The sequence below is a fragment of the Hyperolius riggenbachi genome, chromosome 7 (genome assembly GCF_040937935.1).
Source record: "Hyperolius riggenbachi isolate aHypRig1 chromosome 7, aHypRig1.pri, whole genome shotgun sequence".
Classification (NCBI taxonomy): Eukaryota; Metazoa; Chordata; class Amphibia; order Anura; family Hyperoliidae; genus Hyperolius; species Hyperolius riggenbachi.
In genome coordinates, this window is record NC_090652.1 from 172,919,041 (window position 1) to 173,207,398 (window position 288,358).

A 288,358-nucleotide genomic window follows, 5' to 3' on the forward strand; every position below is an offset into this window, starting at 1 on the left:
AGCTTCCCACAAACATTTATGTAACTGGAGGTCAGTCTCTCCCCTCCCCCAGTGGCTAACGTTCTCCCCCCCCCCCCCCCCCCCTTTCAATGTGAGTGTCCCGCAACCTTGTATTGTAAATGCACAGCAAAGCAGTTTATACCTCCATTACACCTCGTCCAGCGATGTGCATTGCGCCTCTCCTGCACTTTCATCAGAGCTGCTGCCCAGTGTACTGTGGTTCCCGAGTTTGTCACATGACAACTCAGTCAGGAGCTGCACAAATGTAAATGATACCAGAGGGGCTTTGATGAAAGCAGAGAGAGCAGGTAAGAGCGATGCACAGCACTATACGAGGTGTATGCCATAGATATACACCGCTCTGCTGTGCATTCAATTGCGAGGAGGACAGATATTGCAGGGAGCCTTTAGGAGGAAGCAGGGAAAAGCACTTCAGGCTTCAGCCCTAGTGAGGGAGTATCAGGTGCCCTGCGAGTCGCGCAGCTGTGTAGTAAAGCACAGGAGATGAGACCTCGGCAAGCCTGCACAGTGCACAGCGACTCATAGCTACTTCTAGTGACAGACAGTTTTGCGCTAGGTTTGCTACTTTTGTAGTGCGGCAGAAAGGTAGCTGTATATGACGACTCCCCCTCCCCCCCCTTTTGAAGCACTGATGGATGTGCGCATGCGTAGGCATGCGCAATGCACACAGTAGCTATTTCGGACGAAGTGACAGGGAACCTGCTTCCTACTTCCTGTTTCGCGTCATAGGAAACAGGAAGTAGGAAGCCGGTCACCGAACGGTAATGTAACCTAAACGTCCGCTGCGCTCTGCATTTCATGGGGATTCACAAGGGGGGGGCCATGATCGATTCCTGGTGGCAACCTTTTTCTTTGCCCACCCCTTCCTCATCCTTTCCACCTTACTCCTCTCTTACTTTTTAATTCCATTTTCGACCTTCACATGTGGTTTCCCATTCATAGCACTGCGTGATTTTGGGTACGATGTTACATAGTTACATAGTTATTTTGGTTGAAAAAAGACATACGTCCATCGAGTTCAACCAGTACAAAGTACAACTCCAGCCCGTCCCCCACATACCCCTGTTGATCCAGAGGAAGGCGAAAAAAACCCCACCAGGCATGGTCCAATTAGCCCCAAATGGGAAAAATTCCTTCCTGACTCCAGATGGCAATCAGATAAAATCCCTGGATCAACATCATTAGGCATAACCTAGTAATTGTAGCCATGGATGTCTTTCAACGCAAGGAAAGCATCTAAGCCCCCTTTAAATGCAGGTATAGAGCTTGCGTTAAAAACGTATCCATGCTTAAATGCAGGAAGCGGATCCCATGTTAAAAATAGGATCTGCTTCCACTTGTAAATAAAAACATGAATCCTACACGGATCCGTGTGCCATGGAATACAAGACAGAATGCATAGTACCCCCCAGGGGCAATTTTTTTTTGTTACAGATTCCTTTTAAAAGTAGTACCCTTTCCTCTTACTCTCGTGACAGCAGGTCACATGATGCCGCCGTTGCCATGGTCATCTGGCGATCGCCGCTGTAACGAGTAATTGGGTCAGTTACTTCTTGAATGTATGTTGCACATATTTTTTTAACAAATCACAGGAATGAGAATTGGAGAGGTGTGGAATGCGCCCCTCTGACGGTCCACCTCCATAGCCTTTGCTGGCCGTAGTTTGGCCCGTGGTCCATAGTTTGCCCAGGCCTGGTTCAGCACAAAGTGATCACGTTTAGGCCTGGTACCCACTAAAGCGGTTTTTTTTGTGTGTGTGCATTTAGGGAGCACTTTCAATCGCTAGTGATTTCCTTAAATGGATGGGACAGATTCCAGTAGAGCGATTTCGATTAAGGAAATCACAATCACAGGACATGCAGAATTTTGGGAACGTTTTCATTCTAATGATTTGTATAGGAGCAGGGAAATTGCTCCCAAAATCGCTTGCAAAAAGCTATCACAAGTCACTAGCGATTGTGATATCGCTTTCTAGTGGGTTCTAGGCCTTAAAGAGACTCTGTAACAAAAATTGCATCCTGTTTTTTATCATCCTACAAGTTCCAAAAGCTATTCTAATGTGTTCTGGCTTACTGCAGCACTTTATACTATCACAGTCTCTGTAATAAATCAATGTATCTTTCCCCTGTCAGACTTGTCGGCCTGTGTCTGGAAGGCTGCCAAGTTCTTCAGTGTTGTGGTTTTGCTATGAACTCCCCCTTCCAGGCCCCTCTATGCACACTGCCTGTGTATTATTTAGATTAGGGCAGCTTCTCTCTTCTCTCTAATCTTTTACAAGCTGGATAAATCGTCCTCTGAGCTGGCTGGGCTTTCACATACTCAGGAAATTCAGCCAAGGGCAAAGCTGTTTGCAGGAAGAAAAGAGCAGCCTGAAACTTCAGTGCATGAGAGATGCAGGGGGAAAGAAACACACAAATGATCTCTTGAGATTCAAAAGGAAGGGTGTATACAGCCTGCCTGTGTATGGATGTATTTTCTATGTGTGGACATGCTGTACATCAACCTACTTCCTGTTTTGGTGGCCATTTTGTTTGTTTATAAACAAACTTTTTAAAACTGTTTTTAACCACTTTTAATGTGGCGAGGAGCGGCGAAATTGTGACAGAGGGTAATAGGAAATGTCCCCTAACGCACTGGTATGTTTACTTTTGTGCGATTTTAACAATACAGATTCTCTTTAAAGGGAACCTTAACTGAGAGGGATATGGATGTTTCCTTTTAAATAATACCAGTTGCTTGGCAGTCCTGCTGATCTCTTTGGCAGCAGCAGTGGCTGAATCACACACCTGAAACAAGCATGCAGCTAATCCAGTCTGACTTCAGTCAGAACACCTGATCTACCTGCTTGTTGAGGGGCTGTGGCTAAAAGTATTGGAGACACCGGATCAGCAGGAGAGTCAGACAACTGGTATAATTTTAAAAGGAAAAATCCATATTCTTCTCAGTTTAGGTTCCCTTTAACCACTTAAGCCACATGTGTCAAACTCTGGCCCACCGCTACTTTTTAAATTATAATTATCTCTGGCCTGCATCGCTTCCAAAGCTGGTCCGCAGCCACGCTAAAGGGTCTGCCCCGTCCCGCCCATCATCCTCACGTGAGTTGATAGAGCGTTGCTACGCTCTATCACTTACCTGCTCCACCTCCCGATGACGGCCCATCTCCCTCCCTCCTCTCTTCGCCACGGGCCGTTGTCCTCTCTAGTGCGGTGGTTGGCGGCTGTTCTGCACACCAGCGTGACCCCTGCACTGATCACAGGAGAGCTGTGTGTCCCTGGCTGCTGACCCGCATATACAGGAAGTTCCTGTATACGCGCGCCAGCAGCTAGGGACACACAGTTCTTCTGTATCATTCTCCAGTGCGGGGCTCATGCTGGTGAGCAGAATGCAGAACTGCCACCACCCGCCGCATCGCTGAGTGCAACAGCAAGCGGGATATTACTGGGACAACTTCCTACCTACCTATACATGGGCACCTACTTTTTGCCTAGCTACCTACAGTGAGGTACCTACCTATAGCCTGGCTACCTATACTGAGGCACCTACCTATTGCCTGGCTACCTATACTGAGGCACCTTCCTATAGCCTGGCTATCTATACTGAGGCACCTACCTATAGCCTGGCTATCTATACTGAGGCACCACCTACCTATAGCCTGGGTATCTATACTGAGGCACCTACCTATAGCCTGGCTACCTATACCGAGGCACCTACCTATAGCCTGGCTACCTATACCGAGGCACCTACCTATTGCCTGGCTATCTATACTGGGGCACCTACCTATTGCCTGGCTATCTATACTGAGGCACCTACCTATAGCCTGGCTACCTATAGCGAGGCACCTACCTATAGCGAGGCTACCTATAGCGAGGCACCTACCTATAGCCTGGCTACCTATAGCGAGGCACCTACCTATAGCCTGGCTATCTATACCGAGGCACCTACCTATTGCCTGGCTATCTATACTGGGGCACCTACCTATTGCCTGGCTATCTATACTGAGGCACCTACCTATAGCCTGGCTACCTATAGCGAGGCACCTACCTATAGTGAGGCTACCTATAGCGAGGCACCTACCTATAGCCTGGCTACCTATAGCGAGGCACCTACCTATAGCCTGGCTATCTATACCGAGGCACCTACCTATAGCCTGGCTACCTATACTGAGGCACCTACCTATAGCCTGGCTACCTATACTGAGGCACCTACCTATAGCCTGGCTACCTATACTGAGGCACCTACCTATAGCCTGGCTACCTATACTGAGGCACCTACCTATAGCCTGGCTATCTATACTGAGGCACCTACCTATAGCCTGGCTATCTTTACTGAGGCACCTACCTATAGCCTGGCTATCTATACTGAGGCACCTACCTATAGCCTGGCTATCTATACTGAGGCACCTACCTATAGCCTGGCTATCTATACTGAGGCACCTACCTATAGCCTGGCTATCTATACTGAGGCACCTACCTATAGCCTGGCAATCTATACTGAGGCACCTACCTATAGCCTGGTTACCTATACTGAGGCACCTACCTATAGCCTGGCTATCTATACTGGGATACCTACCTATTGCCTGGCTACCTATATTGGCACACCTACCTATTGCCTGGCCAGTGGCTACCTATGCTGAGGCACATACCTATTGCTTGGCTACCTATACTAGGACACCTACCTATTGCTTGGCTACTTATACTGAGGTACCTGCCTATGCCTAGCTACCAATACTGAGGCACCTACCTATTGCCTAGCTACCTATACTGAGACACCTACCTATTGCCTAGCTACTTACACTGGCACACCTACCTATAGCCTGGCTATCTATACTGAGGCACCTACCTAAAGCCTGGCTATCTTTACTGAGGCACCTACCTATAGCCTGGCTATCTGTACTGAAGCACCTACCTATAGCCTGGCTATCTATACTGAGGCACCTACCTATAGCCTGGCTATCTATACTGAGGCACCTACCTATAGCCTGGCAATCTATACTGAGGCACCTACCTATAGCCTGGTTACCTATACTGAGGCACCTACCTATAGCCTGGCTATCTATACTGGGATACCTACCTATTGCCTGGCTACCTATATTGGCACACCTACCTATTGCCTGGCCAGTGGCTACCTATGCTGAGGCACATACCTATTGCTTGGCTACCTATACTAGGACACCTACCTATTGCTTGGCTACTTATACTGAGGTACCTGCCTATGCCTAGCTACCAATACTGAGGCACCTACCTATTGCCTAGCTACCTATACTGAGACACCTACCTATTGCCTAGCTACTTACACTGGCACACCTACCTATTGCCTGGCTATCTATACTGGCACACCTACCTATTGCCTGGCTACCTATACAGAGGCGCCTACCTACCTATACTGAGGCACCTACCTATGCCTAGCTACCTATACTGGGACACCGACCCATTGCCTGGCTACCTATACTGAGGCACCTACCTATGCCTGGCTACCTATACTGAGGCACCTGCTATACTGAGGCACCTACTTATGCCTAGCTACCTATAGTGGGGCACTTATGTCTGGATAACTATACTGGGGCACCTGCTATGCTTAGCTACCTATTCTGCGGCTCCTATGCCTGGCTACCTATACTGGTAGCACATACCTTGCTAACCTTTACTCTGGGCAACTATGCCTGGTTAACCTAACATTTTTTTTTTGCACCGCAGTTATGATGTGCGGTGCAAATTGTGGGGTGTTGTGTGATCATTCCAAATAGTAGGGAAGGTGGGGGGGGATAAATATGGCTGTCGGCCCTTGACCTGATTTAAAGGACTTACGAGGCGAAATTACTAAAAAAAGTTAATCACCTGCCTCATCTTTTAAGGCACGGAGGACGCCGTCCGCGCCCTCCGTGCTGATCCGCCGGGTCCCCCCGCTCATTAGCCCCCCGTGCCGGCTGCCGACCCCACGGCCCGGGTCGGGCTCTCCTGCCTCTCGCAACATGGCCGCTTCCTCTGGCTGCGGCTGCGCAGCTCTAGGGCCAACCCCCCCCCCCGATCCATGCTACGTAGCGTGGTTTAGGGGGTTGGCCCTAGAGCTGCGCAGCCGCACTCGCGGCCAGGCGGACTGTGCAGCCGTGGCCAGAGGAAGCGGCCATGTTGCGAGAGGCAGGCGAGCCCGACCTGGGCTGTGGGGTCAGCAGCCGGCCGGGGGGGGGGGGGGGTAATGAGCAAGGGGACCCGGCGGATCGGCACGGAGGGCGCGGACGGCGTCCTCCGTGCCTTAAAAGATGAGGCAGGTGATTAACTTTTTTTTAGTAATTTTGCCTCGTAAGTCCTTTAAGTTTTAACTTCGGCCCTCTGTCTTTTTGAGTTTGACACTCCTGACTTAGGCCTATCTGGATGGATATATATACGTCCAGTGTAGTTGTGGAGAGTACACCACCAGTTTGTTACTAAATGAGGCATATGTGGTATCATTTTAACCCTGAAGAGTTGAAGAATACATTTTGGTGTGTCTTAAAGAGACCCTATAACAAAAAAAAGTTCCCCTGGGAAGGGGGAAGCCTCAGAGTCCCAATGAGGCTTCCCCCACTCCTGTAGCTGCAGGCAGTCCAGTGCTGGCTCTCCCGAAGAGTCCCGGAATCCTCCCTCGACAAGCCTTATAATCGCTGATTTATTTAGCTCTCCTGGCTCCAGTGGGGGCGCTGTTTCGGCTCTCCGCACAGAGATAGGAGAAAATAGCCGATCTCCGTCGGGTCCGCTCTACTGCGCAGGAGACTTGCGCCTGCACTGTAGAGTGGCCTGACAGTGATTGGCTATTACCACCTATTTCCGAGGCGGAGAACCGATACTGCGCTGGAGCCGGTGAGGTAAATATTTACATTGCCGCTGTTCCGGGAGGATTTTTGCCACCGCCGAGGGGCCGAGGAGGACAGGGGAAGCCTCAATAGGAACCGGAGGCTTCCCCCACCCGAGGTGAGTACCCCCTAGGGGAGGTTTTCTTTGTTACAGGTTTTCTTTAAAGCTTGGACACATGCCATATAAAAAAATGGGTAGGGACAATCTCAATCCAACATAAAAAAAGCAATTTTCAAAATTATGATCAAACTTGGGAAAGTCTTAGCAAAACTACAAGAGACATACAGTGGTTTGCAAAAGTATTCGGCCCCCTTGAAGTTTTCCACATCCTACCTAATAGAAGCTAAGTGTCGCAGCGTCCCTGGTAATTTGTTGTTACTGCGCATTGTGCGCAGTAACATAGAGCTGGAGACACCAGGGAGGGAGGTTGGTGGGCAGGCAGTTGGGTGCGCGCGCATCCTAAGTGACTGGCGGCGGCGTTAAAAAAAAAAAAAAAAAAAAAGACCTAGAGCCCGTTTTTAAACGGCTTGGGTCTACTAGTTTTGTCATATTACTGCCACAAACATGAATCAATTTTATTGGAATTCCATGTGAAAACCAATACAAGTGGTGTACACGTGAGAAGTGGAACGAAAATCATACATGATTCCAAACATTAAAAAAACTGCAAAGTGAGGTGTGCGTAATTCCGCCCCCTGAGTCAAAGCTTTGTAGCACCACCTTTTGCTGCAATGGCAGCTGCCAGTCTTTTAGGGTATGTCTCTACCAGCTTTGCACATCTACAGACTGAAATCCTTGCCCATTCTTCTTTGCAAAACAGCTCCAGCTCAGTCAGATTAGATGGACAGCGTTTGTGAACAGCAGTTTTCAGATCTTGCCACAGATTATTGATTGGATTTAGATCTGGACTTTGACTGGACCATTCTAACACATGGATATGTTTTGTTTTAAAACATTCCATTGTTGCCCTGGCTTTATGTTTAGGGTCGTTGTCCTGCTGGAAGGAGCACCTCTGCCCCAGTCTCAAGTCTTTTGCAGACTCCAAGAGGTTTTCTTCCAAGATTGCCCTGTATTTGGCTCCATCCATCTTAAGATGAACTCTGACCAGCTTCCCTGTCCCTGCTAAAGAGAAGCACCCCCAGAGCATAATACTGCCACCACCATATTTGACAGTGGGGATGGTGTGTTCTGAGTGAAGTCCAGTGTTAGTTTTCCCCCACACATAACATTTTGAATTTTGGCCATTCAATTTTAGTCTCATCTTACCAGAGCACCTTCTTCCACATGTTTGCTGTGTCCCCCACATGGTTTGTGGCAAACGGGACTCATGCTTTTCTGTTGACAATGGCTTTCTTCTTGCCACTCTTCCATAAAGGCCAACTTTGTGCAGTGCACGACTAATAGTTGTCCTATGGACAGATTCCCCCACCTGAGCTGTAGATCTCTGCAGCTTGTTCAGAGTCACCATGGGCCTCTTGACTGCATTTCTGATCAGCGCTCTCTTGGTTCGGCCTGTGAGTTTAGGTGGACAGCTTTGTTTTGGTAGGTTTACAGTTTTGCCATACTCCTTTCATTTCTGAATGATCGCTTGAACAGTGCTCCGTGGGATGTTCAAGGTTTTGGAAATTTTGTTGTAGCCTAAGCTTGCTTTAAATTTCTCAGTAACTTTATCCCTGACCTGTCTGGTGTGTTCTTTGGACTACTTGATGATGTTGCTCCCAATATTCTCTATTTGTAGTGACATTAGATTACACACGGGTGCACTCTATTTAGTCATTGGCACTCATCAGGCAATATCTATGGGCAACTGAATGCACTCAGACCAAAGGGGGCTGAATAATTACACACTCTCCACTTTGCAGTTATTTAGTTGTAAAAAAAAAAATTTGGAATCGTATGATTTTCGTTCCACTTCTCACGTGTACAACACTTTGTATTCGTCTTTCACGTGGAATTCCAATAAAATTGATTCGTGTTTGTGGCAGTAATATGACAAAATGTGGAAAACTTCAAGGGGGCCGAATACATTTGCAAACCACTGTATGTAGTAACATTTTAACACTGATAAGTTGTAGAATGGAGTTTAGAAAGTTTTAGGGTTGAGGGCCTTGTCTTGTGTATTCTTTTTAGTCACAAACTGAATCAAAAGCAATTACACTTTCGCATATTCTGTACCAAAATAAAAGACCTGTAAATTGGAAACAAAGTGACAGAATATAAGAGAAAAACATGTATTGTTACCTTAGGAACTTGGCTTTTTAAATAAGTATACCATGAGGTTATATTACTGTTATTTTTGCAAATAAGGTCTCATAATCATTGAATGGTGTACAATGTGAAATCAAAAAACACAAAACAGAAAAAGGCACCTTTATTTCCAGATACAATATTGTCACCATACATTGTGCTAGGAACATAATCTAAATGTTGTATTAACCAGGATGGATAAGAATGTAAAATTTGTGTGTTTAACTTCTACTTAGCACTGTTTATTGTAAAGCTATAATGGATGTAATTGGAGAAATAGTGTGTGTTCTATTTTTTACCTCAATTTCCCTTTAAAATACATAGAAAATAAGGTATTCACTAACCAAATTGTCACACACTAAAAGCCTAATTTGTCCTGAAAAAAACAATATGTAGATCATTTAGCAGTGATAAGGAGTAATAAAGTTATTGGCGAATGAAGGGGAGCAGCGCTGATATGCAAAAATTGCTCTCGTCCTGAAGTGGTTAATGTGATAGTCCACATGCAACCAGAAAAATCCCGCTGCACCAATTGGTTGGGTGAAATTAGAAAATCCTTTTATTGCTCTTTAATCCATCATCAGTGTTACAATAAAAAAGCTCACGCGTATCGGAGCATAAGATGGCTCCTTAATCATAGCTTACAAACAAGAGTATGTTCACAGGTTATATAGTGCATCAGGTCACACCCCTGGGGGTGTGGACCCCAGACTTAAAGGTATATACAACACAGTGCTATTAAAAAGGTGGTATATATCACCATAATGCATAATATAAAATCCCTATTTAAAAACAAGTACATACAGCATAATATCATAGCAACCTAACATAATAACTACCCAGTATTCATAGTTGTTAGTATTATTTTATATTTCGGATGATACCTAACCTTACTTATCATAGAATGTGTTGAGATCTAATCTGGAATTTAGTCCTAAAGGGGAACGTGTCCCCAATTTCCAGATCCAGAAAGCTTCTCGCCTTAAAAGTCTCATTCACGTCCACTGTCTGTGACTTCCTCCTCCTAGCAGTAGATCATCTACTTAGCCGAAATTATTTTATGTTTGACGGGGTGTATTATCTCCAGAGATGCGGAGCTTCTATGGGAGCCAAGTTCTCCCCATCCCTGGCAAACCTGTACATGGGATGGTGGGAGGAGCTCCGCATCTTTGGAGAATTTAACCCCTTTTCTGAGTCTATATTTTGGTATGCTAGATATATAGATGATCTGCTGCTGGTTTGGAGGGGGCCTGAGGGGGGCGTGTCACAATTTTTGGAGTACTGTAACAACAATGATCTGAACCTGTCCTTTACGATGTCCCATAATACCACGGGAATTGATTTTTTAGATTTACATCTGACTGGCGGTGCCACGACGGGGAAGATACTGACCAGAACTTTTAGGAAGGAATGTGCGGGCAACTCTTTGCTTTTAGCCACAAGCTGCCATCCGAGACACACCTTAAGATCCATTCCATATGGAGAAATGATTAGAGCGGCAAGGAACTGTTCAGATCCAACTAAAATTAAACAAGAATTGGATCTAGTACAAACCAGACTTAGAGATCGAGGTTATCAGGATGGCCTCGTTTCGGAGGCCAGAGATCGGGTTTTACATAAAACTAGAGCTGATCTACTAACTCCTGGATCTGGCTGTGGGAACAGGCAATCTAATAAAGGTATAAACTTTGTTACTTCATACAGTCTGGAATATGCCCAGATCGTTAAAATTATTAAAAAATACTTGCCTGTCCTCCACTCAGATCCTAAACTGCAAGCTGTATTGGCGGAGGGTTGTGGCTTTTCCTCACGACGCGCTCCTTCTTTGGGCGCAAGACTTTCCCCTAGCTTGTTCCAAAGTGTCGATAGACCTAGACCCACTTGGCTGAGATATTTAGGCTCTTACAGATGTGGCTACAGCACATGTAGGTACTGCGATGTTCATGAACAAGCACGGGAGGTTCTCTCACTCTCCAGACATACCAGCTATGACATTAGACAATATATTAATTGTAATACCCATAATGTTGTATATCTGGTCATCTGTGTGGAGTGTGGGATGCAGTATGTGGGTTGTACTACCCGTCCTCTCCGTCAGAGAATTTCCGAACACTATCATGGGGCTGGAAGATGTCTCAGGAACGCTGCATATATTACCCGCGCCTCGAGCGTTTCCAGACATTTTTTCCATGTCCACTCAGGCAATATGTCGGGTTTCAGGTTCCATGGTATAGAAAGGGTGTCACATTCCTTGAGGGGAGGTGACATTTATGGGAGACTTTTAAGGCGAGAAGCTTTCTGGATCTGGAAATTGGGGACACGTTCCCCTTTAGGACTAAATTCCAGATTAGATCTCAACACATTCTATGATAAGTAAGGTTAGGTATCATCCGAAATATAAAATAATACTAACAACTATGAATACTGGGTAGTTATTATGTTAGGTTGCTATGATATCATGCTGTATGTACTTGTTTTTAAATAGGGATTTTATATTATGCATTATGGTGATATATACCACCTTTTTAATAGCACTGTGTTGTATATACCTTTAAGTCTGGGGTCCACACCCCCAGGGGTGTGACCTGATGCACTATATAACCTGTGAACATACTATTGTTTGTAAGCTATGATTAAGGAGCCATCTTACGCTCCGATACGCGTGAGCTTTTTTATTGTAACACTGATGATGGATTAAAGAGCAATAAAAGGATTTTCTAATTTCACCCAACCAATTGGTGCAGCGGGATTTTTCTGGTTGCATGTGGACTTTGGCATTTGATTTCCCTGCTCCCTTTTGGTTATACACGTGAGTGCAGCGGTCTCTCCTTTCCTTTCCTCCAAGTGGTTAATGTGATAGTGTACAGAAGACTATTAAAACTTTTAAAAACAAAGGTGGAGCACTTCCATACTGACAGTATTCGCATCACTCATCCAGAACCACACACTCTGAAGAAATCCAGGCTGTGTGGTACCAGAGAGTAGGGAGGGTTAACGTGTGAAGCGTAAGCTGCAGTTGGGATGATAGCGTAGGATACAAGCAGATGCAAAGAAAAGAAGCATCAATAGGATGTATAATGAACAGTCTCACCCTCCTGTAGCTCTGTGACAAGCCTTGTATTGAGGCGTCTCAAGTTTTATAAGTCCCTGTGTCTCCAGGTTAGCAGCCAACACGCTGATCACATGTAATGGAGGAAGGATGCAGAGTCCCCATAATTCCAGCAGCCACGGATATCTGGTAGCAGTTACCAGTTGCAGTGCGCACTCTGTTCACAAGAAGCCCGGCTGCATATCAAAGTCATGCATCGCAAGTGCGAGCCGACCAGTGAAGGGACAAAGCTGTGTGGCTGGAGATAGATCAAGTGTCCTTTTAAAGCGATCATCAGAGGGGGTGAGTCTGTATCATGCGTCAGCGAGTCATCAGCACGCTTGCCTTGCAGCGATGGGTCCCCAGTTCGAATCCCAGCCAGGTCAACATCTGCAAGGAGTTTGTATGTCCCCATTTCTGCGTGGGTTTCCTCCAGGTACTCCAGTTTCCTCCCACAACCCCAAAATATACAGATAAGTTAAATGACTTCCCCTTAAAAACAAAAAATTGGCTCTAGACTATAATACATGCACTACACGATATATTCATTGACATAGGACTATGGCTGGGACTAGATTGTGAGCTTCTCTGAGGGACAGTTAGTGACAAGACAATATACTCAGCACAGTGCTGCGTAATATGTCATAGTTACATAGTTATTTGGGTTGAAAAAAGACCTACGTCCATCGAGTTCAACCAGAGAACAAAGTACAACCCCAGCCTGCTCCCCCACATATCCCTGTTGATCCAGAGGAAGGCGAAAAACCCTTACAAGGTATGGTCCAATTAGCCCTAAAAGGGAAAAAAATTCCTTCCCGACTCCAGATGGCAATCAGATAAAATCCCTGGATCAACATCATTAGGCATTACCTAGTAATTGTAGCCATGGATGTCTTTCAACGCAAGAAAAGCATCTAAGCCTCCTTTAAATGCAAGTATAGCGTTTGCCATAACTACTTCCTGTGGCAATGCATTCCACATCTTAATCACTCTTACTGTAAAGAACCCTTTCCTAAATAAATGGCTAAAATGTTTTCCTCCATGCGCAGATCATGTCCTCTAGTCCTAAATAAACCCAGTTCATCTAACCTTTCTTGGTAAGTGAGACCTTCCACCCCACGTATCAATTTTGTTGCTCGTCTCTGCAACTTCTCTAAAACTGCAATATCTTTCCTGTAATGTGATGCCCAGAACTGAATTCCATATTCCAGATGTGGCCTTACTAGAGAGTTAAACAGGGGCAATATTATGCTAGCATGTCGAGTTTTTATTTCCCTTTTAATGCATCCCAAAATGTTGTTAGCTTTAGCTTCAGCGGCTTGGCATTGAGTGCGAATATTTAACTTGTTGTCGATGAGTACTCCTAAGTCCTTGTCCAAGTTTGATGTCCCCAACTGTATCCTATTTATTTTGTAAGGTGCTAGACCATTGGTACGACCAAAATGCATGACTTTACATTTTTCAACATTGAATTTCATCTGCCGTTTATGTGCCCATATAGCCATCCTATCCAGAGCCTGTTGACCCCTGTGGGAACCCACTGCTAACAGTCTCCCATTTTGAGTATGATCCATTGACCACAAATCTTTGTTTTCTGCCCAATAGCCAGTTCCCTATCCATGCACACAGACTCTTCCCCAGTCCTTGTATCCTCAACTTTTGCACCAGACTTTTGTGGGGAACAGTGTCGAAGGCCTTTTCAAAGTCCAAGTATATCACATCTACAGCATTCTTAATATCCACATTAGCGTTCACTACCTCATAAACGCTGAGCATGTTAGTCAAACAGAATCAGAATCAGAAACTTTATTTCGCCAAGCACGACTGGGTCGTGCCCGGAATTGGGCTTGGTACGTACAGGGTACTGATACACAATATAGTTACAGATACAGGACAGGACATGCAGTAGGAACAGAACTTACAGAATACAGAACATTATATAACCTTTATGCAGAGGGAGACAATGTGGCATAAGTTACAATACAAAAAAACAACCGAATGGTATGCTTGAGCTGGAGCGCCGTCTATGTGCAGAGTGCTTTAGTGCGTCATGGTATTGTGGGGTGGGGATGGGCATTCCCATGGAAAGAGTTCAGGAGGTTGACAGCCGGGGGAAAGAAGCTGTTCTTGTGTCTTGAGGTCCTGGTGTAGATAGATCGGAACCGAAGCTTCCGGCTCGAGGGGAGCTGATTAAAGAAGCGGTAGCCTGGGTGCGAGGGGTTGTTTGCGATCTTTAATGCTCTGGTGTTCAGCCTGAAGTGGTAGAGGAGGTCCAGAGTGGGAAGGGATCTCCCGATGATCCTCTCTGCAGATCTGATGACCCTCTGCAGTTTGAGCCTGTCGCTGGCGGAGGAGCTCAGCTCTCTGTTTAGGTCGTTCCTTGCCTTCCTGTATTCATCCTGGTTACCGGACTTATGTGCGACTTCCTTGCTGCGCCGTAGTTGTCGTAGTTTTTTTGAGAACCACGGTTTATCGTTTGGATACAGTTTGAAGATTTTTGTTGGAATACAGGAGTTCTCGCAGAAGCTGATGTACGAGGATACATTTTCTGCCCACTCGTCCAGGTTAGGCGATTCCAGAGCCTTCCAGTCTGTGCAGTCAAAGCAGGCCTGAAGTTGTAGTTTAGCCTCACTTGACCACACTTTGGAGGACTTAGTGACCGGTTTTGAGGTTTCCAGGCGCCTTTTATAAGTAGGTACCAGGTGGATGATGCAGTGATCAGATGAGCCTAGGGCTGCCCACGGTGTCGCTTTGTATGCGTCTTTCAGGGCCGTGTAGCAGTGGTCGAGGGTGTTGGCACTCCTGGTGGGGCAGGTGATGTGCTGATGGAAACGAGGCAGCTCTTTGCGGAGGTTGGCCTTGTTAAAATCCCCCAAGATAATGAACAGCGAGTCCGGGAGGGCCGTCTCCCACTGCGTGATGATGTCACTGAGGTCACGCAGTGCAGCATTTACCTCTGCATCGGGAGGGATATACACACCCACGAGGACGTAGGAGGAGAACTCCCTGGGCGAGTAGATTGGCCTGCAGTTGATGAGAAGAACTTCAAGTTCTGGTGTGCATTTCTTGGCCAGTACAGAGGTGTTTGAGCACCAGGCGGAGCTGATGTAGAAGCAGATGCCGCCCCCTTTCTTTTTCTCAGAGAGGGTGCTGTCTCTGTCTGCTCGGATGAGGCTTAAACCTGGGAGCTGGAGGGCACTCTCAGGGATGTCGTCATGGAGCCACGTTTCAGTAAAGCAAAAGACTGGGGTGTTGTGACTGAGTTCCCTCTTGTCGCTGAGGAGTAGTGTTGGGCGAACACCTGGATGTTCGGGTTCGCGAACGTTTGCCGAACATGGCCGCGATGTTCGGGTGTTCGCGCCGAACTCCGAACATAATGGAAGTCAATGGGGACCCGAACTTTCGTGCTTTGTAAAGCTTCCTTACATGCTACATACCCCAAATTTGTAGGGTATGTGCACCTTGGGAGTGGGTACAAGAGGAAGAAAAAATATTTGATAAAGAGCTTATAGTTTTTGAGAAAATTGATTGTACAGTGGTGGGTGAGCGGCGTACTACTATTCCCAGCAGCGACACAGAGCACAATGCTATACAGTGGTGGGTGAGCGGTGTACTACTGTTCCCAGCAGCGACACAGAGCACAATGCTATACAGTGGTGGGTGAGCGGTGTACTACTGTTCCCGGCAGCGACACAGAGCACAATGCTATACAGTGGTGGGTGAGCGGTGTACTACTGTTCCCAGCAGCGACACAGAGCACAATGCTATACAGTGGTGGGTGAGCGGTGTACTACTATTCCCAGCAACGACACAGAGCACAATGCTATACAGTGGCGGGTGAGCGGTGTACTACTGTTCCCAGCAGAGACACAGTGGCAGTAAACACAATGCTATACAGTGGTGGGTGAGCGGTGTACACAGAGTGGCAGTAAACACAATGCTATATAGTGTGGGTGAGCGGTGTACTCCTGTTCCCAGCAGAGACACAATGACTGGGGGGACCCTGGCTAGCCTGGCTGAAGAGAGAACTACCCTGCCTGCCTACCCAAAGCTAAGCCCACAGACAAATGGCGAAGAAATGACGTGGATCAGGTATTTATTTATCCGAACCACGTGACCCGTTCGGCCAATCAGAGCGCGTTCGGGTCCGAACCACGTGACCCGTTCGGCCAATCACAGCGCTAGCCGAACGTTCGGCCATGCGCTCTTAGTTCGGCCACATGGCCGAACGGTTTGGCCGAACACCATCAGGTGTTCGGTCGAACTCGAACATCACCCGAACAGGGTGATGTTCTGCAGAACCCGAACAGTGGCGAACACTGTTCGCCCAACACTACTGAGGAGTCTTAATTCATCTAGCTTGTTAGGGAGGGAGCGGACGTTTGCTACAGGACCTGTCTTTAGTAAACCCATGTTGATGCTGAGAAATAAGATTGTTTTCTACTATGAAGTCATGTATAGTATCTCTTAGTAACCCCTCAAATAGTTTGCATACAATTGATGTTATGCTTACAGGTCTATAATTTCCTGGATCTGATTTTTTGCCCTTCTTAAATAATGGGAAAACGTGGGCTGTACCCCAATCCACTGGGACTCTGCCAGTTGAAAGAGAGTCACAAAAGATAAGATAAAGGGGTTTATCTATAATTGAACTTAATTCCCTTAGGCCCTGAGGATGCATGCCATCCGGGCCTGGTGCCTTGTCTATTTTTAATTTAGTCTTACCTTCACTTCTTCCTGCGTTAAGTATTTAATATTACAGTTGGAAGATTGAAACTCTTAGCCTCTGTAATTTGCAACAGTGATGTCGGCGCTATATAAATAAATACATAAATTCATCATCGGCTGTAGGCTAACCTTTCAAGCCCACTAACCTGGATCTCACTCCCCCTACTGTTCATGCAACATATTGTAGATTAGCATTCCAGTCCAGCTCCGCCCTGTCAAAGTTTGTGCCCGCCCTCCTGTATGTGAACGAGCGTGCCTGCATGGTAGCATGTATCTGCTTATGCTTGGTGGAAAAAGCAGAGCTCAAGCGACTCTGTGCTACTGTGCAAGCGTGAGCCATCTCCTGTGGCCACACTCCATTGACGAGCCCTAGTTGTGGGGGTTCCAGGACTGGAATGGCAAGGTGGTGGGGGACAAGATTATTACTGAGGTATCTATTTGAAGCACTTTTTTTCCCTACAGGTATAATTTAAAAGGAACTGTTCCCTTGTTTACACTTTTTAATAGCCATATTAAAGGTTATGGAATTGAATCAGCGCAGGTCACAAGTAGATATGTGATACAATTCCACCGTGCTTTACATCTGAGGTATCAGGCCAATAAAAGTGAATCCCAGCACCCAAAATTAAAAAGGCTTACTAGCCAATAACCACCCTCATAATAAAGTTGTATACATAGCAAGAGGCTCCCAGTGGTCACAGAACTGTTCCAATCTTTAACTGCGTAAATTCGTCCTCCAGAAAGCATCGGTATAAGATCGATGATATATCATAAAATGATAAACAGCAGTACTAATTGTTAGACCATTTTATTGAGGATAAATTAACCATAAAATCATAAAAGACATAAAGCGTACTCACATACGGAGCCCAAAATTATGGGTACCCCGAATTAAAATAGCACGTGTATACTGGCCAGAGGTAGGAACAAGAATATGAGGTGTCGCTCATCTCCTTCCAAGAAGGAGACGAGCGACTTTCATTGGAAGGAGACGAGCGACACCTCATATTCTAGTTCCTACCACTGACCAATAAACACGTGCTATTTTAATTTTGAGTACCCATAACTTTGGGCTCCGTATGTGAGTACTCTTTTTATGTCTTTTATGATTTTATGGTTAATTTATCCTCAAAGTGGTCTAACACTTAGTACTGCTGTTTATCATTTTATGATATATCATCGATCTTATACCGATGCTTTCTAGAGGACGAATTTACACAGTTAAAGATTGGAACAGTTCTGTGACCACTGGGAGCCTCTTGCTATGTATACAACTTTATTATGAGGGTTGTTATTGGCTGGTAAGCCTTTTCCTTTTGGGTGCTGGGATTCACTTTTATTGGCCTGATACCTCAAATGTGAAGCAAGGTGGAATTGTATCACATGCCTACTTGTGACCTGCGCTGATTCAATTACATTATTGCTTGAACATTGGACACTGTTTTCTCTCAGCTGCGGTCTCTAGATGATAAACATTGGCGATGTTCCTCTTTCTCTTTATATTAAAGAGAATCTGTATTGTTAAAATCGCTCAAAAGTAAACATACCAGTGCGTTAGGGGACATCTCCTATTACCCTCTGTCACAATTTCGCCGCTCCTCGCCGCATTAAAAGTGGTTAAAAACAGTTTTAAAAAGTTTGTTTGTAAACAAACAAAATGGCCACCAAAACAGGAAGTAGGTTGATGTACAGTATGTCCACACATAGAAAATACATCCATACATAAGCAGGCTGTATACAGCATTCCTTTTGAATCTCAAGAGATCATTTGTGTGTTTCTTTCCCCCATGCACTGAAGTTTCAGGCTGCTCTTTTCTTCCTGCAAACAGCTTTGCCCTTGTTTGTAATTCCTCAGTATGTGAAAGCCCAGCCAGCTCAGAGGACGATTTATCCAGCTGATTAGAGCAGCTTCTCTCTTCTCTCTTATCTAAATAACACACAGGCAGTGTGCATAGAGGGGCCAGAAAGGGTGAGTTCATAGCAGAACCACAACACTGAAGAACTTGGCAGCCTTCCAGACACAGGCCAACAAGTCTGACAGGGGAAAGATACATTGATTTATTACAGAGACTGTCATAGTAGAAAGTGCTGCAGTTAGCCAGAACACATTAGAATAGCTTTTGGAACATGTAGGATGATAAAAAACAGGATGCAATTTTTGTTACGGAGTCTCTTTAAAGAGGAGCTGTTAGGTATAAGGTCTCAGAGAAAATAAACACATATATCAGTAGCTAAAGATTGGCTGTACTTACATTACATATGCATTTCACTGTCCACGTTTGGATTTCACAGAATTTGTATATAGTATATGCAGAGATAGATGCTCCTGACAGCTCATGGCAGGCTCCATGTTTTTCTGTCAAATGTGTTGTCATGTCCTGCCTGCTTCCTGATCACAGAAAAGCTCGTACTGAATAACACAGTGTGCAGTGAATATTAATGAGCCATGTGGCTAGGAACAATAGCTGACTCCTGCAGTGTACTCTGCCAGGAGATTTATCAGTGCTACGCGCTGGACTGATTACAAGCTGCTGTAACGTCTCATTAGCAGCCGAGGGGAGGGCCCAAGAATGCTTTGCAGTATAGTATGCGGCTTGCGTCCTCTTAGGTCTATAACAGCTTTGCTGATAAGCACACATCAAAGGTAACTGAGATTTTTATCTTCACTAATGGCTTTTTGGCTTCCTTCTAAACTGTTTAACACAGGAGAATAGAGGTTTAAATTAGCTTCTGCAGCCTGACAGTTACTCTTTAAAGGTTATGTTTTAACGGGTCTCTAGGGCCAATTGGTCCCCTTGTGGGATATGTGATTTCATAATTGCTGTCATATGAGTCCATATGACTAAGGCTGCGTGCGCATTTACAACTGATGTTGCCTGTTGCCTGAGGTCCTGATCCTCATGGGTGACATCGCTGGTCAGAGAGGAAAAAGTGTGTCTTATGGAGAAAAAAAATAAGCTACTTTGAACAATATTCTAGTTTCATTGTGAATATTGCATGCAATATTTGAGTTCATTTTTTTCTTTTCCTTTTATAGCATTCGTGATGCCATTACACAAGTATCCACCTGCTATTTGGAAGTCTTTGAAACTAAAAGAAGGGATCTATGCACGGTTGCCTGCTCATTATCTTAAATCCTTGAATAATACAGAGAAGCCCACCCCAGTACATTGGAGACCACATGGGCTGAAGTATAAAGTGAATCCAAAGTCAAAACAACGAGAACGTGTTCAAGATGTGCCAATGCTCCCATACTTTCCTCCAGAAGCTAATGATGGACTTTGGGGTGGGGAGGGCTGGATTACAGGCTATCGTTATGCAAATAATGACAAGGTAAAGTTTTATATTTTATGGCTTCACAGTACAACTTAAATAATCCATGTGTGATCTTTTTTCAAAATTGTAAATGTTAATAGAAAGAAAATATTACAGTAGCGCAGTGGTTATCGCTCTCTCCTTGCAGCGCTGGGTCCCCGGTTCAAATCCCAGCAAGGTCAACATCTGCAAGGAGTTTGTATGTTCTCCCCGTGTCTGCATGTGTTTCCTCCGGGCACTCCAGTATCCTTCCACATCCCCCCCCCCCCCCCAAAGAAATACAGATAAGTTAATTGGCTTCCCTCTAAATTGGCCCTAGACTATGATACATGCACTACACAATACATACATAGACATATGACTATGGTAGGGACTAGATTGTGAGCTCCTCAGAATAACAGTTAGTGACAAGACAGTATACTCTGTACAGCGCTGCATAATATGTCAGCGGTATATAAATACTTAAATACATTTAAAGACCTTGCTAATGCATTTTTTCAGATTTTCTTTACATGACTTCTATGCACAATATAAGTCCAGTTTCCTCTTTTTCTTGTATTTGTTCTTTCCTCCCCCTCCCCTCCCCCCCCCCCCCCCCCCCGCCATTGTTTTTGTTTTTTTTAAACTGGCAGATTTCTGTTCTTTAGGTCCAATTCCAGCTATCCGGCACATACAGTGGAGGAAATAATTACCGGTATTTGACCCCTCACTGATTTTGTAAGTTTGTCCAATGACAAAGAAATGAAAAGTCTCAGAACAGTATCATTTCAATGGTAGGTTTATTTTAACAGTGGCAGATAGCACATCAAAAGGAAAATCGAAAAAATAACCTTAAATAAAAGATAGAAACTGATTTGCATTTCATTGAGTGAAATAAGTTTTTGAACCCCTACCAACCATTAAGAGTTCTGGCTCCCACAGAGTGGTTAGACACTTCTACTCAATTAGTCACCCTCATTAAGGACACCTGTCTTAACTAGTCACCTGTATAAAAGACACCTGTCCACAGAATCAATCAATCAAGCAGACTCCAAACTCTCCAACATGGGAAAGACCAAAGAGCTGTCCAAGGATGTCAGAGACAAAATTGTAGACCTGCACAAGGCTGGAATGGGCTACAAAACCATTAGCAAGAAGCTGGGAGAGAAGGTGACAACTGTTGGTGCGATTGTTCGAAAATGGAAGGAGCACAAAATGACCATCAATCGACCTTGCTCTGGGGCTCCACGCAAGATCTCACCTCGTGGGGTGTCAATGGTTCTGAGAAAGGTGAAAAAGCATCCTAGAACTACACGGGAGGAGTTAGGGAATGACCTCAAATTAGCAGGGACCACAGTCACCAAGAAAACCACTGGAAACACATTACACCGCAATGGATTAAAATCCTGCAGGGCTCGCAAGGTCCCCCTGCTCAAGAAGGCACATGTGCAGGCCCATCTGAAATTTGCCAATGAACACCTGAATGATTCTGTGAGTGACTGGGAGAAGGTGCTGTGGTCTGATGAGACCAAAATAGAGCTCTTTGGCATTAACTTAACTCGCTGTGTTTGGAGGAAGAAAAATGCTGCCTATGACCCCCAAAACACCGTCCCTACCGTCAAGCATGGGGGTGGAAACATTTTGCTTTGGGGGTGTTTTTCTTCTAAGGGCACAGGACAACTTAATCGCATTAACGGGAAAATGGACGAAGCCATGTATCGTGAAATCCTGAGCGACAACCTCCTTCCCTCTGCCAGGAAACTGAAAATGGGTCGTGGATGGGTGTTCCAGCACGACAATGACCCAAAACATACAGCAAAGGCAACAAAGGAGTGGCTCAAGAAGAAGCACATTAAAGAGAACCAGAGATGAAGCATCCTCTTGTATTTTGCCTTATAAATCAGTGGGAACATGACAGTAAACACCTAATCTGCTCTTTGTTACATTGTTCTCTGTTTAATTTGCCTGTTATCACCTCTAAGATAAGAATCCCGACTAAGCAGTCGGTCTGGCTTTGCTACAGAATAATTATAGCTGAGACTGTGTTCTTTGCTGTCTTCAAGTCCAAGCCTGCCCCCTGCTGGCTTTGCTCAGGAATCATTATAGCTGAGTCATTATAGCAAAGCCAGACTCAATGCTCAGTCCGGGATTCTTATCTCAGCTAGATAACAGACACTTTTAGCAGTGAGGATGGAACAGAGAGCATGGTAAATGTTTTCTCTAATGTTCCCACTGATTTCTATGGTAAAATACATAAGGGTGCTTCGTCTCTGGTTCACTTTAAGGTCATGGAGTGGCCTAGTCAGTCTCCGGACCTTAATCCAATAGAAAACCTATGGAGGGAGCTCAAGCTCAGAGTTGCACAGAGACAGCCTCGAAGCCTTAGGGATTTAGAGATGATCTGCAAAGAGGAGTGGACCAACATTCCTCCTAAAATGTGTGCAAACTTGGTCATCAATTACAAGAAACGTTTGACCTCTGTGCTTGCAAACAAGGGTTTTTCCACTAAGTATTAAGTCTTTTATTGTTAGAGGGTTCAAAAACTTATTTCACTCAATGAAATGCAAATCAGTTGCTATCTTTTATTTAAGGTTATTTTTTCGATTTTCTTTTTGATGTGCTATCTGCCACTGTTAAAATAAACCTACCATTGAAATGATACTGTTCTGAAACTTTTCATTTCTTTGTCATTGGACAAACTTACAAAATCAGTGAGGGGTCAAATAATTATTTCCTCCACTGTAACTTGTATGCACATAACTGGTGTGTCAGTAGTCCAGAGTAGATTGGGAGGCTTGATGTAGGCTGGCCAGAAGGGTAGCATGTGGCAAATCGGGTACACAGTATATCAGATACATTCTGCATATATGACATTGTGCAGTCTGTTTCAATGGCTAGCATTGTATAGTATCCTTATGTACAGGCGTCGGTTAGAGTATCGATTGAGAATATATTGAGCTCAAGGTAAATGTATCCATTAATTTTTTACATTGGTGATGAGAACTTCATCAATGTTTCTAGAACATAGAGATCAAAAGGATAGAGAGAAAGAAAGGGTAAGAGAAGGAGGGGGATAGAGGAAGAGGAAAGTAGGGGGAGGGGGGGGGGGGGTTTGGGGAATAATTCCAATGCTCACCTCCATGTAGCAGTGTATTCCAGAGGGTCTATAAAAGATCTTACATCTAGGGTCACATTACAGGGCAGGATTAAACTTATTTAGTCCTGGGGACCAGAGGGAAGAACATCTACATTGTTATACCACGGGGCCCTGACCTTGTTAAAGCGTTGTGGCTTTTGTAGGTTAGGCGGTATAAAGGCATGGCCCCCATAATTGTGCACGTCCACAAATTTTGGCTGACTTCCAAAAATCCAGTATTTCCTTGCGTGCATGAAAACATAAGATTCTCACCAAGTATTGGGGATGTTTACTGGGGGGCAGGGCTGTGGAGTCGGTACAAAAATCCACCGACTCCGACTCCTCAGTTTAGGATTCCACCGACTCCTCTAATTTGCATATTACAATCTTGTTGAATGAACGTATGTAACATGAAATTCGTCTCTTAACTGCCAACGCTTAGGAATTTTAAAAGACAACTGAAGTGAGAAGGATATGGAGACTGCCATATTTATTCCCTTTAGTCATAGACTAAAACTAGTCCTTGGTAAGAGTACTTGTAAAAGGTACAGGCCAGAACAAAGAACATCTATCAGGCCCTAGGCAATGTAACTGTGGGTACATGTAAGAGTGATGTGCAGGTACTCTGCAGGGGAATAAGGAGATACTTCCTCTATTAAACATTCTTCATGCATAATCTGAACCAGGTTTATGGGTGATAGACAACACCTCTGTGTTCAATGTGCACAACATTCTCAGTGGATTCCCTGCAGCTCTGTGGAGAGTGCATATGTAGAGTATAGTACCACTGTGTAACAAAGTAAACCTGAGACAGATGAAATTAAAGTTTTATACATACCTGGGGCTTCCTCCAGCCCCCTTCAGGCTAATCAGTCCCTCGCTGTCCTCCTCCGCCACCTGGAACTTCTGCTATGAGTCCAGGTACTTGAGACAGTCTGGCGTAGTGCGCATGCACACACTCCGCCGCCGGGAGCGTATTACACCTGGGCAGCACTATTGCACAGGTGCAGAATGTTCCTGGCTGTGGAAGCGGCATGCAGCCGGACTGCGCTGACTGGCTGAATTACCAGGACTCATAGCAGAAGATCCAGGTGGTGGAGGTGGACAGCAAGGGACTGATTAGCCTGAAGGGGGCTGGAAGAAGCCCCAGGTATGTATAAAACTTTTCTTTTCATCCCTCTCAGGTACCATTTAATTTGTAGTCACCAAACCAAATTTTAACAACATATCAAATTATTTGATTTCATGAGCAAAGAGAGTGCGTACATTTGCATAAATCAGAATCAACGCAGAATTATTTCCATCTCATTGACCATCTCTATTAGTGACACGGCTACACATCAGGCTTTATACTTACAGCATAGATGTTATTTTGTATCTATAAGAGATTCCTGTGTACACATCATATATACAGTCACAATCAGATGTGTATATCTGACTTTAAAAATACGGGGACTGCTTTATTGAAGCAGCACAAATAACTAATTTTGATTGGTTTATTTCATTTTTGTGGACTAAGCACGGCTATTACTGTATGTATAAATTATTTATGATGACTATTACCTGAGAAATAGAACATTTTATCATATTTTCTATTTTAATTACAGTTTAAATTCATTAGGAGTCGGAGTCGATGCATTTTTTCCCGACTCCGACTCCAGGCACCCAAAATTGCTCCGACTCCACGACTTCGACTCCACAGCCCTGCTGGGGGGGGGGGGGGGGGGGGGGGCACCTAGCAAGCCAAGTAAGGCTATCCTGGAGGAGATCATCAAGTGTGTGGAGACAATATTGTTAATTAAAGTAATAACTTCTGACCAGAAGTGAACGATCACAGGACAATCCCGAAACGTGGAAGAAGGTTCCGTGTCCCACAACACACCTAGGGCAGTTGGGGTTATTTGAATTTTTATTCTTATCCATGCGCTCAGGCATTAGCTATGTTTTATGTAGAAATGTAAATTGTATAAACCAATCTTTTGAGAATATTGGAACTTTAACAAAATCTTCCAGAATTTCTTCCCAGTCTGCATCGTCAAGACTCGGAACCTCCTCGTTCCAGCGTAGTATTATTCATTAGTTCAAAGTATAAGGCTGATAGAGGTTTATCTAAGTTAGCAACCATCATTGTTGTTCCAGGACACAAATCTCTAAAGATGGCCTAGAGTCAGTAAATTGTGCACTGTACACATGGCGAATTTGGTGATATCTAAAGAACATCTTGTTTGTTAGACTAAATTTACTTTTAAAAGTATTGTATGATAATAAACCCTCACCTCCCATTATATGCTGTATGGCTTTAATGCCCTTGCGGGCCCACAAGCCGGGATCCGGTATGTGCAAGAAATCGGGCAACAAAGGATTATCCCAAAGAGGGGTATGGAGGGGGAGTGGGGGGGACAATTTTCCATCACCGCCTGTATATTTAAGAATCAGACCTTAAATGTGGTGGACATAGGAACTGTACATCTGCTATCAGACGTGCTTGTCACAGAAGACCAGCAGGGTTAACCTTTCATAAGAGCCAGGCCTCACCACATCCACTGCAGCACTGCGCATATCCTGCGAAAACCACCACCTCACAGTTACCAACACCGCAGCGCAGTAATATAATACATATTCGATAAAGCCAAACCTCCTTGATCACTGGGCAACTGCGAGGTGGTAAGTCCAACCCCTGGTATTCTCCCCCCCCACCCCCCACCCCCCAAAGTTGAAGCCCGAGATCGGAGACTGTAGCATTATAAAGAAAGCTTTAGGGATACATATTGGTGACTGATGAAAGGTGTAGTGAAATTTGGGAGAGAAAACCATCTTGAAAATGTTTATTTTTCCTATTAAAGAGAGAGGAAGTGTCTTCCATATTAAGCTTGTGTCTAAATGCCTAAACAGCTGGCTGTGTATTAAGCCTATGGAAGTCTGTCAGGTTTCTTGTTATATTTTTACCTAGATACTTGAACTGTGTGACCCATTTCAATGACCGGGTAGCATGTAGTGTCAGTCATCTAGTGGCATCAGAATGGATTTCTTCCAATTAACTTTGAGACCAAAATATTTACCAAAGATATTAATTATCTCCAAAGTTGCTGAGAGAGAGGTCTCTGGATCATCCAAATATAACAGGGAGACATCTGCATACATTGAGTTTTTATACAATAGTACCTACACGTTTGCCTTTAAAGAGACTCTGAAGCCAATTAGCTTAAGCATGTTGGTCCCTGCTAAAACGCCGCTATACCGCAGCAGAACGAGGGGTTTATACCACCTAATCACAGGGCAAAATCCACGACTTTCTTGGTTGTGGATTTTGCTGCCCAGGGAGGCAGAGTTTTGAGATGTAGCTCTGCCTCCATTCGCGTCAATCAACCGCAGATCTCCGCCTCTCTCCCGCCCCTCTCAGTGAAGAAAGACTGAGTGGGGCTGGGAGAGGCGGCGATCAGTGGGGATTGATGCGACGAGAGGCAGAGCTACAGCCCTAAGCTCAGCCTCAATCAGGAAGCGCTCCCCTCAATTAGACCAGGGGATTTGAGGGGGTATAAACCCCTCGTTTTGTCGCGGGGATGTGGCGTTTTAGCAGGGACCAACATGCTTAAGCTAAATAAAAGGTAAAGCCCCATTTTTAAAATGGCTTCAGTCTCTCTTTAACCTCTGCAGACTCCTGTATCAAGATGGCCAAAGGCTCGATAGCCAACGCAAATAAGTATGGTGATAGTGGACAGCCCTGACGTGTGCTCCGAGACAGGGGGAAAGGCCGAGAGATATTACCAGTTTTCATCCGGGCAAACGGTGAGTGATGCATTACTTTGACCCAAGAGATGAAGTTGCTTCCAAAACCATGCATTTTTAAAAGCTGCCATAGATAGGACGAGAGGTAGGGACACGAAAGGTAGGGGACCAGAATTCAGCTGCGGGTTTAGAGCACTTGTGAGGGGTGGTAGGCCAGAATGAAAAGGTGAGTTTTGAGGGCCCTCTTGAAGATGTTGAAGGAGGGGGCTGCCCTAATGGGTGGAGGTAGGAAGTTCCATAGTGTTGGAGCAGCTCTTAAGAGGTCCTGGAGGCGTGCATGGGACTTGGGTGATGCAGGGGGCGATCAGGCAAAGTTCATTGGAGGAGCGGAGTTAGCGGCTAGGTGTGTACCTCTGAGTAAGATCGGAAATGTAGGTTGGACAGGTTTAGTGGACAGATTTTTAGGTCAGACACAGTATCTTGGATCTTGAATCTGCCCAGATTTCTTGGCATTGATTAGTATAATTACATATAAAGCAGAATATCACTCAACTCCACGACTTGCTAGTTCTAATGTGCAGGGTAATAGATTTGGAAAGCATTAGTTAGCATGTAAATTCGACTGAAGACATACCAGGTTAAAGAGAACCCGAGGGGAGTTCTAGGAATCCTATTAGCACACAGAGGCTGGATCTGCATATAATGCACAGCCTGTGTTGCTATACTGTTTCCCTCCAGGCCCCCCTGCGCTCTGCTCTCCCCCATAAATCACACAGCCATGCTATCGTCATGCAGCGTGTCAATAGCCGGCTGTTTACATCTCCACTGTCACTCTAGCCACTCCTCCATATCGCCGCTCCCCGCCTGCATCCCTTCCCTCTAATCGGCGGGGAGGGAAGGGACGCAGGCAGGGAGATGCTCCATTGAGTTGAGATCTGGTGACTGTGGGGGCCATTTTAGTACAGTAAACTCATTGTCATGTTTAACAAACCAATTTGAAATGATTTGAGCTTTGTGACATGGTGCATTATCCTGCTGGAAGTAGTCATCAGCGGATGTGTACATGGTGGTCATGAAGGGATGGACATGGTCAAAAACAATGCTCAGGTAGCTCGAGGCATTTAAAAGATGCCCAATTGGCACTAAGGGGCCTAAAGTGTGCCAAGAAAACATCCCCCACACCATTACACCACCACCAAGCCTGCACAGTGGTAACAAGGCATGATGGATCCATGTTCTCATTCTGTTTACTCCAAATTCTGACTATATCGAGACTCCTCAGACCAGGCAACTGTTTTTTTTCCCTATTTGTAGTGGAGATTAGTGGTACCCGGTGGAGTCTTCTGCTGTTGTAGCCCATCCGCCTCAAGGTTGTGCGTGTTGTTGCTTCACAAATGCTTTGCTGCATACCTCGGTTGTAACGAGTGGTTATTGGTGGTTATTTCACTCAACGTTGCTCCTCTATCAGTTGAATCAGTCGGCCCATTCTCCTCTGACGTCTAGCATCAACAAGGCATTTTCGCCCACAGGACTGCCGCATACTGGATGTTTTTCCCTTTTCACACTATTCTTTGTAAGCCCTAGAAATGGCTGTGCATGAAAATCCCAGTAACTGAGCAGATTGTGAAATACTCAGACTGGCCCATCTGGCACCAAAACAACCATACTATGCTCAAAATTGCTTAAATCACCTTTCTTTCCCATTCTGACATTCAGTTTGGAGTTCAGGAGATTGTCTTGACAAGGACCACACCCCTAAATGCATTGAAGCAACTGCCATGTGATTGGTTGATTAGATAATTGCATTAATGAGAAATTGAACAGGTTTTCCTAACAATCCTTTAGGTGAGTGTATATATGTTACGGCCAAAACCAGAAATCGGCCAAAGTGGGAATTGGCCGGCCATTTCTAGAACTGGCCGATATGACGTTGGCCAAAGTCCAAAATGCTGAACATTTCTGACATTGGCCGGCCAGTTTGCAAAATGGCCAAAGTCAGTCGGCCAAAGTCCAAAATGCACAAATCCCAGAACATCCCAGGTTCTGTCCTGCACCATGAATGGCATTCAGAACTTCTTCTCTGCTCTGAAAGATACATAAGAGCATAATACATTTTTACAGAAAAAACATTTCTTTGTTACAACTGATACAAATCCTACAATCTGCAGTTTGTCTACTTCCTGCTTTCATGGAATTAGACATTCTGTTAACATCCTGTGTTTATTAATTAGCTGCTCTGCCGTGACAGCCAGCTGACATGCCTGAGAGACCAAATTACACTTGTGCTTAGCCACAGATGAGGGTGAATTAGACATGCTAAGCTCTCTAAATACATACAGGGGGCATTTCTCTATTTCTTCCTTGTGTCCTGTGCAAGAGTTCAGATCCACTTTAATGAGCTGTTGGCTGTGAATTGCTGAGGGAGACGTCTGAAATATGAGGACAGGAGAACATGCTTGGTGGCTGAAATATACTGAAAGCTCACTTGGAACAGTAAATATGAAGTGTGTGCTTTGTTTTTCACTTGCCTTTCTCTACCCTACCTATCACAGCCACATCTCTTTGCTCCAGCGAGTGTTAATAGCCAGGATCCTGCCAGAGTCACAGCAGCAATACTTGTGGATCATTTACAACACGGTGATGCTCTCAGGTCCTGTGTCACCTTGAGTCCTCTTGTCACCTCGTTGAGTGTGACCTCTGTGTGACTTCTCTGTGTGACAGCCCGGAAAAAAGGGAGGAGAAAGCAGCCTAGGTTATTTCGTCGGAGCATCCGCAGCATTTAGCAGCCCAGGGTCCTTTCCCTCATGGGACCTGGCTGCTGGCACAACAGGGACACCGCAGATTTTTGAGCAGAGCTGAGCAGGAACAGTGGGTCAACATTTGAAAGTCACACACACCAATCCCCCCTGCTTCACTAACACTTCGTTGGAGGAGAAAAGCAGCTGGCAGCATATAGGCAGCTCGGGGTCCTTGCACGCAGACAGTTCAGACCTGAAGTGCAGAAATTAGTGAGCAGGGACAGCGGGACACTTGTAGAGAGGTGAGCTTCGGTACTTGGCGGCCACATTTAGTTGCAACGCGGTCTGGCTGGCCAAAGTCCGAAATTGAGGAGCATTTTGCATATTGGCCGCATCAGGCGGCCACTTCGCATTCTGACCGGCCAGAACCCTAAGTGGCCAGACTTCGGGTTCTGGCCATAACATATATAACACACAATTACTCAATTACCTACTTTGTCAGCTTTGCTGTCTTTTGCATCAGTAATTTGCATTGAAATGAAACAAATCTGTTTGGCTGTGGCTCCACCCCCTTTCCTGAATTTGAACCCCAGTCACCCTTGTGCCATTAACAGTGCAAGAATGGTAGCAATTAAATATTCCCCTTGAAAATAGGTGAATTTTTGGCTTTTGTAGGCTCCACCTACTTTTCTGAATATTAATCCCAGTCCCCCAGTGACCAACTGTGCAAAGTTTAAGAACCCTACCATTAACAGTGTAAGAATGGCTGCAGTTTACATTGTCCCTGTGAAATGTGTATTTGTGTCTGCCCACTTTTTGGCTATGGGGATAAAAGGTATCCTATATGTTCCAGGTAATGTTCTATGTGTGTGCCAAATTTCATTCAAATCCGTTTAGCCATTGTTGCGTGATTGAGTAACAAACATCCAAACTTGCACACTTATAATATCAGTAAGATTACACATTAGGTCGTAAAATCTGCATCCTGGAATGTTAACTGGTTAATGTAAATTATGGGAACATGAATTTTTAACTAAAAGGTTTTGTTAAATGCGAATGGCAAATAACCCACGTTTGCCAGGAACTGTCCGCCCCCGAACAGTTCGGGCCATAAAATGTTTGAGTTATCTACTGTAGCGTTGTTTATTTTAAAACTATAGCGGATGGAAATGGAGAAAGTGTTTTTTCATTTTTTTTTTTTTTTTTACCCCCCAACCACCCTTTTAAAATGCATAGAAATTAAAAGAATTACAAAAAACATCCCCTAAAAAACCTAATTTGTTCTGAAAAAAACCCAAAACAAAATAGGATGTAGATCATTTAGGTGTGATAGTTAATGGGGATGATTGGAGGAGCACTGAAATGTGAAAATTCCTCTCGTCCATAAGGTAAAAACAACCCGCGGGCTGAAGTGATTAAAGTGTACCCAAGGTGAACCTTGGCTCAAACCCCGGATACTTTACTAAGAAAGAAGGCTTTGGATCCTGCAGAGGCTTTTGGCTAACTTAGAGAAAACAAAAAATAAGCTCTTGGCTTACAAGATGTTTAACACTCAATTTATATAAGCTGTGTGTGTTTTAACATCTTGTTAATCTACAGGAACAAAGTCTGAAGAAGGCTTATTAGCCGAAAGCTTACTTTTTTTCTTTTACTGATTGCTAACCTGGTACAACACTATTGACCCACCCAAAAAATCTGACATGTTTGTTGAACTGAGGATCCAGCGGCGCTCCCCTTCATGCACAAGTGCAGCCTTTCTGTGTCTGCACAGTAAGCCGGAAGCCACTTTTGCACAAGTTGCACTGTGCAGCCGTACTCGCAGAGGTGCAGCATGGCCACGCTTGAGCATGAAGAGATGTATGGCAGGGATGTTAAAATGGGTCCCGGTGGGCGGCAACAGGGGCGAGGAGGAGACTGGAAGCCTCTACAGGATCCAAAAGCTTGTCTTGGGTAAGTATCTGTTTAAAAAAGCAAACTCGAAGCAAACCTCCGGTCAAAAAGCAAAGCCTGCTGTTAAATAAACATGGAATGAACCATAATTAGCGACCGTTACTTTTGTCAGTCTCAAGTTACTTAAGAAGTGGTTATTTCATGGACGGGTACATTCAAATTTGTACTGGACTGTAGCAATGCTAGTGCTGTCTGATTTAAACCTGCACACAAAGATATTGTAAATGAAATGCTATCAATTCCAGCTTGCAAGCAGATTGTATGCAGCTTGAAATTGGACTAGTAACAATTAGCAAGAAATGCATTTTATTGACCCAGTTTCAAGCTGCATACAAATGTAATTAAATCTGCATGTAAGCCAGAATTAGTAGTATCTCATTGACCACATGTACATATAAATACCTCACACACAAATGGATTTTACATTTTAAACACTTATACTAAATTGTAAATATTGTTATAACAGTCATGTAGGTGTCATGTACTTTTTAATATAAGAATTTGGCAAATGCTATTTGTAATCGCAAGATAAATTATCTACGGAATATCAATCTATACTTAAATAGGTTCAACTCACCTTAAATTATTCCATTACTGAAATTAACACTGTAAGGGAGCTCAGAGCTTACCAATATAACTCATCTTTATTGCACATAGTTGACAAAGTGATGCTATAGAAACTAGCTTAAAACTCCCCACTATTAAAATCAAAACTATGCTGTCAATTCAACTGGCATGAAGACCTGAGACTGTTCCATTAGGAAGTGCACTCCAATTAAACCAAATATATTCAGGCCCAATTGACAGGATGATCCACCAAAGCACAACATTCACTAAAGGAGTCCACTTTAAACCTTCACCCTGTGTGTCTAGCTGATGCCCTTCATCACAAACCATGGATAAAAATACAGATATCCGCCAAGGCAGCAGCAACACCTAGCACAAGTTGCAGATCCTGTCACAAACGGTGGATTGCAGACATATTGCGGATTTCCGCTGGAATTTTAGTTACCTCCAAGGATCCTTCCTGCTGGAACATGCAACCAGGAACAACGTCTCATTACGCAGGGTGGTAGCATGTGAGTTGCCATATTTGCCTTCATTGGATATTCCAAGCTGGCTGGGCTGGTTAGAGAATTGAATTTGGTGACAGAAGGGTGAAAGTGGGCTCCTTTATTGAATGGTGTGCTTTGGTGGATAATCCTGTAAATTGGGCCTAAAGATATTAAAATACTGGTATTTGTTCCTTTAAGGAGTGCACTCCAATTAAACCAGTCTTAAGGCCCATACACACGTCTGATTTTTTCGAACGACGGGTCGTTTGAACGTCCCGTCGTTCAGTCGTTCGCCCGCTAAATCGGGCGTGTGTACAGACTGTTGTTCGCGTGATAAGACTGAGTTTGAGCGATCCGCCGGGCGGATCGCTCAAACTCAGTCTTATCACGCGAACGACAGTCTGTACACACGCCCGATTTAGCGGGTGAACGACGGGACGTTCAAACGACCCATCGTTTACGAAAATCAGACGTGTGTATGGACCTTTATGCTGGGAATACACGGTTTGTTTTTTAGGTGATTAGATGGTTCGATAGATAATTTCCGACATGTTAGATCTCCTTTTTGATTCTTTTGCCACTTGATTTCTGATAGGAATGAATGGAAAAAGATAAGAAAAACGAGCGGAAGATAAAAGAATAGACTGCAGAATCGAGGGGCAAAAACGATCGAGAGGAGAAACGCAAGGCAAAAACCACCTGTGCGTTCCCAGCACTATGTCTACATGTTAGTTAAATTGACCTTATTTTATAGCTTTGATTTTAATGTTGTTGTTTTTTTACACAAACAGAAGGAAGGGAGCACCTTTCCAACCAGGAAATGCAGCGTGCCAAGGCCTCTCCCCAGTGCCTCCTGGGGAGCACAGTTCAAATAGAACAAAGGAGGACGGCACCGCTGGCTGTATTCAAAGCTCTTTTAATAGCACCAAGTGGCAGCAGAGACAGACTGCTGTTTGTTATGCAACCCTTTTTCCAAACTGCTCAATAGCCATAAAAATGGTGACACATACACCTTTAAATATACCCTCCCAGTGTAGGAGGGGCCCCAAAACGGACCTGATGGAGAACTACGTCCCTGTGTATCACTGAAGTAAGGTGTGGATGCATTCAAAATAGCCAATAGGAACATTTACCTGTAACATGTGGGTCTCCCCGCCCCGTTAGGTGGATCGGCAGTCCCATGTTAGCAGAAAAACGCCCGCCTGGCATGTAACCCCTCCGGCTCACATCGTATGCCGATGTGGCCGCCGCTCTGACAACTTCCAGGTCAACCCGGAAGTGTACTTGGGCGCAGACGTCATTGGGGAAATCCTGCGGCGGCATTCCTGCAATAATCTAAATGGCCACAAGATGTCTCACATTGAATAAGGTGCGACAAAAAGGTTGCACCATTAGAGAAATAAAAAAGAATGTAAAGACCATTTGTGGCCACAAGATGCCAGGAGTTCCCTGTACCATGCGACGATAAGGTCGCATCAAAACAAAAAATATGTGCATCAACAAGGATGCGACCAGATGGTCGCAGCCACCCCTGAAAAAATGTACAAAGGACAAAAAGAGCAGAATATAGTTTTCCTGCCTCGTCCGCTGTAGGTTGGTAGCTAACGTGCAGTTGGGATCGCGGATATTCGATTTATGCGACGAGAGACGCTCCATCAGGCGCTGAGTGGTCTTGCCTACGTAGGCCAGACCACAGGGGCATTTAATCATGTATACCACATATCTCGATTCGCAATTAAAGCGACTGCGTGTTTTGAAAGGGACACCGGTGGAAGGGTGGTAGAAAGTGTCCCCCCGATCACATGCCCACACATGTGACAGGAGAGACATGGGTACATACCCTTCCTACCACTAACCTCCATCGATCCCACATTTTTCCTGGTTTTTGTCGGGTACCGACGGTGCCCTCCTGAATGACATCGGGGGATAACGCAGTTCTGCAATCAATGGAAACCCATCACTCAGAATGTGCCAGTGTTTCCGTATTGAACGGGCAATCATGTTGCTACAGACATTAAATGTAGACACAAATGGTAATCTGGGGCTGTTTTTTTTTTTTTTTTTCAAGCTGGTTTCCTTAGCATTATTTTGTCTACTATGTGCAATAAAGATTTGTTATATTGGCAAGCTCTGAGCTCCTTTACAGTCTTATTTTCAAAATACCATTTGTGATTCTAGTTTTTGACGCTAAATATCAGTTTCGTCATAAACTGCTTTAACTAATGTTTGTTCATTTTTGGGATTTTATGTTGTAGCTGTCCACCAGATTAAAGGTTACTTGGAAGCCTCAACTCTTTACTCGGCAGCTGTACAGTGAAATATTGGATAAAACCTTTTCTATCAAAGTCACCATGAGAACCTTGGATCTTATTGATGCTGCTTATGGATTTGATTTTTATATTCTAAAGGTAAGTTATTCTAAATATATAATCCTGAACTGATTGATTATAACAATGGGCATGTGCCATTTGCCTGTTTTAATCCTAGATGCATTTAAAATATTTCTGATGTATTTACTTTGCGGCAATTCATTTACTCGGTGGTGATTTTGAAGAAAAAATCAACAGGGCCATTCTATGAAGTTGGCGAAGCGATCACCTGACTGGAGGGAGGACGCCAGAACAGGTAAGTATTTAACCTCGCGCCCTCCGCCCCCTCCAATCTCTCCTCATTAAGACAAGCACTGGCATTTAAAAAAATAAATGCATACTGATGTGGGCTAACGTATAGTTAATAATTGTAACCTCTAAACTCACTGGAATAGATTGACTTTCAATAGTTTGAGTATTAAACTAATCCGTTAAATGTGCACAGGCGGTACATCGGTAAAAAGGGCGAGACCAGAGATGAATGTAAATTGCTGCGAATTTCAGCTGTGACCAATAAAAAAATAAAAAGTCTGATAAAATAGACAAAGCACAGAACATTTATATGGCGCTTTTTAAAAAAAAAAAAATAGCCAGTTGACCATTATGTGAAATGTTTTATGGTACTATGATCTAATTTTATATGCTCAGAAATATATCCATCAATGTACGTATGGATTTATTTTTTTCTCTTTTTAGACTCCACAAAGGGATTTGTGCTCTAAGCTAGGAATGGAATTAAAAAGTGCGATGCTAATACGTCTTGCAACAAAAGAACCAAATCTTCACCCTAATGATCCAATGAAAAGAGAACAAATTTACCAAAAGTATAAGGTTTGTGAATTGTTTTATTTTTTTTATGCCAAGAAATCTGCGGAGTTCTCTGTAAGTCTCTGGGGAGGGGGAGGATATATCACAATAAGTGGTGCAATAATTAATTTAAAATGATATCCATTGAAACAAACCTGAGGCAACCTGTAAATAAAAAAAAGTTAGGTAAGTATTTAAAGGGAAGGTTCAGGATCCCATAGAATTTTCCCATTCCTCTCTTTATTTTGTTCCACCACTGTCACCCTTTCAAAATGTGTGCCTTCGGAACTCCTCGGCAAGCTTCAGAAGCATTCGCATCCCCAAGTGCAGTATGATCCATTAGTCTTCGGATGTACTTGGGGACGAAGACTTATATGACTCGCAATAATTTCACAGGGGTAGGGAAGGTAGACAGAGGGGAACGAGACCATAGAGAGAGGACCAGGAAGATTCTAGGGGATCCGGAGGCATCCCTCTAAATCAGTGACAATCTAACTTACAGCAACGTTCACTTTAAGCGGCTAGGATTTTCCATCCACACCCGAGTCTTTTGAGCTGATAGTGATCTAGCAAGCAAATGCCATTGTTATACAAACCATGGCCCATATGCAATTCACTCCGTTTACTCCTAGGTGATATTTTGACACCATATCTATAAAAATTACTTTTAAAGCGGACCTGAACTCAGAACTTCCTTTCTGCTCTAAAAGATAAGCAACAGCATAATAACCTTTAACCATTTAGTGGCAATCCGCCACATTAAGATGTGCTGGAGCCTCTTAAAGGGAACCTTAACTGCTGCGGAAAAATAAATTCACTTACCTGGGGGCTTTCCCAAGCCTCCTGCAGCCGTCCTGTGCCCGCGCCGGTCCTTCGGTGCCCTCCGGTCTCCCTCCGCCGCTAAGTTTCGATTTCGGACGACTGCCAGTCGTCCTGGGGCCTCTTCCGCATTCCTGGTCGTAAACTGCAGTAAAGCGCGTCCGCATGACGCGTTTGGCGTCATGCGATGACGCGTTTGGCGTCATGCGGACGCGCTTTACTGCAGTTTACGACAAGGAATGCGGAAGAGGCCCCAGGACGACTGGCAGTCGTCCGAAATCGAAACTCAGCGGCGGAGGGAGACCGGAGGGCACCGAAGGACCGGCACGGGCACAGGACGGCTGCAGGAGGCTTGGGAAAGCCCCCAGGTAAGTGAATTTATTTTTCCGCAGCAGTTAAGGTTCCCTTTAAGGGTTCCAAGACATTTTATTGTGCTGCTCATCCCCGCCATTGATGTGCATGTGTCTGCTTGCCGCTCATACCCGTAGTGTCTCGGAGATCCGTGATTAGTGAAGGGAAAATAGTGTTCCCCGAACCAATTGCAGTGCCTGGAATAAAGGGACATGACATTGATCAGGGGCCATGTCCATTCCTTATAAAGGAAGTAGTAAAGTAAAAAAAAAAAAGTGAACACTTCCTAGTAAATCAGGACTGTCTCTAGCACCTTGATTAAAAATTAAGAAAAAGCCTCCCTGCCCCCAACAGGTTAAAAAAAATGCCTTATGGACTCTGCTTTTTTCAATATGTATATCATATGGGTATATTACTGTTATTTTAGTAAGTAAGGGCTTTTGACCGGGGACAAAAAACCAAAAACAGAAAAAGTACACCTATATTTCCAAATAATATATTATCTCCATGCATTGTTCTAGGAACATAATTTGAATGTTGTGATAGCTGGGATTAACGGGCAAGTAAAGTGTGTGTTTTTTTTTTTAGTGTTGCATTGCTTATTTTAAAACTATAGAGGATGGAATTAGAAAAATAGTGTATTTTTGATTTTCTTGTTTTATTCCTATAAAATGCATAAAAAAATTAAGTAATTACTGAAAACAAGTATTGCCCACAAAAAGCCTAATTTGTGGAAAAAAAAAATAAAAACAAGTTATAGATAATTTTGTTGTGATAAGTAGTAATACAGTTATTGGCGAATGAAAAGGATGAGCACTGACAGGTGAAATTGCTTTGATACATTAGGGTAAATCCCTTGGGAGAGAAGCGGTAAAAGAATAACTATAGATAAACAAGTTGTTTTTTTTAAATACTCTGTATTAGGGTTCACATTACCACTAGTGTCAGGGGCACTGTATTTATTACCTCAGTTCTCCCTGTCTGCCATAAAGCAGTTTAAAACCCTGACATAAGTATTATTATTCATTTAGAAATTATAGGTTCCCAAAAGTACAGTTTTTTTGCTTTGTGAGCTGACTTTGCATTTTATTAATAACTGGTTTTATTCATTATGTATTGAAGGCAGACTTGCTTTGACTCTCTGTCTGTGTCGAGCTGCTTCTCCACAGTCTGAGAATGTCACATTCCTCACTTGATACATTTAAGTAAACACAAGATAACATAATCTACAACTTCGGATGCGTCCACATTTCACTGCACTGAGCTTTCAAGCTCTGTGTGTAACCCTTCGAATGCTGGTCTAGTAAAAAAAAAAAAATGCTGATTGCATATAATATGCTGTAAATAGAAAGATGAAATGCTGGGTTATTTTCCGCTTTAAAATCATCCTTCACTCCTAACACAGCTCACAAATACTTCACTGAGTTCTCCTCACAGCATGCAGGAGAGTCTGAGAAGAAAAGATGATCTGATCTGATCAGATGAGATAACAGGTACCTAGATGTACTGGAATATTACTAGCAGTCAGGGAGAGATATCTATCTATCTATACACGGTGGCATAGTGGTTAGCGCTAACACCTTGCAGCGCTGGGTCCCCGGATCGAATCCCTGCCAGGTCAACAACTGCAAGGAGTTTGTATGTTCTCCCCGTGTCTGTGTGGGCTTCCTCTGGGCACTCCGGTTTCCTCCCACATCCCAAAAACATACAGATAAGTTAATTGTCTTCCCCCTAAAATTGGCCCTAGACTATGATACATCACTACACGATACATACATAGACATATGACTATGGTAGGGACTAGATTGTGAGCCCCTCTGAGGGACAGTTAGTGACAAGACAATATACTCTGTACAGCGCTGAGTAATATGTCAGCACCATATAAATGCTTAAAGAGAAACTCCAACCTAGAATTGAACTTTATCCCAATCAGTAGCTGATACCCCCTTTTACATGAGAAGTATAATGCTTTTCACAAACAGACCATCAGGGGGCGCTGTGTGACTGATTTTGTGCTGAAACCCCTCCCACAAGAAGCTCTGAGTACCGCGGTACTCTGGGCAAACTGCCACAATGTAACAATGTTCACAGACAGGAATTAGCTGTTTACAGCTGTCTCTAACAGCCAAAACAGCTAGGAGCAGCTACATAACCTGCCCACAGTAAAAATGTCACCATGTAATAAATGTCAGAATGTAAATCGGGGAGAGGAAAGATTTTACAATGAGCAAACACTGACTAAATTATTTATACATAATTATGGTAAAAAATGAAGCACTTTTTTTACTACATTATTTTCACTGGAGTTCCTCTTTAAATAAAATATACACCACTCCTGACTGACTGTTCATAATGTTACACTTCTGGTTCTGGCTGCAACATGTAACAACCTCTGGCTGCTCCATGCTGGGAGGGGTCGGAACCTTTATTAAGATACACTGCTAATGCCTTTCTGAACAGTCAGATAAGTGAAGAAAATAAACACACATTTCTGCTAATATAACCCCTTATCACCACTTGAATAAGATTCTTCCAGCTGGGTGATTACTAGACTTTAAGCTTCATACACACGCACAACCAAACTCGCTCAGTCAAAACGGCAAGATGAATTTAAACGACTTTAAAGGAACCCTGAGCAGTCCGCTAAAATAAAAATTGTCACTTACCTGGGGCTTTCTCCAGCCCACCTTAGACTGCGAGGTCCCCAGGCGTCATCCTGGCTCCTGTCCGTGTCCCTCCAGCAGCTCCCGTCACCGGCGACACCCAGGTCGGGTGTCGGGCCGGCTTTTCCAGGTTTCTGACGCTCCTCGTCATCACGGCGGCCGGCGTGAAAGTCCTGCGCATGTGCGGTTTTCTAAATCTAAACCGCGCATGTGCAGGACTGTCATGCCATGATGACGTATAGCGGCTGGCGTGATGACTAAGAGCGTCAGAAACCAGGAAGTGCCAGCCCGGCATGGGTGTCGCCGGTAACGGGAGCCGCCGGAGGGACACTGACAGGAGCCAGGATGACGCTGGGGGACCTCGCAACCTATGATGGGCTGGAGAAAGCCCCAGGTAATTGAAGTTTTTGAATTTAGGGGACTGCTCAGGGTCCCTTTTAAATGGCGGCAGGATACGTCTTAACGTGCACACGACAGACATACACACTGCACAATAAAACGAGCGACTGTTGGTTGAGAAATACGATTTGCATATCGCTTAATGCGAAGGAGAGATCTTTTTTGACATAGTTTAAAGTAAAATCGTACTAGATTTCTGTACACATTGCATTTTTCAAACAACTTTTCCCTGTCTTTTTGAAAATCAATCCGACAACCGGAATGATTCAACTTCTTGTTATCTGTCATTTGCCATTTCTTACCTCTTTTCTTACTCAGTCTTCCGCGTGTCTACACATGAAGACTGTCGTTCAATTTCCCCAAAACGTTTGATTTTCACTCATTGTAAAAGACGTCCGTTGCGTGTGTATGGGGCTTTACACTGAGGAGTTGATAGCAATTGTGCAGGAACCTGGTCTGTCATGCAGCTTCGACACATTTGTTTATCTGGATGTGTGGGGATTATTTTACAGAACAGAGGAACAGCTGTGTGAGGAAAGAAACTGCTCCTAATACTTGTGGTAATGTTTGTCATAACATAGAGCATTTTACAAAAATGCTTTAATCTATAGAGGTCCTTTAAAGAAAAACATTTCTTTGTTACAGCTGAGAAAAATCCTGCAAACCTGATTTTTTTCTGTCCTGTGCAAGAGTTCAGGTCCACTTTAAAGAGACACTGTAACTAGGAAAACTTCCCCCTGGGGTGTACTCACCTCTGGAGGGGGAAGCCTCAGGATCCTAATGAGGCTTCCCCCGTCTTCCTCTGTCCCACGGGGGTCTCGCTGCAGCCCTTCAAAGCCGGCCTGACAAATCCGTCAGCCTGTTCAATATTTACCTTTTCAGGCTCCAGCGGGGGTGTTGTTTCGGCTTTCGGCTCTGAAGTAGACGGAAAAACCCGATCTCAGTCGGGTCCGTTGTACTGCGCAGGCGCCGGAGACTTGCGCCTGCACAATAGAATGGACCCGAGTGAGATCGGGTATTTCCGCCTACTTCGGAGCGCAGCCACTGCGCCTGCGCTGGAGCCGGGAAGGTAAATATTTACATTGCCGACGTTGGGAGGGGCACAGCGGGAGCCCCGTGGGACGCAGGAGGACGGGGGAAGCCTCGATAGGATCCGGAGTCTTCCCCCTCCCGAAGTGAGTTCTCCCCAGGGGCCGTTTTTCTCAGTACAGAATTTCTTTAAGCCACCACTAAGCAAGAAAATACAATGGTTTTGACAGTACTTTTTTACCTACTTTTTTTTCTTTTTTTCCAAGAAAAAAATATTTAAGTAAAATAAGCATAGCAGTGATACAATCTAAATAAAAGTTATAGAATCTTCATAAAAAGGTTTCACACACAGTAACAAACCTATTACTCGTCATAAAGCTTTACTTGCATATGTGATGCTCTGTATGACCACTTGATAAAGGTTTTATGCATCTTTACCATAAGATTACTTTTGACAATAACTTGTAACACAGATAAAGGAAGCTTCCAAATGAAAGCATGCGTGAAATAAGTATAACACCAACAGAACAGCTCTCCGAGGGACACTCGAGAATGTACATATTGAAGTATAAGTTACACTGAAACCTATGCTCTTGAGAAAAGTTGACTAAATAGCTAGGAGTTTTGAGTTAGAATGGTGTACAGTTTAGCTCCTTTAGGGATGCAGGTGTATCCCTTTTCTCCTTAAAATTACACATCGGTCAAGTTTTGTTGCATATGTATCACCCATTTTCAGAATTGTCAGAGATACCCAAGAGTACTCAAGAGTAATTAAAATTGCCCATAAGTTTTGAGACCATCCCCACTATCCATCAATACCCAAGACTGTCTAAGAGAGCGTTTGTAGAGTTGTGTACTCATTCGTGATTTAAAGTCAGCCCACTGTGCCCAGGTGATGGTAAATTTATGAATCCTGTCCAGTTTGACTGCTCTAAGCTCCTCCGTATTGTAAATGAACTCGACCTTCACCAACCATACCTTCATGGAGGGTATCTTATCAGACTTCCACCACCTGGGGACAAGAGTTTTAGCCGCATTGAGAAGGTGGATCAGGAGGGAATTTCTATAAGTCTTGATAGACATATCATTGTGGTGAAGGACCAGGGTCAATTTATTAAAAGGTACTTGAAAAGAGATTTTCCCTGCCCACTTGTGCACCAGTTTCCAAAATCTTACAATTTTAAGGCAGTCCTACCATATATGCTCGTACGTGACCTGAAGTGAGTCACACCGTCAGCATTTCGTTGGATAATCTGGAATTATTTTGTTTAATGCAACTGGAGTTTTGTGCCATTTAGTGAGGATCTTATAGTTGGCTTCTTGGACTGAGAAATTTACTGAGCATTTGTGGGTAAGTATAAAAATATTTTCCCAATCCACCTCTCCCACGCTGTCCCCTTCTCCTTTTTCCCATTTATCAGTGAACGGTAGGGGCGTTTCTTGGTTTGTTTTCCACAGCCTTGTACATTAAAGACACAGTATAGGGCACCTCCTTGCCAGCATGGCATATTTCTTCAAAACCTGACAGGGACCTGCAGAATTGCTGTTTGTTAGAACTGTTGCTAATGTATGAGTAGATTTGACGTAAAGGCCATGAGGGAATCTTGAAATTTTGATGAGTATCACTAATCTTACCCTTCACCACAAATTGACACACTTTGTATTCAGAGTTAATTGCCTGTGTCTGAAGGAATGGACCTGTAACTCCTGGTCCAAAATCTGAATTGTGAACTAGACTAGTCAATGGACTCTTTACAGATGAGAGTTTAAGCGTGCTGCAGGCCTTCTGAAAGGTTGTTACCATGCTGTTAATAAGGGTAAACTCTCGTATGATATTTTTGGCTACAAGGTTAGGAATCCATGGAACACATCTGACAGTTGGTCCCAGAATTTGTTTGTCTAAATCCACCCACAATTTAACTCCCTTATGGCATGACCAATCAATAATCCTGGCAAGGAGGCATGCCGCATGGTATCTTTCATAGTTTGGCAATGCCACTCCAGCTTTCTGTTTAGGAAGATATAGTATATGTCTATTTACTCTAGGTGCAGATTTGTTCCGAATGAAAATTCCCACCCTTCGTTAGAGTTATCTTAAAAATTGTTTAGGCAATTGGATTGGGATAGCCTGCAGCATGTATAAAAGGCGTGGAAGTACATTCATTTTTATTACAGCTATCCGCCCAAACCAGGACATGGTAAGTCCTTCCCATTTTTTGAGATCTAACAATATCTTGGACTGAATATCTAGGAAGTTCTGCCTAAAGAGCAAGCCAGTATCCCTAGAAAGTTTAAGACCCAGGTAGGTGATTGTTCCCTCACTGCACTTGAAAGGTAAGGATTGTTTAAGTCTTAGAATCTTATCATCCGGGATTGTAATATTCAGAATCTCGGATTTGGTGAGGTTCATTTTAAAATTTGACAGCGATTCGTATATTTTGAAAATCTGTAGGGCTGCCTCTAAGGAGGATTCAGGGTTTGTCAAGAAAAGAAGGACGTCGTCTGCAAATGCTACTATTTTGAAACAAGTTACCCACTGATACCCCTTGAATGGAGGAGTCTATATTAATATGCCTAATGAAAGGCTCTAACGTTAGAATGAATATCAAGAGTGATAGAGGGCACCCTTGGCATGTGCCGTTATTAAGAGGAAAAAAAGTTGGAGAGGCACCCATTCACTTTTATCTGTGCCCTTGGGTTAGAGTAGAGTGACATGATTTTCTGTTTCAAATGGTCCCCGACCTCAATGTAATCCAATACTTCCTCCATGAAGTCCCAAGCTACTCTGTCGAAGGCCTTCTCCACATCAACAGAGAGGAGAAGGCCTTCGACTTTGTCATGAACTCTATAAGGGTAATAGCCTTTGTAGTATTGTCCCTGGCTTCTCTTCCAGGGACAAAACCTACCTGATCTTTCCCTATCAAGGAGGGTATAATTTGTATTAGGCGATTTTCAATGATATTGCTGAACAGTTTTGTGTCCACATTAAGTAAGGACATTGCTCTGTAATTGGAGCAATTCGTGTCGTCTTTCCCCTTTTTGGGTATGATCGTAATGTGTGCTACTTGCATTTCTGTCGGTAGTGGTTTGTCTTCTGAGATTTCATTAAAAAGAGCAGTCAAATGAGGTACTAATTCGGTTTTAAAAGCCTTGTAATAGGCTCCAGAAAAACTGTCAATCCGGGGCTTTTGTTAGGTTTTAGGGATTTTATAGCCGCTATTATCTCGTCATCATGAAAAGTCGCCCCGGTCTTCAAGTATATGAGGGTCAATCTTGGGCATACCTGAAGTGGTCAAGAAATAGCGTATTTTCTGAAGTCTGTCAGGTATTTCTCCTAGTATGTTAGTCTCAGGTTGTATGGAGTACAATTCTGAATAAAAATCTACTAATCTATTTGCTATATCAGTCGTTTTGTGTAATAAAATTCCTTTTTTTATTGCATGTGGCTTTGATATCTCCTCCAATTTGTTTTTCTCTGAGAGCTATGGCCAGGTATTTCCCCGGTTTTATTACCAGCCTCGCAAAATATACTTGTTCTCAAAGTAAATTCCGTCTGAAAACGTCTGTCCATCTCTTCTCTACATCTCTATCAGTTTGATTATATTGACCTGCGATGTATTGACTTTCGATAGTTCTAGCTTGCGAAGCTCCTCAAAAAGGGCCTCTATCTCTCTCCCGTTTTCTTTCTTAAGCCTGGCCTGCTCACCAAGCAGAAACCCCCCTCATGGTGCATTTTTGTGCTAAGCATACCGACGCTCTGCTGACATCTGGTGTATTATTGGTGCCAAAGAACACTTCCAATTCAGTCTTAAGTTTTGAAAGCACTTCAGGATCAGTCAATAATTGTGTTGGGAACCTCCAAATAAAGGTTCTATCTCGTTTATTGCCTAGCGCAATCGTAAGTACTACAGGTGCATGGTCTGATCTTGTGCGTACATCAATCCGAGCGTCTACAAATTTTGAGAGATCCTGCTGTGAGAGGAATATGTAATCAATCCTGGTCGATTTCTCGTGTAGGGCAGACCAGAAAGTAAAATCCTGTTCGGAAGGATGACTGGATCTCCACGTATCAACAAGCCTCAACAGCGCCAAATTTTGTTTGATCCTGTTCAGGACTTTGTATCTCGTGGAAGATCTACTATCTGATGTATCTAGAGATGGATTCAATGCTACATTAAAATCCCCTCCCAACACAAGCATTCCTTGCGCAAATGTCAGCAGAGCGTCAGCAATGGCAGTCATGAATGTGGCTTGACCTTTATTTTAGGCGTAGATGTTTCCTATGGTAACTGGGGTATTATTAAGAAGGCCTTTAATAAAAATGAATCTTCCTTCCTCATCAATTCTGCTATCCTGTAACACCCAGGCAACTTTTCTAGATATCTTTATTGAAACACCCTTGACCTTTCCATCAGAGGCTGTTGCATTGTACACCAAGGGAAATTTATCTCTTAAGTTAGAGGCCTATGTGCCTCAGATAGTATCCATTTCCTTTTGTATGGGGAATTCAGTCCCTGTGCATTTAGGGACATGATCGATATCGTGTTTTTAGCCATTTTTCTTGGAATGTATCAGGAACACCAAGAAAAACTGCTTGTGGAGACAGAGCCACCCAAAACTCACACAATCTCTCAGGAGTTAGTCACTTGTCCTATGGAGATGTGAATCAGGTGTATGTGTGAGAGTAGTTCACAACTTCCAGTTGGTGTTTGTACAGAGTAGAGGAGAACTAGCACCTCTACAAATAATCTGTAAAATTGCGTCAACGTCACAAGCTTGTGACGTGTCTTGGGTTGGGGGGGTGAAGAGAGATACCTATATACCAAGAAGTACTATATATAGGTTTTTATTGGACGATCCGGTATATAAGTACGGGTTTGACTATTAATATAGCATGATGGGGAGACAAGCGTCATCATGCTTAGCTTAATGAAGTAGCTTACTGCCTATTAATTATACAATTTAGTTGAAAATGCATTAAATCAGGAGATTAAGGGAAAAGGGGGATTAGAATAATATTTAGACCCTATGGTTTAGTGTAATATGACTACATAACCTTGTTTAAAGTGCTGATTCCCAGGTGGAGGGTTGTGCAGGAAAAGAGGAGGCACTTAGAGAGGTGGTGTAAGGTGGGTCTTTACTAGAAGGCCATATCATGTTCCCTCCTCCTCCCATTCAAAGTGATCAGATTGAGAGGTTGCATGAGTTATGGCATAGTGCTGGTCACGTAATATCCCCTAAGTCCAACATTTAACTGTATTAAACCTTATAACTCTATAAAGAGAAAGATAAAGGGAAACATAAAAAAGAAAGAAAAAAAAGAAACAACATCCTTAACAACAATAAAGCTGCAGGAGCTCTTAAAGCATGTTCGACACGAGACCGTGTGAGATGACCACTTGTAGAAAAAGTGTGGTTAAAGCATTGCATTATCATATATTGCTCCTTGTCTTTCCCTTAAAGTAACAATTACACTGGATCAACAGGGATATGTGAGGGAGCAGGCTGGTGTTGTACTTTGTTCTCTGGTTGAACTCGATGGACGTATGTCTTTTTTCAACCCAAATAACTATGTAAATAGTTGGGATGGCGTATTCTTTGTAAAGTCTCCGGGCTCTATATAGCTAACAGATTTGTCCTCTTTACCCTCTGTCTATAGTAGATCTAAAGACATCAGATAGAAATGAGCCAGAAAGCGGGCACTCTGAGAGTCCAAGTCTGCACTGAGACTGTTGTCTATGCACAAGGTACATGAAAGTGTCAGTAAAAATGGCCTCAGCTGCGCACTAGCCCTTAAAGTTCCATGGTGCAAAAATGAAAAAAGAAAAAGAACCCCACATATAACAATATTGGATGAACTGGAAAGATTATATGGCCGATCATAAAGTTTTACCAGTGTACAACAGTATGAGAACGACAGTACTTAGCTTTCTTCCTGGGATGTGTTTGCTGAGAAGTCATACGATGTACGAGGGCTTCTCTGTTTATCCTTTCTGTAGGGTTTTTCCACGTTTGCTCGACCTCTTCTTTGCCTGCTTGTAGCTCTGTTCTGACTAGAATCTCCAGGTATTGGCCATGGCGATGAGATACCAAACTCGAGCTTCCATTCTTTCGGGTCAGGAACTTTGATGTGAAGTGCGTCACAGAAAGACTTCAACTCCTCTGGTGTTTGCAGAGTGTGCCAGCGATCTTGAAACGAAGCACTAAGGCCAAAGGGAAACCGCCATTTGTATATAATCCCCTTGCAGGGGTTTAGGGGCCCATCTTTGTCTGAGAGTAATGGGCGACAAGTCCTGAAATATGGTCACTTCAGCTTCATTAAAGAAAATCTCTTGAGATCTTGCAGCCTTAACAATTTCTTTCTTCAGGGGAAAGGAGGCCAGACAACACATAACATCTCTTGGAGGGTCTGTCTCACTGCCTCTTTGCTTCAGTGCTCTATTCAGATGAACAAATTCTATGGCAGTCTGCTTCCCTCTCGAGTAGATTGTTCAAAAGTTATTGCAAAGCTTCTGTTAGTTGCACTGGCTGGATTGATTCGGGAAGGCCTTTTATTCTAAGGTTATTCCTTCTGCCGCGATTATCTAAATCTTCCATGATGCGGAAGGCTTGCTGTAACTGATAGTCCTGTTTGTAAGACTGTTTCTTCAGCCGTTTACTATCCCCAGCTTGAGCCTTGGTAGTGCTGGAGATAGCCTCCACCTTGGTGGTTAATGTTTGAATGTCACCACGTACCGAATCTACAGCCGCTTGGAATGCAGATTTTAGCTCTCCCGCTATCGCTGTCAGATCCCCAAGAGTCATTACCTTAACTAGTGGTTGAGATCCTCCGGTATCTCCCCGGGCCAATTCACTAGCCACCATTGCATGTCTGGGAGTGCTTTCAGGCTCCGGCGCCATCTTGCTTCTTGTATTTGCTCCAGTGGCGGTTTTCTGCGGCTTGAAGATTTCGGGGATGCCTCTCTGTGTCTGTCGCGGAGAGGTCTCTTTCTGCCCTCCAGCTTGCTTCCCCTGCTTTTCCCTCTCCCTTACCAATGATCCCTCCCAATGATCAGTATTAGCTGCTAAATTCCACCGAAAGGCGCCTGTCTCTCCGGAGCTCTCTTTCTAGGCAGCCATCCTTGCCAGCTTCCGGTCACGCCCCCCCTTCACCTACATTTTAGTACTTTTTCAATTGCAGAGTACTGAAAACTTAATATAAATAGAAGATCAAAAATTATCTCCAAGGAGAAAAGTTTGGAGAAAAACAGAATTGAATGTCCATGTGTCAAAAATGTGCAACCCTTGCCTAGTTCATATAGAGTTTGCATGCATGAACCTACAACAAGATAATCTCTTTAATGAAACTAGGACAGTCTGGATTTAAAAATAAATTCTGTGTATGTGCCCATTGCTAAAGTTGCACAGCTGCTAATTTGATGTGGTGCTTAAAAACTTGTGAATCTTTTATTTAAATGTCAGTGTGACTTAAAATATTATCTGATTTTCAAGTAAGTTCTAAAGTGTGATGACGTAAACCAAAAATACAGCAGTCTGAGCCCAAGAGGTAAAATGATGAGTTCCAATGGAGTAAACCACGTATGGTTACCTCGGATTGTGTCTCCAGCAATTGTTATAATGTGATAAGGGGTATCCTTCTGTGCAGCTACTGTATATCCCATGGATGGGATTTTTGTGTGGACACTGCAGGGAAAAAAAAAAGAGGGCACTTAAGAGCCCGTTTCCACTAAGCGTGAATTCTCAAATGTAACCATGAATGTCAATGAAATTATTTCCATTAAATGTGACTTTTCACATACGGTATGATGCAGAAAAAATATGGATAGCATGCTGCAGATGTCTGCACCATGCTTCAGTTTCTCATGTAATGATTGCTAGATGCATACAAACATTTGCATTAAAACATGAACATTTGAATATGGGGAAAACATGTGAAACGTAATATCCTAGTGGAAATAGACCCTAAATGTTGAGATATGCAATTTGTTTATATCTTGTAGGTAGTTTTTATCCGTGCATATTGTTACGTGATAAAAGGGTATTACACCATAAAAGTGTTCCTTGCCAAGGTCATGATGAAGAAAACAGTAAAAAAAAATAATTTGCCCATGTAAAAATACTGTGTGGAGATGCTCAAAAATGTATAAAATTTAAAAAGTTCAAAAGAAAGAGGTATTGTTAACTTGCCTCTAGCAGATACACACCAGTCGTGTGAATGGTTATCAGTTAAATAAACAACATAAAAGGACAATGCATTTCCCAAGGCTAACCTACTTCTTTAGGTCAATAGGAAAAAAGTACCTGACAATGCAATGTATTGATGTAAATTTTGAACAGCTCACATTTATTATTAGCAACCCTAACCGCTCACATAAAACATATATTTGGAATACTGTAGACTGTAAAGCATATTGATTCAAACAGATTGAAAATAAATTTCACTATCAACAATTCATTTTCAAAGTTTATATTTCAAAGCATGTGTAAAATGTCCAAAGTAAATGCTCACCTCTAAAATGATTATACATTCCATACATTGATGATAGATCATTCCAATATAACTACTCCTCTCTAAGGCAATTGCAGTTAGGGTTGCTAATAATAAATGTGGGCTGTGCAAAATTTATATTGATACATTTATATTGATACATTTGTATTGTCAGGCACCTTTTTTCTCATTGCGACATTCTTATGGCAGCTCGTACAGTAGTGGCCAGGTGCTGGAATTCCCCTTATGCTAGGTATACTCCATACAATTTTGTGTTAGATGGTTCGATAGATAATTTCCAACATGTCCGATCTTATTTTTGATCGTTTTTCTGATCGATTTCTCATAGAAGTTGGCACACGCCCCCTGTTGGGCGGTTCGCACAATGCCTTCCAATTGGCTTCAGCACACAGACCATGCAATCTCGTGGTCGCAATCGGTGCACAGAAACCCCTGGAACTCGGCTGCAGAAAGACTAAAAGGAGGCGTGCGATCTATAAAACACAAAATACTAGGCTGCCACCATCTCTGTTGACAGAGAAGCCTGCTCTGGCTGACTCTAAGACCTGCGGATAAATCGGTTAAAACACACCCTATTTATCTTCAGGAAGCTAGGATTCTTTCTGTGTGGCTGAATAGTAGGTTTAGCTGAGAAATAAATTACTTTTTAGAAGTTGTTTATTATAAATGCAATATAAATAATATATGCAGAAAATTATTAAAATCAACAATTATAGAGACAATAGTAGCGCAGTATAAAAATAAAGAGGGAAGAAAATGTGTATACTTAGGTTCAGGTGAAAATGTCCATTGGAAAGTATTAGCACATGGAAAAGTCCTTTGTTTCAGTTTAGGAAAATAGCCACCAGCCACATGGTCCCGTGGCTGGCTTGATCAGGTTATGTTGCACAAGGGAGGATTGCCCCTGCCTGTATGCATCCTGGTTTTATGGAAGCTAGTTTTGGGGTGGGATAAAGCCAGCCCCCTCCGGTTTACAAACCAATCACAGTTCATTCCCTTGGAGAGAGATTTTAGATTTGCCTGTAAAACGCTGTAATTCAAAAACAGGAAATGCGATATTCGTGCGGATGAAAGATTCATATTCTTCCGAATATGACAATTCCTATGACATCACACTTGACTACCATATTATGTTTAGTTCCTGAGAGGTTTAATACTTTGTCGTGGCTTATCCCTGGCCCCCCAAGACTAGCATCAAAATGTCCATCAAGACACCACGAATCAAATGATATAACTCCCATAACTGACCGGGGCACGGTATTCCTTAGACACACAAAAATCATACATGGCATTTATTTCCGTGACAGAAGTGAATAGAAATAGATAAGAAAAGATAACAGAATCGAATTGGAAATCGATCAGAAAATCGAATTGGAAATCGATCGGATGGAAAATCGACCGAAAAAACGCATCATGTGTACCCAGGATTATACTCCTCCTTTGCATGGTTGGGCTGAGGCGATGAATGAGCTCATGAGAATGGATGAACTCATAGGATCAGATAATGATTCCCTTGACTATCGTGTTGGATTGACTATCATGATTCCCAAGATCTCCTGACTTTAAAAAACAACTGTAAGGGGGCTGCCATGTTTTCCTTTTCTTTTGTGCAACACCAGTTGCCTGGCAGCCCTGCTGATCTATGTGGCTGCAGTAGTGTCTGAATAATCCCAGAAACAAGCATGCAGCTAATCTTGTCAGTTCCGACATTACTGTCAGAAACACCTGATCTGCTGCATGCTTGTTCAGGGTCTATGACTAAAAGTATTAGAGACAGAGGATCAGCAGGACAGCCAGGCAACTGGTATTGCACAAAAGGAAAAAAAACATGGCAGCCTCCCTACAGTTGTCCTTTAATGTTAACTCAGGATCAAGCCAGGTTTCCTGTACATCCTAGAGGAATAATATAATCAGTTACATAGTTACATAGTTACATAGTTACTTTGGTTGAAAAAAGACATACGTCCATCGAGTTCAACCAGTACAAAGTACAACTCCAGCCTGCTCCCTCACATATCCCTGTTGATCATAAAATCCCTGGATTAACATCATTGGCATTACCTAGTAATTGTAGCCATGGATGTCATTCAACGCAAGGAAAGCATCTAAGCCCCCTTTAAATGCAGGTATAGAGTTTGCCATAACGACTTCCTGTGGCAATGCATTCCACATCTTAATCACTCTTACTGTAAAGAACCCTTTCCTAAATAAATGGCTAAAACGTTTTTCCTCCATGCGCAGATCATGTCCTCTAGTCCTTTGAGAAGGCCTAGGGACAAAAAGCTCATCCGCCAAGCTATTATATTGCCCTCTGATGTATTTATACATGTTAATTAGATCTCCTCTAAGGCGTCTTTTCTCTAGACTAAATAAACCCAGTTTATCTAACCTTTCTTGGTAAGTGAGACCTTCCATCCCACGTATCAATTTTGTTGCTCGTCTCTGCACCTGCTCTAAAACTGCAATATCTTTTTTGTAATGTGGTGCCCAGAACTGAATTCCATATTCCAGATGTGGCCTTACTAGAGAGTTAAACAGGGGCAATATTATGCTAGCATCTCGAGTTTTTATTTCCCTTTTAATGCATCCCAAAATTTTGTTAGCTTTAGCTGCAGCGGCTTGGCATTGAGTACGATTATTTAACTTGTTGTCGATGAGTACTCCTAAGTCCTTCTCCAAGTTTGATGTCCCCAACTGTATCCCATTTATTTTGTATGGTGTTAGACCATTGGTACGACCAAAATGCATGACTTTACATTTGTCAACATTGAATTTCATCTGCCATGTATGTGCCCATATAGCCATCCTATCCAGATCCTGTTGCAATATAACACTATCTTCCTTAGAGTTGATGATTCTGCACAATTTTGTATCATCTGCAAAAATAGCAACATTGCTCACTACTGTATCCACTAGGTCATTAATAAATAAATTGAAGAGCACTGGACCCAGTACAGACCCCTGTGGGACCCCACTGCTAACAGTCTCCCATTTTGAGTATGATCCATTGACCACAACTCTTTGTTTTCTGTCCATTAGCCAGTTCCCTATCCAAGCACACAGACTCTTCCCCAGTCCTTGCATCCTCATCTTTTGCACCAGACTTTTGTGGGGAACAGTGTCGAATGCCTTAGCAAAGTCTAAGTATATCACATCTACAGCATTCCCAATATCCATATTAGCATTCACTACCTCATAAAAGCTGAGCATGTTAGTCAAACAGGACCTGTCTTTAGTAAACCCATGTTGATGCTGAGAAATAAGATTATTTTCTACTATGAAGTCATGTATAGTATCTCTTAGTAACCCCTCAAATAGTTTGCATACAACTGATGTTAAGCTTACAGGTCTATAATTTCCTGGATCTGATTTTTTGCCCTTCTTAAATAATGGGAAAACGTGGGCTGTACGCCAATCCACTGGGACTCTGCCAGTTGCAAGAGAGTCACAAAAGATAAGATAAAGGGGTTTATCTATAACTGAACTTAATTCCCTTAGGACCCGAGGATGCATGCCATCCGGGCCAGGTGCCTTGTCTATTTTTAATTTATTTAGTCTTGCCTTTACTTCTTCCTGCGTTAAGTATTTAATATTACAGTTAGAAGATTGAGACTCTTCCGCCTCTGTAATTTGCAACAGTGCTGTTTCCTTTGTAAAGACAGAAGCAAAGAAAGCATTTAATAACTCTGCCTTACCTTGGTCATCCACCATTGAGTTCCCACCCTCATCCTTTAGGAGTCCTATACAGTCAACCTTTCTTTTTATCAGTTATGATATGATGTTATAATTTTTTATTTCTTGTTATGCTTCTCACATAAGAGGGCCTGTTATGTACTGTTTCAGTATTTCTTTTGCATTCACCTGACTACACCACCTCTTCCCTTGCCCTCTTCCTCCTTCCTTCTCCCAGCCCCTTACCTTTTCCCTTCCTATCTTCTCCCTCCCCCTGCTTCTACCCTTTCCCTGTTTCTATGCAATTGGCAGACTCTGTACTCCATTTATTATACTGATTTTTATCTACCCATGCCGTATCAGCAGCAGGTTATCAAACCTTAACTTCTATGCAGTCTGCCTATTTGTATTTCTCTCGGACCTTCAGGGTTGGTTATACCAATTGCTTCTCTCTATGCTATGTTGATGGAAACTTACATGGTTGATTGTTCTACCAATACTCATGTTACATAGTTACTAATGTTTGCTTTGTAGGTTTTATTTGGTTAACTTGAAAACCTTGAATGATGACAAACTTAACCAGAAAAAGGGTGCCTCTTTCGCATCAATTTTGCAAATTGTTTATCTATTGGCGCCAGGTGTATAAAAGGCGCCGTGTACATATAAAACTATATTGTTTGTAAAGAGGTGCCACGTTATCTATTGCTTGTTGTTCTTCATTTCTATACCAAATTTATTGATTGCAATAACCCACAAAAACAATAAATTATTAAACAACATTTTGTTTCGAAACGGTATTAGGTGTTTCTAAAACTGTTCCCTATGCTTTCTCAGAAGAAAATCCTTTACATTTCAACTTTTTGCACCACAACGAGCAGCTTCCACAATTCTCACCTATGTTACAAAATATAGTGTTTCACCACACTGAACTACCGGGGGGAAGGGGTTAGGCTTTTGGAGTGAGACAGCCAAAATAGGCACAGGAAATTTGTGAATGACTGCTGTAGTGGTGCACAGACAGTAATTTAGGCTCCCTCCGTCTGGGCCAATAATTCCTTATAGATCCCTCTAGCGATACCCGAAAATGAATTTTTTTGCATACATACATCGGTTGGGGCAGTTAAGGTTAGGCGTGGAGCAGATTTTGATGGGACTGTTAAGTTTTAGACGTGGGGGGGGGGTTATGGTGGTGAGGACGGTTAAAGTTATGTTTGGGGTAGAAAGGGTTAAGGTTAGATGTGGGGAGGTTGGTTAAGGTTAGGCATCGGTAGAGGGAGAGTTCAGATTTAGCTGTAGTAAAATATCGGTATTTATATTTTACTATCATTTTTACACTTTAATGTTAAATACAGTGATACCTTGGTTTATGAGCATAATTCGTTCTGGAAGCATGCTTGTAAACCAAAGCACTCTTATCAACACAGATTTACCCATAGGAAATAATGGAAAACTCGGACAATTGGGTCCAGCCTCCAAAAACATTTATAGAAAAATGCTTAAGACAACATAATGTATTAATGCTTAAGACAACAGAACAGTACTGTCAACAGTAAAGCAAAAGAACCTGCACTAAACAGTGACACAATTTAACTTGCCCTTTTTAGGGATACTCTTGGATGGTGTGAGGGAGAAGATACAGAGTAGAGGATGAGGGATGAGAATCAGTGCAGTCTGTTGGCTCATTAGAATATTTTTCTTTTTATGCACCTCTAACAAGGAACCTATCCAATGGCAGTTGTTTTTGCCTTCTTTTGAGGATTTGGCGGAAATGTGACACTACATTGTTGTTGAACAGATTCATTGCTCTCACTGCTAGAGCCTTTTTCGGGTGGTGTTTCTTCATAAAATTTTGCACATTTCCCCATATTTTACAAATTTCCCTAATCTCATTTGAAGTGAGGGTGTCTTCTGTATTTTTCTCCACATCCACAGATGAGATCTCCTCCATAACCTCTTTCTGTTGTGCCACATGCAGGGCCATCAGTTCCTGAGTGGTCAGCTCGTGGCCATGCTCCATCCACTGTTGGATGTCTTCTTCATTAACCTCCAGTCCCATGGTCTTCCCCAAGGACACAGTTTCATCAACAACAGGAGGCTCCTGTTCATTAGCTAACCCCTCATGTCCAACAACACAATCAGGCCTTAGTTTTTTCCAAGCATGGCTTCGGGTTTTCTTGGTGACCCCATCCCAGGCTTTACCAATCATCTGGAGGCTATTAACAATGTGGTAATAGTTCTTCAAAAACTCTCGGAGAGTAAGATTTGTTCCATCTGTTACCTCAAAGCATCGCTCAAAAAGAGCTTTGGTGTAAAGCTTTTTAAAGTTTGAAATGACCTGCTGGTCCATGGGTTGGAGTAGTGGAGTTATGTTGGGAGGAAGGTACTTGACCTTTATTAACTTGAATTCCTCCAATAAGTCGTCATCAAGGCCTGGGGCATGAGCAGGGGCATTATTCATGAGCAGTAAACACTTTGAGTTGCAGATTATTATTTAAAAGGTATTTTTTCACTTCAGGACCGAAGACCTCATTGATCCACTCAACAAACAAAATACGAGTGACCCAAGCCCTGCTATTGGACCTCCACATAACATTTAACTGGCTCTTCTGCACCTTGCATTTCTTGAAAGCTCATGGATTTTCAGAATGGTACACAAGTAGGGGCTTGACCTTCAAATCCCCTGTTGTATTCACACAAAACAAAAGGGCGAGACAGTCTTTTATGGGCTTGTGACCTGACAACGCTTTCTCTTCTGCTGTAATGTAGGTTCTCTTTGGCATCTTTTTCCAAAAAAGCCCTGTCTCATCACAGTTAAAAACTTGCAGCGGCAGGTAACCCTCAGAAACCATTAACTCCTGGAACTCAGTAAATATGTCAGCTGCCTGTACATCAGAACTTGCAGCCTCTCCATGCCTAATAACACTATGGATGCCACTTCTCTTCTTAAAATTATCAAACCATCCCCTGCTTGCCTTGAAGCCTTCTTCATTTTCTGTTGATGTAACCTGCAGTTTACTTATGAGGTCAGTGTACAAGGCCTTTGCTTTCTCACAGATTAAGGTCTCGGTGACCGTATCACCTGCAAGTTGTTTTTCATTAATCCATACAAAAAGCAACAATTCTACATCTTCCAAAATTTGTGGCCGTTGCTTTGATGATACCCTTGTGACTCCTTTTGCGGCATCTAGTCTCCCTATTTCATCTTTCTTTTTTAATATTGTGCAAATCGTTGAGGTAGACTTGCCATAAGATTTTGTAAGGTCGACCACTCGTCTACCCCGTTCGTGCTTCTCGATGATTTCCTTCTTAATTAAAACAGTTATAATCTCCTTCTTACTGCTTTCCTTTTCAACCTTTTTTTTTTTTTCTTTGAGGGGGGCTATTGTTGCAGCACAGATCAGCTCTGCAGCTAGTACTGTACACCGTCGCTACAGGACAAAATGGAGGAATGAGAATAAGCTGACAGGACAACCTCCCTTTAACCAATGCAATGCAGTACAGTATTATCGCGACAAACCACATTGCACTACACAGACAGGAGAACATGGCACAGTATCACAGAGGGAGACAAATGAGAGTTTACATCCCTCTGTGATCAATGTGTAATCCGTGTGGGCTCTCACATCAGCTCTCGCTTGCTGTTAAATGCTAGACTCTCCGCGCTCATTATTAAAAGCCGCACCTACCGCAGGGAGGGATGACACAACGTGAGCATGGATTTCGCTCGTATGGCAGAGCGCTGCTCACAAACTGGGACAAAAATTATTGAAAAGTTTTGCTCGTACAGCGAAACATTCCTACTCCTTGTTACTTGTAATCTGAGGTTCCACTGTATCTGTAAATTTACCAGTATTCTAGTATCGGGACTATTTTCAGGCACCCTTTTTTGATGTACATGTTATAATAAGAATAATGCCGTTTAATCTTTTCTTTTTCAGTGCATATACAGTAGGGTCTCTGGTATCTGGCACCAACGGGGATTGGCTGATGCTGGATAAGTGTGCTTTCTGGTTGTTTTAAAAATAGGACTAGCTAATACAGTACTATACCACACTCAACATAAAGTAGCAAGAAAAAGTATGTGAACCCTTTGGTATTATATGGATTTCTGCAAAAATTGGACATAAAATGTGATCTGATCTTCAAATAAGTCAAAACAATAGGCAATCACAGTCAGCTTAAACTAATACCACATGAATAATTTAAATGTTTCTATGTTTTTCTTGAACAGACCATGTAAACATTCACAGTGCAGTATGTGAACCCCTAGACTAATGACATCTCCAAGAGCTATTTGGAGTGAGGTGTCAGCCAGCTGGAGTCCAATCAATGAAATTAGATTGGGGGTGTTGGTTACAACTGCTCTGTCCTATAAAAAACACACCAGTTTTGGGTTTGCATTTCCCAAGAGGCATTGCCTGATGTGAATGATGCCTCGCATAAAATAGCTCTCAGAATACGTACGATTAAGAATTGTTGACATGCATAATGGATAGGGTTATAAAAGTATCTCCAAAAGCCTTGCAGTTCATCAGTCCACAGTAAGACAAATTGTCTATAAATGGAGAAAGTTCAGCACTGCTGCTACTCTCCATAGAAGTGGCCATCTTGTAAAGATGACTGCAAGAGCACAGCACAGAATGCTCAATGAGGTGAAGAAGAATCCTAGACTTACAAAAGTCAGCTAAAGACTTACAAAAGTCTCTGGCATATGCTAACATCCATATTTAGGGAATCTACAATATGTAACACAGTAAACAAGAATGGAGTTCAAGGGAGTATACCACAGAGTAATCCGCTGCTGTCCAAAAAAAACAAACATTGCTGCACGTTTAAAGTTTGAAAAATCACACCTGGATGTTACACAGCAGTACTGACGAAATATTCTGTGGAGAGATTAAACCAATAGTTGAGTTGTTTGGAAGAAACACACAATACTAGGGTCCATATGCAATTAACTTTTTCTCCTGACTTTTTTGCTAGGTAATATTTTCACAACTTGTCGATTACATAGTTACATAGTTATTTGGGTTGAAAAAAGACATACGTCCATCGAGGTCAACCAGAAAACAAAGTACAACACCAGGCTGCTCCCTCACATATTCCTGTTGATCCAGAGGGAGGTGAAAAACCCTTACAAGGCATGGTCCAATTAGCCCCAAAAGGGAAAAACTTCCTTCCCGACTCCAGATGGCAAACAAATAAAATCCCTGGATCAACACCACTGGGCATTACCTAGTAATTATAGCCATGGATGTCTTACAAGGAAAGCATCTAAGCCCCCTTTAAATGCAGATATAGAATTTGCCATAACTACTTCCTGTGGTAATGCATTCCACATCTTAATCACTCTTACTGTAAAGAACCCTTTCCTAAATAAATGGCTAAAACGTTTTTCCTCCATGTGCAAATCATGTCCTTTGTGAAGGCCTAGGGACAAAAAGCTCATCCGCCAAGCTTTTATATTGCCCTCTTATGTATTTATACATGTTGATTAGAACCCCTCTAAGGCGTCTTTTCTCTAGACTAAATAAACCCAGTTTATCTAACCTTTCTTGGTAAGTGAGACCTTCCATCCCTCGTATCAATTTTGTTGCTCATCTCTGCACCTGCTCTAAAACTGCAATATCTTTCCTGTAATGTGGTGCCCAGAACTGAATTCCATATTCCAGATGTGGCCTTACTAGAGAGTTAAACAGGGGCAATATTATGCTAGCATCTAAAGCTTTTATTTCTCTCTTAATGCATCCCAAAATGTTATTAGCTGTAGCTGCAGCGGCTTGGCATTGAATACGATTACCGTATTTTTCGGACTATAAGACGCTCCTGACCACAAGACGCACCTAGGTTTAGAGGACAAATACCAGTGGGAATATATATATATATATATATATATATATATATATATATATATATATATATACTAAACCTGGTGCATCTATGGTGAAGGGGCATCTTGTGGATTATGTCCACTTTGTACCTCATGCCCTCTTGTGTCCTCCTTGCCCCTTTGTGTCCTCCATGTGTCCTCTATGCCCCTTGATGTCCCCGTGTCCTCTGTTTGTCCTCCTCTGCATGGCACAGTACAGGGAGTTCCTGACATTGTGGCGGGTTGGAGGCACATATTCGCAGGCATACACAAGTCAGGAACTCCCTGCATTTGGGCTATAAGACGCAGTGACTTTTATTACCCATTTTCAGGGGAGAAAAAGTGAGTCTTATAGTCCAAAAAATACAGTATTTAACTTGTCGATGAGTACTCTTAAGTCCTTCCACAAGTTTGATGTCCCCGTCTGTATCCTGTTTATTTTGTATGGTGCTAGACCGTTGGTACGACCAAAATGCATGACTTTACATTTTTCAACATTGAATTTCATCTGCCATTTTTGTGCCCATATAGCCATCCTATCCAGATCCTGTTGCAATATGTCACTATCTTCCTGAGAGTTGATGATTCTGCACAATTTTGTATCATCTGAAAAAATAGCAACATTGCTTTCTACTGCATCTACTAGGTCATTAATAAATAAATTGAAGAGTTAGATGTTAGACTTAGAAGTAGATGTTTCAGGTCACATTTAGAAAAATATAGAACATTTTAAAGGGTCTTCATATTTTCAACCAGCATTGTATATTCACTGATGATTTGTGCTTCTCAAATACTAGTAAATCCATTCCAGATCTGCCATTGGTTTGACAAAACACCTTGACCCCGTGAAGCTGTTCATGTTATTTCACTGTGCTTAGTCCTTACCAAGCACATGACCATTGTTCTCAGCTTCTAGATTTCTGAGCACCCAAATGTTAAGTATAATTTTTTATATTACTTTTACATACTTTTTCATATTATTTATTTAACATTAATTCATCAGGCATATGAAATTCCACTTGAGGAAGCAGAATGGGTGGGTTTAACTTTAGAAGAAGCTGTAGAAAAACAAAGACTCTTAGAAAAGAAGGTAAGTCCATTCAAACTTTTTCTGGTTTCTTTTCTTTCTTTTTTTTCTGTTAATGGACAACTGAAACAAGAATTATATGGAAGCTGCCATTTTTTTTTCCATTTGAACAATACTAGTTGACTGGCAGCCATGCTGATCAATTTGGCTGCATTAATATTGGAATAACACCAGAAACAAGCATGCCTGCTAATCTTGTTAGATCTGACAATAATGTCAGAAACACCTGATCTACGTATGCTTGTTCAGGGTCTGTGGCTAAAGATATTAGTGGCAGAGGATCAGCAGGATAGCCAGGGTACTGGTAGAGTTTAAGGGCTCATTCACATCTAGGGGGTTTTCTGACTTTTTTCAAGCGCAGGCGATTTTCAAAATCGCCCACAAAAAACGCTTGTGCAATGAATCTCTATGAGAAGGTTCATATCAGCGCATTTCGCCTGGTTTGCAAATAGGTGTCTGTACCATTTTTGGGGAGATTTTGCTACAATGGAAGGTATAGGAGGAGCGCTAAAGGCTCACAAAATCTCCTTGAGCGGCGATTGTGTTCGCGATTTTAAGAATAAATACATTGTATTTATTATTTTCCGGGTAAAAGAGTTTACATCCTGTCTTGCGTTAGGGAGTGAAATAAAAAATCGATCTGCAAAAGTGCTTTAAAAAACCTCAGCTAGCAGGCAAGCGCTGGGAGGCAATAAAAAAAACGCGCAAAATCACAAAACTTTGCAATTTCAATTTTAGATGTGAGCAGAGACTCAAGGAAATTTGGCAGCCTCCATTTCCCTCTTGTTGCAGTTGTTCTTTAAAAATCAGAGCAATTTTCACATCACGCTTCTCCCATTTATTTGCCAATAACTTTATCGCTACTTATCACATTGAAATGATCTATATATTGTTTGTTTGGTTGTTTTTTTTTGTGTGTTTTTTTTTTTTTGCCACAAATTAGGCTTTCTTTTGGTGGTACTTTTTTCTAAAAATTATTTTCTGTATGCATTTTAAAGAGAATAAGAATTAAAAAAAAAATCCCTTCAGCCATTACGTTTTATTTGCCCATTTTCTTCCTGTGTATTACAACAGTTAAACAGAAAAAAAATAAAAATAAACTCAACCTAGTTATTAAAGGGAACCTAAACTGAGAAGGATGTGGATTTTTCCTTTTAAAATAATACCATTTGCCTGACTCTCCTGCTGATCCTGTGTCTCTAATACTTTCAGCCACAGCCCCTGAACAAGCATGCAGATCAGATGCTCTGACTGAAGTCAGACTGGATTAGCTGCATGCTTGTTTCAGGTATGAGATCCAGATACTACTGCAGAAAAGAGATCAGCAGGACTGCCAGGCAACTGGTATTGTTTAAAAGGAAACATCCATATCCCTCTCAGTTAAGGTTCCCTTTAACTAGTTTGGCACTACACATGCACAGGTTTATCTCATCTTGTCACCTCGACTACTCTGTAAAGAGGAGCTGTCGGCCATACTATCTGAGAAACACACACACACACACACACACACACACACACACACACACACACACACACACACACACACACACACACACACACACACACACACACACACACACACACACACACACACACACACACACACACACACACACACACACACACACACACACACACACACACACACACACACACACACACACACACACACACACACACACACACGATAGTTGTGGAGGTGGGAGGTAAGAAATGTAAGAAAAATGTCAAACCAGACATACTCTTTGACCTTTTTTAAACATTCTAGCTGTCTAGTACTATACTCTTTAACCTGATATGTTTATTTTCAGGACCCAACACCCATATTTAAATTGGCTGTACATGAACTTTGTAATAGCATAGCAGCTGCAAATTTAGAAGAACCTGCAGTCATACAGAACACAACTCAACAATCCATTTCCTGATTTCTCCAGTAGCTTCTACGATCTTTATGAATTTCAGTTAAAGAGAACTTCCTTCTTTCAGTACCTACTCATAGACCTGGCCAAACAGCGGAAACTTAATTTTACAATTTATCGTGCCATATATATATATATATATATATATATATATATATATATATATATATATATATATCTCAAACGATATATATATATATATATATATATATATATATATATATATATATATATATATATATATATCTCAAACGATATATTGTTATGCTAGTTATATGAAATAAGAATAAAGACATTTTGATTACTACTTTTTTTCTGTTGTCATTCAATTTTTGTGTGTTACTGCTATGGATGTCATTCTCTAACCCAGCCAGGAATTGGGTAAAAATTAGTTATATGGTCTGAAGAACTGCATAGCATTTGAGTTTAATTTCCATAATGTGAGCCTACAGTGCGCCTACCCACTTTGTCCAGTTGCTTCCCAGTAAAGTAATAAAAAATCAAAATCCCAAATACTTGGAATTTGTCAATTTGCAGACATATTACATTTACATTTAGCTCATTTGGTTTTAAATTTGACTTTCTGCTTTTTGCCTTCTTTAAGGCATACATTTGTTTACTCTTTAGGCAATACAGTAGTAGCAGAAGAGTATTATACGGTGTTGGCCATCAGTGAAAGCAAGACGTTTTGAATTAGGATGATACTATTTATTGGCTAATAAAAAAAAATATATAAGAGTAAGCTTTTGGCTATTGTGCCTTCATCAGACTTGAATCCTGTATGCTCACAAGTTGTTAAAATACACAGCTATAGACATGCAACATCAAAAGGTATCATCCTGATTTGAAGCTTCTTGCTTTCATTAGGCAGTACATGTAAGCATTCTAGAATCCTAATCTTATGTCTTTGGGCTGTTTTACGTCATGGTTTTTAAGTCCAGAGTTGCAGTCTTGCATGGTGTAGTGTTGTGCAAGTTCTTCTCCCTTCCTGGTTTCTGCTACCCTTACATTTTTGATACTGAATGTTGTCTGATCTTTAAAGTGAAAATGATATGAGAGTGATATGGAAGCTGCCATATTTATTTCCTTTTAGACACTGAAGCGAAAAAAAAAATGATATAATGAATTGGTTGTGTACTATGAATAATTACTAGAAGATTAGCAGCAAAGAAAATATTCTCATACTTTTATTTTCAGGTATATAGTGTTTTTTCTAACATTGCATCATTCTATAATATGTAATTTTGAGTGTGGAGTCGCACTTGCTTGGCTTCCATCAATTCCAGATGGTCAGGTGTGCAGATCTAATAGTCCCGGACACCATGGGACTCAAACTGTGGCAAATGAAGAGAAAGATCCGCACCACCTTCAGAAAAGCTTAGTCTGTTTTATTGGAAAAAAACATACAAATTTAAAGTTCTTTTTAAATTTGTATGTTTTTTTCCAATAAAACAGACTAAGCTTTTCTGAAGGTGGTGCGGATCTTTCTCTTCATTTGCCTCATTCTATAATATGTGCAGATTACACAACACTCAGCATTCAAAATGAGTCTTTCAGAGCAGCCTGTGAAGTAATGACCTCTACTCTAGCAGAGAAAAAGTAAACCGTTCACTTACAGTTGAGATAATAAAAGTCAGATAACAGCCCTCTCCACGACTAACTTAGTCGGAGAGCTTAATGGCTTGTTTGCATAGAGATAACAACTGGAGTTTCTCAACTCTTCCTGTACTGGAAACAATTAGACTGATGTATCTGATCTTAATGTTTTATTTCTTAGCTGTACTACACATACAAATCATAATATCATAATTTTTTTTTCGCTTCAGTGTCTCTTTAACACTTAAGGACCACAGTCTTTTCGCCCCTTAAGGACCAGAGCCTTTTTCTCCATTCAAACCACAGCAGCTTTCATGGTTTATTGCTCGGTCATACAACCTACCACCTAAAGGAATTTTACCTCCTTTTCTTGTCACTAATACAGCTTTCTTTTGCTGCTATTTGATTGCTGCTGCGAGCTTTAGTTTTTATTATATTCATCAAAAAAGACATGAATTTTGGCAAAAAAATGACTTTTTTAACTTGCTGTGCTGACATTTTTCAAATAAAGTAAAATTTCCTATACATTTGAGCACAAAAGTTATTCTGCTACATGTCTTTGATAAAAAAAAAAACATTCAGTGTATATTTATTGGATTGGGTAAAAGTTATAGCGTTTACAAACTATGGTGCCAAAAGTGAATTTTCCCATTTTCAAGCATCTCTGACTTTTCTGCGCACCTGTCAGGTTTCATGAGGGGCTAAAATTCCAGGATAGTACAAATACCCCCCAAATGACCCCATTTTGGAAAGAAGACATCCCAAAGTATTCAGTGAGAGGCATGGTGAGTTCATAGAAGATTTTATTTTTTGTCACAGGTTAGCGGAAAATGACACTTTCTGACAAAAAAAAGAAAAAAAAAGTTTCCATTTCTTCTAACTTGCGACAAAAAAAAAATGAAATCTGCCACGGACTCACTATGCTCCTCTCTGAATACCTTGAAGTGTCTACTTTCCAAAATGGGGTCATTTGTGGGGTGTGTTCACTGTCCTGGCATTTTGGGGGGTGCCTAATTGTAAGCACCCCTGTAAAGCCTAAAGATGCTCATTGGACTTTTGGCCCCTTAGCGCAGTTAGGCTGCAAAAAAGTGCCACACATGTGGTATTGCCGTACTCAGGAGAAGTAGTATAATTTGTTTTGGGGTGTATTTTTACACATACCCATGCTGGGTGGGAGAAATATCTCCATAAATGACAATTGTTTTATTTTTTTTACACACAATTGTCTATTTATAGAGATATTTCTCCCACTCAGCATGGGTATGTGGAAAAATACACCCCAAAACACTTTATACTACTTCTCCTGAGTACGGCGATACCACATGTGTGGCACTTTTTTGCACCCTAACTGCGCTAAGGGGCCCAAAGTTCAATGAGTACCTTTAGGATTTCACAGGTCATTTTGAGAAATTTCGTTTCAAGACTACTCCTCACGGTTTAGGGCCCCTAAAATGCCAGGACAGTATAGGAACCCCACAAATTACCCCATTTTAGAAAGAAGACACCCCAAGGTATTCCGTTAGGAGGATGGTGAGTTCATAGAAGATTTTTTTTTTTTGTCACAAGTTAGCGGAAATTGATTTTAATTGTTTTTTTTCTCACAAAGTGTCATTTTCCGCTAACTTGTGACAAAAAATAAAATCTTCTATGAACTCACCATACTCTTAACGGAATACCTTGGGGTGTCTTCTTTCTAAAATGGGGTAATTTGTGGGGTTCCTATACTGTCCTGGCATTTTAGGGGCCCTAAACCGTGAGGAGTAGTCTTGAAACCAAATGTCGCAAAATGACCTGTGAAATCCTAAAGGTACTCATTGGACTTTGGACCTCTTAGCGCACTTAGGGTGCAAAAAAGTGCCACACATGTGGTACCGCCGTACTCAGGAGAAGTAGTATAATGTGTTTTGGGGTGTATTTTTACACATACCCATGCTGGGTGGGAGAAATATCTCTGTAAATGACAATTGTTTGATTTTTTTTTACACACAATTGTCCATTTACAGAGAGATTTCTCCCACCCAGCATGGGTATGTGTAAAAATACACCCCAAAACACAATATACTACTTCTTCTGAGTACGGTGATACCACATGTGTGACACTTTTTTGCAACCTAGGTGCGCTAAGGGGCCTAACGTCCTATTCACAGGTCATTTTGAGGCATTTGGATTCTAGACTATTGCTCACGGTTTAGGGCCCCTAAAATGCCAGGGCAGTATAGGAACCCCACAAGTGACCCCATTTTAGAAAGAAGACACCCCAAGGTATTCTGTTAGGAGTATGGTGAGTTCATAGAAGATTTTTTTTTTGTCACAAGTTAGCGGAAAATGACACTTTGTGAAAAAAAAAAACCAATACATATCAATTTCCGCTAACTTGTGACAAAAAATAAAATCTTCTATGAACTCATCATACACCTAACAGAATACCTTGGGGTGTCTTCTTTCTAAAATGGGGTCACTTGTGGGGTTCCTATACTGCCCTGGCATTTTACGGGCCCAAAACTGTGAGTAGTCTGGAAACCAAATTTCTCAAAATGACTGTTCAGGGGTATAAGCATCTGCAAATTTTGATGACAGGTGGTCTATGAGGGGGCAAATTTTGTGGAACCGGTCATAAGCAGGGTGGCCTCTTAGATGACAGGATGTTTTGGGCCTGATCTGATGGATAGGAGTGCTAGGGGGGTGACAGGAGGTGATTGATGGGTGTCTCAGGGGGCGGTTAGAGGGGAAAATAGATGCAATCAATGCACTGGGGAGGTGATCGGAAGGGGGATCTGAGGGTTTGGCCGAGTGATCAGGAGCCCACACAGGGCAAATTAGGGCCTGATCTGATGGGTAGGTGTGCTAGGGGGTGACAGGAGGTGATTGATGGGTGTCTCAAGGTGTGATTAGAGGGGGGAAATAGATGCAAGCAATGCACTAGCGAGGTGATCAGGGCTGGGGTCTGAGGACGTTCTGAGGTGTGGGCGGGTGATTGGGTGCCCGCAAGGGGCAGATTAGGGTCTAATCTGATGGGTAACCATGACAGGTGGTGATAGGGGGTGATTGATGGGTAATTAGTGGGTGTTTAGAGGAGAGAAGAGATGTAAACACTGCACTTGGGTGGTGATCTGATGTCGGATCTGCGGGCGATCTATTGATGTGGGTGGTTGATCAGATTGCCCGCAAGGGGCAGGTTAGGGGCTGATTGATGGGTGGCAGTGACAGGGGGTGATTGATGGGTGGCAGTGACAGGGGGTGATTGATAGGTGATTGACAGGTGATCAGTGGGTTATTACAGGGAATAACAGATGTAAATATTGCACTGGCGAATTGATAAGGGGGGGTCTGAGGGCAATCTGAGCGTGTGGGCGGGTGATTGGGTGCCCGCAAGGGGCAGATTAGGGTCTAATCTGATGGGTAACAGTGACAGGTGGTGATAGGGGGTGATTGATGGGTAATTAGTGGGTGTTTAGAGGAGAGAAGAGATGTAAACACTGCACTTGGGAGGTGATCTGATGTCGGATCTGCGGGCGATCTATTGGTGTGGGTGGGTGATCAGATTGCCCGCAAGGGGCAGGTTAGGGGCTGATTGATGGGTGGCAGTGACAGGGGGTGATTGATGGGTGGCAGTGACAGGGGGTGATTGATAGGTGATTGACAGGTGATCAGTGGGTTATTACAGGGAATAACAGATGTAAATATTGCACTGGCGAATTGATAAGGGGGGGTCTGAGGGCAATCTGAGCGTGCGGGCGGGTGATTGGGTGCCCGCAAGGGGCAGATTAGGGTCTAATCTGATGGGTAACAGTGACAGGTGGTGATAGGGGGTGATTGATGGGTAATTAGTGGGTGTTTAGAGGAGAGAAGAGATGTATACACTGCACTTGGGAGGTGATCTGATGTCGGATCTGCGGGCGATCTATTGGTGTGGGTGGGTGATCAGATTGCCCGCAAGGGGCTGATTGATTGGTGGCAGTGACAGGGGGTGATTGATGGGTGGCAGTGACAGGGGGTGATTGATGGGTGGCAGTGACAGGGGGTGATTGATAGGTGATTGACAGGTGATCAGTGGGTTATTACAGGGAATAACAGATGTAAATATTGCACTGGCGAATTGATAAGGGGGGGTCTGAGGGCAATCTGAGCGTGTGGGCGGGTGATTGGGTGCCCGCAAGGGGTAGATTAGGGTCTAATCTAATGGGTAACAGTGACAGGTGGTGATAGGGGGTGATTGATGGGTAATTAGTGGGTGTTTAGAGGAGAGAAGAGATGTAAACACTGCACTTGGGAGGTGATCTGATGTCGGATCTGCGGGCGATCTATTGGTGTGGGTGGGTGATCAGATTGCCCGCAAGGGGCAGGTTAGGGGCTGATTGATGGGTAGCAGTGACAGGGGGTGATTGACGGGTGATTGACAGGTGATTGACAGGTGATCAGGGGGGATAGATGCATACAGTACACGGGGGGGGGGGGGGTCTGGGGAGAATCTGAGGGGTGGGGGGTGATCAGGAGGGGGCAGTGGGCAGGGGGGGGGATAAAAAAAAATAGCGTTGACAGGGAGTGATTGATGGGTGATTAGGGGGGTGACTGGGTGCAAACAGTGGTCTGGGGGGTGGGCAGGGGGGGTCTGAGGGGTGCTCTGGGCGATCAGGGGGCAGGGGGGGGGAAATCAGTGTGCTTGGGTGCAGACTAGGGTGGCTGCAGCCTGCCCTGGTGGTCCCTCGGACACTGGGACCACCAGGGCAGGAGGCAGCCAGTATAATAGGCTTTGTATACATTACAAAGCCTATTATACATATGTGCAGCGGCGATCCGGGTGCTAGTAACCCGCCGGCGCTTCCGAACGGCCGGCGGGTTACTACGAGCGGTGGGCGGAGCGAGTCCCCGGCGGCTGATCGCGTCACGAATGACGCGATCGCCGCATAGCCACTCCCGCAGCCGCCCCCGCCGATGGGCGTATTGCGGTCGTTTGGGCCCGGACTTTGCCGCCGCCCATCGGCTGGGGGCGGTCCTCAAGTGGTTAAGCAATAACAGTTGCTTGGCTATTTTGCTGATCCTCTGCCTCTAACACTTTTAGGCATAGACTCTGAACAAGCATGCAGCAGATTAGGTGTTTCTGACAGTATTGTCAGAACTAACAAGATTAGCTGCATGCTAGTTTCTGGTGTAATTCGGACATTACTGCAGCCAAATGGATCAGCGGAATGCCAGGCAACTGGTATTGTTTAAAAGTTAATACATATGGCAGCCTCCATATTACTCTCACTTCGGGTTAAAGAGAACCCGAGGCTGGTATTTAAAATCTTAATAAAACACAGAGGCACATCCTGTGCCTTATGACATGCCTCTGTGTCTCTGTATTGCCACTTCTAGTCCCCCCTGGGGTCTGCTGTGTCCCCCTGTCGCTAGCCTTGTATTTACCTACAGCCTGTCATTCTGTCTGGGCTCCCCCACGTCTGTTCCTGCCACTGTCCGCCTCCGTAAGCTTTCTCCAATCGGAAGCTAAGCCGTGACCTGGGAGGTACTTCCAGAGGCGGGCAGCTGCGGGAACAGAGGCTGGGGAGCCCAGATAGAATGACAGTCTGGAGATAAATACATGGCTAGCGACAAACAGATTGTAGCTACCCTAGCACTTTTTACAGGGGGACACAGCAGACCCCGGGGGGATAGAGACAGCAATACATAGGCATGTCATAGCGCACAGGATATGCCTCTGTGTTCTCTTAAGATTTTAAATACCCACCTCGGGTTCTCTTTAACTTTAAACATAATGGCCTCAATTCTTTAATAACATTTCTGAGCGGTTTCTAGTGTTATCAACATGGTCATAAGGCATGTAGTATTCACTAAACAATTTACCTCAGGCAAACCTAAAGTTAACTCTTTTGTCTTTATCCTCTTTGGCGTTTAGTTTCTGATGGATTTCTGTGCAAAAAGTGATCCAATTAATTTTCATAACCCTTTTCCTGTAACTTACCAAAATATTTCAAGTAAGGGTCTAGTAAACATTTTGAGTATAATAAAAGCTTGAAACAGAAAATAAAATCAAAAATAAAATCTCAAAATTACTCCCCAAAATCTCTGATCATTTACACTTCTGAGCTGCAGCTGCTCAACCTGCACTAATATAAATGTAAAGGTGGTCATACATCTAACAATGATGGGCAGATTTGACCGAGACAAATCTCTCTCTGATCGAATCTGATTAGAGAGAGATCTGTCGGCTGCCTCTACACCGCAGGCTGATTCCAGATTGATTTCAGCATGAATGGGAATTGGCCTGAGTCTACCACATCTGCCGCTGTAGAACCCCTCCCCCTTTCCCCGTGTGCATTCATACATTATCTGTCCCGTGTCACCCACCGTGTATTGCTCACCCGTCTTTGGAATTCTCCGTAGGTTACTGTATTGTATTCAATGCAAAAAAAAAATTAGTTTGCCGCCAGATGTTGTTGACAGTGCATGACCCTGGTGTTATCAACACTGATTGCCGGGGAATATGTCACTATCGTAGCGATCGAGGGATCAGCACACCAATGAGTATAAGTGCCCCCAGTATAGGCAGCCAAGTATAGGTGCCCCAGTATAGGTTAGCTAACTTAGGTGCCTAGGTACAGGTAATACAGCTACAGGTTCCCCAGTATCGTTAGCCAGCTGTAGGTGTCTCAGTATAGTTAGCCTGCTTTATGTGCCTCAGCATAGTTAGCTAGCTATAAGATGCCCAGTATAGGTGCACCCCTCACCGATTTCCCCCCCCCCTCCTCCCTCCCACTCCAGTGGGTGGCTGATCCCCACACACACACAGACACACACACATCCATCCATCCCTCTTTAGCGATAGCGTTGGCCGAAATACCCCCTATTTTTCTCCCCCCACATCCATCCCTCCCTAAGGGCCTGTTTCCACTAGAAGCGGTGCTCCATACCCGCATTGCACCGCAGGTGTCCTGAAACCAATACATGGCAATGGAACAGTTTCCATTGCGTGCGGAGCAATATGAGATTCTCGCATGGCCGCATCCACCCGCCATCCCCTCCATACACTTCCGCATCAGGAGATGCGGAAATGACACAGACGCCAGCGGAAGCGATGCGGCTAGGTAGCCGCACACTCTCATCACTTTCTAGTGGAAATGGGCCCTAAAGCTGCGTACTCGCCGCCTGACCTGTCCTGCAATGCCTCTTCCTGACGGTGGGTGCACACGACGTCATGCGACGCTACATGCCAGGAGCAAACAAGACTTCAAGCGATCACGATACTTTGCGCGGTAATCGTCGGGGATCCTAGCGATCTGATCCGCCATGACAGTTGTTATTGTGTTGCAATGCTAAGTGACGTTACACGTTTTTGCGCCTGTACCCACGTTGCAATATCGCAGACACGACCTCTCGTCGCCCTCTAAAAAATAGTTGGTCGGAGGGAAAATCGTCGGGAAAATTGCAGCGTGGGTACTTGGCTTACCTCTCTCTGCAGCTATGGCCGATCACCTCCCCCATCTCTCTCTCCCCTACCCCCTCCCCCCCCCCCCAGCCTCCATCCCTTCCTCCTACTACCTCCCTTCCCCTCCCTCTTGAGAGGTATGGGCTAGCCAATTCCCAACCACCCCATCCCCCCCCAGAATAAGTTAGCTAGCTATGCCTGACCCGTATAGCTAAGCTAACCATAAAGCCCCTTCCATGATTCACCCCCCCCCCCCCTCCGAGTGAATCCCCCCTTGCATCTTCCCATCTGTCCCTGCATATATTTATTCTGTCCCTCCCTCCCTCCACCATACTCCCCAAGGTCACCCCCTGAGTGATTCTCCCCCCAAGTGATTCTTTTCCCTTCCCCCCGCATCTCCCCCCAAATCCATGTATCTATTTCTCCCTCCCTCTGTCATCGCGGGTGGCCGGGTGCACTGTCACTCACCCTGCCTCTCGCCTGCGCCGATCACCCGCTCTGCTCTTCTCTGCTCACAGTATCAGGACGTAGCATGCTGGATGATGTCATGCCGTGTCCCGGTACAGTGAGCAGAGAAGAGCAAATCGGGTGATCAGCGCGGGCAAGAGGCAGGGTGAGTGACAGTGCACCCGGCCACCCGCGATGACGGAGGGAGGGAGAGATAGATGGATGCCGGGGAAGGGAAAAGAATCACTTGTAGGGAGAATCACTCGGGAGGTGACCCGAGGAAGTATGGTAGAGGGAGGGAGGAACAGAATAAATGCATGCAGGGTATATGGGGAGATGCGGGGGGGGGGGGGGGGGTGTTTACTCGGAGGGGGGTGAATCCTGGAGGGGGCTTTATGCTGGGTCTCATATAGTTAGCTTAGCTATACGGGTCACGTTTAGCTAGCTTACTTATCCAGGGAGCAGAGAGTGCTATAGACACTGTGTCGGGCATAACGCTTTCAGCTTATTTTTCCTGCACGACCGAGTGTCGAGCATACCGCTCAGAAGGCTCTGTTAAGGAGAGATCTCTAAAGTTAACTATTCAATTCTTAAAGAAATCATCTGGCAAAAAATAAAAAATCAGCGTTACTCACCTGGGGCTTTCTCCAGCCCCTTGCAGCCGACCGTCCCACGCTGACCGCTGCGCTCTCCGGCGCCGTCTTGGGCTCCCCACGAAACGCAAACGCGTAGCCTGCACCATTTTCAGGCGTTTTCCCGGCGATCATGTTTCAGTGCTATAGACGCGCTAAACGCGATCGCGGAGAAATCGCTGCACTGTCCAGTGATTTTTCCACGTGAAATCGCAGAAAAATCACTCCTGCAAAATGCCAGCAAAAATCGCCTGCGTTTTGCTCTTTTAACCTCCTTGCCGGTTATCCCGAGTTGAGCTCGGGGTAACCTGCGCAGGAGGATTTCTCAGGCCCCGCCGGGCCGATTTCTATCAAATAAAATGGAGCACACGCAGCCGGCACTTTGCCAGCCGCGTGTGCTACCTGATCGCCGCCACAGCGCGGCGATCCGCCGCGTGCAGCGGCAAAAGAGGGTCCCCCCGAGCCCAGCGCAGCCGGAACAAACAGTTCCGGCCAGCGCTAAGGGCTGGATCGGAGGCGTCACTCCGCTCGTCGCCATGGCGACGAGGAAAGCGAAACAAGGAAGGCCGCTCATTGCAGGAGGCGATCCGAAGTGCGCATACGGAGCGCCGTCTAGTGGGCTTTCATGCAGCCAACTTTTAGTTGGCTGCATGAAATAGTTTTTTTTTTAATTTAAAAAAAACCCTCCCGCAGCCGCCCTGGCGATCTTAATAGAACGCCAGGGAGGTTAAGTGTGAATGGGCCCTTAACGTGTTTTAGATTTGAGTTCTATGGCTTATGAATTCTTTTTACTGACAAACTGAATCAAAAGCAATGCAATTTTTATTTATTCTGTACCAAAATAAAAAGCTTGTTAAAACAAAACAAAGTGACAATTTTAAAATAGAATACATTAACTGTTTCCTTAGGGACTCGGCTTTTTAGACATGTATACCATAAGTGTATATTACTGCTATTTTTGCAAATAAGGGGCATGCAAGTATTGCTAGAGCATATTGAAAAACAAACAAAAACATAGAAAAATACACCTTTATTTCCAAATAATATATTATCTTCGTTGCACTAGGGACATAATTTAGCCACTTGAGGACCACAGTGGTAAACCCCCCTAAAGACAAGGACAATTTTAAATAAAATGGCCAATGCAGCTTTAAGGCGAAGCTGCAGGGCCGCACAACACGGCACACAAGTGATTCCCCCACCAACAGAACTCTCTGTTGGTGGGGTCTGATCGCCCCCCAGATGTTTTTTGTTTTTTTTAATAAATATTTATCTGTCACTTTTTTAAACAAGCTACCTTTTTTTTCTCACATTCCCCTCCCTCCCTGCAGCCAGCCAATCCTGCGATCGGCTGTCATAGGCTTCTGCCTATGAGAGCCGATCGCTCTCTTGTCTCCCAGGGGGACAACCGTGTCAACCAGCTGTCCCCAGTACAGCGCTGCTGCTGATCGCAGCGCTGTACTATGAAGACGGCGATAGCCCCCCGAGCAGGCGATGCGCGTGCAGCCTGCCCGCGATCTCCTGCAAAACAGAGCCCCAGTACTTGACGCCAATTGGCATTAGGCGGTCCTAGGGCTTCCGCCACGGCCTAGCCCATTGGCGTTAGCCGGTCAGCAACAAGTTAAACAAATGGGCAAATAAAATATGTGGGTTTTATCTTTGGTAGCTTTGTATATTTTAAAAATAAAGTGGATAGAGAAATAGTGCATTTTTTTTCCTCCCCCTTTCCCCCCTCCTCCCTTTCTAGGCCTGAGCCCACTGGCACAGTTGATCATTTATGTGTGATAAAGTTATTGGTGAATTAATGGTAGGAGCTGAAATGTGAAAATTGCTTGTGTCCATAAGGTGACAACAGACCTGAGGGCTGAAGTGGTTAAAGAGGAACTCCAGTGAAAATAATGTAATCAAAATGTGCTTCATTTTTACAATAATTATGTATAAATGATTTAGTCAGTGTTTGCCCATTGTAAAATCTTTTAAATCCCTGCTTTATATTCTGACATTTATTACATGGTGACATTTTTACTGTTTTGGCAGTTGGAAACAGCTGTAAACAGCTATTTCCCCACAATGCAACAAGATTCACAGACAGGAAACTGCCAGGAGTACCACGGGTCCTCAGAGTTTCTTGTGGGAGGGGTTTCACCACAATATCAGTCAAACAGCGCCCCCTGATGGTCTGTTTGTGAAAAGGAATAGATTTCTCATGTAAAAGGGGGTATCAGCTACTGACTGGGATAAAGTTCAATTGGTCAGAGTTTCTCTTTAAGGTCGCACTTAATGTGCATGTGTACATATTTTACTGTTTACTGTCAATGGCTAACATACTTTGCATCAACATGTAGACGTGTACATGTATTTTATTGTAATGGATGTGCATTATGCACGTCAATGTGCGTGCTGACAGCAACACACTGTAGTTTGTGTGTTGATTTAACAGATTTCTCTGCATCACACTGCAACTGATGCAGTGTGAACACCTTGGGACTTAATTGTGCACAAAATGGTGTCTGTTGCAAGCCAACATGTCAGTGTAAAACTAGCCTTCACTGAAGCAAAGCAACATGCATGTAATTTAACTGAAAATCAAATAGCTAGGGATATCAAATCTTACTCAAATAAGTTTTACAAGTACATAAACTAAAAAAAAAAAATCCAACTGTATTGGACTCCTAAAGGATGAGGGAGGGAACTCAAAGGTGGACAACCAAAGTAGGGCGGAGCTATTAAATGATTGCTTTGCTTCTGTTTTCACAAGGAAAAACATTGACGATGCAAATCACAAATGTGGAAGTGTTCCAGTCTTCTCATTTTAATATTAAATACTTAACGCAGAAAGAAGTGAAGGCAAGACTAAATAAAATAAAAATGGACAAGGCAGCTAGCCCGATTAGCATATATCCTTGGGTCCTAAGGGAATTGTTAATTTATCGATAAACCCTTATCTTTTGTGACTCTTTGGTGTATAGCCCACGTTTTCCCATTATTTAAGAAGTTCCTTTTTTGTTTTGCCAGAAATGATGCAAAAATCATCTTCATTCTTTTGATTTGAAAGGAGCTTTCTGCAGTAGGAAATGAGTATACAGTTAAAAAGGCTAAAGAAAATCATATCCATCAAGCCAAACTTCTGTCACAGAAGAAAAAGTTAACCTGCTTCTAGTGACCTCCCTTGCCACCTCCTGGACCCTGTTCCATCCAATATCCTCTGTCCACACTTCCCCGTTCTGGCCCCAGTACTCACCTCTCTTTTTAACCTTCCCCACTGACTTCAAACAGGCCCCTACTAAAAAAAAACAAAAAAAACAAGACCCTCACTTGACCCCTCACTCCCATCCAGCTACCGCCCTATTTCCCTCCCCCACCCCCTTTGCTTCAAAACTCCTGGAACATCTAGTCCACCAATGTATGACCCAATACCTTGGCACAAACTCCCTGTTCGATGCTCTACAATTGGGATTTTGGCCAGTCCACTCCACCAAGACTGTCCTCACCAAGGTTATCAATGACCTTACACTCACCAAGGCCAAAGGTAAATACTTCATCCTCCTCATTAGCTCAATTATTGAAGTGGTACAATAGGGCTGGCATAAGTGTCATAAACAAAAAAAAACATAAATTAGTATGAGGAAGTACATAAATATAACGTTATTAATGCTTCAAATTTCTAAAAAGTATACACAATAAAAATGCATGGGATGGCCACCCTCGCCACACATACAGTGAAAACACCACACACTGGTGCACCACACAAACACACATGGGGTTAGTAAGGAACAGATGTGATCGTATACCCCTTTTTAAAATCCGAATTGATTCGGAACCGGATACCCAGATATCCGGATCCGAATCGGATATCCGAATCCAAACTTTTTGGTATCCGAGTAAACTCGGATATCCGAACCCAATATCCTGGATATCCGGCCGGATTCTGATATCCGGGCAGAAAACCGGAAGTAACCTGAAAATGGCTTAAAATGCTCCCAAAAGTTGCTTCAAATGGCAAAAAACCCTTTCGGAGGTCTCTCTCCCTCTCTCTCTCTCCCTCTCCCTTCGAAAGGGATTTTTGCCATTGAAGGTGATTTTGGCTTCTGCTCGGATATCTGAACTAACTATCCGCCCGGATTTCGGATTTCAGATGGTAAATCCGAGTTTGCTCGGATAGTCTATTTGGATTCTAAAAAATATCCGAATTGCTATTCAAAGTCGGATAGTGGAAAAAGTTTAGATTATCTGTGTAGTTTGGATATCCAAAATCTTACTGAGCACCACTGGTAAGGAAGCAGGTACTGTCCCTAATTGTTAGTATATACTCCAACTCCTTGGTCCTTACAGATACCCAGCACTATAAATGGCAGAGAATGGCTATAGCAGCAGCCCAGATGGAAAGCAGCAGCCAAGTCAATCCACATATGCTTTGCGCAGTACTTGCAACAGAAGAAGCCCCTAGACAGGAAGCGGTAGCAAAAGTTCTCAGCAAGCAAGGGGCATAAGTGAGATTACCACAATAGTTCCAGCAGCACAACTTTCAAACAACAGGTGGCAACAGGATCTCCCTGTATATCATATCTGACGTGATGGTCCCAACATGCTCAAAGCGCATTCCATAGGGGTATAGACTATATATATGCGGTCTCACCAAATTCTCGTCACAGCCGGCAGTTGAAGGGATTGGCTGGAGTGGTCACCGAGTCACTGTATCAAACATAAATGCAAAGTCCATTGCTGCAAAATTTGATGATAATGATCCACAGTGTGTAGGTGTACCAGCTGGGGACACGGAAGGGTGCTAAGGCAGGCAAGATGGTCTAAATGTCTGCAAGGACCACCGACACGGATAGCAGATGGATCAAATAGCACCTCTGTGCCACACTGTTATGTGGTGACCCATGAAGGTGAGCGGCTCCATCCTCCTCCTTGACATCTCATCAGCATTTGACAGTCGATCACCCACTGCTCCTCCAATCACTACAATCTGTGGGCATCCAAGACCTTGCCCTAGCCTGATTCCCTCCTACCACTCAAATTGTTCCTTTAAAACCTTCTTCATTGACTCCTCCTCAATCTGCACCCCCAAAGGCTCTGTTCTTGGTTCCCGGTTTTTGTGACAAGGTGCAACCATAGACCCTTTGAAGGCGGTCTAATATCTTATCTTTATTCTGTATTATCTCAGCCCCTGGATATGTTCATACTCAACCCCATGTGCAGTGGGACCTAGGTCTCGTGATTTCTGAAGCCTGTTGGTCTTAATGCAGTCTGACTTTGGCCAAAGGGAGTAGCTACTTTTCACACATTGAAACCACCCTAAAAGTTCTCAACCAAGCAAACCTCACGCCTAATAGTCTTCATGCTCTTTACCCTAATAAACCTATGCTTCAGAAACTGCAGTCAAGTTGACACACATGCACACATCTATTGTCACCGACGATATACTTGTATCGGAAAGATTATTAGCAATAGTCAATGATACTATGGAAGTATTCACTAAAACCTGGCAGCCCGGCTCTCTTCCATAGTCAATGTCAGCGTCAGAGCCTGTGCTTTCTCAGTTTAATATTCCCTTATCCCCCCGCCACCCCCTTCCCTTCTTTCTGTGATGCTGTGTTCCCAGTACCTTGGCCCAACACCCCGAAATATATTCAAATATTAAACACTGTAATATCTGTATACTATTGCCAAGTGATCCTACTGTAGTTGTCACAGTCAGTTACCTGTTAGGACAAGGTGGCTGGCACAAACAAATACCTGCAGGCATCCTCGTGTGGTTCGCCGGGAGCCCAGGAGTGGGAGCTTGGCAATCTGTGCCCATGCGTGTTGCGTTGTGCGGCAAAAACATTGGTGCCGTAAGGTGGCAGGGTAGTGCTGTGCGTATGCACGTGCGTTTGTGTGTACATGGTTGTGATTGGTGGCGTGTTGTGCATATGCGTTTGCTTGTGTGCGCGCAGTGCATAGCACATTACGCCATTCGCGCTAAGCTGCCTATTTAAATCTGCAGAGTCCAACACTCCAGTGCTGTAGTATTGCAGCGTGTGTTCTGGGGAGACTCCTGTGACCTGATCTTAGTATCTGCCCTGATCTTGTTATGCTGACCTTGGATACCCTGTCTGTTACTGACTCGTTTATGTCTGACTAGTGTTGGGCGAACAGTGTTCGCCACTGTTCGGTTTCTGCAGAACATCACCCTGTTCGGGTGATGTTCGGGTTCGGCCGAACACCTGATGGTGTTCGGCCAAACTGTTCGGCCATATGGCCGAACTAAGAGCGCATGGCCGAACGTTACCCGAACGTTCGGCTAGCGCTGTGATTGGCCGAACGGGTCACGTGTAGTGTTGGGCGAACATCTAGATGTTCGGGTTCGGGCCGAACATGGCCGCGATGTTCGGGTGTTCGAGCCGAACTCCGAACATAATGGAAGTCAATGGGGACCCGAACTTTCGTGCTTTGTAAAGCCTCCTTATATGCTACATACCCCAAATTTACAGGGTATATGCACCTTGGGAGTGGGTACAAGAGGAAAAAAAATTAGCAAAAAGAGCTTATAGTTTTTAAGAAAATAGATTTTAAAGTTTCGAAGGGAAAACTGTCTTTTAAATGCGGGAAATGTCTGTTTTCTTTGCACAGGTAACATGCTTTTTGTCGGCATGCAGTCATAAATGTAATACATATAAGAGGTTCCAGGAAAAGGGACCGGTAACGCTAACCCAGCAGCAGCACACGTGATGGAACAGGAGGAGGGTGGCGCAGGAGGAGAAGGCCACACTTTGAGACACAACAACCCAGGCCTTGCATGAGGACAAGAAGCGTGCGGATAGCAATTTGCGTTTTGTCGCCATGCAGTCATAAATGTAATACAGATGAGAGGTTCAATAAACAGGGACCGGAAACGCTAACCCATCACAGATGTTCATTGTTCATGTTACTTGGTTGGGGTCCGGGAGTGTTGCGTAGTCGTTTCCAATCCAGGATTGATTCATTTTAATTTGAGTCAGACGGTCTGCATTTTCTGTGGAGAGGCGGATACGCCGATCTGTGACAATGCCTCCGGCAGCACTGAAACAGCGTTCCGACATAACGCTGGCTGCCGGGCAAGCCAGCACCTCTATTGCGTACATTGCCAGTTTGTGCCAGGTGTCTAGCTTCGATACCCAATAGTTGAAGGGTGCAGATGGATTGTTCAACACAGCTATGCCATCTGACATGTAGTCCTTGACCATCTTCTCCAGGCGATCGGTGTTGGAGGTGGATCTGCACGCTTGCTGTTCTGTGTGCTGCTGCATGGGTGTCAGAAAATTTTCCCACTCCAAGGACACTGCCGATACCATTCCCTTTTGGGCACTAGCTGCGGCTTGTGTTGTTTGCTGCCCTCCTGGTCGTCCTGGGTTTGCGGAAGTCAGTCTGTCGGCGAACAACTGGCTAGAGGAGGGGGAGGATGTCAATCTCCTCTTTAAAGTCTCCACAAGGGCCTGCTGGTATTCTTCCATTTTGACCTGTCGGACTCTTTCTTCAAGCAGTTTTGGAACATTGTGTTTGTACCGTGGATCCAGAAGGGTATAAACCCAGTAATTGGTGTTGTCCAGAATGCGCACAATGCGTGGGTCGCGTTCAATGCAGTCCTAGGCCGAAGAGGTCATAGCCTAGGGTCACAAAAACCTGTTTATTTGGGCTATTTCAATGGTAGTGATGGTGACGTACATAAATCTCAGCCATGGCCGTTAGCAACGTCTGAATTTCACGAAATGTCTCATTCAGGTAGAAGACATATTGTTAGACTTGGATTCCAAAGATGGGGTCCCTACATCTCTGCAAACCAGAGTTACAGGGGTCCAAAATTGGTAAAATCCCCCATAGACTTTCATTGCCTCCCTATTTCACTTTCCAAAATCTCACATCTTTTCAAAGGGCAATGGCTCAGCAGTACCAAATTTTCTAGCATTGTAGGGACCCTTAGGGGGAACATGACTGGTGAGTTTCGGGCCCCTAGGCCAAAGAGGTCATAGCCTAGGGTCACAAAAACCTGTTTATTTGGGCTATTTCAATGGTAGTGATGGTGACGTACATAAATCTCAGCTATGGCCGTTAGCAACGTCTGAATTTCACAAAATGTCTCATGCAGGTAGAAGACATATTGTTAGACTTGGATTCCAAAGATGGGGTCCCTACATCTCTGCAAACCAGAGTTACAGGGGTCCAAAATTGGTAAAATCCCCCATAGACTTTCATTGCCTCCCTATTTCACTTTCCAAAATCTCACATCTTTTCAAAGGGCAATGGCTCAGCAGTACCAAATTTTCTAGCATTGTAGGGACCCTTAGGGGGAACATGACTGGTGAGTTTCGGGCCCCTAGGCCAAAGAGGTCATAGCCTAGGGTCACAAAAACCTGTTTATTTGGGCTATTTCAATGGTAGTGATGGTGACGTACATAAATCTCAGCTATGGCCGTTAGCAACGTCTGAATTTCACGAAATGTCTCATGCAGGTAGAAGACATATTGTTAGACTTGGATTCCAAAGATGGGGTCCCTACATCTCTGCAAACCAGAGTTACAGGGGTCCAAAATTGGTAAAATCCCCCATAGACTTTCATTGCCTCCCTATTTTACTTTCCAAAATCTCACATCTTTTCAAAGGGCAATGGCTCAGCAGTACCAAATTTTCTAGCATTGTAGGGACCCTTAGGGGGATCATGACTGGTGAGTTTTGCCACTGCTGAGCCATTGCCCTTTGAAATGGTGTGAGATTTTGGAACGGTAAATAGTAGGCCCAATGAAAGCCTATGGGGGATTTTACCAATTTTGGACCCCTGTAACTCTGGTTTGCAGAGATGTAGGGACCCCATCTTTGGAATCCAAGTCTAACAATATGTCTTCTACCTGCATGAGACATTTCGTGAAATTCAGACGTTGCTAACGGCCATAGCTGAGATTTATGTACGTCACCATCACTACCATTGAAATAGCCCAAATAAACAGGTTTTTGTGACCCTAGGCTATGACCTCTTTGGCCTAGGGGCCCGAAACTCACCAGTCATGTTCCCCCTAAGGGTCCCTACAATGCTAGAAAGTTTGGTACTGCTGAGCCATTGCCCTTTGAAAAGATGTGAGATTTTGGAAAGTGAAATAGGGAGGCAATGAAAGTCTATGGGGGATTTTACCAATTTTGGACCCCTGTAACTCTAGTTTGCAGAGATGTAGGGACCCCATCTTTGGAATCCAAGTCTAACAATATGTCTTCTACCTGCATGAGACATTTCGTGAAATTCAGACGTTGCTAACGGCCATAGCTGTGATTTATGTACGTCACCATCACTACCATTGAAATAGCCCAAATAAACAGGTTTTTGTGACCCTAGGCTATGACCTCTTCGGCCTAGGGGCCCGAAACTCACCAGTCATGTTCCCCCTAAGGGTCCCTACAATGCTAGAAAATTTGGTACTGCTGAGCCATTGCCCTTTGAAAAGATGTGAGATTTTGGAAAGTGAAATAGGGAGGCAATGAAAGTCTATGGGGGATTTTACCAATTTTGGACCCCTGTAACTCTGGTTTGCAGAGATGTAGGGACCCCATCTTTGGAATCCAAGTCTAACAATATGTCTTCTACCTGCATGAGACATTTCGTGAAATTCAGACGTTGCTAACGGCCATGGCTGAGATTTATGTACATCACCATCACTACCATTGAAATAGCCCAAATAAACAGGTTTTTGTGACCCTAGGCTATGACCTCTTCGGCCTAGGACTGCATTGAACGCGACCCAGGCATTGTGCGCATTCTGGACAACACCAATTACTGGGTTTATACCCTTCTGGATCCACGGTACAAACACAATGTTCCAAAACTGCTTGAAGAACGAGTCCGACAGGTCAAAATGGAAGAATACCAGCAGGCCCTTGTGGAGACTTTAAAGAGGAGATTGACATCCTCCCCCTCCTCTAGCCAGTTGTACGCCGACAGACTGACTTCCGCAAACCCAGGACGACCAGGAGGGCAGCAAACAACACAAGCCGCAGCTAGTGCCCAAAAGGGAATGGTATCGGCAGTGTCCTTGGAGTGGGAAAATTTTCTGACACCCATGCAGCAGCACACAGAACAGCAAGTGTGCAGATCCACCTCCAACACCGATCGCCTGGAGAAGATGGTCAAGGACTACATGTCAGATGGCATAGCTGTGTTGAACAATCCATCTGCACCCTTCAACTATTGGGTATCGAAGCTAGACACCTGGCACAAACTAGCAATGTACGCAATAGAGGTGCTGGCTTGCCCGGCAGCCAGCGTTATGTCGGAACGCTGTTTTAGTGCTGCCGGAGGCATCGTCACAGATCGGCGTATCCGCCTCTCCACAGAAAATGCAGACCGTCTGACTCAAATTAAAATGAATCAATCCTGGATTGGAAACGACTACGCAACACTCCCGGACCCCAACCAAGTAACATGAACAATGAACATCTGTGATGGGTTAGCGTTTCCGGTCCCTGTTTATTGAACCTCTCATCTGTATTAAATTTATGACTGCATGGCGACAAAACGCAAATTGCTATCCGCACGCTTCTTGTCCTCATGCAAGGCCTGGGTTGTTGTGTCTCAAAGCGTGGCCTTCTCCTCCTGCGCCACCCTCCTCCTGTTCCATCACGTGTGCTGCTGCTGGGTTAGCGTTACCGGTCCCTTTTCCTGGAACCTCTTATATGTATTACATTTATGACTGCATGCCGACAAAAAGCATGTTACCTGTGCAAAGAAAACAGACATTTCCCGCATTTAAAAGACAGTTTTCCCTTCGAAACTTTAAAATCTATTTTCTCAAAAACTATAAGCTCTTTTTGCTAATTTTTTTTTCCTCTTGTACCCACTCCCAAGGTGCACATACCCTGTAAATTTGGGGTATGTAGCATGTAAGGAGGCTTTACAAAGCACAAAAGTTCGGGTCCCCATTGACTTCCATTATGTTCGGAGTTCGGCTCGAACACCCGAACATCGCGGCCATGTTCGGCCTGTTCGGCCCGAACCCGAACATCTAGGTGTTCGCCCAACACTATAGTCTGACTACCTGAATTAAAAATAAAAAAATATAGTATTTTTGCAATTTTCGTGAATTATTGCGGTAAAATATCTATTTGTTCGCAAAAATAATCGAAAATAGCATTTTCAATGCAAAAATGACTTTGGCAAAAATTCACAAGCAACACTGGTAGCAGCTAGGTATGGCTTTAAAAAGGTCACTGCTGGTCCCCTTCTGCTTAGGCATCTGCCACAACACAGTGTGCAATCCCCTTGCCTTGGTAAATTAGTACCATAGTGGCTACTTATGAGTAATCTTATCTGAACCACAACAGATGCAAAACTAAAATGTATGATTACGTTCAGCAGCCTGCCAAATGAATATTACAATATCATTAATATTGATCAGTCCTTCTACTATTTATTTCTTTTTTATAATAAAAAAAAATAATCTTCCAAATAAACCAAGACTATATTCCAAAGAGCTAAAACTCTGAGAAATGTAATTGTTCATTCTAGCTAATAACATGAATCTGTTGTGGATGTCTATTAATATGACACCAGCAGGTGTCTCTGTTGCACCATATTTAAACATGAATGCCTGTAGTCATGCCTCTAGTATCAAATATGCATGGTCAATATAACGTGACAATATGTTACATCTGCTTACTAGAATGCCCTTTTGGACTTTGGTATATTGCTGGTATTATCCAAACGTTTTTAAACACACATACAGACATACAGAAGTTATGCTGCTTGATGTAAATACAGCCTAATTTTACTAAGCTTGTGGGCCCGTTTCCACTTGTGCGGAGCAAATTAGTTCCAGAAAAAACGCAAAAAAGGAATTTGCGTGTAAATGCGCACGCGTTTCTATGCAAATTTTAACGGGAATTTGCGTATTTTTTTGCGTATTTTTGTAAGTATGTGAATTTAACCATGTCAGTGCCTGTGTGCTTTTACATTGATTTTACGTACGCAAATTCGTATGGAAAATTCGCATAGCAAAAACACACGCGAATTTCATATTAATTACATTGCATACGAATCGCACACTGCTTTGCGGTGTGTGAATTCTGATGGCTCTGCTGTGCAGATTTTTCCTGCACAGCAAACCGCACAGATTTCCTGACAAGTGGAAACAGGCCCATTTACTATCATTGGCTATGCGAATCTGAATGCAGAAAATGCATGAAGATTCACTATAGTGGAAGCGAGCCCTAAGGCCCCGTTTACACTTAATCAGTTGGTACGCGGGGTCTATATGAAAAGGGCGCCGGTAAAAAAGGGCGCCTGGTGGAGCCCATATATACCAACTTCGGCTACAAAAAAGGCGCCTGGTGTAGCCCATATAAACTTCGGCTACAAAAAGGGCGCCTGGTGTGGCCCATATAAAAACTTCGGCTACAAAAAAGGCGCCTGGTGTAGCCCATATAAAAACTTCGGCTACAAAAAAACTCTGGGATGTGTTAATTACTATTCCCCCTCCAGGCCGCCATGGATAGTGAGGGAATGAAATAATTCTGCTTCCAGCACTTGTAGCCCATATAAAAACATAGGCTACAAAAAAAATGCAATAATATGGGCTACAAAGGGGCGCCCTACTGTAGCCGAAAACCTTGTAGCCGAAAAATATGGGCTACAAAGGGGAGCCTGCTTGTAGCCTATATCAAAACTCGGGCGCCCTTTTCTACACCTTGTAGCCCATATTTCCAGAAATAACATTGATGTCTATGGCGGCGCCCTTTTCATACAGGCAGCTCGGGCACCCTTTTCAACCGATACACGTTTTTTTTTCTTCTCCATAGCAATGTATTGTGAAAAATATTTTGCATAGTTACCTTGCCATCAGTTCCTCTCAGAAGCTCACCATTTTCTGTTGACAATAATCCCTTCCAGTTCTGACAATATTTTGTCAGATCTGAAATATATCAGTTGCTGTCAGTAAAATATCAGTTGCTGTCAGTTATAGCTGAGTGGAAAACTGATGTACCAGGTAATGTCCATGTTTCCCTATGGCTCAAGTGGGCGATGTTACAGTTTAACTGTGTGCTGACCAGAAAGCTGTTATGGGTAATGGCCATTTTCAAAATGGAGGACGGAAAATTCCCTTGATCACAGTGAACAAATAGGACGCGGGACAGGAGAAAGACACTGAGGAGTAGACTACATGGGAGGTAAGTATGACTTGTGTATGCTTATTTTGACTTTTAATTTTCAGTTCAGGTTTTCTTTAAGTGTGAAAGGTGCCATAGGAAAACATGGGACTTACTTTGAAAATCAGTTGACCTTTCAGTTATACTGTAACTGAGAGCAACTGATTAAGTGTAAACTGGGCCTAGGCCCCTTTGACACTTATTCAGTTGCTCTCGGTTATAACTGAAAGAAAACATATTTTCAAAGTAATGCCCATGTTTTCCTATGGCACCTTTCACACATAACGCGTTTTAACTGAAATCTTCTTCCCAATGCACTGCTATGGAAAAATGGCGTACCAACGTGCACTAATGCGTTCTAACGCATACTAATGCACACTAACGCATACCAACTGATTAAGTGTAAATGGGGCCTAAGGATTGTACTTGTAAATCTTAAGCTAGCATTGGCTTACAGTATGTTCATGCTTACAAGAACATGATCATTTCTGTGCCTGACACAATACTGCAGTGATGTGCAAAAATAAGCAGATTCTGATGTGAGTAGTGCACTATCCAGATAAACACAGATTCTTACTGATATGGTCATACACGTTTCCAGTGCGGTATCCAGAGGGCTACAGGCATGGCTTGTGCGATGGGTGCCACTGCACCAGTGGCATTTCTAGTGTCAAGCGGCAAGAGCAGGCCAACCCCCAGGTGTCTTCATGGTGGGAGTTGACACCCGGAGCCCTGTGCAGCCACCCTGTACGCTGTGTTTGACTCCCCCAGCTTAGATGCACTGGGGCCTCAACCTCGGGCCGGGCTGCCCACCTGTGTTCCCCTCCCTCCCATCTCCCCATTCAGATCTGCAGATTAGCGTGGCGATCGGGGACAGACCTGCAGATCGCGTGGGACCTGGCGAACAGAGCAGCGCAAAGTAAGTATCCCTGACTACATCATATGCGAAAGTGACGTCGTTTCATATGAACTGACTTGTGCGGCTGCTTAGTGTGCGCCACTCTGTCCACTGGGTCCCACGCTGCTCTGATGTCTGTACCCACTCGCCATGCTGATCTGCAGGTCTGTGCCGGGGGAGGAGAGAGAAACACCCTACCTACCCACCTACTTACCAACCTACCCACACACTGCTCCCTACCTACCTAAACCTACACACTGCTACCTACCTACCTACCTACCCACACACTGCTACGTATCTACCTAACAAAAACCCCACAAACTGCTACCCACCTACCCACACACTGCTACCTACATACTTACCCACACACTGCTACCTACCTACCTACCTAAAACCCCACACACTACCTACCTACCCACCCACTGCCTGGGGACATCCTACTACCTATACTGGGGGCACCTTAGCTAAACTGGGGGTCACCTTACTATCTATACTGCAAAAATCTATGAACCCTTCGCACTCTCGTATGCAAATGTTCAAACAAATGCATTCACAGATTCACTCATCCAGGCACCACTGTGATCCCTACAGCTAAGTTAAAAGCCGGGGTCTTAGTTCACAGAAGAATGCATTCTTATGCTTAGTCACCTACACTGCGCAGAAGTAGCCAGGTAAACATAGGTGTCCTAACTCTGGCCCTGTAACATGCATAGTGCAGACATGCACACATTCATTGCATCAAACCTATCTAGGGATTAGGAGCACACATCCTGACTTCCTCTCCTGGGACAGATAGCGCATCTTACCAATCATACAAGGGAGCTAACATAATGTATCCATGTGCACCATGCACATACACCAGTTTTTTACTATCTATACTGGGGGGGCACCTGTTTACCTATACTGGGGACAATTATCACCTATATTGGGGACATCTAGCGATCTATACTGAGGGCACCTTACTACCTATACTGGGGACACCTTACATACTTATGAGACATCTGGCCACCTATACTGGGGGGTGGGTACCCACATCTGGCTATATAGTGGTGGCTCCACCTACATCATGTCATGTCACACCCACTTTGCCTCAGAGGCGCTTACAATCTAAGCCTACCATAGTCATAGGGCTCGATTCACAAAGCGGTGCTAACCCAGTTAGCGACTTTAGGCGTGATAACCATTGCACCACGCTGGTGAAAAGCCAGTTTAGGCGTGATAAGTTTAAGCATGATAGGTTTAGGCGTGATACGTTAGATAATTTTAGATTGTGCGCAAAGTCCCGCGCGCAAAACAGCGCCATTAAACTCTATGCGAAGTGCACCAGACTTTTCTAGCTCAAAACTTTTGATCAGCTGTGCACTGCGGTGCTAACCCAGTTGTTGCTTAAACTTATCACACCTAAACTTATCACCCCTAAACTTATCATGCCTAAACTTACCACGCCTTAACTGAGTTTAGGCGTGATAAGGGGCTTTTCACCAGGGTGCTAACTGTTAGCACCGCTTTGTGAATCAAGCCTATAGTCTAATGTCCTGCATTATTTTGTATTTATTTAGTGCTGACATCTCCTGCAGCTCTTTACAGAGTACATGTGGCATGTGACTGACTGTCCTCAGAAGAGCTCACAATATAATCCTACTATAGTCGATGTCTAATCCAATGTTCTGCCATATTATGTACTGTCATCAGAGAAGCTCACTGTCTAATCATCTAATCCTACTATAGTCATAGTCTAATGTTTTGCCATATTATGTATTTATATAGCACTGACAACTTCTGCAGTACTTTGCCGAGTACATAGTCACAACCTAATTCTGACACTAGCTGTCACGGCTCACTACTTTTCCTTTTTTTTTGTGTGTGTGGTGTCTGTGGATAATCAGCACCCGGTGTCATATACCCTAGGTACACCATTGCAATGCACCATGGACGCCATGCCTGCCCCGTGCCATTGCTGCCTCCCTCCCCAGTATTGCCGCAGCCACTGCCTGAGCCTCTCGTTCAAAAACCAAACCTCAGATCATCAGTGACACAGCATAGACAGAGCGGGCACACAATATACCCATGCCCGGTGTCTGTACTGCAAATGCGGAAGTGACAAATGACAATGTTTTTGAACAGAGATGAAGGTGGTGCTCAGGCAGCGGCGGGCATGGCACCGGAGCCGGGGAGACAGTGACGATGACCGATCGCCGCTCTGATCTGAGATTGTAAGGATCCGCTCCTCTCGGCCGCAGTATGGTCTGAAGCGACGATTGAGGTAGAGTCAGCTAACACTTAGCAGGGGTTTATTTTAATAATATAAAATTATAGTTTCTGACCGTGCCTAGGATTGAACCCTGGTCTCCCACATCAGAGGTGGTTAGCTTGACCACTGTGCTATGGTCAATACTCTCAGAAAGCTTTGCTGGTCAGCATTGGGTGGGTCAGCTGACCTGTTGTGGTCATCTGTTTCAGCTGATCTCACTGTCAGCTGATTTATGCCTGCGTGTGATTGGCTGCTGTATGCATGTGGCCGGCCACTGATTGGTTGCATGTAGTATATAGGTCTGCTGAGTGCTTCCTGTCATTGCCCGTAATAGCGTTAGCTAGTCTAGCTGCTGGGTGCGTGTATCCTGGTTGGAAAACTATTCTTTGTTGGATTACTTGGCTTTTTGACCTCTGCCTGATTTTGGACATTCCTTGCTTGCTGCCTGAACTGACCCCGGAAACTCTCGACTACTCTCTTGCCTGCTCCTTCTGTACTGCGAATCTCGGATACCTGTGTTTGACCCCGGACTGTTATTGGACTCTGCTTTTGTTTCTTGTTTGGTGTTGGTGATCTATCTATACCCACCCTGCATTCAGCCTCAATATCTTGCGCCCTAAAGGCCTGGGTGTAACCGAAGTCGGGTAGGTGTTGTCTCTCACCTCCCGTTCAAGCGGGGACGCGCCACACAAGGCGAAGACGGCGGAGGTAGATTGGGACATTGAGGCTGATTCGTGGGTGGATAGGTTGCCAGGCCTTACAGAGATGTGTAATAGCCCTCAGCCCAGCAGCCTGCACTGCGCCCAGCTTAGCCTGCACCCAACTCTGCCAACACCCTGCCCCTAACTCCGCCAGCACCCTGCCCAGCCTGTACCCAGCTCAGCCAGCACTTTGCCTAGCCTGCATCCAACTCAGCCTGCACCCTGCACCAAGCTCAGCCAGCGCCCTACCCAGCCTGCAACCAGCTCGGCTAGTACCCTGCCCACAGTCTGCACCCAGCGCAGCCAGCACCCTATCCACAGCCTGCACCCTGCCCATTGCTCAGCCTGCACCCAGCTCAAAGCGCCAGAGCTGCAGCCACTAGGGTGCGCTCTATTGGCAGTCGTCGCATGCGCAGTCCAGCCATATGCGCTGTCCCGTCTCACTCCAGCGGCCGAGAGTTATGTGCAGGCCGTGCATGTGCAGTAAGTCCTCAACGCCTGAAGTTACTGAGCTGGATTGCAGAGGAAGACAGCGGCGAGGGATTAATCAGCAAGAAGGGGGCTGGAGGAAGCCACAGGTATGTATAAAAATGTTTTTTTCTTAGGTTCACTTTAAATGCAGCTTGGAACTGGACTAATCAAAATCAACAGGAAGTTATTTAGATAAGTCCAGTTTTAAGCTGCATACAATTTATATGAAATTGAAATGCAAGTTGATATTGTTTGTTTACATGTTATTGATCATCTCTGCTGGTAAGTAAAGTGATCTGTTCACTTACTTAATCAAATAAAACTAGACGGATGTCCTTCGCCAGAACTCGCACTGACTGCATCAGCTTGCATGCTATAGTTATCTTGCCAACGGTACCTTTCTAAAGGGCCGCCGCCTGAGACGTCCTGTTGTCCTTCTAGGACAAATAAGATGTAATTTGAGCACCTAACTTCTCCTATAACCGCAGGATTATCATTATTATTATTGATTTATAAAAAACCAACATGTTCTGTGGCACTGAACAAAGTAAGAAATGAACATGAAGTACATAATAATACAGACACATGGAATACACCAATATACAAAATACATAATTAGTGACAAAATACAGAATTGATACAAAATACAGACTTGATATTGACAGTGACAAAAGTAACATGATGAATAAAATATATAATGAATTCCAAGACAAAAAAGGGGGGGGACCGCCCTGCCCTGGTGAGATTACAATCTAAAGAAATAGGGGGAAACAAAAGGTGGGATAGTATACAACAAACATAAAGAGGCAGTGTGTTTTAGGATATCTGGTATGAGTGCAACTTGGCCTTATGACAAAGGGGAAGTGGCCTAAGGTAGCGCATATGCTTGTAGGAACAAATAAGTTTTGAGAGAGCATTTAAAGATAACCTAAACTGAGAAGGATATGGATTTTTCTTTTTAAAATAATACCAGTTGCCTGACTCTCCTGCTGATCCTGTGTCTCTAATACTTTTAGTCACAGCCCGTGAACAAGCATGCAGATCAGGTGCTCTGACTGAAGTCAGACTGGATTAGCTGCATGCTTGTTTCAGGTGTGTGATTCAGCCACACTTGCAGCCAAAGAGATCAGCAATACAGCCAGGCAACTAATATTATTTAAAAGGAATCATCCATATCCCACTCAGTTTAGGTTCCCTTTAAAGAGAATCTGTATTGTTAAAATCGCACAAAAGTAAACATACCAGTGCGTTAGGGGACATCTCCTATTACCCTCTGTCACAATTTCACCGCTCCCCGCCGCATTAAAAGTAGTCAAAAACTGTTTTAAAAAGTTTGTTTATAAACAAACAAAATGGCCACCAAAACAGGAAGTAGGTTGATGTACAGCATGTCCACACATAGAAAATACATCCATACACAAGCAGGCTGTATACAGCCTTACTTCTTAATCTCAAGAGATCACTTGTGTGCGTTTACCTTCTGTCCCCAGCTTCTCTCATGCACTGAACATTACAGGCTTCCTGCAGACAGCTCTGCCTATGTCGTTAATTCCTTAGTATGTGACAGACCAGCTCCTTTCACAGCCTCCAGAGGAGGATTTTTATCCAGCTCTCTTCTATCACTGATAAGATAGCAGAGAAGCTGCTGGCTTATGTAAATAAAACACACACTGGAGTGTGCATAGAGGAACAGTTCAACACTGAAGAACTTGGCAGCCTTCCAGACACAAGCCGACAAGTCTGACAGGGGAAAGATACATTGATTTATTACAGAGATGGTTATAGTAGAAAGAGCTGCAGCAAGCCAGATCACATTAGAATAGGTTTAGGAACTTGTAGGATGGTAGAAAAAACGTTGTAATTTTTGTTACAGAGTCACTTTAAAGGTAACAAAGGTTGGAGAAAGACGGATGTGTTGTGGGAGGGGTGAAGCACGTGCAAAATCTTGTATACATGAATGCGAGGAGGTAATTCTAGAGGAGGACGTGCAAAATCTTGTATACATGAATGCGAGGAGGTAATTCTAGAGGAGGACAACAGCAGGTCATGTGCAGATCTGAGATTACGATTGGGTTGGAATCTGGAAACTAGTGAGGGGATGTACAGGGGAGAAAGATTGTGAAGAGCTTTGTAGGTTAGGGTAAGAGTTTTAACTGGATTCTCTGGTTAATTGGTAGCCAATGAAGAGCTTGACAGAGAGGGTCAGCAGAGGAAAAATGAGAAGAAAGATGAATGAGATGAGCAGCTGAGTTCAGTACAGATTGGAGTGGTGCCAGTCTGTTAGTTGTCCACAAAGCAGTATGTTTAGTCCAGACTAGATATTATAAGAGCATGTATTAACATTTTAGTTGTGTATTGATTGAATGAAGATCGGAAGCGAGATATGTTTTTGAGTTGGAGATGACAGGAGCTGGTGAGGGAGTGAATGTTAGAAATAAAAGAGAGAGGAGTCAAATATTACCCCTAAGCACTGTGCTTTGCAGGGCCGGTTCTAGCAAAGGGCTGGTGCACACCAGAGCGGTTCTGGAGCGTTTTTTAAAACGCTTGCAGGGGGAGAACCGCTTGGCTAATGAAAGTGAATGGCTTGGTGCACACCAGAGTGGTTTGTTTTTTCCACAAACGCAAACTCAGGAGCTGCAGCATTTTTTAGATTTCTGAGGCGTTTCTGCCTCAATGTTAAAGTATAGGAAAGTGGAAAACAGCTCTGAAAAACGCTAGATCAGAGCGGGTTTCCAGGTGTTTTTGTTACAGTAGCTGTTCAGTAACAGCTTTACTGTAACAATATATGAAATCTGCTACACAAAAACGCTCCAAAAAACGCTAGGCATGTTTAGAAAACCTCTCTAAACATGCCTAGAATCACTCTGAAATTGACTTCAAAAACCTCTAGCGTTTTGCGGATCTGCTAAAGGTTTTTGGAGTGCACTGGGCCTAAGATGGTGCCCCGGGGCAAAAGTAATCCTGGGCCCCCCGACATCAATACCCCAAACACTACCACCGGTTTGTGAATCAAGCCCTATATGTGTGCAGTCTGTTGGGTGGAAGAGGTCAGTGTGTGTGCTGCTGTGGGAGAGTGGGAAGAGATCACTGTGGCTGCGCCCTGCAAGGGGTTGGAAGAGGTCACTGCAGGTGATGGTGAGGGGAGAAGTCAGTGTGGGTGCTTATGGCGGTCAGAGGTCACTGTGGGTGTTGGTGGGGGTAGAATAGGTCAGTGTAGGTGCTGCTGGGGAAGTGGAGAGAGGTCACTGTGGGTGCTGCCTGGTGGGAGGTGAACAGAGGTCATTGTGGGTGCTGCCTGGTGAGAGAAAGAGATCACTGTGGGTGCTCTTGTGTGTGTAGGGGGGGGGGGGGCAGAGGTCACTGTATGTGTTGGTGCTGGGGGGTCAGTGTGGGTGCTGCTGGGGGTGGAGGGAGTGGGAAAAGGTCACTGTGGGTGCTTCCTGGCGGGGGTGGGAAGAAGTCACTGTGGGTGCTGCTTGGTGGGGGGAGAAGAGGTCAGTGTGGGTGCTGCTGCGGGGAGGGGAAGAGGGCACTTTGGGTGCTACTTGGTCAGGACAGGTTCTAGACTTTTTGCTGCTTGAAGCAAACATTGTGAGGATGCCCGCCCCCAAACAATAGCAACAAACACCTGACATATAAAATCCAACAATTACCCCACATATGAAGTGTGGCAATCACCGAGTGGCGTAACAATAGGGGCTGCAGCCCCTGCACCTGTGGGGGGGCCTGTCCAGGGCCATTTTGGGGGGGAGGAGGGGTCACAGCATGAGGCTGAGCATGAGAGCATGGCTACCTACATCGGTGGGGAGGGCCCCCCCCCCCCCCCTCACCTCGGGCTCTCCCTCAGCACTCCCTCTCCATGTTATCAACAAGTATTCCTAAGTCCTTCTCCAAGTATGATGTTCCCAGTTATATGCCATTTATTTTATATGATGATCTACCATTGGTACGTCCTAGGTGCATGACTTTACATTTATCAACATTAAATTTCACCTGCCATGTGCCTGCCCATATGGCAATGTTGTCAAGGTCATGTTGTAATATGTCTTGGTGTTGATAATTCTTGGAGCTGATAATTCTGCATTATTTTGTTTCATCTGCAGTGATTTTGTATCATCTGCAATGATAGCTACATTACTCTGTATTCCGTCTACTAGATCATTAATAAATACATTGAAAAAATTGGACCAAGTACTGACCGCTGCAGGACCCCACTGTTAACAGTTTCCCATTTTGAGTATGTTTCGTTTACCACCACTCTTTGGCCCAAACATGAGTTTTCTCCTGAGTGATATTTTCACAACTTGTAAATAAATGCATTTTAAATCCCAAGCAAGCAAGAAAATACTCAAAATAATTTTGATAGTAGTTTTTCAACCACCTTTTGGTACTTTTTCAATTGAAAATACTGAAAAGTTATTTTAAAGGGAACCTAAACTGAGAGCGATCTGGATGTTTCTTTTTAAACAATACCAGTTGCCTGGCAGTCCGGCTGGTCTCTTTAGCTGCAGTAGAGGCTAAATCACAGACAGGAAACAAGCATGCAGCTAATCCAGTCTGAGGCCTAGTGCACACCAGAGTGGTTCGGCTGCGGTTTGCGATCCGCTTGCGGTTGCGGGATCCGCTAGGGTAATGTATTTCAATGGGCTGGTGCACACCAGAGAGGGAGGCGTTTTGCAGAAACGCATATTCCCGGGCTGCTGCAGATTTTGGATTGCGGATGCGTTTCTGCCTCAATGTTAAGTATAGGAAAAACGCAAACCGCTCTGAAAAACGGCACTTCCGAGCGGTTTGCCAGGCGTTTTTTGTTACAGTAGCTGTTCAGTAACAGCTTTACTGTAACAATATATGAAATCTACTACACCAAAAACGCTTCCCAAAACCGCAAAATGCTAGCTGAAACGCTACAGAAAAATAAGAAAAAGCGTTTCAAAATCTGCTAGCATTGTGCAGATCTGCTAGCATTTTTTGGTGTGCACCAGGCCTGACTTCAGTCAGAGCACCTGATCTGCATGCTTGTTCAGGGGCTGTGGCTGAAAGTATTAGTGACACAGGAGAGGCAGGCAACCGGTATTATTTTAAAAAGAAAAATCCATATCCTTCTCAGTTTAGGTTCCCTTTGAATACATGATGAAAACTCAGGAGAAAAAATTAATTGCATAAGGGCCTTTGCCTTCTATCTCTAGCCACATACATACATTTTCTCCTAGTCCTTGTATCTTCAGCTCCTGCACCAGGCTATTATGGCAACAGTGTCAAAGTCTTTGCAAAGTCCAAGTACACTACATCTATATTTTTCCCAAGATCTAAATTTTCATTCACCTCTTCATGAAAGCTGAGCATGTCAGTACGACAGGACCTGCCTTTAGTAAAACCATGCTGTCGAACTGAAATAAGATTGTTCTGTGCTACATAATTTTTTATAGCATCCCTTAGGATGCCACTGGTGTAGGGAGAACGGGCTGGTCCTCAACACTACAAAAACGGTGGTCGAGATGATTGTCGATTTTAGGAAACGCGCCACCACCCCACCCCCGATCAGCATTGACGGCACGGTAGTTGAGAACGTCCCCTGTGCACGCCTCCTTGGCACGACAATCTCTAAGGACCTGACATGGAAAGCCAACACTACCTCAACCCAGAAAATAGCCCAGCAGAGGCTATTTTTCCTACGCCAACTAAAGAAGTTCGGTATGGCCCGCGAGCTTCTGACGAGCTTCTACACTGCCACAATTGAATCTGTCCTTTGCTCCTCCATCCTGGTCTGGTATGCTGGATCCACCGCCAGCGACAGACACAAACTGCAGAGGGTCATCAGATCAGCGGAGAGAATCATCGGGAAACCACTCCCCTCTCTTGACCAGGTTTTCAACTCTAGACTGCGCTCCAGAGCTCAAAAAATCGCTAATGACCCGTCCCACCCAGGTTTCCGCTTCTTTAGTAGGCTCCCCCTAGGCCGGAGATTCCGATCCATCTACACCAGGACCACAAGGCACAAGAACAGTTTCTTCCCATCAGCCGTAAATTATCTGAACTCTTAGAACTCTTAGATCCCTCCTCATCCTACCGCGACAAGTGGTGTCTGGTAGCACCCAGCCTGACCGCACGGGTGCACACTTCATATATACGTGTTCAAATGTGTCCAAACGCTGTAACTGTACCCTTTATATTGTCTGTCTGCTTACATATATGTATCGTTATGTCCTGCTTGTTCTCACACTAGCCCTGTACTTGCCAAACCCAATTCCGGGCACGGCCCAGCCGTGCTTGGCGAAATAAAAGATTCTGATTCTGATTCTGATACCTTCAAACAATTTACACACAACTAATGTTAATCTTATTGGTCTATAGTGCCCTGGCTCTGATTTTTTTTTCCTTTTTGAATAAGGGGAAAACATCAGCTATACACCAGACATAAGGAACTGACACACTTGAAAGAGATTCACAAAAAATAAGATAAACTTGTTTATCGATAACTGAACTCAACTCGTTTAATACCCGGGGGTGGATGCCATCTGGACCAGGTGCCTTGTCTATCTTAATCTTATTTAACCACTTGTTGCATCCACTGCAGTATATCTATGCCCTTGAAAACTTCACCTGAAGTCCAAGGGCCGTAGATATGCGTCCACTGCAGCAGACAGCTGCCGCTCGTTACCAGGCGGATACTCGTCTCCGCCTGGTATAAGAGAAATGAATAAATGGGAACGCAGTTCCCATTTATTAATCAAAGCCCTCGTATCAATGATCGCTGGCATCAATGAGAGTAACACATCCATGCATTACTTCCTTTTTAGCGTACTAATTGTACGCAACAGAAAGTAATGTGTGAGGACATCTTGTGGCCAAATAGTAAAATTACACCTATATACAGTTTTTTAAATAAAAAGACCTACACTTAATTTAAAAAAAAATGTTAAAAAAAATGTTTACACCTTACCTCCCACACTCTCCCATAAATACCCAAATATATAATTGCATATAAAATAAAAAAAATGACAATTTAAAAAAAAACCTAAATAGTAAAAGTAAATAGTCACCTTAGGGACTGAACTTTTTTTTTAAATGTATGTCAAGAGGGTATATTACTGTTATTTTTGAAAATATGGGCTTGTGAATAGTGATGGACGCAAAACTGAAAAAATGCACCTTTATTTCCAAATAAAATATTGGTGTCATACATTGTGATAGGGACATAATTTAAATGGTGTAATACCTGGGATACATGGGCAAATAAAATACATGGGTTTTAATTATGGTAGCATGTATTATTTTAAAACTATAATGGCCGGACATTTGGTTCCGGCGCCTGAATGCAAGCAGTGAGGAGAGCGGAGCTCCGCAGACCCGCTTGCTTGTCTCGGCCAGTGCTGCCACAAATGTGCCCCCACACCGATCGCCCGCTTCGCCTGGACACCCTGATCCCCCGGCGCACCTCCTAGACACCCGCATGGACCGCTACGTTATGCGGTCAGGCCGCAAGAGCCTGACACCAGCCCACAGTCCGCGTCTTTCGCTCGCCAATCTCCGCAATGGGAGAGTGACTCTCAACAGCACGGCTTGGAGGAAGAATCAGCAGCTCCTGCCCAGGATGGAGGTGAGCAAAGCGGGCCCCATATAAATTATAAAAGAGTTGCTGCAGAGGTGGTCTCCACGCTGACGCCGGAGCTTCACTCCATTATACAAGCCACACTAGATATAGCAGCACTATAATAGATTTTTGCACCTGGAGAACAGAGTACAAAGCTTAGAAGATGATAGGGCCTAAGAGGAGGAGAAAATGAAGCAGATTCTAGAGGACAATTAACAAATGCATACCAAACTACAGGACCTTGAAAACAGGTCGAGGCGCAACAACTTGAGAATCACAGGCCTCCCTGAATCTATGACGCCCCAGGCCCTGCATGATTTCTCCGCTGCAGCACTGCCCAAGCTCCTAGGCTTAAAGAAAGGATTCAAAGTGGAAAGATCTCACAGAGTGGAACCCCCATGAAACGCAAATGATAAGCGCCCTCCACGAGTGGTTATGACTAGATACTTGGATTACGCCGACAAAACAGCCATCTTTAGTGCTTATCAAGCACTAGAAGGCCCTCTGGAATATCAAGGCATCACGGATGATAAAGGGGGCAACATGTTTCATGCAGCTAAAGACGCAATTCAATTTTTACAGCAACGTTCTTCGGACCCAGCATGATCACACTGATATAACTGTGTATATACGAAGATAACATGCAGGGGGCACTGCATACAATCTGGAACATGTTTCTTTATACTTTTCTATTTTTTTACTGTTCACAAAGTTCTTTTTTTTTTGTTTTGTTCCGGAAACCACTTTTTTTGGATTACAAATGACCGAACTGACAGGCAACCGAGTCCTGGAGCACTGAGGATGGTTACTTACTCAGGGAAGAAGTGAAGTCGCCTTGAGATGTCTTCTGTTTTGGTTTTTTTTTTTATTTTTATTTTTTATGTTATGGTTCATTGATCTGTTAAGCTTTAAAAGAATCTGTCACTTTAAACAAGATTTTTCCTCAAATTGATCTACTCCTGTAATGATTACAGTAGATCATCATATCTATGTGACGCTTCTATTTCTGGGGGATACTTTGGGAAGAGGGGGTGGGAATTTTGCAGTCAATGTTTGTCATATAACTTTAATGCAATGTTCTTTTATGTACAGTGGTTTGCAAAAGTATTCGGCCCCATTGAAGTTTTCCACATTTTGTCACATTACTGCCACAAACATCAATTTTATTGAAATTCCACGTGAAAGACCAATACAAAGTGGTGTACATGTGAGAAGTGGAACGAAAGTCCAAACATTTTTTACAAATAAATAACTGCAAAGTGGGGTGTGCGTAATTATTCAGCCCCCTGAGTCAATACTTTGTAGAACCACCTTTTGCTGCCATTACAGCTGCCAGTCTTTTAGGGTATGTCTCTACCAGCTTTGCACATCTAGAGACTGATATCCTTGCCCATTCTTCTTTGCAAAACAGCTCCAGCTCATTCAGATTAGATGGACAGCATTTGTGAACAACAGTTTTCAGATCTTGCCACAGATTCTCGATTGGATTTAGATCTGGACTTTGACTGGGCCATTCTAACACTTGGATATGTTATGTTTTAAACCCTTCCATTGCTGCCCTGGCTTTATGTTTAGGGTCGTTGTCCTGCTGGAAGGTGAACCTCCGCCCCAGTCTCAAGTTTTTTGCAGACTCCAAGAGGTTTTCTTCCAAGATTGACCTGTATTTGGCTCCATCTATCTTCCCATCAACTCTGACCAGCTTCCCTGTCCCTGCTGAAGAGATGCTGACACCCAGAGCACGATGCTGACACCACCATATTTAACAGTGGGGATGGTGTGTTCTGAGTGAAGTGCAGAGTTAGTTTTCTGCCACACATAGTGTTTTGCATTTTGGCCAAAAAGTTCCATTTTGGTCTCATCTGACCAGAGCACCTTCTTCCACGTGTTTGCTGTGTCCCCCACATGGCTTGTGGCAAACTGCAAACAGGACTTCTTATGCTTTTCTGTGAACAATGGCTTTCTTCTTGCCACTCTTCCATAAAGGCCAACTTTGTGCAGTGCACGACTAATAGTTGTCCTATGGACAGATTCCCCCACCTGAGCTGTAGATCTCTGCAGCTAGTCCAGAGTCACCATGGGCCTTTTGACTGCATTTTTGATCAGCGCTCTCCTTGTTCGGCCTGTGAGTTTAGGTGGACGGCCTTGTCTTGGTAGGTTTACAGTTGTGCCATACTTCTTCCACTTCTGAATGATCGCTTGAACAGTGCTCCTTGGGATGTTCAAGGCTTTGGAAATGTTTTTGTAGCCTAAGCCTGCTTTAAATTTCTCAATAACTTTATCCCTGATCTGTCTGGTGTGTTCTTTGGACTTCATGGTGTTGTTGCTCCCAATATTCTTTTAGACAACCTCTGAGGCCGTCACAGAGCAGCTGTATTTGTACTGACATTAGATTACACACAGGTGCACTCGATTTAGTCATTAGCACTCATCAGGCAATGTCTATGGGAAACTGACTGCACTCAGACCAAAGGGGGCTGAATAATTACGCACACCCCACTTTGCAGTTATTGATTTGTAAAAAATGTTTGGAATCATGTATGATTTACATTCCACTTCTCACGTGTACACAACTTTGAATTGGTCTTTCACCGGGAATTCCAACAAAATTAATTCATGTTTGTGGCAGTAATGTGACAAAATGTGGAAAACTTCAAGGGGGCTGAATACTTTTGCAAGCCACTGTATGTGCTCACAGTCGGATGTCCATTAAAATTACGACTTGGAATGTTAAGGGCCTGAGATCTCCAGGGAAATGCTCTATAGTGCTTTGTCACCTCAAAAAATTACATACTGAAATAGCTCTATTGCAGGAGACCCATCTGACTGCAAATCAATTTCAGTTTATGCGAAAATCGTGAGTGGGACAAGTGTTTGGTTTGCCAGCCCAGGGTAGAAAATCGAGGGTACTGATCTTAATACTCAAAAATTTTCGGGGTGAAGTAATGGAAAGAAGCTGTGATTCGGATGGGAGATGGGTACGAATCCAACTGCGATTGCACTGTGATGTTTTTGATGTTATGAGTGTACATGCCCCCACTACTGAAGATAGATCATTTTTATCATCTTTAATGTCCCAAACACTCTTAGGTATTCAATCAAAGCTTATTCAAGGAGGAGATTTTAACGCGCTTATGCAGCCCAGAGAAGACAGGTCAGGTTCTTCTGCAGCAAGCTCATCCACCTTAACAAAATTGTTGCTTTTGTCAGAATATGTAACAGAATCTAGATCGTGTGATAGTTAGAGAACCCTTCATTCAGACGATTCACAATTCACTTTTTATTCGGCACCCTATGATACCTGGTCTAGACTTGATTATTTTTTGACCTCCCCTGGTCTGATGAATCAGATAGAATCAGTAGAAATATTAGACCTTTTTATTTCTGACTAGAGATGGCCCGAACCTCCAATTTTCGGTTTGCAAACTTCCGTGAAAGTTCGGTTCGTGCGAACTTTCGCGAACCGCAATAGACTTCAATGGGGAAGCGAACTTTGAAAACTAGAGACATTTATGCTGGCCACAAAAGTGATGGAAAAGATGTTTCAAGGGGTCTAACACCTGGACCCCCAGGTGGCGGAGTGGGATACATGCCAAAAGTCCCGGGGAAAAATCTGGATTTGACGCAAAGCAGCGTTTTAAGGGCAGAAATCACATTGAATGCTAAATTGTAGTCCTAAAGTGCTTTAAAACATCTTGCATGTGTATACATCAATCAGGGAGTGTAATTGGAGTACTGCTTTACACTGACACACCAAACTCACTGTGTAACGCACTGCAAACAGCTGTTTGTGTAGTGACGGCCGTGCTGGACTGGTGTGCACCATGGTGAGAGTGCAGGCCGTGGCGGTTTTCAAGCCCATATGGTCGCTGGGCTGTGGTAGCTCATCGATAGAACAACAGTGACTGTCCAGCTGATCAAATTTGGTCTGTCCACAATGAAGCAACAACCTTATTATCTTCGATGTGCCCCCCCCCCGAGACACTCATATAGCCGACGGTCATTGCTTCATTGTGATACACAAGCCCCTTCACTACGGCAAGGTAATGATAATGAAGGGGAATTGGCACATGTACAATGCCTTCAGAAAAATTAGGCAGGCATGTACACACACCAGAAAAATTAGTATAGCGGCCGCTGCTGGCAGCGGCCTTAAAAATTCAGGAATCCACCTGGAGTTCTGGACCCTGTTGGTGGTGGCGGAGAAGGCAGTCAAGCGGCCTGCGGGCAGAGGTGCTGTGTGGGTGGCGACTTAATCTTGGGGCAGGCAGTAACACGGTGTGCAGGCAGAGATGCTGTGTGTGGGGACTGACTTAGTCTTCGGGGAGGCCTGAACGTGCTTTGCAGACCAGGTATCCATGGTCAGATGGACCCTTGACCCAATGCTGTGTGCCAGAGATGTCATCACTTGCCTTTCAACATCACGGGACAGTTTAGGTATCGTCTTTATTGAGAAAAAATTGCGGCCTGGTATTTTCCACTGCGGTGTGTGGCTATCTAGGACGCGCTCCGCCGGGCCAGCGCAGACGTACTACTCCGGGTCATTGCGACCCGGAAGTAGTAAGAGCCACAGATAAATGACAGCTTGGGCAGCCGAACAGTTCGGCTGCAGTTCGGCTAACACAGCCGAACTGTTCGCCCAACTCTAGCAGAGAGTACAGATGGCATTGCTCTCATCTGAGGCAGACACACAAAAAAATTTCCACACCACTGAGCCCTCGGGTGATGGCACTTTGGTGGTGGCGGCCGACTGAGTGTTAAGTGGTGTGCCAGAATCAGAGCAGGAGGAGGAAGATATGTCACGCTTCCATGTGGAAGCTGAGAAAGATGAGGTGTTCTGTGTTAAATAGTCAACTACGTCCTGACAATATTGGGGGTTGAGGGCGCGTACCTTCTTTTGAACACTGTACTTTGGTCGAGGGCCGCACGAAATCACGACAGTGCGACCTCGAGCAGACCTGCCAGGTGGCCTGCCTCTGCCTTTTGTTTTGTCCATATTGGGGGGGATGAAGTGAAAGGTATGCACTGACTTGACTAATACAATGTACAGTCACACGTAGGCAGGTGGGTGCACAGTGAACAACAGGTAGGTATATGCAGTGATGGGTATTATAATGTGCACCTCTCACACACAGACAGGTACTGGACAGGCACAGTGACACTGCGTGCGCTCACGTAAGTAGGTGGGTGCACTGACTGAAGTTAACAGGTAGGTATATGCAGTGATGGGTATTACAATGTGCACCTGGCACACACACAGGTAGTCACTGAATGTGCTGGGCCTGGCAGTGGCACACACACACACTAGGAATTACCAAGGCTGGCAGTCTATGCAACACAAGTGTCAGTGGGACACACACACACACACACAAAAAAAAAATAGATCACAAGAACAAGATTAGCTCTCAAAGAGATGTTGAGGGGTGCTTTTTTAGCAATAAGAATCAGCAAGGAGCAAGCTGAGAAGCCTACAAGAGCCTAACTAAGCTTTTCCTATGAGAGTCTGCAGCAGCTTTCCCTTCTCTAATTAATGCAGGCACACGAGTGAGTCCAATGCCTGAGGCTGCCTGCTTTTTATAAGGGGGGGAGGGGCTCCAGGGGGGAGTGTAGCCTGATTGGCTACAATGTGCCTGCTGACTGTGATGTAGAGGGTCAAAGTTGTCCCTCATGATGCACTATGGGGGCGAACCGAACTTCCCAAAAAGTTCGCGTTCGCTGGCGAAAGCAAACCACGAAGTTCGCCGGGAACCATTCGGGCCATCTCTATTTCTGACCATGCTTCCCTCCAATTAGCCCTAATCACTACTATGCCAAAAGGTACTGACATTGTAAGGATCGGGCACACAGAGAGAATCTGATTATTGGTGATCTGCAGTATCGCCAATAATACAGATGTCACCTGATTATTGATGATCTGCAGAATCACCAATAATACAAGTGTAACTAACCTCCGGACACCTAATACAGTAATAGACAATAACGGCAATAAATGATTCACACGATCGTGGAAAAATCCACCACACGGTGATTCGTCAGAGGTGTGGTTACCTCTGAATGGGAACCCCGTGTGTGAGATCCTCAACCCAGGCAAAGAGAGGAATCTCAGCTCCTGACAGTAATCGTCTGCCAGGGCAGGCGTCTCGGAGAGGCAAGCCTTAGAGATAACCCTACAGTGGGAGACGTTCCACTGAAGGGAGAAAGGTCAGACAAGCAGAGGTTCGGCAACAGAGAAGGCGGCAGCAGTACAGAAACGGAAGGCTGATTCAGAGTCGGTAAACAGGCAGGGTCGGCAACTTCAATCAGATAGGCAGAAGTACAAGAGCGATTAGAGAAAAGAGTAGTCAGGGATAGCCAGAGTCAAAACACAGGTAAATATACAATTACAATCCTAATCTAAGGTATGACGTCCTTGGTATCAACATCTAGGCAACTGGACTAAGGTCTGAGCGCTAACACGAATGTGTTCACGACAGCAGACAAGGAGCAACTGATGCCTAGCTCCTTATATGCTGGGAGCGCATCTACAGCGCCACCCAGCCGCCCAGCCAATCCAAGAGCTAGTTGGAGTCAGCTGACCTGCAAGTTAGCTGACTCCCCGTCTAGCTGCATAAAGGTCCTTCTGCCGGGCGCGCACGCGTAAAGGACCTGCGTGTGGCAGCGAGGCGGGGACCGCCGCCGGCTGACTCGTGGAGACCGCGTCCATGCCGTTCTCCGCCGCGGCGGTATCCCCGCCGGCTGTTACAGACATTCTCTGGAGATTTCCAGCACATCTGTATGAAGCGTTCGCAGCTTTACTTACACAGTGGTGGTGGGAGTACAAAGAAACAAATGCAAATCATATGCAGAACATCTGTCTTTTCTGGGAGGCAGCCAAGCCAGTACAAAGGGGTAGGATTATAAGCTATATATCTGGAAAGAAAAAACAATCCAATGCATAGTATTTGGAGTCAGTGGGGGATGTACTCCAAGCACATAGAACATTTTTAGAATGTCCAACAAATGATAACAAACTGCAATGGCTTAGAGCCAAAGGCCACACAGACAAATGTTTAAAAAATAGAGAAAGATTCCTTAAATCATACCAAGACCTTTATTTTCATAAGTTTGGAAATAAAATGGGCACGATGCTCTCCGGTCTATCCAAACCCCCTTATCTCAATTCAGTTATCTCTAGCCTCCGCACTGAGTCAGGCACAATCACACATGATGACCCCAAATTGATGACCCCCTTATCTCAATTCAGTTATCTCTAGCCTCCGCACTGAGTCAGGCACAATCACACATGATGACCCCAAATTGATAAATGAAACTCTCAAAAATGTCTACACTTCCTTATCAAAAGAAGAGTCAAATATAACTTCTCAAAGCACAGGACTCGACCACTTTCATAGAATCAAACTTGCCAAATTATCAGAGGAGGATCTCTCTATTTTAAAAGCGGAAATCACTCCAGCAGAGGTCGCCTATACCATCAAAAATCTAGCAAATCATAAGGTGCCAGGCCCTGATGGACTTACTCCAGAATTCTATAAGTTTCTCAAGAAGGAAGTGGTTCATGTACTGACTACCACTGACTAAGCTCTTTAATCATGTGCTCACTCAGGGAGCATACCCCAATACACCCAATTTAGCTTATATTAAACTTATTTTAAAATCCAGAAAAGACCCCTTATTGCCAAGCTCGTACAGACCTATTTCTCTGATCAATCAGGACCTCAAATTATTATCTAAAATAATGGCTGACAGATTGGCTGAATTTATGCCTAAGCTGGTAAGCCCAAATCAGGCGGGGTTCATACGGCAAAGATTAGCAGTTGCAAACATTTGCAAGTTACTTATTGCACAAGACTTATTGCACAAGACTAAAGCTTACTGAAATACTTGCAAGGATTGCAGTATTAATGATTGACGCCGAAAAGGCTTTCGATAATGTTCACTAGGACTGGTTGACCAGAGTATTAGACAAAATGAACATTATAGGCCCCATACAAAATCTCCTTACAGCAATACACACCAACCCACAGGGACACATTTACACTCCAGGTTTCCTATCAACTAGATTTTTACTAGAAAAAGGTACGAGACAGGGCTTCCCTCTATCCCCCCTCCTTTTCAACTTGGCGTTAGAACCACTGACTCAGATGCTGGAAACACAGGTAGAAGGGATATGTATTGTAGACACTAAGTTATCACAGACCATATTCGCAGATGATATTATGCTTTTCTTGAACAATCCAGATAGACAGTTGGACAAAATTTTCAAATTGTTAAAAGAGGTGGGGCAGGTTAGTGGTTTCAAGGCAAATGTGCGAATTAATGTTTCTTTCCAAAAAAGCTTTATCCCGAAATCAGGCCAATTATTCTGTAAAAATATGTACCCAAGTCCGCTATTTAGGAGTGAACTTCAATAAAGACCCAAATAAAATTTATGCAACTAATTATTCATCCTTGGTGGCAGACATAAATGGCAACTTCAAAATTGGAAAAATCTTCCCATCAATATTATGGGTAGAGCAACCTTAAAGAGAATCTGTATTGTTAAAATCGCACAAAAGTAAACATACCAGTGCGTTAGGGGACATCTCCTATTACCCTCTGTCACAATTTCGCCGCTCCTCACCGCATTAAAAGTGGTTAAAAACAGTTTTAAAAAGTTTGTTTATAAACAAACAAAATGGCCACCAAAACAGGAAGTAGGTTGATGTACAGTATGTCCACACATAGAAAATACATCCATACACAAGCAGGCTGTATACACCCTTCCTTTTGAATCTCAAGAGATCATTTGTGTGTTTCTTTCCCCCTGCAGTTATCTTCCACTGAAGTGTCAGGCTGTTTCTTCCTGCAGAGTGCAGACAGCTCTGCCTGTATGTAATTTCTCAGTATGTGAAAGCCCAGCCAGCTCAGAGGAGGATTTATCCAGCTTGTAAAAGATAAGAGAGAAGAGAGAAGCTTCCCTAATCTAAATAATACACAGGCAGAGAGGGGCCTGGAGGGGGGAGATGCATCACAGATGCATCACAGAGATGCATCACAGATGCATCACAGAGAGGGGCCTGGAGGGGGGAGATGCATCACAGAACCACAACACTGAAGAACTTGGCAGCCTTCCAGACACAGGCTGACAAGTCTGACAAGAGAGAGATAAGTTGATTTATTACAGAGATGGTGATAGTAGAACATGCTGCAGTAAGCCAGAATACATTAGAATAGCTTTTGGAACTTGTAGGATGATAAAAAACAGGATGCAATTTTTGTTACGGAGTCTCTTTAATAAAAGCAGTTCGCTTTGGAAGGCTATTATATCCACTTCAAACCATACCCCTGCTCATGAAACACTCGGACATAAACGATCTAAATAGAGCTTTTGTGCTTTTCCTTTGGGGGGGTAAAAGAGCCCACGTTGCTTTTCGCAAATTGCAATTACCCAAGGACTTGGCATCCCGGACATTAGGCGCTACAATGTAGCGTGCATGGTTAGACATGCAAGAGATTGGATCAATGGCTCTAGCATTTTTTCTAATATCAAACTGGAGACGGCCTATGCAGAACCATGGACTCTCCCGGGCCTGCTTCATGGCGGGTACTCTTCCCTCCCACCCCGTTTGAAATACAGCAAATTAATGAAAGACGCCATTGCCTCCTGGTTTGAAATTTGCAAAAAATTTAAGGTCTGCTACCAAATCACCAAATACATGCCTTTTTGGGGTCACCCAGGGTTTTTTGCAGGTTTATCACATAAGGGATTCCTCGAATGGAATAAAGCTTCGGGAAGGGAAATGTTTAACCTTTAAAGAAATAAAAGCAAGGTCTCCCTTTTATCATCAGTCTTCTGAGTGCGCTCTTTTTGTGTTTTTTTCCCATACCCCATGTCATTTATAGATTTATCTGCCACTGCAAGTGGACCACACAGAGCAGCACCGACTTCCATCACCCCACACATCCTCTACATATAGAAGACTAATTTTATCCAGTTCGTTCCCCTGTTCTCATTTCAGCACGGGGGTTATTTAAGTTTACCTATCTGACTACCAGGCCCAGCACATTCAGTGACTACCTGTGTGTGTGACAGCAGGTGCACATTGTAATAAACCTGTTGTGTTGAGTGAACCCACCTCATCACTGCATATGCCTACCTGTTGTGTTGAGTGAACCCACCTCATCACTGCATATACCTACCTGTTGTGTTGAGTGAACCCACCTCATCACTGCATATACATACCTGTTGTGTTGAGTGAACCCACCTCATCACTGCATATACCTACCTGTTGTGTTCAGTGAACCCAACTTATCACTGCATATACCTACCTGTTGTGTTCAGTGAGCCCGCCTCAACACTGCATATACCTACCTGTTTTGTTCAGTGAGTCCACCTCATCACTGCATATACCTACCTGTTGTGTTCAGTGAGCCCACCTCATCACTGCATATACCTACCTGTTGTGTTGAGTGCACCCAACTACCTACATGAGTGCACGCAGTGTGATATACCACTCCATGCATACCTGTTAACTGCACCTGTGTGACTGCACATTGTATTAGTCAAGTCAGTGCATACCTTTCACTTCATCCCCCCTCCGATATGGACAAAACGGACAAAACAGATAGAGGAAGAGGTAGAGGCAGACCCAGAGGAAGGCCACCCGGCACCGGCCGGTCTGTGCGAGGTCGTGTTGATGTGATTTTGTGCGGCCCTGGCCCAAAATACAGTGCTCAGAAGAAGGCACGTGCCATCAACTCCCAAGATTGTCAGGACGTGGCTGACTATTTAATACAGAACACCTCATCTCCCGCAGCCACCAGCGCTACTACAAGCACCACATCCGCTGCATTTCACACTTTGCAGGAGTTATTCCCAGCCACTACTGCAACAACAAGATGAAGGCGCTAAGCAAGTTACACCACCTCGTATGTATGAGTTAGGCGACACTATGGACGTAACGTGTGAGGAGGAGGATTATGAAGTACCTGTAGGGACAAGTGCCTTACGAAGGCACCTAGAGAAAAGGCACAAACTGCAATGGGAAGAGCACCTGAGGAAAAGCAGCACACAAAAGAAAAGCCATCCTCCTGATTGCAGGAGCTTAAAGAGACTCCGTAACAAAAAATGCATCCTGTTTTTTATCATCCTACAAGTTCCAAAAGCTATTCTAATGTGTTCTGGCTTACTGCAGCACGTTCTACTATCACCATCTCTGTAATAAATCAACTTATCTCTCTCTTGTCAGACTTGTCAGCCTGTGTCTGGAAGGCTGCCAAGTTCTTCAGTGTTGTGGTTCTGTGATGCATCTCCCCCCTCCAGGCCCCTCTCTGCACACTGCCTGTGTATTATTTAGATTAGGGCAGCTTCTCTCTTCTCTCTTATCTTTTACAAGCTGGATAAATCCTCCTCTGAGCTGGCTGGGCTTTCACATACTGAGGAATTACATACAGGCAGAGCTGTCTGCACTCTGCAGGAAGAAACAGCCTGACACTTCAGTGGAAGATAGCTGCAGGGGGAAAGAAACACACAAATGATCTCTTGAGATTCAAAAGGAAGCCTGCTTGTGTATGAATGTATTTTCTATGTGTGGACATACTGTACATCAATCTACTTCCTGTTTTGGTGGCCATTTTGTTTGTTTATAAACAAACTTTTTAAAACTGTTTTTAACCACTTTTAATGCGGCGAGGAGCGGCGAAATTGTGACAGAGGGTAATAGGAGATGTCCCCTAACGCACTGGTATGTTTACTTTTGTGCGATTTTAACAATACAGATTCTCTTTAAGCACAGTAAATTTGTGGCCATTGGGACACCGCAGTGGAAGATGCCAGGCCGCAATTATTTCTCTAAAAAGGCGATACCCAAACTGCATCATGAAGTGGAGAGGCAAGTGGTGTCATCTCTGGCACACAGTGTTGGGTCAAGGGTCCACCTGACTATGGATGCCTGGTCTGCCAAGCACGGTCAGGGCCGCTACATTACTTACACAGCCCATTGGGTCAACCTGGTGACCGATGGCAAGCAGTGAGTACGTGGCTGTGCAGCAGACCAACTTGTGACACCTACACGGCTTGCAGGCAGGCCTCCTGCCACCTCCTTTCCGCCTGCTACGTCCTCTTCGCTGTCGTCATCCTCCTCCTACTTGGCTGGTGCCACGATCTCCTCTCCAGCTACACAGTCCCAGCTCCCCAGGGCCTATGCTGCATGCCAGATACGACAGTGTCACACCATCTTAGACACGCCTTGCCTCAAAGCGGAGAGTCACACTGGACCAGCTCTCCTGGCTGCTCTTAACAAACAGGTGGATCACTGGCTGACCCCACACCAGCTAGAGATTGGCAACGTGGTGTGTGACAACGGATGCAATCTCCTTTCCACTTTGAATTTGGGAAAGCTGACGCATGTACCCTGCATGGCACATGTGCTGAATCTAGTCATTCAAAGATTTGTGTCAAAGTACCCAGGCTTAGAGGACGTCCTGAAGCAGGCCAGGAAGTTGTGTGGGCATTTCAGGCGGTCTTACACGGCCATGGCACGCTTTGCGGATATTCATCGGAGAAACAACTTTCCGGTGAGACGCTTGATATGTGATAGCCCGACTCGCTGGAATTGTACCCTGCTCATGTTCTCTTGCCTGCTAGAACAGGAGAAAGCCATCACCCAGTACCTCTACAATTTCAGTAGAAGGACACAATCTGGGGAAATGGGGATGTTCTGGCCCCCGAACTGGACACTGATGCGAAATGCATGCAGGCTCATGCGGCCGTTTGAGGAGGTGACCAACCTGGTGAGTCGCAGTGAAAGCACCATCAGCGACTTGATCCTGTATGCTTACTTCCTGGAGCGTGCCGTGCGTAGAGTGGTGGATCAAGCTGTGGAGGAGCGTGAAGAGGAACAGTTACGGCAGGAACAGTTGTGGGAGCAATTTACATCAGAACCAGATGTTTCCTCAACACCTGCGGCAGCACAGAGGAGTCAGACTCAGATGATGAGGAAGGTGTTTCTTTGGAGGAGAAGGAGGCAGCGGCAGAAGAACAACCGCAGCAGGCGTCGCAGGGAGCTTGTGCTGCTCAACGTTCCCATGGTATTGTTCGTGGCTGGGGGGAGGAGGAGGACTTACCTGACGTCACTGAGGAAGAGCAAGAGGAGATAGAGAGTACGTTTGGATACAACTTTGTGCAGATGGCGTCTTTCATGCTGTCCAGCCTGTTGAGGGACCCCCGTATAAAAAAAACTCAAGGGGAATGAGCTGTACTGGGTGGCCACGCTACTAGACCCTCGGTATAGGCAAAAAGTGGCGGACATGTTACCACGTCACCTGAAGGCAGAAAGGATGCAGCACATGCAGAACAAGCTGGCAAGTATGCTTTACAATGCGTATAAGGGTGATGTCACAGCACAACGCAATAAAGGTACCACTGCCAGTAATCCTTCTCCCATGTCCACGCAGGCAAGGACAGGACGCTCCAGCGATCTCATGGTGATGTCGGACATGCGGACATTCTTTAGTCAAACGCCTCGCCTTAGCCCTTTCGATTCACCCTCCACCAACGCCTGGACCGGCAGGTAGCCGACTACCTGGCCTTAAGTGTGGATGTAGACACTGTGAGCAGCGAAGAACCCTTGGACTACTGGGTGCGCAGGCTTGACCTGTGGCCAGAGCTGTCCCAATTTGCCATCCAACTTCTGTTTTGCCCTGCCTCAAGCATCCTGTCAGAAAGGACCTTCAGCGCAGCTGGAGCCATTGTCACTGAGAAGAGAAGTCGCCTAAGTCACAAAAGTGTTCAGTACCTCACCTTTATCAAAATGAATGAGGCATGGATCCCGGAGGGCTACTGCTTGCCCAAAGACTAAGTCAGTCCCCACACACAGCATCTCTGCCTGCAGGCAGCTTGCCTTCTCCGCCACCACCAACAGGGTCCGGGACTCCAGGTGGATTCCTGAATTTTTAAGGCCGCTGCTAGCAGGGGCCACTATACTAATTTTTCTGGTGCGTGTACATGCCTGCCTAATTTTTCTGGCAGTGCAGCTACAACAACAAAACAAAAGGCATGTACATGTGCCCATTCCCCTTTGTTATCATGACCTTGCCGCGGTGAAGGGGCTTGCGTATCACAATGAAGCAATGACCGCCAGCTATATGAGTGTCTCGGGGGGGGGGGGGCTGGCACACCAAAGATAATAAGGTCATTGCTTCATTGTGGACAGACCAAATTTGATCAGCTGGACAGTCACTGTTGTTCTATCATTGAGCTACCACAGCCCAGCGACCATATGGGCTTGAACGCCGCCACGGTCTGCACTCTCGCCATGGTGCGCACCAGTCCAGCATGGCCATCACTATGCAAACAGCTGTTTGCGATGCGTTACACAGTGAGTTTGGGGTGTCAGTGTGAAGCAGTGCTCTAATTACACTCCCTGATTGATGTATACACATGCAAGATGTTTGAAAGCACTTTAGGCCTGCAATTTAGCATTCAATGTGATTTCTGACCTTAAAATGCTGCTTTGCGTCAAATCCAGAATTTTCCCAGGGACTTTTGGTGTGTATCCCACTCATCCATGCCCCCCTCCAGGTGTTAAACCCCTTGAAACATTTTTTCCATCACTTTTGTGGCCACCATAAATGTTTCTAGTTTTCAAAGTTCGCCTCCCCATTGAAGTCTATTGAGGTTCACGAAAGTTCGCGCAAACTGAACCTTTCTTGGAAGTTCGCGAACCGAAAATCGGAGGTTCGGGCCATCTCTATTTAAAACATCTTGCATGTGTATACATCAATCAGGGAGTGTAATTAGACTACTGCTTCACACTGACACACCAAACTCACTGTGTAACGCACCGCAAACGGCTGTTTGCGTAGTGACGACCGTGCTGGACTGGTGCGCACCATGGCCAGAGTGCTCTTCCCCACTCAGTGATGTCAGGTAATGTCTGACTGCCTTATCAACTTTTGATGGTTCTTTCTCTACCATTCTTAAAGCTTACATCTATTTTTGTAAATACTTGTTCTGCTACTGTTCAGTACCTGCATCGAGAATCTGTTATGGAGGGCAAGTCTGTCATTTCGAGGGACCAGGGGTAATGGCCGGGGAATCCTGGTTCGATTCCGGGCCGGAGTGGGAGCCTAGGAAACGGCTACCATCCCCGCACATCCAAGGAAGGCAGCAGGCATTGCATGCGTGTCCCGAGGTAGTGCCCAAAAATAACAATACAGGAGGACTTTCGAGGCCCTGCTGTATATGTGAAATGAATCAACAGGTAGGTAGGTATATGCAATAATGGGTATTACAATGTGCACCTGTCACACAGACAGGTAGTGGACAGGCACAGTGACACTAAGTGCGCTCACTTATTAAGGTGGGTGCACTGTGAACAACAGGTAGGTAGGTATATGCAGTAATGGGTATTACAATGTGCACCTGTCATACAGACAGGTAGTGCATAAACAAAAGAGAGGGAGCACCGTTTCCAAAAAAGAGTATGCAGCGTGCCCAAGGTCTCTCCCCAGTGCCTCCTGGGAAGTGCAGTCCAGATAAAACAGAAATGACCGGCACCGCTGTCTTGTATCAAAGCTCTTTTAATAGCACCAAAGTGGCAGCAGTGACAGACTGCTGTTTCGGTTTACACCTTTATCAAACTGCTCAAAGCCATAAAAATTGTGACAAGACAAACACCTTTAAATACCCCCTTCCTGTATGGGAGGGGCCCCAGAGCGGACCTGAGAGGGAACTTCAATGGTAATATGCAAATATGCTCATGTTTCATGCACACTGAAAAAAAGTGTAATACCTGAATTAGCTTGTACACCACACCCCCAAGCTGGGATGGATGGATGATCACTTCCAAAAAAGGGAAACACTTTCTCCTCCTGTCCCTCCTCCAGCCAGCCACTCACAGCTGTGCAGGCAGTGCTCTGACAACTTCCAGGTCAACCCGGAAGTAGTCAACACATTATGGTCATTGGAGTGATCAGGTTGCAGTATTACCAAAAGTGGCCACAAGATGGCTCACTAAAGGTCGGTGCGACATTAAAGTTGCACCCTGCAGTAAAAAATGAAAAGTTCAAGATTAAGCCACAAGATGTCAGTGTGTGCAAAAATTCTAATGCAGTCAATAATTCGCATAGACAATGAGTTTAAGTATATTTTAAGTGCGACAAAAACGTCGCATCAAGAATACAAAAAGCAGTGTTGTTCTCCTACCTGGTTCGCTGAGGGTGGACATTAAAAGCAAAATCTGGAAGAAGAGCATAAAATAAACATATGAAAACGTGATTTACTCAGGAGGTTCTGATGTCACTAGATACAAAAACTAAGATCATATTCGCGGTTTAAACCACCCACTCCAAAAGTATTCAGTTTCCTGATCCAAAAGGCCTCCTTTTTAAGTAAGGCCTTGTCCCTATCCGAGCCCCTCCAAGTATCCGGGACCCCATCGATTGCCATTATGCGCAATTGTGACACTGCGTGTTTATGCAAATGAAAATGTTGCGCTACCGCCAAAGTGCAATTCGGGTCGCGTATATTCGATTTATGCGACGAGAAACGCTCCTTAAGTCGCTGAGTGGTTTTGCCTACATAGCCAAAACCACATGGGCATTTAATCATATATACGACGTACCGAGAGTTACAATCGTATCGGCCACGTATTTTAAAGGGGACACCCGTTGAGGGATGGCAGAAAGTGTCCCCCCTGATAACATGTCCACACATGTGGCATGATAAACAAGGGTACATGCCCCTTCTGCCCGTGTCCCCAACAGGGCCCCCACTCCTAGTAATTTTGTCCCGAACTGTTGGTGCCCTTTTAAAGGACATCAACGGGGGATATCGTAGTTCTGGAATCGATGGGAATCCTTCACTCAAAATGTGCCAATGTTTGCGAATTGTACGTGCAATCATGTTACTGCAGGTATTATATGTGGATACGAAAGGTAACCTAAGGCTTCTCCTTCTACCTATTCTATCACGTTTCTCAGTTTGGAACGTATTTTCAGGGTAACCCCGGGCCCTAAACTTACTCCTCATTTCTTCCTGTCTCCTCTCCCTGACCTCAGTATCTGTGACAATGTCCGCCACTCTCTTAAGCTGCCCTAGTGGTATACTATCTCTGGTGCCGTCGGGGTGGAAACTCCTATAGTGCAACAGGGAGTTCCTATCAGTCTCTTTGACAAATAAATCCGTCTCGAAGTGACCATCTTGCAAAATGACTCGAGTGTCCAAAAAGGAGACACTACTGGGGTCACTATGCGTCGTAAACCGTTGTTTTATACAGACAGGTAGTGGACAGGCACAGTGACACTAAATGTGCTCAATTAGGTAGGTGGGTGCACTGTGAACAACAGGTAGGTAGGTATATGCAGTAATGGGTATTACAATGTGCATCTGTCACGCAGACAGGTGGTGGACAGGCACAGTGACACTAAGTGTGCTCACTTAGGTAGGTGGGTGCACTGTGAACAACAGGTAGGTAGGTATATGCAGTAATGGGTATTACAATGTGCACCTGTCACACAGACAGGTAGTGGCCAGGCACAGTGACACTAAGTGTGCTCACTTAGGTAGGTGGGTGCACTGTGAACAACAGGTAGGTAGGTATATGCAGTAATGGGTATTACAATGTGCACCTGTCACACAGGTAGTCACTGAATGTGCTCGGCCTGGCAGTGGCACACACACAGTATGAATTAGCAAGGCTGTCTATGCAAGGCAGTGGCACACACACACAGTATGAATTAGCAAAGCTGTCTATGCAACACACGTGTCAGTGGGACACACAGAAAAAAAAATAGATCACAAGAACAAGATTAGCTCTCAAAAGAGCTGTTGTGGGGTGCTGTGTTAGCAATAAGAATCAGCAATGAACAAGCAAACAAGCCTACAAGAGCCTAACTAATCTTTCCCTATGAGAGAGTCTGATGCAGCTGTCCCTTCACTAATTACTGCAGGCACACAAGTGAGTGTAATGGCCGGCGGGGCCTGCTTTTTATAAGGGGGGGGAGTGGCTCCAGGAGAGAGTGTAGCCTGATTGGCTACAATGTGCCTGCTGACTGTGATGTAGAGGGTCAAAGTTGACCCTAATGGTGCACTATGGGGGCGAACCGAACTTCCGAAAAGTTTGCCTTAGATGGCGAATGCGAACCACCGGAAGTTCGCCTGGAACCGTTCGCCGGCGAACCGTTCGGGCCATCTCTACTTCTCATACAGTAGGCCTTATTCAATTACTTTTTCTCCTGAGTTTTCTCCTACGAGATATTTTTTCAGCTGCTCTTTAAAATAATTTTTCGGCATTTTGCAATTGACAAAGCAACAAACGTAGGTGAAATAGCACTATTACAATTATTTTGAGTATTTTCTTGCTTGCTGATGGCTCAAAAGGCTTTGTATTGATACATTTTCAAAATATCGCTTAGGAGAAAACTTAATTTTATGGTCATCATATGATTATTATTGTGTTGTTATGATATCATTGCACTATGATGAGGAAGCTGTAGTTTAATGTATTGTGTTGATTTACACATTGTGTATTTCTAATGGTAGCCTGTGAAGAAAGCAAGCTTAAGTATAAGTTTTAAATGTTTCTAACTTAATGGCCTATTCAATTGTATGTTTTCAGACTACGGCATAAAGAAAGGCAAATACTGGAGTGATTTTTGACATTTACATTCCAGAGTCTTTTTTCAGATTATATATCCTGGGTGGACTGGAATGTGACCTTTCTTATGGAAGGTCTTTTTTATTTTAGGCTTTTCAGTGATAGTGGCAATTTTTAAAGAGGCTTCAGTATGATTACTATGAATGGTATTAACATTATACATATTTCTACATGCACACTTTAATGAACAAACTCTGTAAAAAAATAAAATCAAATAAAATGATTATAAGGTAGCCTAAAAAGTCTCAAAATCAAATAAAAATGTCCTTTTAATGTTTTAAGGTTAAAAAAGTCCATGTTTACAGTAAAACAATACATACTAAATCTCTGAATTACAAAAATATTTTTGAGGTCTTCTGAATTGTAAGAAAAGGCATGTAGCTGAAAATATAAATATATATTTGAATCTTTCTATATAAAGTATACAATGTTATGTCTAGTTTGACTTAAAATGTTATGAAGAGCTGATTTGTCTGTTCATAAGAATGATGGATGCACTGTGTAATGCAATATATACCCTACTCATGACAGCATGAATCCAACTGCTGCCAGTAAGATTCATTGTATGTATGATAGCCAATAGCTGACTCAGATGACACAAGCGTAACACAAGTTGGAGTATAAAAGTACACTTAACTAACACATGATTTATCACTGCAAATTTCTTGTTACTGAAATCCTAATTACAGGAACATTTGGCTTTCACAGCAAATTGGATGCTCTTATCTCCAAAACAAAACAACAATATTTAAAATGAATGATAATATGATAAAGTTACAGGCTTGTAGTTACATATACCTGTGCATACTAGCAACATTTTCTCCTGTGGATATGAACAGCGATCAAGCAGCTGATAAAGAAACCATGTGCAGTTCTTGCAACTCGAGGCAGAATAGCAAATCATCAAGATTAGAAGCTATAAAAATCCAGATACTCAGCAAGCTTCGACTGGAGCAAGCACCTAACATTAGCAAGGATGCTATAAAACATCTTTTGCCCAAAGCTCCTCCATTAGAAGAACTGATTGATCAGTATGATGTTCAGGGTGATGACAGCAGTGAAGGATCCATGGAAGAAGATGATTATCATGCCACCACTGAAACTATTATCACCATGCCCACAGAGCGTAAGTAAAGAATATTAGTCACTCTGACAAAAAACACTTTCACTGCTTTCATTCTTTGGACGTACCAAAACTGTTTTTCTTTTTAAGTGAACAGTGGCAGGCTCTGTTGTGTGTATTATGTTACATGGAACAAACTAAGCTTTAAATTCACACTTTAAATCTACTACAGTCTCTTGAGAAAACATGCTAGATCGTTGGGTGAAGGGGATAATTTTGTTCTATGCAGTTTTAGAAGACTTTGCCAACTGGATAGTTTATGTTAAAGAAAGAAAACGTCATTTCACATGATTACTTATGGATTTATTTTTCTCTCGGCATTGGGTGGTGATTTCTTATTAATTTCTCAAATTGTTAGACTTATGACATTTGACTAAGATCTGATGCTATCTAGAATTTCCTACATGAAACCAGCGTGCTGGCATTTTTTTTTAACTTTTTTTCTATCTTATCTTTTTATCTCATCTTGAAAAAATGCCAACTTTGAATACAGGCTATTCTGATCACGTAACACTTATTACATGTTTCAAGTTATGCTTTTTATAGAGTGGACGTGTGTTATATCTTATGACATATAAGTTTACAACATCATTGTCTTAAGTCAGCCTTGGTCCCATTCATCTCTGGTTTTCTTTTGATATACTTATGTGAGGTTTTTTTTTTCAGAGGGGAACCTTGACTTAAAATCTATTTAGATCATTTTTATAGGAGTTTTTTTTTTTACCTGAGCCATATAGGTTCTTTGCCTTAGCTGTTTGTATTTTGCTGTAAAAGTTTGAATGCTGTTATTTCATACACTAGTGACCTTAGCCCGTTTAATAACGGGCTCTAGGTCTGTCACCGCCGCCACCTGTCAACGCACATGCACACACCCACCCGCCGTGTGCGCATGCACATTATCACATTTTGCACAAATTGTCACTTATTCTTACATTGTTAACACATGTAAGACAAATGTTGCCTGAAGTGTTTGATGACTGCAGGTGACAGTTTACCTGCAGTTAGTTTACAGTTACACTGCTTGGCTCTCTGCCTAGCAATGTATTTATCTAATGGAGCTTGGACAATCAAGACAAGCAGGAGATGTCTGGGTGCAACTCTCAACAGGAACTACAATAGCAATTAAATAAACAGCATCCAAGTCAATGAATAGCTAAGGGGGAAGCCACTAACATTTCTGTACTCCCCGTATTGGCACCAGGGTTCTAACTTAATGTCATTGATTCTTAAGCTTTGTGTAAATGTATGAGACATGTCAGTCGGCAGGGATCGGGGCTCAATCCCTTGGGTGACATTGCAGGACTGAGGCTGTACAGACACGTCCCTAGCCTGCAGGCTAACAACTTGCTCTGTTGCTCTGTGTGGGGGGGGGGGGGGGGAGGGAGAGAAGGAGCAGCATGCAAATTGCATCTCATGGTGGGCAAGGGGAGTATGGGAAAGTATGGAAAACAATGTTCTGGTCCTGTACTTGGCTGAGTCGATCTGCCAGGCTGACCTCTGAACGAGGCATTGGGGGCCACTATACACATGCTAGATTCTTAGCAGAAGCAGTCATTATCTCTTTAGATTCTTAAGGTGCGTACACACGCTCTATTCGCAGGAACGACGGGTCCGTCGGACCCTCCCACTAGGCGGGCGTTCCAGCGATAGTAGAGCGTGTGTACAGTCTGTCTGCAGACTGATAAGGCTGTTTCTGAGAGATCCGCTCCTTATCGTTCCTTATAGAATTGTGTGTGTACGCACCTTTTCAAAGCCATCTAATATGCGAATATCCACTGGCTCACTGAGGGAGTTCATTTGACCCAGTTAAAACCTTTATCTCTTAGTTAATTAACCAGCTAAAAGTTGACTGGTTGGCAGTCGCATAGTTTGATTTGCACAGTTTATTTCACTTTCTTAGTCAGGGAAATTTGAATGTTACAATCATTTTTTTGCATAAGGCTGACTTATTAGCATGGAACAGGCACTTCCTTTGTGAACTTTATAGATTTAACATTTGCTAGGGGTTGATTTTGTGTTTTTTGTAATCTTGTGTGCAACACTTTCCATATTAGGTTTGTTTCCTACTATTGACATAAACTGCTAGATATAAGAGAAAACCTTTACTTATATTCTTTCACACAGGCTTCTGGATCTTTTGTATGACACTTAGAATGTTTATATGTTTATATTTTTTTATATACTGTATTCATGTTGCCTTGAGCATGTTGCCTTGAAAAAGAGCCCCTGGGCCATATGCAATTCACATTTTCTCCTGCGTTTTCTCCAAGGAAATAATTTTTTATTTTCAATTTAAAATTGCTTTTAGCACTTTGTAGTGAAAAAAGTACCAACATGTAGGTGAAAAAGTACTATCAAAACTATTATGAGCATTTGTTTGCTTGCTAGTGGTTTAAAAGACATTTTATTGAAAAGTTTGAAAATATCACATAGGAGAAATCTCAGAGAAAAGGTTGCATATAGGCCCCTTTGTGATCTTGAAACATGGTTTATGTTATTTTAAATCAATAAAGTTCACAAAGGAAGTTTTGGCTTCATCACTAATTGTTATATAAGAAGTCAGTGGCATCCGCCTGATTAAGCTTCGAGTGCTCCACAGCAAATAATATTGTCATAATTAAGAGTGCTGGATATCTTTATTACTTCATTCACTGATGACTCAGCATTGCCCGGGTATGTGTTAGGTTGTTGTTGGCTCCACCCACTTTTCTGACCTTGACACAGAGTCACTCAATGACTAAGTTTGTAAACTTTGGGTCCTTAGCATGAATAATTTATATATTCCCACTGAAATGAAACAAATCTGATTGGGTGTTTGTGGTTCTGCCCCTTTTTCTGAATTTGAACCCCATTCACCCATTGACCAACAGTACCAGGTTAGAGGCCTCTTAATAGTGTAAGAATGGAAGCAATTTAAATATTCTTCTTGAAAATCAATAGGGGAATTTTGAGTGGCTGTTGTAGCCACCACCCACTTTCCTGAATATTAGTCCCAGTCACCCAGTGACCAACTGTGCAAAGTTTGAGAGCCCTGCCATTAAAGAGACACTGAAGCGGAAACAAAATTATGATATTATGATTTGTATGTGTAGTACAGCTAAGAAATAAAACATTAAGATTAGATCCATCAGTCTAATTGTTTCCAGTACAGGAAGATTTAAGAAACTCCAGTTGTTATCTCTATACAAAAAAGCCATTAAGCTCTACGACTTTCAAAGTCATGGAGAGGGCTGTTTTCTGACTTTTATTATCTCAACTGTTAGTTAATTTTTTACTTTTCCTCTGCCAGAGGAGAGGTCATTAGTTCACAGACTGCTCTGAAAGAATCATTTTGAATGCTGAGTGTTGTGTAATCTGCACATATTAGAGAATGATGTGATGTTAGAAAAAACACTATATACCTGAAAATAAAAATATGAGAATATTTTCTTTGCTGCTAATCTTCTAGTAATTATTCATAGTACACAACCAATTCATTATATCATATATTTTTTTCGCTTCAGTGTCCCTTTAACAGTGTAAGAATGGCTGCAGTTTAAATTTTCCCAGTGAAAAATTTGTGTTCTTTGACTCTACCCACTTTTTCTAACCTTGACACACAGTCACTCAATGACCAAGTTTTGGAGCTTTGGGATTCCTGGCATCAATAATGCAGTTTATCAAGCAAAGAAATCTGATTTTCTGTTTGTGGCTCTGCCTCCTTTAGGATGAATTTGAACCCCAGTCAACCAATAACGGCTGTAGCAGGTTTGAGGCTTCTGCCATTAATGGTGTAAGAATGGCAGCAGTTTAAATATTCCTCTTGAAAATAAATAGATTAATTTTCAATGGCTGTTGTACGCTCCACCCATGTTCCTAAATAGTCACCCAGTGACTAAGTTTGAGAAACCTGTCATTAACAGTGTAAGAATGACTGCAGTTTACATTTTCCCATTGAAAATGAATTGCTGAAATTTGATTGGCTGTTTTATGCTCCGCCCGCTTTGCTAAACTTTTCACCTCAGTTACCAAGTGACCAACTGTGCCAAGTTTGGAGACTCTGGCTTTATTGCCATGAGAATGGCAGCCTTTTACATTTTTTCCATTGGCGTGAATGGGTGAAATCTGATTGGATGTTGGTGGTTCAGCTCAGGTGTTCAGGGGGGTTGTGAGACTTCCCAGGTAGTTAGGGGTCTGTAACTAAGTTTTGTTGAAATCAGTCAAGGTGTTCTCGAGTGTTGTGGCACATACACACACATACATAGAAACATCTAATTTTATTTATGTAGATTACTTATTAACATGAGAAAAACAAAAGTTTGCTTTCCTAAAACAGAAGAATTTGCGATAATTCAGGTTGGAGTGAGCTTAAGATGTCTCCCAGAGCAACACTGCTGAATATATGCAAATTAACCATTATCATTATTAACATGAGAATACACATATACAGAGTGCATGGACCCTATCTCAGGCGTGGATGACTATAAAGTTATGTTTGTGCCAATGCTTTTTAGTACAAATTGTTTATTTTATATAGCTACATAGATGTCTGAGTTGAAAAAAAAATGTGTACAAGTTCAACTTCACAAATCATCTCCCTGTTTGGATCAAGGATCTTCCTACATCTAGCAGTAATTGCTGTTGAAGTAAAAAAAAAAAAAAAAGCATACAAACTCTTTTTTAAAGTAAACCTGCACTGAAAGTAAACTGATGAGATAGACAGTTGTATCTATCTTCCAAAACCTAAATAGGACTTTTCTAGAATCCCACAGTTGTATTCACTGAAAGCAAGAAAAAAATAATAACTAACATTATGGCCCATATGCACTTTACTTTATCTCCTAAGTTTTCTCCTAAGTGATAAGTTTCCATCTTTTTTTTATAACCTTTCAGCATTTCACAATTAAAAGTACCTAAAGTAGGGGGAAAAAGAGTTTTATTTATTTTGTTTTGTTGTTTTTTCTCTTGCTGGGGGTTTAAAAGGCATTTTATTGACAAGGTATTAAAATATCAACTTGGAGAAAACTAAGGAGAAAAGGTGAATTGCATTTGGGCCCTATAAGTAATACTTGTATTGTCACGGCTGAATGACAATATTTTGCTGTTCCAAAGCTCTATACTCATTAACTATTGACCTTTTCAACCACTTCAGCCTTCAGTCGTTTTCACTTTATGCATCCGAGCAATGTTCACCTCCCATTCTTTAGCCTATAACTTTATCACTACTTATCACAATTAACTGATCTATATCTTGTTTTTTCCGCCACCAATTAGGCTTTCTTTGGGGGGTACATTTTGCTAAGAGTCACTTTACTGTAAATGCATTTTAACAGGAAGAATAAGAAAAAAACGGAAAAAAATCATTATTTCTCAGTTTTCAGCCATTATAGTTTTAAAATAATGCATGCCTCCATAATTAAAACTCATGTATTGTATTTGCCCATATGTCCCGGTTATTACACAGTTAAAATTATGTCCCTATCACAATGTATGGCGACAATATTTTTTTGGAAATAAAGGTGCATTTTGCATCTATCACTATTTACAAGTTTAGAATAAAAAAAATATAGAAATATTTCATCTTTACATTGATATTTAAAAAGTTTAGACCCTTAGGTAAATATTTACATGTTGTTTTTTTATTATTGTAATGCTTTTTTTTTTTTATATTAAACATTTTATTTGGGTATTTTTTGGGAGGGTGGGATGTAAAAATTACTTTTATAATGTAAATGTGTGTTAAAGAGACACTGAAGCGAAAAAAAAATATGATATAGTGAATTGGTTGTGTACTATGAATAATTACTAGAAGATTAGCAGCAAAGAAAATATTCTCATACTTTTATTTTCAGGTATATAGTAAAAAAAATAAAACTTAAAGAGACACTGAAGCGGAAAAAAAATGATGATATTATGATTTGTATGTGTAGCACAGCTAAGAAATAAAACATTAAGATCAGATACATCAGTCTAATTGTTTCCAGTACAGGAAGAGTTGAGAAACTCCAGTTGTTATCTCTATGCAAACAAGCCATTAAGCTCTCCGACTAAGTTAGTCCTGGAGAGGGCTGTTATCTGACTTTTATTATCTCAACTGTTCCTAGACTATTTACTTTTCCTCTGCTAGAGGAGAGGTCATTACTTCACAGACTGCTCTGAAAGACTCATTTTGAATGCTGAGTGTTGTGTAATGTGCACATATTATAGAATGATGCAATGTTAGAAAAAACACTTTTAGTTGTAGTTTTACTTTTTGGCCACAAGATGGCGGCCATGAGTTGGTTTACATGACGTCACTCTAAGCGCAACAGCCAGAAAAAGCGGAGCTTCTGAGAGAAGCTGTCGCTTTTTCTGCGGGAGAGAGGAATCAGTGATCGGACACCATAGCCCGATTCACTGATTCGTGGGCTAACGATCCGCGGCTGGGAGTGCGCAGACGCGCACATAAGCCCTTTCTACACAGGTGGTAAAATATAATTTCTGCATGTTTGTTATTTTAAATAAAATATTTCTATTGGTGGTGGGGGTGCAAATTTGCTTTTTGAAGGCTCTCTGCATATTATTTGGGAGGCCTTGGCCAGAGGAGCTTAGCCAGACTTGTTGTCTGCTGCTGCTGTCATTTTTCAAGCCTAACCTAACTTCCCTTTACTACAGGATTGCTTAACTGCTTCTGAAAGGATATTTGTCACTTCGAGCAATTTAACCCCAAAGCAATAGGGAAATTTGTTAGATACCATAGTATGTTTGTACATGTGGTGATCTTGAGGATCCTGTGATTGCATCTGGCTGCATGCTGACACAGTGTAATTCAAATAAGCTTTAGCTCCTATATACCGTATATGTTTTTTAGATTGGGGTTAATTTTAATTAACATGTGGAGTTCCATGGGATTACTGGACAGTGTTAACTCGCGTTTTAATACACTACACATTAAAGTAGATTGTACGTGCACTCCAATTTTGGGTTCCCTACATCTCTGCAAACCAGAGTTATGGGGGTGCAAAAGTGCTGAATTTTGCCATTGGCTTTCATTGGGCTTCCTATTTCACTTTCAAAAATCTAATTTGTTTTCAAAGAACGCATTTTAAATTTTTTTCAAAGGACGATGGCTCTAGGGATGAGCGTAATGACCTAATTACGAATTTCCGAAATTTCGCGAAATTACTACAATTACGATTTTAGCAGTAATCGAAATTTCGTAATTTTCACAAATTACGCAAATTTTCGTAATTACGATTACGAAATTTAGTATTTTAAAGTTTGCAAAGGTTTCTATCCCTCTAGATGCCTAAAATGAATAACCTCCCTCTCTCCCTCTCTCCAGAGATTTGTAGTATTTCAAAACCATACTCACATTCATGACATGTCCAGGGATCAAACCCAGGCCAACCACATGGAAGACAGCTATGCTCACCACCATACCACCAAACACACACTAAATAGACTGCTAACCTAAATCTTACTTGTAGACAGTCATATGAGACACATGCTGGGTGCAGGGCTTTGTGATTGGACCATGCGATAGAGTGAGGTGCAAAAATGAAATCATGCCTAGCAGAGGATGGTTTCACAGTGCTAAATGCTAGGCTGGCTGTGGTGCAATTGGTTAGTGTGTCTGGCTGGTAACAGCAAGGTTACAGGTTCAATTCCATCCAGGCATGTCTTTTCCTTTTGCGTTCAACAGTTGTCCAAACAGAGCCAACAGAGCCCCAGATAGCCATGTAGAGTTAGGTCACAGCTAGCCTGGCTGTGGTGCAATTGGTTAGTGTGTCTGGCTGGTAACAGCAAGGTTACAGGTTCGATTCCATCCAGGCATGTCTTTTCCTTTTGCGTTCAACAGTTGTCCAAACAGAGCCAACAGAGCCCCAGATAGCCATGTAGAGTTAGGTCACAGCTAGCCTGGCTGTGGTGCAATTGGTTAGTGTGTCTGGCTGGTAACAGCAAGGTTACAGGTTCGATTCCATCCAGGCATGTCTTTTCCTTTTGCGTTCAACAGTTGTCCAAACAGAGCCAACAGAGCCCCAGATAGCCATGTAGAGTTAGGTCACAGCTAGCCTGGCTGTGGTGCAATTGGTTAGTGTGTCTGGCTGGTAACAGCAAGGTTACAGGTTTGATTCCATCCAGGCATGTCTTTTCCTTTTGCGTGCGCGCGCTGCGCCATTGAACCCCATGGGGTATTTTGCGTGCGTAAAACTTTACGCATGCAAAACTTTGTGCTCGGTGTTTGGACAACTGTTGAACTCAAAAGGAAAAGACATGCCTGGATGGAATCGAACCTGTAACCTTGCTGTTACCAGCCAGACACACTAACCAATTGCACCACAGCCAGGCTAGCTGTGACCTAACTCTACATGGCTATCTGGGGCTCTGTTGGCTCTGTTTGGACAACTGTTGAACGCAAAAGGAAAAGACATGCCTGGATGGAATCGAACCTGTAACCTTGCTGTTACCAGCCAGACGCACTAACCAATTGCACCACAGCCAGCCTAGCATTTAGCATTGTGAAACCATCCTCTGCTAGGCATGATTTCATTTTTGCACCTCACTCTATCGCATGGTCCATGGTCCAATCACAAAGCCCTGCACCCAGGGCTGGTAAAACGCCGCCATGGCCGTTAGCAAAGTCTGAAGCTCACGACATTTTGGCCATGGCGGCGACTTACGTTCATCACCAGCACCATTGCCAAAAAACCAAGCTTTTGTGACCCTAGGCTATGACCTCTTTGGCCTAGGGGCCCCAAACTCACCAGTCCTGAGCCCTCTAAAAGTCCCTACAATGCTAAAAAATGTAAAATGCGTTCTTTGAAAAAAATTTAGATTTTTGAAAGTGAAATAGGAAGCCCAATGAAAGCCAATGGCAAAATTCAGCACTTTTGCACCCCCATAACTCTGGTTGGTTATCACCTGCTGACTTTAGCAGTTAATAGCAAATGCCCCTTACATCCTAGCAACACCAATTTTGCAGGATATGTTAAAAAGTTAGCAGGAAACAATATTTAAAAAAAAAAAACATTTTTATTATTTTTTTATGTGCTGAGTATTGGAAAACTGAAAAAAAATGACGTGGGCTCCCCCCTCCTGAGCTCTCTGTAACCCCTTGTCCCCCATGCAGGCTGGGATATCCAGAAAGCGGAGCCCCGGCCGCGTGGGGCTTCGCACCCTGAGCTATACCAGCCCGCATGGTCCATGGTATGGCGGGGCTCAGGGGGAGAGGGGCGGCCAAGCCTTCCCCTCTCCCCCCGAGCCCTTTTCTAATCCATTGCTAAGGGGCTCTTCCCTACCTCCAGTGCCCCAGGAGGAGGTGGGGGGTGACGACTCCCTGGGGGGTTCATGGTGGCATCTGGGAGCCCCCTTTAAGAAGGGAACCCCAGATGCCCACCCCCCTTCCAGGAGAAATGAGTATAGGGGTATAAAGTACCCCTTACCCATTTCCACAAAGGGTTACATGAAATAAAAACACAACGATGAAAAAAGTCCTTTAATGTTCTCAATTAACCAGAAATACTTACCTGTACCTTTAAAAAAAAGTTCCCACGCCAATATCCTCACAAATGTCCCACGGCGACAGTATCCTCTAATCTTGTGATCTTCAATTAAGTTGACTGAAGAGCTCCGCTTCCCCTCACAGAGAATGCGTCGCATAGGAAACACAGCTGCCGGCTCTCGCTGTCCTCTCCGTCTCCTCACCTCTCACCCTCACCTAGCATGGCACCTGGTGCACCCATGTGTGCACCAGGTGCTATGCTAGGTGAAGGTGACAGGTAAAGGCTGGTGGGGAGAGACAGCCGAGCCGGCAGCTATGGGTCCTGCACAGGACGCATTCTAAGCTATACTAACCGGTTCATGAATGATCCGGTTCTCTATAATAAATTGGCTCTTTTTAATGAATCAAATGAATCGGCTCTGTAACTTTTCCTTTGAAACTTTAAAATCGATTTTCTCAAAAACTGTAAGGTTTTTTGAAAGTTACTGTCCCCCCTCTACATACCCTGTCACTGTCCCCCTCTACATACCCTGCAAATTTGGTGTTTCTACTATGTAAGGGGACTTTGCTATTAACCGCTAAAGTCGGCAGGCATGAAAGTGTATGGGAAAAATGCGAACCCGAAGTTTTTAGGAAAAAATTTGCAGTTTACCTCGAACGCGGACCGCTGAGGTCCGCGTGAACAAATTCACCGGCAAACCGCTCGGACCATCTCTAGTGAAGTATACAAAAAAACCGCGCTGATAGATAGTAAGCGGGGTGACAACAGTGGTGCGCTGCCCTAAATATATAAGTAAATAACAATCCAAGCTCGGAGGCTGCGCACAAATGTTCACAGTAATCAAGTCTCTATTAGATGCAATCCTGTAAGGAAAAACAGTCAAAACGCTATTGATCCAATAGATAAACAATCCAGTGCTTTTTCCTAAGTTGCAGGCTGTTCTCGCCACTGATCACCTTCAGCGAGTAGTCACCACCACCACACCCCTCACAGTGGGCACTCACCGCTATTGTATGACCCTCTATTAGGTGGGTCTTCAGCGCTTATGGGGTCATCAGGCCGCCCCCTGCCACTCAGGAACTTTATCCGCTCAATGAGACTTGTACAGGAACATATACACTTTCTAAAACATGAACAGAGCTCTCATAGCGTAATACTGTAAAAACAAGTTTATTCTAAAAGAAATGCGCACTTACAAACATGAGGCTTGGTGTTGGGCACAGAGTTTTAATGGGCTCTACCCCAATCGTAGGCCGCCGGATCGGCTTGTTGCGCTGACTGGGTCCGCTTCCAGTGGCTCTCCACCTCGCCCCTCTGATGTCTGTAAGCTTGCTAAAAAAGTGGTCGCATTAGCTTGACCGGTTTCGTCGCCTAGGCGACTCCTCAGAAGCATATGCGGCCTGAATGCCATGTTGATTTATATATACCTATCCACCTAGTCCAATTTCCTCCCTCCCCTCCCTCTCTCACCCCCGGAAGTGCTAAGCGCCGAAAAAATGTCAGCCAATGGTTTCCCCGTATATCCCGAATCTGCTTCCGGGTTCGGGTTCCCATAGTAACGCGGCTGCTTCTCTTCTTCCCCTTACGTAACGTCGGCGTTTGGATTACCATACCGCCGCGCATACGTATTGCGTATGATGCCTGCGACCAGTGGCCGTTTGAATTGCGCATGTGCAAGCATGGCTTGCATACCAGACGTCTATCTCTATTCCAGGCCCTCTTGTGGTCAGCCATCAAAACGCATGTTCCAATTCATTGCACGCTCACATATTCCTTCCCTTGTTGCCCTCTTGTGGCCACATACCTAGCTGCAGCTAAAAATCTATTTTAAACCCTCTCCGATGTCTACCATTGGGGTATAGCCTTAACAATGATGTTACACTTTGTCAAAAATATATATCCACAGAGACAACATATACCATTACAAAACATCATCCATAACTAGAACTAAGAGGTAAAGTCAAGGGGTTATGCCGTTAATCTCATGTTATGTACATATTTCAAAATCTCTCCCTTGTGCCCCCTACATCATTCTCCAGTATGTTTTTTGTTGGTCTCACTTATATTACTTAACACAGGTGAGTATTTCACCCTTCCACTCGAATGCCCACTCTTTTTTGTGCAATATCATTCCCATGAACATATAACCTTTGTACTGTAAACTATCAAGAAGTGCCCTAATTGAACAATATGTGCCCGCTTTTAAGTCATAACCTTTCAAGTATAAAAACTTTTCAAGTGTAAAAACATTTATAGGGCATTCGGTTGGGGGATCCACTCACCTATATATGTTTTAATCATTACTCAAAAAGCAAACTAAATCTATGTCACTATTCAGTCCTCTAGGTTTCAATGTGTTTAACATGTAGATCCATTTGGTCTCTTTTTGGGACACACTCCTCACCATGTCTCCCCCCCTCCATGGCCTGGTGATTTTTTCCACCCCACAAAAATTTAAAAGTGACGGGTTGCAATTATGCGCTTGTTTAAAGTGGGCCGACAGCGTATGGCTCGTAAGCCCCTTTGCAATGTTGCGCAGGTGTTCCCCTATCCTTTCTTTTAAAGGCCTCGTTGTCCTCCCCACATATTGGAGTCCACATGGACACCAAGCCAGATATACTACAAATTTATCATTACAAGTGATGAAATCTTTTATCTTAATCTTCCTACCATTTGAATGTCCTGTTATTAAATTTGTTCTCTGAGGCCTGGCCTCTCTGCATCCTTTGCAGTCCCTACATGGATGGTAGCCTGCTCGCTGCCACCCTCTAAATCTAGGCGGCAACTTTTTTGGCTCCACACAGCTGGGGGCCAGTATGTTTTTGAGATTGGGGGCCTTTCTATAAATAAATTTCGGCCTGGTGGGCAGGATTTTACTCAGGTCTGTATCTGAGAGGAGTATCTCCCAGTGTTTTTCTACAATTTTTTCAAAGGTTTTATATTGGCTGTTGAAATCCGTCACAAGTGCATAATTATGTTCACTAGGGCCGTTGTTACTTTCCCTGGCCCTATGTATAAGTTCTTCCCTATTTGTCATTCTCACCCTCTGTATCTCACCGTCAAGGAACTTTTCTTCATATCCCTTTTCTATAAACCGATTCTTCAGAATGCTAGATTGTTCCTCAAAATCTTCCAATTTGCTACAGTTTCTTCTCAATCTCATAAATTGCTCCCTTGGTACATTTTTTATCCATTTGGGGTGGTGCTCACTCCTAGTGGATATGTATCCATTGCGGTCTGTGGTTTTAAAAAACGTTTTGGTTTTTATTTCCCTATCTACAACCATTAAGTGAAGGTCCAAAAAGTTAATTTCTCTTATGTTGTGTTCATACGACAATTTTATATTCATATTGTTATTATTTAAAATATCAAATAGTGATTCTAATTCTTCTTTAGTGCCCCCCCCCATATCATTAACAGGTCATCAATATATCTTTTCCAAACTTTAATCCCCCGTGATGAAAAACGTGCCAAAACCCACTCTTCCCATTTTCCCATATAGAGATTTGCGAGGCTGGGTGCGAATCCAGCCCCCATTGCGCATCCCCTGTGCTGTCTATAGAAACTCCCACCGTGCCAAAAATAGTTTTTTTTGCATAGCAAATCTTAATAATTTCAATAAAAATTCAATCTGGTCCACTGGTAGTTCACCATCTTTGTGCATGTAGTATTCAACTGCCTCAATCCCCTTCTCCTGCGGGATACTTGTGTACAGTGAAGCTACATCTGCTGTGACTAAACTTTCACCCTCTTCTACTATGTACCCTTCTATTTCTTGTATTGTGTGTTTAGTGTCTTTCAGAACGCATGGAAGTTTACTCACTAGTGGTTGGAGGAACATATCTAAATATTGACCCAACCGGTGTGTAATGGAACCAATGCCACTTAAAATTGGCCTCCCAGGGGGATTGCAAGGGTCCTTGTGTATCTTGGGGACCTGATAAATCACCGGAATTCGTGGTGCATTGGGTATCAGGAACCTAAATTCAGCGTCATTGACAAATCCCTTATTGAGACCTTCTCTTAGTATGGTTCTCAGTTCTCCCATATATGTCTGTGTCGGGTCTCCTCTGAGTTTTTCATATGTGTCTTGGTCGCTGACCAGTCTATTAAGTTCAGTCCTATATTGGTCCCTGTTGAGGACCACTACTCCCCCCCCTTTATCTGCTGGTCGTATTACCAGTCCTTTGTTGTCCAGTAGTTCCTTAGCCAAATTCTCAACTCCTGCATATTTCCTATCAGGAATCTCTCTGATTTCATTACTCACCAGTTTCTTAAAGGCTCCAATGGCATGGAAGCCTGTCTCTTGCGGGTTAAAAGTAGAGTTATTCTTTAGGGGGGTGTGTTTATAATTAATGGGCATATTCAGGTTATTCGTCCTGTTATTGATTCCTTCTCTCTTACTGAAGTACTTCTTGAGGTTTAGCTTCCTAGTGAATCTTTCCAAATCTATGTATGTTGTGAATTTGTCCATCCCTTTTTTGGGGGCAAACTTAAGGCCTTCATCTAGTATTTTTAATTCTTTATTGGTTAGACTGACTCCACTGAGATTAAAGATTCCTTCCCCTTTTACTTCCTTCTTTTTTTGGCACTCCCTTCTTCCTCCTCTTGTCCCCCTTCTGCGCCTCTTTTTCCTATTGGGTAGTTGGACTCTTCCTCCCAGTCGGTCTGGTTGTAGATTCTGTCCCCCCCTAAAAAATGTTCGAAGCTACTTTCCTGATTTAATGGGTCGTATCGGTTACTCAAAGGTATATTATAGTTCAATCCTTGTTCCTGGTGCAGGTTTCTATTAGTAGGTGGATATTGCCCTGGTCTCCCCATTGGGTGTCCCCCTCTCCCCCTAAATGGTGGTCTCCAATTGGGTCTTCCCCTTGGTTGTCCCATGGGTGGGGGGCATCCGACATAAGGTCTATATGGTTCTCTTGGGGCCAGGTATCCTCTCCCTCCTCTTCCTCCCCCCTGTGCGCCCGTCCCCCTCGGAGTCTGGTTGGGGGGGCCCACTGGGGTTACGTTAGTCCCCTGTACCTGAGTTCCTCCTCCTTGTGCAGGATTTCGGGTTTCAGTATTTTCTAATGCTTGTTGTTGACTAGCTTTCTTCTTTATTTGCCATCTATAAGCCTCTTTGTTTTTGTGTGCTTGATAATCCCTTAGGAATTTCTGCCTTTTTGTTACTATAATTTCTTTTTCTGCTTTTTGTAGAATTTCACTTATTTTTTGTGTTTTCTTAGTGTATTCCTCTGTTCCTTTGTAGATCTCTAATCGTTGTCTGATCTCCTCTATTTCTCTCCCTATTCTCCCTAATCTTCTCTTCTTCCTTTTAAGGAGCAAATTGACCAACCCCACCCCACATTTGTCAAAATATTCCCCCCATTCGGTATCATTTTCTTCACTTTCCTCACCATCATTAGCTGCTAGGTCCCATCTTAAACATTTGGGGACAATACCCTCCTTTTCATATTTACCCAAGGTGACTATATCCCACCAAGTATTTTGTTCTTTCAACATTAACCCCTGTAATCCCTTAAAATCATTATCCGTGTTAGGTATAGTGACTTGTTCAATATTAAAAATGTCATCTAAATCAGTACGCTTCTTGAGTCTCTGCTCAAATAGATCCATATCTGCTGCAGTGTTAAAACAAGTCATCACAAATATACAAAAAAAACGCGCTGATAGATAGTAAGCGGGGTGACAACAGTGGTGCGCTGCCCTAAATATATAAGTAAATAACAATCCAAGCTCGGAGGCTGCGCACAAATGTTCACAGTAATCAAGTCTCTATTAGATGCAATCCTGTAAGGAAAAACAGTCAAAACGCTATTGATCCAATAGATAAACAATCCAGTGCTTTTTCCTAAGTTGCAGGCTGTTCTCGCCACTGATCACCTTCAGCGAGTAGTCACCACCACCACACCCCTCACAGTGGGCACTCACCGCTATTGTATGACCCTCTATTAGGTGGGTCTTCAGCGCTTATGGGGTCATCAGGCCGCCCCCTGCCACTCAGGAACTTTATCCGCTCAATGAGACTTGTACAGGAACATATACACTTTCTAAAACATGAACAGAGCTCTCATAGCGTAATACTGTAAAAACAAGTTTATTCTAAAAGAAATGCGCACTTACAAACATGAGGCTTGGTGTTGGGCACAGAGTTTTAATGGGCTCTACCCCAATCGTAGGCCGCCGGATCGGCTTGTTGCGCTGACTGGGTCCGCTTCCAGTGGCTCTCCACCTCGCCCCTCTGATGTCTGTAAGCTTGCTAAAAAAGTGGTCGCATTAGCTTGACCGGTTTCGTCGCCTAGGCGACTCCTCAGAAGCATATGCGGCCTGAATGCCATGTTGATTTATATATACCTATCCACCTAGTCCAATTTCCTCCCTCCCCTACCTCTCTCACCCCGGAAGTGCTAAGCGCCGAAAAAATGTCAGCCAATGGTTTCCCCGTATATCCCGAATCTGCTTCCGGGTTCGGGTTCCCATAGTAACGCGGCTGCTTCTCTTCTTCCCCTTACGTAACGTCGGCGTTTGGATTACCATACCGCCGCGCATACGTATTGCGTATGATGCCTGCGACCAGTGGCCGTTTGAATTGCGCATGTGCAAGCATAGCTTGCATACCAGACGTCTATCTCTATTCCAGGCCCTCTTGTGGTCAGCCATCAAAACGCATGTTCCAATTCATTGCACGCTCACATATTCCTTCCCTTGTGGCCCTCTTGTGGCCACATACCTAGCTGCAGCTAAAAATCTATTTTAAACCCTCTCCGATGTCTACCATTGGGGTATAGCCTTAACAATGATGTTACACTTTGTCAAAAATATATATCCACAGAGACAACATATACCATTACAAAACATCATCCATAACTAGAACTAAGAGGTAAAGTCAAGGGGTTATGCCGTTAATCTCATGTTATGTACATATTTCAAAATCTCTCCCTTGTGCCCCCTACATCATTCTCCAGTATGTTTTTTGTTGGTCTCACTTATATTACTTAACACAGGTGAGTATTTCACCCTTCCACTCGAATGCCCACTCTTTTTTGTGCAATATCATTCCCATGAACATATAACCTTTGTACTGTAAACTATCAAGAAGTGCCCTAATTGAACAATATGTGCCCGCTTTTAAGTCATAACCTTTCAAGTATAAAAACTTTTCAAGTGTAAAAACATTTAAAGGGCATTCGGTTGGGGGATCCACTCACCTATATATGTTTTAATCATTACTCAAAAAGCAAACTAAATCTATGTCACTATTCAGTCCTCTAGGTTTCAATGTGTTTAACATGTAGATCCGCAGGAGAAGGGGATTGAGGCAGTTGAATACTACATGCACAAAGATGGTGAACTACCAGTGGACCAGATTGAATTTTTATTGAAATTATTAAGATTTGCTATGCAAAAAAACTATTTTTGGCACGGTGGGAGTTTCTATGGACAGCACAGGGGATGCGCAATGGGGGCTGGATTCGCACCCAGCCTCGCAAATCTCTATATGGGAAAATGGGAAGAGTGGGTTTTGGCACGTTTTTCATCACGGGGGATTAAAGTTTGGAAAAGATATATTGATGACCTGTTAATGATATGGGGGGGCACTAAAGAAGAATTAGAATCACTATTTGATATTTTAAATAATAACAATATGAATATAAAATTGTCGTATGAACACAACATAAGAGAAATTAACTTTTTGGACCTTCACTTAATGGTTGTAGATAGGGAAATAAAAACCAAAACGTTTTTTAAAACCACAGACCGCAATGGATACATATCCACTAGGAGTGAGCACCACCCCAAATGGATAAAAAATGTACCAAGGGGGCAATTTATGAGATTGAGAAGAAACTGTAGCAAATTGGAAGATTTTGAGGAACAATCTAGCATTCTGAAGAATCGGTTTATAGAAAAGGGATATGAAGAAATGTTCCTTGACGGTGAGATACAGAGGGTGAGAATGACAGATAGGGAAGAACTTATACATAGGGCCAGGGAAAGTAACAACGGCCCTAGTGAACATAATTATGCACTTGTGACGGATTTCAACAGCCAATATAAAACCTTTGAAAAAATTGTAGAAAAACACTGGGAGATACTCCTCTCAGATACAGACCTGAGTAAAATCCTGCCCACCAGGCCGAAATTTATTTATAGAAAGGCCCCCAATCTCAAAAACATACTGGCCCCCAGCTGTGTGGAGCCAAAAAAGTTGCCGCCTAGATTTAGAGGGTGGCAGCGAGCAGGCTACCATCCATGTAGGGACTGCAAAGGATGCAGAGAGGCCAGGCCTCAGAGAACGAATTTAATAACAGGACATTCAAATGGTAGGAAGATTAAGATAAAAGATTTCATCACTTGTAATGATAAATTTGTAGTATATCTGGCTTGGTGTCCATGTGGACTCCAATATGTGGGGAGGACAACGAGGCCTTTAAAAGAAAGGATAGGGGAACACCTGCGCAACATTGCAAAGGGGCTTACGAGCCATACGCTGTCGGCCCACTTTAAACAAGCGCATAATTGCAACCCGTCACTTTTAAATTTTTGTGGGGTGGAAAAAATCACCAGGCCATGGAGGGGGGGAGACATGGTGAGGAGTGTGTCCCAAAAAGAGACCAAATGGATCTACATGTTAAACACATTGAAACCTAGAGGACTGAATAGTGACATAGATTTAGTTTGCTTTTTGAGTAATGATTAAAACATATATAGGTGAGTGGATCCCCCAACCGAATGCCCTTTAAATGTTTTTACACTTGAAAAGTTTTTATACTTGAAAGGTTATGACTTAAAAGCGGGCACATATTGTTCAATTAGGGCACTTCTTGATAGTTTACAGTACAAAGGTTATATGTTCATGGGAATGATATTGCACAAAAAAGAGTGGGCATTCGAGTGGAAGGGTGAAATACTCACCTGTGTTAAGTAATATAAGTGAGACCAACAAAAAACATACTGGAGAATGATGTAGGGGGCACAAGGGAGAGATTTTGAAATATGTACATAACATGAGATTAACGGCATAACCCCTTGACTTTACCTCTTAGTTCTAGTTATGGATGATGTTTTGTAATGGTATATGTTGTCTCTGTGGATATATATTTTTGACAAAGTGTAACATCATTGTTAAGGCTATACCCCAATGGTAGACATCGGAGAGGGTTTAAAATAGATTTTTAGCTGCAGCTAGGTATGTGGCCACAAGAGGGCCGCAAGGGAAGGAATATGTGAGCGTGCAATGAATTGGAACATGCGTTTTGATGGCTGACCACAAGAGGGCCTGGAATAGAGATAGACGTCTGGTATGCAAGCTATGCTTGCACATGCGCAATTCAAACGGCCACTGGTCGCAGGCATCATACGCAATACGTATGCGTGGCGGTATGGTAATCCAAACGCCGACGTTACGTAAGGGGAAGAAGAGAAGCAGCCGCGTTACTATGGGAACCCGAACCCGGAAGCAGATTCGGGATATGCGGGGAAACCATTGGCTGACATTTTTTCGGCGCTTAGCACTTCCGGGGGTGAGAGAGGGAGGAAATTGGACTAGGTGGATAGGTATATATAAATCAACATGGCATTCAGGCCGCATATGCTTCTGAGGAGTCGCCTAGGCGACGAAACCGGTCAAGCTAATGCGACCACTTTTTTAGCAAGCTTACAGACATCAGAGGGGCGAGGTGGAGAGCCACTGGAAGCGGACCCAGTCAGCGCAACAAGCTGATCCGGCGGCCTACGATTGGGGTAGAGCCCATTAAAACTCTGTGCCCAACACCAAGCCTCATGTTTGTAAGTGCGCATTTCTTTTAGAATAAACTTGTTTTTACAGTATTACGCTATGAGAGCTCTGTTCATGTTTTAGAAAGTGTATATGTTCCTGTACAAGTCTCATTGAGCGGATAAAGTTCCTGAGTGGCAGGGGGCGGCCTGATGACCCCATAAGCGCTGAAGACCCACCTAATAGAGGGTCATACAATAGCGGTGAGTGCCCACTGTGAGGGGTGTGGTGGTGGTGACTACTCGCTGAAGGTGATCAGTGGCGAGAACAGCCTGCAACTTAGGAAAAAGCACTGGATTGTTTATCTATTGGATCAATAGCGTTTTGACTGTTTTTCCTTACAGGATTGCATCTAATAGAGACTTGATTACTGTGAACATTTGTGCGCAGCCTCCGAGCTTGGATTGTTATTTACTTATATATTTAGGGCAGCGCACCACTGTTGTCACCCCGCTTACTATCTATCAGCGCGTTTTTTTTGTATATTTGTGATGACTTGTTTTAACACTGCAGCAGATATGGATCTATTTGAGCAGAGACTCAAGAAGCGTACTGATTTAGATGAAATTTTTAATATTGAACAAGCCACTATACCTAACACGGATAATGATTTTAAGGGATTACAGGGGTTAATGTTGAAAGAACAAAATACTTGGTGGGATATAGTCACCTTGGGTAAATATGAAAAGGAGGGTATTGTCCCCAAATGTTTAAGATGGGACCTAGCAGCTAATGATGGTGAGGAAAGTGAAGAAAATGATACCGAATGGGGGGAATATTTTGACAAATGTGGGGTGGGGTTGGTCAATTTGCTCCTTAAAAGGAAGAAGAGAAGATTAGGGAGAATAGGGAGAGAAATAGAGGAGATCAGACAACGATTAGAGATCTACAAAGGAACAGAGGAATACACTAAGAAAACACAAAAAATAAGTGAAATTCTACAAAAAGCAGAAAAAGAAATTATAGTAACAAAAAGGCAGAAATTCCTAAGGGATTATCAAGCACACAAAAACAAAGAGGCTTATAGATGGCAAATAAAGAAGAAAGCTAGTCAACAACAAGCATTAGAAAATACTGAAACCCGAAATCCTGCACAAGGAGGAGGAACTCAGGTACAGGGGACTAACGTAACCCCAGTGGGCCCCCCCAACCAGACTCCGAGGGGGACGGGCGCACAGGGGGGAGGAAGAGGAGGGAGAGGATACCTGGCCCCAAGAGAACCATATAGACCTTATGTCGGATGCCCCCCACCCATGGGACAACCAAGGGGAAGACCCAATTGGAGACCACCATTTAGGGGGAGAGGGGGACACCCAATGGGGAGACCAGGGCAATATCCACCTCCTAATAGAAACCTGCACCAGGAACAAGGATTGAACTATAATATACCTTTGAGTAACCGATACGACCCATTAAATCAGGAAAGTAGCTTCGAACATTTTTTAGGGGGGGACAGAATCTACAACCAGACCGACTGGGAGGAAGAGTCCAACTACCCAATAGGAAAAAGAGGCGCAGAAGGGGGACAAGAGGAGGAAGAAGGGAGTGCCAAAAAAAGAAGGAAGTAAAAGGGGAAGGAATCTTTAATCTCAGTGGAGTCAGTCTAACCAATAAAGAATTAAAAATACTAGATGAAGGCCTTAAGTTTGCCCCCAAAAAAGGGATGGACAAATTCACAACATACATAGATTTGGAAAGATTCACTAGGAAGCTAAACCTCAAGAAGTACTTCAGTAAGAGAGAAGGAATCAATAACAGGACGAATAACCTGAATATGCCCATTAATTATAAACACACCCCCCTAAAGAATAACTCTACTTTTAACCCGCAAGAGACAGGCTTCCATGCCATTGGAGCCTTTAAGAAACTGGTGAGTAATGAAATCAGAGAGATTCCTGATAGGAAATATGCGGGAGTTGAGAATTTGGCTAAGGAACTACTGGACAACAAAGGACTGGTAATACGACCAGCAGATAAAGGGGGGGGAGTAGTGGTCCTCAACAGGGACCAATATAGGACTGAACTTAATAGACTGGTCAGCGACCAAGACACATATGAAAAACTCAGAGGAGACCCGACACAGACATATATGGGAGAACTGAGAACCATACTAAGAGAAGGTCTCAATAAGGGATTTGTCAATGACGCTGAATTTAGGTTCCTGATACCCAATGCACCACGAATTCCGGTGATTTATCAGGTCCCCAAGATACACAAGGACCCTTGCAATCCCCCTGGGAGGCCAATTTTAAGTGGCATTGGTTCCATTACACACCGGTTGGGTCAATATTTAGATATGTTCCTCCAACCACTAGTGAGTAAACTTTCATGCATTCTGAAAGACACTAAACACACAATACAAGAAATAGAAGGGTACATAGTAGAAGAGGGTGAAAGTTTAGTCACAGCAGATGTAGCTTCACTGTACACAAGTATCCCGCAGGAGAAGGGGATTGAGGCAGTTGAATACTACATGCACAAAGATGGTGAACTACCAGTGGACCAGATTGAATTTTTATTGAAATTATTAAGATTTGCTATGCAAAAAAACTATTTTTGGCACGGTGGGAGTTTCTATAGACAGCACAGGGGATGCGCAATGGGGGCTGGATTCGCACCCAGCCTCGCAAATCTCTATATGGGAAAATGGGAAGAGTGGGTTTTGGCACGTTTTTCATCACGGGGATTAAAGTTTGGAAAAGATATATTGATGACCTGTTAATGATATGGGGGGGCACTAAAGAAGAATTAGAATCACTATTTGAGATTTTAAATAATAACAATATGAATATAAAATTGTCGTATGAACACAACATAAGAGAAATTAACTTTTTGGACCTTCACTTAATGGTTGTAGATAGGGAAATAAAAACCAAAACGTTTTTTTAAACCACAGACCGCAATGGATACATATCCACTAGGAGTGAGCACCACCCCAAATGGATAAAAAATGTACCAAGGGGGCAATTTATGAGATTGAGAAGAAACTGTAGCAAATTGGAAGATTTTGAGGAACAATCTAGCATTCTGAAGAATCGGTTTATAGAAAAGGGATATGAAGAAAAGTTCCTTGACGGTGAGATACAGAGGGTGAGAATGACAAATAGGGAAGAACTTATACATAGGGCCAGGGAAAGTAACAACGGCCCTAGTGAACATAATTATGCACTTGTGACGGATTTCAACAGCCAATATAAAACCTTTGAAAAAATTGTAGAAAAACACTGGGAGATACTCCTCTCAGATACAGACCTGAGTAAAATCCTGCCCACCAGGCCGAAATTTATTTATAGAAAGGCCCCCAATCTCAAAAACATACTGGCCCCCAGCTGTGTGGAGCCAAAAAAGTTGCCGCCTAGATTTAGAGGGTGGCAGCGAGCAGGCTACCATCCATGTAGGGACTGCAAAGGATGCAGAGAGGCCAGGCCTCAGAGAACGAATTTAATAACAGGACATTCAAATGGTAGGAAGATTAAGATAAAAGATTTCATCACTTGTAATGATAAATTTGTAGTATATCTGGCTTGGTGTCCATGTGGACTCCAATATGTGGGGAGGACAACGAGGCCTTTAAAAGAAAGGATAGGGGAACACCTGCGCAACATTGCAAAGGGGCTTACGAGCCATACGCTGTCGGCCCACTTTAAACAAGCGCATAATTGCAACCCGTCACTTTTAAATTTTTGTGGGGTGGAAAAAATCACCAGGCCATGGAGGGGGGGGAGACATGGTGAGAAGTGTGTCCCAAAAAGAGACCAAATGGATCTACATGTTAAACACATTGAAACCTAGAGGACTGAATAGTGACATAGATTTAGTTTGCTTTTTGAGTAATGATTAAAACATATATAGGTGAGTGGATCCCCCAACCGAATGCCCTTTAAATGTTTTTACACTTGAAAAGTTTTTATACTTGAAAGGTTATGACTTAAAAGCGGGCACATATTGTTCAATTAGGGCACTTCTTGATAGTTTACAGTACAAAGGTTATATGTTCATGGGAATGATATTGCACAAAAAAGAGTGGGCATTCGAGTGGAAGGGTGAAATACTCACCTGTGTTAAGTAATATAAGTGAGACCAACAAAAAACATACTGGAGAATGATGTAGGGGGCACAAGGGAGAGATTTTGAAATATGTACATAACATGAGATTAACGGCATAACCCCTTGACTTTACCTCTTAGTTCTAGTTATGGATGATGTTTTGTAATGGTATATGTTGTCTCTGTGGATATATATTTTTGACAAAGTGTAACATCATTGTTAAGGCTATACCCCAATGGTAGACATCGGAGAGGGTTTAAAATAGATTTTTAGCTGCAGCTAGGTATGTGGCCACAAGAGGGCCGCAAGGGAAGGAATATGTGAGCGTGCAATGAATTGGAACATGCGTTTTGATGGCTGACCACAAGAGGGCCTGGAATAGAGATAGACGTCTGGTATGCAAGCTATGCTTGCACATGCGCAATTCAAACGGCCACTGGTCGCAGGCATCATACGCAATACGTATGCGCGGCGGTATGGTAATCCAAACGCCGACGTTACGTAAGGGGAAGAAGAGAAGCAGCTGCGTTACTATGGGAACCCGAACCCGGAAGCAGATTCGGGATATACGGGGAAACCATTGGCTGACATTTTTTCGGCGCTTAGCACTTCCGGGGGTGAGAGAGGGAGGGGAGGGAGGAAATTGGACTAGGTGGATAGGTATATATAAATCAACATGGCATTCAGGCCGCATATGCTTCTGAGGAGTCGCCTAGGCGACGAAACCGGTCAAGCTAATGCGACCACTTTTTTAGCAAGCTTACAGACATCAGAGGGGCGAGGTGGAGAGCCACTGGAAGCGGACCCAGTCAGCGCAACAAGCCGATCCGGCGGCCTACGATTGGGGTAGAGCCCATTAAAACTCTGTGCCCAACACCAAGCCTCATGTTTGTAAGTGCGCATTTCTTTTAGAATAAACTTGTTTTTACAGTATTACGCTATGAGAGCTCTGTTCATGTTTTAGAAAGTGTATATGTTCCTGTACAAGTCTCATTGAGCGGATAAAGTTCCTGAGTGGCAGGGGGCGGCCTGATGACCCCATAAGCGCTGAAGACCCACCTAATAGAGGGTCATACAATAGCGGTGAGTGCCCACTGTGAGGGGTGTGGTGGTGGTGACTACTCGCTGAAGGTGATCAGTGGCGAGAACAGCCTGCAACTTAGGAAAAAGCACTGGCTTGTTTATCTATTGGATCAATAGCGTTTTGACTGTTTTTCCTTACAGGATTGCATCTAATAGAGACTTGATTACTGTGAACATTTGTGCGCAGCCTCCGAGCTTGGATTGTTATTTACTTATATATTTAGGGCAGCGCACCACTGTTGTCACCCCGCTTACTATCTATCAGCGCGTTTTTTTTGTATATTTGTGATGACTTGTTTTAACACTGCAGCAGATATGGATCTATTTGAGCAGAGACTCAAGAAGCGTACTGATTTAGATGAAATTTTTAATATTGAACAAGCCACTATACCTAACACGGATAATGATTTTAAGGGATTACAGGGGTTAATGTTGAAAGAACAAAATACTTGGTGGGATATAGTCACCTTGGGTAAATATGAAAAGGAGGGTATTGTCCCCAAATGTTTAAGATGGGACCTAGCAGCTAATGATGGTGAGGAAAGTGAAGAAAATGATACCGAATGGGGGGAATATTTTGACAAATGTGGGGTGGGGTTGGTCAATTTGCTCCTTAAAAGGAAGAAGAGAAGATTAGGGAGAATAGGGAGAGAAATAGAGGAGATCAGACAACGATTAGAGATCTACAAAGGAACAGAGGAATACACTAAGAAAACACAAAAAATAAGTGAAATTCTACAAAAAGCAGAAAAAGAAATTATAGTAACAAAAAGGCAGAAATTCCTAAGGGATTATCAAGCACACAAAAACAAAGAGGCTTATAGATGGCAAATAAAGAAGAAAGCTAGTCAACAACAAGCATTAGAAAATACTGAAACCCGAAATCCTGCACAAGGAGGAGGAACTCAGGTACAGGGGACTAACGTAACCCCAGTGGGCCCCTGCAACCAGACTCCGAGGGGGACGGGCGCACAGGGGGGAGGAAGAGGAGGGAGAGGATACCTGGCCCCAAGAGAACCATATAGACCTTATGTCGGATGCCCCCCACCCATGGGACAACCAAGGGGAAGACCCAATTGGAGACCACCATTTAGGGGGAGAGGGGGACACCCAATGGGGAGACCAGGGCAATATCCACCTCCTAATAGAAACCTGCACCAGGAACAAGGATTGAACTATAATATACCTTTGAGTAACCGATACGACCCATTAAATCAGGAAAGTAGCTTCGAACATTTTTTAGGGGGGGACAGAATCTACAACCAGACCGACTGGGAGGAAGAGTCCAACTACCCAATAGGAAAAAGAGGCGCAGAAGGGGGACAAGAGGAGGAAGAAGGGAGTGCCAAAAAAAGAAGGAAGTAAAAGGGGAAGGAATCTTTAATCTCAGTGGAGTCAGTCTAACCAATAAAGAATTAAAAATACTAGATGAAGGCCTTAAGTTTGCCCCCAAAAAAGGGATGGACAAATTCACAACATACATAGATTTGGAAAGATTCACTAGGAAGCTAAACCTCAAGAAGTACTTCAGTAAGAGAGAAGGAATCAATAACAGGACGAATAACCTGAATATGCCCATTAATTATAAACACACCCCCCTAAAGAATAACTCTACTTTTAACCCGCAAGAGACAGGCTTCCATGCCATTGGAGCCTTTAAGAAACTGGTGAGTAATGAAATCAGAGAGATTCCTGATAGGAAATATGCGGGAGTTGAGAATTTGGCTAAGGAACTACTGGACAACAAAGGACTGGTAATACGACCAGCAGATAAAGGGGGGGGGGAGTAGTGGTCCTCAACAGGGACCAATATAGGACTGAACTTAATAGACTGGTCAGCGACCAAGACACATATGAAAAACTCAGAGGAGACCCGACACAGACATATATGGGAGAACTGAGAACCATACTAAGAGAAGGTCTCAATAAGGGATTTGTCAATGACGCTGAATTTAGGTTCCTGATACCCAATGCACCACGAATTCTGGTGATTTATCAGGTCCCCAAGATACACAAGGACCCTTGCAATCCCCCTGGGAGGCCAATTTTAAGTGGCATTGGTTCCATTACACACCGGTTGGGTCAATATTTAGATATGTTCCTCCAACCACTAGTGAGTAAACTTCCATGCGTTCTGAAAGACACTAAACACACAATACAAGAAATAGAAGGGTACATAGTAGAAGAGGGTGAAAGTTTAGTCACAGCAGATGTAGCTTCACTGTACACAAGTATCCCGCAGGAGAAGGGGATTGAGGCAGTTGAATACTACATGCACAAAGATGGTGAACTACCAGTGGACCAGATTGAATTTTTATTGAAATTATTAAGATTTGCTATGCAAAAAAACTATTTTTGGCACGGTGGGAGTTTCTATAGACAGCACAGGGGATGCGCAATGGGGGCTGGATTCGCACCCAGCCTCGCAAATCTCTATATGGGAAAATGGGAAGAGTGGGTTTTGGCACGTTTTTCATCACGGGGGATTAAAGTTTGGAAAAGATATATTGATGACCTGTTAATGATATGGGGGGGCACTAAAGAAGAATTAGAATCACTATTTGATATTTTAAATAATAACAATATGAATATAAAATTGTCGTATGAACACAACATAAGAGAAATTAACTTTTTGGACCTTCACTTAATGGTTGTAGATAGGGAAATAAAAACCAAAACGTTTTTTTAAAACACAGACCGCAATGGATACATATCCACTAGGAGTGAGCACCACCCCAAATGGATAAAAAATGTACCAAGGGGGCAATTTATGAGATTGAGAAGAAACTGTAGCAAATTGGAAGATTTTGAGGAACAATCTAGCATTCTGAAGAATCGGTTTATAGAAAAGGGATATGAAGAAAAGTTCCTTGACGGTGAGATACAGAGGGTGAGAATGACAAATAGGGAAGAACTTATACATAGGGCCAGGGAAAGTAACAACGGCCCTAGTGAACATAATTATGCACTTGTGACGGATTTCAACAGCCAATATAAAACCTTTGAAAAAATTGTAGAAAAACACTGGGAGATACTCCTCTCAGATACAGACCTGAGTAAAATCCTGCCCACCAGGCCGAAATTTATTTATAGAAAGGCCCCCAATCTCAAAAACATACTGGCCCCCAGCTGTGTGGAGCCAAAAAAGTTGCCGCCTAGATTTAGAGGGTGGCAGCGAGCAGGCTACCATCCATGTAGGGACTGCAAAGGATGCAGAGAGGCCAGGCCTCAGAGAACGAATTTAATAACAGGACATTCAAATGGTAGGAAGATTAAGATAAAAGATTTCATCACTTGTAATGATAAATTTGTAGTATATCTGGCTTGGTGTCCATGTGGACTCCAATATGTGGGGAGGACAACGAGGCCTTTAAAAGAAAGGATAGGGGAACACCTGCGCAACATTGCAAAGGGGCTTACGAGCCATACGCTGTCGGCCCACTTTAAACAAGCGCATAATTGCAACCCGTCACTTTTAAATTTTTGTGGGGTGGAAAAAATCACCAGGCCATGGAGGGGGGGAGACATGGTGAGGAGTGTGTCCCAAAAAGAGACCAAATGGATCTACATGTTAAACACATTGAAACCTAGAGGACTGAATAGTGACATAGATTTAGTTTGCTTTTTGAGTAATGATTAAAACATATATAGGTGAGTGGATCCCCCAACCGAATGCCCTTTAAATGTTTTTACACTTGAAAAGTTTTTATACTTGAAAGGTTATGACTTAAAAGCGGGCACATATTGTTCAATTAGGGCACTTCTTGATAGTTTACAGTACAAAGGTTATATGTTCATGGGAATGATATTGCACAAAAAAGAGTGGGCATTCGAGTGGAAGGGTGAAATACTCACCTGTGTTAAGTAATATAAGTGAGACCAACAAAAAACATACTGGAGAATGATGTAGGGGGCACAAGGGAGAGATTTTGAAATATGTACATAACATGAGATTAACGGCATAACCCCTTGACTTTACCTCTTAGTTCTAGTTATGGATGATGTTTTGTAATGGTATATGTTGTCTCTGTGGATATATATTTTTGACAAAGTGTAACATCATTGTTAAGGCTATACCCCAATGGTAGACATCGGAGAGGGTTTAAAATAGATTTTTAGCTGCAGCTAGGTATGTGGCCACAAGAGGGCCGCAAGGGAAGGAATATGTGAGCGTGCAATGAATTGGAACATGCGTTTTGATGGCTGACCACAAGAGGGCCTGGAATAGAGATAGACGTCTGGTATGCAAGCTATGCTTGCACATGCGCAATTCAAACGGCCACTGGTCGCAGGCATCATACGCAATACGTATGCGCGGCGGTATGGTAATCCAAACGCCGACGTTACGTAAGGGGAAGAAGAGAAGCAGCCGCGTTACTATGGGAACCCGAACCCGGAAGCAGATTCGGGATATACGGGGAAACCATTGGCTGACATTTTTTCGGCGCTTAGCACTTCCGGGGGTGAGAGAGGGAGGGGAGGGAGGAAATTGGACTAGGTGGATAGGTATATATAAATCAACATGGCATTCAGGCCGCATATGCTTCTGAGGAGTCGCCTAGGCGACGAAACCGGTCAAGCTAATGCGACCACTTTTTTAGCAAGCTTACAGACATCAGAGGGGCGAGGTGGAGAGCCACTGGAAGCGGACCCAGTCAGCGCAACAAGCCGATCCGGCGGCCTACGATTGGGGTAGAGCCCATTAAAACTCTGTGCCCAACACCAAGCCTCATGTTTGTAAGTGCGCATTTCTTTTAGAATAAACTTGTTTTTACAGTATTACGCTATGAGAGCTCTGTTCATGTTTTAGAAAGTGTATATGTTCCTGTACAAGTCTCATTGAGCGGATAAAGTTCCTGAGTGGCAGGGGGCGGCCTGATGACCCCATAAGCGCTGAAGACCCACCTAATAGAGGGTCATACAATAGCGGTGAGTGCCCACTGTGAGGGGTGTGGTGGTGGTGACTACTCGCTGAAGGTGATCAGTGGCGAGAACAGCCTGCAACTTAGGAAAAAGCACTGGATTGTTTATCTATTGGATCAATAGCGTTTTGATTGTTTTTCCTTACAGGATTGCATCTAATAGAGACTTGATTACTGTGAACATTTGTGCGCAGCCTCCGAGCTTGGATTGTCATCTCTAGTGAAGAGTGGGAGAAGAGGGTTGCATTGACAATATAACACAATGGGCACATTGAACACATTTTATAGGTGGTCAGAAACTTGTAAATAACTAATGAAAGAATAAAGTTACTTTAACCACTTCCCGACCGCCGTATGTACAATTGGCGGCCGGGAAGTGCACCCCGCAAGGACCGCCGTATTGACAAATGGCGGCGGTCCTTGTAGGGGCATGGGCGGAGCGATCGCGTCATCCGTGACGCGATCCTCCGCCTGGCGCCGCTCACCCGCCGCAACATCCCGCCGGCCATACGGAAGCGCCGGCGGGATGTTAACCCGACGATCGCCGCATACAAAGTGTATAATACACTTTGTAATGTTTACAAAGTGTATTATACAGGCTGCCTCCTGCCCTGGTGGTCCCAGTGTCCGAGGGACCACCAGGGCAGGCTGCAGCCACCCTAGTCTGCACCAAGCACACTGATTTTTTACCCCCCCTGCCCCAGATCGCCCACAGCACCCATCAGACCCCCCCCCCCTGCCCACCCCCCAGACCCCTGTTTGCACCCAATCACCCCCCTAATCACCCATCAATCACTCCCTGTCACTATCTGTCAACGCTATTTTTTTTTTATCCCCCCCCTGCCCACTGCTCCCTCCTGATCACCCCCCCCACCCCTCAGATTCTCCCCAGACCCCCCCCCCAGACCACCCCCCCCATGTACTGTATGCATCTATCCCCCCTGATCACCTGTCAATCACCTGTCAATCGCCTGTCAATCACCCATCAATCACCCCCTGTCACTGCCACCCATCAATCAGCCCCTAACCTGCCCCTTGCGGGCAATCTGATCACCCCTCCACACCAATAGATCGCCCGCAGATCCGACATCAGATCACCTCCCAAATCCATTGTTTACATCTATTCTCTCCTCTAAACACCCACTAATTACCCATCAATCATCCATCAATCACCCCCTATCACCACCTGTCACTTTTACCTATCAGATCAGACCCTAATCTGCCCCTTGCGGGCACCCAATCACCCGCCCACACGCTCAGATTGCCCTCTGACCCCCCCTTATCAATGCACCAGTGCATTAATTACATCTGTTCTTCCCTGTAATAACCCACTGATCACCTGTCAATCACCTGCCAATCACCTATCACCCATCAATCACCCCTTGTCACCCCCTGTCACTGCCACCCATCAATCAGCCCCTAACCTGCCCCTTGCGGGCAATCTGATCACCCACCCACACCATTAGATCGCCCGCAAACCCGCCGTCAGATTACCTCCCAAATGTATCGTTTACATCTGTTATCTTCTCTAAACACCCACTAATTACCCATCAATCACCCATCAATCACCCCCTATCACCACCTGTCACTGTTACCTATCAGATCAGACCCTAATCTGCCCCTTGCGGGCACCCAATCTCCCGCCCACACGCTCAGATTGCCCTCAGACCCCCCCCCCCTTATCAATTCGCCAGTGCATTAATTACATCTGTCCTTCCCTGTAATAACCCACTGATCACCTGTCAATCACCTGCCAATCACCTATCACCCATCAATCACCCCCTGTCACTGCCACCCAACAATCAGCCCCTAACCTGCCCCTTGCGGGCAATCTGATCACCCACCCACACAAATAGATCGCCCGCAGATCCGACATCAGATCACCACCCAAGCGCAGCGTTTACATCTATTCTCTCCTCTAAACACCCACTAATTACCCATCTATCACCACCTGTCACTGTTACCCATCAGATCAGACCCTAATCTGCCCCTTGCGGGCACCCAATCACCCGCCTACACGCTCATATTGCCCTCAGACCCCCCCTTATCAATTCGCCAGTGCAATATTTACATCTGTCCTTCCCTGTAATAACCCACTGATCACCTGTCAATCACCTGCCAATCACCTATCACCCATCAATCACCCCCTGTCACTGCCACCCATCAATCACCCCCTGTCACTGCCACCCATCAATCACCCGCTGTCACTGCCACCCATCAATCAGCCCCTAACCTGCCCCTTGCGGGCAAACTGATCACCCACCCACACCAATAGATCGCCCGCAGATCCGACATCAGATCACCACCCAAGCGCAGTGTTTCCATCTATTCTCTACCCTAAACACCCACTAATTACCCATCAATCACCCCCTGTCACTGCTACCTATCAGATTAGACCCCGATCTGCCCCTAGGGCACTCAATCACCCGCCCACACCCTCAGAATGCCCTCAGACCCCAGCCCTGATCACCTCGCCAGTGCATTGCTTGCATCTATTCCCCCCTCTAATCACACCTTGAGACACCCATCAATCACCTCCTGTCACCCCCTAGCACACCTACCCATCAGATCAGGCCCCAATTTGCCCCGTGTGGGCTCCTGATCACTCGGCCAAACCCTCAGATCCCCCTCAGACCCCCTTCCGATCACCTCCCCAGTGCATTGATTGCATCTATTTTCCCCTCTAACCACCCCCTGAGACACCCATCAATCACCTCCTGTCACCCCCCTAGCACTCCTATCCATCAGATCAGGCCCAATACAACCTGTCATCTAAAAGGCCACCCTGCTTATGACCGGTTCCACAAAATTCGCCCCCTCATAGACCACCTGTCATCAAAATTTGCAGATGCTTATACCCCTGAACAGTCATTTTGAGACATTTGGTTTCCAGACTACTCACGGTTTTGGTCCTGTAAAATGCCAGGGCGGTATAGGAACCCCACAAGTGACCCCATTTTAGAAAAAAACACACCCCAAGGTATTTTGTTAGGTGTATGACGAGTTCATAGAAGATTTTATTTTTTGTCAAAAGTTAGCGGAAATTAATTTTTATTGGTTTTTTTTCACAAAGTGTCATTTTTCACTAACTTGTGACAAAAAAAATCTTCTATGAACTCGCCATACACCTAACAGAATACCTTGGGGTGTCTTCTTTCTAAAATGGGGTCACTTGTGGGGTTCCTATACTGCCCTGGCATTTTAGGGCCCCTAAACCGCGAGGAGTAGTCTAGAAAACAAATGCTTCAAAATGATCTGTGAATAGGACGTTGGGCCCCTTAGCGCACCTAGGCTGCAAAAAAGTGTCACACATGTGGTACCGCCGTACTCAGGAAAAGTAGTATAATGTGTTTTGGGGTGTATTTTTACACATACCCATGCTGGGTGGGAGAAATTTCTATGTAAATGGACAATTGTGTGTAAAAAAATCAAACAATTGTCATTTACAGAGATATTTCTCCCACTTAGCATGGGTATGTGTAAAAATACACCCCAAAACGCATTATACTACTTCTCCTGAGTACGGCGGTACCACATGTGTGGCACTTTTTTACACCCTAAGTACGCTAAGGGGCCCAAAGTCCAATGAGTACCTTTAGGATTTCACAGGTCATTTTGCGACATTTGGTTTCAAGACTACTCCTCACGGTTTAGGGCCCCTAAAATGCCAGGGCAGTATAGGAACCCCACAAATGACCCCATTCTAGAAAGAAGACACCCAAAGGTATTCCGTACGGAGTATGGTGAGTTCATAGAAGATTTTATTTTTGTCACAAGTTAGCGGAAAATGACACTTTGTGAAAAAAAACTATTAAAATCAATGTCCGCTAACTTGTGACAAAAAAATAAAAACTTCTATGAACTCACCATACTCCTAACGGAATACCTTGGGGTGTCTTCTTTCTAAAATGGGGTCATTAGTGGGGTTCCTATACTGCCCTGGCATTTTAGGGGCCCTAAACCGCGAGGAGTAGTCTTGAAACAAAAATGACCTGTGAAATCCTAAAGTTACTCATTGGACTTTGGGCCCCTTAGTGCAGTTAGGGTGCAAAAAAGTGCCACACATGTGGTATCGCCGTACTCGGGAGAAGTAGTATAATGTGTTTTGGGGTGTATTTTTACACATACCCATGCTGGGTGGGAGAAATACCTCTGTAAATGACAATCTTTTGATTTTTTTACACACAATTGTCCATTTACAGAGGTATTTCTCCCACCCAGCATGGGTATGTGTAAAAATACACCCCAAAACACATTGTACTACTTCTCCCGAGTATGGCGATACCTTATGTGTGGCACTTTTTTGCACCCTAACTGCGCTAAAGGGCCCAAAGTCCAATGAGTACCTTTAGGATTTCACAGGTCATTTTGAGAAATTTCGTTTCAAGACTACTCCTCACGGTTTAGGGCCCCTAAAATGCCAGGGCAGTATAGGAACCCCACAAATGACCCCATTTTAGAAAGAAGACACCCCAAGGTATTCCGTTAGTAGTATTGCGAGTTCATAGAAGATTTTATTTTTTGTCACAAGTTAGCGGAAATTGATTTTAATTGTGTTTTTTCACAAAGTGTCATTTTCCGCTAACTTTTGACAAAAAATAAAATCTTCTATGAACTCACCATACTCCTAACGGATAACCTTGGGGTGTCTTCTTTCTAAAATGGGGTCATTTGTGGGGTTCCTATACTGCCCTGGCATTTTAGGGGCCCTGAACCGTGAGGAGTAGTCTTGAAACGAAATTTCTCAAAATGACCTGTGAAATCCTAAAGGTACTCATTGGACTTTGGGCCCTTTAGCGCAGTTAGGGTGCAAAAAAGTGCCACACATGTGGTATCGCCGTACTCAGGAGAAGTAGTATAATGTGTTTTGTGGTGTATTTTTACACATACCCATGCTGGGTGGGAGAAAGATCTCTGTAAATGGACAATTGTGTGTTATAAAAATTAACAAATTGTCATTTACAGAGATATTTCTCCCACCCAGCATGGGTCGGTGTAAAAATACACCCCAAAACACATTATACTACTTCTCCTGAGTACGGCAATACCACATGTGTGGCACTTTTTTGCAGCCTAACTGCGCTAAGGGGTCCAAAGTCCAATGAGCACCTTTAGGCTTTACAGGGGTGCTTACAATTTAGCACCCACCAAAATGTCAGGACAGTAAACACCCCCCACAAATGACCCCATTTTGGAAAGTAGACCCTTCAAGGTATTCAGAGAGGGGCATGGTGAGTCCGTGGCAGATTTCATTTTTTTTTTGTCGCAAGTTAGAAGAAATGGAAACTTTTTTTTTTTTTTTTTTTTCTCACAAAGTGTCATTTTCCGCTTACTTGTGACAAAAAATAATATCTTCTATGAACTCACTATGCCTCTCAGTGAATACTTTGGGATGTCTTCTTTCCAAAATGGGGTCATTTGGGGGGTATTTATACTATCCTGGAATTCTAGCCCCTCATGAAACATGACAGGGGGTCAGAAAAGTCAGAGATGCTTGAAAATGGGAAAATTCACTTTTTGCACCATAGTTTGTAAACGCTATAACTTTTACCCAAACCAATAAATATACACTGAATGGGTTTTTTTTTTAATCAAAAACATGTTTGTCCACATTTTTCGCGCTGCATGTATACAGAAATTTTACTTTATTTGAAAAATGTCAGCACAGAAAGTTAAAAAAATCATTTTTTTGCCAAAATTCATGTCTTTTTTGATGAATATAATAAAAAGTAAAAATCGCAGGAGCAATCAAATAGCACCAAAAGAAAGCTTTATTAGTGACAAGAAAAGGAGCCAAAATTCATTTAGGTGGTAGGTTGTATGAGCGAGCAATAAACCGTGAAAGCTGCAGTGGTCTGAATGGAAAAAAAGTGGCCGGTCCTTAAGGGGTAGAAAGCCCTAGGTCCTCAAGTGGTTAAAACCAAGCACACCCTTGTTTTTCTTGTGAAATTCCCAATAAGTTTGATGTGTCACATGACCCTCTTCCTATTGAAAAAACAAAAGTTGAATTCAAAATGGCCGACCTCAAAATGGCCACCATGGTCACCACCCATTTTGAAAAGTTTCCTTCCTCACATATATTAATGTGCCACAAACAGGAAGTTAATATCATCAACCATTCCCATTTTATTAAGGTGTATCCATATAAATGGCCCACCCTGTAGAATACAACTCTCACCTTTATGTAGACCCTAATAACCCTGCACAATAGAATTATTCTTGTTCACTTAGGATGGAGTTCACCTATCATGAACCCCTGTTCGCATGAAGATATGCAGGTTTGAGAACCCACGTTTGCAAACTTTTGTGCAGATTCAACACAATTATCTTTTCTTCCGTAATGTCCAGCATGACCTATAAACAAAGGTCATCAGGGTTGGAATGACTAATAGTGGGGCTTTCCTATTAGCCGACCCACTAATTTAAAAGCAGAACTTGATTCACTATAATACATAGCGTTAACATGCCTTATCAGACTTAACCTGCCTTATCAGAGTTACATTTCCTGTCAAGTGACAGGTAGCTTATTGGGCCAATCAAAGTGCAGGGATAATGTATTTTAAAGTGATTGGACCCGCAGGGGCTCAGGGCAGGACAAGTGGAGCTCTCGTCATTGCCAATTAGCACGCATACGTTCGTAGCACTCGCTATGCTACTCTCATAAGGCACGCTAACCCTGATAAGGCATGTTAACTGTGATAAGGCACGTTAACTCCGATAAGGCATGCTAACTCAGATAAGACATGTTAACTCAGATAAGGCCAGGGGTCGAGTCCTGCGTGAACGCGGGTGGACAACGTCCACCTATTTTTTGGGGGGAGTGGACGTCGTCCACCCTAGCATATATGGAGGGGAGCAGCGCAGTGGAGAGGAGCATTGTGCAGAGCAGTGGGGAAGGGCGGACTTCTCCCCACCCCCCATCCCTCACCTTGGGGCTCCCCTTACTGGCTCTCCCCTTCAGAACATTTGCGGCGGTGACTGGCAACGTGCATCAGTGGGCGGGACTTTCTTCCTCCTGTGCCGGCGAGTTGAAGCTGTGCGTGCCACTGCTCTGGTCTTCACTAGACCAGACCAGTGGCATGCACAGCTTCAACTCGCCGGAACGAGGAGGATGTAAGTCCCGCCTGCTGATGCCCGCTGCCAGCCACCGCCGCAAATGTTCTGGAGGGGAGAGCCAAGAAGGGGATCCCCAAGGTGAGGGAAGGGGGGGTGACGTCCGCTCTTCCCCACTGCTCTGCACAACGCTCCACTCCACTGCCCTGCTCCCCTCCTGCTGGGGGGACACCTGGCTACCTATTCTGGGGACGCCTATATCAATATAGATACACTGCGCCACAGTTCAAGATTATCAAAAACAGTTTCACCAGTGTCCGGGTTCGCTACAGAGAGTCCAGTTCAGGATAATTTAGTACAAAAAAAAAATTACTGCTGCGCTCTCCAGACCTGTGCCGTCTCTCAATGAATAAATTAACTTTTATCGTCCCACCTGTAATAAAAAAGCTTCACATAGGGCAGTAACGCTCTAGAATTGAGTCTCTCCACTCTCACATTCAAAAATCCCCAAGTGAGAAAAAACTCTCCCTTCCGTGTTCAGTGATGTTCTGGTGAGCGTTTTGGCATATATCACTGTGGGAGTGGCACCCACTGAGCACAGAGTGTTATCACTGAACACGGAAGGGAGAGTTTTTTCTGTGCTCAGTGGGTGCCACTCCCACAGTGATATATGCCAAAACGCTCACCAGATGTTGCCCACCTCGGATTGCAGGTGGAAAGTTCGCTTTGGCCAACTGCCAGTCAATGCCTCACACACCATATCACTTTCAATCTTCTTTTAATCCATAAAAAGTATCTGTAATAAAAAAGCTTCACATAGGGCAGTAACGCTCTAGAATTGAGTCTCTCCACTCTCACATTCAAAAATCACCAAGTGAGAAAAAACTCTCCCTTCCGTGTTCAGTGATAACACTCTGTGCTCAGTGGGTGCCACTCCCACAGTGATATATGCCAAAACGCTCACCAGATAGACTGGCTATACTGGGGACACCTATACACCTGGCTACATATACGAGGGACACCTATACACCTGGCTACATATACTGGGGACACCTATACACCTGGCTACATATACTGGGGACACTTATACACCTCGCTACATATACTGCGGACACCTATACACCTGGCTATACTGGGGACACCTGAACACCTGGTTACATGTACTGGGGACACCTGGCTATACTAGGGACACCTATAGACCTGGCTACCTATTCTGGGGACATCTATACACCTGGCCATCTATTCTGGGGACAACTATATACATGGCTACTTATACTGGGGACACCTATAGACCTGGCTAGCTATACTGGGGGTACCTATTTTGGGGAAACTGCTGTCAGATCTGTATTTTGGGGAACGGCTGCCAGATTGTGTATGTTGGGGGTCCACTGCTGCCAGATTACATGTATTTTGGGTGTTACGTGTATTTTGGGTGATCCACTGCCAGGTTTCGTGTATTTTGGGGAACTGCTTCCAGATTATGTGTATGTTGGGGGAACTGCTGCTGCTAGATTGTCTATTTTGGGGGAACCACTTCCATATTATCTGTATTTTGGAGGAACCTCTGCCAGATTATGTGTATTTTTGGTGAAATGCTGTCAGATTACATCTACTTTTTGGGGATACACTACGACAGAGCTCAAACTTCCCCTGGCAGACCTTTTATACCACTGCTAAGGCCATGTATATTTGGCCCCACCCATGACCATGCCCACACTATGCTTTACCACGCCCTACCTATCTAATCTATACGGTGGGGCACCTACCTATCTAATCTGTACTGTAGGCACCTATAATCTATACTGCAGTCACCTATCCAATCTAAACTGCAGAGCACCTACCTATCTAATCTGTACTGCAGGCACCTATAATCTATACTGCCGGGCACCTACCTTACTAATCTATACTGCGGGGCACCTACCTATCTAATCTACACTGCAGGCACCTACCTATCTAAACTACTGTATACTGCAGGGCACCTACCTATCTAACCTATACTGCAGGCACCTACCTATCTAACCTATACTGCAGGCACCTACCTATCTAAACTATACTGCGGGGCACCTACCTATCTAAACTATACTGCGGGGCACCTACCTATCTAACCTACACAGAGTGTGTGTTTCCAAAGTGTGTGCGTGTGTTTCCACAGCATATCTGTGTGTGTGTGCGTGTATTTACAGCATATGTCTCCAGGCCCCGCATCAGGGGAGGACTGGGACCTTTTGGCCTAGGGGGAAAACACATACTAGAGGCCCGTGTTCATGGTAGCCTCAGCCCAAATGGTGTCACACATGCGCCCCACTTGCTGTATGCCGCTAGTCACATGGGGCGCCCATGCGGAAATACAGCAAGGACACTTGCAGGACAGCATGACAGGTAAAGTATAACTGTACAAGCATCGGGGGTCACATAATACATTTGGAGAGACGACAGCCAGGGGTTTCCGTCGCTTCCGTTGTTCGTGATTTTCGCACTCTGTTACCGATGTGCACCGGATTAACCACATCAGCCTGAGATTTCCCAGCATCTCAGATTCTACCAATTTCCACTCCAAAATAGTCAAGTTGTTGATTAGTTAGGCAAGCTTGTGGCAGCACTGATTTTCATCCAATTCAATAGTAATTATCAAAACAGTCGGTTGATTACCGAGTCGACAGATGTATGGCCACCTTAATTCCCCAAGGCTCCCCCCCCCCACACACACACACACTTATATCCAAAGAAAAGAGGGACTATCCCTTCAAAAGAGGGACAGTTGGGAGCAATGATGGTGAGAGAGCAGGCAGAGTTTTTTTTATTCATACTGACCCTCCAGGCAAGCCTTTGCTCTGCATCATGCCATGTATATTTACTAGCTTTCCCACGCTCTAATTGCTAATTGGGCTTTTATTTCCCTCAGCCAGCCTAGTGGTTCACCTTATACAAAAACCTAAATGCAGCAGGCCCTGCACCAGCCCTAAATCATTAAATGAGAGGCAGCCTGGGGGGAAATCTCCCTCCTTCCCCCCTGGCCAGTCCTCCCCTGAATGTGATCCAAGCAGGAACATAGATCAGAAAGATCCACAGCCGCTAACGCTAGCGGCTAGTGCGATCTAACCAAGACAGATCAGATGAGGTAGCCGGAAGCAACCGCAGCTCCAGCTTACACTCCAGAAACTAGATCAGAAGGATCCATAGCCACTAACGCTAGAGGTTATTGCGATCCAGGCAAGACAGATTAGACGAGGTAGCTAGGAGCGACCGCAGCTTCAGCTTACACTCCAGAAACTAGATCAGAAGGATCCACAGCCACTACCGCTAGAGGCTACTGCGATCCAGACAAGACAGATCAGAAGGGGCTACCAGTAACTACCGCAGTGCTGGTTAGCACCCCAGACAAACAGAACGATTTCCTGTCGACCACCGCTGGGACAGGACAATCGCAACAGACAAACAAACAGATATGCAATCCTAACTGCACTAGGGAAACTGCCTAGTGCAGTCCAAAGAATTACTCTAACATAACTTTAACAAGAAGTAGCATGGCTGACACTCTAGGAGTGTTTACTACAAACCCTGAAGGAATGACCAGCGAAGTACTGTGGAATCACATGGCATTTATAGAGCAAGCCTACAAAGGATGTGGCTAGGCAATTTGCAAGACAAACGTATGCAAATTCCTCAGCAGCAGCAAGCTGCAAAACTGACAAAAGGTCTCTTTTCCAGAGACCTGCAGAATGCAGACCTGAACAGTGGTCAAAAAGCTGCCTGCCTGCGCAGGCAGCCGAGCGGATCATCACAAAGAGTGATTAAGATGTGGAATGCATTGCCACAGGAAGTCGTTATGGCAAACTCTATACCTGCATTTAAAGGGGGCTTAGATGCTTTCCTTGCGTTGAAAGACATCCATGGCTACAATTACTAGGTAATGCCTAATGATGTTGATCCAGGGATTTTATCGGATTGCCATCTGGAGTCAGGAAGGAATTTTCCCCTTTTAGGGCTAATTGGACCATGCCTTGTAAGGGTTTTTTCGCCTTTCTCTGGATCAACAGGGATATGTGAGGGAGCAGGCTGGAGTTGTACTTTGTACTGTTTGAACTCGATGGACGTATGTCTTTTTTCAACCAAAATAACTATGTAACTATGTAAGATGATTGGGAGGGGGGCAGTGTTGTTTCAGCTGCCCAAGCAAGACAGAGTCTGATTACTCAGGGATGTACAGTGACAGCTCTAAAGCTGCCCAAAAGCAAGTAAGCTTTATTATTTGCGGCCCTCAACTTGGAGGAAACATTAATGGAGGTAGACAGCACGAAGAAGATAACAAAAGGTCTGGCTAAACAGCAGAAGTTGCAAGAATGATTTGCTAATATGCGAGGCTGCCTGGGTAAACCACACATGAAAAGATGGAGTCGGTACTCACACCAAAGCAGACACAGCTCTCCTAAACAGTAGCGTAGCTAAGGAGCAGTGGGCCCGATGCAAGCTTCACAGTGGAGCCCCCCAAGAACACTATAGATAACAATTGATACGGCACACCAAAACCTGCCAATGGCAACTACAGTGTCAGAGGAGCAAGAAGGGGATAGGGAGCAGTTTGTTAATGATTACCACTATTCAAAATCTCTATAGAAGTGATTATTATGAGCACAGGACCAATAGAGAACTAATACTGTAGTTGAGTGAGGGCCAATTGGGGCCCCTCTGGCCCAAGGGCCCTGATGCGGTCGCTACCTCTGCACCCCCTATTGCTCCTAAGTGATACTCCCTGGGATACCATCAACTCCCAGGAAGCTCTTTCACTTGTTTCTGGGGACACCTCTTTGGATGCTAATTCCCCATCATCCTGCAGTCTGGTGAAATCAAGGCTGAGCCTCTCACATACTTTGAATCAAGTAGGCCGAGCAACCATCTTGGGTCATAAAAATGATCCAGGCTTGGCTCACAAAGGAGTAAAAAAATCCTAAGGCCTTAAAATAAAGTTACTCAACTCAACATGTTTGAAACTTTTTTTTTAATCATCCTACTGCACTTTTTCTAGGTTAGTCAAATACCATTAGGTTAATATTGGTCAGTCCAGAGGCTTAAACTCCAAAGCTTTTCTAAATACTTTACTGTATAGTTTTAATGGCTTTGTTGTCAAACCAGTTTGACAGTCTGATACCATTCAGCTGGATAACCATCAATGCCCGATATCTTTTATTTAAGAAGTTGTGCTATAGCTTGTTTTACTTCCAATAGGTTTACTTGTAGCCGGAATTTTAGTATTGGAATTTCCACTAGGTATTTTATTGGTTAATTCTGTATGTAGGTGGTTGATGAGCAGTATACATACTGTATATTGTAAAAGAGGAAAAACTGTGTAAATAGCCTTGGTGACTGTAACCTTCCCCTGTGTTATAATACTTTGGTGTATGAGGCCCTTCTACTGCTATAAGCGACACTAAGAGAATCATCTGCAGCACGGACCATCATCTGCAACACAGACCAAGTATAAGGGCCCGTTTCCACTAGTGCGGTGCGAATCACCGGGATTCCACCGCTGACGAAATCGCATGCGGATGCGATTCCGCGTGCGTTTTTTGCCGCGATTTCGCATGCGATTTCGCATAGGCAGGGTATATGCGAATTTAACCATTTCACTGCCTGGTTCAATTTGCATTAGTTTTCGTGCGAATTCGCACGCGAAATCGCGGCAAAAAACGCATGTGCGTTTTCCCTATTAAATACATAGCCTGCGAATCGCCTGCATTCCTCACACAGGCGAATTCTGCAGGCCCTACCGTGCAGAAAAATCCTGCACAGAAAAACGCACCAAAAAACTGACAAGTGGAAACAGTCTCATCCACTTGTATTGGTTATGCGAATCCGCATGCAGACAACGCATGCGGATTCGCTCTAGTGGAAACGGGCCCTTATGGTGGCTTCATGCTCTCCACATAAGTGCTCTCTTCTTCTATTAATTTTCTTCCTACTGACATTCATTGTTTCACAAGCAAAAGCAAGCATCTACTACAATCGCTAGATACTACAGATCAGATTAATGGACATACGTTTTTTTAACCCAAATAATTCTGTAACTTTGTTTATAGCACAGAGCACTTTATTGATGGCTGCTGTGTTTATTGTGTAATGTGTACTGATGCAAGAGGGTCCTGGTGATCTGAGAATTTCCTGCAGTATTGATTAAAGTTGAAGTAATCTCCAGTGCTGCTTAAAGGGATACTGTAAGGGGGTCGGGGGAAAATGAGCTGAACTTACCCGGGGCTTCTAACGGTCCCCCGCAGACATCCTGTGCCCGCACAGCCACTCACCGATGCTCCGGCCCCGCCTCCAGTTCACTTCTGGAATTTCTGACTTTAAAGTCTGAAAACCACTGCGCCTGCGTTGCCGTGTCCTCGCTTCCCCTGATGTCACCAGGAGCACACAGTGCAGGCACAGACCATACTGGGCCTGCGCAGTACACTCCTGGTGCCATCAGCGGGATCGAGGGCACGGCAACGCAGGCGCAGTGGTTTTCTGACTTTAAAGTCTGAAATTCCAGAAGTGAACCGGAGGCGGGGCCGGAGCATCGGTGAGTGGCTGCCCCAAAACAGGATGTCTGCGGGGGACCATTAGAAGCCCTGGGTAAGTTCAACTCATTTTCCCCTGACCCCCCTACAGTATCCCTTTAAGTTCAATCAAAAAATAAGGTACAACACTAGCCTGCACCCTCACATATCCCTGTTGATCCAGATGAAGGCAAAGAAAACCTACAAGGCATGGTCCAATTAGACCCAAAAAAGAAAAAAATTCCTTCCAGACTCCAGTATGGCAATCAGATAAAATCCCAGGATCAATACCACCAGGAATTACCTAGTAATTATAGCCATGAATGTCTTTAAACACAAGGAGAGCGTCTAATGCTATGAACACACCATACAATTTTTTGTTAGATAGATGGTTCTATAGATAATTTCCATCATGTCCGATCTTATTTTCAATCCTTTTTCTGGTCGATTACTCATAGCAGTGGATGGAAATTGATAAGAAAAGATAAGAGAATTGAGCGAGAAAAAACGGAAAAACAAATCGAAAATCAATTGAACGGAAAATTGACCGAAAAAACGCATCTTGTGTTCCTAGCATAAGTCCCCCTTAAATGCAGATATATAATTTGCTGTACTTTTTTAATGTAGCCCAAAATTTTATTTGCTTTAGCTGCAGCTGCTTGGCATTGATTACCCTTCCTAAATAATGGCAAAAAGTAGGTTGTATGCCAATGTATTGGAACTATCCCACTTGAAAGAGAGTCACAAGATAAGATAAAGGGGTTAATCTATAACTGAACTTAATTCCCTCCGCATGTATGCCATCCGGGCCAGGTGCCCTATCAGTCTTGATTTTATTTAGTCTTGCCTTCACTCCTTGCTGCATATCAGATCTGAAGAATCAGATCAATTGCCTTTCTCCTTCACAACTAGTTTGGGCCTTCCACTGTCATCAGGGGATAAGGAGAACAGGCTACGAGTGGACAATATATATAGAAATTAACTTAAGATGGGAATACACAAAGCGATAGTTCCTTATCAATCGAGCCGCTAATGGCTCAGTTGATAATATCCAACAGGTTCGATGACCGCGCAGATCGATTCCCTGCTCGATACCCGTGGGCGGACAATAGCGGGGAATCGAACGGAAGATAAGGAATCGCCCGCGGGGTAGAGCGAGAATCAATCCAGGCGGCCGCGGGGGACACGGCGGGAGTCGATCCGGCGGCTAATCGAGCTGCCGGATCGCTCCGTGTATTCCCTGCATTACATTGATTCTGCAAACCGTATGATCCACCTTTCGTACGTTGTGCCCATATACTAGTATTGGGCGCTCTTGATTGGCTGAGCTGGGTCACGTGAGCGCATCACTCTGGTACAACTGTTACGTTTTAGGTAGCTTCAGGAGAAATAATTTGTGATCAGTTTATTTATTTAACCAAAGACATTAGTAACTTTTTGTTGAGGTAGCTTTATAGATATTTGCAGCCTGGCTCATTCGTGAGACATTTACAGGGCCGGCCTTAGGTTTCACAGCGCCCTGAGCGAAACCGGATTTTGTTGCCCCCCTCATAAGTAGCATAGTTGTCCCCATATAGGTAGCATAGTTGCCCCCAGTGTAGGTAGTATAGTTGCCCCATATAGGTAGCATAGCTTCCCTCAGTGTAGCTAGTACAGTTTCCCCCAGTGTAGTAGCATGGTTGCCCCCAGTGTAGGTAGTATGCCCCCAGTGTAGGTAGTATGCCCCCAGTGTAGGTAGTTTGCCCCAGTATGCCCCTAGTGTAGGTAGTATGCCCCCAGTGTAGGTAGTATGCCCCCAGTATGCTCCCAGTGTAGGTAGTATGCCCCAGTATGCCCCCAGTGTAGGTAGTATGCCCCAGTATTCCCCCAGTGTAGGTAGTATGCCCCCAGTGTAGGTAGCATGCCCCCAGTGTAGGTAGTTTGCCCCAGTGTGCCCCCAGTGTAGGTAGTATGCCCCCAGTGTAGGTAGTATGCCCTAGTATGCCCCCAGTGTAGGTAGTATGCCCCCAGTGTAGGTAGTATGCCCCCAGTGTTGGTAGTATGCCCCCAGTGTAGGTAGTTTGCCCCCAGTGTAGGTGGTTTGCTCCTAGTGTAGGTAGTATGCCCCCAGTGTAGGTAGTTTGCCACCAGTGTAGGTAGTTTGCCACCAGTGTAGGTAGTTTGCCCCCAGTGTAGGTAGTTTGCCCCCAGTCTAGGTAGTATGCCCCCAGTGTAGGAAGTTTGCCACCAGTGTAGGTAGTTTGCCCCCAGTGTAGGTAGTTTGCCCCCAGTGTAGGTGGTTTGCTCCTAGTGTAGGTAGTATGCCCCCAGTGTAGGTAGTTTGCCACCAGTGTAGGTAGTTTGCCACCAGTGTAGGTAGTTTGCCCCCAGTGTAGGTAGTTTGCCCCCAGTCTAGGTAGTATGCCCCCAGTGTAGGAAGTTTGCCACCAGTGTAGGTAGTTTGCTCCCAGTGTAGGTAGTTTGCCCCCAGTATGCCCCCAGTGTAGGTAGTTTTCCCCCAGTGTAGGTAGTATGCCTCCAGTGTAGGTAGTTTGCCTCCAGTGTAGGTAGTTTGCCCCCAGTGTAGGTAGTTTGCCACCAGTGTAGGTAGTTTGCCCCCAGTGTAGGTAGTTTGCCCCCAGTGTAGGTAGTTTGCCCCCAGTGTAGGTAGTTTGCCACCAGTGTAGGTAGTTTGCCCCAGGCAACCCCCACCCCTTTATGTGGCAGCAGGCCGGGCAGAGACTGACTCACCTGACGTCACTCTTCTCTCCCCGCCTCCGCTCCATCTGTAGTTAGAGCAGGCTACAAGAAAATGGCCGCCGTTTGTCTGCATTTGTGGACATCGGCGACCATTTTCTTGTAGTCCTGCTCTAAATATAGACGGAGAGGACACAGGAAGACAGAGAGGTGGCAAGGGGCGACAGGGCACATGCGCCCTTGAGAGCATGGCGCCCTGAGCGACCGCACAGTTCGCTCATAGCAAAGGCCGGCCCTGGACATTTACTTTTGAGAGTGCTAAAACATTTTTGTGATATCTACACCATCAGGGGTTACAGTGCAGCATACGTTGTAAATGTTGGCACAATGTAGTGAGTAAAAACTTTTATTGAATTATAGCTCTAGTAAAATAGCCATATTAGACTAAATAATTCTGGATATACAAACAGGTTGGTCAGACACACTGGATTAGTCTTTATGTGAAGTGATAAAAAGATGAATCACAGCACTGAACATGGTCAGAGATCGACCTTATCAGAGTGACAAGAATTACATATTTCTCCTGTATGTTTTTAACTCTATATTTCACATATATTCTGCCCACTCCACCAGAAATGAGCAATCGAATTTTGCAAAATTCTGGATTTCGATTTTCGCATTGGTATTCGACATTCCAACTTGGAATTATGACAAATTATTGCATTAACCATTTTACCTCTAAGGCCCTGTTCACAGTGCTCAGTTGCATTGCAGAATAATTTTGCATGCCAAGTCGCTGTCCATACAATTCTATGGGCCTGTTCATAGTACTGTGTTGTAACTGATCGCGTTATTCTAATTTGCTGCATGTAGGCTTTGTATTAAAGTCTATGCCTAGTCTCCATTGCAGTTCACAGTCATTGTCAGGAACTGGCCCGCGGCACGCCTGCGTATACGGTTCCCGACTGCGGGTTTGACCAGATCAAGTGGGGAGCAGCCTTATTCAAGCTACAAACTAGGCTGTGACCCCTCAGAACACTTCTTACTGCCACCACTAGTGGTTTGCTGGACACGTCCACTCTGCTGTCGAGTGCTCAGTGCGCAATCCGCATTTTCGTATTAGGGTCAGCTTTGCGCTTTATGCCGAATACGGGAACGCCACGCACACACCCACACACACAGTTGCAGTCTTACACTGTAGTGAAGCAAAACCACTAACAGTCGTTCCGAACGATACTGTTAGCCACTCTGCTGTCGAGCTACTTGCACTGGCGTGTTCGTACGTTGGGTCAGCTGCTCGCTTTAGGCCAACGTATGACAAACGCCCCACACACCATGCAATTACAATCTTATACGGTAGTGTCGCTCAATCATACAATCAGGCATGAACTTAGTTACACTTCAGTCTCCTCTAGGCTATGAGTGTTAGTTTAGTACAGCAGAAGTCAATCTTATTAAATAACAATGTAATATTCCAGAAAAAACATGGAACAATGCAGAACTTAATATATACACAAGATGTACAAAAAACTAAATAAAAAAGTTACAAAGTAAATGTTACAAGATACACACAAGGATAGTTGCATAAAATAAACGGGGGAAACGTTACCAGCTTAGGTTAGAACGTCGTTGGCGGGAGCACGCTGTTTTTCGACCAGGAGTCGAGATCATCCCTAGCTGTGCGCTATCTCCAGGAGAAGATCCTTTCTAGGCATCTGGCCCTGCTTTTTAGACTGTGAGATACGCCCGGAGGCTGTAACTTCCTTGGGGAGGGGAGGAACTCGTTTTAAAAGTGTATTTCACAGCAGATCAAAGGTGGGGACTTGACTGCTCTTGGCATAATAAGCCATTTCCTGGCCAGAGGCTAACGCAATTTCCCATCTCCCAATAGATGTAATTTACAGGATATAGTTTGCACCTCCACCAATAATTTAATTTCCTCACAATGAAATAGTGTTTAGAACACATGTCAAACGTTTGGTGAGGAGGCTCTTCCTGGCTTGTCTAGAGTTCTTCACAATGCTTTAACAGCTTTCATAAACAGAAGTGTAAATGTTTCAGTTGTCAATGACTTCAAAGCTTCAACTCCTGATAAGGTGGAACAAAACCCTTCACTTCTGCCATTGTCTGATTAACCATGTCCTTGCTGGAGGCTAACACCCCAGCTCTATTCACTGAAGTCCGCTTTAGATGCAAATGTAGTACAGCCAGATGACAATCACTTCAAAGCAGAATACACATGTGAGACATAGCAGACAAACAAGATGGCAGTTACCTCTAATATCATGACAATATCATAAATAGTCGCCATGTCCTTCGTATTACTGTACATATCGTCATCACCACATATATCATCCATATCCTCACAGTCATTATAACGTGTTACATCCTGTGTGTTATGCAACTGACTAATGTGAACCTAGCCTAAGGTCTGAAACCCACTAGGAGTGCTTTTCTGATTTGAAAAGCTCTTGCTAATGTAATGCTATGAGTGTGATCCCACTTGAACTATGTGATTTTATAAAAATTCCCCATAACATTGCATTAGCAAGATCTTTTTCAAATCACTAGAGCTTAGTGGGTTTGAGCTCTAATGCTGGGAATAAACGGTTCATTTCTGCCATGCGTTTCTGCTCTCGATTGTTCTTGCCACTCGATTCTGCAGTCGATTCTCTTATCTTCAGCTCATTTTTCTTATCTTTTTCCATTCACTTCTATCAGAAATCGAGCGGCAAAAGAATCGAAAGGGAAATCAGACATATTGGAAATTATCTATCGAACCATCTAATCACCTAAAAAACGAACCATGTATTCCCGGCATAAGGGTTTTTTCCCTTTAAAATCCAAAACAATTTTCACATTTCAGCACTGGTTTCATTCAGTCTGCAATAACGTTATCACTACTTATCACACCGCAAGTTAGGTTTTCTTTGGGTGGTACTTTTTTAAGAATTATTTTATTTTACATGCATTTTAAAAGGAAAAAAACTGAAAAAAGGATTTCTCAGTTCTCAGCCATTATAGTTTTAAAATAAAACATGCCATTAAAAGCTACACATTTTATTTGTTAATTTTTCCTGGTTATAACATTTAAATTATGTCCCTGGTACAATGTACGGGGACAATATTTTATTTGGAAATAAAGGTATATTTTTTCCTTTTTGTGTTTTTTGTATACTGTATCAATAATTACAAGCCCTTATTTAAAAAAAAATAGTAATACACTCTTATGGCATACATATTTAAAAAGCCCCTAAGGTAATAATTTATGTATTGTTTTATAAATCCCATCATTTTGGCTTTTTTTTTCAAATGTGTTGTATGTGGGCAGGGAAGGGTAGAAACAGTTAATAGGCTTGTTATAAGTATAGGAAATTTATATTGTAATATTTTTATTGTAATTCTATTTTTAGATGTCCCCACACATTTTCTTGTCTGGTTAGAACGCAGAGCCAGCTACGTTCCAGCCAGCAGGAAATACTGGTTTAATTAATTTACAATGGAATGATCACTGTTGCTCATTACAACAGTAATCATTCTACATAAGACACTTAGATTGGCTTTGGGAACATATGTTCCAATCAACCTATAACTGCACAATTGCATGACACCATGGGTATGCATAACAATCATAAACAGAGAGAGACCAGAATCTATGCTCCAGGGAGCTCAATTCCAGTTTTGCAGCGACATAGATACTCATCCCAGGAAAGGGATGGTGGCGGGAGTGTAAATGGTGAAAGTCAATATCGCCGCCTTCCGTGGTTAAAGTGAACCTGAGGTGAGAGTGATATGGAGGCTGCCATATTTATTTCTTTTTAAAAAAGAACAGTTGCCTGGCAGCCATGCTGATCTATTTAGCTGCAGTAGTGTCTGAATTAAACCAGAAACAAGCATGCAGCTAACCTAGTCAATTCTGACAATATCCTCAGAAACACCTGATCTACATATGTTTGTTCTGGGTCTATGGCTGGCAGTATTAGAGGCAGAGGATCAGTAGAACAGCCAGGCAATTGGTGTTGCTTAAACGGAAATAAATATGGCATCCTCCATATCACTTACCTCGGGTTCACTTTAATTTCAAAGCCCACATAAATGCAATCTTCACTAAATTTTCCAAGTATGTTAGGGAGAATAGTGGGAAGTAAAAAAAAATGGAATAGTTGAAAGAAAAAATGTTTTTTAAAGATGATAAAATAAAGTACCCAACAAGCAATCTGCAGCGAGTTCCTGTAGAATTAGACCTGGTCAAGCCTAAGTAGCCGGTGCGCAATCCCTCTGCGGGTCACCACTCCACACACAATATCAATATAGTAAATACGAAGGAGGCACTCAATTGGCTTTCAAACTTGTGTTTTATCAAATCCCAGTAATACACAACATGTTTCGGGGCAAATCCCCTTCCTCAGGTGTACATACAGTGAATGTCACACAGTGAATAAATACATACTCCTAATCACCACACCCTTGATTGGACCACCTCCATCTTGTCAGCTGATCACTGACATCACAGAGTCCAAAGTCTTGTTAACCCCCTAAGGGCAATGATCAGAGGCACTACTAAATACGTTTACCTCGGTAAACCTGTGTAACGATTGGTGTAGCAACACAGACGTCTGATTATGTGTGATCTGCAGAATCACCAATAATACAGACGCTATACCTGATTATGTGGTGATCTGCAGTATCACCAATAATACACGTATAGCTAGCATTTTCCAAGTATCTTAGGGAGAATAGTGGGAAGTAAAAAAAATGGAATAGTTCAAAGAAAAAATGTTTTTTAAAGATGATAAAATGAAGTACACAACAAGCAATCTGCAGCGAGTTCCTGTAGAATTAGACCTGGTCAAGTCTAAGTAGCCGGTGCGCAATCCCTATGCGGGCACCAAGTATGTAGTGCTTGGTGCAACAGTAACAGAATAGTTTAGCTAGACCTCACCAGAGGAGCTGGTGGGTACTATCGGTACACAGTAACTGATTAGTTTGGCTTAACCTCACCAGAGGAGCTGGTGGGTACTATTAGAACACAGTAACTGAATAGTTTGACAAAACCTCACCAGAGGAGCTGGTGGGTATATTAGAAGAGCACCTCACCAGTGACAAGGGCTCACTGGTGAGTAGAAAGGTCAGAAAGGCTAGGATCAGTAACAGACGGGCAGGTACAGTACAGAATCGGCAGGCAAGAGAGTAGTAAGATATCAGGCAAGGTTCAGCAACAGAGTCAGATGGGCAGAAGTACAGAAACGATAAGCAAGAGCAGAGTCAGAGGGTAGCCAGAGTCATACACAGAATATCAATATACAGTAATACAAATAACCCTAGTCTTGTGTGAAATCCCTGGTTTCCTCCCAGATCAAAGCACACTGGATACTATCTAAGGTCTGAGCGCTAGCACATAAGTATTCCCAACAGCAGACAAGTTGCGAGTGAACAGTGAAGGCTTATGAAGCAGAGGAGACCCCACGACCGCGCCCACAACAATCAGCCAATCCGGAGCGCCGTGAGTCTCCTCTGACGTCAACCGACCGGCTGGTCAGCTGACGCGCCTCCTCCCCGCATAAAGGTCCTGTCTCCACGCGCGCCCGCGCGATACGGCAACCCTATGTGCAAAAGACAAACCCGTCCTCGGCGTACTAGATGCCAGAGGCACGGGCGAAGTCCCTGAACAGGCCGGCAAGGCGGCTGCGGAGACACCCTGCGTGTCCGCGGCGTACTAGATGCCAGAGGCACGGGCGAAGTCCCTGAACAGGCCGGCAAGGCGGCTGCGGAGACACCCTGCGTGTCCGCAGCCGCCATTACTGTGCATGTTACAACCTGATTAACAAATCAAATCACCCGCATATTAGGTAACCTAATTCAAATAGAACTGCACAAAACCTCTACAACAATTAGTTGGACCACAGATCCATCTTACCACTCTCCAACCGACACCCCCAACCAATCTCGAGGGTGTGTGTCCCATTAATATCTAGGGGAAAGGAGAGAAAGAAAATAAATCAGCATCACATGATAACATCAAAAAAACATTTCAAGCTGAACATATTTCATTCATTCCTTTAGGGTTAATGGACTCCAACTTCCTCATCCACCGGGCCTCCTTCTGTAAGAGGATCCAGTCTCTGTTCCCACCTCATTGTAACGGTGGTACGTAGTCCAAAACAAGCCATCTCAACTGTGACACCCTATGTCTGCACTCAAAAAAGTGTTGGGCTACTGGGTTTTTTTCTCCTGGCTTATAACCATAGATGTCCCCCATATGCTCCTGAATCCTTGTTTTCACTGATCTAGTTGTTTTGGCCCCATTAAACTTTCCACAGGGGCATTTCAAGGCATAGACAACAAATATGCTGTTGCATATCTATATTGAGTTAATTTTTATTCTGACACCAGTATAGGGATGTTCAACATACGGGTCTTTAATGATAGCATGACAGCAATTTCACTCCAGGCAGGGAAAAGTACCTATTCTATCTGTCAAATCACTAGTACATTGCTTCACGGTAGATAGGTCAACCTTGCTCACCCCATCACGTATTGTTTTACCCTTCTTATAGGAGAATAAAGGTGGCCCAGTGAACAACATTCCAAAACTTGGGCCATGCTAAAGTATGGGCCAATATTTCATAATGACCCCCTTAATCATTCCAGATTGTTTACAGAATGTCTGCACGAACGGGATCTTGTTCTTAATCTGGTTGTTCCCCTGTCTACTATTTTTCAACAGGTTAACTCTTGGGATTTGAGACACAAAGTATATGAGGTGGTGGTTCATTGTAGTATCCAGGAGTGCCTCTTCTACCACACCACCACCTCATATACTTTGTCTTTGATTGCTTAGCATGCTATCATTAAAGACCCGTATGTTGAACATCCCTATACTGGTGTCAGAATAAAAATTAACTCTATGTACACATGCAACAGCATATTTGTTGTCTATGCCTTGAAATGCTCTTGTGGGATGTTTTTTGTGGGCAAAACCACTAGATCAGTGAAAACAAGGATTCAGGAGCATAGGGGGGACATCCATGGTTATAAGCCAGGAGAAAAAAACTGTGACATCCCAGTAGCCCGACACTTTTTTGAGTGCGGACATAGGGTGTCACAGTTGAGATGGCTTGTTTTGGACTACGTACCACCATTACAAAGAGGTGGGAACAGGGACCGGATCCTCTTACAGAAGGAGGCCCAGTGGATGAGGAAGTTGGAGTCCATTAATCCTAAAGGAATGAATGAAATGTTCAGCTTGAAATGTTTTTTTCTTTCTCTCCTTTCCCCTAGATATTAATGGGACACACACCATCCAGATTGGTTGGGGGTGTCGGTTGGAGGCTGGTAAGATGGATCTGTGGTCCAACCAATTGCTGTAGAGGTTTTGCACAGTACTATTTGAATTATGTTACCTAATATGCAGTGATTTGATTTGTTAATCAGGTTTACCGAGGTAGACGTATTTAGTAGTGCCTCTGATCATTGCCCTTAGGGGGTTAACAAGACTTTGGACTCTGTGATGTCAGTGATCAGCTGACTTGTCACCTGACAAGATGGAGGTGGTCCAATCAAGGGTGTGGTGATTTGGAGCATGTATTTATTCACTATGTGACATTCATTGTATGTACACCTGAGGAAGGGGATATGCCCCAAAACATGTTGTGTATTACTGGGATTTGATAAAATTAAGTACCCTTACCCATTTCCACAAAAAGTTAAATAAAAACATAACAACAAGAAACACAATTTTTTTAAATATACCCACGTGCTTCACCCCTCCTCTTGAATGCCCTTCCGGAACATATTGTAAAAAGTGAATTTTGAGAGTGCGTTTAAAGAGTGACGGATAAGCATACCTTACGCCATTCCCCCTTTGGCACCTGGCCAAGTTGTACTCCTATTAGATAACCTAAAAACACAGTCCCTCTAGGTATGAATATTGTATACTACCCCACCTCTTATTCCTGCCCATTTCTTTAGATTGTAAGCTCGCAAGGGCATGCCTCTCTCACCTAAGTATCTTGGAATTTGTTATACATTTTAATAATCCTGTTACTTTTGTCTCTGTAATTACCAATTTTGTATTTTGTGCCAGTTCTGTATTTTATACCAACTGAATATTTTGTATAGGTATATACCATTGTCTGGAACCCATGTTTGTTTCCTACTTTGTACAGTGCCACGGAATATGTTGGTGCATAATAAATCAATAATGATAATGATAAGAAAAATAATTCCTAATTAACCAGAAGTACTTTAAACAATTATCCCACACCTATATCCTCAGAAGTGTTCCCATACCAGTGTCATCTGGGACGTTAATCGTTGACAAACATCTGTGCGAATGTCACTCCCTTGCCGCACTTGAAAAGTGCCTCTGGGGCTCCCCCTTTGTCCTTTATCAGACCAATTGGAATGCTCCCACGGGAGAATTCCCATTTGTCTCTTAACAGACTTATGGAGAGCCTCAGCGGAACTTTCAAATATCCTTTGCCAGGGCTTGCTATACTTTAATATAGCAAGACCCAACCCCCATGACAGCCGATGGCAGCTGCCGCTCACATCCCTCCCACAAAAACACATAGCACCAGGACACCCACAGCACCCTGCTCTGACACCCCCCCCCCCTACACCTGCCAGCTGCCACCTGCTAAACCCCAACACTCACCACCAACAGTTGCCCTGCCCAGAAGGTAAACCCCGGCAATAGCATCTTTAAATATGCTGCCAGCTAATGGGAATCACCAGCTGAAAATGTAAAGATGCTCTTGCTGGGGTTTCCCTTCAGGGTAGTTAGCACATGGTAGCCTGTGGGAGTAAGCAGTGCAGTGGCAATGGTTACAGGGCAGGGTGCTTTGGTTACCCTTGTGTGGCAGGGTTGGGTGCTACGTGTGGGGGGGAGGAAGTGGTGGAAGCCGAAAGCTATCACAGGGATCAGAGCTTGCTAGTGCCGATTTTCTGTGACGGCGATTGGGGAAGAGAAAGAACACTTCTCTGACCCAATCGCAATGCCTGTGATGAATGGACATGACCCCGATCAGAGGCCATTTGCATTCATAAGAATGTTACAGGTTTTCTTTTACTTGATTAACATTATAACACTTCCTTGTAAACCAAGGAGTGTTTATCTCCATCTAGTGGCAAAAAGTGAAATTACCCTGCACAGATTTTGTATTAAAAATAAAAAAGAACAGTAAATACCCACATGACATGTATAGTAAAAAAAGATAAGTCCCTAAGGCAACTATTAATGGATTTTTTTTAATTGTGTCATATTGCAACAGGATCTGGATAGGATGGCTATATGAGCACATACATGGCAGATGAAAGTCAATGTTGACAAATGTAAAGTCATGCATTTTGGACGTACTAATGGTCTAGCACCATACAAAATAAATGGGATACAGTTGGGGACATCAGACTTGGAGAAGGACTTAGGAGTACTCATTGACAACAAGTTAAATAATCGTACTCAATGCCAAGCAGCTGCAGCTAAAGCTAACAAAATTTTGGGAAAAATCCACAGTGTATGGCTAGCACCAATAGGAAAGATGTTTGCAGACGTGCTATGACTCCACAGATCTGTGCACACCAGATCCCTTCATAAGTAGACGTCCAAGATGAGTCAGCACCGTCTTCTATATAATTAAGCTCTTTTATTAGATTAAAAGCATAATGGCAGGCATATCCAGCGACAGCTCCGCTGTTTCGGGCAAACAGCCCTTTATCAAGCCAGGCAGCATAGTCATCATGCAATCACAATTTCATAGTTTAAATAGTCAGAGCGACCAATCAGCTTACACCCAAAGCAGCCAATCAGAACAGAACGGAGACCGGCGGACCTGATGGGAAACAAGTTCCTCAATATGTAAAGCAAGGAGCAACAACCCCTCCCCCAGAGTAAAGACCAACCCACCTGATCAGATGGAGCCAAACACCGCTGTGCGGGTACACTACGCGGCCCTCCAGATACACACCCGCCCCCTCCGCGTCATGCACCACGTCATAAGTCACGTGGGACACATCACATGGACTAACAAGCCAATAGCTTTCAGCGCTGCATTGCAGAGCGGCATCCATAGCAACCGAGCGCATCACCCAGCCACTCAGGGCATACAGCCCTTGCTGTCACGTGACTCCTCAGTATAAACAAAGTAACCAGGCAACCGCCATGCGCCAGTGCACTCTATGGACACAAAGGGAGGAGATAATGCACCCAGAGGGACGCAAGCGCACCCACACAGTATGAACCCTGGGCAATTTCAACATACCGGTCTCCTCCTGTGTCTTCATCACTGCTGAGTGTAACCTGTAAATATAGAAAAAGCACAAGATTAAAAAGCAACCAATGCCACACTTCTAACACTGCAAAGCAGACTCATATACATCCCGATAATTCATACTCCTTATTCATCCCACCCCGTCCAAAAGTACCTAACCTTCTTATCCACATTGCCTCTTTTGTCAGCAATTCCTTATGTCGATCACCCCTTCTTATTCTAAATGGGACATGATCAATTACCTGGACCCTAAGCTGGGAAACTGCATGTCTATTCTCTTTAAAGTGACAGGCCACTGCATGGTCTGAACTTTCACCCCTAATAGCGGACTTATGTGATGATATACGATCACGTAAGGGTTGTGTAGTTTTGCCCACGTAGCCTAGGCCACATGGGCACTTCAATAAGTACACCACATATACTGAGTCACAGCTAAAAAATCCCCTAATGGAAAACCTTTTTCCACTAGAAGGATGGACAAAAGTGTCACCCTTTGTCACACTGCCACACATGTGGCAGTGTAAATAGGGGAAGGTGCCATTCCTAGGTACCCCCTCATTCTCCACCGGATTGGTATGCACCACCTTGTCTCTAATCCTCAGCGGCCGTCGAAAGGACATCAGTGGCGGATACCTCAATTCTTGGACTGCTGGAAAAGATTCTTTGAGCATCCTCCAATGCTTATTAATGATCTTATTAATATGGTGGCTCTGACTGTTATATGTGCTAACAAAAGCAATTCTAGATTGTCCTGACCTACCCCTACATCTCTTGGTCTCTCGTCCACTTTCCAATAAACTATTAGGATAACCTCTAGTCTTAAATTTTTCTTTCATTTGCTCTAATCTATCCTCTCTTCTTTCAGGATCCGCCACTAATCTTTCCACGCGCATCAATTGTCCCAACGGAATGTTATTTTTAATATGCTGAGGATGAAAACTCTGGAATTCCAAAATGGAATTCCTATCTGTTGGTTTGGTGTATAGGTCTGTAGATAATTTATCACCGACCCTATACACCCATGTATCCAAAAACGAGACCCCGGTGGCATCCACATGTGCAGTCAGAGTAATTTGGGGGCACCTATCTTTAAGTTCTGAAATAAATGCCTCCAGAGACGAACGTGGCCCCGCCCATATGCAAAAAACATCGTCAATATACCGCCACCAGCACTTAGCATGCTGGTGGAACAGGGGACTATTATACACAAAGCTTTCTTCGTATTGCCCCATAAATAGATTTGCATAGGGCGGGGCCACGTTCGAACCCATTGCAGTTCCCCTCCGTTGTGCATAAAATGCCCCATCGAAGTAAAAATAATTCTCATACAACACTATTCGTAGTAGTGAGATCACAAACCTCCTCTGTACCTCAGACAAATCAGAGTGTATCATCAAGAACCATTCGACAGCCTCCACACCCCCATCATGAGAGATGGAGGTGTAGAGGCTCTCAACATCCAAAGTGGCCAGAACACAAGTAGAATCTAATGCAGGCAAAGTATTTAATTTTTCAATGAACATTTTAGTGTCCCGTAAATATGAGTCCAAGGAGGAGACCAATGGCTGCAAGATTTTATCAATAAATTGGGCTAGAGGGACAAAGACCGAATCGACACCCGATACTATGGTTCTACCAGGTGGTGCCTTTAAACTTTTGTGAATTTTCGGCAGAGTGTATAACACTGGAGTTACTGGATGATCCTTAATGAGGAATTTAGCACAGTCCTCATCAATTGTTCCTCGTAGTCTCCCATCTTCTACTACCTGCTTAATCAGGCCCTGTATCCTAAATAGCGGGTCAATGTCCAATTTTTCATAAACCCCCATCTGAGCTAGTTGTTGTAAAATCTCTCGTCGGTAATAGTCACTATCCAGCACTACCACAGCCACACCTTTATCCGCAGGGCGAATGACTATCTGATCATTATTTTGTAGTGATTTAAGTGCCTCCCTTTCTCCTTTAGTGAGATTAGATGTGACCTTAGGAGGATGTCTATTTAGGCCTTCCTCCAAAATTTGTAAATCCTGTTTAACCTTGGAGATAAATAACTCAATTGTAGGATGACTTGGGGGAGAAAATGTACTTTTGTTACGTAGTCCCAAAGGCTTCAACGACAACTCAGTGATCTCCTCCGTAGTGCAAAGACCAGGCCACCTTGGCACACACGTGAAAAATTGCTTTAACTTGATTGATCTGAAAAATCGGTACAGATCTAGGTCTAACTGAAAAAAGTCAGGGCCATATGTAGGGCAGAAGCTTAGTCCATGATTCAATACTTTAGTCTCTTCATCCGTAAGCTTATATTTAGACAAATTGACCACTAATTGGTTTTGGGGCTCCTCTTGCGCAAGTTCATCTTTCCTGATTTGTTCTTCAGATCTTTGGTTTTGTTTATACTTTTTCCACTGGTACCTCCTGCCTCCTCTCCTTCTGTGTCTTGTGACGACTGGGGGGAGGTATCCCTGGAGGTCACTAAAAAATCAGAAGAACCAGATTCTCCCTCTCCTTGTGGCTTTAGCTTACCACTAGTGTTGGGCGAACAGTGTTCGCCACTGTTCGGGTTCTGCAGAACATCACCCTGTTCGGGTGATGTTCGGGTTCGGCCGAACACCTGATGGTGTTCGGCCAAACTGTTCGGCCATATGGCCGAACTAAGAGCGCATGGCCGAACGTTACCCGAACGTTCGGCTAGCGCTGTGATTGGCCGAACGGGTCACGTGTAGTGTTGGGCGAACATCTAGATGTTCGGGTTCAGGCCGAACATGGCCGCGATGTTCGGGTGTTCGAGCCGAACTCCAAACATAATGGAAGTCAATGGGGACCCGAACTTTCGTGCTTTGTAAAGCCTCCTTATATGCTACATACCCCAAATTTACAGGGTATATGCACCTTGGGAGTGGGTACAAGAGGGAAAAAAATTAGCAAAAAGAGCTTATAGTTTTTGAGAAAATAGATTTTAAAGTTTCAAAGGGAAAACTGTCTTTTAAATGCGGGAAATGTCTGTTTTCTTTGCACAGATAACATGCTTTTTGTCGGCATGCAGTCATAAATGTAATACATATAAGAGGTTCCAGGAAAAGGGACCGGTAACGCTAACCCAGCAGCAGCACACGTGATGGAACAGGAGGAGGGTGGCGCAGGAGGAGAAGGCCACGCTTTGAGACACAACAACCCAGGCCTTGCATGAGGACAAGAAGCGTGCGGATAGCAATTTGCGTTTTGTCGCCATGCAGTCATAAATGTAATACAGATGAGAGGTTCAATAAACAGGGACCGGAAACGCTAACCCATCACAGATGTTCATTGTTCATGTTACTTGGTTGGGGTCCGGGAGTGTTGCGTAGTCGTTTCCAATCCAGGATTGATTCATTTTAATTTGAGTCAGACGGTCTGCATTTTCTGTGGAGAGGCGGATACGCTGATCTGTGACAATGCCTCCGGCAGCACTGAAACAGCGTTCCGACATAACGCTGGCTGCCGGGCAAGCCAGCACCTCTATTGCGTACATTGCCAGTTTGTGCCAGGTGTCTAGCTTCGATACCCAATAGTTGAAGGGTGCAGATGGATTGTTCAACACAGCTATGCCATCTGACATGTAGTCCTTGACCATCTTCTCCAGGCGATCGGTGTTGGAGGTGGATCTGCACGCTTGCTGTTCTGTGTGCTGCTGCATGGGTGTCAGAAAATTTTCCCACTCCAAGGACACTGCCGATACCATTCCCTTTTGGGCACTAGCTGCGGCTTGTGTTGTTTGCTGCCCTCCTGGTCGTCCTGGGTTTGCGGAAGTCAGTCTGTCGGCGAACAACTGGCTAGAGGAGGGGGAGGATGTCAATCTCCTCTTTAAAGTCTCCACAAGGGCCTGCTGGTATTCTTCCATTTTGACCTGTCGGACTCTTTCTTCAAGCAGTTTTGGAACATTGTGTTTGTACCGTGGATCCAGAAGGGTATAAACCCAGTAATTGGTGTTGTCCAGAATGCGCACAATGCGTGGGTCGCGTTCAATGCAGTCCTAGGCCGAAGAGGTCATAGCCTAGGGTCACAAAAACCTGTTTATTTGGGCTATTTCAATGGTAGTGATGGTGACGTACATAAATCTCAGCTATGGCCGTTAGCAACGTCTGAATTTCACGAAATGTCTCATGCAGGTAGAAGACATATTGTTAGACTTGGATTCCAAAGATGGGGTCCCTACATCTCTGCAAACCAGAGTTACAGGGGTCCAAAATTGGTAAAATCCCCCATAGACTTTCATTGCCTCCCTATTTCACTTTCCAAAATCTCACATCTTTTCAAAGGGCAATGGCTCAGCAGTACCAAATTTTCTAGCATTGTAGGGACCCTTAGGGGGAACATGACTGGTGAGTTTCGGGCCCCTAGGCCAAAGAGGTCATAGCCTAGGGTCACAAAAACCTGTTTATTTGGGCTATTTCAATGGTAGTGATGGTGACGTACATAAATCTCAGCTATGGCCATTAGCAACGTCTGAATTTCACGAAATGTCTCATGCAGGTAGAAGACATATTGTTAGACTTGGATTCCAAAGATGGGGTCCCTACATCTCTGCAAACCAGAGTTACAGGGGTCCAAAATTGGTAAAATCCCCCATAGACTTTCATTGCCTCCCTATTTCACTTTCCAAAATCTCACATCTTTTCAAAGGGCAATGGCTCAGCAGTACCAAATTTTCTAGCATTGTAGGGACCCTTAAGGGGGAACATGACTGGTGAGTTTTGGGCCCCTAGGCCAAAGAGGTCATAGCCTAGGGTCACAAAAACCTGTTTATTTGGGTTATTTCAATGGTAGTGATGGTGACGTACATAAATCTCAGCCATGGCCGTTAGCAACGTCTGAATTTCACGAAATGTCTCATGCAGGTAGAAGACATATTGTTAGACTTGGATTCCAAAGATGGGGTCCCTACATCTCTGCAAACCAGAGTTACAGGGGTCCAAAATTGGTAAAATCCCCCATAGACTTTCATTGCCTCCCTATTTCACTTTCCAAAATCTCACATCTTTTCAAAGGGCAATGGCTCAGCAGTACCAAATTTTCTAGCATTGTAGGGACCCTTAGGGGGAACATGACTGGTGAGTTTCGGGCCCCTAGGCCAAAGAGGTCATAGCCTAGGGTCACAAAAACCTGTTTATTTGGGCTATTTCAATGGTAGTGATGGTGACGTACATAAATCTCAGCTATGGCCGTTAGCAACGTCTGAATTTCACGAAATGTCTCATGCAGGTAGAAGACATATTGTTAGACTTGGATTCCAAAGATGGGGTCCCTACATCTCTGCAAACCAGAGTTACAGGGGTCCAAAATTGGTAAAATCCCCCATAGACTTTCATTGCCTCCCTATTTCACTTTCCAAAATCTCACATCTTTTCAAAGGGCAATGGCTCAGCAGTACCAAATTTTCTAGCATTGTAGGGACCCTTAGGGGGAACATGACTGGTGAGTTTCGGGCCCCTAGGCCAAAGAGGTCATAGCCTAGGGTCACAAAAACCTGTTTATTTGGGCTATTTCAATGGTAGTGATGGTGACGTACATAAATCTCAGCTATGGCCGTTAGCAACGTCTGAATTTCACGAAATGTCTCATGCAGGTAGAAGACATATTGTTAGACTTGGATTCCAAAGATGGGGTCCCTACATCTCTGCAAACCAGAGTTACAGGGGTCCAAAATTGGTAAAATCCCCCATAGACTTTCATTGCCTCCCTATTTCACTTTCCAAAATCTCACATCTTTTCAAAGGGCAATGGCTCAGCAGTACCAAATTTTCTAGCATTGTAGGGACCCTTAGGGGGATCATAACTGGTGAGTTTTGCCACTGCTGAGCCATTGCCCTTTGAAATGGTGTGAGATTTTGGAACGGTAAATAGTAGGCCCAATGAAAGCCTATGGGGGATTTTACCAATTTTGGACCCCTGTAACTCTGGTTTGCAGAGATGTAGGGACCCCATCTTTGGAATCCAAGTCTAACAATATGTCTTCTACCTGCATGAGACATTTCGTGAAATTCAGACGTTGCTAACGGCCATAGCTGAGATTTATGTACGTCACCATCACTACCATTGAAATAGCCCAAATAAACAGGTTTTTGTGACCCTAGGCTATGACCTCTTTGGCCTAGGGGCCCGAAACGCACTAGTCATGTTCCCCCTAAGGGTCCCTACAATGCTAGAAAATTTGGTACTGCTGAGCCATTGCCCTTTGAAAAGATGTGAGATTTTGGAAAGTGAAATAGGGAGGCAATGAAAGTCTATGGGGGATTTTACCAATTTTGGACCCCTGTAACTCTGGTTTGCAGAGATGTAGGGACCCCATCTTTGGAATCCAAGTCTAACAATATGTCTTCTACCTGCATGAGACATTTCGTGAAATTCAGACGTTGCTAACGGCCATAGCTGAGATTTATGTACGTCACCATCACTACCATTGAAATAGCCCAAATAAACAGGTTTTTGTGACCCTAGGCTATGACCTCTTCGGCCTAGGACTGCATTGAACGCGACCCACGCATTGTGCGCATTCTGGACAACACCAATTACTGGGTTTATACCCTTCTGGATCCACGGTACAAACACAATGTTCCAAAACTGCTTGAAGAAAGAGTCCGACAGGTCAAAATGGAAGAATACCAGCAGGCCCTTGTGGAGACTTTAAAGAGGAGATTGACATCCTCCCCCTCCTCTAGCCAGTTGTACGCCGACAGACTGACTTCCGCAAACCCAGGACGACCAGGAGGGCAGCAAACAACACAAGCCGTAGCTAGTGCCCAAAAGGAAATGGTATCGGCAGTGTCCTTGGAGTGGGAAAATTTTTTGACACCCATGCAGCAGCACACAGAACAGCAAGCGTGCAGATCCACCTCCAACACCGATCGCCTGGAGAAGATGGTCAAGGACTACATGTCAGATGGCATAGCTGTGTTGAACAATCCATCTGCACCCTTCAACTATTGGGTATCGAAGCTAGACACCTGGCACAAACTAGCAATGTACGCAATAGAGGTGCTGGCTTGCCCGGCAGCCAGCGTTATGTCGGAACGCTGTTTTAGTGCTGCTGGAGGCATCGTCACAGATCGGCGTATCCGCCTCTCCACAGAAAATGCAGACCGTCTGACTCAAATTAAAATGAATCAATCCTGGATTGGAAACGACTACGCAACACTCCCGGACCCCAACCAAGTAACATGAACAATGAACATCTGTGATGGGTTAGCGTTTCCGGTCCCTGTTTATTGAACCTCTCATCTGTATTACATTTATGACTGCATGGCGACAAAACGCAAATTGCTATCCGCACGCTTCTTGTCCTCATGCAAGGCCTGGGTTGTTGTGTCTCAAAACGTGGCCTTCTCCTCCTGCGCCACCCTCCTCCTGTTCCATCACGTGTGCTGCTGCTGGGTTAGCGTTACCGGTCCCTTTTCCTGGAACCTCTTATATGTATTACATTTATGACTGCATGCCGACAAAAAGCATGTTACCTGTGCAAAGAAAACAGACATTTCCTGCATTTAAAAGACAGTTTTCCCTTTGAAACTTTAAAATCGATTTTCTCAAAAACTATAAGCTCTTTTTGCTGAAAAATGTTTTCCTCTTGTACCCACTCCCAAGGTGCACATACCCTGTAAATTTTGGGTATGTAGCATGTAAGGAGGCTTTACAAAGCACAAAAGTTCGGGTCCCCATTGACTTCCATTATGTTCGGAGTTCGGCTCGAACACCCGAACATCGCGGCCATGTTCGGCCTGTTCGGCCCGAACCCGAACATCTAGGTGTTCGCCCAACACTACTTACCACCCCTCTTAAATGGGGGATTCCGGCCTCTCCTTCTTGGGTTAAAGCCTTCTCTCTGCCACGTATAAACATAACCACTGGTGTAATCTGTTAAATGCCGATGAAACTTCGATCTCTTAGTATCCTCAACTCCCAAACGATATTTTTGTAACTTGGTCTCCAGATCGTCAAAGTAATCCTGTCCTGTAGCGGGTGATAGAAGCTTATTCAAATCATTTGTTAGTATTCCAATCTTGGTGTTAATCTTGGGGATCTCTTCCTGTATACGAGCCACTGTATGTAACATAGCATCAAAGGAAGCTCTATTCCAGATACGTTCCCACACACCACAAAAGATCTTATCCCATGGAAACATCAGAGGTGCCACTTGTGCCCTCATTGACCTTGGTATCTTCTTCTGCTGATGGTATTCAGCCATAGTGGAAGCATGTAACTCAAGGTTAATCTTTGTCTTATATAGAGCTTCAAGATCTCGCTTTAATAATTTCTCATCCGGCTTTTGTAAAAATTGATTCCTGCCAGTCACAGGTGCTAGAATCCGCAATGCATCATCATCAGTGTAGGCAAAAGTTGCACTTGTGCCCATGTTTCCTTGATCCACCTCCATTGTGCTGTAGCCGCTTTTTGCAAGCAGTCAAAATCCACAGTGTATGGCTAGCACCAATAGGAAAGATGTTTGCAGACGTGCTATGACTCCACAGATCTGTGCACACCAGATCCCTTCATAAGTAGACGTCCAAGATGAGTCAGCACCGTCTTCTGTATAATTAAGCTCTTTTATTAGATTAAAAGCATAATGGCAGGCATATCCAGCGACAGCTCCGCTGTTTCGGGCAAACAGCCCTTTATCAAGCCAGGCAGCATAGTCATCATGCAATCACAATTTCATAGTTTAAATAGTCAGAGCGACCAATCAGCTTACACTCAAAGCAGCCAATCAGAACAGAACGGAGACCGGCGGACCTGATGGGAAACAAGTTCCTCAATATGTAAAGCAAGGAGCAACAACCCCTCCCCCAGAGTAAAGACCAACCCACCTGATCAGATGGAGCCAAACACCGCTGTGCGGGTACACTACGCGGCCCTCCGGATACACACCCGCCCCCTCCGCGTCATGCACCACGTCATAAGTCACGTGGGACACATCACATGGACTAACAAGCCAATAGCTTTCAGCGCTGCATTGCAGAGCGGCATCCATAGCAACCGAGCGCATCACCCAGCCACTCAGGGCATACAGCCCTTGCTGTCACGTGACTCCTCAGTATAAACAAAGTAACCAGGCAACCGCCATGCGCCAGCACACTCTATGGACACAAAGGGAGGAGATAATGCACCCAGAGCGCACCCACACAGTATGAACCCTGGGCAATTTCAACATACCGGTCTCCTCCTGTGTCTTCATCACTGCTGAGTGTAACCTGTAAATATAGAAAAAGCACAAGATTAAAAAGCAACCAATGCCACACTTCTAACACTGCAAAGCAGACTCATATACATCCCGATAATTCATACTCCTTATTCATCCCACCCCGTCCAAAAGTACCTAACCTTCTTATCCACATTGCCTCTTTTGTCAGCAATTCCTTATGTCGATCACCCCTTCTTATTTTAAATGGGACATGATCAATTACCTGGACCCTAAGCTGGGAAACTGCATGTCAATTGTCTTTAAAGTGACAGGCCACTGCATGGTCTGAACTTTCACCCCTAATAGCGGACTTATGTGATGATATACGATCACGTAAGGGTTGTGTAGTTTTGCCCACGTAGCCTAGGCCACATGGGCACTTCAATAAGTACACCACATATACTGAGTCACAGCTAAAAAATCCCCTAATGGAAAACCTTTTTCCACTAGAAGGATGGACAAAAGTGTCACCCTTTGTCACACTGCCACACATGTGGCAGTGTAAACAGGGGAACGTGCCATTCCTAGGTACCCCCTCATTCTCCACCGGATTGGTATGCACCACCTTGTCTCTAATCCTCGGCGGCCGTCGAAAGGACATCAGTGGCGGATACCTGAATTCTTGGACTGCTGGAAAAGATTCTTTGAGTATCCTCCAATGCTTATTAATGATCTTATTAATATGGTGGCTCTGACTGTTATATGTGCTAACAAAAGCAATTCTAGATTGTCCTGACCTACCCCTACATCTCTTGGTCTCTCGTCCACTTTCCAATAAACTATTAGGATAACCTCTAGTCTTAAATTTTTCTTTCATTTGCTCTAATCTATCCTCTCTTCTTTCAGGATCCGCCACTAATCTTTCCACGCGCATCAATTGTCCCGACGGAATGTTATTTTTAATATGCTGAGGATGAAAACTCTGGAATTCCAAAATGGAATTCCTATCTGTTGGTTTGGTGTATAGGTCTGTAGATAATTTATCACCGACCCTATACACCCATGTATCCAAAAACGAGACCCCGGTGGCATCCACATGTGCAGTGAGAGTAATTTGGGGGCACCTATCTTTAAGTTCTGAAATAAATGCCTCCAGAGACGAACGTGGCCCCGCCCATATGCAAAAACATCGTGACTATTACCGACGAGAGATATTACAACAACTAGCTCAGATGGGGGTTTATGAAAAATTGGACATTGACCCGCTATTTAGGATACAGGGCCTGATTAAGCAGGTAGTAGAAGATGGGAGACTACGAGGAACAATTGATGAGGACTGTGCTAAATTCCTCATTAAGGATCATCCAGTAACTCCAGTGTTATACACTCTGCCGAAAATTCACAAAAGTTTAGAGGCACCACCTGGTAGACCCATAGTATCGGGTGTCGATTCGGTCTTTGTCCCTCTAGCCCAATTTATTGATAAAATCTTGCAGCCATTGGTCTCCTCCTTGGACTCATATTTACGGGACACTAAAATGTTCATTGAAAAATTAAATACTTAGCCTGCATTAGATTCTACTTGTGTTCTGGCCACTTTGGATGTTGAGAGCCTCTACACCTCCATCCCTCATGATGGGGGTGTGGAGGCTGTCGAATGGTTCTTGATGATACACTCTGATTTGTCTGAGGTACAGAGGAGGTTTGTGATCTCACTTCTACGAATAGTGTTGTATGAGAATTATTTTTACTTCGATGGGGCATTTTATGCACAACGGAGGGGAACTGCAATGGGTTCGAACGTGGCCCCGTCCTATGCAAATCTTTTTATGGGGCAATACGAAGAAAGCTTTGTGTATAATAGTCCCCTGTTCCACCAGCATGCTAAGTGCTGGTGGCGGTATATTGACGATGTTTTTTGCATATGGGCGGGGCCACGTTCGTCTCTGGAGGCATTTATTTCAGAACTTAAAGATAGGTGCACCCAAATTACTCTGACTGCACATGTGGATGCCACCGGGGTCTCGTTTTTGGATACATGGGTGTATAGGGTCGGTGATAAATTATCTACAGACCTATACACCAAACCAACAGATATGAATTCCATTTTGGAATTCCAGAGTTTTCATCCTCAGCATATTAAAAATAACATTCCGTCGGGACAATTGATGCGCGTGGAAAGATTAGTGGCGGATCCTGAAAGAAGAGAGGATAGATTAGAGCAAATGAAAGAAAAATTTAAGACTAGAGGTTATCCTAATAGTTTATTGGAAAGTGGACGAGAGACCAAGAGATGTAGGGGTAGGTCAGGACAATCTAGAATTGCTTTTGTTAGCACATATAACAGTCAGAGCCACCATATTAATAAGATCATTAATAAGCATTGGAGGATACTCAAAGAATCTTTTCCAGCAGTCCAAGAATTCAGGTATCCGCCACTGATGTCCTTTCGACGGCCGCCGAGGATTAGAGACAAGGTGGTGCATACCAATCCGGTGGAGAATGAGGGGGTACCTAGGAATGGCACGTTCCCCTGTTTACACTGCCACATGTGTGGCAGTGTGACAAAGGGTGACACTTTTGTCCATCCTTCTAGTGGAAAAAGGTTTTCCATTAGGGGATTTTTTAGCTGTGACTCAGTATATGTGGTGTACTTATTGAAGTGCCCATGTGGCCTAGGCTACGTGGGCAAAACTACACAACCCTTACGTGATCGTATATCATCACATAAGTCCGCTATTAGGGGTGAAAGTTCAGACCATGCAGTGGCCTGTCACTTTAAAGAGAATAGACATGCAGTTTCCCAGCTTAGGGTCCAGGTAATTGATCATGTCCCATTTAGAATAAGAAGGGGTGATCGACATAAGGAATTGCTGATAAAAGAGGCAATGTGGATAAGAAGGTTAGGTACTTTTGGACGCGGTGGGATGAATAAGGAGTATGAATTATCAGGATGTATATGAGTCTGCTTTGCAGTGTTAGAAGTGTGGCATTGGTTGCTTTTTAATCTTGTGCTTTTTCTATATTTACAGGTTACACTCAGCAGTGATGAAGACACAGGAGGAGACCGGTATGTTGAAATTGCCCAGGGTTCATACTGTGTGGGTGCGCTTGCGTCCCTCTGGGTGCATTATCTCCTCCCTTTGTGTCCATAGAGTGCGCTGGCGCATGGCGGTTGCCTGGTTACTTTGTTTATACTGAGGAGTCACGTGACAGCAAGGGCTGTATGCCCTGAGTGGCTGGGTGACGCGCTCGGTTGCTATGGATGCCGCTCTGCAATGCAGCGCTGAAAGCTATTGGCTTGTTAGTCCATGTGATGTGTCCCACGTGACTTATGACGTGGTGCATGACGCGGAGGGGGCGGGTGTGTATCCGGAGGGCCGCGTAGTGTACCCGCACAGCGGTGTTTGGCTCCATCTGATCAGGTGGGTTGGTCTTTACTCTGGTGGAGGGGTTGTTGCTCCTTGCTTTACATATTGAGGAACTTGTTTCCCATCAGGTCCGCCGGTCTCCGTTCTGTTCTGATTGGCTGCTTTGGGTGTAAGCTGATTGGTCGCTCTGACTATTTAAACTATGAAATTGTGATTGCATGATGACTATGCTGCCTGGCTTGATAAAGGGCTGTTTGCCCGAAACAGCGGAGCTGTCGCTGGATATGCCTGCCATTATGCTCTTAATCTAATAAAAGAGCTTAATTATACAGAAGACGGTGCTGACTCATCTTGGACGTCAACAAAATTTTGAGATGCATTAAAAGGGAAATAAAAACTCGTGATGCTAGCATAATATTGCCCCTGTTTAACTCTCTAGTAAGGCCACATCTGGAATATGGAATTCAGTTCTGGGCACCACATTACAAAAAAGATATAGCAGTTTTAGAGCAGGTGAAGAGACGAGCAACAAAATTGATACGTGGGATGGAAGGTCTCACTTATCAAGAAAGGTTAGATAAACTGGGTTTATTTAGTCTAGAGAAAATACGCCTTAGAGGGGATCTAATTAACATGTATAAATACATCAGAGGGCAATATAATAGCTTGGCGGATGAGCTTTTTGTCCCTAGGCCTTCTCAAAGGACTAGAGGACATGATCTGCGCATGGAGAAAAAGCGTTTTAGCCATTTATTTAGGAAAGGGTTCTTTACAGTTAGAGTGATTAAGATGTGGAATGCATTGCCACAGGAAGTTGTTATAGAAAACTCTATACCTGCATTTAAAGGAGGCTTAGATGCTTTCCTTGCGTTGAAAGACATCCATGGCTACAATTACTAGGTAATGCCTAATGATGTTGATCCAGGGATTTTATCTGATTGCCATCTGGAGTCGGGAAGGAATTTTTCCCTTTAGGGGCTAATTGGACCATGCCTTGTAAGGGTTTTTTCGCCTTTCTCTGGATCAACAGGGATATGTGAGGGAGCAGGCTGGTGTTGTACTTTATACTAGTTGAACTCGATGGACGTATGTCTTTTTTCAACCAAAATAACTATGTAACTATGTAACTATGTTTGCTTGGTAACTGGGATAGGGAGCTTTGGAAGTCATTTAATGATATTATTTTAGTAGATAAGGGCTTACAATTGATGGGACACAAAAAAAAACCCATTGAAAAAATACACCTTTTTTTCCAAATAAGATATTATATACATTGTACATACATACATTGTACTAGAAACATAATTTAAATGTTGTGATAGCTGGGATTAATGGGCAAATAACATGGGTGGGTTTTATTTATAGTAGCATTGCTTATTTTAAAACAATAGGGGGATGTAATTGGAGAAATGGTGTATTTTTTCTTTTTTTGTGTGTGTATTTGCCTTCAAAATGCATAGAAAATAAAGTAATTACTGAAAACAAGTATCGCTCACAAAAAGCTTGTGGTGAAAAAAACAAGATATACAGTAGATCATTTACGTGTGATGAGTAGTGATAAAGTTACTTCCATCTTGAAGGTGAAGTGACCTGCAGGCTGAAGTGGGTATATGATACCGCAGCAAAATGTAATTTTACCAATTACATTTTTTTTTCTTTTAACTTTTTAAAAACAATTTTCTACAAAACTACAATATATTTTAAAAAAAAACTTGTCCAGTTCCCACTATTCTTACTAACATACCTAGCAAATTTGGTGATGATAGAATGTATGGGCGCTTTGCAACTCACCACGGAATTTGGCGGTATTGACCCTAATGTGAATGGCGGCAATCCTCTCAATTCCCCAAGTTGTCAGTTTACAGACATTTTTTTTTCATTATTCAAAATCAACTTTCTCAAATTATTATTTTCCCCCACTATTCTCCCCGAGATATCTGGCAAATTTGGTGAAGATTGCATTTATGGGAATTGTGCAAATAACAGCTGAAGTTAACAGTAGTGACTTTAATGATCGTGTTGGAAGTCGTTGGAATTCCATTCAGAATTACCTCGGATTTGGAATTCTGCAATTCCAACCCGCCTTATCCACTACTTAATAAAACTTTTCGGTGTTGTTTCACCCCATTTAGATATGTTCAGTGCTGAGCATGGCACTACTTTAAAATCTCCCGTTAATAAATTACTCAGATTTGCCAGACAATTTTTTTTAAATATTTTATCTAATGTGTCTATAGTAAAGGGTAGTGGTACATAAAGACTCATTATGGTATAAAAATATATAATGAACATATTTTTCACATCACAAAACAGTTGTGTGAGTTTAAATTCAAGTCTACCTCACTTTTTTTTATAAGAGTAGGAATTCTGCCCTGGCACATAAAAGATATGCGGCATTACATATTTTGGCTACCTATGGACTTTTTAAATGACCTTTTTTGCACACAGAAGTAAGCGTTTCCTGTAAACAAAGGATGTCTAGTATCTATATTTAACAAAGTGAAAAATCTTTCTTTTGAGTTTGAATATAAGACCTAAGATAACATAAGTAACATAGCTAAATGAAATGTATAGTATTGTATTTATTCACATGAAAAATTGACATTAATGGTTAGACACAAAGAGAAAGTAAGTAGGGGGAGACCCACCTGATGAAACAGTTTAGAGAGGGGTAGGAAAATGCAGTTTGAAAATGCTCATATGGTTCTGGTCGCCAGTCTAGTAAACCACTATTGGAGTTTCATGGTGATTTTAGAGCTGGCCCGCCTAAAGTTGGTCCCACTGTAATGTTTCACAAGGGATGAATGATAAAAAAATACCTCTCCCAGTGGACATGGGTTTGGAGGAAGTATAAAGATCTTGTAAAAAGCACCTACAAGAAAAACTGAGTAGGACTTATGTCGAAGCCAATATTATTGCCTATACTGAAAAAAAAAAGACTTATTGAACACAGGGCACTTCAGAACAAGTATGCTGGATCAGGTGTAAAAAGTCTACAAAGAACACATGAAAGGCATTTTGCTTAACTCACATAAATTATATGTACAACATATGAAAATGGCATGCATAGAAACCAATGTGCAAATGGTATAGGTACAAGGGAGTTATGTCTCATTTTAGCTCATTTGCATACAATTTCTTGACTTTCCAAAGGTCTTGTTTGCTTATTAATGTTATGAATTGTTTATAAATAAATAAACTCTTTTGCATTAAGAACATATTTTCTGTTTATGTATTTTACCCTAATCTGTAATCCATAATGAGATTTCTTATATGAATTGTAAATAGAATGAGATAAAATGCTAACAGGAAAGGGAGGGGTAAAGGAAAGGGGAAAAGGGAGGAAGAGTTCACATGTATTTATTTATTTATTTATAAATTTATTTATTTATTCGTTAGCTGTGTCAATCTCTATATTAGTTGGCACTGCCTTTGACACAGGAGACCAGGGTTCATATCCTGGGGCACATGTACCATATTTCTCTTTCTGCTGAGAGGGCACTTCACTTAGGGAGACTGTGCACAGCTTGAAGCCTCCTTGGGCACTGGGAGTTTCTTTTTAAATATTACTTAAAATCTTCATGCATACAAAGGCATTAAGGCTGGTTTCACAGTGGGACGTTAAAGTCCCACGTTACAGCAGCCAGTAACGCAGCCTAACTCACAGCACTGTAAAATCAATGTGCTTGTTCACAATGCACACGTTGCGTTACATTGTAACGCAGCACGTTTAAACAAAGTGCTGCATGCTGTACGTTATACTGGGCTAAGCCACGTTAGACTGTTTGCACATGCTCAGTAATGCTGGAGGAGGGGGACTCCCCTCCTCCTCCGCGGCCAGCCACATGGCTAATTAATATTCACTGCACTGTGGTGGAACTGTAGTGTTGTCCGGATCATGAACGAATCGTTCATTTGATCTGGATCTTTTTTGTGAGTTGAATCATCCGGATCATCACAATGAAAGATTTGGTTCACAGTGGATGTCTGTCTGGAAGAAACAGGAACATACAGAATGTACAGTGCAGGAAAAGTCCTGTCCCGCTAGTCATTTCACCCAATCTGCTTCCCTAGTAAAATGATTCAAATTATTCGGTTCAAAGATCCGGATCTTTTCAATGATCCGATTCAAATGTTCCGAATCTTTAAAAAGATCCGGACTTCCTATCACTAACCTGGAGCGGCTGCTTTGAGAGCTGCATAGCGCAGCTCAATCTGACATCCAACTTCAACACCACCAAGCTCTGCGTTAGGGGCACGTTATGCGACCTTGACGTTCCCTAAAACGCAATGTCTTGGTGGGAAAGTAGCCTAAATATGTAAATAATCCATTGCTCCAAACAAAGCTAGCACACATAGCAATCAATTGTAGCACACAGTTGCAACTGACTGCCATTTTCGATGTGTCTATCTCTTCAGGCCAAGAAAGCAACTTATTATTGTTATTGCCAACTAGTAATAATATGTTGCTTTCTTGGCCTGAAGATGGGCACATCCAAAATGGCTACAACTGATTGCTGTGTGTTTGGAGCACAGGATAAGCTATAATTTACATGCTGTAAGTGCATTGAACTGAGCTATTATAAACGTTGTATGTTTGAGTGATAATTAATAAAGGAGACTGATTTTATGAAACAGCTGATGCTAGTAGGGCTTTTGAATATTAAGGATTAGATATACAGGGTGGGCCATTTATATGGATACTAGAGATGTAGCGAACGGTTCCCGAACCGTTCGCCGGCGAACATCTCTGAATACATGGGGCTTTTACTACTTCCGGGTCGCTCTAACCCGGAGTAGTACGCCTGCGCTGCCCGGCGAAGCGCGTCCTAGATCGCGCTCCTGTTGCCGGGCACTATCTGCGCATGTGCGTGACGTCATGAACGACGTCACGCACATGCGCAGAGAGTGCCCGGCAACAGGAGCGCGATCTAGGACGCGCTTCGCCGGGCAGCGCAGGCGTACTACTCCGGGTCAGAGCGACCCGGAAGTAGTAAAAGCCCCAGAGATGTTCGCCGAGCGAACAGTTCACAACATCTCTAATGGATACACCTTAATAAAATGGGAATGGATGGTGATATTAACTTCCTGTTTGTGGCACATTAGTATATGTTAGGAGGAAAACTTTTCAAGATGGATGGTGACCATGGTGGCCATTTTTAAGTCGGCCATTTTGAATCCAACTTTTGTTTTTTCAATAGGAAGAGGGTCATGTGACACATCAAACTTATTGGGAATTTCACAAGAAAAACAATGGTGTGCTTGGTTTTAATGTAACTTTATTCTTTCATGAGTTATTTACAAGTTTCTGACCACTCATACAATGTGTTCAATGTGCTGCCTATTGTGTTGGATTGTCAATGCAACCCTCTTCTCCCACTCTTTACACACTGATAGCAACGCCACAGGAGAAATGCTAGCACAGGCTTCCAGTATCTGTAGTTTCAGGTGCTGCACATCTCGTATCTTCACAGCATAGACAATTGCCTTCAGATGACCCCAAAGATAAAAGTCTAAGGGGGTCATATCGGGAGATCTTGGGGGCCATTCATTATCCCAACATATTGGAGCCTGCATGGACATGTTACAACATATACAATACATGTATCATAGCTGGTGATATTTTGTTTGCTAAGTCTTAATAATAATAATAATAATAATAGCGTACAATCGGATCTTTGTGGATCTTTTTTGTGAGTCGAATCGTCGGATCATCACAATGAAGGATTCGGTTCACAGTGGATGTCCGGAAGAAACAGGAACTGCAGCTTCTGTGCACAAGCACAATCTTCCTGCTGCATCTCTCCCTTCCCCATTAGCACCCTCAATGTGCCTTCATTCTCCTGCACCTCTCACTCTGCTGCACCCCTGCTTCCTGCTTCCCTAGTAAAATGATTCAAAGATTCGGTTTAAAGATCCAAGTCTTTTCAATGATCTGATTCGAATCATCCGAATCATTGAAAAGATCCGGACTTCCCAGGATAGCACCAAGAGCCTCATAACGCGGCTCAATCTGACATCCAACTTCAACACCACCATGCATTGTGTTAGGGGCACGTTATGCGACCTTAACATCCCCTAAAACGCAACGTCTTGGTGTGAAAGAGGCATTAAATATAAAGTTCATTCGATTATAAAGCTTTTCAGTACATATCTAATTGTTAATTTTTACTTATTGTGTTCTTTGAATTCATACCTATGGTACCTGCTCTAAAAGACCATACAACACTAATAATATCTCGTACTCTCGTACTCGTACTCGTACTCGTATCTCTCTCTTCTAATTACACACATGCAAAAAGTCCCATTCAAACTTGGTGCTTAAGCATTAAGTAATCAAATTTATACTTACTAATTACTAATCCCTCATGTCACAAAAATTAACATTAGCCAAATTCTGTGAACACCTCACAGATGTTAAAATAAACATGATCACCCTCTCTCCCTCTTCCTTGTGCCCTCTTTACCTTTCTTGAATTCCATCTTACTTTTTTTTTTTTTATTTCATACACTTATATTTTATCAATTCACATTTAACAGAGAATTAAAAGATATATATATTTGAATAGTCAAGCAGTTTTATGCAAATGAGTTAGAGTAAAACATGCTATTTCTTTTATAGTGCTTGCACACTGGTTTCTATGCTATTTTCATATATTGTACACGTAATCTGTGAGTATTTGAGTTTATTGGAAAGCTTTTTATATGCTTTTTTTGTAGACTTTAACACCTGATGAAGCAAGCTTGTCCCAAGGAAAGCATTGTTTTCAATAAAGTCCTTTTCATGGCTGATGCTTTGGCTGTGAGGTAAGTCCTACGCCCATTTCAACCTTACTAATATTTCACAAGTTGTTCTTTAATGTATTGCTGTAACAGCTCATACCTCTCCCATAAACTTTTCAATACCAGAAGTGAAAAGAGAAAAAAATGACTGAATTATAGCTTGATAACTGTAAAGTTTCTTAAAGACAAACTGTAGGGAGAGGATTTGTTTTCATGCAAACAAAATAAAAGAGAGTGTGTTATGAGTAAAAGAAAAATAGATAAGCAAAAGAGAGAAGAAAACAAATCATCTTACCTGGTCAGTGTGGTGTAGAAAAAATGCCCCACACAGTCAGAAGTCAACTTGTGAGGATGCACCCCCCCCCTCCCTCCCTTCTCGACTTGAAATGATTGCACCGCACCAGACAATTTGCACCACACGTTATAGCTGCGGTGCGATTAAAAAAACACCCTCAGTATAGGTAGGCAGGTGGCCAGGTACACAATACTGCCCATAATTATTCATACCCCTGGCAAATTTTGACTTAAAGTTACTTTTATTCAACCAGCAAGTAATTTTTGACAGGAAATGACATAGGTGTCTCCCAAAAGATAATATGACGATGTACAAGAGGCATTATTGTGGAAAAAAATATTTCTTAGCTTTTCTTTACATTTGAGCAAAAAGTGCCTTGTCCAAAATTATTCATACCCTTCACAAACTGTCGCAGTCTGTGGGAAAATCCAGAGTTCTATACCATTACAAATAGTCCAAACTGTTCTAAAGCATCCTAATTACCCTGATTAATTGAGAACAGCTGTTTTAATCAACTCAACAGGTGAAAAAAAGCAGCTTTCTGTAGCTGGTTTGTGGACAGTCATGGCTAAGACAAAGGAGCTCAGTGAGAACCTGCAGCTGTGCATTGTGGCTGCTCACGAGTCAGGAAAGGGCTACAAGGCCTTTTCTAAATGTTTTCAAGTTCCAGTGGCTACAGTGCAAAGTATTATTAAAAAATACAAGATGTTCCACAGTGTGGAAAATCTCAGAGGACATGGTCGGTCAGAAGCCAAAAGTGACAACTGTGTTGGCCAAGAGGATAGTGAGAGAGGTGAAAAAGAATCCAAGAATCACAATCAAGGCCATCCTGGTGAATTTAGTCTCTGCTGGTGGCAATGTCTCAAGTCAGACAATCCAACGGACACTGCACATTGCTGGGTTCCACGGATGGACGCAACGTCTCCAGATAAGGCACACAAAAGCTTGCTTGGACTTTGCAAATGCTCATCTGGACAAAGAAGAAGACTTCTGGTCTTCTGTGTTATGGTCAGATGAAACAAAAATTGAATTGTTTAGGCACATTGATGTTTCCTTCATTTGGTGTAAAAAAGAAGCCTTCAACCCAAAAAACACCATCCCCGCTGTCAAACATGGTGGTGGGAACCTAATACTTTGGGGGTGTTTTTCAGCCTATGGACTGAGAAACCTAATCACAGTAAATGGCACCATGAAAAAAGAGCAATACATGAGGATTCTCAATGACAACATCAGGCAGCCTGCAGAGAAATTTGGCCTTGGGCATCAGTGGACATTTCAGCATGCCAATGACCCAAAACACACAGCAAAAGTGATGAAGAAATGGTTAGCAGACAACAACATTAACGTTATTGAGTGGCCCAGTCAGAGTCCTCGCTTGAATCCAATTGAGAATCTGTGGAGGAAGCTAAAGATCAGGGTGATAGCAAGAAGACCCTCCAACCTGAAAGATTTGGAGCTCATTGCTAAAGCTGAATGGCCAAAAATACCTGTGGAGACATGCAAAAATCTGGTCTGCAATTATAGGAAGTGTTTGATTGCTGTAATAACCACCTAGGGCGTTTTCGCCTTTTTTAAAGTGCCGGCGATTTTCAAAATCGCCCTAAAAGCGCTTGTGCAAATATTCCCTATGAGAGTGTTCACATCTGAGCGGTTCGATTCCGATCTGCTCACCAAAGCTCTGTCTGCACCATTTTTGGGGCAGTTTGAAAATGGGGCAAAGGAAGCAAAACGCTCAAAAAAAGTGCTTAGTATAGCGATTTTCCCAGCGCTTTTAAGAATAAATACATTGTATTTATTCTTTTCTGGGTTAAAGAGCTCACTTCCTGACTTGCGTCAGGAAGTGAACAAACAAACCGTTCTGCAAAAGCGCTTAGAAAAGCGCTTTACAAAAATTCATAGCATGCAATTAAGCGCCGGGAGGCGCAAAAAAAAATCACTCACACAATCGCAAAACGCTGGCCTCAGCAATTGTGATTCTAGATGTGAACAAAGCCTTAGTCAAAATTTGCCGGGGGGTATAAATAATCATGGGCAGCACTGTAGGTGCCCCCTGTATAGGAAGCCAGGCATAGTTGCCACCAGTAAAGGTAGCCAATGTAGCTGCCTCCAGTATAGGTAGCCAGTATAGTTGCCCCCAGTATAGGTAGCCTGGTATAGTTGCCCCCAGTATTGGTAGCCAGTATAGTTTCCTCCAGTATAGGTAGCCAGTATAGTTGCCCCAGTATAGGTAACCAGTATAGTTGCCTCCAGTATAGGTAGCCTAGAATAGTTGCCCCTAGTATAAGTAGCCTGGTATAGTTACCGCCAGTATAGGTAGCCAGTATACAGTAGTTGCCCACAGTATAGGTTAGCCAGGTAGGTGCCCCCGGAGGTGATCAAGTGTGAAAAAAACCTGTTGGTGTCCATAAAGCTGCTGGGACATGGTCTGCATCCTTACTGCCTCCATCTGGCAGGCAAACAGTCCATTGCAGGCCCCTGACACCCCCCCCTCCCCCGGGTTGGGATTGCTGACCCGGATACAGTTTTTCCCCATAGCTATCCGCGGCTGGGCAGTTTGCTTTATGGAAAAACTGTATCCGGATCAGCAATCCCAACTGGGGGGGAGAGGTCGGGGCCCGCAACAGACTGTTTACTGCTTCTAAGCAGCTTTATGGACACCAACAGGTATTTTTTTTTTCACACTTGGTCACCGTTTCATAGCATTACAGGAAGTACTTACAGGGGAACCACTCTCTCCCTTCACTGTGCAATTTTGGAGAATGTAAATCAGAGAGAGGAAAGATTTTACGATGGGCAAACACTGACTAAATCATATATACATAATTATTGTAAAAATTAAGCACCTTTGTTCTTTCAGTGTGCAATAGACTGGTTTTCATTCAGCCTCGCTATTGTGCTATTTCTGACTGCAACATCTGTCTGCAGTTTCTTTGCTCTCCACTAGACTACTATGTCAGAGCTGTATCTAATCCTGTGCAGATTATGCTGCTGATATTTAAGGCTCGATATCTTCACACTCATCACCAGATTTTGCAGCCCCTCAGGCCCGCTGGTTCACAAGATAACAATGTAATTTGGCACAAAGGTAGTTTGGGGTCCCCTCCCTACCCTCCAAATTTGGTTTGTGTAGGATGACTGTCCTCAAATCAGTCCTCAGAGATATCAGTCATCAAATGTGAGCTGCATAACCTATTCTGAAACCAAGGAGGAGCTTCATGTGAAGTCATTACCCACAAGCCAGTACATCCAAGGCTGTATAATAATTAGACTAAAATAAACATCACTGAACAGGAGGAATTTCATCTTTCTAGCTTGATTTCCATTGACTACAGCACTTTTTTCTCTCTGAAGACTGGTGTTTCTCTGAAAAACATACCATCAGATTAACACTGGTGGTTTCCACCTTACAGTTCCTATTTAAAAGAAACTTAAGGCGGGTGAAAAAAGGCCATGGCTGGGAGAGTCCTGCTCATGCGCAGTTTATATAGACTTGTAATTGCACATTCTGATTTCAATATTAAATACTTAATGCAGGAAGGAGTGAAGGCAAGAATTAATAAAATCAAAACAGATAAGGCACCAGACCCAGAGGACATCCACCCTCGAGTGTTAAAGAGAAACTCCAACCAAGAATTGAACTTTTTCCCAATCAGTAGCTGATACCCCATTTTACATGAGAAAGACAATGATTTTCACAAACAGACCATCAGGGGGCGCTGTGTGACTGATTTTGTGCTGAAACCCCTCCAACAAGAGGCTCTGAATACCGCGGTACTGCTGGCAAACTGCCACAATGTAACAATGTTCAGAGACAGGAAATAGCTGTTATTAGCTGTCTGTAACAGACAGAGCAGCTAGAAACAGCTAAATAACCTGCCCACAGTAACAATGTCACCATGTAATAAATGTCAGAATGTGAATCTGGGAGAGGAAAGATTTTACAATGAGCAAACACTGACTAAATCATTTATACATAATTATGGTAAAAAATGAAGCACTTTTTTTACTACATTATTTTCACTGGAGTTCCTCTTTAAGGGAATGAAATTTAGTTATTAATAAACTATTTTATATTATCTTTTGTGATGCTCTTTCAAGTGCAATATTTTCAATAGATTGGCACATGGCCCATGTTCTCCCATTATCTAAGAGAGCCAAAAAAATCAGGTCTGGGAAATTATAGACCTGTAAGTCTAACATTAGAGATGATCAATGAAATGCAAATAACTTTGAGTTGATGCAGAATTATGTAATTTTTGTATGCAAATTTATGTAGCTTGAAAATGGACCAATCAGATTTTACCTCAGCAGGATTTGCTTGGTTCATTTTCAAGCTGCATACATTTGTGTGGCTGCATCAACTTTAATTCAGTGGTATGCAAACTATTTGAGGATTCAAAAATAGAGACAAGGAAGATTTAACAAACAACAGACACCCCCCCCCCCTCCCCCAGTGACAAACTAGACCTCTGTCTCTGCAAACTTCCACTCACTATCATTGTGGTTAGGTTACCACTCGTGTCCTGATACTCTTCAGCCAAGCCAGCAATCATCACTATCATTATTGTTTAATCAACTGTCTGCTACTCTCCCCTTTGCTGAAGCAGAACAGATTAATGCAGTAAAAGGTCCCAGACAATCCTCTGCTTTCACTTCTTGTGGTCAGCTCCACCATTATAATTATAAATTGGTGTATCTGATAAGTGCTGGCAGATGTGCAACCAACATAAATACAGTGGAAGATGATGGAAAGAAGAAAGGGGGACAGAAGACTCAGTGAAGTAAGTACAGTAAGCAAAAGTAAGCATGTGCTCCCTTACCCTATGCTGGACGAGGCCACATGCTCTAACATTTAGCAGGACCTTAGGTGCAAGGCACTCTTGTTCCAATGCAGGACAATAAGTGCTTCTTCACCTTCATGTGCCTATGAAGACGAGGTAGTAATAATAAGAGGACTTATCTCTCTGGTTGCTGACACCAATCGTTACAGAAACGTGCTGCAAAGATACAGCATGGATCCGTTTTTTTATCCCTACATCCCACCTGTTTTTAAAAACCGGAGCCCGAACCACGGATTGCATTCTGCAATCGCATGTAGTGTGGACCGAGCCTCCCTTTAAATAAAAGGGGTCTTCCAGATATCCACCCCACCCACATGTAAAAGCTTATTACAGACCTATTCACAAACTAAAAGTAAAAAAAAAAAAAAATGCACCTAAAACATGGAAAAATCTTTCAACGAAAAAAAGGAAACCAAACAAAAATAAAATTATTTATTATTGTCTCCATAACAGAATCAAGTTATGAGGGTTCCAGTTTGTAAACCCATATTAACTAGGTATTTTTATGCAATTCTTAAGGCTACATCCACAGTGTGTTGTGTTGTGTTCCCCATATAATGAAAAAGTTGTACGGCACGTCACAAACAGTGACATTGTGTTGCGTAACATACAGTGCAGCATACAGTCAAAAGTGGGAACAGTAAATTCGGGCGCCTGAGGCTAGTGGACAAATCGGGCGCCGCCATTCACTCCTATAATAAATATCGTTTAATGGGCGCCCGATAGGAAAAAAGGGCACCGGAGAAAAATAACGTTTTAAAAGCGGCGCCCGGAGACTTAATGTTTTATTACTGCTTCTCATGATTACACATTATTTAATGATTTATACATTTTTAAATTTAATTTTTAAACGAAAAACAGTACAATAATTTTTTTTAAACATTATTTTTAAACGAAAAACAGTACAAATTTTTTTTTAAAACATTATTTTTAAACGAAAAAACTAACAGGGGGGTCTTAGGTTTAGGCACCAACAGGGGGGTCTTAGGTTTAGGCACCAACAGGGGGGTCTTAGGTTTAGGCACCAACAGGGGGGTCTTAGGTTTAGGCACCAACAGGGGGGTCTTAGGTTTAGGCACCAACAGGGGGGTCTTAGGTTTAGGCACCAACAGGGGGTCTTAGGTTTAGGCACCAACAGGGGGGTCTTAGGTTTAGGCACCAACAGGGGGGTCTTAGGTTTAGGCACTAACAGGGGGGTCTTAGGTTTAGGCACCAACAGGGGGGTCTAGGGGTTAGGGGTAGGTACAGGGAGGGTTACTTAGGCACCAACAGGGGGGGTCTTAGGTTTAGGCATCAACAGGGGGGTCTTAGGTTTAGGCACCAACAGGGGGGTCTTAGGTTTAGGCACTAACAGGGGGGTCTTAGGTTTAGGCACCAACAGGGGGGTCTAGGGGTTAGGGGTAGGTACAGGGAGGGTTACTTAGGCACCAACAGGGGGGTCTTAGGTTTAGGCACTAACAGGGGGGTCTAGGGGTTAGGGGTAGGTACAGGGAGGGTTACTTAGGCACCAACAGGGGGGGTCTTAGGTTTAGGCATCAACAGGGGGGTCTAGGGGCTAGGGGTAGGTACAGGGAAGGTTACTTAGTAATTTTTTTTTTTAAACGTTATTATACGTTTCACTATTTAAACGAAAGATTAACGTTTTTACTATTGCCCATTTAATGCACATTATTTAATGATTTATAACTTTACAAAACATTAATTTTAAACGAAATACAGTACAATACATTTTTAAACGTTATCAATGCTTATCGTTAAAAACCCGGCGCCCTTTTTTCCCAGCGCCCCTTTTTAACGTACGCGTCAAAAGTATGCTTCGCTATACCTGTTATTGTGCTTGTTTAGCAGAAACACAACTCGATATACCGTAACGCTATTGCTGCACTTTGAATGTGACGTGAGGTGGTGCATTTCAGTGCAGTAAGCTTTGTTACAAAGTGGCCGTTACACCGCAACGCACCACTGTGAAGGAGATCAATAGGCCTTGAGATGCCCCCCTACCCTGCAATAGTCATCTCCTTTGTCACAATTCTGCTAGTAAAATGTCAGTTCCCAGAACTGAAGGTTGAAAATGCCTTTAAAAAGAAAATGTGAGAAAAATATTACTATCACTGTAGTATTCATTTTTTCATTATTATTATTATTATTGGTATTAATAATAATAATAAATATTAGGTGAGTAAAGATTGATGAATCCAGCAGGAAGAATAAATCTTATTTAAATTATTTTATTGCACAAAATATTATTAAACATTACAGAACATGTGGTGATCACTATCCCTAGGACGCTCTTTAAAGACATCAATGTCTCCATTCATCTGGGGTAATACTAGGCTGAAATTCTCTGCTTTACAAAGACCTAAGTTGGATGGACTGCAAAACAACAGAAAAGAGCACTCTGAGAGACTAAATAAGTATAGGGATGCTTCCCCGAGGTGCGAGCAGGCAATTTCTATAGGTATCGGGCAGCTCTGAGATCCACAAAAAAGGACTTCAAAACAAAAGAAAAGAGCGTCCTGAGAGACTAAATAGTATGTGAGAAAGTTTAAGCGGGTTTATTGGCATCGGAGATGACGCGTTTCACAGAGGTACACCCTCCGTTTCTTCAGATCAATAAAAAGCAGTATGTCGGTGGTTACATTTATAAACATAGGAGCATGACACATGTCAAAAATTGGCCAATTGGCATGAAGTGGGATGGATTAATCGCAATAAACTTTATTAGGTGGAACATGGGGAGGGGAAGGGAAGCGCAAGGAAGGGGTGAGGAAAGATGATGCTTGGCAAAAAAATGAATATGTATAATAGGCTGGTCCATGTAAATAAATGGACTCCACAAATTGAATAACTCTTACGGGTGGGGTTATGCTAATACTAAAGCTATGCTCAATCAAATGCTAAAGGAGAATGAAAGGGTCGATCTCCACCATTTAAAACAAATGGAGGGGAAGGGGGGGAGGGGGACGAAAGAATGTGCAGAAAACGTGGGTGGGGGGAGGGTCCTTTTTTGTGGATCCCAGAGCTGCCTGATACCTATAGGAATTGCCTGCTCGCACCTCGGTGAAGCATCCCTATTCCCACATTGCTGTCTAAGTAGGATGGAGGCCTTCCTCTCCTAGACTTCTTCATCTGCTATTTACCTGGGCAGTTCCCGACACATAGCGTCTTGGTTTTCTGGGGAACCCCTTCCCTAGTCTGAAAGGCACATTGAATGGGCTTTGGGAGAATGTCCTCTCCTGGGATTGTTGGAGGCTGTGTGTCATGAGGTGAGGGCTCAGACAAAGGCTATTGCAAAATACTTTGATGTTATGATTGAGTCCCCACTTTGGAATAACCCAGCTATCAATGAACTGACATCATCCCAGGACACTAGATGGTGGGCCTTGAAGGGATAGTGCAAATTAGAAGATATAGAGGACAATAATAGTCTTATCTTATTTGAGGAAATGCACAGCAATGTTAATGTGCCAAGAACTGGACCCTATTGCTGCTTACAGCTGCGCACAGTTTAGACATGCTCTTCAGGCTCAATATGGTGGAGGCACATAGTCTTTTTCTAAGTATCCTTTGATAGGGGTTTTTAGAATACAGGGGCACTCAGGACTAATTTCAATGTTGTATTTATACATAGTGGCATACAAAAATAACAGCAGTAATCCTTATGGTATAGATAAGTGGATAGGCTGGATACCTGACTTGTCTGAGGAGGACTGCCCCCCCCCCTTCCCAGGTATCTGTAGCAGCCAATGACAGCCTCATAGAAATCTTTCTACTTTACTAAGTTTATCCTCCTCCAGAATGCCGAAATACCCAGACAGATTCATGCCTGAGGTGTCATACATATGCTCCTGACTATTGGCAGATGATTTGGCAGTGCCCTCATCTTGGTTGCAGTTCATGCTAGCATTATAATGAGCGTGAACTACAAAGGAGACTAGACTTTTATACAAATCCTGCATGCAGCGAGTTAGAATAATGTGTTCAGTTACAATGCAGTGTTGTGAACAGGCCGATAGAATTATATGGGCAGTGAGTTGACATGCAGAAATGATTCTACAACGCACCTGATCACTGAAATTACAAATGTTAGTATCACCCCCACTCCTCAAACTGCGTTATTAGGAATCCTAGATGAGGAAACCTGGTCAAAACCTTACTGATTACTGATAAGGTAAGCATGTTTCTTTGCAAATAAGTGGTGTTAAACTGGATGAATCCCAAACTACCTAAAATAGAACTATGAAAAAAATCATGAATGATAACCTCTCACTGGAGAATATAACATTCAGAAATAGGGGCTGCACTATGAAATTTCATAGGATATGGAACCCATAGTTAGAAAGTCCTCTCACGGCAAACCCATCAAAAATAATTATTTTTACTTGGCATTTATCTTAAGCAACATGATCATAGCTGAAACGCCGCATTCCCGTGGCAGAACTATGTATTTATACCACCCAAATCCCGGAGCAAAATTCCACGACTTTCCAGGTCGTGGATTTTGCTGCCCAGGGAGGCAGAGCTTTGCGCTGTAGCTTTGCCTCTGCTGGAGTCAATCTCCACCGTTTTCCAGAGAGGCGGCGATCAGCTGAGATTGACTCAAGTAGAGGCAGAGCTACTGTGCAAATCTCTGCCTCTACCAGGAAGCGATCCCCACATTTTTCCCTGGTGATTTGGGGGGTATAAAGGCATTGTTTTGCCGCGGGAATGCTCATGCTCATATTGCTTAACCATTTTAGCCTTTTGGCCGCCCACCGTTAGCCCGGAGATCAATGAATGGGAACATAGTTACTATTTATTGATCCAAGTCCCCTGTAGAAAGACCGAAGGCTTCTTTGAGAAGCCACAATCTTTCTGAAGAAAAAAAAAGTTTCCCGTCCTCCTTATATTTCCTGGAAGCGAGAATGCTCGCTCCCAGGACAAAAAAAAAATTTGACTGCATCCATCTTGTGGCCAAATAGTAAAACTACAGCTACATACATTTTTTATGAAATAAACACACATTATTACATTTAAAATTAACTGTTTACCTCCTACACCAAAAATTACCCAAATTCTGTAAAATATTTCATGAAAAAAAAATTACAATTAAAAACCAAAAACATAAATAGTAACCTAAGGGTCTGAACTTTTTTAATATGCATGTGCACACAAAACTGAAAAAATGCACCTTTATTTCCAAATAAAATATTGGCGCCATACATTGTGATAGGGACATAATTTAAATGGTGTAACCGGGACAAATGGGCAAATAAAATACATAGGTTTTAATTACGGTAGCATGTATTATTTTAAAGCTATAATAGGCGAAAACTGAGAAATAATTTTTTTCTTAATATTCCCGTTCAAAATACATTTGGAAAAAAATAATTCTTAGCAAAATGTACCACCCAAAGAAAGCCTAATTGGTGGTGGAAAAAACAAGATATAGATCAATTCATTGTGATAATTAGTGATAAAGTTATTGGCGAATGAATGGGAAGTGAAAATTGATTGGATGCATAAGGTGAAAAACGACTGAAGGCAAGTGATTAAGATAAAAGGCAAGTAAAAAGAAGTATTTTGGGGGTTTCAGACCCTCTTTAAGTGCTGGTACAGTACAGCTGTCCCTGGACAGCATATATTAAACCAGATGGCAAGCTTGCAAAACAGTATGTTGTTTATTGTTTGATTGTATTTGTTTTCAATATTGACGTTAACCACTTAACCACTTGAGGACCCACCCTTTACCCCCCCTTAAGGACCAGCGCTGTTTTAGCTGATCTGTGCTGGGTGGGCTGTGCAGCCCCCAGCACAGATCAGGGTGCAGGCAGAGCGACCAGATCGCCCCCCTTTTTTCCCCACTAGGGGGATGATGTGCTGGGGGGGTCTGATCGCTCCTGCCTGATGGGTGTTGCGGGGGGGGGGGCACCTCAAAGCCCCCCTCCGCTGCGGAATTCCTCCCCTCCCTCTCCTACCTGTTCTCCCCCGGTGATCCGCGCTGCACAGGACGCTATCCGTCCTGTGCAGCCAGTGACAGGCTGTCCCCTGTCACATAGCGGCGATCCCCGGCCGCTGATTGGCCGGGGATCGCCGATCTGCCTTATGGCGCTGCTGCGCAGCAGCGCCGTACAATGTAAACAAAGCGGATTATTTCCGCTTGTGTTTACATTTAGCCTGCGAGCCGCGATCGCCGGCCCGCAGGCTATTCACGGAGCCCCCCGCCGTGAATTGACAGGAAGCAGCCGCTCGCGCGAGCGGCTGCTTCCTGATTAATTAGCCTGCAACCGGCGACGCAGAACTGCGTCGCTGGTCCTGCAGCTGCCACTTTGCCGACGCGCGGTATGAGTGCGCGGTCGGCAAGTGGTTAAGGACTGCAGTCTTAAAACCCCTTAAGGACCAGACACTTTTTTTCCATTCAGACCACTGCAGCTTTAACGGTTTATTGCACGGTCATACAACCTACCACCTAAATGAATTTTACCTCCTTTTCTTGTCACTAATACAGTTTTCTTTTGGTGCTATTTGATTGCTGCTGTGATTTTTAGTTTTTATTATATTCATCAAAAAAAGACATGAATTTTGTCAAAAAAAAAAATTTCTTTCTGTGCTGACATTTTTCAAATAAAGTAACATTTCTATATAAATGTTTGTCCAAATTTATTGTGCTACATGTCTTTGATAAAAAAAATCCAATAAGTGTATTGGTTTGGGTAAAAGTTATAGCGTTTACAAACTATGGTGCAAAAAGTGAATTTTCCCATTTTGAAGCATCTCTGACTTTTCTGAGCACCTGTCATGTTTCATGAGGTGCTAGAATTCCAGGATAGTATAAATACCCCCCAAATGACCCCATTTTGGAAAGAAGACATCCCAAAGTATTCACTAAGAGGCATGGTGAGTTCAAAGAAGATTTTATTTTTTGTCACAAGTAAGCGGTAAATGACACTTTGTGACAAAAAAATTAAATAAAAAAAAGTTTCCATTTCTGCTAACTTGTGACAAAAAAAAAATGAAATCTGCCACGGCCTCACCATGCCTCTCTCTGAATACTTTGGGGTGTCTACTTTCCAAAATGGGGTCATTTGTGGGGTGTGTTTAATGTCCTGGTATTTTGGGGGGTGCTAAATTGTAAGCACCCCTGTAAAGCCTAAAGGTGCTCATAGGACTTTGGGCCCCTTAGCGCACCTAGGCTGCAAAAAAGTGTCACACGTGGTATCGCCGTACTCAGGAGAAATTTTATAATGTGTTTTGGGATGTATTTTTACACATACCCATGCTGGGTGGGAGAAATATTTCTGTAAATTAGATTTTTTTTTTTTTTTTACACACAATTGTCCATTTACAGAGATATTTCTCCTAGATGGAGTACCTGTGCATCGTTCAACCATTCGGCACACTGTACACAAGGAGATGCTGTATGCAGAGGAAGTCTTTTCTCCACCCACAGCACAAACAGAGCAGCTTGAGGTATGCTAAAGTACATTTGGACAAGCCAGCTTCATTTTGAAATAAGGTGCTGTGGACTGCTGAAACTAAAATTGCGTTATTTGGGCGTTATGCATGGAGGAAAAACAACACAGCATTTCAAGAAAAACACCTGCTACCTACAGTAAAATATGGTGGTGGTTCCATGCTGTGGGCCAGTGCAGAGACTGGGAATGTTTCCAAAGTTGAGGGATGCATGGATTCCACTCAGTATCAGCAGATTCTGGAGACAAATGTCCAGGAATCAGTGACAAAGCTGAAGCTGCACCTTTGCTGGATCTTTCAACAAGACAACAACCCTAAACACTGCTCAAAATCCACTAAGGCATCTATGCAGAGGAACAAGTACAACATTCTGGAATTGCCATCTCAGTCCCCAGACCTGAATATAATTTAAAATATGTGGTGTGAGTTAAAGAGAGCTGTCTATGATCGGAAGCCATCAAACCTGAATGAACTAGAGATGTTTTGTAAAGAGGAATGGTCCAAAATACCTTCAACCAGAATCCAGACTCTCATTGGAAACTACAAGAAGCATTTAGAGGCTGTAATTCTGCTAAAGAAGGGTCTACTAAATATTGCTTGCGGTCACGTAGGTGCACTGAACAGGTTACAGGTATGCACTGCAGTGATTGGTATTACAAATGTGCAGCTGTCACACACAGGTACCGTGAACGGGTGCAGTGACTGGTGGTATATTACACTGCTTACGGTCACATAGGTGCACTGAACAGGTTACAGGTATGCACTGCAGTGATTGGTATTACAAATGTGCAGCTGTCACACACACACACAGGTACCGTGAACAGGTGCAATGACTGGTGGTATTAACAATGCGTGCGCCCACGTAGGTAGGTAGGTAGGTGCACTGAACAGTGAACAGGTGCGGTGATTAAGATTACAAATGTGCAGCTGCCTGTCACATATACAGGTAGTCACTGAATGTGCTGGGTCTGGCAGTGGCACAGTAGGAATTACCACCAAGGGGCAAAGGCCAGCTGCAACTGACTGACAGGGCTGTATATAATGCAAATCTAAAGAAAGAAATGGAGCGCACTATAGTGCATTACCAAGGCTTGGCTTTTATTCGCAAATGTACAAGTAATACTCACAAGATATAGCAATAAAAGACGCTTCTCAGCGGTACAGCCAACCGCTTCACTCTCTGGCAATATGTCGGCGGCGCGCTGTGGCCAGCAGCGCGATCTCCGGTGGACTGGAAGCCGTATCGCTCTGGGAGTGGGCGTGGCTGGAGGTCAGCGTGCATAGGACGTCATGACGCGTTTCGGCGCTCTGCGCCTTCGTCAGATGACGTCTCTATGCACTGCACGCTATTTAGCAAGAGTCCTGAGCCGTAGTCATGGTTACAGGAAAGCTCTTGAATATCAAAACTTTATTTAAAAATGAACAAAACAAAACTAACAGTGGGCAGGAATGGAGCTGTACAATAGGATATCTGGGCGCTCCAGGATAAAAGGTTGTTATAACACATTAAGGAATAAAAATGACACATTAAGGAATAAAAATGACACATTAAGGAATAAAAATGGGGTAAGGGGTGAGGTGAGGGATATACTGGCTACGTGCAGTGCATAGAGACGTCATCTGACGAAGGCGCAGAGCGCCGAAACGCGTCATGACGTCCTATGCACGCTGACCTCCAGCCACGCCCACTCCCAGAGCGATACGGCTTCCAGTCCACCGGAGATCGCGCTGCTGGCCACAGCGCGCCGCCGACATATTGCCAGAGAGTGAAGCGGTTGGCTGTACCGCTGAGAAGCGTCTTTTATTGCTATATCTTGTGAGTATTACTTGTACATTTGCGAATAAAAGCCAAGCCTTGGTAATGCACTATAGTGCGCTCCATTTCTTTCTTTAGATCTACTTTGCCCTGATTTTCTGGAGCAGCACATTACAGCATACCAAGGAGTTGGGAAGATTGTTGCATGTGATCATACCCTCCACATTGGAGCGCAAGGGAATTCTTCTTTTCTGTATATAATGCAAGTGGGCCACTAAAAAAAAAATAATAATAAAAAAAAAAAAAGATCACAAGAACAAGATTAGCTCTCAAAAGAGCTGTTGAGGGATGCTTTTTTAGCAATAAGAATCAGCAAGGAGCAAGCTAACAGGCCTACAAGAGCCTAACTAAGCTTTCCCTATATCTCTCTCTGCAGCAGCTCTCCCTTCTCCAATTACTGCAGACACAAGAGTGAGTGAAATGCCTGACGCTGCCTGCCTTTTATAAGGGGGAGTGGGGCTCCAGGAGGGAGTGTATCCTGATTGGCTACAATGTGCCTGCTGACTGTGATGTAGAGGGTCAAAGTTGACCCTAATGCTGTAGTAAAGGAGCGGATTGAACTTTCGAAAAAGTTTGCGGTTCTCCGCGATTGCGAACCATGGAAGTTTGCCAGTTCCTGTTCGTCGGCGAACCGTTCGGGCCATCTCTATACAGAATCAGGTAACCGGAGTAAGGTCAAGAAGCAAGCCAAAGTCATACACGAACAGCTCAGGAGAAGTGAATACAGAGCAGAGTACAAGGAAGTGGACCAGCAACACAAGCCAAGCTAACTGAAGTTCTGGCAATCTTGCAAGCGATGTGGCAGTCTTAAAGAGGAACTCCAGTGAAAATAATGTAGTAAAAAAAGTGCTTCATTTTTTACCATAATTATGTATAAATGATTTAATCAGTGTTTGCTCATTGTAAAATCTTTCCTCTCCCAGATTCACATTCTGACATGTATTACATGGTGACATTTTTACCGTGGGCAGGTTATGTAGCTGCTCCTAGCTGTTTTGCCTGTTAGAGACAGCTGTAAACAGCTAATTCCTGTCTGTGAACATTGTTACATTGTGGCAGTTTGCCCAGAGTACCGCGGTACTCAGAGCTTCTTGTGGGAGGTGTTTCAGCACAAAATCAGTCATACAGCGCCCCCTGATGGTCTGTTTGTGAAAATCATTATATTTCTCATGTAAAAGGGGGTATCAGCTACTGATTGGGATAAAGTTAAATTCTAGGTTGGAGTTTCTCTTTAAATAGGAAGTCCAAGTGATTGACTGAAAGGAAATAACTGTCGAATAGACACAAATATCCAAACTGAGATACTCCATCTTGTGTTGAAACTGGGAATGGTAAAAAAAAATAGCAGAGCCACCTGCTGGAGACCTCTGACTACATCAGCAGGTGAAGCAGGATGCAACAGTGTTCATCTTACTAAAGCTAGCGGTACAATCTTTTTAATCCAATCTTACCTTCTATGGAATAGAAGGTAACTGCCTAAATTATCCATTCAATATATTCACTCAGTTTACCCTTATACTGCATAGATTTGTTAAAATTGGGTGGAAAAGATTGTACCGTTAGTGGCCACCTTAATATTATAAATGTGATGTAACGACTGGTGTCAGCAACACAGATTTTTTCTGATTATTGGTGATCTGCAGTATCACCAATAATACAGATGCTATACCTGATTATGTGGTGATCTGCAGAATCACCAATAATACTAGTATAGCTAGACACGAGACACCCAATGTGGTATTGTGTTTGGTGCAACAGTAATCAGAGAAGTTATCTCCCTAAAAAGCGGGAGATACAGACACTACTGCAGCCAAGAATTCCCTGAGGAGCAGGGAATTCAGATTGTACTGCAGCCAGTGGACACCTGAGGAGCAGGGACCACCGACTGAGCTGCAAGAGAGATAACTGGTGTAATGAGTGTTTATGATTGAACTGCAGCCGAGGATTCCCTGAGGAGCAGGGAATCAGATTGTACTGCAGCCAGTGGACACCTGAGGAGCAGGGACCACTGACTGGGGCGCAAGAGTGATAACTGGAGTATTGAGAGATTATGATTGGACTGCAGCCAAGGATTCCCTGAGGAGCAGGGAATCAGACTGTACTGCAGCCAAGGATTCCCTGAGGGGCAGGGGATCAGACTGTACTGCAGCCAGTGGACCCCTGAGAGGTAGAGACCACTGACTGTGCTGCAAGATGGTCTCCTGAGGAGCAGGTGACCATAAGCCTGTTCTTGCAGCTAATGAACACCTGAAGAGCAAGTGTCACAGACAGTACAGTAAAGCTGATCACCTAAGGGTTAGGTAACAGCCAGAAAGGTCAGACAAGCAAGGTCAGTAACATTCGGACAGATAACGTACAGAGACGGAAGACTGATTCGGTATCCGGGTACAGGCAATGTCGGCAACAGTTTATCAGATAGGCAGAAGTACCGAATCAGTAAGCAGGAGAATGGTCAGGAAAGTCAGAGATCATAACAGGTAAACAGTAATATATATCAATCCTAATCTAGGTTTGTAGTCCCTGGTTTCAACACCTGGGAACTAGTCTAACACATAAACAGTAGCAATGTAGCAATCTCCTAGTCTTAGGTGTGAAGTCCTTGGTTTCAACACCTGGGAACTAGTCTAACACATAAACAGTAGCAATGTAGCATTCTCCTAGTCTTTAGGTGTGAAGTCCTTGGTTTCAACACCTGGGAACTAGTCTACAGAATGGTATACAAGTCTCACAATACAAAAGTGCTATAAGCTATCAACGGAATCTGACTAAGTGTGAATTCCCCGCTCCGGCTGGTTCTAACACACTGTAAGATCTGACTAGGGTCTGAGTGCTCACACGTAAGCATTCGCAACAGCAGACAACTTGCAACTGACAGGCAAGTCCTATATATACCCAGAGCGCTCCACAGCGCCGCCCAAGTCACTCAGCCAATCCGGAGCATAGCTGGAGTCAGCTGATCGGCTTGATCAGCTGACTCCCCTTCTACTAGCATAAAGGTCCTGTCGCCTGCCGCGCGCGCGCGTAGCTCTCAATCTGTGTGCACTAGAAGGACCAGGTGAACCAGCAGCATGTTGCTGCGCAGCAGAAGCCACTGGCTGGAATGCAGAGATAGCCGCCATGCCGCTTGCCCATGCGGCGGCATCTCCGCTATTCAAATCATTACATGTGAAAGTTTGGATGTTTGTTACTCAATCACGCAACAATGGCTAAACGGATTTGAATGACATTTGGCACACACATAGCACATTACCTTAAATAACATATAGGATACTTTTTATCCCCATAACCAAAAAAGTGGGCGGAGACAAATACAAAATTCACTGGGAAAATGTAAACTGCAGCCATTCCTACACTGTTAATGGTAGGGTTCTCAAAGTTTGCACAGTTGGTCACTGAGTGACTTGGATTAATATGCAGAAAAGTGGGTGGAGCCCAATCAAAATTCACCTATTGATTTTCAAGGGGAATATTTAAAGAAGAACTCCAGTGAAAATACTGTAATAAAAAAGTGCTTCATTTTTACAATAATTATGTATAAATTATTTAGTCAGTGTTTGCCCATTGTAAAATCTTTCCTCTCCTCCCTGACTTACATTCTATCATTTATCACATGGTGACATTTTTACTGCTAGTAGGTGATGTCACTGGCAGTAGCTGCTGCTTGATTTTTGGCAGTTGGAAACAGCTGTAAACAGTAAAACAGCTGTTATTTCCCACAATGCAATGAGGTTTCACAGACAGGAAACTGCCAGGACCATGGTCCTCACAGTTTCCTGTTGTCATACTTACCTCCTGTGTAGTCTACTTTACAATCTCCTGCGTCCTGTTTGTCCACTCTGATCAATGAAATTATCTGTCCTCCATCTTGAAAATGGCCATTACCCCATAGCAGCTGCCTGGTCAGCACACTGTTAAACTGTAATATCGACCACTTGAGCCATAGATACATGGACATTACTTTGCATATTCAGTTGTAACTGACAGCTGCTGATATATTTCCATTCTGACAAAATATTGTCAGAACTGGAAGGGATCACTGTAAGAAGAAAATGGTAAACTTCTGAGAGGAACAGATGGTGAGGTTAGTATGTAATATTCATTTGCAGCTACATCGTGTTTATTTTAAATAATTTTACTCACTTCAGGTTCCCTTTAAATGCTTCCATTCTTGCACTATTAATGGCACAAGCCTCAAACCTGGTACAGTTGGTCATTGGGTGACTGTGGTTCAAATTCAGAAAAGGGGGTGGAGTCACAAACAGCCAATCAGATTTGTTTCATTTCACTGCAACTTATTGATGCTAAAGACCGCAAAGCCAACAAACTTGGTCATTGAGTAATTGTGTGCTACTAGGGTTAGAAAAAGTGGGTGCAGCCAACTCCAGCCAAATACATACCCGGGCAACGCCATGTCATCAGTGGGCGGAGACAAATACAAATTTCACTGGGAAAATGTAAACTGCAGCCATTGTTACACTGTTAATAGTAGGGTTCTCACTCGGTGACTGGGATTAATATTCAGAATAGTGGGTGAAGCCTACAAAAGCCAATCAAAATTCAACTATTGCTTTTCAAGAGGAATATTTAATTGCTGCCATTCTTGCACTGTTAATTGCACAAGCCTCAAACCTGGTACAGTTGGTCATTGGGTGACTAGGGTTCAAATTCAGAAAAGGGGGTGGAGCAACAGCCAATCAGATTTGTTTAATTTCAATGCAGATTATTGATGCCAAAGACCGCAGAGCTCACAAACTAGGTCATTGATTAATTGTGTGTTAGGGTTAGAAAAAGTGGGCAGAGCCAACACCAGCCAAATACATACACGTACAATGCTGGGCCATCAGCCAGTAACAAATATGAAGTGAGAGGAGTACTGACAGTGGAGGCTGCAAGTGCTGTTATGTAAGGCATAGGCTTAGGCATAGGGAAGGCTTTAGCAGCGCAGCTTAATGAATCAAGCCCAATGCCAGTTGCTGGCTGGCTGCATGTTTGATATAGGTGTGACTCAAAAGCAACTAAAGTCAAAAGCTTAGCATGACAGTCAGCCAGGCAGCTGGCATTGTTGATAGGGGAATTATAAGGCAGCCTCCGTATTCCTCTCACTTTCACTGTGGCCAAAAAGGGTTAGATTTGGCTACTGTCTCTTTTGTCTGTAGGTATGTTAACTGGCAAAAAACAATCTCCTCATCGTCTGAATAGTCTGTGTTGGGTCACAAAGATTTGACTTGTGGAAGTCAATATAAAATATAAAATGTGTCTCAGGGTCGCACTGGAGTACTTTTGTATCCAGAACGTTCACTATTGCTGTAGGCACTTCAATATGACTCAGGCCGGTTTCAGACAGGTAACCAGCGTTATGGAAGCGATGCGGTGTGACGGTCGCATCGCACCACATAAAAAATAACCTCTGGTAGTACTGCAGCAATGCACAGTAATCTCCCTTCTGGCTGCAAGCCAAACAGGAAGTAAGACTCTCTAGCGCTCACTTACTGTGGGCGAATTGCAGTGTATTGAAAAAATACTCTTACGCACATGTGAAAAAATGTTACATTTCTGCATCGCAATAAACTTACATGACTTCCGGTTGCCGTGCAAGCGGGCCCCCAACTCGTTATTGCCGTGCGTCAAATTTGAGCCTTCCGGCGGATTGCATTGCACTGCACCAGGTGTGAAATGCCACATAGACTTTCATTGGCGTAGCGTTACCCTATGGTAAAACAGGGTAATGCAAAGCACCAGTGTGAAAAGGGCCTCAACTGCTGTCAATTTTTTCTGCAAATAGTTAAAAAATTATCTTATTTTCATGATGAGATCTATTAAACAGATATTTGTTTCTTTTGCAGCTGATTTTTCTACAACAGAAAAACAGAAAAGGTGTTGTTACTTCAGATTCAGCTCTTCAGTGCAATATAATAAAATTTCAAAGGCTCACCTTTGGATTTATTTGAAGCCAGTGCAAAAACATACAACTGTTTTTGTTCAGACATTCAGACTCCCCAGATCCTCAGCTGATAGCACAAGAGCAAATGGAATCCGAACACTAAAGCTTGAGATGAGTCCTGGACCTGGTGTGTGGAAAAGCCTTGATGTCAAAACTTTCCTGCAAAATTGGCTGAAACAACCCCATACAAGCCTTGGGTTAGATATTAAAGCTTTTGATGAAAACAGTAAAGATATTCCATTAGGTCATCGTGGTTCGATTGAAGATGGGCTGGTAGGTGATAATTGTGTGTGTTTGTGGAGAATGAGTAGACATGGCAGTTGATATTTTACTATATATACTGGAATATAAACTGAGATTTTGCAGCCACAAAATGCCCTTTTTGCTTAAAATGTAGGTTTTTTTATATAGGTCAGCTCAGTAAGATTCCCCCTTGTTGTGTTCTCTGTGCCGAAGCAAAGCATGTTGAAGAGATAGTGTATAGCTACCTTTCCTGCATTCCAAGCCACTAGGCTCCTCTCTTCATCTACTGCTGTCTATAGGTGAACCACCATACTGGCAATGAAATGACACAGGTGACAAGACCTACAGGAAAATGATGTGTTAATGTGGTAAGGTTGAGGAGCAAAGGCCCTCTCAGTTTATAGCCGAGCTAATCATTTTCATCTGTTCTCTCAAGTAAAAATGAGGGGCACTGTGGCGAAAATTTTTAAAACTTAAAATATGTGCAAACTTAGACAAATAAGAAGTACATTTTTTCCAGAGTAAAATGAGGCATAAATTACTTTTCTCCTATGCTGCTGTCACTTACAGTAGGTAGCAGAAATCTGACAAAAGCGACAGGTTTTGGACTAGTCCATCCCTTCTTAGGGGATTCTCAGCAAGGCTTTTATTATTTATAAATATATAAATATATATTCCCTAAAAAGGATTTAAACAATGATGCTGGCCAGTCTCCCTGCTCGCTACACAGTTTTTTTGGCAGTTAGACAGAGCAACTGCCATTCACTAAGTGCTTTTGAAAATAAAAAAATCCCTGAGAATCCCCCATGAACAGATGGACTACTCTGGAAAAAAAACGTATTTGTTTATGTTTGCACATATTTTAAATTTTACAATTTTTCGCTATAGTGCCCCTTTAATGTACAAATCAGTTTTTCCTGGTGCCTCCATGGCATCATAACAGCTGGGTTAGCTCCGCCCCCTAACCCAATAGGACAAAAATTTCTATAAGTTACCTCCTTATCTGCGTCCCCATATTCTTTTTTCTGTCCTCCCTCAGGACATAGGTTTCTAGAGCGGTGTCCCTTTAAAATTTTAAAAACTTTTCCCAGCAGGTTTACCCTTTTTCTGCTGGAGGACTTTGTGTTGAGTGCTAAAAGCCTCTGAATGAAGTGTCCGGGAGCCTGTACCGGAATCCGTGACCAGAGTTTACAATGTGGCTGGGTCACGTGCGTGCAAACTGTAGGTATCTTTTTCTTTTACCTCCGTGCAGAATTCTTTTTTTTTTTGTTACTCGCTCCTGTATACGTACACTTTTTAAAAAAAAAAAGAAATCTATCTATCTATCTATCTAACATAATAGTAATAATGATACATATATTTTATATTTTATTCATTAGTTTATTCTTCTTACCTACAGCTTGCTCTACTGTTCATACATGGATCGCAATAAAAATTATCAGGCGGATTACCGCAGGTGGGACATATATAATAAAAAAAAAATATTTTTAGCGACCCTAAAAAAAAAGAAAAAAAAGGAGGGTAATATATTAAATTACCTATTATGGTCTGCTTTTTTTTGCAGTTCCAGAAATTCAAAGAAGACTTCAACGTCCACTTCTACAAAGAAGTCTTCCTGTAAAGACAAGAGACCTCCTTCGAAAGATCGTTACTTGGACAATGAATATTATTCAAGAAGGGATTCAAGGTCACGATCAAGAAGGCATTCTTCTGAGGCACGATACAAAGATGAGACACTTAACTACAGAGAAAACAATCCCATAGAAAGATCGAGATCACCTAGAGAACGTATTAAACGTTGTTGGGCATGTGATGAACCAGCACTACAAGATAAAAAGCTGTGTGCCAATTGATTTAAAGATGCGTCTGGAAAAAAAGAACAGGACTCTGCTGAAGCGTTAGAACTAATAAGAAAGGCAGTAAGGGAAGAGTTGGAAAAAGAGAAACAGTGCAGTGCGACAAGCTCACAGGAACAGAATATACTACAGATACAGGAAGAAGAAGACCTTACAGGAAGTTTCGACTTTGCATTAATCCCAAAATTAATACAGGCAGTGAAAGAAGCAATTGATTGGGAAGATACGGAACCGGATATTTCGGAAGCTGGAAAACCAGCAAAGTATTATCCCCATCTCCAAAAATCTGATCCTACTTTTCCTTTCATGCCAGAAATTAAAAATCTTATACAAGAGGAATGGAATACACCTGACAAGAAGCCGTCCCTTCAGAATAAATGGGGAAAATTATATCCATTGAATGAACAAGAAGCATTTTCCTTAATGAACACTCCAGCAGTCGACGCATCGGTCTCAGACCTAGCAAAACATTTCAAAACATGTCACGCTCCCAATGGACAATTCAGCTGTATTTAAAGATGTGTTAGAAAGAAGAATTGAAAGCGACTTAAGAAAGATCTACATGTCGTCGGGAGGTGCATGTAGACCGGCAATTGTGTTAACTGCTTTAGCAAAGGCAATGAAGAACTGGTTTTGCAATATAGAAGAAGCAGTAAATAACGGTGCAAGCAAAGAGGAAATCATTTCTGCCTTACAGGATCTGAAAATGCCAGCTGATTTTATGGGAGAGGCAGCGATAGACTGTGTCAGGGCTTCTGCGAGGTCTATGCTATCAGCTACAACAGCAAGAAGAGCACTATGGCTGAAACGGTGGTCAGCAGACTTAACCTCAAAACAAAACTGGGTTAAAATATGAAATGTTACGATGGGAAACTTCTGTTCAGTATAAAAATGGATGAGGCCATTGCAAAGAAAACGGGCAGACATTCTGGAATGTTACCGCTAGATAAAAAAATGAGGGCACAGAGATTTCAGCAAAAATTTCAACTACAAAACAAGTTCAAGGATAACAGAACCTACAAGGCGGTCTGCTACAACCAGTCAGCAGACCCAAGGAAAATCTTTTTGAAGGTACGCCCGCCCACACCGATCAAGTAGGTGCAAGACTTACCTTGTTCACTCAGGTGTGGGTGGAGAAGACAACAGATTCTTGGACCCTAAACACTGTCAAGCACGGCCACAAGTGGATATTCAAGAAAAAAACACACAACATGTTTATACAAACAAGAATGCCTCAAAATAAGGAAAAAATATGTTGCCTATTTCAATATGTGGAATCATTGGTAGCGCAAAATGCAATAGAGGAAGTACCATCTCATCACAGATTCGAAGGAGTTTATTCCAGAGTTTTCCTGGTACAGAAAAAAACTTGAGACTGGAGACCAGTGATAGACCTCAGAATGCTGAACAAGCATATACTAATATACTACTTCAAAAATTCAAAGTGGAATCCTTACAATCCATAACATCATTAGTTCGGGAAGGAGACTTCATGATTTCAATAGATCTAAAGGACACTTATCTTCATATACCAATACACAAATAGTTCAGAACATTTTTAAGGTATCATTTTGCAAGTATTCACTTCCAGTTCAAAGCACTACCATTCGGCCTGTCCACATCCCCAAGGACATTTACAAAAATGCTACAAATAATGATAGCAGTCGTCAGGAAAAAGAAGATACGCATATTTCAATACCTGGCACAATCAGAGGCAGAACTACTAATACACAGAGATACAGCCCTTACTCTACTTCAAGAGATGGGGTGGCGCATGAACTGGGAAAAGCGTCAGTTACTTCCTACAAGAAAAATGATCTTCTTAGGAGCACTGTTCGATATGACCTGGAATATAATATCTCTTCCCGGAAGAAAAAGCTTGCCACTTGGTGAACACTGTAAGACAACTGATTCAATCAACCTGGGTTACAGCCAGACAATGTCTCAAGGTACTGGGACTGATGGCCTCCACTATCCCGACAGTGAGCTGGAGTCATTGGCAAATGAGATCGCTACAATATCACTTTCTGAACACTTGGAACAAAAAGAACTTGTCTCAGAAGATATATATTCCACTAGAAACAAAGAAAGATCTAAAATGGTGGATAGACATTCGCAATCTTGCTCAGGGGAAGACTTTCCTACTCCCGAATTGGATTGTTGTAACAACCGATGCCAGTGCATGGGGGTGGGGAGCCCATTGTCAAGGTCAACTGATGCAAGCTCTATGGTTAACAACACAGGATCATACCCCTTCCAATGTATTAGAACTGAGAGCAGTTCGAATGGCGCTATTGAAACTAACTCCAGTATTGAGCAAGCAGTCAGTATTAGTGAAATCAGACAACAGGACAACTGTCTCTTATATAAAGAGACAGGGTGGAACGCGCAGTCGGACTCTGTTAGAAGAAGTGAAAATTTTGATGTCTTGGGCTCAAAGAAATATTTTGGAAATTTCTGCAACATATATTCCTGGCAAAGAGAATGTAACAGCGGATCGATTATCCAGGGGATGGCAAAGCAACAACGAGTGGTCTCTGTGTACAATGGAACACAATATACAGTACAGCAAAATAGTGAGAATGTGGGGTCTACCCGAAATAGATCTTTTTGCCATAGAGAACAACTACAAAGTGAACAGATTTTTCTCCAGAATGAACTGCGATCTAGCAGAGGGAGTGGATGCCCTAATTCAACCGTGGAGGGCGACTTTAGTGTATGCATTTCCTCCGGTACCTTTCATCGTACGTTTCTTGAAACGTTTGGAGAAGGAGAAGTTGATAGCTATTGCCATAATACCGAACTGGCCGAGGCAAATATGGTACCCACTCCTACTTCAACTCAACACCAGACAGCGAATCATGTTGAAAGTGACCAGACAATTATTGACTCAAGGAAACACGTATCATCCGAACCCAGACAGGTTACTATTAACGGCATGGAGGCAGAAAGGTCAAGGTTAGAACAACTAGGATGTGCAGAAACTGTAATACAAACACTATTAAAGTCAAGAAAAGCATCAACTAATGCTACCTATTCCAGAGTATGGTGTAAATTTCAAGAATTCTTGAAGGAACAGAACCTTGATACTTCAGACGTAGCTACTAATCACATCCTTGCTTTCTTACAAGCAAGATTGAAGCTAGAACTCGGATACAATACTCTAAAATCACAAATCTCAGCCTTGCCAGCTATAAGAGGGAAAATTTGGGCAAAAGATCCTCTAGTACAACAGTTCTTAAAAGCAATATTAAAAAATAAGACCGCCAAGGAGGGATTTCTATCCTAAATGGGATTTAACAGTGATCTTGGACTGTCTATCAAAACCCACATTCTTTCCTCATGAGAAATGTAATTTACTAAACTTAACTCAAAAAGTAACTTTCCTAACAGCAATTACTTCAGCCGCAAGGGTATTGGAATTATATGCTATTGGATGCAAAGAGCCTTCACTCACTTTCTATCAGGATAGAGTGGTCTTACGCCCAATGGAGCGTTTTCTGCCAAAGGTGATATCACCATTCCATCTTAATACAGAATGGACACTCTAATATGTATCAGGACTTGCAACTGCAGTCTTCACATCCATTGTGTGTGCCATCAACAATAAAGGCACACCTAAATTTGCCAGAATCTTTTAGAGCTTCAGAGCAACTATTTGTTGTACCAACAGGCAAAAGGAGGGGACAAGGAGCCTCTAAGAGGACTATTGCTGCCTGGTTAACAAGATTGATCAGAAGACATTATACTATGTCAAACCTGGAACCTCCACAAAATATCACAGCCCATCCAACCAGAGGCATCTCATCTTCCTGGGCATGTTTAGCGGGAGTGTCTTCAGTGGCAATCTGCAGATCTGCTAGTTGGTCTTCTAAGAACACTTTTGTAGATCACTATAAAATTGACTTGTCAACTCTTGCTTCTGCACAATTTGGTAAATCAGTACTGAATGTTGCGAGCAATGTAAATAAAGTGTGAAAATTGCTATTGTGGTCCCGCCCATTATTCTGGGTAGATAGGTAGGACCCAGCTGTTATGATGCCATGGAGGCACCAGGAAAACAGGAAAATTGAATACTTACCTACAGTAATTTTCCTTTCCTGGTGCATACTCCATGGCAGCATAACAGACCCTCCAAATGTCCTTTAGGAGGAGATAGCAATTAGAATATGGGGCCGCAGATAAGGAGGTAACTTATAGAAATCTTTGTCCTATGGGGTTAGGGGGCGGAGCTAACCCAGCTGTTATGCTGCCATGGAGTATGCACCAGGAAAGGAAAATGACTGTAGGTAAGTATTCAATTTTCCTGTTATATGCATATGATAGATAGATAGATAGATGGATAGATAGATAGATGGATATGTATGTATGAGATACCCCTTTTCCATGAGAAATCTTTAATTGTCGAATAGATAAAAAGGGGGATCGGTGTGGCTGATATTGCATTGAAACCCCTCCCATAGGGTGATGTCTTGACCATGGTCCTGACAGTTTTCTGTCTGTGAACCTTGTTGCATTGCGGGAAGTAATGGCTTTTTCCACCTGCCAACCAAGCAAGCAATATCTTTTTCTGTGCATGGAACTCTCAGAAACGAATATTTTATTACAGATCACCTGGCAGAACTAATAAAGATTTCACCACCAGTGATACATTTTAGAATGTAAATCAGGGAGAGGAGAGATTTTAAATTGGGCAAACTCTGAATAAATAATATATAAGGAAGGAATAAGAAATATTGTAAAAAAAATAAACTATTGTATTAATTATGTTATTTTCACTACAGTTCCTCTTTAAGAAAAGTGATCTCAACAATATGCTGTTTGGATTTTGCACTTAGATTCAAATGACTCTTTATCAAATGCCATCTCATTGCACTAAAGACTTTGGCCTCCAAGCTCCATTTCCTTCTGCACTAAAGCCACACACACGCTAGTTTGAATTCAGCCGGTGAAGACAATAAAGACCATCTTGGCTGTGAATCGTGAAAGAAAACAGTGTGTGTACAGCGGTGCCCAATATCTGCTAAAGATCTGGCATGATGGATCCTTAGCGCTGCTCGGCACCCGATTACATTGTTTCCTTCACTACACCTCGGGTAGTAAACTGTTTTGTCCGCCCCCTCCCCCATGGCAACAGACACGTTGCAAGCCTGAAGGCTAGAGATGCACCTATATAGCATCGGCACTGCACTTTCACCTAAGGGATCGAGTACCAATCCACGGTGGACAACAGAAATGTGTGTACGAGGCTTAAGAGTTTGATTTATCATACTGAAAAGTGTCCTTTCCTGTCTACTATTAATGATCAAGTCTCAGTTTTCCAAGGGTGTTCTTTAACTGACCTGTGCCATAGCAGAAGGTATTGGTGAACAAGTGGTTACAGGCAGCACCCAACCATCTAGATGCGACGTGCTATTGGTCGTTGTCCCTCTGTCTCCAGGAACAGCAAGCAGGAACTCCAAGAGAAGAGACCCAGCACCGTCTAAGACGGTGCTGGGTCTCTTCTCTTGGAGTTCATAGCAGAAGGTATAACTGGAAGAAGTCAGGAGAGTCTCAATTTTCAATTTAGTTATTACAAAGGTGGTGAGCTATTTCCATCTGAAACAACAAAACAAAACATGTTTTGCATCTCTTTCCCATTTACATGAATGCATTGAGTGTGTTGAGGTTAAATAGTCACATATATGTGTGTGTGTGTGTACAGTTTCATAGGTAGTCAAAAAAAAATTGTCAATCGAATTAACCAGAAAGTATGGTACTAACACTTACCTGCACCCTTACATATCCCACAAAACACACTACAGGTAAGAGTTAATTTACAAGCAGCACTGAGCAATGAAAGCGCCTGGGCCCATGTATTATTTGAATGTGTTGTATTGTACCCTTGGATATCCCGGCTGATCCAAACATTCCTTCCCAACTCCTAAAGGCAAGCACATTAAACCCCAGGACCAGTGCTAGTAATTATAGCCATGGATGTCCTTCAATGCAAGGTAGGCATCCAAGCCCCCTTTCAAAACATAGAGTTTGCCATAACTTCTTTTTGTGGTAAAGTATTCTCTTATATATACACCTTTTTTTGCGGTAATATATACTCTTACTGTGAGGCTGCATTTACATTTATGCATGGCAGCCTGTAATGGGATCACCACCTGTACAAATCGGTAGGCACGGACCATGCAGTACACTGTTGACTTTCACAATGGGATTGCAGCATTTTAACTTCTTCCATCACACCATGTCTCATCACATTAAAGTGTAACTGTTGGGCATAAAATAAAAAATCAATTCTTTATTTTTATCTAGTAAACAAGTAATACGGATGTTAACCAGGCAATCCAAAAGTTAAAAATCACTATTACTTTTCTTGTTGATAAATGATCATTCCCCAATATACCTGACTCTCTTTGGTACATTGCCACACAAAGGACGTTGCAGGGCATGCTGGGTTGCCTTTTTTTGTTTTTTATTTTCTTCTCAGACATAACTAATGCAGCCTGATTGGCTGAAGCCTCTTTCCTTTCTGTTTTCCCCTGCCACATCCCTGTTCCTCTCTGATTGGCCAATATTTCTCATGCTGAGACAATGCACTTTCTATTGCAGAGTCATCAAAATTTGCAGATGCTTATACCCCTGAACAGTCATTTTGAGGTATTTGGTTTCCAGACCACTCCTCACGATTTTGGGCCCCTAAAATGCCAGGGCAGTATAGGAACCCCACAAGTGACCCCATTTTCGAAAAAAGACACCCCAAGGTATTCTGTTAGGTGTATGGTGAGTTTATAGAAGATTTTATTTTTTGTCACAAGTTAGTGGAAAATGACACTTTGTGAAAAAAAAACAATGAAAATCTGTTTCCGCTAATTTGTCACAAAAAATAAAATCTTCTATGAACTCACCATACTCCTAATGAAATACCTTGGGGTGTCTTCTTTATAAAATGGGGTCACTTGTGGGGTTCCTATACTGTCCTGGCATTTTAGGGGCCCTAAACTGTGAGGAGTAGTCTGGAAACCAAATGCCTCAAAATGAACTGTAAAATTCTAAAGGTACTCATAGGACGTTGGGCCCCTTAGTGCACCTAGGCTGCAAAAGGGTGTCACACATGTGGTATTACCGTACTCAGGAGAAGTAGTATAATGTGTTTTGGGGTTTATTTTTACACATACCCATGCTGGGTGAGAGAAATATCTCTGTAAATGGACATCTTTGTGTAGAAAAATCAAAAAAATTCTCATTTACAGAGATATTTCTCCCACCCAGCATGGGTATGTGTAAAAATACACCCCAAAACACATTATACTACTTCTCCTGAGTACGGACGGCAATACCACATGTGTGACACTTTTTTGCAGCCTAGGTGCGCTAAGGGGCCTAACGTCCTATGAGTACCTTTAAGATTTTACAGGTCATTTTGAGGCATTTGGTTTCTAGACTACTCCTCACGGTTTAGGGCCCCTAAAATGCCAGGGCAGAATAGGAACCCCTTTTTTTGTCACAAAGTGTCATTTTCCACTAACTTGTGACAAAAAAATAAAATCTTCTATGAACTTACCATGCCTTTTAGTGAATACTTTGGGATGTCTTCTTTCCAAAATGGGGTTATTTGGGGGGTACTTATACTATTCTGGAATTCTAGTACCTCATGAAACATGACAGGTGCTCAGAAAAGTCAGAGATGCTTCAAACTGGGGAAATTCACTTTTTTCACATAGTTTGTAAACGCTATAACTTTTACCCAAACAAAAAAAAATAATCCAATAAGTGTATATTTATTGATCAAAGACATGTAGCACAATAGATTTAGAGAATATATATATATATATATATATATATATATATATATATATATATATATATATATATATATATATATATATATATAAATTTTACTTTATTTGAAAAATGTCAGCACCGAAAGTTAAAAAAAAAATTTTTGGACAAAATTCATGTCTTTTTTGATGAATATAATAAAAACTAAAAATCACAGCAGCAATCAAATAGCCCCAAAAGAAAGCTGCATTAGTGACAAGAAAAGGAGGTAAAATTCATTTAGATAGTAGGTTGTATGACTGAGCAATAAACTGGTAAAGCTGCAGTGGTCTGAATGGAAAAAAAGTGTCTGGTCCTTAAGGGGTTTTAAGGCTGCAGTCCTTAAAGTGAACCAGAGACGAAGCACCATCTTGTATTTTACCTTATAGATCAGTGGAGACATTAGAGAAAACACCTACCATGCTCTCTGTTTCATTTTTAACTGTTCAGCTTGCTTCTTATCAGCCCTGATAAAATCCCTGACTGAGCATTCAGTCTGGCTTTGCTCAGGAATTTTTATAGCTGAGTCTATGTTCTCTGGTGTCTTTTCAAGCCCAAGCCTGCCCCCTTGTGGCTCTGCTCAGGAATCATTATAGCTAAGTCATTATAGCAAAGCCAGACTGAATGCTCAGTCTGGGATTTTATCAGGGCTGATTAGAAGCAAGCTGAACAGTTAAAAATGAAACAGACAGCAGGGTAGGTGTTTTCTCTAATGTTCCCACTGATATATATGGTAAAATACACGAGGGTGCTTCATCTCTGGTTCACTTTAAGTGGTTAAGGGGTTGAACAATTGTGTCAATGAAGAAATCACAAAAAAAGCATTTAATACTGTATGACAAAAACAATTGATGTCATTTTAGTTGCATTAGGTTCTTTAAAAAGTCCTTGTAAGATTTCATTCTGAACACAATTACAAATGTACACTAAATCCCCTAAAACCCTTTACAGCATTGGGGGTTGAATAATTTTGATCACAACTGTATTACAGCAATCAAATGCTTTCTATAATTGCAGACCAACTTTTTGCATGTCTCCACAGGTATTTTTGCCCATTCATCTTTAGCAATAAGCTCTAAATCGTTCTGGTTGGAGGGTCTTCTTGCCATCACCCTGATCTTTAGCCCCCTTCACAGATTCTCAATTGGATTTAAGTCAGGACTCAGGCTGGGCCACTCCACTATTGCTGTTGTCTGCTAACCATTTCTTCATCACTTTTGCTGTGTGTTTTAGGTCATTGTCATGCTGAAATGTCAACTGGTACCCAAGGCCAAATTTATCTGCAGACTGCCTGATGTTGTCGTTGAGATTGCCCATGTATTGTTCTTTTTTCATGGCGCCGTTTACTGTGATTAAGTTTCTCGGTCCATTGGCTGAAAAACACCCCCAAATCATTAGGTTCCCACCACCATGTTTGACAGTGGAGATGTTTTTTGGGGGGGGTTTAAGGCTTCTCCTTCTTTACGCCAAATGAAGGAAACATCATTGTGACCAAACAATTCAATTTTTGTTTCATCTGACCACAACACAGAAGACCAGAAGTCTTCTTCTTTGTCCAGATGAGCATTTGCAAAGGCCAAGCGAGCTTTTGTGAGCCTTATCTGGAGAAGTGGCGTCCTCCTTGGTCTGCATCCGTGGAACCCACCAATGTGCAGTATTCGTTGGATTGTCTGCCTTGAGACATTGCCACCAGCAGAGCCCAAATTCACCAGGATGGCCTTGGTAGTGATCGTTGGATTCTTTTCCACCTCACTCACTATCCTCCTGGCCAGCACAGCTGTCACTTTTGGCTTCCAACCACGTCCTCTGAGATTTTCTACAGTGCACAACATTTTGTATTTTTTAATAATTCTTTGCACTGTAGCCACTGGAATTTAAAACATTTAGAAATGGCCTTGTAGTCCTTTCCTGACTTGTGAGCAGCCAAGATGCGCAACCGCATGTTATCACTGAGCTCCTTCGTCTTAGCCTTGACTGTCCACAAACCAACTGCTGTTTTTCACCTGTTGAATTGATTAAAACACCTGTTCCCAATTAATCAGGGTAATTAGGATGCTTTAGAACGGCTTGGACTATTTGGAATGGTATAGAACTTTGGAATTCCCCACAGACTTTGACAGTTTGTGAAGGGTATGAATAATTTTGGACAGGATATTTTTTGCTCAAATGTAAATACAAGCTGAGAATGTTTTTTCCTCAGTATTGCCTCTTGTACATCGTTGTCTTATCTTTTGGGAGACACCTATGTAATTTCACGTCAAAAAATTACTTGCTGGTTGAGTGAAAGTAACTTTAAGTCAAAATTTGCCATGGGTATGAATAATTATGGGCAGCACTGTAGATCTCCTTTGAGGCCTCTTTTCTTCACACTAAGTTTATCTATCCTTTTCTTGTTAGTAAGCCTTCCATCTCTCTCATCAGTTTTATGGCTCGTCTCTGCACCTGCTCCTAAAAATGTAATGCCCCTTCTGTAATGCGGTACCCCAGAACTAGCATTGTATTAACATAGTTAAATTGGTTGAAAAAAGACATCCGTCCATCAAGTTCAACCAAATAGAAAAAAAAGACTGTCCTGAACCCACACATATCCCAGTTGATCCAGGGGAAGGAGACAAAGCTTTCAGGGCTTAGGCCAATTAGCCTTAAAAGGGAAAAATGACTTTCCAACTCCAGATGACAGTCCCTGGATAAATTCTCCCAGGAATAATCTGGTAACTATAGCCATGGATGCCCTACATTGCAAAGAAAGCATCCACTCCCTCCCAGATACAAAGGTTTGTCATAACTTCTTCCTGAGGTAAGATATTCCATAATTTAAGCGCTCTTACTGTGAATGACACCTTTCTAAATAGATGTCAAAAACGTTTTCCTCCATAGGCAGATAATGTTTCCTTGTCTGTTGTACAACCCAAGGGACAGAAAGCTCATCTTCCAAGCTTTTGTATTGTCTTCTGATGTATTTATACATGTTAATCAGGTCACCTCTAAGATGCCTTTTTTCCAAGCTCAATAATCCCAGTTTGTTCAACTTTTCTTGGTAAGTGAGATGCTCCATCCCTTTCATTAATTCAGTTGCCCGCAGGTGCGTAGCTAGAAATCATGGGGCCTCATAGCAAAATTTTGATTTGCCCCCCCCCCCCAAAAAAAAACATTAAATATATATTATGCTCCTTTGTGCCCCTTCCCTTTGCACCAGTTTTAGGTAGCCAAGGTAGCCAGAGGTGCCTGAGGTATTAGGTAGCCCCCAGTATTAGGTACCAGTAGCTCTGGGTTCCTCCCAGTATAGGTAGCCAGAAGGACCTCCCAGTATAGGTAGCCAAAGGTACCCTCCAGTATGACATAGGCCCCAACATAGGTTTTGTCCCTGAGTATAGGTAGCCAGTGTGCTACCTCCCTCTCCCCAAGTTAGTATCTCTACCTCCACTACCTCCAGCCACCCCATGACAACAGCGGGGTTAAAGGAGTCATCAGGGGCAAAATTAATTAAAAAAGTGCTACCTACCGGGGCCTTCCTCCAGCCTCAAGCTCCCAGCATGTCCCTCGCCGCAGCTCTCCCCACAGCCATTTGCTGCAGCTCCGTTCCACTCCCCGGCGATGACGTCAGGGCGACCTCCAGGTCAATCACAGGCACAGAACCACTTAACTACGTCATTGCCGGGGACCGGGAGCGAGCTGTGGCGAACGGCTGCGGGCAGAGCTGCGGCAAGGGACATGCTGGGAGCTTGGGGCTGGAGGAAGCCCCCGGTAAGTAGCACTTATTTTATTAATTTCTCCCTGATGACTCCTTTAAGGTAGCCATTAACAGTGCAATGTTCTCAGCGATTGATAGTCCCATTTGATCTTAATAGTGATTGAAAACGATCATTCAGGACCACTAATTGAAGGAAAGCTGCTATTCAATTTGACAAGATTGACAAAGATGATCTGCAAAACGGATTGTTTCCATTAATCTGATCAAATTAAATAACAGCTTCCCTTTTCCATTAGTGGTTTTGAATGATCATTTTTGATCAATATTGTCTGGAGAATTGTGTTGTTAATGGCCACTGAAAGGGTGATCGGACTTAAGAAAGGGAGAAGGTTAGAGATTCTGCTGGATCAGGATATTAGGGCATGGAATTAATGAGAAAAAAACGATCATTCAGGACCACTAATTGAAGGAAAGCTGCTATTCAATTTGACAAGATTGACAAAGATGATCTGCAAAACGGATTGTTTCCATTAATCTGATCAAATTGAATAACAGCTTGCCTTTTCCATTAGTGGTTTTGAATGATCATTTTTGATCAATATTGTCTGGAGAATTGTATTGTTAATGGCCACTGAAAGGGTGATCGGACTTAAGTAAGGGAGAAGGTTAGAGATTCTGCTGGATCAGGATATTAGGGCATGGAATTAATGAGAAAAAGGTGTTTAAAGGACTTACGAGGCCAAATTATATAAAAAAAAAGTTAAAAAAGTGAAGTACCTGCATCTCTTTAAAAGACACGGAGGACACCATCCGCGCCCTCCGTGTCATTCCACCGGGTCCCCGCCGCTCAATAGACCCCCCGGCCTGTCATGACCGCAGGGCCCGGGTCGGGCTCTCCTGCCTCTGCCAATATGGCCGCCGGAGCTGGCCGCGGCTCCGCAGTCCGCACCTGCCGCGTGTGTGGCTGCGCAGCTCTAGGGCCAACCCCCCGATCCACGCTACAGTAGCAGCTCTGGCGGCCATATTGGCAGAGGCAGGAGAGCCTGACCCGGGCCCTGCGGTCGTGACAGGCCGGGGGGTCTATTAAGCGACAAGGACCCGGCGGAATGACACGGAGGGCGTGGATGGCGTCCTCCGTGTCTTTTAAAGAGATGCAGGTACTTCACTTTTTTAACTTTTTTTTAATAATTTGGCCTCGTAAGTCCTTTAAGAGAGATTAAAAGCTAGGCCTTTTGGCAGTCTAGGGTGAGGCTAGTAATTTGAGAACAGAGTTATGGGAAAAGGGATAACATTAAATATCAAGTTAGGGTTAAGGTTTCATAAAAGATTATGAGGACGGTCAGTGACACAAAGGCCCATATGCAATTCACTTTTTCACCTTTGTTTTCTCCCAGGTGATACATTTTCATCTTCTATTTAAAGTAACTTTTCAGCAGTTCACAATTGAAAAAAGTACCAAAAGTAGTAGAAAAGTTACTGTAAAAATTATGTTATGCATTTTCTTGATTGCTGGGGGTTTAAAAGTCATTTTATTGACAAGGTGTTAAAATATCAACTTGGACAAAACTCAGGTAAAAAAATGAATTGCATATGGGCCAAAGTGTTGCAGAAGATGTCAGTGCTATAAAAATACTTAATAATAATATGGTAGGACAGTATACTATGACTATGGTAGGATTAGAGTGTGAGCTCCTCTGAGGACAGTCAGTGACAGGACTATGTACTCTGTAAACTTCTGCAGAAGATGTCAATGCTATATAAATACATAATAATAATATAATTGGAGGGCACTAGACTATGACTATGGTATGATTAGAGCTCCTTCGAAGACAATCAGTCAGTGACTATGTACACAGTAAAGTGCTATGGAAAACACAAACACGCAGTAAAGCAAGCTCTCTCTGTCTGTCTGGTTAACCACTATGCTCAGAAGACCAAAACTAGAATAACAATGACCAGTAAGGGAATGAAAGGTTAATGGCTGTGGGAGGGAGGGGGAGAAGAGGAAAGCTGCCTGTCCTGATTAACAACACAAGATAGTAGCAGTGACAGGGCTGCAAAAAGATAGAAATTAGCCAGCTGGTCACTCTCTCCACAGCAGCTTTGCAACAGGAAGCGTGCTACGAGTAAGTAAAATGTCTGTAAGCTGTATACACATTTCTTGCCCCCTTACCCCGTCAGCACAGAGCTTCCTCCAGGAATAGCTTACTTGATTGACTACCATCTTCTTCCTTCAACTCAAATCTCCCGGTCTGCTGGCTCAGCCCCGCCCCTCAGCGTGAGAGTGGAGAGGAGAGGAGGGGCGTTCTTCTGTGCCGTGCACACAGGCAGGAAAGACTGGAGGATAGCGGACAGCAGAAAGCTGATTACTGGGACAACAACAGCTGATCTGCTGCCACGGCCCCCAGCTCTCCGGTCGGCAGGATAACAGCCTAGGTGGCCTGTGTGTGGTAATCTTGCCATGGTCACATGGCCCGACGTCCGGCCACATGAGGAGGGGGCCCTGTTGTTATAGAAACATGGCGGGCGGCTATAGATTGCCGGGAGAGCTGCCCAGGGAGATGAGTTCCCTGTCCACACGCACCTTCCGTGCACCACAGGGGTCCCGCAGCAGGCCCCAAGCCACATGAAAAAAACTACACATCATGAGCTTCTGGGCCCCCCTCTTCTACTGGTGCTAAGGGCCCCATAGCAGCTGCTGTGGTTGCTATGGTGATCCCTACACCAGTGGTTGCCCGTCAATGTACTTTCTATAGTGTAGTGCCCAAACTGTATCTCATACTCCAGATGTGGCCTCACAAGTGATTTATACAGAGGAAGTAGTATACAAGTATCTCGAGATTTTATTTCCCGTTTTATGCACCCCAGAATTTTATTTGCTTTAGCTACCGCAACTTGGCATTGTATGCAGTTACTTAACTTGTTATCAACCAGTTTTGCCAAGTCCTTCTCCAAGTTTGATGTTCACAACTTAATGCCATTTATTTTATATTTTGCTCTGCCCAGGGCCGGCCTTAGGTTTCACAGCGCCCTGAGCGAAACCTGATTTTTGTGCCCCCCCCCCCTTCATCAGTAGGACAGTTAGCCCCCCATTTAGAATGATAGCACAGCACCGACAATTTGCACCACACGTTATAGCTGCAGTGCGCCCCCTAAAAAAACGCCTTCAGACTCAGTATGGGTAGGAAGCCAGGTATAGGTGCCCCCAGTATAGGATCTCATGTGTAGGTGCCCTCAATATAGGTTGCCAAGCATAGCTGTCCCAGTATAGGAAATCACGTGTAGGTGCCCTCAGTATAGGTAACCAGCTATAGGCGCCAACTTGGAAGCTGGCGCCCGGAGCGACCGCTCCGGTCGCTCAGGTCAAAGGCCAGCTATGGCTCTGCCATTGGTACATCCAAAGTACATGACTTTACATTTATCAACATTAACCTCCTGGGCAGTAAGCCAATCACTGTGTCAAGCAAGAAAAATTAGCTGAAAGCGGTATGCCTGACACAGTGTCGGGCATACCGCCCAGGAGGTTTTTAAATGTAGCCTTTGCCACCAGTATAGGTTAGCCAGTTATAGGTGCCCTAGTATAGGTTAGCGAGGTATAGATGCCCCCTCCACCTCCAACCCCATGCAGCGATTCCTGGTGCTGTATCAGTACTCACTGTACCTCTCTCCAGCGCTGATCACATCACTTCTTCCGCATACAGCTCTGGTCTTCTCTGCCATTAGCATAATCAAGCCGTATCTCGGTGCTGTGGACAGAGAAAACAGGAGCTGTATTCAGTAGAGGTGATGCGATCAGCCCTGGAGAGAGGCACAGTGAGTACTGATACAGGGTCGGTGATCAATGACAGGGGGGGGCACTTATACCTGGCTACCTATACTGGTGGCACCTATGCCTGGTTACCTATACTGGGGGCACCTATACCTGGCTACCTATACTGGGTGCACCTGTACCTGGCTAACCTATACTGGGCATCTATACCAAGCTACCTATACTGGGGGCAGCTAAACCTGGCTACCTTACGGGGACACCTAAACCTGGCTACCTTACGGGGACACCTATACCTGGATACCTATACTGGGACACCTATACTGGGGGCTGGATACCTATAGGAGCAACTATACCTGGCTACCTATACTGGGGGGCTGAATACTGCATCATAAATAATGTTCTTGAGCCCACAGGGGGGGGGGGGTGCATAATGTTTACATCCTCACCCTGGGAGCAGTTTAGTGTAGAAGCTGCCCTGATTGCAAGCTGAATCTTAGCTTCCAATGCGCACTCTACATCACCCACACGGGGAGACATGAGGGGGTCTTATACTCGAGTCGGCTTATACTCACCATTGGTATGCTGATCCCCTGTCGTGTACTTCTGATAGTGACATGTTCCCAGTTGATTTGTGTTGATGATGCCAGGGTCACTCACATCTGGCGGCAAGCTATTTTTTTCATATTGAAATTAATACAATAACCAGCAGGGGATTTCGCAGGGCGCCTATTAAAATATCAGTATTAAGGGGAAATTTAGGCACCACAGTGCCCGATAAGCATAAAACTGGGGAGGGGGTTTTAAAGGTTAGATGTAGGGGGGGTCTTAAGGGTTGGGGGGGATCTTAAGGGTTAGGCGTCGGGGAGGAGGGTCTTAAGGGTTAGGCGGGGAGGTTAAGGTTAGTTTTAGGCATTGAGAAGGAGGGTTCTATGTGAGAAGAGGTCAGTTTAGGACATAGTAAAATATTGGTAAAGTTACCAATATTCTACTATAGTGGATAATAGAATATCGGTAAAATTACCAATATTCGACTTTAGTAAACAAAAATTACCAGTATTCGATTGCTGTTATTTTGCGCCCTTTTCTACATGCGCACTTTCATAGGTATGCCTGTGCGGTGCACGACAGAGGACAGGTAATTTATAAATACACAAATGGGGGTTAAATTTATACACAAGGGGGGCAGTGGCGGATGTGGTGGACAAGGTGGAAATTGATTAGGAATCGACCTACGGTGTGTAAATGATCAAAGAATTTCGGGAGTAATTTTGAAATTTTGTTTTGATTTGATTTTGTGTTTCAAGTTTTTATCATGCTCAAAATGTATTTGGTAAGTTACAGGAAAAAAAATGTTATGAAAATGAATTGAATCACTTTTTGCGCAGAAATCTAGAAGAAACTGAATGCCAGAGAGGATACATTTCATCTGCCATTTGCCTGCCTAAATGGCCATGTTGTCAAGATCCTGTTATAATATGTCGATTTTCCTGTTTATTCGACCCAAACGATTGAATTGAATAAAAGTCAAAAATATTTTTTTTTCAAAAAAGAAAAAAACTATGATTATCCCGTTTTTTTTCAATAAAAATCTGATCGAACATGTTGGAAAAATCTTTATATTCGATCTAATGGAATAATTGAACAAAAATTATCTAATAAAAAAAAAAATGAAAAAAATTGTACCATGTATGGGCACCATAATTGTTGATAATTCTGCATCATTTTTTAATCATCTGTAAAGATGGCTACATTACTCTGTTTTCTGTCGACTAAATCATTAATAAATACATTGAAAAGAATTGGACAAAGTACTTTCACTTGGAGTACCCCACTGTTTTTCCCATTTTGAGTATGTTCTGTTTAACACGATTCTTTGCCTTCTATCCCTTAAAGAAAACCTGTAACTAAAAAAAGTTCCCCTGGGGGTACTCACCTCGGGTGAGTTAAGTCTCCGGAACCCATCAAGGCTTCCCCTGTCCTCCTGTGTCCCACGGCGGTCTCACTTTGCCCCTCCGAACAGCGGGGATGTAAATATTTACCTTCCCAGCTCCATCGCAGGCGCAGTATCGCCTCTCCGCTCGGAGAAAGGCGGAAATAGCCGATCACTGACAGTCCGTTCTACTGTGCAAGTGCAAGTCTCCTGCGCCTGCATAGTAGAGCGGACCCGACAGAGATCGGCTATTTCCACCTATCTCCGTGCTGAGAGCCGCAACAGAGCCTCCGCTGGAGCCAGGGAAGGTAAATATATCAAGCCTTGTCAGGCTTGTCGAGCCAGGATTGCGGGAAGCTTCGGGGGAGCCAGCGCTGGATTGCCTGCAGCTACAGGGGAGGGAGAAGCCTCATTGGGACCCTGAGGCTTCCCCCTCCTGAGGTGGGTACCCCCCAGGGGAACTTTTTTGTTACAGAGTCTCTATAACCAGTTCTCTATCCACATACATAAATTTTCTCCTAGTTCCTGTATCATCAGCTTCTGCACCAGGCTATTGTGGGGAACAATGCTAAAGCCTTTGCAGGATCCAAGCATGCTACATCTATTGCTTTTCCAAAATCTACATTTTAATTTTCCACTTCAGCTCAGCTTGTTTGTGAGACAGGACCTGACTTTAGTAAATCCATGCTGTCAAACTGAAATAAGATTATTCTGTGCTACATCATTATGGATCCCTTTAAAATATTTAAACACAACTGATTTAACCAGCTGAGCGGTCTGGACGAGCTCAGCTCGTCCAACACCGCCAGCGGCTGCCGCTCAGGCCCTGCTGGGCCGATTTTAATGAAATAAAAAGCAGCACACGCAGCCGGCACTTTGCCAGCCGCGTGTGCTGCCTGATCGCCGCCGCTCTGCGGCGATTCGCCGCGAGCAGCGGCGAAAGAGGGTCCCCCCAGCCGCCTGAGCCCAGCGTAGCCGGAACAAAAAGTTCCGGCCAGCGCTAAGGGCTGGATCGGAGGCGGCTGACGTCACGACGTCGGCTGACGTCGATGACGTCACTCCGCTCGTCGCTATGGCGACGATATAAGCAAAACAAGGAAGGCCGCTCATTGCGGCCTTCCTTGTTTATTCTGGGCGCCGGAGGCGATCGGAAGATCGCCTCCGGAGCGCCCTCTAGTGGGCTTTCATGCAGCCAACTTTCAGTTGGCTGCATGAAATAGTTTTTTTTTTATTTAAAAAAAACCCTCCCGCAGCCACCCTGGCGATTTAATCAGAACGCCAGGGTGGTTAAAGCTTACAGGACTAGGGTTCTGATTTTAATAAGGGTTTCATCTTCAGTAAGGGGAAAACATCAGCTGTATTCTATATTCCAGATGCAGCCTAACAAGAGAGCAAAATAGGGCAGGATAATGATAGTATCACATGCTTTCATTTCCCTTTTAATGCATCCCAAAATGTTATTGGCTTTCATTGCAACTATTTGGTATTAAATAAGATTATTCAACTTGTTGTCAACCAGTATTCCTAAGACCCTCTCCAAGTTTGATGACCCCATCTGACTGTATCCCATTTATTGTGTATGGTGCTAGACCAGTGGTATGAACAATATCTGGCACCTGATAGTAGAATATTGATAGCATTACTAATATTCTATTAACAGCCTCATCTGGCGCCCAAATTTCCAGGTGCCTTTTTTGCATTGTACGATGCTTAGGGACCACAACAGTGGGTTAGTGGGCAGATGGAGATGTCTGTTACTGTGAGCATGACTATCAACATACATTTGCTATGGGGCAGCACGGTGGCGTAGTGGTTAGCTCTCTTGCCTTGCAGCGCTGGGTCCCTGGTTCGAATCCCAGCCAGGGCACTATCTGCAAAGAGTTTGTATGTTCTCTCTGTGTCTGCGTGGGTTTCCTCCGGGCACTCCGGTTTCCTCCCACATTCCAAAAACATACGGATAAGTTAATTGGCTCCTCCTAAAAAAAAATTGGCCCTAGACTACAGTAAATATAGACATACGACAATGGCAGGGATTAGATTGTGAGCTCCTTTGAGGGACAGTTAGTGACAAGATATATATATATATATATATATATATACACATTGTACAGCGCTGCATAATATGTCGGCGCTATATAAATACTAAATAATAATAATAATAATAATTTGCTATAGACCATACATGTCAAACTGTAGCCCACAAGTGCTTTCCCCACTTTGCATTACGTTTAGCTCACAAGCAGAGTGCTTTAACTACTTAACTTGGCTATGCTTTATGGGTTACTAGAAAGTATAACCCCCACCCCCCAACACACACACACACCTTTGCTACAGGCTGGAGGGGAGGCCAAGGCTGGTTTTATAAATGTTCTACCCCTATGCCAAGTATATTGTTGCTCCTCTTCTATCTGCAGCAGCGCCCCTCCCATTCCATGTGCATCCCTTCTTCCATGTGTGTCATCCATGTACTGTAGTCCTTTTTCATGTACAGCTCCCTAAGGCATCAGTTTCCCTATTTCATGTGTTGCTCCCCATTTTCAGCCTCCTATTTCACATGTAGAAACCCCTCTTTCATGTTCAGGTGCACCCTTGGGCTGCAGCCGCCCAACGCCCAGGCCTTTGTGGCCTTTCCACAAATCCGGGCCTGTGGGAGGCAATCATCATCATGTCATCCAGTTCATGCTGCGAGCTAGCAATGTGCTCTCCATTCCTGCTGTTTCCCTAAGGTGGGGTAACTGCTGCTGACATCCCCCAGCACCGACACACTGATAGGTAATTTTTACATGAGTTATTGTGTGGTTGATTTGACATTCATGTCATCCAGTTCATGTTGCAAACTAGCAATATAGTCTACATTTCTAAAGCTTCCAGGAGCCCAGACTACAGCTTCAGAGCTGTTACACAACATTTCAGGAAGGTCCTCCTGCCTTGGACCTACTGTTTATGTTTACATTTTTGGGTAACCTTTTAGATCTTGTCATCCTGGTCATATTGGCAGTTACCAATACCAGTGTGATCTGCCTTGCCATAGCCTGTTTGAGCCACACTGCTACTGCAATAACAGACATACTCTTGCTTCTCAGGTACTCCTGCTTTTGCTTTGACCTAATATCTAGGCTACTTATATTGACATTTCTGGGTGGCATTACTGACCCTGTCATCCAGGTCATGCTGTCAGCTACCAATGTGGCTGCCTCGCCATAGTTTTGTTTGAGTCCATGCTGCTTTCAACCATTCATGATGTTATCCAGTTTATGATTCAAGCTAACCATGCAGTCTCCTGCTGCTTCTATGGCCCAGCCTGCTGCTAATGTGCTGCACAATGACTCATGTCTCCTGGGCTTAATGTTTCCACTGCTTGATGTACCCTTTTTCACTTTTTCACTGACATTCCTGTCATTGTCAAGCTGCAAGGAAGCATTTTTTTTTTTGGGGGGGGGGGGGGGTCGCTGTTTGTATCATGCAGCTTGTAAGTTTCAGCCCATTTCTGTGGGCATTCCGTAAATTTTGTTACAATTTTATCTGCCCGTGAATTCCGTAAGGAATTCAGCAGCGTCCGTAAGTGCGGCCAATCGGTCACCCTTTGAGCAGGAGGGGAGCAGAGCAGAAAAGAGGGAGAGTGTGGGGACAGCGGGGAAGGGGGGCCATCTCCCCCCCTTCCCTCACTTTAGGGCTCTCCCTCCTTCGCTCTCTCCTCCAGAACGAAGTGTTGTGCGGCGTTTGGCAGTGGGCGGTACTTACCAAGTTCTGGTGCCGCTGCTCTGGTCTGGACCAGACCAGACTAGCGGCAAATCCATCCCGCGCCTGCAACGAGACGGAGGTAAGTTCCGCCCGCTGCCAGCCACCGCACAACACTTAGTTCTGGAGGGGAGAGCGAGGGAGGGAGAGCCCCAAAGTGAGGGAAGGAGGGGGGAGATGGCCCCACAGCTCTCCCTCTTTTCTGCGCGGCTCCCCTCCTGCTGGGGGCACACCTGGCTACCTATTCTGGGGACACATACCCCTGCCTACATATACTGGGGACATATACAACTGCCTACATATACTGGGGACATATCCGCTGCCTACATATACTGAGCACATATACCCCTGGCTACATATACTGGGCACATATTCCCCTGCCTACATATACTGGGGACATATTCCCCTGCCTACATATATATGCATATAGGTGACTTTTTTTTTTTATTTTCTTGGCAACAGGATTTACCTACGCAGTATTTCTTTAAGGTTCCTTGATGTCAGGTTTATAGGACAACTGAAGAGTCTGGGGAAGAGTCTGTGTGCATGGATAGGGAACTGGCTAATGGACAGAAAACAAAGAGTTGTGGTCAATGGATCGTACTCAAAATGGGAGACTGTTGGCAGTGGGGTACCACAGGGGTCTGTTCTGGGTCCAGTGCTCTTCAATTCATTTATTAATGACCTAGTAGATGCAGTAGTGAGCAATGTTGCTATTTTTGCAGATTATACAAAATTGTGCAGAATCATCAACTCTCAGGAAGATAGTGTCATATTGCAACAGGATCTGGATAGGATGGCTATATGGGCACATACATGGCAGATGAAATTCAATGTTGAAAAATGTAAAGTCATGCATTCTGGTCATACCAATGGTTTAGCACCATACAAAATAAATGGGATACAGTTAGGGACATCAAACTTGGAGAAGGACTTAGGAGTACTCATCGACAACAAGTTAAATAATCGTACTCAATGCCAAGCCGCTGCAGCTAAAGCTAACAAAATTTTGGGATGCATTTAAAGGGAAATAAAAACTCGAGATGCTAGCATAATATTGCCCCTGTTTAACTCTCTAGTAAGGCCACATCTGGAATATGGAATTCAGTTCTGGGCACCACATTACAAAAAAAATATTGCAGTTTTAGAGCAGGTGCGGAGATGAGCAACAAAATTGATACGTGGGATGGAAGGTCTCACTTACCAAGAAAGGTTAGATAAACTGGGTTTATTTAGTCTAGAGAAAAGACGCCTTAGAGGGGATCTAATTAACATGTATAAATACATCAGAGGGCAATATAATAGCTTGGCGGATGAGCTTTTTGTCCCTAGGCCTTCTCAAAGGACTAGAGGACATGATCTGCGCATGGAGGAAAAACGTTTTAGCCATTTAGTTAGGAAAGGGTTCTTTACAGTAAGAGTGATTAAGATGTGGAATGCATTGCCACAGGAAGTCGTTATGGCAAACTCTATACCTGCATTTAAACAGGGCTTAGATGCTTTCCTTGCATTGAAAGACATCCATGGCTACAATTACTAGGTAATGCCTAATGATGTTGATCCAGGGATTTAATCTGACTGCCATCTGGAGTCGGGAAGGAATTTTTTCCCTTTTGGGGCTAATTGGACCATGCCTTGTAAGGGTTTTTTCGTCTTCCTCTGGATCAACAGGGATATGTGAGGGAGCGGGCTGGTGTTGTACTTTATACCGGTTGAACTCGATGGACGTATGTCTTTTTTTTCAACCAAAATAACTATGTAACTATGTAACTATACTGGGGACATATTCCCCTGCTTACATATACTGGGCACACATTCCCCTGCCTACAGATATAGTTACATAGTTATTATGGTTGAAAAAAGACATACGTCCATCGAGTTCAACCAGTACAAAGTACAACTCCAGCCTGCTCCCTCACATATCCCTGTTGATCCAGGGGAAGGCGAAAAAACCCTTACAAGGCATGGTCCAATTAGCCCCAAAAGGGAAGAATTCCTTCCCGACTCCAGATGGCAATCAGATAAAAATCCCTGGATCAACATCATTAGGCATTACCTAGTAATTGTAGCCATGGATGTCTTTCAATGCAAGGAAAGCATCTAAGCCCCCTTTAAATGCATGTATAGAGTTTGCCATAACGACTTCCTGTGGCAATGCATTCCACATCTTAATCACTCTTACTGTAAAGAACCCTGTGCGACATATACCCCCGACTACATATACTGGGCACATATACCCCTGGCTACATATACCTCTGGCTACAAATACTGGGGACATATACCCCTGCCTACATATTCGGGGCACATATACCCCTGCCTACATATACTGGGCACATATACCCCTGCCTACATATACTGGGCAGCAGATCAGGTGTTTCTGACATTTTTTCTGACATGACACTCCAATAATGCTGACTCTATTATAAGCAATAATTGTGTATGCAGCCTTTCACCAGAGTTCAAATCATTTCATTTTTTAAAAGGTGGTTAGCAATTGCAGCTTAATTTTATCTCTTACTATAGGTTTAAAGGCTATATTTAAGGCAAAGCAAAAACATTTTTAAAGTAAAAAAATATACATTTGTAATCATCTTTTTATGTTTAACATTATTGTTATATAGACTTGTGTACTAAAGTGGATTAACTCTTTACTCTCTGGGTCAGTGAAGATTTGTCATGTTAAAATTCCTTGCTCTTTGATAGGCACGAAAAATAACGCTGTGTGTGTATAGTATATACATATACAACTGTGATTAGCTTATTGCAGTCAGAAAATAAGTCTTAGTGCTTTGGTAATATATAATAAAATTAACGAATACTTTTTATTTTCAGAATCCATTTATAGAGGTCAAGGTTATGGACACTCCTCGAAGATCCCGTAGAGACATTGGCCTAGATTGTGATGAGCATTCAGCAGAATCTCGGTGCTGTCGTTATCCACTGACAGTTGATTTTGAAGCATTTGGGTGGGACTGGATTATTGCCCCAAAAAGATACAAAGCCAATTACTGTTCTGGAGAGTGTGGAATTGTATTCATGCAAAAATATCCTCATACCCATCTTGTTCAGCAAGCAAATCCCAGAGGTTCTGCAGGCCCTTGTTGCACTCCAACGAAAATGTCTCCAATTAATATGTTATATTTCAATGAAAATGAACAAATTATTTATGGAAAAATTCCAGCAATGGTGGTAGATCGATGCGGCTGCTCATGAAGTGTTCTATAGCATCTTAGGAGTCTTACTCATCCCTTTTTAAAGACTTGAACCGTTATACATGTTAGAACATGTTTTAACTACCAGTAACAGACAAATATAGTTAAAAATAAGTGGATGGTAACATTAAGACAATATTTTTTTTCCAACATACACCTTAAATATCCAAAAGATATTAAAACAAGTTCTTAAAACTAGTAAATAAATGTTAATTTTCTTTTTTAAACACTGTTTTTTTATTTGTTTTGAAATATATTACTAGTCTTAGACTGCTAAACATGTCATTTTTGTTTTAATAATTTTGAAACTATAATAAAAATGGGAGCCAAAAAGGTGTGCTTGTACAATCAATAGTTTGAAGTAACTGTGTTTAAAAAGTTGTGTCTTGGGATCAATTTTGCTTGGGCTGTTCCTTGTAGTGACTTTATGAAAACCTTGCTTTAGGTTGCACAAACATAGTGCAGGGCTGTCAATTTATTTGGAAGTGAAAGAAAGTAAATGGTTAACTGAAAAACTGTTAAATGGAAAGCAGAAGGTTCAGCAATCCATTGAAGACAGGAGGTAAACTGTTGTGAATCCCAGTACCACTATTTATCAACAATATCTAATGGTGGCCATACATGGTACAATTTTTTTCATACAATCTTACCATTTCTATGTAATATAAGGGAACTGCCTAAATTATCCTTTCAGTATATTCACTTAATTTACCCTTATACTACATAGAAATGGTAAGATTGTATGAAAAAATGGTACCATGTATGGCCACCATAAAGGTGGCCACACACTATACAATAAAATGATCCGATTTTACAGTAATTCGATAAAAACGATCGTATCTTTCAAAAAAATTGAAAGCTTTTTTTTTTTTAATTCGACTGAAAAATCAGATCGGATGTCCCATTTTTTTTTTTATTTAAATCAATCCGGAATGCCAGATATTTCTCTTCAATTTCTACTCAAGATTGTATGGCATGTGTTGGATTGTTAATTTATTAATATACACACCCTAGCAATTTTCTCTGAGTTTCCAATCATTTTTATCATAATTGAGGAGAAAATTGAACATAGGTGTGTGGTACATTGGTCATATTGCAATCATTTTTTATGACTGATTGTAACATTTCAAAAGAAATGTTACAATCAGTCAGAAAAATTGATTGCAATTCTTAAATTGAACAGATATTTAAAAAAATTGTATGGTGAGTGGCCACCTTAAGACAGATGGTAATCTTTCTACTGTAGTTAAAAAAAACCACTTGATCTGGATAGACCCAGAGTCGGCTTACAGATCTCATGTTCTGCATCCACTTTGTCTTAACCAGCTGTAGGGTTGTTCTAATTTCTACTAATAGGTTAACTTTAAAAACCACTTCAGGACTGTAACGATTGTGGAATTCTCTCCGTGGTCAGCGCACAGGATGCGCGCTGACACTGCGGAAATCCTCCACAAGCATATAATTTGAGAGAACCCAGCAAAAGGTACAACGTACCTGTAGAGGGAAATTCCTGTCGGCAGATGGAGCTGTGGAGTGCAGAGGAACAGATCCTCTGCCCTGCCACAGACGCCAGATAGGAATTGCACGAAGGGAAGAACGCAGGGCAAGATAGCCCTTAAAGAGAGAGAGCAAAGCGACAGAGTGTATGTGTGTCCACCAATCTAGTCGCCACCCAGCGACGATGAACACACAACCATGAAGATCAGGTGAGAAGGCAATCGCAAGAGATGGTGATTGCTAACAGTGACACAAGACAGAATAAGCACAGAGGAGGAATGTATGTGTGTGCACCAATCTAGTCGCCAACCTGCGACGGTGGACACACAACAGAGGAAACCAAGTGAGAACACAATCGCAAGAGAAGCGATTGCGAATGAGAATGAGCACAGGGACGGAATGTATGTGTGCACCAATCTAGTCGCCAACCCGCGACGGTGTACACACAACTGCAGATACAAAGTAGGAACGCAATCGCGAGAAAGACGATTGCCAGAGGTGACACAAGGCTAAAGCAAGACAGGGCACGAGAGTAGCAAAGGGACAGCAAATCATACAATGAGAAGATAAGGAAAATAACAAACGCTAACTAAACGCGAACACAGCACTCATTCGCAACAGCGAATGCTTTACAGCGCGATCTCTGCACGTTAAGCGCAACAAAGACAAGCACGCCTAACTAACCCCCGCCACCCAAACATGAAACAGAGAACGCGAGCGCTTGCTTAACGGTTACCTCACCGAGCCTACAGCAAGCGTTCGTATCAGACAAGACAGACAGACGGGAAACAGGATAGGAAAGATCCACTCCTCTTTCTGCTAGAGCGAGTGCGATTCAAGTTCAGGGACAGGATAGGAAAGATCCACTGCTCTTTCCGCCAGAGCGAGTGCGATCCGGGTTAGACAGATGAAACAGAAGGGGCTACCAGTAGCAACCGCTGCACTGGTTTGCACCCACAGACAGACAGGACGATCTCCTATCGACCACCGTTGGCGACAGGACAATCACAGCAGAGAGACAACATAGACAAAACAGATAAGCAGGCTAACTGCACTAGAGAAGCTGCCTAGTGCAGTCCCCAGAATTACTCTAAGATACCTATAACAATCCAACAGGAAAGGCTGACACTCCAGGAGTGTATTTAACAAACCGTTATGACCAGCAAAGCCTTCTGGTCAGCAGAAGGCTTATATACTGCCCGCCCTCAAAGGAGACAGCTGGGCAATTTGCATGTATGCAAATCCCTCAGCAAAGCAACTCAGAAAGTTGTAAGATGAAGCCAGGTCTCTTTTCCAGAGACCTGCATCTCTCAGACATAAGGAATGGTCAAACAGCTGGCTGCCTGTGCAGCCAGCTGAGCGGATCATTACAAGGACCATGCATATTAAAATCTACGTCCTTTCTTTGAATGCTAGTTTCTGACACCATTTATGTGTACTTTGACAGCTGACACATTCTGGAATGAATGAGGAGCGATTTTGATTGGCACCTGATCACTAGGATTACATAATTATCACTTTTTCACTTTAAAAAAAGCCTAATTTCCACCTCTATTTAGTGCCCCTGCAGTGTACATAAAAAATAAATAATGTACATAGTTTTGACATCTCTGCATAGACAACATATAGTATAATCAGTTTCTGAAAGTTTTACTGCTACAATTTGAGATACTTACATATTTTGGGTGAAAATTTCAATATTTTTCATTGTTAAGCAATCTAATATTTTATCTCTTTAAAACACAAGCAAATTCCAGATTTACTATAATTAAGTGAAAACAAAAGAAACCCCTATTTGTCCTGAAAAAAACAAGTCTAAATATGTTTTGGTAGACTAAAAATTGCTCAAGATCTATCAACTTAAGCAAAGGCATAGCAGAATTATAAAAATTGGCTTGGTCCTATAGTACACTTAAATTATACACAGTGTACAATCATTAATGAACCATGAAGCTACTATACTTATATATTTTTACTAATAACTTTTTTTTTTTTTTTTTTTTTTAATTCTTTATTTTAAATTTTTCAGATACAAAAAATGTAGAACATAGCAAACAGTAGCAAGTCCAACAGGTACAGGCTTATATAGGCATGTATAAAACAAATAACAGGCATAGGAGAATACAGCAATCCAGCGCTGTCGCTAATAGAGTATACATGGCCTGCATTTCTGAATGGCTACATCTGGGTCGGTCGAGAATAATCCGCCACTACTTGGACTGTGGGCTGTCGGGCATTGAGGGATAAATTCCCTACACCCAGCAGGGAAATGGAGATGAGCTAAAGGTTAATGTTAAATGTCTAATGTCTGGCCCAGAAAAAGGGAATGAAAAACATTGGAGATCCGGGAGCCCTATGGGGCCACACATCCCGGGATCACCCCCTGAAAGGAGTTGGGGACTGGACCAGTAGGATTGCAGTCCAATGTTTAAGCAGATGGAAGAGATTAGATGTATGGGGTGGCGGACCTCTCGACCGAACCGACTCGCCAGGGGTATCCAGATAATTACCTATATCAAGGGTTTATAGAAAGAAGTATCAGAACAAGGAAATGAAAGAGAGAGAGAAGAGGAAGAAAGAGAGATTGGACACTCTGCCCCTTGTGCTATGTAACCAAAGTGCCATGTTAAGAGGGTGTCTTGCCACGGGGAATCTTAGCATGTGTGTATATCTTTAGGTGTTAGTTCCAGCTAATAGGGATCTATAGCGGGTAGACTCTAGGAATTCATGCCATGGCATCCAGGTGCGGGAGTGTTGTTCCTCAGTTTGATGAATTGCTGCTGTCAAAGATTCCATCTCGCATATAAATTTAAGTTCTGCTACCCACTCAAGTATGGAAGGAGGTTTAATGTCCTTCCAATGTCTGGCAATCAAGACTCTCGCAGCCTGGAGGAGGTGTTTCATAAGGGATTTTTTAATTTTCTTAAGAGGTTTATCTGTGTGGTGCAATAAATAGAAGGCCGGATCAGAAATTGGATCTGCATCTGTAAGTTCTTTTATATACAGCTGGACTTCTGACCAAAAGCCTCTGATTAACGGGCAGTGCCAAAAAATGTGTAGTAAAGTACCATCATGTTGCATACATCTCCAGCACCTCTGATCAGCAGTGGGATAAATTTTATGTAATCTGGTGGGTGTGAGATACCACCTGGTCAGAATTTTATAATTTGATTCTTGTATTCTTGAAGAAATAGCTGCTTTCTGATTAATTAAGATTAACTTATCCCACAGCTTATCGGTAAAGGATCTCTGGAGGTCCGCTTCCCATTTCTCTTTCAAGGATATGGACCAGGTCTCATCCGAGGACAGGAGCTGATAGACTGTAGATAGAACTTTCCTAATTGGGCCTGTACCTGTACAAAGTGATTCAAAGGGAGTAAGGGGCCTAGAAAAGGCTGTCCGGGGTCCGATAGAGCTAAGAAAATGGGTGAATTGGAGGTAGCTCCAAAGATCCAAAAAAGGGCAGCTGCGCGATTCACGGATCTGCTCCAGCGTATACCAGGCCTGTCCTCTAATGAGGTCCCTAGCCCTGAGGCAAGTACCCATTCTCCATTCAACGTATGCGTTACTGTGACAGCCTGGTTTAAATAGATGATTATCGAGGATTGGCATTAAGGGGGATGGCCATGGAGAGAGCTCTGCAGTAAGGCGAAATTTGACCAGGGCACTGAGAGACGCCCTGACCGCTACTGAGGTGGAGGGGGGAACCCGAGTAACCCAGGTCAGTGAGCTCAAATCCTGTGAAGTCAGAGCTGATTCAACCTGCACCCATCTCTTCTGAGCAGAGTGTCTGTGCCAGTCCACCACCCGCGTTAAGGCGGCTGAGGCATGGTATTTACTAGCATCTGGGACTGCAAGTCCTCCTTGCTCTTTTGGTAGAGTAATAGCTGAGTATCTGATCCTAGAGGGTTTCTTGCGCCATATGAAATTTATAAATAACCTTTTGACTTGTTTAAAATGTTCAGGGGGTGACGTGACAGGAAGGGCCTGGTATAAATATAAGAGACGGGGCATGATGTTCATTTTAATTATGTTTATTCGGCCAAACCATGTGAAGTGGGGTCTATCCCAGTCTTGGAGATCGAGTGAGAGTTTGCGTACAAGAGGAGGGAAGTTCAGTTGATACGTGAGAGCAAGATCAGAGGGTATCTGTACTCCCAAGTAGGTAAGTGCCGAGGATGTCCATTTAAATGGGAAGTTGGCCCGAAGTTGGTTAGCTAAGGGTATAGGTAATGAAATTCCCATGGCCTGACATTTGTCCAGGTTTATCTTATAATTAGAGATCAATTTGAAGTCATTCAATTCACCTATCAGGTTAGGGAGTGAAATAATCGGATTTGTGAGATAAAATAAAAGGTCATCGGCATAGGCAGCCACCTTGTGCTCCTCTCCAGAAATCGTGACCCCACTAACATCCCTAGATTTGCGAATAGAGCACAGAAAGGGCTCAATGGTAAGGGCAAAAACCAAAGGGGAGAAGGGACAGCCCTGCCGGGTACCGTTGGATATTGAAAAAGGACCCGAGACAACACCATTCGCCCTCACATGAGCTGTCGGGCCTTTATAGAGGGCTAAGATACGGGTTAGCATGTTGCGTCTCAGGCCGATATGTATAAGTGTTTCCTCAAGGAATCCCCAGTCTACCCTGTCAAAAGCTTTTTCAGCATCTGTAGACAAGAGCAGAGCTGGGGAGCCCGTCCTTTGGAGCCACTCAATGGTATCCAGAGTGCGAATGGCGTTGTCCCGCGCCTCTCGACCAGCAATGAAGCCCACCTGATCGAAATGGACCAGGGACGGCATATGAGGGGATAGTCGATTCGCCATTACCTTCGCCATGATTTTTAAGTCTGCATTTAAAAGTGAGATTGGACGGTAGCTAGAGCACAAGGTGGCGTCCTTACCTGCTTTTGGGATGACCGTTATATGTGCTGATAACATGTCTCGGGGGAGACTACTTGGATTTCCTTCCTCGGGTGTAAGGCTATTGAAAACCCTGACCAGGTAGGGGCAAAGGATTTGCTTGAATGACTTATAATAGTCTACTGGGAGACCATCGGGGCCCGGAGCCTTACCAACTGGGGACTCTTTCACAGCCTGCCTGATCTCGTCCTCAGTGATAGGTTCCTCTAGCTCAGATGCTATGTCCTCAGGGAGAGAAGGCATGCCTGATCTGCGGAGATAATGGGTAATATCTTTTCTATGAGAGAGGGCTGTTTTTGGGGAGGATTGGTTCTTCAAGTTGTACAGAGTGTGGTAAAAAGTACGGAATGCTTCCTCAATTTCTTCATTTTTAATGCATTTACGACCTTTGGAGTCGGTTATACTGGAGATATTGGAATGTGCGTATTGTGTTTTAAGAGCTCTAGCTAGGTGTTTGCCACACTTGTTACCACACTCATAAAATATACGTTTGCATTTGGTGGCAATCAGCTTTTCCTTAAAGAAAAGAAGGCCCCTGAGTTTCTCTCTTTCTGACTCCAACATAGCTAATTCAGGCTCTGACAATGAGGCCTTATGTCTCATTTCTAAATCTCTAATCAGATTCAGTGATTTAGTAATTGCTTCATCTTTTTCCCTCTTTAGACGACTGGCTTCCTGGATAAAGTGGCCCCTAATTACACATTTATGTGCTTCCCACAGTGTGGGGACAGATACCTCAGCATTATCATTAATAGCAAAATATCTCTCTAACGCGGAGGAAGTCCTCTGTTTGATATCTGGTTGTTGTAATAAGGAGGCGTTAAGGCGCCAGGTGCGCGGGAGATAGGATTTGGGTCTAATGCCTATAGAAAGCGTGACTGGCGCATGATCTGAAAGGATTACTTGGCCTATGTCTGTTGATATCTGCTCAGAGAGAAGATTTTGGGAAATTAATATGAAATCAATTCTAGTGTAAACATTGTGTAGTTTAGAGTAAAAAGAGTAATCTCTAGTAGTGGGGTGCTGGAATCGCCAAACATCCACTAGTTGTCGTTTTGCCAGCTGGGATTTGCATTGTTTGAGTGCCTTATTTGAGAAAGAGCTCCGACCCGCAGAGTTATCCAATGTGGGGTCCAGCACCAGGTTGAAGTCCCCTCTTAGGATCACCCCACCCTCCGAGAAAGAGTCTAACGTCTCCAGTGCCCTGGTCAAAAAAGCTCCCTGACCGCTATTAGGAGCGTACATGGTCCCAAAAGTGAATCTTCGTTGAAGAAGAGTACCCTTAATAAATAGGAATCTGCCAGCTGAGTCACGGCATTCCTGCAGTTGAGACATCTCAATGGATTTAGCTAGGAGGATAGCAACCCCTTTGGTTTTAGAGTCAGGGGAGGAACTGAAGTATGCTTTTGTAAAATATTTATCTGTTAATTTAGGTGGGATAGGGCCTTTAAAATGCGTCTCCTGCAAGAATGCCACTTGGACCCGCTGTTTGTGTAGGGAGCGAAGGAGTGCCCTTCGCTTCTCTGGTATATTTAAACCCCTGGCATTGACAGATTGTACTTTAATGAACATCAAACCACAAAATGCTTTGTAACCACAAGGGGAGAGTGTCCTTGAGAAACCAGTGAAAGATGGCATAAAGCCGAAGTAAAGAAAAGGTAGAAAGAGAAAAAGTAGACAGGTCAAGGGTGTTGGCAATCCTTGCCAACCACTGTATAAGCCATCCAAATATCAGATAATGCATTTTCTTGGTAGTAGAGGTATTTGTCGCCCTAGGGGCGTCCATGTGAGGGTTACGGAGAGAACACGGCGGGTTAGCCAGAGACCCCGGGCACCCATGGTGTAAAATTACATGGGGGCCCCCAGAGAGTCCAGCGTGCCAGCACCAAAGCATATTATAACAGTAACATTGCAACAGATAATACTTCAACATATCGCAAGTTTAGGCAGCACAGTATATCAACAATATTATAAACTGACTTAGCTATTATAGCTTAAAGATTCAAGACGGGACAGGAGACACATAACACTGGGAATAGGCTTCCTTCCTCACGAGGTGGGAAAGCCTGAGCATATGGGAAATATAAAATTTAACACACAACACATCACCGGGAAATCTGCTTCTAAAGAAGTCCGCACACTAAAGAAGCAGAGAGAAAAGTTCCATGTGGCCCTCAGGGCACGTTGGAAGGGGGAACATTCGTTTGCCGGTGTACCCGGGAGGTTTAAAGTGTTGAGCCATCTCCCGTTGGCATGCCCTTCTGTATTAGCCCCACAAACGGCGGGTAAAAGAGTATGAAAGGCAGAAAATATAGCAATACGTTCCATGTAGACGGGTTGGTTCTACAGCTCCTTATTTCCAAATTTTTATGCAGAAAAGAGCCAGGTCGTGGACCTCTAGCTCAAGGAAATAACATACATGGGTGTAAACATAGCATGCCATAGGGAGTCTTATGCAGATCAGAGTATCATGGCGTATATCAGACAGTTTAGCACTGATAGATTGTGCCAGTCATACTCACGACATTGGGTTATTTCTTCTGGCAGACTTGGCTGGTTTCGGTGGTCCATTTAGAAGCAAAGCGTCCGGGTCCCAGAGCGGGAGGGCTACTTCGGAGATTCCCAGGGTTTTGCAGAAATCTGCCAGCTCGGATGGTGCTCTGAGGGTTGCGGAACAAGAGTCCTTTTTCGCAAATAGGTGAAATGGGAAGCCCCAGCTATATGTGAAATCTTGCTCCTTCAAGACTTGTAAGAAGGGATGCATAGCTCTTCTCTGTGCTAGTGTGAATGGTGCCAGGTCTTGATATAATGTAATAGAGGCTCCGTCAAAGTCAACCGGTCCATGTCGACGTGCAGCCGCCATTATGTCATTCTTCACATCAAAATAGTGTATTCTGCAGATGACATCCCGCGGAGGTGCCGCGCCCTGCGGTATCGGGCGGAGAGCTCTGTGAACTCTGTCCACCCTGATCGGTGTGGACTGAGGCCGCTCCAGCAGGCGTTCAAAGATGGCCCTGACTGTGTGGATCAAGTCTTCGGATCTAGTAGCTTCCGGTAAGCCTCTTATGCGGACATTGTTCCGTCAGCTACGGTTCTGCAAGTCCTCTATCTGGGATCTAAAGAGGGCCCGCAAACCCGTCTGCTTCCCCTGGGCCTCTTTTAGCTTGCGGAGCTCAGACTGGAGGTCTTCTATGTCTCTCTCGGCTCCATTCATTCTGTCAGAAATGGCGGAGAGGTCGGTGCGCAGATTCGCAATTTCAGATTTAGTGGTGTGTTGGAGTTGCTCCGTCTGTCTTTCCATGTCATGTTTCGTGGGGAGACTTCTGAGAAATTCCCAGATCTCCTCTAGGTTCTTAGATGCTCCGGTGTCTGCCTGTCTAGAGGCCTGTCTTGATGAGGAAGAAGCCTCCGCCATCTTGTCCGTCATGTGTCTCGTGGTGGGGCCTGTGAAGTATTTTGCTACCGAAGTAGTGGGGTTTGCAGAGGCAGCCGGGGCTGGTTTGGAAGCTTTTCTGCTCCCCTTCGTATTGGGCGTTTCGGTGGTGGGTTGCTGATCAGCAGGAGCCTCCATAACGGGCTGAAAGTGGCTGTGTGCCCGGAGCTCTGTTCAGAGACGTCTTCACCGCGCCATGTCCGGCTCCGCCCCCTTCTTTACTAATAACTTTAATTCATGCACTCCTTAGAGGCCTATGCATGAATGGTAGGCATAAAATAAACTATTCTTCACAATTTTTTGTTGCTACAGAGTTTCCATCATCTCAACTTCACTATGTTTTTGAAAGTACAGAAAACATTTTTTGTTGAAATTAAAATGTCAAAATGTTACTAAAATAATCAGGACATCATTTTTTGCATCAGGACAGTACATTTACAGTATAAGCTAATTCAAAGAATTAAAGTTGTGAACTTTGTATATAAAATATTATTTTAACTCCCATCCTGTTACAGAGGTTAACCTATTAGGGACCGACGTAGTACAAATCTACGGCGAGCTGGTGGCGTTGCGGTTCTGACCGGACTTAAACTCTATGTCCCATTCACCGCGCATCCCCGCCGCTCTCGCCGCTCTGTCCCCGCCGCAATGTGCTGCCCTGCCGCCTCTATGAAGGCAGAGCACTGTGAGCCGGGCAGGAGCAGTTTTCATTGGCTCCTGGCCCTGCCATTACTATAAGCCAATCCCATTGGCTTACATTGAGTGACAGGGTCAGGAGCCAATGAAAGTGGCTCCTGACCGGCGCACAGCATTCTGCCGTCATAGAGACGGCAGAGAGAGCAGCCTGCGGTGGGGACAGAGCGGCGTGACCGGCGGGATCGACGGATTATTGCAGCGATTCGTCGGGATGCAGCGTTTTAGCGTACCGGCAGCCTCTGGTCCTTAAGTGGTCAGAGGCTGCTGGTACCGAAGTGGTACCCTTAACTGCTTGAGGACTGTAGGCTTACATCCCCCGCCCCCCAGTTACCAGGCTATTGTATACAATTTATTGCTCTTCAGCTTTAAAAGCTTGCTGCAGAGCCATGCTACGTAGCACACAAACCGATTCCCCCGCCCCCTTTTCTGCCCACCAACAGAGCTTTCTGTTAGTGGGCTCTGATCGCTGCTGTGAAGTTTGTTTATTTATTTGTGTTTTTTTAATAAATATTGCTATTTTTATTTTTTTTATTTCCATCCCTCCCTCCCCCCACTAGCCAATCACAGTTCTCATAGACATCAGCCTATGCGAGCCGATCTCTCTCTGAGCCTCTAGATCTCTCTCTGCCAAGTGACACAGCCGTCCCTTGTACAGTGCTGCCATAGATTGCAGTGCTGTACAATGTAAATATACAGTGTTTTGCCGTCTAACAGTCTAATAGTGGCCGCTGTTAGACTGATGACGGATGCGCGAGCAAAATTGCAAAACCCTGAAAAATCCCGCCCCATGACTTGATGCCAATTGGCGTTAGGCGGTTCTGGGGGTGCTACCTTCCCGATGGCTATCGGCGTCAGGTGGTCAGGAAGGGGTTAAAAAACAACATGTTGTGTATATTTGGACATCATAAAGAAGCACAGAAATTCTTGGGGCATTAGGCCCAGTTCACATGGGCGTCCCATGCTGTGTTCAATTTGCTGGCTGTTTAACCAAATAGATCCACATTTTTGGGTTGGCAAATGCTAAGTAAATTTTTCCCAAATTGCATTTAAGTTTTTTTGGGTTTTTTTTCAAAAAAAGACCTTGTAGTTTTCGAGACAATCAATTTTAAAGTGAACCCAAGGTGAGAGTGATATGAAGGCTACCATATTTGTTTTCTTTTAAACAATAACAGTTGCCTGGCAGCTTTGCTGATCTATTTGGCTGCAGTAGTGTCTGAAGTACATCAGAAATAAGCATGCAGCTAATCATATGGTGCAGTAGATAGGAGCCAGTGGCGTCACAAATGGGGTGCTAGAGGTGCGTTCCTCACCGGGCTTTGTTGCAGGAGGGGGTGAAACCCAGTACAGAGGTTTTTTAAGGTTTTTGAAAGGGTGCAGAGCCTGTACTAGCAAAGGGGAAGAGCTATGGACCATGTGAAAAGGGGCAGAGCTTCCTTTCGACACTGGGAAGCTCTGCCCCCGTCCTAGTAAGCTCTGCCTCAAACCAGAAGCTCTGACCCTACCCAGAACAGAACACCTATTAGAGAGGCGGTCCTGAAGTGCAAGCAATCTGTGTGGCAGCAGAGCCGGTAAGATCTTTTGAATGTGTCCCTGACAGCAGCACCCAGTGACCTCTCCCACCCTCCACTAGCACCCAGCGACCTCTTCCACCCTCCACCAGTGACCTCCCACCCTGCACTAGCAGCACCAAGTGACCTCGTCCATCCTCCACCAGTGACCTCCCACCCTCCATTACCACCCAGTGAACTTTACCACCCTCCACCAGTGACCTCTCCCACCCTCCACTAGCACCCAATGACCTCTCCCACCCTCCATCAGTGCCCTACCATCCTCCAATAGCACCCAGTAACCTCTCTCACCCTACACCAGTGGCCTATCCCACGCTCCACTAGCACCCAGCAACCTTTCCTGCCCTCCATTGGCACCCAGTTACCTCTCCCATCCTCCACCAGTGCCCTCCCACCCTGACTAGCAGCACCCAATTTGCAGCACTTTACAGAGTTCATAGTCATGTTTTTGACTGTCCTCAGAGGAGCTTACACAGCTATCCTACCATAGCCATAGTCTAATGTCCTACTATATTATTATTAGTATGTATTTATACAGCACTGACCTCTTCTGCAGCACTTTACAGAGTATATAGTCATGTCACTGACTGTCCCCAGAGGAGCTCACAATCTAAGCCTACCATAGTCAGAGTAATGTCCTGCAGTATTATTATGTATTTATATAACACTGACATCTTGTGCAACACTGTGTAGAGTTCATAGCCGGTTCACTGACTGTCCTCAATTTTGTAATTATTTAGTATTTATATATAGTTACATAGTTATTTTGGTTGAAAAAAAGACATATGTCCATCTAGTTCAACCAGTATAAAGTACAACACCAGCCTGCTCCCTCACATATCCCTGTTGATCCACAGGAAGGCGAAAAAACCCTTACAAGGCATGGTCCAATTAGCCCCTAAAGGGAAAAATTCCTTCCCGACTCCAGATGGCAATCAGATAAAATCCGTGGATCAGCATCATTAGGCATTACCTAGTAATTGTAGCCATGGATGTCTTTCAACGCAAGGAAAGCATCTAAGCCCCCTTTAAATGCAGGTATAGAGTTTGCCATAACGACTTCCTGTGGCAATGCATTCCATATCTTAATCACTCTTACTGTAAAGAACCCTTTCCTAAATAAATGGCTAAAACGTTTTTCCTCCATGCGCAGATCATGTCCTCTAGTCCTTTGAGAAGGCCTAGGGACAAAAAGCCCATCCGCCAAGCTATTATATTGCCCTCTGATGTATTTATACATGTTAATTAGATCCCCTCTAAGGCGTCTTTTCTCTAGACTAAATAAACCCAGTTTATCTAACCTTTCTTGATAAGTGAGACCTTCCATCCCACGTATCAAGTTTGTTGCTCTTCTCTGCACCTGCTCTAAAACTGCAATATCTTTTTTTCTAATGTGGTGCCCAGAACTGAATTCCATATTCCAGATGTGGCCTTACTAGAGAGTTAAACAGGGGCAATATTATGCTAGCATCTCGAGTTTTTATTTCCCTTTTAATGCATTCCAAAATTTTGTTAGCTTTAGCTGCAGCTGCTTGGCATTGAGTACGATTATTTAACTTGCTGTCAATGAGTACTCCTAAGTCCTTCTCCAAGTTTGATGTCCCCAACTGTATCCTATTTATTTTGTATGGTGCTAGACCATTAGTACGTCCAAAATGCATGACTTTACATTTGTCAACATTGAATTTCATCTGCCATGTATGTGCCCATATAGCCATACTATCCAGATCCTGTTGCAATATGACACTATCTTCCTGAGAGTTGATGATTCTGCACAATTTTGTATCATCTGCAAAAATAGCAACATTGCTCACTACTGCATCTACTAGGTCATTAATAAATAAATTGAAGAACACTGGACCCAGAACAGACCCCTGTGGGACCCCACTGCTAACAGTCTCCCATTTTGAGTACGATCCATTGACCACAACTCGTTGTTTTCCGTCCATTAGCCAGTTCCCTATCCATGAACACAGACTCTTTCCCAGTCCTTGCATCCTCAACTTTTGCACCAGACTTTTGTGGGGAACAGTGTCGAAGGCCTTTGCAAAGTCCAAGTATATCACATCTACAGCATTCCCAATATCCATATTAGTATTCACTACTTCATAAAAGCTGAGCATGTTAGTCAAACAGGACCTGTCTTTAGTAAACCCATGTTGATGCTGAGAAATAAGATTATTTTCTACTATGAAGTCATGTATAGTATCTCTTAGTAACCCCTCAAATAGTTTGCCTACAACTGATGTTAAGCTTACAGGTCTATAATTTCCTGGATCTGATTTTTTGCCCTTCTTAAATAATGGGAAAACGTGGGCTGTACGCCAATCCACTGGGACTCTGCCAGTTGGAAGAGAGTCACAAAAAAATAAGATAAAGGGGTTTATCTATAACTGAACTTAATTCCCTTAGGTCCCGAGGATGCATGCCATCCGGGCCAGGTGCCTTGTCTATTTTTAATTTATTTAGTCTTGCCTTCACTTCTTCCTGCGTTAAGTATTTAATATTACAGTTAGAAGATTGAGACTCTTCCGCCTCTGTAGTTTGCAACAGTGCTGTTTCTTTTGTGAAGACAGAAGCAAAGAAAGCATTTAATAACTCTGCCTTACCTTGGTCATCCACCATTGAGTTCCCACCCTCATCCTTTAGGAGTCCTATACAGTCAACCTTTCTTTTTTTAGAGTTAATGTACTTGTAAAACTTTCTTTGGGTTAGATTTGATATCCTTAGCGATTTGTTTTTCAGCTTCAATCTTTGCCTGCCTAATTTCTTTTTTACAATTTTTATTGGACTCCTTATAATTGCTTAGTGCAGCCTCAGTCCCCTCCTGTTTTAAGACCTTATAGGCATTCTTTTTCCTCTTCATTTTATCTTTAACCTTTCTATTCATCCATAGAGGCCTTTTTTTATTTCTAGATATTTTGTTTCCATAAGTTTAAAAGCTTGCCATTTCCCTTCAGTGTCTTCCCCTTGTAGTACATTATCCCAGTTCACCAAACTTAGTGCCTGCCTAATTTGATTGAACTATATAGCGCCAACATCTTCTGGAGCACTGTATAGAGTACATTTACGCATTTATGGCTTGATTCACAAAGCAGTGCTAACTGTTAGCACGCTTGTGAAAAGCCCCCTCTTCACGCCTAAACTCCGTTTAGGCGTGATAAAATCAACTCACGCGAACAGCGCGGTGTGCACGAAACGTCGCCTATAAGTGTGTGTGAAATGTGCCTATAAGTTTGCATGGGGTGCGACTTTAACGTCGCATAGTGCGACGTTAAAGTGAACCTCCAGACTAAAAATCTACTCAGCAGCACTGAAAAGGCCTAATGTTTCTTTAACAGTTTCACAGCATCAGAACTTTGTTTTTCTTACATAAGCCTTATTTTTAGCTGCACAAAAGCTTAAGCTCCGTCCCATCAAAGAAAACTGCCCAGGCTTTTTTTCCCGATGGGATTTCCTATGTTGTTATTCACATTGCCTAGCAACTGGGAGGGGTGATCAGGACACAGGACAGTTGGAACTGTGTCTCCTGCTTCCTGTCACCTCTTTAAACCAAAAAAATGGCTGCGACAGTATGTTTGTTTAGGCTGGAGTTCCTCTTTAAGGTCGTACCCCATGCGACCTTATAGGCACTTCGAATGCGCCGTTATCGTTGCATCGCGGTGCGACATTTCGCACTTTGCGCACTATCTTATTGTCAAAACGGTGCTAACCTAGTTAGCACCCTACTTATCACGCCCCAAGTCTTTAGGTGTGCTAACTAGGTTAGCACCGCTTTGTGAATCAAGCCCTTAGTGTGCCAACCCCTTAAAAAAATTTTGATTATGAAAAGGGGGTGTCTTTAAATATGCAGCACTGAGTGTCAAATACCCTAGCAATGCCACTGGGAGGCGCCCACTGTAATAACAAGAGGTATAACTGGGCCCTACCTTCAAGAATGATTCACTTCCAACTTCAAAACAGAAAGGACTTTATTTCAGCACGGCTACAAGTGGCTTCCTCAGATCAGTAGCAGTGCTTAAAAACAATAGATAGTTGACATCAAACACTAAGATTGCACATATGAAAAACATACTTTAAAGTGAACCTCCAGACTAAAAATCTACTCAGTAGCACTGAAAAGGCTTGGTGTTTCTTTAACAGTTTCACGGCATCAGAACTTGGTTTTTCATACCCGAGCCTAATTTTTAGCGGCTTAGAAGCTAAGCTCCACCCCATCAAAGAAAACTGCCTGGGCATTTTTCCCCTGATGCTGTGCAAAGCATGATGGGATTTTTGATGTTCTTGTTGCCTAGCAGCTGGGAGAGGTGATCAGGACACAGGGCAGTTGGAACTGTGTCTCATGCTCCCTGTCACCTCCTTTCAACCAAAAAGATGGCTGCCCTCATGAAATCACAAACCTTTGCCTGTTCTTTTAAAACAGGGTGGGTAAGAGATTATATTACCTATCTATTTTAATTAACATAACTAATGTAACTTAATGATAATATGTTTGTTTAGGCTGTAGTTCCTCTTTAAGACATTCGTATATTTGTGTTATTGACTATGGTGGAAAAAAAAACCTGATCAAATAGTGCCTAAAAAACATAAACCCTTAAAGCAGTATTGGTAGGTGAACAGAGGCGCCAGAAGGATAAAAGTACATAAATTTTTTTAAAAAATTGCTGGGAGGAAGTGGTGGACTCGCCTCCGTTAAAGCAGACACCAAGGACTGTAAATGTATAGATATACACATTTATTGAAAATACCCCAAAGATGCAATGCGTTTCGCGGGCACAGCCCACTTCTTCAGGCAATAAGCAGGGAATAAACAACAGCAATTCAGTTATAGCAAGCAGAGCACCTCTGTGAAGACAGACAGAGGTGATGTCAGCATTAGCTTGGCAAGATGGCCACTGCCTAGAATAGGAATTTCTGCTTTTCCTTTATAAAATTCACAGGAATCATTACTTGGATAGCACAATACATCTGTTATGTAAGTAGAAGTAGTATTTATCTACTTATGTGTTTTTTATTTCTAGGTTAGCATGGGTGTCGCTTGTTCTTTAAGGCATCCAAAGATATATAAGAGTTTGTTTATATTACAAAAAGTAGATTGTTGTACTGTGTTAGTATCACGCTGGTGCGTGACGAGATATGTACAGATAATACACAATAACAGTACAATGCGTAGTCTTAGTCTGGTCAGTACTTAGTCTGGTCAGTTAGCGAAATCGAGGTACAAAGTCGTTAAGCTAAATTGTAGTCAATTAGAGCAGGGTCATACACGTGTATCAGATGTCAGTCGTATTGTAAGGATCAAGCAGTTACAAAGTCAGGGACAGGCCGAGTCGGTAACATAATTCAGATGGCTGCGGTACAGAAGGACTAGACAGAGGCGAGGTCAGAAATACAAGCAAAGGTCGGCACAGAGAATAATATACAATGAGATGTTACTTCAATAATATCAAGAGGATATTACGAATTAATTATAATAATAATAATAATGAAATGTGAAAATAAACGACTGACTAACTGGAGTACATATATATTGTGCGTCTACACACTATACTGTATGAATGTAGCTCAGAGTAGCTAGCTAGACCTAGAACCAGCGAACTGATTAGTATCAAGGCCAGTGAGTGAATGCACTCTCTGGCCTTAAGTATCTTCCCCAATCTTCCAGAACCACTCCCCTAATGACGTCACTCCATTGACATCACCGCTGACCTCATGCACGCCAGAATCCACCGCTGACCTCATGCACGCTGGAACTCACCGCCGGAGGGACGCCGGGGATGCCACCAAAAGACGCCGGAGCGGGAGACCAAGCGCACGAACAAGTCCTGCCGGACACGCCAGGACGGACGCCGCGGGACTCACCGCTATCAGGTAAGTTCGTTACATTAACCCCCCTCTGAGGAGTGGTCTCCGGACACTCTCTACCCGGTCTATCAGGATGTTCTAAAGGAAATTCTTGCACCAATTGATCTGCATGCACTTGATGTGCGGGGATCCAGCATCTCTCTTCAGGATCCTATCCCCTCCAATCTACCAAATACTGTAAAGAACTGCAAATCTTTCGAGAATTGAGAACTCTCTCAACTTCATACTCGGGTTCCCCGTCAACTTCAACGGGAGGAGGAGGATCTACAGAGGTAAGTATGTTAACTGCTGGTTTAAGGCCTGATTCACATTAGCATTCCCTGTCCGGATCCGCCTGATTGGATCCGGACCGTATACTGTATAAACGGAACGTACGTTCCGCATAGTAATGCAAAGTCTATGCGGACGTTCACATGCGTACGTTCCGTACAGAACGGAGCCGGATCGGATCCGGACTCCGGACACTTTTCCAACATGCGCTATTTTTCGGGTCCGGATCATCCGGCCCACGCACCCGGACCGGAGCCTGACTGCACCATCAGGAAATAGAAACCTATGGGGAACGGAAAGCACAGAACACACAGGATACAAACACCTGACGTTCTACCCCACTTCCTATGCGTATTCTAACGGCCATTTCGGATGGGGACACATGGGCAGCAGTGGAGCAGCAGTGACTAACGTGCTGGAGCTGTTTGGCAGTATGTCGGAGATGGAGGTGAGGCCTAAACAGCTCGGATCCGGATCGGAACTGTACGGTTCCGATCCGGATGAGGTCCTGATCCGATCCAGATCCGGTCCGTTTGCATGCCAAAACGCAAGTGCGAACGGGGCCTTAGAGTGAGACATGAAATTATTTAACTCCCTTAATAGATGGAGGCAATATTATGCGATATACAACGTCATTCATTTTTTCTTGAATGGGGTATGGACCGATAAATTTTGGACTCAACTTAGGGGAGGGTTGGTGCAGGGTAGAGACCCAAACTAGGTCTCCAGGAGCAAATTCAAATTCCGGTAATCGTCTAGCATCAGCATATGATTTTTGACGAGTTACATCATCCTGCAAATTCTGTTGAACCTGAGACCAGACTTGCTTAGCATGAGAACTCCAATCTTCCAAGTCTGGAAACGAGAAGTTGAGGAAGGGAAGCAAGTAAATCAAGGATTCTTGCCCGAGACAATCAAAAAAGGAGACATTTTTGTGGGAGATTATTAAAAGCAAACTCTGCAAAGGGCAAGAATTCCACCCAGGACTCCTGACAATCAGAAACAAAGCAGCGGAGATATTGTTCTAACATTTGATTGGTCCTTTCAGTTTGTCCATTGGTCTCTGGGTGGAACCCTGATGAAAAGGACAAGGTGATACCCAAAAGGGAACTGAAAGCATGCCAAAATCGGGAGACAAACTGAACCCCTCGATCAGACACAATATTCTCGGGAATCCCATGCAATACATGGAATACATGGATTACAAATAATTTTGCCAACTCTTTAGCAGAAGCTAAACCAGAGAGCGGTACAAAATGTGCCATTTTACTAAAGCGATCAATGATTACCCAGATGACCCTTTTGCCCCCAGAGGGAGGCAAATCCACTATGAAATCCATGGATAAGTGAGTCCATAGTTTAGGTGGAATGGGTAGGGGCATCAGATGACCTCAGGGGGCAGCCCAAGAGACCTTGCTTCTGGCACAGGTGGTACAAGCTGCCACTAAGGCTTTACAATCTTTGTTTAAAGAGGGCCACCATACATGTCGAGACAAGAGTTCCAATGTCTTTTTCTCGCCAGGATGTCCTGCTAATTTAGACTCATGAAAGAGTTGTAGTGTCTGAAGGCAGAGATGCAGAGGTACATAATCCACATTGGGAGGTTTACCCGAGGGACTTTCTTGCTGATAGGGCTGCAATGAAGCACTCAGATCAGGAAATTCCCGAGTGTTCAGTGCTGCCAAAACACATCGTGAGGGAAGAATCAGAGGGATACATTTCGGCTTCAAAGCTTCTAGACAATGCATCGGCTTTTACATTCTTGGACCCTGGTTTATACGTGATAATGAAATTGAAATCAGAAAAAAACATTGCCCACCATGCCTGTCTAGGATAAAGTCTCTTAGCTCCCTCAATGTATTGTAAATTTTTGTGGTCAGTATATACAGTAACAGGATGTAGTGCCTCCTCCAGCCAGTGCCTCCAAACCTCAAAGGCCATTTTCACAGCTAGTAGTTCCCTGTTGCCTATATCATAATTGCGTTCAGCTGACAACATTTTTTTTTACAAAAAAACGCGCATGGGTGCAATCGTTCTGGCCGTCCAGAAAACTGCGACAAAACTGCTCCTACTCCAATCTCAGAGGCATCCACCTCAACAAAGAAAGGTAACGCAACATCGGGATGAGTAAAGATAGGAGCAGAACAAAACGCTGACTTAAGATCAGAAAATGCTTTACAGGCTTGCAGAGACCAATGAGCAGGATCTGCGTCTTTTTTAGTCAAGTCAGTAATAGGAGCGACCATAGTGGAAAATTTCTAATGAATTTGCGATAATAATTAGCAAAACCTAAAAATCTCTTAATAGCTTTTAGGCCCTTGGGTTGCGGCCAGTCTAAAACTGCCGAAAGTTTTTTCTGGTCCATTGATAAACCAGTATCAGAAATTATGTAACCTAAAAAAAGGTACCTGAGTGACCTCAAACAAACATTTCTCCAATTTAGCAAACAGAGTTCTCCCTCAAAGTTTGTAACACAAATTTAACATGATGGCGATGCTCCAATAAGTTGTTAGAATAAATCAATATGTCATCCAAATAGATCACTACAAATTTTCCTAATACATCCCTGAACAAATCGTTAACAAAATCTTGGAAGACAGCAGGAGCATTGCAAAGGCCAAAAGGCATCACCAGGTATTCGTAATGCCCGTCTTGAGTATTGAATGCTGTCTTCCATTCCATTGATTATATTGGTAAGTGTTTACTGTTACCGAATTTATCTTTCTTTTTTAGGTCGGTGTTCATGGGTAGCCTGAGTGGAGTGCCCTAGGAGTATGGTCAGTTGCAATATATAGATGTGGGGTAGCCCTTTGAGGAATTCCCTTTTTAATATATTCTAGACAATTGTTTTCTATAATAATTGTGTACTTTTGTATGAGCATTTATACTATATTTATGAGCATATTATATTAAAGTATATCATATCTAATTAGGTTATGGTGTTTGTAGATTGGTAGTAAGTAGTGGCTTATGTCTAGGTAGTAATCTCCACGCCCCCCGATTAAGGGGTGTGGTTTTCATGCCAGTATATATGTAGGTGTTGTGTTTGGATTCATTTTACACCTGATGAAGAACCGAGATGGTTCGTAACATGTAGTGTGGCTCCACTATCAATACATGCTTTAATTAGCAAGCCTTTTGTGTGCCGCCTCTTCACTGCTTTTGTACCTGTTTGCTTAGGTGGGTGACCTGAGTGAGGTGTAGCACCGGCAACGCAAGGAACGTTTTCCCTGCCTGGATCCAGGACCGTGATTTATTCTGCTTGAGTTCTGTGTGTTCACCCATCATGGCTTCTGGAACCAGTGGAGCAGATGAAATCAACACTAACACTACCATAGAAATCAACAAACAGCAAGCTCATACTTTTGCTTATGATGATAATGACATCCAAAGCCTGGTTCCAGAGATTACTATAGAAGCTGGCGGAAATGCCAAACAGGCTACAGAATTGTTATATGATCTAAAGAGAAAGGAATTAACTTACAATCTACATCGTATGTTTTTGGCTGATTATGTTAAAAACAAAAGAATCCCCAGAGGATATCGCATTGTTTTAAGATCCACACTGCTGAATGATGATCCAGTCTTTCTACAAAGATTTTTTGAAATATTAAATAAAAGCAGCATTCACGTCATGGCATCAACCATTGAAAGACTTTCAGTACATCTGAGTAAATTAAAAGATGATATCTCCAGTGCCACTAATGAGTTGGAGTGTTGCACAGATGAGATTGAATACATTGATTTAATGGAAGAAATGGACAACAACATCGAGGATGAAAGGAAAGCCATCTCAGATAAAAAGATGAAAAAGATACAGCGTGATATAGAGGATTATGTATTAGATCGTGTCTATACCTGGAAGTCCGATAGATGCCAGAGAAGAAGCCGCCTTCCGCATCCAGCAGAGCCCGAGGGCAAGATGGGGAGTCTAAGCCGCATCACATCCGGCGGTGAACTGCGACCCGGAAGTGGAGCTGGGGACTGTCCGCACAGGTGCCGCTTCTCACGGTGGCGCGGCAGAGGAGAACCGCCGGGCAGAGGCCGCCGAGGAGGTCGCGGGCACCGGGGACGTCGGGGCTGCGGCGGCGATAGTATAGGACCGCGGGAGTTAGCAGCATCATCTGACTCCATGACCGATGACTCAGGAAATGAGTATGACAGGCCACTCCAGGCTAGCCAAGCAAATCGGGACACTGCCAGCAGGAACACTGACCATGCTGTCGCACTGCCACCACGAGAGGGCTATAACACTAGAAATCGACCCAAGGTGAGCAATGTGATTAATATATCAAGTCATATGTTATCTACAGCTGAATTGTCAGTACTTGAAAAAGGACTAGGCTTTGTTCCTGTTTATAATGATCAATTATTTGAATGGGAGGTGGCTTTCTATAAGTTCATCCGCACATTAAAGTTGAAAGTGCACTTTAAAGATCAGGCTCATCACACTGACTATGGACATGCTAATGTTGTTAAGTACTTGAATAAATCTGATTGGACGCCAGATATTTGTTGTCCAGCAATTGATGCCTTTGAGAAAGCTGTGAAGAAGGAGGTTAAATCTAAGTGGGATAATAGGAGAGTGAGTAATAACCTTACAGCGGCAGAAAGACAGGCACTCAATACACTCCGGGACAATGATAGTATTATTATCCTGAAGGCTGACAAGGGTGGTGCAACTGTGGTGCAGGATAAGGAGTGTTACCTGCAGGAAGGATTGAGACAAGTCGGGAATGTTGACCATTACAGGTTGAGTGAAGTTGATCCCACGATTGAAGTCAAAACAAAAGTTGATTTTTTGCTTACATGTGCTGTAGAGGATGGGACAATTTCACAGCAAGTGGATAAGGGACTGACTACAGACTATCCTTGTGTCCCTTTGCTATATCTCCTACCTAAGATCCATAAGCGGCTACAGGATCCCCCCGGCCGCCCTATTGTGTCCAGCAGTGGCAGTGTGTTATACCCATTGGCGGGTTATTTAGATTGTTTTTTTGCAGGAGATAGTTACTACCTTTACGCATTGCTTGAAGGACACTACAGATTTACTGCGTAGGATTGAGCTGTTGAATGATGTGCCCGACGATCTGATTTTTTGCAGCTTAGATATACAGAGCCTTTTTACAGCGATTCCGCAGAATGAGGCCATTGAATGCATTGAAACTAATCTGCAGAATACTAATCTGTCAAATGCTATGGTGTACTTCCTTCTTGATGTGCTAGAATTGATTCTCAGATGTAATTATTTCAAGTTTCATGGTAAATTTTATTTTCAGGAACAAGGGGCGAGCATGGGATCACCAGCTGCCCCTTCTATTGCTAATATATTTGTAGAATCCCTCGAGAAAATTTTTTTTCTTGAAAATCCAAAGTACAGCAATTGCATTTTCCAATACTACAGATTTGTGGACGATGTACTTATCCTATGGCGGGGATCTATGGAATCCCTGGGAGAGATGGTGTCTGAGGCGAATGATGGCCACAGTACCATCAAGTTTTCCATGGAAACATCCAGGGAGTTTGTTAATTTCTTGGATGTCATCATTTCTAAACAGGGAGACAGGTTATGTACGAGATTGTTCAAGAAACCTACGGACAGACACAACTTATTGAGGAAAGATAGTTACCATCACCCACATACCACAAGAGCAATCCCAAAAGGCCAATTTATAAGAGCAAAAAGGATTTGCTCCACACCAGATGACTATGCCCGTGCAGGATAGGAATTGGTGGACAAATTTGTCGCCAAGGGTTACCCAAGGGATCAGTTAGTTTCAATCCAGGAGGAGGTCAATTCGTTAAATAGAATGGATCTACTAAGAAGTAGTAAAAAAATAACCGGTGGAGACAAAAGAATACCATTTGTGATGCAATTCGGGAAAAATACTTCTCTAGTGAAAAAAACTGTTAGAAAGTTCTGGCCCATACTCAGCACTGATCAGGGAGTGGGAGGTCTCTTTCAGGAGCAGACCCTGTTTGCCCTCAAAAGAGGAAAAAACATTTTGAATACAGTTAGGAAAGTTGATACGGCCATTGGCCTTGTCAAACAAAACCAACAGAGAAATGGTACGTTTGCCTGTTGCAATTGCAATATTTGTTCAGCAATTGTGAAGGGCAATTCCATCTCCCATCCACATACTGGGAAGAAAGTGTTTATTAGAGGGAGGTTTACTTGCGCCAGTACTTGTGGTCTATGGTCTAAAATGCCCATGTGGTATAATGTACATGGGCATGACCACACGTGCTGTGCGTGTGCGGATACAAGAGCATAAGCGCTCTATCAGCAAGTTCTTGGAGGGTAATGATACCTATGAGACTTCAGTATCGAGACATTTTCGTGATGCTAGGCATAGACCGTCACAATTACAATGGCTGGTATTAGATGCTTTAAATTTGCAAATATGTGGGGGTGACAAAGAAAAGTTGTTGCTCCAGAAGGAGGCGCGTTGGATCAATCATTTAGATGTGTTTAACGCTCTAGTAAGGCCACATCTGGAATATGGAATTCAGTTCTGGGCACCACATTACAAAAAAGATATTGCAGTTTTAGAGCAGGTGCAGAGACGAGCAACAAAATTGATACGTGGGATGGAAGGTCTCGCTTACCAAGAAAGGTTAGATAAACTGGGTTTATTTAGTCTAGAGAAAAGACGCCTTAGAGGAGATCTAATTAACATGTATAAATACATCAGAGGGCAATATAATAGCTTGGCGGATGAGCTTTTTGTCCCTAGGCCTTCTCAAAGGACTAGAGAACATGATCTGCGCATGGAGGAAAAAACGTTTTAGCCATTTATTTAGGAAAGGGTTCTTTACAGTAAGAGTGATTAAGATGTGGAATGCATTGCCACTGGAAGTCGTTATGGCAAACTCTATACCTGCATTTAAAGACGGCTTAGATGCTTTTCTTGCGTTGAAAGACATCCATGGCTACAATTACTAGGTTATGCCTAATGATATTGATCCAGGGATTTTATCTGATTGCCATCTGGAGTCGGGAAGGAATTTTTCCCTTTTGGGGCTAATTGGACCATGCCTTGTAAGGGTTTTTTCGCCTTCCTCTGGATCTGGGATATGTGAGGGAGCAGGCTGGAGTTGTACTTTGTACTGGTTGAACTCGATGGACGTATGTCTTTTTTCAACCAAAATAACTATGTAACTATGTGATACACCCTAGGGGGATGAATGAGCATGTGCAGTGGAAAGGTTTTTTGTAAATGCATTACTATGTGGTTTTAATGCCACTGGTATAATTAATTTCTGATTATATTGGTAAGTGTTTACTGTTACCGAATTCATCTTTCTTTTTTAGGTCGGTGTTCATAGGTAGCCTGAGTGGAGTGCCCTAGGAGTACGGTCAGTTGCAATATATAGATGTGGGGTAGCCCTTTGAGGAATTCCCTTTTTTAATATATTCTAGACAATTGTTTTCTATCATAATAGTGTACTTTTGTATGAGCATTTATACTATATTTATGAGCATATTATATTAAAGTATATTATATCTAATTAGGTTATGGTGTTTGTAGATTAGTAGTAAGTAGTGGCTTATGTCTAGGTAGTAATCTCCACGCCCCCCGATTAAGAGGTGTGGTTTTCAAGCCAGTATATATGTAGGTGTTGTGTTTGGATTCATTTTACACCTGATGAAGAACCGAGATGGTTCGTAACATGTAGTGTGGCTCCACTATCAATACATGCTTTAATTAGCAAGCCTTGTGTGCCACCTCTTCACTGCTTTTGAATGCTGTCTTCCATTCATCCCCCTGGCGTATTCTAATCAGATTGTATGCACCCCTTAGATCTAGTTTAGAAAAATTTTTAGCACCTGACACCTGAGAAAAACTATCGTCAATCAGTGATAGGGGATATCGATTTTTAATGGTGATTTTGTTAAGTCCTCTGTAATCAATACAGGGACGTAAGCCCTCATATTTTTTCTCCACAAAAAAGAAACCTGCCCCAGCTGGGGAAATAGAAGGTCGAATAAACCCCTTCTCCAGATTCTCCTTTATGTATTCCTTCATAGATGCTTTTTCAGGACCGTTGAGATTATAAAGGTGACCTCGTGGGGGCATGGTACCAGGTAATAAGTCAATAGGGCAGTCATATGGTCTATGTGGGGGTAGTTTGTCAGCTGACTGGGATGAAAACACAGAGAATTCTTGATATGGTGGTGGTATTTTGACCTGTTCTACTCCTACAGATAGAAGTGGTATGTTCTTTAAACAGATTCCCTGACACTGAGGTGACCAGCTGATCAGTTGTCCTGAAGACCAACCAATACAAGGGTTGTGAACCTGTAACCACGGCAGACCCAGAACTATCGGAGTAGAAGGCATTTTGAGTACATAAAACTGTTTTTTTTTTCAACATACATAGCCCCCACCTGCAAAGTGACTTCAGGAGTGATAGATATAGGTTTTTTAAGCTGCAAAGGAGTGTCATCAATGGCAGTAACATACAGTTTGTTCTGCAGAGACATAGCCAGAATACCTAGGTCAGTGGCCAAAACGGAGTCAATGAAGTTACCGGCTGCCCTGGAATCAATAAAGGCCTGGGAGTGAAAGGGTTTTTCATCCCAAAAGAGGGCAGCTGGTAGTAAAAAAGAAATTATTTTTAGGGAAAGTGGCTGCTCACCCAAGTGAAGTTTCCCAACTTCACTTAGGCGCTGGAGTTTTTCCGGCACTCTCTTGACAGAACAAGACTGCGCAAATTGACCCTTGCCCCCACAATACATACACAGGCCTTCTTGTCTTCTCCTATTCTTTTCAGCTGGAGAAAGCTTTGAAAAACCCAGCTGCATAGGCTCTTCACCTGAAGTGGGGGAAGAGCTAGCCGTTTTACTGGGATTAACAGTGGGTGAATATGCCTTTCCCTGACGTTGGTATCTGATCCGTCTGTCTGCACGGATGGCCAAGGAAATAGCCTCCTCTAGATTTCTTGGTTCTGGGTGGCTAATTAACACATCATTTACAGAGTCAGATAACCCGAATAAAAACTGGACTAGGAGTGCTGCCCCACCCCACTTAACCAAAACTGCCCATTTTCTGAACTCTGCGGCATATTCCTCAGCCGTATGCCGTCCCTGACTGAGATCCCTTAATTTGCGAGCTGCCATAGCTGAGATATCAGGATCTGCATAAATAGTAGCCATCTCATTGAAAAAAACTTTCTACAGAGGTGAGGGCCTCATGATCAGAATTCAGACCATAGGCTCAAGTTTGTGAATCACCTTGTAGCAAAGTTTTGATCAGATTGATTCTTTGTGACTCAGAACCTGAGGATCTCAGTCTAACCTCAAAATAAGACATACATCTGTTTCAAAAATTACTAAAATCTTTCTGGCAAAGGCATTTTAGGTTCTGTTACAGGTATGGTAGAAGCATTTGGAGGAACTGACTGATTAGCACCAACGTTCATTTGGGCAAGAGTGTTCGTGATTTCAGTTAGCTGAGCTTGTTGTGCAGCCACTTGCTCCGTAAAATTATTAACAGCTCCTGCGAGTTTCAATGTCTGGTTTTGCAGGTCCTCCATATTTTTGGGGCCTTGATAATGTCACGCTGGTGCGTGACGAGATACGTATAGATAATACACAATAACAGGATATTACGAATGAATTACAATAATAATAATCAAATACGAAAATAACACACGACTGACTAACTGGAGTACATATATATTGTGCGTCTACACAACATATGAATGTAGCTCAGAGTAGCTAGCTAGAAATAGGACGTGGACGTGAGGGGGGAGTGTCCGGACAGCAGGCGAGGCGGCAAGCGGCAAGCTGAGAGGCGATAGGGGCTGAGTGCTGGTGGCGGAGGAGGTAGAGGCTGAAAAAAAAAAAAAAAAAAAAAAAAAAGACACCTCAAGGCAGAGAATACTTGGTTGGCGTGGATAGCGGAGGTGGCGAGAGCGGGAGCAAGCAAGCGGTGATGTAGAGCAGGGGAAGAGGTGGTGAGGCGACAATGAGCTGGCGGTGACTGTGATGGAAGCGTTGAGCAAGACAGGGCAGCGGCGGCTGGCGGGGCTAGTGGGGCAGTAGCAGCGGCAGGATTGCGTGGATGCGGGAGTATACTGAGCCGTTGTAATTTACGGGTATAGGAGCGGCGTGCGGTGAGCGGTGAGCGAGGCTGGAAGTGATAGCTGACAGGGGAGCAGTAGCGGTGGCAAGATAATGTGATTGCCGAAGTGTGCCGGGGACTGCGTGCTGAGTTGCTGGGGCATTGTGCCGCTGCGCATGCTGCGGTTGGTGGTCTGTTGTTGCTTTTGGTGATGTTGGCGCTACTGATGATGCTGAGGATTTAAGCTGAAGTTGATGTCTGATACATGTCGATGCATGTTGATGCATGTTGATGCTGATGTTCTGCTGATACTACTGATATTGATACCGATATACTGATGTACTGATTTACTGATATGCTGCTTATTACCATTACCACTGTGGCTCTTGATAAGCTGTTGCTATTGTTGCTACATTGCCGCTATGCTATATGCTATTATATGCTATTAATGCACTGCTATAGTATTACTATACTGTTATGTTACACTACTACACTATACTACTATACTACTATACTGCGCTGCTACACTGCTATTACTAGTCTATCAAATTGCTAGCCTGTCCAATTGTTGATAGCATACTCATCAACTGGCTCATATTATTATGTTTAATTTATTCAATGTCTTTGTGTGGTATTTGATGAGCATTTGAAGAAAGTAGGTGTATGACGTTAATTATTTAATGGGCCCCATGTCCCCTTCCCTCTCTGCTGTTCTTTTAGCACTGACTGTTTCTATCAAGGTTGGATATCCTATTGTCATGTTTTGCATGGAGTTTGTGCGCTGCACCTGGAGCAAAAACAGAAACAAACGCACAAACCCGCAACCAGGCAGAGATGTCACTGTTTAGGAAAAGACTGACAAAACCAGGAGTAAATGAATACTAAGAATTTATTATTAAATGAAAATAAAGTAATGCTGTGCATTAACCTCATGCATGGAAACAATCAGCATTGACTTGCAGGCAATGTATTCTACACACATACATACACTGCATCAAATAATACAGGCAGATACATTCAATAAGCATACACAGGTATGCAACTCAGGGTTTATACAAGGACCTCTCTGCATAAAGCAAGTTATGCAGAGTAGATCCAGTGTATAGAATTGTGTGCACACAGACCCTGGATCCAGAATAGTAAACACTATATATATATATATATATATATATATATATATATATATATATATATATATATATATATATATATATATATATATATATATATATATATATATATACACGTATATATATACACACACACATACATACATATACATACATACATACATACATGCATATATATATATATATATACACAAATACAAGATTCACAATCGAGGAGGAGACACACGGATAGTGGTCATACACAGGAGATCAAACAGTACAGTAATCGCTAGGCAAAGAATAGTCGGTATACAAAGCACAAGGTCAACACGGGAGATCAATACAGCAGGGAATCAAGGAACTATATTACCAGGAACAGGGAACTCAGGGCAGGATGGCTAGAACCAGAAACAAAGAGCTAGCAAGTACTGAGTGTTCAGGTGTGGCTTAAATGGCATGCTGAGAGACCATGTGATAGTCCAAGCCTCCTCCCTGTCTGTGGAGAGATATCCAGAAAGTCCACCCTCTGCTGGTGGGCAGAGGAAAGTTCAGGCTGCAAATTCACAGAGGCTGGTGACATCTGCTGGTGAAGCAAAGGTAGTACATGCAGGAATTTACCAGCAGATGCAGATTGTGACATTACCCCCCCCCCCCCCTCAAGGAGCAGCCTCCAGATGCTCCATTTGGACTTATGCCCACCTGGGTCCCAGAAAATACTGGCAAAGAGGAAGGCCATAAATTGGTCAGCAAACGAGGCCACAACCCTGATATTACCGGGCTGACTGTACAAAAGGACCCAAAGGCAATAGGACATGTTGCAAATCACTCTGAAGACCTTTGGGTGAACCAGAAAACTGAAGGACACCAGAAAGAGCCATAGACTGGACATCCACAGGAGCAGGGCATCTGAGGTCATCAAATAAAACAGAAAACTGGATGACATCAGGAAGGGATGCATAATGGCCACAAACAGGAGGAGCAGGATACCACCAGGAGAGGCACCAGACAGGATCTCATCAGGAGAGGCACCAGACAGGATCTCATCAGGAGAGGCACCAGACAGGATCTCATCAGGAGAGGCACCAGAAAGGATCTCATCAGGAGAGGCACCAGAAAGGATCTCATCAGGAGAGGCACCAGAAAGGGTCTCATCAGGAGAGGCACCGGCAGGATCAGCAGATGGGAGGGCATCGGCAGAAGCAGCAGATGGGAGGGCATCGGCAGAAGCAGCAGACGGGAGGGCATCGGCAGAAGCAGCAGACGGGAGGGCATCGGCAGGAACTGCAGACTTGGAGGCAACAGGAGCAGGAACTGCAGACTTGGAGGCAAAAGGAGCAGGAACAGCAGACTTGGAAGCAACAGGAGCAGGAACTGCAGACTTGGAGGCAACAGGAGCAGGAACTGCAGACTTGGAGGCAACAGGAGCAGGAACTGCAGACTTGGAGGCAACAGGAGCAGGAACTGCAGACTTGGAGGCAACAGGAGCAGGAACTGCAGACTTGGAGGCAACAGGAGCAGGAACTGCAGACTTGGAGGCAACAGGAGCAGGAACTGCAGACTTGGAGGCAACAGGAGCAGGAACTGCAGACTTGGAGGCAACAGGAGCAGGAACAGCAGACTTGGAGGCAACAGGAGCAGGAACAGCAGACTTGGAGGCAACAGGAGCAGGAACTGCAGACTTGGAGGCAACAGGAGCAGGAACTGCAGACTTTCAGGCAACAGGAGCAGGAACTGCAGACTTGGAGGCCATCAGGAACAGCGGACTGGAGGCCATGAGGATGGATAAACAGAAAGTCATTTTCCAATAGAGCAGGCAAAGCAGCAGACTGGATAACAGTTTGTAAATGCAGGGTATCTGGAGCAATCTGTGGGAACTGAGTACCCGAAAATGTTTTTGAGGACGAGCCATCAGCAGAAATGAGTGTGTGCTTAGCCTCAGCAGAAAACTGTGGGAGTCCTCTTTTAGCAGAGCATTGAGGAAGCTGGATCTCAGCAGGAGTCTGTGGAAACAGGGCATTAACAGGGGTCTGTGGTGCCTGAGTGTCAGACATCTGTGTGGATTGAATTTCAGCATAAGTCTGTGCTCTAGCGGAAGTTGAAGGGCAAAGGGCATCAGCAGAGACTCGAGAAAGCTGGACCTTTGGCTGAGCGACTGGCTGGACCACTGGCTGCATAGCTGACAAGACCTTTGGCAGAGCAATTAGCTGAACCTCAGATCAAGCAACTGGCAGACCAACTGATCGAGCACCTGGCTGGGCCTTTGGCTGAGCTGTGGAGTATGGTTCTACTGGAACGGCAGACAGACTCTGCCAGAGCAGCTGGCAGGAGCCCTGCTGAGACGTCTGAAGGACCCACTGCCAAACCAACTGACAGAGTTTCTGCCAAACTGTCTGACTGGACCACTGCCAGACTGACCAACAGGGACACCGCCAAGCCGACCGTCAAGGACACTGCCAAATCTTCTGAAAGGGGAAACATTGGACCGACAGACACAGGTACTGCTGAGCTGACTGGCACAGGCAGGGCTGAGGAGACTGGCACAGGCAGGGCTGAGGAGACTGGCACAGGCAGGGCTGAGGAGACTGGCACAGGCAGGGCTGAGGAGACTGGCACAGGCAGGGCTGAGGAGACTGGCACAGGCAGGGCTGAGGAGACTGGCACAGGCAGGGCTGAGGAGACTGGCACAGGCAGGGCTGAGGAGACTGGCACAGGCAGGGCTGAGGAGACTGGCACAGGCAGGGCTGAGGAGACTGGCACTGCTGAGGAGACTGGCACTGCTGAGGAGACTGGCACTGGCAAGACAGGAGTAACTGGCACTGGTATGGCAGGAGTAACTGGCACTGGTATGGCAGGAGTAACTGGCACGACTGAGGTAAGTGGCACAGGCAGAGCTGAGGTAACTGGCATAACAGGAACAGCAGGCTGGAGAGAAGCTGGATTATGTTTCTGTAAAGATACAGTTTGTAGATCTGCGGAAACCGGCAACATAACTGTTGGAGTCTTTGTGGTGGTAACTGGAAGGATGGAGGCTGTAGGGAAATATTTCTGTTTAAACTTAGATTTTTGACTCAGTCTAGAAGCAGGGGTGAGTTTAGCAAAGTCCTGATGTGCAGAAGAACAGGGCAGGTATGATGTAGGAAGCTGGAACGACCACGGAGTGGATATAACCGCAGTCTGTAAAGGAGCAGTTATTTTATGATTTTTGGATACAGGTAATTCCAAGTCCATGGAACAGGTTACTGAAGACAGAGAGCATGTCTTTCCCTTGATGACTGGGGCAGAATTAACAGGTGGTGTGCTCTGAAAATCATAAGAATGAGACAAAATTCTTTGCCAAGCGATTACTAGTCCAGAACCTGATTCATATTTACAAGTCTTTTGATCAACCATAGACTGGACAGCACGCATGCATGCAAATATATATGAATCACCTTTTTCTAGATAGAACTCAAGAAATCGATCCCAGTCACTCATAAGGTAACCAAACATCTGATCAATCTGTTCAGGATGGAATACTGGATCAAAGCTGACAAACTTATTGCTGGAACTGACAGGGTTAACATTGGCTGCTGAATGCTGCACAAACTGACTACCAGAAAACTCAGAAGGATCTTTTTTATGCAAAATCTTTTCCCATTCATCAATCAAGGGAAGTACACAGTCAGACTTGCAAACATTCATTTAACACATGCATCCAAAAATGTCTTATCTTTGGCGGAATAGAATTCATTAAATGACTCCCAATCATATTTTAATTCATCATTAAGTGCATTAATTTCCCATCTACTGAATGGGGGATCCCAATCACTCTTAATGAGAGCTGGCAGATTATCCTGAGCATAATTGGAGGACTGAACTGTCTGTTTGGAAGTGACAGAAATATGATGAGTTTTAATTGGTTTGGTTTGACTTATTACTGAGGAGGAGTTATTGCAACAGACAGGCAGGGATCTAACTTGAGTCCAGGAGGTAGAAGGATCTCTTACTGCAATTAGGGTTTGCAGAATCTGCAACAAGGATTGCATTTTGGATTCTGCAGAGTTGCCCTGCTGCATAAAAGATTTAACATGCACAACAATTTGCATTAGCTCTTCACGGGAATATGCTGACAATTTCTTATAACAATCATCTTTGTCTTTCTCTGCTAGTAAGGAGTAGTAGTTATTGTGCTGAATAGTCCAGTCAACTTCCAGAGCTGAAACAAATGAGATTCCAGTATTAATGGAAGTAGCAAGATCATGAGTGGACTTAATTGATTGAATCTGGTTAATTATTGGCCAGGATTTGGCTTGATTCAAAGGGGCAGCAGGACAATTAATGGGGCCTGATAAATTACCCGGAACATGTATTGTGGAATAAGTAACTAAATTTTGTTGGGCTTCAGAACAACATTCATGCAAAACTGACAAAATTCTTTTAAATCATAAGGAAAGGTTCTTTCATTACTCACGGACTGAACCCATGAAATCAACTGCTGCAGATCCTCATAGGAATCGTCTGCAAACGTATGATAGCAAAGTTTCCTTTTGTTTTTTGCTAGAATAGCGTATTCGGACAGGTGCATTAAATCCATGTCAATCATGGCTGGAGAAACAGGATCTCAGACCTTTTCCTAGTGACAAATTGTTCTGGCTAGCTCTTCTGTCATGCTTTGCAAAACAGAAACAAACGCACAAACCCGCAACCAGGCAGAGATGTCACTGTTTAGGAAAAGACTGACAAAACCAGGAGTAAATGAATAATAAGAATTTATTATTAAATGAAAATAAAGTAATGCTGTGCATTAACCTCATGCATGGAAACAATCAGCATTGACTTGCAGGCAATGTATTCTACACACATACATACACTGCATCAAATAATACAGGCAGATACATTCAATAAGCATACAAAGGTATGCAACTCAGGGTTTATACAAGGACCTCTCTGCATAAAGCAAGTTATGCAGAGTAGATCCAGTGTATAGAATTGTGTGCACACAGACCCTGGATCCAGAATAGTAAACAATATATATATATATATATATATACATACACACACACACAAATACAGGATTCACAATCGAGGAGGAGACACACGGATAGTCAGCAAGCATAGGTCATACACAGGAGATCAAACAGTACAGTAATCGCTAGGCAAAGAATAGTCGGTATACAAAGCACAAGGTCAACACGGGAGATCAATACAGCAGGGAATCAAGGAACTATATTACCAGGAACAGGGAACTCAGGGCAGGATGGCTAGAACCAGGAACAAAGAGCTAGCAAGTACTGAGTGTTCAAGTGTGGCTTAAATGGCATGCTGAGAGACCATGTGACAGTCCAAGCCTCCTCCCTGTCTGTGGAGAGATATCCAGAAAGTCCGCCCTCTGCTGGTGGGCAGAGGAAAGTTCAGGCTGCAAATTCACAGAGGCTGGTGACATCTGCTGGTGAAGCAAAGGTAGTACATGCAGGAATTTACCAGCAGATGCAGATTGTGACACCTATCCTACTCTATTTTATTCGAGTATACAAATTTACATATTGATAGCGTATGCGGTATTACCATTCAGTGAGAATATTATATGAGAAACTAGTACTAAAATTTTGGATTATGTTAGATCATGTTGGTATCCTATGGCATAGTACAATACCCGATTGCATTATCTTATATCGTTATATATGAATGAAAGGTACTATAATGCTAGATACAGATGTGCATATATGACAGCATAGTCTGTATGCTTTTTTTTTTTTATAACTGATGGCAAACGCTACCAGATTAAAAACCAAGAATACCTCTAAAGATAAAAAACTATCTAATTATGGATTTGTAACAAATGCCAATATAGGGGCTATACATTTGGAGAGAGAATTAGATCCAGAGCCTTTAAGCAGGACAAAAAGTAACATCTTATTAAATAGTCCAGCTGTAGGTCTTATTACTCCTACAGACGTTTCTAATCATTATAAACGCATTGCAGAACTTTGCAATTCTCCAAAATTTAGGACTCTTAAAACATCACAAGAGTCTCCGATGAAAGTTAATATGGAGAATACGACTCAATGTTATAAGAATGCTGCTGAAGAGCAAAGTACTGTGGCTTTTAATACCACTGGCCCAGTAACTCCAGCAAGCCAGGAGAAATTACTTACTGAATTACAATTTAAGAAAATGTTTACAGATTTTACTGAAAACTTTAAAACTGTAATGCTATCTACAATAGAAGAAACGATCAAAAATGAGATAAAACCACTTAAAGAGGCAATGGTTGAATTAAATGACCGGATTTTATTTGTGGAAAAGGATCTAGAAAAATTATCTGAGGCAGTCTCGTCTGGTTCAGATTCTCTGAAAAATAATAATAAACACATAATGGAATTAACAACTAAAATGGACGATTTGGAGAATCGTAGTCGACAGAATAATATTAAAATTTGCGGTTTATCAACCATTCTATCACAAGACGATCTCTCAAAAGTATTGGAAAAGCTATTCAAACAAGTGGTGGGAGATGATGCCCCAGCCTCTATTGAAATTGAACGCGCCCATAGGATTGGCAAGATTAGACATGTAGGTCAGGGGACGAGTCAGGATGTCTTATGTAAACTTCAGTCTTTCTCTTTAAAAGAGCTTATTATATCTAAAACTCAACAACAAAAAAATATTATTTTTGAACAGGTTAAAATCGAATTTTATCAAGACATATCTTTGCGTACTCTATCCAGAAGGAAAATTCTTAAGCCTCTGTTGGATATCCTTAGAGAGAAAAATAAAAGCTATAGATGGGGATATCCCTTTGCTTTGGTCGTAAATCATGAAGGACGATCAATCATACTTAAGGATTATGACCCAATTGCCCCTTTTATGGAAAAATTAAATTTAGCAACTATTAAATTGGAGGGTTGGGAGTGGGATTATTCTAAAACGTTTGAAGCATCCAGTTTGGAAGTAACAAAATGGCAGCACAAGAAAAGTGCTGGGTAAAGTGATCCCCCTCCCTTTTTCATCCATTCCTGGGCACGGGACCATTCTTAAGCCTGTTGTCCCCCCCCCCCCTCTTTTTCTTACCATTTTGAAGTTTTTCACCTACTTTGGATGAATTCTTTATCCAGAGAGTTGAAGTGTCGAGGAACACTAGTTGGCTGCCATAATTGGCCCTATTTGGGAACGCCAGTCAACATATACTTCTATGGGTCCTCCCCTCAGCTTTTAATTCTTATTCTTCTATTTTTTGTTTTTCTGATTTTTTCTCTTTGTTTATGCATTAAGTTTACTATTAGTCTTTCCAGTTACGATAACGATTACTGTGGGTGTAATATAGGTGACTCTTTTTTCTTGAATGGTGTAATAAGGTGGTGTGTAATTTTTTGTCAGGATATATGGATAAATGACATATCGCTGCTGGGCTTCGGATGTATGATGCTGTTAAGAGGTTCTCTTTTTTTCTTTACATGGAATCTATTAAAGTGGTAACATATAATGTAAAGGGAGCCAACTCAGGTCCTAAAAGAAATCGTATAATTGATGAACTTAAAAAGGAACAAAGTAGATATTGCATTTTTGCAAGAAACACATTTCAGGGTGGACAAGATTCCCTTCTTGAATAATAAAGAGTATAAATGGTTTTTAAACTCTAATTCCCAAAGAAAGGCCACAGGAGTGGCTATATTGATAAACTCTAAGCTGAATTTTGCAATAGAAACTTCTCATTTGGATAATAAAGCTTGTTTACTGATTCTGATTGGGAAAGTACATGGATGTGACACTGGCAAATATTTATGCACCAAATTTGGGTGAAGTTGATTATATATGTACTTGTTTTGAGAAAATTAATGAATTGGGAAAAGGGTATATAATAGTTGGAGGGGACTTTAATATGGTGCTGGACCCTGTTTTGGATAATTCTAAGGCCTCTTGCACACTGCACGCGATTCCGATTCAGATTCCGCTTTTTAATCAGTTTTTACATCCGATTCAGATTCCGATTTGCAGTGTGCAGGGAGCAAATTATTTTTAACCCTAAACTGGTAATTTCCAAGACAAGACATTGGAAACTTAATAATGAATTAATTAAAGAGCCGGAGATAAGGAAAGAGATTTAACTTATTATTAAAAACTTTTATAAAGAAAATAGATCTCCTGATATGAGTGAGATAACATTATGGGATACTCTAAAATGTGTTCTTAGAGGTATTCTTATTAAGTACAGTTGTAGAAAAAGTAAAGAAAAAAAGGTAAAAATACAGAATCTATTGGATTCAATAAAAATATTGGAAATTGAGCATAAAAAAGACGGATCTGATACAATCTACCGGCGCTTAGTACAGTATAGGGAAGAATTAAATTCACTACTAGATAAGAAAAGTAACTGGTTACATAGAAAGGCACAAAATTCTTACAAGATAGCGATCAATAAGCCAGGAAAGTTCCTTGCCGATCAGCTTCATAGAGAAAAAGCAGAGAAATTTATTGAAAAGATTAAAAAAGATGGTAACTTTTTATGGATATAGCTAATGCCTTTGTGGAATTTTATGGTAAGCTTTACACAAAAGAAAAGGGTCTTTCATCAGATATGTCTAGATATATAAAAACAATAAATTTACCAAAAATTGAGGAGGAAGTAAGACGGCTACTGAATGCACCAATTCAAGAAGAAGAATTTGTTAATACGGTGTCTAGATTGGCTACAAATAATAGCCCAGGACCAGATGGATATTCAGCAGAGTTTTATAAAACATTTGTATCTGTTCTGGCAGACCCATTTTGTACAATGCTAAATAATGATCAGACCTCAACAACCTTTTCTCATATAACAAATACAGCTGCCATCTCCTTGATTCATAAAGAAGGTAAGCCACAGACCGCCTGTGAAAATTATAGACTGATTTCCATTATAAATATTGATGTGAAAATATATTCCAAGATTTTGGCAACTAGGATGGACTCTGTCATGGAAAAAATATTAGGAGGACAACAAGCGGGCTTTAGAAGGGTCAAACAGGCCCGGGATAACATATATACCATCTGTAGTTTTATGTATAAATGTCAAGTTCAACAATTAGAGGCGGTTTTGGTAAGCCTAGATGCTGAGAAGGCTTTTGATATGATCTCTAGAGATTTTCTCTATGAAAGTATGTATGAAATGGGTTTTGGGGAAAATATAATTGAACGTATTAAGAAATTATATATGAATCAGTCCGCGTATGTCAAAATTAATGGTTTTAATTCTGATCTCTTGGCTGTGAACAGAGGGGTTCGTCAGGGATGTCCCCATCTCCATATTTGTTCAATTTAGTTATTGAGATGCTCATTCAAAAAATTCAACAGGATGAAGCTGTGAGCGGTTTGCCTTTCACCCATGGAGAGGCAAAGATTTTGGCTTATGCAGATGATATTATGTTAATGCTTACTAGTCCAGGTAGATCTATACCAAGAGCTTTGGACCTTGTTGCTGAATTTGGGCTTGTATCTTGATTCAGAGTTAAAGCGGACCCAAACCAAACATTTTTTTTAATCAAAAATATTTAGTTGCACCACTCTGACACATACAAAGATAAATAAACACTCCTTCAAACCTATGAGCATTTCAGTGCATGCTTTTCACCCTTCTCTTTTCATAGCTACGGTTATACTGGGGGCAGCCATTAGCAATTCCTCCATTGCCAGACACCATCTACTCCACCAGTTTGCCGGAAAAATCCCAGCAATTTGAAAGGAAGGGAGGGGTTCCTCCACTAAGTGTAAAATATTATATATTTGTCATCATGCAGCTGAAAAAGGGCTGCTATTTATTATTATAATTTATAAAATAGATTTTATTTCTGAAATGAATGTATTTTCAATTTGGGTCCACTTTAACCTCCTTGGCGGTAATCCCGAGCTGAGCTCGGGGTATGCCGCCGGAGGTCGCCGCTCAGGCCCTGCTGGGCCGATTTGTATTCTGAAAAAAGCAGCACACGCAGCCGGCACTTTGCCAGCCGCGTGTGCTGCCCGATCGCCGCCGCTCCGCGGCGATCCGCCGCGTGCAGCGGCGAAAGAGGGTCCCCCCAGCCGCCCGAGCCCAGCGCAGCCGGAACAAACAGTTCCGGCCGGCGCTAGGGGCTGGATCGGGCGGCTCTGACGTCAGGACGTCGACTGACGTCCATGACGTCACTCCGCTCGTCGCCATGGCGACGAGGAAAGCGAAACAAGATAGGCCGCTCATTGCGGCCTATCTTGTTACTTTCGATTGCCGGAGGCGATCGAAAGTACGCTTCCGGAGCGCCCTCTAGTGGGCTTTCATGCAGCCAACTTTCAGTTGGCTGCATGAAATATTTTTTTTTTAATTTAAAAAAAAACCCATTTCAGCCTCCCTGGCAAAATAAATAAACCGCCAGGGAGGTTAATGATGGAAAATCTTTGATTCTGGATTTGGGATGTACAAAAACTACAAGAGAAAACATTTGTAATAGAATAAAGATGATATGGTCTGAAAAATATATTAAATATTTAGGCATAAAGATCAGTAAAAAGTTAGGTGATCTCTTGATCTCAACTATAGAATAGTTATTACTGAATCTAGAAGATTATTGGATAGATGGGATCGAACCTGTTTTAATAGTATGGGAAGAGTTTCTATTATACAGATGATGATTACCCCTAAGATATTATTTCTTTTTCAAAATCTACCTGTTAACCACTTGAGGACCCACCCTTTACCCCCCCCTTAAGGACCAGCGCTGTTTGTTGGGATCTGTGCTGGGTGGGCTCTGCAGCCCCCAGCACAGATCAGCGGGCAGGCAGAGCGATCAGATCGCCCCCCTTTTTCCCCCCTATGGGGATGATGTGCAGGGGGGGTCTGATCGCTCTGGTGGGCAGGCTTGTTGCGGGGGGGGGGGCACCTTAAAGCCCCCCTCCGCGGCGAAATTCCCCCCTCCCTCTCCTACCTGCTCATCCCCGGTGATCGGGGCTGCACAGGACGCTATCCGTCCTGTGCAGCCAGTGACAGGACGTCCCCTGTCAGATGGCGGCGATCCCCGGCCGCTGATTGGCCGGGGATCGCCGATCTGCCTTACGGTGCTGCTGCGCAGCAGCGCCGTACAATGTAAACAAAGCGGATTATTTCCGCTTGCGTTCACATTTAGCCTGCGAGCCGCCATCGGCGGCCCGCAGGCTATTCACGGAGCCCCCTGCCGTGAATTGACAGGAAGCAGCCGCTCGCGCGAGCGTCTGCTTCCTGATTAATTAGCCTGCAGCCGGCGACGCAGAACTGCGTCGCTGGTCCTGCAGCTGCCACTTTGCCGACGCACGGTATAAGCGTGCGGTCGGCAAGTGGTTAATATACCAAATGCGTGGTTTAAAGAGCTTCATAAGCTTTTACAAGTATTTATTTGGCACACAAAAAAAAGGCACGAATCTGTTATAGAACATTGACTAAAAATAAAGGAGATGGAGGTCTGGCAGCCCCTGGTTTTTTTAAATATTATCAAGCAGTCCATTTGGGCCGGGTGTTATGGTGGAGAAATTGTGACCAGACTATAATTTGGATTAGTTTAGAGATGGATTTAATCAATGGCCACATGGAATTTTAAAACATATAAACAGCTTTTTTTGAAGATTTCTCACCCTTTGATAAGGCCTACCTTAAATATACTATTTAATTACCTAAAGCCGAAAAAAGGCTTCAAGGATATGTCACCAATTATGTCTCTTCTAAGTCTGGAGATAGACCAATTTAAGTATAAGATGTGGTTATCGAAGATAGTACTGACGGAGCAGGCTACAGTGGGAGATTTTATGTCATTGCTATTTGAAGATAAGGAGAATATTGTTAAACAAAGGGACCCCTTAAAATCCTTTTTTTGGACACAAGCTTATAATATAATGGCTAAAGTTAAAAAGGAATTTGGATCATTAAGATCAGTCCCAAATAAGTTGGAAGAATTGTTTTTGGAAAAAAAAAATACCAACACGGACAATCTCTTGGATTTATAAATTCCTTAGCAAGCATGGTCTGAGTGTATCAAATATAGTATGTGATAAGTGGTCTAAAGAATTGGGTATAATGATTGATAAGGTGATGTGGAAAAAAACACTGAATAGTATATGGATTTCAAAGATACCCGCTTGTCAATTAATTCAATATAAAATGGTAATGTGGTGGTATTGGTTTCCCGGAAAGACGAAAAGAGGTAAACAAAATGAAGGAAATGTGTGTTGGAGATGTAAGGAGGAGTCACCCAGCTATTTGCATATGTGGGCCTATTGCCCGACAATTAGATTATTTTGGTTGAAGGTACTTGATTTTCTTCATAGCCATTTTGATATGGCTAGGAATAGTAATGATATATTAATTGCTCTTTTTGGAGATATTTTGGAGTCAAATACCGAAGGAGAAACTTCGCCCAAGAGTAAAATAGTTAACTTTGCCCTCTTAATTGCACGTAATTGCACGTAAACTCTTAATTGCATGTAAACTGATAGCAGAAAGATGGAAAAGCGCACTGACACTAAGTATACAAGAATGGAAAGAAAAGGTACTGTTTTATTTGAGAATTGAAGATAATGTGGTAGACGATACGGACTCTGATCCTTTGGAACATCCGTTGAGACTATATGGGATATGGAGTTCTGCTATGAAAACATAGCTATATTGTAGTGGGTTGTGACTACTGATGCAACGAGGGAAGTTCCTCTTCTCTTGGGTATAGGCGGAGCATACAGGCGGTGTATATGGTCTTTTGGTGGGCATTTTGGTGCGTGGGGGATGAAGGGGCTGGGCCCCCTCCGGGCCTCCGCGGGCGGCCCGCCGTCTGGGCGGCGGTGTCAGATGGTTTTCGGTCCGCTGTGTTGGTGTCCTGGCGGGGAATCTCTCGCGGGGACCCGGCGGGCGCGCGTGTCCATAGGTTTTTTTAGTATTGGTGATAGAGACCTGTGTAGTATAGGAAATCTTCGTAACTATCTGGTTTTGTTGTTAATATTATGATATTGATAACTTTTGTATCGTAGCGGAATAGTATATATATGTGAGAAAACGCGGAAAAGCCGCCGCGTGTGCCAAGAACGAGGCGGCTGATTCCGCGTCCAAAGCGGCGGTTTGCACGCATGGACACGCGTCTGGTGGTATGGTGGAATGCGGAAGAGCCGCCGCATGTCCTGACAGCAAAGCGGCTGTTTGCATGCAACAGCATGTGCTTGGTGTGGCTGGGTCTGTTAGTGCACCTAGGCAGATGGAGAGCTATGCTCGCGCGGGCCTGAATTCAGGACCTTTATACCTGCAGAGGAAGTGTCAGCTGATCAGGAAGGTCAGCTGATTCCTGCAGGACTCATGATTGGCTGAATGGTTCGGGCGGGGCAGCAGAGTCCAGCAACTATATATTCTGCTGCTTGTCAGTTGCTGGTTGTCTGCCATTGCTAACACTTGCGTGAAGGCACTCAGACCTTAGCTAGACCCGACAGTGTGCCAGAACCGGCTGGAGCTGGGAATCCACACTGAGTCAGATTCTTGATAGCTTAAAGTACTAATTGTATGGTATTATTTGTTAGACCAGTTCCAGGGTGTTGAGATCAAGGCCCTCACACCCCAGACTAGGAATACTGTGTATCATTTATGTTATGCTCCAGACTAGTTCCAGGGTGTTGTGAATACGGACCTCACACCCAAGACTAGGGAACTGTATTATCATTTATGTTATGCTCCAGACTAGTTCCAGGGTGTTGAGAATACGGACCTCACACCCAGACTAGGTTGTGTTATTACTGTGTTACGTTAGCCCAGTTCAGGGCAAAGCCTTACATATTAGCAGCAGGGCTTCCTGCTTTCCAGCCTTGGTCCCTCGCTCAGGGGTCCACAGGCTACAGGAATATCACCCACCGCTCAGGGGTGAATTCCTCGGGAGTATAGGCCGCCAGCTCCTCTGGTGGTCTTTACTCAGAGTTGTTACTGTTGCACCAAACACTTACACTCTCCCTGGTGTCTAGAGGTTAGACATATCTGATTATTGACGATTCCGCAGATCCTCAATAATCGGGTATATCTGTATTTTTGGGGATACTGCGGATCGCCAAGGATCAGATTCTCTCTCTGGTTGCTGACACCGATCGTTACAGAATGGCAGACCGAACCCAAATGGACGCACTGTATAGCCATGTTGAAGTCCTGACCACCGCGGTAAACCAACTTTCCGCGGCAGTTTTGAACCAACAGACCCAGATATGTCAGATATTTGGGGCTATTTCAGGACTTCAATCAGTGCGGTCTCCTCTTAGCACAGACATGCGTATGCCTGTACCTGAAAAATTTTCTGGCGACAGATCTGATTTTCGGAACTTTAGAAATAGAGTGTTATCATACTTTGAGTTAAGGCCTAATTCATCTGGAACCGAGGCACAGAGAATTACGTTCATTAAGACTCTATTGTCAGGGGATTCCCAGACCTGGGCATATGGTCTTCCTATTGGGCATCAGGCCCTGACCTCGGTCGATGAATTTTTTGAGGCTATGGCTATGATTTACGATGACCCAGACATCGCCTCGACTTCTGAACGGAAGCTCAGGCTTCTGCGTCAGGGCAAAGGTCTGGTGGAAAATTATGCTGCGGAGTTTAGGAGGTGGGCAGTCTCGGCTAGATGGGACGCATTCGCCCTCCTAGACTGTTTTTTGGCCGGATTGTCAGATAATATTCATGAGGTAATGATAGGCCATCCTGAGCCCGAATCATTGGATGAGGCAATCTCTTTGGCCATACAGATAGATCGCCGTTTGCGCCACCAGAGACAGATTCGTGGTAGAGTGGCCAGAAGGTCTATCTTACACGACTCTTCTCGGTCTCCCTCACCTCCAGGCGAACCTATGCAAATTGGGTACACAAGGTTGAATCTGGGGGAAAAGAGTCGCAGGAGCCCAAAGAAGAACGCTTTACATGATTCCACTAGGCCAGACAAAAGCTATCGCCTAGGATTAGTCAAAATCATAGGTGAGCAGGGTTCATCCCTGAACGATGGTCGGCTGATCCTTCCTTGTTCGGTTACGTGGGAAGGTCGGACCAAGTCCGCAGAAGCCATGGTGGACTCAGGTTCGTCAGCAAACCTCATCGACTACGATTTTGCCAAAAGTCTGGGGATACCGTTATCTGCACCCGACCGGCAGATTTCGGTCACTGCAGTGGACGACTCTCCATTGCGCAGTGCCCAGTTTCTTTCCCAAACCCCCCTACTGTCATGTTGTTTAGGGGCAGTGCATGAAGAGAGTTTACAGTTCCTGGTCCTGCCGATGAAAGGGTCTGCTGTTGTTCTCGGTATGCCCTGGTTGCAACTCCACTCTCCACTGTTTGACTGGGCTTCAGGACAGTTACTGAACTGGTCAGCTCATTGTCATGAGCACTGTTTAAAGAAGGGTGAGGTGGATAAAACCAGGATACAGGTCGCAGGAAAGGCAGGACAGTGTACAGTTATTTCTAATGGTTCCTGTTCCTCACGGTTTCCTCTCATGTATAAATCTGATAGCAAAAGCCCCAAAGCAGACACTTTAGACAGGGGTTTTTGGCCCAAAACCATTCTACCACCAAAAAAACAGGCTGACAAAAAATCATTTCCTGTGTCCCCGCCCGGGTCAGCGCTGCAGGTGGATTCCACTCCCTCCCTCCCTGGGTGGATTGATGGCCGGCCTGAGTGTGAGATAAAAGGAAAATTCTCTAACTTACGTCCTGGAAAGCCAGGAAGGAGATGTCCGGAGTCCACTCCTCAGCGGGGGGGTACTGTGAGAAAACGCGGAAAAGCCGCCGCGTGTGCCAAGAACGAGGCGGCTGATTCCGCGTCCAAAGCGGCGGTTTGCACGCATGGACACGCGTCTGGTGGTATGGTGGAATGCGGAAGAGCCGCCGCATGTCCTGACAGCAAAGCGGCTGTTTGCATGCAACAGCATGTGCTTGGTGTGGCTGGGTCTGTTAGTGCACCTAGGCAGATGGAGAGCTATGCTCGCGCGGGCCTGAATTCAGGACCTTTATACCTGCAGAGGAAGTGTCAGCTGATCAGGAAGGTCAGCTGATTCCTGCAGGACTCATGATTGGCTGAATGGTTCGGGCGGGGCAGCAGAGTCCAGCAACTATATATTCTGCTGCTTGTCAGTTGCTGGTTGTCTGCCATTGCTAACACTTGCGTGAAGGCACTCAGACCTTAGCTAGACCCGACAGTGTGCCAGAACCGGCTGGAGCTGGGAATCCACACTGAGTCAGATTCTTGATAGCTTAAAGTACTAATTGTATGGTATTATTTGTTAGACCAGTTCCAGGGTGTTGAGATCAAGGCCCTCACACCCCAGACTAGGAATACTGTGTATCATTTATGTTATGCTCCAGACTAGTTCCAGGGTGTTGTGAATACGGACCTCACACCCAAGACTAGGGAACTGTATTATCATTTATGTTATGCTCCAGACTAGTTCCAGGGTGTTGAGAATACGGACCTCACACCCAGACTAGGTTGTGTTATTACTGTGTTACGTTAGCCCAGTTCAGGGCAAAGCCTTACATATTAGCAGCAGGGCTTCCTGCTTTCCAGCCTTGGTCCCTCGCTCAGGGGTCCACAGGCTACAGGAATATCACCCACCGCTCAGGGGTGAATTCCTCGGGAGTATAGGCCGCCAGCTCCTCTGGTGGTCTTTACTCAGAGTTGTTACTGTTGCACCAAACACTTACACTCTCCCTGGTGTCTAGAGGTTAGACATATCTGATTATTGACGATTCCGCAGATCCTCAATAATCGGGTATATCTGTATTTTTGGGGATACTGCGGATCGCCAAGGATCAGATTCTCTCTCTGGTTGCTGACACCGATCGTTACAATATATATATATTTTTTTTTATTTTATTTTTTTTGTGTGTGTTTTCTTTTCTCTCCTTCTCTTCTTTTCTTTTTTTCTTAGCTATTTTCTTTTTTTCTCTTCTAGAGTGTGTTTCAATTTAATTTGTTTAAAAAAAAAAGGAAAAAATATGATTTTGACTATGATGCAAAACTTAGCCCTGGCTTAAGAGCATGGTGATTTAGCTGATATTGTTTGCTGGGCTACAAGCTATGAGAGCTTGCTGATTGTCAAAAAAAAAAAAGAAAATTAAAAAAGAGAAAGGGAAGAAAAGGAAAAAGGGAGAAAAAAAAAAAAAGTGTAGCTAGCTAGACCTAGAACCAGCGAACTGATTAGTATCAAGGCCAGTGAGTGAATGCACTCTGGCCTTAAGTATCTTCCCCAATCTTCCAGAACCACTCCCCTAATGATGTCACTCCAGTGACATCACAGCTGACCTCAACTAGATCCTCCTCCTAAGCCTATAAGGCTTATTGGCGGCTACGCGTGCGCGTATGGTCGCATGCACGCCGGAACTCACCGACGGAGGGACATCGGGGATGTCGCCAGAGGACGCCGGAGCGGGAGACCGAGCACACGAACGAGTCCTGCCGGACACGCCGGGACGGACGCCGCGGGACTCACCGATGTCAGGTAAGTTTGTTACAGTTAGCCATCAGTAAAAAACACAAAGTTTTGAATCATGATTATACCATTTATTGGCTAACTTAGAGGTAAATAAAGTAATATTTTAGCTAATAAGCCTTCTTTGGACTTACGGTAGTTCCTGTATATTAACAAGATGTTAAAACACACAGCTTATGTGCGCTGGGCATTCTTTTGCAAGCATAAATAAATGTCATTAGATGCCTCAATTACAACTTCAAGAGGGTTTCACAGGGATGCAAGCTAATTTATGACAAATGCATAAGACCACATGTTTGCTAACATGACTCTAACACAGACTCTGGGTGATGGGGAAACATCTTAAATATAGAGTTCAAACATGACTAGGCAGAGTACATACACAATTTGTTATAAGCTAAAGAGAATTGTGGCTTTTAAAACCCATCTTACCAGGACATAAAATACAACAAAAAGTGGTGTTATAATTTAAGTAGGCCTCAGTTATTTGGACTGAGTTAGTCAAAAAGGCTTGAGGAGCAGACCTGCCCTTTAAGGGGATTTTCTCTTAGAGAGAAAATCTTCAGTTCTGTCAGAACTAGAACATACCAAGAAGCTGTTCTATGGACAAGGCCACAGGTCTCCCTGACCTGGGGATGTACACCACTAGAACAATAAACATCAGCCATATTTATTAAACACCACATTCTTGTATGTATGGCAAAAGCCGCATTGAATATTAATCGAGTAGGTGTGTATGATGACACCACGAGTGGGTCCACCAATAGTCTGATTTAGGGGATGGCGAAGATGATGTCATATTTAACTCTTTCTAGTCGGTATTAAAGCCTGAGTGAGCGATGGGAGCTCACTCTGCTTCTTACTTTCACACTAGCTCTAAATGCTGACTGGAACCTCTAAGTATGTTCATTCCTTTCTGTAATCTGATATAATGTATGCTGTACATAGGTAGTCTAGGGTAACGTAGGTTAGAAATAAGGTACCTGATTGACTTCAGCAGGAAGTTTAATCAAGAAGCTTGTCGTTACAAGCTTCTTGATTAAACTTCCTGCTGAAGTCAATCAGGTACCTTCTTTCTACATGAAGATTGGCGTGGCTAGGATATGATGAACTGTATCTATCTGTATTTCTGTTTTCTGAATAAACTCCGTAAACATTGAAGAAGCCTGAGAAAAGTCTATCTCCTGCTTGCTGTGTTGAGAGTCAAGTTATCTCTTGACTCTCAAGCTATCTGTGAGACGCAACTATAACAAGTTGATGGTGTCAAAGCAAGGTGATTTAGAACAGTTTCTAACAATGGTGCCGATTAAACCCTCCAATGTCTAGCAATACAAGCAGACAGGGGCCGGGGGCCGAAGAAGTTTTCAAGATATTCCACAGCGACACAAGCGGAATAGACGCGGACTGGAAAAGCTTATCAACCTGATAAGTGGTGTGTGTGTGAGCCAAGCACACGGGCTGCAATTCGAGGATATCAGCGGCGAAACTCTTGGATGTTACACTTTAACTGCATGTGCACGGCAGTTAACAGCCTAAATTGGATCGGAAGGAACCCTCTGATGGCCAGCTGGCAACTTGCTGTGAGAGGTCGATCCACTGTGGGGGAGTGGGAGCCCCCCCAGAAGTTCGGGGGTCCAATCAGTTTCGTGGAGAACAGTTGCGGAAAGCTGATGAATTGCCATGAGTCCGCTAATCAGGCATGTATGATTTACGTTGTTATATTGCATTATCTTTATTGTACAAGGAGATGATAATGTGTTCTGTGTTTTGTGTTAATTGCAGTTTGGAGTCTGCGTATTTCTTTAGCTTCGGTGTAAAGCGTACATAGGACTGGATTTAATGTTCCTGTGGTGTATGTTACAGCTTATATAATGGTTATATCCACATTTGTCACGGGCATGTTTGTTTCGCGGGCCACAAGTTGACTGGGTTTTTTTTCCCTCCTTCGCGTTCTGTTAGTAGGCTGTATACAAGTTTTTTTCTCTTCTCTCTCTCTCTCTCTGTTTTTTTTTGTTTTTCTCTCCTCCTGCCCAGAGACTGGGAAGGATGCCAGATGGGGGGGGGGGGGTCCCCCGCGGCAGAGGGAAGCCAGCAGTGTTTCAGTCTGTTAGTAGTGGATGAGGGGGAGAGAGGAGGGGAGACGAGAAGACAGAAGAGGGAGTGTGAGACAGTTGTGAGCCATGAGGTTTAGAAGGATGTTTTTTTCTTCGGGGAGCTGGGGAGACAGGAATGCACCGCCATGTCTCTGGGTCGCTGTAAAAGTAAGTTATAGCTACAGCTGAGATAATGGGTGAAGTGCGACTGTACTCTGGCGCGTTCTTTCTGGGCAGCATGTTTGTTTCCCTGTCCATAGGGGTGTTTGTGAGATGTTCTGCAAGCTTCTCTCGTTCCAGTCAGAGCTGCTAAAATGTTCTGAGTTATGTCTGCGATGTAGTGAGAGAGATTTCCACGTCACTGGGTGATACTAAGATGTATAGCATATTAGAATTGCAGCTGGGACAAGGTTTTTTTTCTCCGGTTGTGAAGGCAGTGT

At 43.5% G+C, this 288,358-nt stretch overlaps 2 protein-coding genes across 5 annotated transcripts; both read left to right on the top strand.

Annotated features, from left to right (window-relative positions):
- Nucleotides 1–234: 234 nt before the first annotated feature.
- Nucleotides 235–62,610, top strand: MRPL28 (mitochondrial ribosomal protein L28). 4 transcript variants are annotated; one of them, XM_068246902.1, is made up of 6 exons: nt 235–308; nt 19,949–20,244; nt 35,066–35,218; nt 35,876–36,010; nt 60,301–60,387; nt 62,196–62,610. In XM_068246902.1, exons 1-6 carry the CDS (start codon nt 290–292, stop codon nt 62,307–62,309), a joined length of 804 nt encoding a protein of 267 aa, XP_068103003.1. In that variant the 5' UTR covers nt 235–289; the 3' UTR covers nt 62,310–62,610. The 4 variants fall into 4 exon arrangements, with proteins under 4 accessions (XP_068103003.1, XP_068103004.1, XP_068103006.1 ...); XM_068246903.1 differs by lacking the exon at nt 235–308 and adding an exon at nt 747–782; XM_068246905.1 differs by lacking the exon at nt 235–308 and adding an exon at nt 831–979.
- Nucleotides 62,611–116,785: 54,175 nt separating this feature from the next.
- On the top strand, nt 116,786–239,105 carry MSTN (myostatin). The gene is made up of 3 exons (XM_068246906.1): nt 116,786–117,223; nt 212,606–212,976; nt 238,575–239,105. Exons 1-3 carry the CDS (start codon nt 116,851–116,853, stop codon nt 238,953–238,955), a joined length of 1,125 nt encoding a protein of 374 aa, XP_068103007.1. The 5' UTR covers nt 116,786–116,850; the 3' UTR covers nt 238,956–239,105.
- The last annotated feature ends 49,253 nt before the right edge of the window (nt 239,106–288,358 follow it).

Excerpts from the sequence above, each read along its gene's own strand:
- MRPL28 (XM_068246902.1), top strand. Across the intron at positions 20,245-35,065 it reads GTTATGCAAATAATGACAAG|CTGTCCACCAGATTAAAGGT; the intron begins GTAAAGTTTTAT and ends TTTATGTTGTAG. Across the intron at positions 36,011-60,300 it reads AAATTTACCAAAAGTATAAG|GCATATGAAATTCCACTTGA; the intron begins GTTTGTGAATTG and ends TTAATTCATCAG.
- MSTN (XM_068246906.1), top strand. The coding sequence starts at position 116,851 with ATGAATGATAATATGATAAAGTTACAGGCTTGTAGTTACATATACCTG. Across the intron at positions 117,224-212,605 it reads TATCACCATGCCCACAGAGC|CTGATTTTTCTACAACAGAA; the intron begins GTAAGTAAAGAA and ends TTTCTTTTGCAG. Across the intron at positions 212,977-238,574 it reads GTTCGATTGAAGATGGGCTG|AATCCATTTATAGAGGTCAA; the intron begins GTAGGTGATAAT and ends TTTTATTTTCAG.